We start from the raw sequence: 243,793 nt of genomic DNA on the forward strand, positions 1-243,793 counted from the left end.
AATTAGGGAAAAAAAAAAAAGTTATTTAATTGGAAAGACAAGTTCACACATTTCCAAATTTTATGGCAGGCCCAGATGAGACCAAAAAAAAAAAAAAACCAAACCCAAAACCCTAGCAAAAAAAATCCCTTGGTTATGTCAAAACTGGATTTTTTTCAAATTGGCACAGAAGTGACCATATTTTACTCAACAAGATTCTGAACTATCCTGGATGGGATGGGGGAGGGAAGAAAAATATTTAATTATTTTTCTGATATAAAGAGGGAAGAAAAAGCATGTGGACTCCAAAATGGCACCTTTCCAGGAACCTGATGAAAAATCTGTTATCTTTTGAGAAAGAAATTAAGTTTTGTAGGTTTCTAAAATGCACAATGAAAGGCTTATATACTGCCAGCATTTTTAAGATTTTTTTCTCCGCATTTTGGAGGAGCTCCTGTTGTCCTAGTTTAAAAGGTAGCCTATATTTACTAGACCTGAATGTATCACCTGCAACGAAGGCATAACTCCTTTCTAATCTGACTCAGAGATCACTGACTAATTCCTTTCTATTCAACTGCATATAACTACCTTTCTCTAAAGTAACTAACGCACAGCTACTTACAACCCTTTACCCCTGTACGGACCAGATACAATTACATTTTTAATAACTTTATTTTTAGCCATTTTCCTACAGAAGTGTGTGTTCCTGTAATTCTCATGAGCATTAGGTACATGGTTACTTGAAGTCTTAAGACTGTAGCAAACTGTTACACCAGTATTATGGCTACGGGAATCAGTACTTTACACATCTGAATAATTTTATTTTTAAAATATTCCATTTGTTTTAAGCTGAAACAAAAAAATAATCCTCATTCCCCAGTAATATTATAACTAGCAAAGGGATTAAAATGTCATCAGAGCTTCGGGTTGAGTTTCGTTCCACCAGTGCAAGATAATGTCCTTTGAACTCTAAATATAATCATGAAATTTCAATTAATATCTTTCATGTACATTGGATTGCCATTAGCTAGAAAGGCCCATTCAGTTTGCCCTCAAAACTGAAGCCACTTTTTTTTCCACATATATCAGTGGTGAATCAGTAGCTTCTAAGTGTTAGAAGGTGGACTGGCATTGCCATATTTTTAGTATAGATAGATGAGATTATATTGAAAACAACCAACCATGTTTCTGTTCCTCTCACCTGCATATTAATGTGGGAAATAATTGATGATACTTTATATTCTACAGCAGTGAACTATCAGACTAAAATCCTTATTGCCTTGAATATACCAAGTTAAGTAGCCGTTTTTCCCAAGGAAACCATAAAAAACTTCTGACGCTGGATAAGCAACAGAATTATATCTAAACCAACAAATGTAGAGCATGACACTTGTTCAGCTGAAAAAAGGAAAATATTAAAGGGAAGTGTAAAGAATATGATATATTCTGAAATACTAAGTTACTGCATAGATGTGTACATATTATAGATATGTTCACATAGTTCTATGTCTTTCAAGGATCTTTTCCTAGGAAAATGGGCAGCACTTCAGGCAAAAAAAAAGCACAATTCCCAAAGAGGCTTTTTTTGCCTAACGGCTTTACCCAAAGACATGTAGCAAATGTGTGTTAAACAAACATGTGGTGCAAACCCACAATCAGACTCCTAGGGCTAGATCTATAGCAACATGTGCTGGAGTCAATATCTCTCTAAATCAGTGCAAGATAGCAATGGGCGTTGTTTGAAAATTTACCAATACGGATGTCATATCCTAGAAATACATTGGCAACTGTCTCCTGCGGTCAGGCGACTCATTACGCTGCCACGTTACAGACTTCACCTTCCCAGGCTCTGCTTAAGCAGAGGCCAGAAGGCAGAGAGCCAGTGAAGTGACTGAGGGTTGCTATAAATGCACCATCATATTACAATATATGAGGGATCCCCTGCAATGGATAAGAGCTGAGGAATAGCTCTACTTTCCTCTCTGTACACCAGCCAACAGAGCTGAGACTGAAAGGAGATTAAGGAAGAAACTAGACTATAAGTGTGGCTCTGTATTACAGTCTCTTTTCTGATCTGCTCATGGGATGATATAGCTATGTGCTACTTTCAAAAATTGGACCAAAAATTGTAGGTTATCAACTAGATCACACATTTGCAATCTAACAGCCTAGTCCATAACCTGCAGTTTTTCATCCATTTTTGGATTCGTACGTGTAGTATCTATTAGCAATACATATTGGAATGTTGGGCAAAATCCATTGAAGTTTTATATCCATAACTTCAGTGTGAATTTCAGTAAACTGTCTCCTGTGTACATGTGCAAACTGCATGTGCAGTATTTGTATTCTTAGTGAGACTGATGAAAACACTTGAAATACTACAATGGGGACCAGTAAAATTCAACAAGATGCGTTTTTTAAAAATCTGTGTATTTGTTTAGGTAGAGGTGGTCTGTGGAGGAACTAACTGATAAAGGAAGAAAAAATTAAAGATTCTCCAAACCTGCAATCAGTGTGTGCTCAGCACTAGAAGGTCTCAATCCCAAGGAAGCAAATTCCTGGTGTTGGTCCTTCTTAGTGCACTCAAAGGCCAGAAGCTTGACCTCAGGAGACTTCATCAACAAGGGCTGCCTACTTTACTTACTAGAAGGTATCTGACAGACAAGGCCTTAAACACAGCAAAGCAGAAGAGAGGAAGCCTGGGATGAGAGTGACACAGATTTCTTTATATCCTTCCCTATGTTGATTTACAACATCTAGCTCCTAGGAGCACATTCTGACCACTAGCTTCTGATGCAATATGAAGTAACCAAACTCAAATTTTCTCATAAAAGCTGTTTTACTGTATACAGGAGACACAAGTATTTACTATGGCAGGATCTATAACTTGGGTCTCCCAAAAAGCATACTATGTAGGAACCAAGCCATTTTTCCTTCTCCCTAACCAAAGGAAGAAAACTTATTGCAATGAGCCTGACATGGAGGGAGAAGGTCCTCTTTGCCAGGAGGGCAGCATCCTTCTTCTTGACATTTCCTAGCAGCTGGCTTAGGTGGCCCCCCTTACTGAAGGTCTGGCATCTTTGTACCTTGTGTTTAGGTATCACACCAGGGGCAGCAGGTGCTGTAACACTAGGTACAGTTTTATATTGGGATGTAGATGGTGATAACAACTTGGTTCAATCCAGACAGTATACTGTTTGCCTGCCATGGCAGCTGCAGCCTCTATAGGCCATTGTAAAAAAAAAATGTAACCTATACCCCACAAGTAGCCTAAATCTCACCTTCACAGAAAAGCACACAACTTGTGCCCATAGCAGGAATCCCTGTAGCATTCACATGGAAACTAATGTCACCAATGTAAATATTTTCTAAAAGAGAACTGTCTAGGAATATTGTACATCTTAGATGCTATACTCTTTTCTTCATTAGGCTCAAATTCACAGATGCTATTACTATGTTATACAATCGCAGCATTTGTCTCGGATGGGTAAGGTAAATTCATGGCTTTACATTAATCAAACGGGTGTGATGTATAGGACTTGGGCTTCGACAGGTTCTAAGAAATCATATACACAAACACATGAGACATAGATATATAAAGAGAGAGTTCAGAATGTGCATAAATTTAAATTAACTCTGAATGGGGTTTTAATGTTTTCCCAAACTAAAAGACTGTGGAAATGGAATTACTAAACAGATCAAAATGTCTCGTATTTGAACTTTATAGTTTTGGGTCATTGGTCATCAGTCACACATGTTGTTTGTTACAATATTTCTGTTAAAGCTGAGAAGTTTTCCTAAATAAAAAAAGTTAAGAAAACAGTTAATGAAAAATCCAAACCAAGCCAAAGTTTGCATGGGAAAAAAGAGAGAATGTCTTATTGGCAGAAGCTTTTTCCGTCTAGGCTGGGCTTTCTGGTCAAGAGCAGACACAGATAAAAATCCCGTAAGAGCGAACAATGTAGCAATGAGCAATGTTATACGGAATATGGGAGTATGAGAACAGCAATTGAGGACCTTCATCTCGGCTGTTAGCATCTCAGTCAAGTGCCATAAACACAAGGCTACCAGCCATCCTATGGCCAATGTCTTCCCCTAAGTCTGAAAAAACTCTGTGGGTCTGAGGTCTGACAAGCACAGAGCAGAAGTCTTGAAAAATCACAGTTCAATGGGACAAAGACATTGTTTCCTCCCCAGTTCTATTCATTAGCTGTTGGTCACTGAATATAGAAAAAGAAAATGAAATCTGATGCTCTGACGTAGTTTCCTAAAATTTATTTGGCTAAATAATTTACAAAAATTAAATTTGTAAAACAATCATTCAACATTACGTTTCCAATGAACTTCATGTATAAAACATACAGACAACTCATCTGATCTAGGACAGTATTCCCTATTTAATACTGCATTCTATTTCTAACAGTGCTCAGAGGACCAGCTGCAGAGGCAGCTATGAAACTGGAAAACAAAGAATCAAACCATAATTCCTGCAGACATGCATATACCTGTAGCACTCTCTATCTAATATTATACAATATAGAACTTATTTTAAAAAGCAGCACATTTTCCCCTGTTGGAATCTAAGCAGTATTTGCTTTAAACATCACAGACTCATACTTTATACATGAGTAATTTTTTCTCAAAAAAATGAAGGCGAGTCATCCAAAAGTTTTATTCTTGCAGAACGTCCTTTTATTTCAACGGAACAAAATATGCCTAGTGCTATTTCATTCAATAACAATCTGTGAGCTCTCAGCTCCCGACGGCTGGCCATGTGATTAGTCCTTCTAGACAAATAGGATTGTTTCCCCACTCCTGTAATTGATTCTGATGTGCAGGTCTGGACATTGTTTCTGTGTTGTGCCACTTTGATTTGCCTATTTAATTGAAAATGTGTTATGTTTACAGAACCTCAGAGGGAGTATATAATCCGTTCGTAAAAGTCTGTTGAAGCAGCTTTAAGCCACGAGATGGCAATGGTGTTTACATTTTTTATTAGCACCTAGATTATGTTCTGTTATATAACCTACACTTTGGTTTACGTTAAAAAATAATTGAGATTTCACTCCAGAGTGGCATCTTTAAATCTCTAACCATATATCTAAAACTTTAGCCATAGCCTTCACACCACCAGGGAACATGCAATGAGTCACACTATGGAAGCCATCCCACTACCTCTGTCAGTCACCTTTCCCAAGCCAAAGGAAGGCATGATGATGCTGTGGTGCAAAGAGGCATCAGTTGGCTGATCATAAGAAAGCTTGAGTCCAAGGGCCACAATTCATTCACTTTGGATGACATCCAAGCTACCACAGATTTACTGGTCTGCTTGGCACTGTGCTTTCCCATGCAGGTGGACTTTGTGTACTGGATGCACCCACCAAGCATACCTATACCTCACTGCTTTATGTTGAATAGACATACACTGGATGCCTCGCAGAAAGCAAAGCCAAGAAACCCCTGGCAGAAATTCTGTGATGGTGTATAACAAGTTTCCATGTGCCCAGAGCTGGTCCCTGGTCCCCCCACCAGTTCCATAACCCCTTTGACTCCTTCTCCCAAGCTCCGGCAAGGCAACACCAACTGCCTCACACACGCCCATGGCTCGTAGTGTGGGCTGCTTCAGATCCAAACATTTTTTTCCCAGGGATGCTTATTTACTAACATGGATTTAATTTCTTCAGTAGCATCCTAATATTCACAGTTAACCACCTCTGAAAATTTAATCTTCCATGTCCTTTACATTTGCTGGCAAACTAGCTGGCTTGGTTGGCTAGTAGACTTTCTGTCCCAAGGTGCTTGCCTCACTCTCTGGAGACATGATCTAAAGCCTACTGAAGGGAGCAGAATCACTACCTGATTTCAGCAGGATTTGAGACTCCTGACATTTAGTTTCCTCCCTGTGCCATTACTGCCAACCCATCCTTACTCCACCATGATTTATATATATGTGTGTATATATATACACATACACATATGCATATTAAAACCCACAAGAGAAAAAGAAACTGCAGAGCAAATACAGGATCATCAAAGCAGACTCCTAACCCTGCAATTGTAACTGCATCACATCTCTCAGCATGCAGCTTAGGAGTTAGTTTATTTAATGACGTGCTTCAATTTGGAGTATAAGATTTTAGGCCAGGGAATATTTGTTCTTATTTTTTGCCTAAAATGTGCCTACAGTACAGCACTAGACAGAAATGAGTAATACAATACAGAAACACTAGAACATGATAAACAGCCTCAAGATAATCAACACTGATGAACATCATCTTGTCTGTTTTATTATAATCTCAAGTATAGTAAGTAAGGATTTCAGACTGAGAATGCACCCACAGGATGACTTAGGAACATGAAAACACTCTTCACAGAGGAAAGCAAAGGGGACAAAATGAGGTCTTAAGGAAGGAGGCCTAGTTCAATTTTGACCATTAGAAGGTTAAATCAACAATGGAAATTCACAAAGATGTACGAGCGAGTCTATCTCTGACACTTGCATTGGGCAGAGGGAAGCAGGATGGGAGCGAAGAGGGAGATTTCTTAAAGATGAAATATGGAAAGGTATTGTGCATAGCAATGGATTATTGATCCCAAAGGCAAGAATGGCAAAGAGTAACATCCAAACAGCCACTTGGGCTCTGGGTCAGGAAGGCATCTTTATTCAATACACTATTTAAGCATATGAGCATATGATTCATTGTTGCCCAGAACAGAAATGCATTTAATCAGTTTTCTGAATAGAGTCCTAAATAAATATTGAGAGGCAGGAGACGAGACAGTAGAGGACTGAGCTGTGAAAACCAAGGGAGGGTAATATTTCAAGGCAGTTACCATAACGTTGAAATCCAAGTAGAAGTCAGCGAGGATGAAGGTGGCATTTGACTCAAGGATGGCTTTAGTTACTTAAGTATAACCAGTTTTAGCATAATGGAAAAGGTCTCAAGAAGGACTTCAAAGAAGCAAGAGTAGAACAAAGGGCAGCAACAGCTCAGGGAGAGGCGGGTGTTGAATAGGGAGTTGGGAACAACAGTGTCAGGGAACGTAGCATGTGCGTTGTGAAGTGGTGGGCTGTGATGGGAACAAGAAGACAAAAAAGAGAGTAATAGGAGACAGAGGGCATTGGAAATGGAGCTGTTTGGGAAGGGGGAGAGGGAGGGGAAGGGATACTGTGCAGCTCAGCTGGCAGCCAGTAGCATCAATCTGGCCTATGAAATATTTCAGTCTGGTTCATCATTTTCCCCAGAGGAAGAGGAGGAGGAAGATGCCACCCTGTGCTGGTGCTCCCACAAAAGGCAATGCTTTCTCCTGTGCCTGCTGCTGTCAAAACTGATGATGCTGAGGGACAGCGATCTCAGGTGGAGACCAGGCTTCCAGACAGCTGTTGCCTCTTCTTGCTTCCTATGGAGCAACCTCGCTCCATATATGGGGCATCAGCTTGCTCTCCTGCTGCCCTCCTTTGTGCTCTCTAGTATGCTCTTGCAAGGCAAAAGATTCAGTGAGGTTAGGAATAAGTTGATTTATAGCTTAAGCATGATTGTGCATTAAGACTATTCATCAGAAGCCTTCTTGTGTCATCCAAAGATGGGAAGCAATGGATGTGCTCTACAGTGCCTGCCTGTGTATACTCAGTCAAAGGCAGCTGGTATTTTGCCTTAATACAGATTGCAGAATCCATCTACATGAAAGAAAGATTTCAGTATCTCACTTTAAGCCTGAAGAATCAAGACTGGATTTTCAATCCTATTTCTCACCCCAGCTACTTCAGTGACCTATGGTAGCACATTTTATACTACAGCTTTCAAAATTACTGGTAATTTTGGTGCCACACAGCCTGATCTTCAGACATGCTCAGCTCCAATTTCCAGCTTAAAAATTAAAGACTATATTTGAAAATGCTGCTATTGCCTCTGGCCCAATATCCCTGTTTGTAATAAGGAGTTAGCTTATTTCCCAAGAATGCTGAGAATTTAATTACATAATGTCTGTAAAGCAATTGGAAGAAAAGCAGTATATAAGTGTTAAGCATTATAATTGTATTAAATGTGTATGCCCAGTATTGAAGGGAAGGGATGTGATTATCTAATAGGCAATGACCTCTCATCACCAGCAATAAAAGACTTTGTGAAGACCACAATGTTGTGCTGGCATAGGCTGAATTAAATGTCAAGAATATCAAGCAGTGCTTTTTAAGTTTTCATTGCACAGAAGGTTAAAAGAATTTCTGTTAAAACATGCACTGCCCAATCAGAATATTCTTAGTACTAATGGTTTTACTAATACTGGTACAGATATTAACTGGAAGAGCTAATTTGAGGCTATATCTACTGTCACCAGCACAGCTTTAGATGAATGAATTTTAATCTGACCCTCAAGAGTCAGTCTAGCCGAATAATAACAATGAAAAATGCATGAGAATAGCAATTTCAACATGGCTATTTCACAGACAAGCTTATTTTATGCATCAATAGCAAATAAATCAAGAAATTGGATGGACTTTCTGAATGTCTTTCACTGTTCTGAGTAAATTCATCTAGCCAGCGTAACCATCAGTTCTAAAGATAGGGGAGTAAACAGAGGAGGAATATTGATTGATTGCTTTATTTGGAATGGAATTCCTAATGTCACCTTTGCCAGGAATTTAGCTTATAGGGGTGAAACTTACTATCTTGTTGCTATAAGCTGAACTGTAAGATATCCTAATTGCTAACATTTGGATTTCACCGATTATCTAAACAGAAACTGCATCTTGAAAAAAACTTGTGCAAGCTTTACATAAATACCATGGAATAACAACTGATTGTTAGCAACAAGTTGTTATACAGCTCTGGTAGAAGGGGCTAATGAAGTGTTTTTAAGAGACTTCCACAAAATCTACTATAAAGTATGTGTCCTAATTAGTAACAGTGAGAATTACACACTGTCACAGAAAAATAGACTAGTTAGTTCAAATTTAGGTGCCTAAAAAAATAATTCAGCCTATTCTGGCACAATGTTTTGGTCTATCACTTTTTGCTCTGAAACAGTTTCCTGGTGAATACATACAGCGTGCCACTATTAGGCAAACAAACAAAAATATTGGTTTTGGTGTGTCATTTATCTACTCCTAATATTAGGTGCTCAGTTTTAAATTTTGGGCCCAATTCCAAGGACATATTTCATTTGATTTGGAAGATGGCCCAGACCTTTGTATTAACACAAAACAGAAAAGTTTTTGTATTAGTACTTACCAGTGGATTCTAGTGGAGTTCAGACAGCCAAAGTTTCATTAAAACCATCAAGCCCTAAACAGTAGCTTATAAAAACAGATCATACTTTGTTTTTAAAAGGAAGTTTGACATATTTTACTTGATGAGTGTTCAGTTTTGCTTTATGAGAACTGATGCAGCCTCAGAATAATATTCTTTAACATAAATTGCTGTATATATTTCAGTATCTGAAAATCTATAAAATCAGATTTTTTTAACATGATTTTCACTGAAATCTTCAAGCATGCACATATGCATTCAGATTCATGAAGATTCCCCTTCTATTGAACAAGACATTGTAACTGTTCTATTAAGCACAGGCGAGTTAGATAGTTGATGTATTATTATACCTGAACAGATGCACAGGAAATGACTGTTGGATGTTACCACTTTGCATGAATGTGAGCCTGCACATGTGCAGCACTGGATGACTGGGACTGAAGATTATGTCTGAGAAGTCTTAAACAAAAGGCTTGTTTCATTTACCCCATCCTGTGTGGATCTCCATTCATGTGGGCAGTTTAAACATGATGTCAGAATTACAAAGGAAATAACTTACTGCCCGTGGACTTCGAATTGCATTGCTGAGAACAAAAGTAAGCAAATGTTAATAAAACTGTTCTTTTCCAAATCCTCCGCAGAAAGGTGATATGAAGCCCTTCGGAGCTTTCATTTCCCATATCTCTTTCTCCTGGCCTGATATTTGCCAGGACAAGATTGATACAGATGAGAAAGAAATCCTCATGGGCTATTTGAGATAACTGAGACCATTGTTTTCTGAGCAACTTCTCCTGCAAAATTGAAATTGTGTGTGATAAAACAAGAACCTACCTGGAGAAAGGATCTACCAGGAGAATGGTTGGAGGAAGTACCCAATGAGAGCTGACAATTAAAAAGTGTGATTTCAAAGACAACAATAACATATATACAGAGCAGTTTGTCCTTAATGGGACAAAACTAAAACGAAGTATATAATGTTTCTATTGCAATACAGACAAGAAAGCCTGACTTCATAGGTTCAGAAGAAAACCAGAATAAAATTCCACAAAACCCATCATCATGTCCGTACCAATAAGATGCATCTCAGAGAAAAGATAAAGTCCTGTGCCATATGTTCATACCACATCATTAACATCTCTTTCATCAGAGAGACTAGGAGGCAATATAAGACCTCCACTCCACAGAGCAGAGAAAAGAAATATTAAGAATGAGTACAAAAATCCTCTATGAAAATCCCTGTGCTGGTGTATTAAGCAAAAGTAACATCATCAATTAAAACAGTGAAATTTGTAGAAAATCTACTGCCAGCTGTGTACAGCTGATACAATTCAGAAGCGTACCTGGATTTTGTCTGTGTTAACATCTATTTTCAAACCTAGTGCCATGGCATGTGAGCCAGGACAACTGCCATCAACAGGAAGATCCACAGCACTGGAAAAGATTTCTTGGAAGGTCATGGAGAAGATGAATATAGAGATGCAACAAGGGATTCTGGACCAATGTAGCCAAAGTTTGAGCCTCCCCACTGTCAGTGGTATCATTAACAAGATTTCCACAGCAAGTATATTCAACATAGTAGATCTTCAGTCCTACATCAGCAGATCAGCTGGAATGACTACAATGGGTTATCCTTTCAATACTTTTAATGTTTGGAAAAGGTGTGCTGAAAGTATGGTAACTATGTAAAAAACATCTGAATAAGAAATGGCAAGCATATCAAAACAGAAAGAAAGTTTTGTCTAACAGATATTTTCCTGCAAGTTTCATGGGAGGACAGGATTTTTTGAAAAGTGGAGAAAAACTTTGGGAGGAAGAGGGTCACATGATACTACAAAATGCTTGTTTATCTGTACATAAACCTGAAGCATAAATGATGGAATCAGAAAGAAATAAAAAATCAGGAAGAAATAAAATATTGGATCTCATTGAAGAAAATAAAAAGGCTTGCACAACCATGCTTCTCGGTCCTCAAACAGGTTCTTTTGGCATTTAAAACATGTTCAAATGAAAAACAGATTTACTGTGTAAAAGAGACTATTATTCATGCAAGATTAAACAGTGATCCCAAAGAAAATGCCTTTGAATCCCTGTGCACACTGCTAGGTAAAAGATGGACAAGACAAACATCTTACTGGCAGCATGAATGCACAGTCAGCAGAACTAGTCATAGACTATTTCATTTGTGCAAAATATCAGGACAAAGCTGCAAGGGACCTTAGACAGTTTGTAATGAATCTAGCAGAGACTGGCAACAACTGACCATAGATTGACCTATCTGAACGAAGGGAAACTACTATTACTACAAGTTAGTTATTGAACATTCATTTTTGAAGTAACTCAACTGTGTTATTCAGCACTGGGATTAATCATACCATGGCAATGTGCATCAGACTTGCTCTTCATGATGAGCTTGTTTCAGCTAATGGCTCACTGTACATAATCAAGGAACTCTTGGGTTGCAAAGAATTGGGATTTCATGCCTATGACTAACAGTCTGGAATAATACAAGCCAAAGCAAATGAGAATAGTTAAGAGGCTTAGCTGAGCTTGCTAGCCTACAGAAAGACATCTACAGAACCACAGGCTTCACCTACACAGATATAGAAGCAGAAGACCTAATCAGCAAACCTCATCAAACAGTGTTGCTTAATGCTCTAAGCTGTGCAAACCATGAAAAAACAAATGAACAAAACCCCCTTGAATACATAGAAAAGGATAGAAATGCCACTAAACCATAAATGTCTAAACATTGAAGTTCTTCACAAGACCCTCCAACATAATAACAAAATTGCCCAATGATCTTTGGTGTCTTGCCATGGTAACTGAACTAGCCATAGCCTAGAACAACCATTTTTAGCTTAACAAACTCTGCTATTCATAACTATAGAGCAGATGAAAGAAGCTTTGGTTCAAAACCAGCATACGGTAGGACAACCGTGATCTCAACAGCCTTTGACAGCAATTCACCGAGAGCAAAGAGAAAGAGGTTTTTAAAGTCAGTGCAGGCAAAACCCTTGATGCCACCAGGACTGTACCTAGGAAAGTATAAAGAGTGACAGTAACCCCATGTATGGGGAAAGTTTAAACCCCAAATATGGCAGGAAAAAAAGATATTCTAATGCTGGAGTAAGAAGAACATTAATCAATCTTAATTTAGAGGGAACAGTGACATAGATTTAAGGGATCCCCAGGAAATGACAGTAAGATCCTTCTGCTTCCCTTCTATGTGTGCGCACACATGCATATACACAAACAGAGATGACTGTGCTGAGGTGAGAACAGAGAACAAATTTGAAAAAACTCATTAATAGATGGTTCGTTTAGTTTGTTGTTCCTGAGTGGATCTTCATTCCACTGAGTTGTTTAAACCAAGACACTGCAACTGCCAAATCATGAAGTCCTCACTTCCAAACTCTGTTTTAAGTCAGTGGGATTTTTTTCTAAGGACTCAAATATTTAAGCTGGAATCAGTGCAATTCCTGGCAAGATACAGAGCAAAAAGATCTTGGTATTAAAATCCCCCATCTTCTAAAGAATGACACTTTTTCTTTTTTTTCTGTGCCTCTGACAAAGTTAAGCTCTTGAAAAATGAGCAATTTGCTTTGGCTTAGCTTGCATATACTTGGTTTATGACAATCAGTTAAGAAGTTTCTTCTCTAATGCATGTCCATCTGGACAGGGAACAATAAGAAGTTAAGGGGGGGAGGTGGGACAGAAAGAGGGAGGAAGGAGGAAGGAAACATAAACTTTGATGGAAATAGTACCAACACTTTTCAGAACATTAGGGATGTGGAAAAGAGATAACAGAATACTTTTTCAAACAGCTCTTTGGCTTCCCGGACTTGGGGAGAAGATCCTCCTGCTAGCTGGGGAGAGCCATAGGGCAGAATTGCTCTTGGCTTTCCCTTGGTGAGGAGCCAGGCCCTCTGGCTAACTTTAAATAAAATTGCTGTAAACACTCTGCCAGTGCATTTACGAAGAATGTCTGAATTCCTGGTGGAACGAGCACACTGTGCAGTTCATAGAAACACTAGTGTGGGACTCTGAAGGAATGTAAGGTGATGCCTACACACATTCACCAGTACAGTAATTTCTCCCCTTCCTTTAGGGCACACACAAAAGAAGCTGCATTATTCAGTGCAGATGGTTTATTATACAGCAACATCCTTTGTTAAACTGCAACACTACTAGGGAAATAATAAATATGGAACAGTTGTTTCCCACTTATTACTGAATCTTTAAATTGAAGGCAAATTTATCTCACCAAATTTACAAGTCTACAGCATCATGAGCCAGTCACCATTCACTCTCTTTACAGCTGATGAAAAGAAAGAAGTGTTGTAAAGAACAGTTCATTAGACCTAATTTGGAAGTCCACTTTAGAAGGGTCATATTTTAGAAGTGCCTCTTTATCTAATGACTATAAAAGGATCTAGATGATCTGCTTAAAAGTAGACCTACATTGTTACATGTGTAAGAATTCACTAAAGTTTTTAATTTTTTTCTATTATTGATACATGAGCTACATCTTGCTTCTGTCAAGCCAGGATTTTGAGGAGAACATGAGTGATTTGTTGTTAGTGATAAAGACTTTTTAACTAATACTTTTCTTTTTGCTGTGCAATTTCTGCACTTTACATGCTGTTTAAAAACATCTAATAAATCTAAGGTGGAGGTCAGGTATTAAGATGCCAACATTGGAACAATTTCCAAACAACTATTATTTTTATCTCCAAATCAGCTAAATGATCTATTCATTAGTTAAGTGTATACCATAAGCATGACTCCATAATAAACTGAGTTACAGTATTGTATTGGTAAAGCACAGGTTCTTTTTGTACTTTCAGTACAGAATCATTAAAATCACAGTGTTATCTTCATTGAGCGTTGTACATATATATCAGACATATTAGATTCAAAAGAGTTTACATCATATTTTATCACTGTCAAAACAATATTTCTCTTGACTTAGTCCAAACACATTCCAGTCCTAACAAATCAACACATCATAAGGTTTACTACTCTAATTAACAAAAGAAGGTAGCTTTTATGTCAAGGGTAAATCATCTGTATTCTATTTATCCTGCAGTCCTTTAGTTCGGTAAAAAACAGTTAGCTCTTTGTCTCCCTGAAGTCCAGTCTTCTCTTACTAACTTTCATAAAACAACTAAAACCAAAACCTTTACACAGAAATGAATCCCACCCAAGAAGAAAGGCATCCTTCAGAAACAATAGCATGTGTTCATGCATATAAATAAGACAGTAGAGTTAAGACTGTGTGGAGCATCTTGACTTACATCTTCACACTCTTGAATGCTTTGATCTACTACGTTTTAATGTAGGTGTTTGCTAATATAATTAGGGAAAAGCCATAAACAATTTCACGAAACACAGAAGCTCAAAGATTTCTTTTCAGGACCCTACAGTGAGCCTACCGCTATAATAGTTTATGCAATGAAAGGTGCAACAGAGATTTAACTCAGACACAGAAATTATTTGCTTGTCTGGATCTGATTTATCTTTGCAGTCCTGGGTCATTCTTATTTAACCTTCTGCCAGCCCTCCCACTGCATATACTGTAGTGGAAACTTAAGAAAGGTCCTCTGAATGAATTAAAGCAGGGTAAAGATGTTCAGCTTCGACTACACCAGTTGTAGCTTGACTTTTCCAACACTGTCCTGACTTGAGCTATGAAAGAATGCATTTTTAGGTAGTGGAAGAAACTCATTGGAAAAAGAGCCTGATTGTCTATAGACTATCACATTGTGTGGCTATTTATATAGGGCAAAGAATCAAGTCTCCGCTCAATCTGCAAACAATGCTGTAAAATACAAAAATATAACAGAAGACAAAACCCAGAAATGGGCTTATACTGTTTAACAATGGAGAAGTAGAGAAGGCATTCAATGGAAGAGCGGACATACAGGCTATTATTCAGTAAACTGAAGTGTAGGACCAAAACTTGCGCACTGCCATGCAATTGCTCAGCTTAATTTTTAGCAGACTCTGTATCATGGCTGTGGCTGAGCCAGCTACCATTTTCCCAGGCAGTGGCCTGGCATGAACTCCTGGATATCTTGGACTAGGAATTGATCCAGTAAGCAGTATGGATAGGAACATCTTGTTTGGAGCAGGGAGGAGGGATTTTAGGTGGACAGATGTAAGCCAGGACATGCACTTGCCCTGAGGGCCAGGGAACAGACTCTGGTCACTGTTGTTTATTAATTAGTATAGATACAGCCACAAGTGTTCATAGTGGAATAGTCTTTTTGCTCTCCTGTAGAAAAATATTTTTTTACCCTTACTAGTCATAGGTGCCCTATCCTAAAGGGCTTGGTTGTTGGGGCAGGGAGATGGAAAGTTTACCATCTTTTATGGAAAGGTTCATACCCATTAAAATTATCATTGTAATCTCACCAAATAAACTAGACTTTTAAGTTCATGTACCAGCAGACAGAGATGGAAGAGGAAGCCATCTTCCTTGTTATCAGATTTGTTCTGTGGCCAATAATGACTAATTTTACTGTGTTTCCATATATGAATAAAGATTCTCTGTGGCCTAAGCAGTGAAGATCTGATTAGCAAACCTCATGAAGATGTTTGCAGTTTAATACAAGTGACACTTATTTGCCTACAGCCATCTTTCTAGTAAGTGAAATAACTTAATGAATAATTGAAACATTGCTATTTGATACCTGCTCAATTATTCAATGGTAAAAGAGAGAATATAAATTTTTAGGTAAACATTGCTATCCTGAATTTGTTTAGCTGTGGTGCTAAGATCACAGCAGCAGCTTTACCTGCAGTGACAGTGAAGAAGTCAAGACTATTTTCTAATGGTTATTCTATGTTCTAACAGACTAGAAGCATTATTTTCAGAGGTGTTAACACTGGGGGGGGTCTCATAATGTTTGTGGATCTGGGGTATGTTCAAGAACTCAGAAAGGAGGTCAGAGATTATGCATTGTGCAGCAAAATTTATTTTCCTTTTGGCTCTGCCCATTGAATCTCACAGAAAATTCCTAATTCATCACAGAGCACTGGCGCTAAGCATTCTGCTCAGTTATTGGCAACCGGATTAAAGTTCCAAGAAAAAATGTAAGAAAGGTAAGATATAACATTTAGATTGAGGATTTGATGCAATGATCAATTTACAGCCTCGGAAAAAAAAGGTTTGAAGTCTCTAGGTTACACAAGTAAATGGATGACCTACAAGAATTATGTACAGATAGAGTATATACGAGTACATATAGTGTATATATATTTAGATAAAGAGACAAAGAGCTTTCAGCTAAAATTGAGCAGTCAACATTTCACATCAGATTTTTTTTTTATCAGACAAGCAAATTATGCCTACTTCAGAAATGTAGATCTTGGCAGCCAGAAGTTCAGATATGCCTAGAGAGACACCTTATTATTTGTATAGAGGCTTGCAAGAATATTTGAATGCCCGCCTTGGAAATAGGTGGTCTGAAAGAGCTTTGGAGTTGTTGTGGTTATCACCTGCAACAAGCTGACTTTCTCAGAGACAGAGCAAAACGTGAAAAAACATGACTCAAAGAAGAGATGAAAACCAAACTTAACCACTGCAACAGTTACACTATCACAGGGACTGTTACAACTCACCATGTGACTTGTTTAATAAAGGAACCCAATTTTTCCAAAGACCTATATTTTAAATACTCTGTCTAGACTTTCTGGAATGATGTTTTCTAACTTCATCAGGAATTACCCAGGACTTCAGGCTTGTACCGCAGGTCAAATAAATTTTCTGAGCTTTACTCTGTGTATAGAAATCAGACTTTAAGGTTGAAGTCCCAATTGCTTTGTTTCTACAACTCTTTTCAAGGTGTTTCCAGTTCTGACTTGACCAAGTACCCCCCTCTGAGCAATGTTTTCTGGTAATATTTTCCCTGGAATAGGTGGACATGTAGGTTATTAGACACGCATAGCTTACATGCACTTAATAGACACGAAATTTTGATATCATTAACCTCTATTCCTATAGGCATAAATTTTGGGTTAGCTCCAAGAACCTGAGCTCCTAGCAAAAATTCGCTCACAGTTCAATAAAAGATACAGTTTGAATTTGTAGATTTCTTGCAAAGAGTACTGACTAACCCTTTCATTGCTTATTCTAAAAAAGGACAAAATATGGCAAGGAGAAGCATAATGGCATGACTTCCTGAAGTAATTTAATTGTCCCTGATGCTTTCCCAAGTTTGACAGCAGTATCAGAAGAAACAAGGTGCTGTTTCCACAACTTAATGATAATGCCTTCATCCAGGACAGCAATAATTGAGTTTTAATGTCCTGTACTGTTGCTTGTCATAAATCCTCACTATGTGAAACTTTAACCTCTGCTAGGCAAGATTAATGGTTAACAGTGTATATAATATTTATTAAATGACTTTTTATATTGCTTGGCAATCTGTGCTGCTATCAAACAACTTGAAATAATTGACATTTAGCGCATCAACCTTCTTTTGACTAAGAAGCATGACATTCATGTAGATAGTAAACATTTGGCAATTGCTGTAAATGTCTCCAAATTTAACGCCATGACCTTTTCTCAGGTAAATGTTTTGGGATAAAATGTAAATAGTGATTTGCTGTATTTCAAATATCACGCAACGTCAAGTTTACTGTCTTAGTATTCTTGAGAGGTTTGCAACTTGATTTTGACCTGTTGCTTCATCTTTTAACTTTTGTACAAAATACATGCATGTGGTTTTTTCAGTCTATTTTTATGACTTGAAGACTGGGAGAAGTTCATTGGATTTTTTTCTTTTGGGTAATTTTACAGTTCTATTGACAAGAACCCAGTAAAATTACCATTAAAATAAATAAGATGAGACACATAAATTTTAGCAAGGTGACTTTAGTAATTCTGTATATGTCAGAGCATTTTAAAAAAAGATTTTTTTTTGTTCTTTGCTTGTCCTGTCATGTACTCTGAAGACAGTGCTCCAGAAACAAACAAAACAAACAAAATTCACACTAGGAAAAGTAACTGACGAAAATACGACTACAAAAGCAATAAATGTTGCATTCATTCAGGTCAAAAAGGCATTACTACATTGTGATTGAATTTGGTCCAGAATGAACACAGCAGGTGTCTGACTGCATGTGAGGACAGCAGGTAATTATTTATATTTAACCACTTTGGAGTATAGTTAATTTGGAAAGAAAAACTGGAATATTTTCCTGTATATGTCTGTGATTTATAAATGGAGGCATTTGGTTACTAACATAGTTCCTAGCAGTGAAAACACATGCAAGTGAGAAAACATGTTCCTGTAGTGAGAGGAACATAGGGAGTGACCAAGAGATTTGCTTTGGTCAATGGGGAGCTGAAGCAGTATGTTATGAAAATTAAAACAAGAAACATGCATGTCAGTCCCATGACTTGTCTTCCTGTTATCGTACTCCATTGCCATTTGGCTCAGCTTCACACACTCCTACCAACCCTTGATCAATTTCTGAGGCCAATGAGGTGGGAGTAGCAATTCCTGTGCCAGGAGAAGCCTCAGGTGTTGTCCAAAGGCAAACCAAAATCCTTCTGATACTGCTGTTAACTGCCATTTTAGCCACAAATTTGGAAACAGTATCTGATATGGAGGTCTCCTAAGGACAGCCACAGAGCAGAGCGCATACTTGCTATGATCCAGCTATCATTGCTTATCACTGTCATCATTGGTCTGTTGTCATCACCTTTCTCTTGTGGAAGATGGTCCTGCTCCTCTGACTCATTTGATCTGCTGCTTTCAGAATATCAGTTTACACGGGAAATTCCAAATAAGGCACATAAAGCTTCAGCAAGAACTGCTCCTGTAAAACTCTTTCTCAGCATTGCTGCTATGATCCTTTTCAGTTCCTTCCCCCCATACCTGCACAAAGAGTTGTAGGATGCATGAGGATCTTGGGTTGTCATTGAAAAGCAAACCCTTCTCCAGAAAATTCCAAGCAAGACCAGATACTGATATTTTCTGCTCACCCCAGCTTTGGACAGTTAAACTTGGGTCTCTTATATTTACTGTCAAAAACCAATCAGCAGTCTTTGTTCCTAGTCCTTCACCGTACTGAACATTATATGTGCCAGGACCAGACTCTTCTCCAAACAAGGTATTTCCCTACCAGTAGTCAGTAAAGCTTTCTGCTCTGTCTCTATAGGCCAGCAAAATCCTCTGCATGGGTAGCCCGATGTGTTTGTTGTGATAATTAAGCTTTCAGGCATCTATTCACCCTTCTATGCCAATGTAGTATTAATGGACCTTCTTACAAATTAATATAATGTATAAAATAATAAAAAAACCAGCTGAAATGAATAGCTGAAATAAAATGCAGAGAAAGGACTACCGAGACTTACGTAGCTGGGAATATATTTGGATTTGTGTTAATGAAAAGGGTATGAAATATACGCCATCAGAGTGGGAGGAGCACACATCAGAAGCCATTCAAACTAGACATCACAACATGTATTTCAAACATTTGGCAAAGTGGAGGATGTGTGATAGAAATTAGAGGGAGTCATTAGTGTGGTCATGAACCAGAGTGTCACCTGAGAACAATAACAGTCATCCAGAAAAAAGTCAAACATATCTGCAGAGTAACAAGGGGCAAAAGCCCCATCCTAAGACATCCACAACTCGAAAGGCAGAGCACAGGATGCTGTATTTATTGCTTGGCTTACATGACTGCTGATGGAGCAATAAGGATGAAATATATTCTGCCAGTTTGTCACTATCTGCAGACTACCAAATAATAAGTGTGGATATGTTTTTTAAACAGCAAGAAATTAGCTTTGTCTTCACAGTGACATATTCAGTGACTGAAAATGTCTATCCGTTAACTACATATTTGCAGAACAGACAGTATAAGACTCATTATCTCTTGACTCAAACAACAATCAAAGACACTGATGAGCAAAAGAGCTAACTCCATCAAGTCATCAGTAGCTATAATCAATAACCAGAGCCATAGGTTTGGCCATCAAACCGTAAGTGGCAAGAGAAGATAAAGGCAGACATTTGTTACAGTAATAATGACCCTATAGTTAATAATAATGTCTCAAACATATAAAAGTTTAGTTGGATTTCACCAGCTTTTAAATTCCTTAGATACTTTGTTTCTGGATCACATTTAGAAATTTTGACCTTCCTTATTGATTAAATGGCAATTTCATGCAGCCAATGATTAGATAATCCAATCTTATCTGCCAAAAGTGATCAACCGTATATGAAATAAAGGGCAGAAGTTGTGTAATTTACAATACAAATGAGCTGGTTCCTGTGGCTCTGATTAAATAAAACAAAAAATCAAATTAAACAGTGATCAAATTATAGGGGTGGCATTGTAACAATTTTAATTTTTCATGATTCATTTAACTTAAGACAGCACTTAGCTAAAAAATAAATAAAAAAGAAACCCCTTTTTACTCCTTCCTTCTTTGAAGTTAATTAGCCTTACTTAAAACCATTTCTTGAAACGCCATGGTGAAAAACATTGAGAGCTATTTTCAAAGTCATCCATGTATTATTTCTAAACCACACATAAAAGTGCTGACAACATCCTCAGTGATAAATTTAACTTGGGAATAATGCTTCCACTGTTTAAAAAGATTTTTCCCAAGCTGTTTCAGTCCATTCCAGAAGAGTTGCTTCTGTTACAATACTGAAAAGACATCTTCAAAGTATCAGCTTAGTTTATCATGTCCTAAAATTCACCAGGCAGTTCAGCCTGGAGAACTTAGGCAACTTCTCCTGAGCATCCACCTGATCTCCGTGCCCACGTGTGGGAGGACAAGGGGAGGCAGGTGGCTCCCCCAGGACACCCTCCTCCTGGAGGGAGGGAGGAGAAGGAAAGGTGTCTGTGGTCACTGATCTGCGTCAGGCAATAGAGGCAGCAGACACAGGTACAAGTGGGTATGGCAAGCATCAGGAAAGTTATGCTTGCACTGGCAGAGCTGTTTCTGGAGATGGACAGACTACAGCTGTGCCTGTCAAAGCATGGGAGGGAAATACCATGAAGCTACTCTCTGAGGAGCATGCACCATTAGACAGCTTTGCATGATATAGCTGTTTTCCACTAATATGGGAATGAAGTTCTTTGACTGGAGAATTCGTATTAAGCTCCTGCCCAAAATGACATGTGGAGTACACTGACCATTTTTAATAAAGAACTCAATGCCAAAAAAGTAATAAGATTGTCACTGTGCCTCTGATATCCAGATCAATAGGTCAAATGTACACAAGAATGCATGGGTGGTCATTTTTTGACAATACAGATTCAGAAATAAAACAATTACTTTAAGTATGGCATCAAAGCTATACTGTGGACAAACTGGAAGACAGGTTCTTTCTGGGAATAATGTAAGTGAAAGTTTGAAAGTGGAAGATGGGATAAAATAAAATGAGAGTGATTGAGGTATATTTGGTGCATTGCTTATTGCTATTATTTTAGAGATGAAAACGTAGAGCTAAACAGTGGTTTAAAAGCAGATCTTTTCAAAAGAAAGAGCTAAATGGAGGTGGTAAAAGTATAACAACCTGTTTTAATAGCTGGTTTCCACTTTAAGAAACATACTGATTAGATATAAGGAATGCAAGGTTTTGAGAGATTGCTTTGAAGCTTTGTTGTTTTACGAACACTGTTCTTCTGTGTACCTCCATGTCCAGTATTCTATTCAACTGTTTGCGGTCTGAATAACTCACTATTCTAAATTCTAACTTGTTGATATAAGTCTTTCTGATCCCTGGACCTTTTTCTCCCCTCTTAATCCTGAAACTGGTTTTTAGTTGGCTGGGAAAGCTGCTTCTTGAAGACTTATGACTGGAGTGAAGAGGAAGAGACCTCATTGGCCATTTCTTGTTCTGCACCTATTTGTTCTGGCAATGAAAGAGAGAAATAATGATTTACATGAGAACAATGTAGAATAATTTTTACTTATTAAACAAATTCTCCTTTCCTACTCTTCATCCCCCCCCCCTTTTTTTTGTGAGTTAATTTTTTTAAAGTAGTAACTATAAAGTAAATAATTTCAAAAAGCAATCCTTATGCATGATGGTCAAGGTTCAACACAAGATTAGTAGACCTAACTTTAAGCTGTTTTTCACTGAAGGTTAGAGTAGGATGTACCTGCCCCCTGTGCCTGTGTGTGTGCACCCTTTCAGCATCATACTAGTTCCTGGACTGTCTACACACTATCTTCAAGGCAATCTTTGGAGAAGGACCTCCTCGTGTGAAAGTATGCTTCTATTAGTGCCAAAATCTGTCCCTCATTCTAATTTAGCTTCTTTTCCCCTTAGGTTCACTAAGGAATTGATGCTGTTGACTCAAACATTATGGGCAATTTGGTATTGTGTTTGTGCCATTGTTTATCTTCGCTTGCTACCTCAGAAATTATTATATTTAAATAAGGCTGACACCAAGCTATCAAAAATGTACTGCAGGTAAATCTAGACACATGGTCACCTGAAGTGCGTATGCCTGGACAGTGGAAATTTCAAGAACTGTTTTTTCTGAATTCTCTCTCTGTATTAATGCACTGACCCCCAAATAAATTTGGGTGTTTCATTAGTTTTAGTACTTTGACATGGTCTCAGTTATGGGATGCTGCCTCCCTGGCACTAGGAGAGAGGCAGCAAGGTGAATACAGATTAATGATTATAATAATTAACACTAAAGAGGAAAGTGTAACAACTTTGCCTTATTTACAACTATTATTTACTTGATGAGCTATAAAACTTCTGAGCTTTTGAGCACATGGTTGAAATTCAGCAAGGGGATACTTCTCAGGTGACAGGATGGATTTTGGGGGTGATACCTATATGAAGCTATGTAGAGTTAATCATTTTAAAAACCTATGAAATTCCAATGGCTCTGAAGAGCCATGAAAGTAGATGGCGTGAGTAAATCAGATAGTGATCTATGCGGTTTCAATGTAGTTGTATATAAGAGAATTTGTTTTTATAATCACTGTAAATAACATACAAAAATAAGAAAATTACAGCTGCAAATTTGAGCACATCAAAGGTGATGCACTCTTAAATTAGCTCCGATTTATTCTATATCATGATACAGTCTTAAATGACACGATAACATACTCTTACCTCATTAAGTGTGCAGAATGTACTGTGATTAAAGGAAGAATGTTTTACAGTAGGGAAAAAAGCACCTTCTGTTACAGCACAGGATGAAAGCCCAGGAAAGCTGGATGTACCCTTGGTTCTATCACAGACTGCATATGTGATGGCTATCAGAAGGCAGATAAAAAAGGATTTGGAATATGACTGCATGGCCAACCTTGTACTTGCTAATTTCTAAATATTTTATGTATTCAGAGGTATCTTTCTCTTAGCGCCATTCTCAGTATGAAATACAAGTTACATGCAAGCAAACTACAGCAAATTTATGAGATGCTCAATTAGTCTTCTACTGGTGATAAACACTTTTTTTATTTCAATGACATTAAAATACATAACAGTTCTTAGGAACAGTAAGCTAGGAAGAGTCATTTTCACAACAATGCAAATTAAATTCTAATAAAGGAGTGCAAAGCAGTGAGGAAATTAAAACATTCTTGCCCTTTTAGCTCATCTGATACAGATTTATACATTGATTCATGAAATAACAGAAGTTTACAGTATTCAAAATACAAATGCACTTAAACATTTGATATGTCCTGTTAATGTTTTTCTGTACAAAGCATTTTGTTGGCAGACAGTCCCACTCTACACAAACAAATTCTAATTCTAGACTTAAAAATACCCTGGTACAAAGTAAACAGTGCCTTCCATAGCTAAGCCATTGTAGATATTCTCCAACCAATTTTTCATTAAAACACTTCTTTTCATGTTTGTTTTCAAAGTATTGCAGAACCTGTTTCTGAAAGCCAAGCAGGAGAAGGCACTGTTTCAGCTGGAAAAGATACTTCTTATACCTAAGAGACAAGATAAAGAAGACGTTAAAGAGTAATTAGTATATTGAATAATTCACAGTCATATGTTAAAATGTATAGAAAGTTACAGATTTATATTCTCTGACTCACTACTATCTCATTTTATACAGGAACACATTATACATTTTTAAAAGTGTTAGCTGAATTGTAATTGGCACTTGAAACAAAAGCCTAGTAATAGAAAAAACTTTCATCAATTGCTAGTGCAGCTTAACTGAGAGTTAATATAGTAAATATTTTAAAACAATACAAGGCTACAAACTGAGAAATTATATACCAGAAAAATCCATCTTGATAAGAATTAAGTTTCTCCAAAAGAAAGACTTGTTGCTTCCTGAAACATAATGCTAGTTCTTGAAGTCACCTCTACTTTTTTTCTGCAAGCCAAAATGTACATAACTACACACAAACACCGTTTATAAATCTAAAAAATAGATGTTTTCAAAACTGTAATACTAAGGCTTTTGAATGATGAAGAGATCTTTTTAGTAATATTGCAAAAAGCAAAAATTCATCACAGAAGAAAATTAGAAAAACACATTTGAACTAATTTCTGACTTTTCTGCTATTTTGGAGTAATATGATATACAACCTGTGATCTGCAGTTATTAATGCCCAAATAAATTGATCTACCAGTAAGTACTTTTTGTTCCACTTAAAATATCCTGGCTTTTATTGAGTTCAATATCAGGTTTTAAAACTCATTTTCGAACACTGCTGTATATTTGATTTATTTCAGACTTATATCCCTAAATACCTCTGATTTTCTTATGATCGTAATTCTATATAAATTTATAATTTCAGTCAACAGAAAGGAGTGACTGTGCTTTGAAATGTGGAAAAGAATATAAAGGTAGTACTCAGCAAATACATTAACTGTACACTGTCAATCATTAATCTTAGTTAATGTGGATTTAACAGGGTTAGCAATTGTAACTTGAATGTTGAGTTTTCGGTGTTGTAGCAAAATGCAAAAAAGATTTAGCACATCTTGGAATACGACTTTAATACAAGAAGTGCAGGGAGATACTCAGTAACAATTTATGGAAGATCCTAAGGTTAAAAATGGGGGCTAATTAAGTTATTACTTCCACAGAACAAGTTGTTTCCCTGCTATAAAATGTTAGGTAGAACAGCCCAGATTCTCTGTTGTCGCACTAACAGTACACTAATTTAACCCTTCTTTTTCTTGGTTTATAGCAAGTTCAAATTAGACTTCATCAGTTATACCATCCTAAGATGAATCAAGCTCCTTGATTTTATACTTCCTGTGAAATCAGTATTCAGGACACTTTCAGAGTTGAAGGCTGCCTATTAGAAGACAAAAGCTTTTCATTTCTGAGGATGGCTGAAAACGGACGAGATTCTGCAAACAATTTGTAATATATACCTGAGGGGACCAGTTCATATTAAGTGTTTTTAATTTATGGATCAGAAATTGGGCTCCACGGAACCATTTCTGGCACTTGTTCTAGCTGCTTGCCCTGCTCGTACAGAAAGCAGAAAGCAGCCAGCTGTAGCTGGTGACTGTGAGGGCTCCTTCTGCAGCCCCCTGCAGTGGATGGTTCCAGGAGAAAGCTCCGCAGCTGGATGAAGCAATGCAGTGACGGCTTGTTTCAGGGTTGTGGGCACAGCAAGAAAGGGATATTTGCATCCTCCACCCTCCACTGTGCACTGAATGCAGCTGAACCAAGTCAGAGAATACAAATCTACACTGTGCCTGCACACATCCTGGACATCAGCAATGTTGTAACACGAGGTGCAAAAATACTATGGGTAAATATTGCGGATTTAAATGTAATAAAATGAGACTTTGGGAACTCTGTTAGCATTAAAAATGCTCTCAATAAGGGGTTGTTAACAGCACATATTTTTTACTTAAAGAACCCAAACCACTTCTTAAACAATAGGGGGGCCATCATTCCTGTCCCAACCTCTGGGGGACTTTCTCTGCCTCAAAGAGCTTGTAGCCTGAGCAAGTTATACAGTAAAAACTACACAGTATCAGATAGGTGGGTGGGATCTTGATATTTTTTCCTTCTCAGGCTTCCTCTGATGCTGAACTGAACGCCTGCCAACCTTTGGATGAGCACCTGCATGACAGAATGTTTCTATCCGAGTGCTGAAAGTATTCTTAGACAGTGTTTGTTTAAATTTTCCCATTTTAGTAGAATTGCAGGGTGCTCTAGATTGCTAAATATATCTATACATTGAATCACCACCCAGCTTATGTCCACAAATTCTAACTCTTAATATTTGACCTGTATGATTTGGGGAACAGATCATTATTTTTTTACCAAACTTTTTAAATTTAAATTCCAGTAAAAAATCAAAAAGTTGAAACACTCTTCTTAAGTTCATGCATCTGTTCCACTTAAACTGAAGGGCTACAGGAGTCTTGATATCCAGAAGCTAACCCATTTTATTTCCTGGAGATATGTCAAAACACACAGCAATGCCCTTCATTAAACAAGGTGAACTCAGGAAACTTTCATACCACTTTTCCTTTAAAGTCACAAAAGTTTTTGCTCATATCCTCAGTCTCTGTAAATGCTGGAATATGTACAGAAATTTGCAGTCGAAGGCCATTCAAGTATAAACTAATCCCTAGATCTTCAAAGATATCAAGCTCCTGAACTTCCATTGACTCCCAAAGGCTTTAGTGACCTAAATTGCTTTGAAGATATGGTTAGAGAGACTTTTTTTTTTTCCTTCACCTCAATCCTCACAAGAAAGTGACTATTCAAATGTACCTGTCCACCACCTGGTACTACTGCTCAACGCAAACAAAGGAGACTCTAAGGTGTAAAGTTTCATCTTTTAGGGAAGCCACGGTAGAAGAACCCTGCAGGATCGGTGTCCCAAGCCCAAACTTGTCACTGAGCCCTCACAGTCTGCAGTGGAGAGTGGCTGCAGGGAAGCCAGTGCTAGATCTTTTCTGCACAGTTGAATCTAGATTTATTTTGCCTCTCGTCATGCAAGTGACACAAGGAGGCTTTTAGTGTATGCAGAAGATTTAGTTATTGAAGTCTCAGTGTTTCCTTATTAAAGGAAAAATTTCCACAACAGGGAATGGACATGGTTTCTTGATAGACAGCCATATGTAACCAAATAAAACCACCTTTTACTAGTGTCCTGTTCTAACAGATATTCTCTGTGTAACAGAAAATTAGAGGAATCAATCAATTTTTGTACAAAGGGCAAAAATAATTTTCTAGCACATCTAGCATGTTCTGTGTAGACATGCCATGATAAATCTTTAAAATAACATAAATAGGAAAAGGAATCAATAGACCTATGCATACCTTTTAGATAGATAGACTAAAAAAACTAGTTATCATCAGCTCACTAGCAAAGACAAAAGCTTACTTTTATATTTTTCTATGTAGTGTAGCTACATGCATGGAACTACCTCACTCTGAGGTATGAGGGACTTCTTGGGACTGATTAGCACCAGAACACACACAGTATCCCTAACTGAACACTCAGACAAAATGCCATATTTCAGAAAAATATTTAGTGAATAAATAAAAAAGTTATGAAGCTGCAACTATAAATAGAGCTTAGAACATTTTACTTTTAGCTCCTTTTCAGCGATCAAGCAAAGCAGTTATTAAGTGCAAATAAATTACCAGTTTTCAAATGTGGTTATTTTGAGTACACTTACCCAGTAATAGCTGTACTATTTAAGTTAAAATGCATGCTAGTAAAATGACTATGAATTGCTAATAATTACCAACAAAAAATATAAAAGTAATCTTTCACCTTTGTTAGTGAGCTGATGATAACTAGTTTTTATGACATTCCAAATACATGTATTTAGAAACAATTGTGAAGCAAATGTTAGATAAATAGGATTATAGTAAAATGTCAAAAATTGGAAATATGCGCCAGTTTAATCCTTTACTTTTTCCTTGGACCAACACAGGAATTTGTTTTCACATTAAACATTTTATAGTGTACTGCACACAAGAATATATAAAATTAAATGCTGAAAGATGATGGCTAATGCTTTAACTTCTAGGACGTGATCTGCCTTTGATAAAATTGACAGCATCACTAGCAGCTTTAGAAGGAGGAAAATCTGACTGCTAGCTATCAGAACCAGATTTCTCCCAGCTGACAGGAAAATTAAGATTTTAGAAACCCACACCCAAGTTGGCTGAAATTTGCATAGCACAAGTCCTAACCACGTAGTGTCTCTATAGACAGGTGTGCAAAATTTGATTGCAAGCATAGAATTATCTCCCAGGTTTCCAAGATGACTTCTTTTTGTTGCAGAAGAATTAGGACTGGACAAATGTGGGAGCTCTGAAAATCTAAACCGTTAAGGCTATTTTGGAGCACAAGTGTTCGCTACCGTATGTCATCTTCCATGAAACACAAAGAAAGTCAAAACAATGGGAAAGATGCATTTCCTCTTCCCCAACAGAAGTAACATGCAAGGCATTTAGCAGTAGGTTTCAGTGAAATCTGAACAGCTCTCAACTGCAAGAAAATACATTTTATTATTTCAAAGACATCTCAAGAATTCTTCTCTCTTTAAAGGCTCTAGTAGAGACCCTAGAAGCTTTTCTGCCAATGGAAAGACTTTCTTATCCTTGCTAATCCCCCAGTAGATTAGCTTAGTAAACCAAAAGGTTTCACCTTTCTTTGTATACTTGTATAGCTCATTACTACATTATTTAAGTACTTTAATTATTTTTGCAATTGGAGCAACAAAATGGAGTTAAATTACTACTGCCCAACTACTTCAGTGGTCTGTTTCCTGGGCTGATCCCAATATTCCTCTTCCCTCTTCCCTGTGCAATCCTTATTTAGAAGCACCAAGATTTCTGATAAAAGCGATTTGTCTTTTTTTGCACATCTTTCCACACAGGATATTTACGGAAATGTAGGATTCCAGCTTGCAATTCTTGCACCTAAATGTCTTGCTGTGAATGCATGGTCAGTAGATTAATCTGACCTATGACTGAAAGCATCTGAAATGATGGCATGACAATGTTGTTACGGAAATGCCTAACATACAAAGCCATATGACACAGTAATTTTAAACATACCTCGTCTGAGAACTAAGGATGAATTCTCAATTGCATCACCAACAGACATATGGTCTGAAATCTGTTCTGTGAATATGAAAAATTTGCCAGTGGAATTTATAATTATTTTACAGATTGGATTCGTTGATAAGGCATTATATGTGATTTGTTCATATTGACTTTAAATCCTAGCAAAGACAACAGCACCATTTAGACTATAAAGAAATAGTGACATTTTCACAAATTAGCCAAAGTGCAAGTTAAAGGTACACTGTAACTCCAGTTTAAGCAAATGATTTGTTATTAACAAGAGGCTGTGAATACAGTTGCTGGTATCAATGGATCTATGGGATATAGAATGGACATTACTGAAGCAGAAGTCACCACATGAAAGCCAAGATGAGTTATTTAAATAGTGAAATATATGTAGGTCATCAGTGAGAGATATATGTTTTCAGTCCACTTTTTTTTTTTTTTTTTGAAGTAGAGAGGAGGATGGCTGAGAAGGAGGAAGCAGTGGCAACACTTTTTGAGCTATTAGTGGAAATAACAAATCTATTCCTACATGGGGGAGTCTCATATGCATGTTTTGTAGTGGGGATGAAGTTAGAGGGGGAGGAGGCAGAGGCTGTGACTCAATTTACAAGTATTATGGATTATTTCTAATACCCATTCATCTATTGTAATTCCTGTCCAGAAGTGCTTGAAAAAAGAAACTAAGAAGCCAGAATAAAGCTCTCCATAAATCCCTGCAAGATTCCCAGTCATAACCTGAATGTCTGAGAGGACTTACTTTTGAAGTGGCAGAAGCAGATGAAGTAATTTCTCTCATTTGAAACCCTCTGCATTGAGCTTATGTTCCTGATCTTTCGTTCTGAAGACACTTGAGAGGTAAAATGTTTATTTCTAAATGACTGCATGCATAAAGATGGAGCCCTAAAGAAAGATTTTTTTCAGGCAGCAAGAATTCTCGAGCTTATTCACAAAAGTGCTCTTTGCCACCAAAGTTAAGCTGCATATACCACAGTCTCTTTTTTTCTGGGTATCAGTGATACAGAAATTCAAAATCACTTCTCATTATATTTGGCACTGATCTTACTCTTAATTTGAAGCATGTGGCGCAAGCCAGAGATGTGCTTCTGCAATCAGTTGCCCTTTGAACAAATAGACTTAAAGTTTATAGCAGACACATTATCAGTAGAATTAACCATTTAATTCCACTTCACATAGACTTATTCCTAGGGGCAGCTTATGACAGCAAACACTAACTTTTCCAGTTAGTGGAAGTGTGCAGCTTCCAACAACAGTGATACAGCCCCCAGATTCCTTCTGCTTTGGCCATGCTGTAACAGGCTGCTGCCTCCATCACTGGCTGTACACTACAACTCAGAGACAGCACAAGCTTGGCAGAGAGGTGCTGGGTAGATCTAGATATTTATTTTCCTCATCTGCACCTCTTGAGGCATCTGCAATGGTTCTTAGTAATTTCTGAGAAACTCTGAGTAGTTTTATGCGTCAATGAGGCTGTCTGCAAAGTGTTTTATGTTTGCAATTTTCTTATATCATATTGATGACAACGAACAGAGTCTGGCGTTGTTGATTTCTCAAAAGCACTGATGTCACTTAGAGTGAACAACTAAAGGCAGTGAGGCTGATGAAAAGCAAAAGGAGATACTTCTCAGTGTTTTGTATCTTCTTCCATCAGTATGTGGTTTTTCTTTTTAATGGGTTCACTTTCATGAGGGAAAAGATCTCGGAGGCTCCCACATAAAACATTTGTTTCTAGATTTCAAATATATCATGGCATCTGACTCAAAACCTGAGGCTGAGGAGCACAGTTTAACGCTTAAACTTTACAGCAAAACCCCAGTCTGAAAGTATTTCCTTCTCAAATTGGTGAACTCTGTTCTGCTAGCAACAGTCCTAACTTCCTCTCCTTCCTCCTCTTTTCCCTCCACAAGATGTGAAACCTCTCTGAACCTCATTTTAGCATCCCTAAGCCTTTGCAGACAACCCAATCAGCTCCTGGAGCACCACACAACCTATTCCCCAGACAGAGCAGTGTCCCCCTGGCAATTCCCAAAGTGCTTTTGCTACTAGAAAGCATTTGCAATTATCAGATTTCTACATACTGGGAGGGGGGAAAAAGCCTGCCTGGACAAATTCTATCAAGTTCCCACTGCTCAGTTCAGGTAAGCTGACACCAAGATAACAAGTATGCACGTTTAGCCAAATAGCACACATAGAATTAATTTCAAACTAAATATCTGAATATTATCCTAACTGATTTACATCTAGTTAGGTGTTTATACAGATTAGCATTACCATAATATTAATATTAAACAAAAACCATACAAAAGTATTCGGGAATAAACTCAGTAGTGGTACAGTCAAAGTCTCCATACTGCATTAAAGGCAGTATTATAGCTAGACGTGTATGTTTTATTGTTTTGGGTTTCTTAACTGATTTTTTTTTTTATCTCAGGAGGACATTATTTAATCTAAAGATAAATTACGTTTTGGAATACTAGAAATGCCAGAGCCAAAGCATAACATGTGACACATAGTATGAAGCAGAAAGAACACAGGCATAGCCTTATTCACCAGATTTATTCTGTGAAACAGAAAGCAATTGAATTACTTAAGTATCAGATTTCAAGAGATGCTCTCAAGTACCTTTTAATCTTACTAAGGTTACCTATTTTCTTGAAAGAATTTACAATTCAGCAATTAAGAGTCTTAAAAATGTTGTTTCTTACATTTTGCCTTTTCTTTATTGCCATTTTTTTATAATGAATAGTGAAATAGTTGGTGCTTTATATAACTCTATTTTCTCTTAAAGCATAAATACCTTCACGGCAAGTTGAAAGCTACTGGGTGATAACTTTGCTCTGCTTAAGTCAATGATAAAGTTACCAGAATTTCAATCACTATGTGTAGGGGCATGCTTTTAAAGTCAATGTTTATACTGAGTAGCTAGCAGAACTACTAGCCAGGTGCATAAATCATGGTGATAGTGATATAATATTACACATGTCAATGCAGAGTGTGTCTTGAAGGCCCACCTACACAAATAAATTGTTGAAAAGTTGTTACACAAGTTTGTGATTTTTTATACTGATAGAAATAACTTCCTAACTCCAGCTTCGAGTAAGTACCTTTCTCTTTCTCTATGTGATAACTCATTAACTAGTAGTTAATTGTAGTTTTAAGCTAATAATTTAATTCATGTATTTGGACCATTATTAACTACATATCTTTCCCTAACCACTTCATATTGAAGTTAAATTGTGAATTAAAAGGTATGCTTTTATTCTTTTATTTCAAAAGTCACCAAGTTTGAAGCTATCATAATGAAACAAGTTTTGAGTAATTCAGTACCCAAACTAGATAAAGTACTGCGACTGTAAAGTGGGGTGCTATATTGTACAAATGGTGCCAGAAATCAGCAAATTCAGTAGCGTGCATTTGTAGTTTGACTTTGCCCCTCATATACTGTTAATTCATTAGAGAATTTACTATGTGCTTTTTATCAAATGCACAAAGATTGAGAGATCCTTCAATGATTACAAAATCAGATGATATCACTGGGAAAAAAACCTCTCAGTCACATGTATAGCAGCAAAAACTATAGCTGTGTTCTCTCCCATCTGACTTTTTACCCATCAAAGAATTACATATTACTTTCACGAAGAGGGAGAAACATATTTGTATTTCTAAACTTTTGAATTTATATTAGGCACTTACAGAGATTAAAGATCACTTTAGATGATTAAACTCAGGCAAAGGGAGTCCTGTGTTAGTGTATGACTGACTCCAGAGCTGTGAAAAAAATCTGGGGGAATAGCCCTCTTATGGACATCTTACTTCCACAGATGTAGTGGACTGTTGTGTGGAGTATCAAGAAATTCCATAAGATGTCTTGCAGAATTCCAATATTCCAGGTTTTCTTTTTTTTTAGCTGTCATAGAGTACAAAAACCATCTCAGGAGTACCAGATATTTGTATCATATCGAGGACTACGTATCTACTTTCACTTTGTAGAATCTTGGAAAATTGGATGAAATTATTTCATTTACTAATTCACTAAACATACCATGTTGAGGTTCTGTTCTGATAAAATTAATCTATGAGCTCATATATTACCTATATATGCTGTCAACTGGCCTCAAACTAAAGAATGAGATACAGAGATGCCCATTATTGCTCACTTGAATAGAAAAAGATTACATATTGTCCTTTTAGAGAAATTCACCAAATTAAGATTTTCTTATCACTATATCTAATTGCAAAATGTAATTACACTTTGTTTTAGGTATAATTAATAATCATATAAAAACCTTCTAGATAATTTGATGGTAAGTGGAACTAAAAGAATCAATGTTCCTATTAGAATTCATTGAAAATAAAAGTTCCTGTATTGTTCTTAAGTGTTATGAGTTCTATAATCTTTTCATATAAAATAGAAAAGTTCATTTAATAGCCTTAAAACAGCTTTTTTAAAGTTACATCAGCATACTAATTAGAGAACAACTTTGATACCTTTCCATCTTCCAGCATACAGGTGCTTCCTTGCAAGGAAATAATTTCAGCCCTAGTCGCTGTTATTAGCTGGGGTGCACACCAGGAAGTATCCATGAGCTATCATCTCCCTCAGAGATATTTGGGGGGGGGGAAATGAGTGGCACAAGAGGCGAATTTAGCAGTTCAAGGAGCTGACGTAGTTTGGTTTCATCATCTACATTATAGCTGGGAAGTGGGGGGAATCATCACCCCGCTTGGTCTGTGCTTCTGGACGAAGTTTGGACAGATTTTCTTTCTTCTTCACTTTCTTAGCTTTACTTTTTAACCTACACATCAAGCAATTGGAAGTAGGGTAATGTCATGTTCAGTCCTTCCAAAGCAAGGAAGAGCTGAATATGAATGCCATCGCTCTAGAGCAAACACAAGAAATGGTTCTGGTGCGGGTTCTGTTGGCAGAGACATGCTCCAGAGTGACTGTCCCTTACTAGGACAACACAGCTGGTTTCCTCTCTTTGCTGGAGACTACTTTCAAAGATAATCAGAGGACAAACCTCTGGCTGTGCACCTCTACCTTAAGCTTGTTGAATTTATGGTGTCATATATCTTTCCTCTTTACAAGAATCTTCTTGATTAGTCTGTTAGTATCCAAATCAAATAAATAAATTTCATATTCTGAAAGAAACAAATTAAGAACTTACTCTTTTATACTTAATAGACCGCAAACCAGTAAATAACATTAAAGGTTTTTTTAGAAGTAAAAATTTTAAACAGAGAAAAATGCTGAAGTTCCCTATCTCTATCACTCTGATAAGCCATTCATGATGCCACCTGACATTATGAAGCTAAATTATTTCCAATTGCTCCGACTTCAGATTTCTGGAGCCTAGAAATAAACTCGAAGAGGGCTTACTTGTCATTACCATCCCTTCTGCTTTTTTTGTACAAAGACCTTTCTTAGGATATGTTATTTGTTTTGTGGTGTGCTCTAGTCTTTAGAATTTCCCAAAGACACCTGAAATTTCTGCTAAGATCAAAACTTCACCATGTCTGTGGTAGTTAGGGAGCGTTATATTGATTCAGCTTTCATTTTTAATCAATGGAAGTTCACTGAAGAAGTTGTGCCAAACCAGCGTTAATTCCCCCATCACGCAGACTGTCAGAAGGCAACGTTTGCACTTTGTCCTCTAATTGTGCCTGCGGGCTGCCCCTGAAGCAGCCCTGAGGGTGAGCTGGCAGAGAAATCACACAGGAGCTGGGGTGGAGAGAAGGAACAGCTCCTTAAACTGTCATCACTGAATGTGTCAGCAAGCAAAATCCTTGCCAGTGCAAAGTGAGGCAGGTTGCAGGAAGCAAGAAGTAATATATTGTCTAGCCCTCTTTTTAAAATCTCAGGTATCTTCAAGATGGAATGTTTTCTGGATTATTTTTGTCCTTGTGTGTCTAGGATCATAAATAAGAATCATGCTGTTTAGGTGTATTGGGTTTGTGTGGTGGGGTTTTGGTAGCGGGGGAGGGGCTGCAGGGGTGGCTCCTGTGAGAAGCTGCTAGAAGCTTCCCCGGCTCCAAGTCAGACCCGCCTCTGGCCCAGGCCAAGCCCATCAGCAATGGTGGTAGCACCTCTGGGATAGCATATTTAAGAAGGGGAACCTGCAGTGGGGAGGAGGGTGAAATGTGAGAGAAAACCCTGTGCAGACAGCAAGGTCAGTGAAGAAGGAGGGGGAGGAGGTGCACCAGAGGAGGGGATGCCCCTGCAGCCCATGGTGAGATGGCAGGCTGTCCCCCCCCAGCCCATGGAGGGGAGCGGGGGAGCAGATGCCCACCTGCAGCTCGGGGAGGAGCCCACACCGGAGCAGGGGGATGCCCCCCAAGATGGCCGTGACTCCATGGGAAAGCCCGCGCTGGAGCCGTCTGTGCCTGAAGGACTGCAGCTCATGGAAAGGACCCACGCTGGAGCAGTTCGTGAAGAACTGCAGCCCATGGGAAGGACTTACATTGGAGAAGTTCATGGAGGACTGTCTTCTGTGGGAGGGACCCCACACTGGAGCAGGGGAAGAGTGAGAAGTCCTCCCCCCAAGGAGGAAGGAGCGGCAGAGACAAGGTGTGGTGAACTGACCCCAACCCCCATTCCCTGTCCCCCTGCACTGCTGGCGGGGGAGGAGGTAGGGAAAATCGGGAGTGGAGTTGAGCCCGGGAAGAAGGGAGGGGTGGGGGAAAGGTGGTTTAGAATTTGGTTTTACTTCTCATTATCCTGCTCTGATTTGATTAGTAACAAATTAAATTGATTTTGTTTTTTTTCCCCAGGTGGAGTCTGGTTTTTGCCCGTGACCATAATTGGTGACCGATCCCTCCCTGTCCTTTTGTTGACCCATGACCTTTTCGTTATATTTTCTCCTCCTCATCCCACCAGGGCCGGGGGGGAGGAGTGAGTGAGTGAGTGAGTGGCCTTGTGGTGCTTTGTTGCCGGCTGGGTTTAAACCACAACATTAGGATATGAAAAAAAACCCCAACACTTGTAACAGGGGATAAGGAAAAAGGATTTGAAAATACCTTGGCTAGTTAGAAGTCTCCTATTGTGCTAGTCATCAATAAAGAAACAAAAGTAAAATAACTAGAAAGACCTGGGGCCACTCAGACAAGAAAATGGTTGTACATGAACTTAACGACTTTCCTTTATGGACTACATGAGAATGCTAAATATATATCATGGGAAAATATTCATGAAACATAGCTCCATTTTTCCACCCAGCATGGGCAGTTTTGCAAAATGACTCTTTTGACCAGCTTTAGACGTAGGACAAAACTTTAATTTCAAGAGTATCTTGGGAAGCAGAGCAAGATTTCCAGAACAGACCACAACAATACTAATGTGGGTGAGGCTATCAATTTTTCTGCATTAAACTATACTGGTTGCAACTAAATTAGGAGAGAGCTTTAAAAGCATGTTTATTGTATTAAGAGCTTTGTGGAAGCCATTAGTAAAAACTATTTTCCAAAAGTAGTAAGTAATATTTTCAGGGTTTTTTTTTTCTCTGCTTGTTTTTATTTAAAAAGAAATACTCGTATGAAAATTTCTGTTGCTTAGGAGTACATTTGTTCCACAGGGATTTTGATTTCAAGTCAGGAAAAAGCAGCAGCAGCTGATAAATTCCTATGTGCGTATTTTTATGCAAATACCTCTAGTAATCAATAGGGAAAAGTGATAAAAAACCATATATGCTCTAGAAACAGAATTATTTCTATATAAAATGTTTTCAGAATTTCCCATGAGAAGACAGTAGGTTTAAAAAGCAAGTTGCAAACGCCACCCTTAATCTGAAAAAAAAAAAAAAATCTATGGCAAGTTTTTCACAATACATTTGTGAAAGGCATAGAAGATTAAAGGGTGCATGCATTGTCAACCTTGGAAGCAGTTCCCATTAATTAAATATGTGCACAATTCTAGCTATTACATTGAAAATAAGCCTCTGTGAGAGCATCTAGCTTAGCACTCCTTGTCATCTAATTACCAGGTTACTGTCAGGGAGAGCCGCTACTGGATCACCCGAATATTTTAAGCCTCAAGAGCTTCAACAGAGCCCAAACACTGTCAGTGTTTCACTGGCCCTGCTCACTCAGGAGATGCTGCTGTGCTGGTTAGGATCCTCCCGTGAGCTTCCTCTCAAGAGACACTTTGCTCTCCTGTCTTGTTCCTATCACCCCATTGTTTTTATTGCTCTTCCACTGTAATACAAATTTGTCCTTTCCCATTATTCCTGTCAAACCTGCAAGCTGCCTGGTTTCCACTTCAGCTCTCTAGAAGGCACACCATAAACATGCAGAGAATAGGGAAATGAAGCTAGAGGTAGACACAGATGCACCATAGATTGCCATAATGGATTACATTGGCTTGCATCATTACTTTTTACTCAGAAAGATAAAGCTGCCAAGTCATTCAAAAACAAACTTCCAGAAAACAGTGCCACTTAGGCTATTTTAGCCTTCTCAATTTAGCCATTCATGTTTAGGAATACATGCAAGAAATTCATGGCTTGTCTGCCCTGTCTTTGAAGAGACCTGCAGATTAACAAGCACACATAAAAGAAAGGTCAAACTCTTCCTGCATGGCCTGTTCTCCAACTTACTTCCCACATACACACACCCCATGTCACCTTGAGACTATTTTTCAAATTATTGCATTTAGTTCTGTTTTTCAATCCAGTCACTTTGAGGCACCTTTCTTTAGAAGAGTAGATCAGGTACAAACCAGCTCCCCCTCAGTCCATCTCCAGTAATAATAAAACACCTTCTTTTTCTAGTAATTTCAGTATTTATTCAGCTGAAATATACTCACATTGAATCTAATAAATATTTAGAAAATTATAGATTCTTTCAAAAGCAAGAAAATTTTAGCCAGAAATTCTAAGACCAGTTCCATATCAATAGGAAAGTAATCAACACTGGGCACAAAAACCTCTTACCCTGACTTCTTTTCTCACAGAAAAAGAAAAAAATCAAAGTATTTGTAAACTTGTAAGACAAAAGCCAAAAGTAATAGACAAACACATAGTCATGATTATGGAATCTTTATCAGGCATATGACTGCAGGTGCCACAGTTTTAGTGAGATGTGTCACACTTATCAAAAATACGAAATGATCATTTATTCTTTGGACATAAAGAACATTGTTATTCAGAAAAAGAATTTTCTATTCAATGAAAAATTCAGACTGTGAATTGCTTTCTATTGAAAATTGAGTGAGGAAACAGTTTTAATGATACTCATCTCTATAGCTGCTTAGGACAGTTAAACTACTCTGGTTATATAAAATATAAGCAGCTGGGTTTGATTATTTTAATGTAATTCCTGATAATTATTATTTTCAAAGAGAAAAATAAAAATTTAAAATTAAAAAAATATAAAATGTAGTTTTAACATGTTTTGAGTATAAAATATCAGTGTAAACAGATATTGCCAAAATTAATATCATAATTTTGGCCAATACAAATTGGACCAAATTGTATTCTCTGGTGGAAAATTGAATATCAACAAATTTTCTAATGGCTTTGAGGATCAGAAATTGGATGAAAGAGAATGGAAGTAGAAAAAAATTGCACAAATTGGCATTCAGTGGATGTTCAGACAGTGTAATTTACATGTATAGGAGACAGAGGGAAGTCATTAAAGGAAAAGCAAATTATGGGATAGTGTAAGTCAAAATCTGTTCCCTTAGAACTTTAATTAGTCACCCTCATCATTGCCTTTCTCTTATAAGCACTTTTGCCCCATCTCATTCAATCAACACCAGTTTAGTGCAGCACCTAAATTCAGGGATAAGCTGCATGTTTTAATAAATACGCCCATTCTTTGACAGGCTCAGTCTACAGCTTGTCACTCTTTATGATGTTGCTAAGTTAGGCTAGCTTTGATGGAGGATTTGCTCACGTACTGCAGCCCTGATTTATCTGTCTTGGAAGAAAGATCTGAGGCAAGCTCCTTACATTTTGTGGAACTGCAGTGGAAATTTTATGGCAGCAAATATTTATTTTTAAGGATTATTTTGTTTGATTAAATACAACAGTGCATACCGTTGCACACAGCATGATTTATATGGTGTGTCTGATATTACATTTATTTCATACTGTCCGTGCCATTTCAGCTTTCAACGTACCATAGGCTATCACTTGCAGGTGTGAGTTAATAGTTCATTCATATGTGTAGGACACTTCGTGTTCCTCAGCAATCATCCCGTGATGTCTTAATGTCTGGAAAGCATCACTAGATCAGTTTACACTTGATTTATATTTTCAAGGCTGTCACCACAAAAACAAGGTCTAGGATGTTGTTTGTTTATTTGTCAACTGAAAGCTGCGATTGTTGAGCTCTGTTCCTGGGCAAGGGGTGAAATATATTTGAGACTGACTGTGTGCAAAAGTTTTTCAAAGGACAGCATTATCTTCAGCCCTGATCTTTGTGGCCATCTTCTCTATCATTACCAATTTTTCTACATAATTTTTGACTACCAGTTCTGGATGCATTCTCCTATATTGATTTTACCAGTGCTATAAAGCATGTCATATTCCTACTCCTACTCAGGACTCCCACAACCACATAGCCATTGTCTTGCTCAGCCAGCTCACTGTAATAGGAATTCAGAATGAGTCAGTTTTCTGCTCAAAACCATGAACCTTTCTGAAGTCATTGCTTGCCAGGAAACAAAGCTTCATCCTGTGCATACAATTTTATTCTCAAATACATAGATCGGTATCCAAAGTCCATTTTGTTTGAAATGGCCAAGAATGCAGGATGAACCAGCGTGCAAGCGTGGCTGGTGCAACCTCCCCCAGGCTGGGCAGGGGACGGAGCTGCTCCCTACACAGCAGACCCTGCCCCAGGGGCAGGTCCCTGTCACCAAAGCCAGCATCAGCCTTAATGTCAGGACAGGGATGCCGGAGCAGGTCTCACAAGGTATGGCAGCAGTTTCCCATTTAGCAAGTATTAACAATACCTGGGGGAAAAAGACTTCAGAAGACAAATAATGAATTAAGCAATAAATCTCTTGTCATCTTTCTTTTTGTTTCTCGCTGCCAATTCTCTCTGGTAATCTATCAAATCACAATAAAAACATTTGGGTCTAGTGATCAGACATTACCGTTTTCTCCACTATAATAACAATTAACAGTGCAGTTTTAATGTTCTCATATATGAAGAATGTTTCAGCTTTTTTCAAAACAACAGAAAAATAGTAAAAGTCTTGTGAACTGCTCATGAGACACAACCTGTTAAAGGTTGTAGTGACTCTTTGGCAAGTCACTTAATATCCCCTTCTGATTTTCCTTTTTATAATAACTTATCTTCATCTTACAGAGTTTGATGTAAAGACTAAATCAAAATGTTTGTATAGTACTTTAAGTATGGCAAGAGTTCCCCCCAAAAATGAGTGTATTTTTTTGGAATGAAAAATACATTCTTATATAATAAAATTATATAATAAAATACATACAATACAAACACTATCATCAACTCAGTATTGAAGTAAATGAAACAGAACATTTTAACTGAATTTCTGTTAAAACAATTTAAAAATTAGCATGATTTGTAAACAGGCTTCTCTCTAGGTTTTATTTCTAAAAACTACATTTTAAAGATGTTGTTCGACTTTTAAATTAATAGCATTTTACTGATAGTCCTTTAAGTGTCTTTTAATTTCTTTATTCTCAAACCATAGGCAGTTGGAAATTTTATGAGATCTGAAATGAGCAATATTTGAATATAAACCAACTTTAATCTCTTCTGTTTTAAAGCACTATATTGGGAAAACCTTTAACAAAATTGAATTCATTAGCTTAAGTTGTAACTACAATATAAACAGGCATACATTAAATACTATAATCACCACGTCCTTGCAGTTACCTTTATGTTCATACTTACAATAAGGTAAATTTACAGCTCCACAGAAATTGCAGGCAGCTCAAAGCCTTGAAACACTTGCAATGTTAATCTAAATTTAGAGCAAAATGAAGTGAGAGCTGACTTCCCAGAGCCCTGGCGAGGGGTGATGCCTATGTTGAGCAGCAATGGCTGGGGTAAGGCCATGGGGCCAGGGCAACGTGGTGGTGCTTGTGGTGGTAACGGGTCAGCAGGGACATTGTTGGTCACTGCCTGGCTGGAGGAGATGGGAGCTGATTGTGCTGCTTGTGTTGCTTTCTCAAGAAAGCACAATGGCAGGAGACCAGCCTGAATATGGTGGGGAGAGGAGGAAGAAGTCACCACGCCTTGCCCAAAGGAGAGGAGAGGTGAGAAAAGAGCAGGAACTGGTCTGCTGCTTTCTTCTCCATGTTCAGCCTCAGACCCCCATTGATGGGGATTTACTCCACTACAGGTAAGAATGAATGAAATCGGTGTCTTATTAGAAAGGAATCACTCAAAATTTAATTTCAGCTGCAAGGACCAAATCATGAGATGTGTTAGACACGCAACCACTTGGCCCTTTGGGATGAATTTGACGTCCTAAAACTTCATTGCTTTGTCCACAGCACGTTAAATCAAATGTATCAAAAATTGTAAGTAAAAGACTTTTTAGCTATGCACACTATTGCCATGAGATGTTGAGAAGTCTAGCATAGGACTAATTATTTTTAGTTGCTAAAAATTACAGGGCTTTTAGAAAAAGTTTAAGGGAGTGGATAAAGATGTGGGGACAAAATGTTGAAAGGAGAAATAGATAGTATCAGGTATCACTTGGAAACCTTTGCTTACAAGGGTACTGTTGCTTAGACTATGAAAATACTGTTTAAATGTCTGTCATCCTCCCCCTTTGTCTTTATTCATTGTTTCTTCACCTCTTCTTGGTGTATTCAATCTTTATTCTCCCCCCCCCACCTATGCCTCTTCCTGGCTTCTTCTCACAACAGAGAGATACTTTATAGGCAGTGCCACCAGCTTATTTGAATTTAAGGTAATGGAAGCAAATAACATTTTAGTGGCAGAGAAATGAGTCCAGAACACTTACGGCTTATGCTTTTATATATTGCTATACTGCAGTGTTAAAAATGATGGCCTGTAATTACTTTAAAATACAATTTCCACTTTGAACATGCTAGAAAATGCTTTCTACTAGGTGAACTCTTAGCTCTTGACCTCTGTTCTTGTGTGCAGTTGTGAATAGCCATCTGGAAAGGTTGTATGTATTGCTACTCTTCCTGCATGTGCATATGATTACTGACACCAAGGAGTATGTAGGAGTGACCTTTTAATGCTCCTATGCTGGGCAAACTGTATTTCATTTTTAATTTAATATGGAATAGGATTTAATAATAATCTCAGAATGAATTTGGGAAGGAATATAAAGTCTGAATGAGGAGAAATCATTCACTGAAAACCATTCAGATAACATACAGTTTTATCAACTCTGGTAATTTTACTACTATGCAAATGAGGAATTTGCATGGTTATGTGTTTTTTGGAAAAATGATTTGCAGCACACAGTCTTAAAAACATACCTATATACAAGTCCTTATATTAATTTAATGAAAGTCTTTATTCATGTCATTGCTACTCATTTTAAGGGTATATGAAATCACTTAAATACCTGTTTCCTTCTTATCATTTTTGAAGTATCCAGTGAAAGAATTTAAGACTGCATCAACCAAAATTGCTATAAAATATTCCACTGAAAATATTCAATCTAGCACTCCAAAACATTTCATCCTCATAAAAATGGACTGCTAATGGGATCACAAAGTTCTGAATAAAAGCCAGAAATAAAATCAGACTAATCTAATAACTTCTTCATGAAAATTTTAACAAAAGACAAATTAATTTAGTTAAATTAAGTATGCTGATAGTCTAGGGTAAGAAACTTCATAACACTCCATTCACTTTGTTCTAGTAAACTAAGTGGAAATCACAGACTTCACAAAATGTCTGAGGTTGGAAAGCACCACTGGAGATTGCCCAGACTAACTTCCCTGGTCACCTATACCAGGCTGCTCGGGGCTGTGTCCAGATGGGTTTTTAATATCTCCAAGGAGGGAGTCTCCATGCCCTCTTTGGGCAACCTGTGTCAGTTACCCTCACAGTAAGAAAGTGTTTCCTGCTGTTCAGACAGAATCTCCTGTGTTTCAGTTTGTGCCCATTGCCTCTGGTCCTGCCATTTTCTTTGGACCCTCCCATCAGGTATTTATATACATTGATAAGATCCCCCTGAGTCTGCTCTTCTCCAGGCTGAACAGTCCCTCAGCATGTCCCCTAATGAAAGATGCTCCAGTCCCTTAATCATCTTTGTGGCCCTGACTGGACTCATTCCAGTAAGTACGTATCTTTCGTGTACTGGGTAGCCCAGCAGTGGACCCAGGACTCCAGATGTGTCTCACCAGGACTGAATGGAGGGGAAGGATCACCTCCCTTGACCTGGTGGCAATGCACTTTCCTAATGCAGCCCAGAAGGCTGTTTGCTGCCTTTGCCATGAGGGTGCATTGCTGGCTCATGGTTAGCATGTTGTTCACCATGACCCCCAGGGTCTTCTCTGTAGAGCTGTTTCCCAGCAGTTGGCCCCCAGCTTGTATTGGTGTCTGGGCTTATTCCTCGCCAGCTACAGGACTTGGCATTTCACCTTGTTGAACTTACTGGATTCCTGCCAGCTCATTTTTTCCACCTGCTCAACACCAAACCCAGCAGCTCATCATAGAAGGCTATCAGGTTGGTTAACTAAAATTTCATGTTTGTAAAGCCATGCTGACTGCTCCTGATCACCTTCTTGTCCTTCAGGTGTCTGGAAATGGTTTCAAGGAAGATTTGGTCCATCATCTTCCTAGAGATTAAGCTGAGGCTGACCACTTCAGGTTCCCCAGATCCTCCTTCTTGCCCTTCTTGAAGACAGGAATGACACTTGCTTTCTTCCAGTCCTCAGGAGGCTCCCCCAGCTGCCATGACCTTTCAAAGATGATTGAGAGTGGCCTCGCAGTGACACCAGCCAGGTCAGCAATTGTGTGTCCCATCAGGTCCCATGGATTTGCGTACGTCCAGTTTGTTTAAATGTTCCCTAACCTGATCCTCCTCCACCAAGGGTCAGGTGGAGTCTTCCTTGCTCCAGACTTTCCCGTTGGCCTCAGGGGCCTGGAACAACTGAAGGTTAGTCTTACTGGTAAATACTGAGGTGAAAAAGTGATTGAGTACCTCAGCTTTGCCTTGTTCTTTGTCACCAGGTCCCATCCCTGATCTGGTCAGCCCTGGAGAGCATGGAGAGTATTATGTATGTGCAATAGTGTAGGGGAATTGGTTGTGTTCTGATGTGGAACCTGAACAACCCTTTTATACCCATATTGAGTCTCCCTCAATACTTTCTCCATTGTGTCAGCAATGCCCTGGCTCTGGGGGAGGTGAAAAGCCAGCTGGCAGCCATCTTCCCCCTCTGTCACCTCACTTGCCAGGGCACAGCCCTTGCTTCCCCTTTATCGTGGGTTATACCCAGCCTGGCAGAGCCTGCTCCCATAAGGGGCATCCTGTGAGCACAGTCCTGCAAAAAAGTGTCACAGATTGCAGATCGGTGGACTTAGCAGTGGCACCTGGTACAGGAGATGAAGAGCTGGAGGGAGGCCAACTGATGCACAACTTGCTTGTGCTGTATTAGGAATGTATGAGACAGGGCCAGATGAAGAATATCTCATCTATTATGGGATTTTTCAGGTCTGGTGACACAGAGAAAACATCATGAATGCTACTGTCATCCCTTTTTCCTCTGCTTCTTGTTCTTCCCATTTCTCAGCTCATCTTTAACCTGTTTTCCATGGCTTGCTACCTACAAAACAGCTAAAATGAAAATTCATCTGGGTAACCTGTGGACACATCAATTTGTACAAGATTTCAGCTGCTTTGAGGGGTTCTTTTGTTTTATTAAGCTGGAAAACAGCTTGTGTGAGAAAACCAGCATTTTGCACATATAATTAGGAAGGCAGGATACTCTGTTTCGGGAGATACACAGTCAAGAGCTGGAAGATTTTGACACTTACTGAAACAAATAGCTTTTGAATGTGTGAAATTGCTCCTGAATATATTTTGATTACAGTGTGAGCATGGTAATAAAGGAGTCCCTTGAGAAAGAAAAGATTTGGATTCAAATATTAATATCGTTTGGCTGGGAACCGATTATCTCCCAAGCTAGAGCTGTTAGGTTTCTCATTGATAAACCTTTCTGCTGGCTTACGGAAAGAGTCAGAATTGGGGTTGCCCTCTGCAAACAGGGTGCTGAGCCCTGCTTCAGGCAGAAACACCACTTGGTCCCACACTGGTCAGTGACAATCTCGCTTTTAGCCTCCAATGTGACTTTTGATTTTGACCGCAGACCCTTTGCATTTCATTGTTCTTTTGACTCCTTTTCTTGACTCCTGTAGGCATTGCTGGTGTACGCTGTGATTCCAGATCCTGGCACTGCCCATCAGTTGAGATATCCCTGATAGCAGTATCAGGTCTCTGAACACAGGGAAAGGAACAGTTTTATTACACTGTGTCTATTTCATTGCACTGGCTTGTGGAGTTCAACAGGAGCTCGACCTACAACCAAAAGGCTTTTCTTCTTTTTAAAGGGTTCTGAAACTTTATTCTGCTTTTCTGGATAGACACAGAAGTCTTCCTCTCCATTCTGTGCCTTGTGACCAATGACTGGATTTGTGGACGTAGTCAATACTTGCTGTACCATTGCTAATTCTGCCAACTGCATCGCAAGAGTTTTGATAACTGCATGATTTTTTGTTGTTGTTCAATCCCACTTCCAGGGCCAAGATTTTTAATATTTTATTAAAAAATAAACACATTGTTACTGAAAAAAAGCTGTAAATGAGAAGCCAGATGCCTTTGAAGTCTCAGTACTCAGTCAGCTCTCCCCCCCAAACTGCGCGCTCTTTTTTTTTTTAATTTCATAAATTTTAGAACAATCTGATGATTTTTGAATCTTTGGCACTGACAAGGCTGATATTACATTAGTCTTTTATTGAATGTTCTCAAACTGCAAAACAGTTCCCCCATTCATAATGGGAGTACAGTTCATAAAAAAAAAAAATCCATTAACATTAATGAGGTAGTTAAATTAAAAAAAAAAAAACCACTATAAGAAAATCTCTGAAAATTATATAGCTGTTTTTCTGCTACTAGTCACTCAGCCACTGTTTACAGAAATTCAGTAAGTTTCTTTTAGAAAGCTAGAATCAGAGCCTTGAAGAACTACCAAAGCTGAACCTTGGCCTCTGTTCCTTCAGAATTGTCTTTAAAAGAAAACAAGAGAAAAAAAAGGAAAAGGTTTGCACTCTAATCAGCTTCAGCAGCTTCTCTCTCCACAAAAGTTGAATGGTTTATCAAATATATTGTGCAGCTTCTTCATCCACTCAACAGAGACAAATCTGCCTCTCACTTCTTAAACATTATCAGGAAACATTATGTAGAAATAATGTAAAAATTAGAGAACACTGCAGTGCCACCATTGTGTACGGTCTAATACAAAGTGTACACTCTGATATAGCCAGCAATTAAATGGCTGTCAGATGGTCTGCAAAATTAAAGCACCCTGATCCTCTGCATCATTTGTTTACCTGCATCCATCTCTATATGTAGCATAGTGAAGCTCATTAAGTTCATCCAGGTTACTGACAAACATAAAGTCAAGCACACAGAAAAACCATGAAAGGGCTAGGGCAGAGTTCAGAGCCAACTGAAATGATTTTGTCTTTGAGAAACAAGGCATGCATACCTAATAGTAAAATTACGATAGCCTAGCAAAATGAAATATATGTAGGTATATGTATACAGTCTCATGCTAATAATTAATTTGTCTTGTAAAGGGTAAGCACTGTTGAAAGTACTTTAAAAAAATTACTAGCAACCTCAGATAGAGGTTGCTGTCAAACAGAATAGAACTAACTGCGATTGAGATCTGTAGCAGTAATTGATATAAACATTGACATTAATGCTGAGATACTTACATGGAAGAATTCAGTACCTCATAAACCTCTTTCCATGCAAAAACTGACCTTTTAAGCTAATGACAGAGTTGCCTGTCTCTTGCATGGAAACTCAGCATACCCCATCACTGCTTCTTCTCCAGCTGCCAGAACCAATCCCTTTTCATTCTTACTCTATATCCTTTTTAGGACAGTTGCAGCTCATGAGAATGACAAAACAATAACAAAATAGAATACTGTTAGTTCTTTAATCAATAAAATGTCCTTTCCTGACTCTTGTCTGAATAGTTTGTGCTAGAAATTGGCTGAGATCACTGCAAATCAGTATAATAAAATGATGATGACCAGTTCCTTTGTAGAAAATGAAGCAATAAAGAGCTTTTGTGTTAGCTTTATGTTTTTATTGATAGATACCATACTGGAGACCACACACATTACCGTTATATATGAGAAAAAACATAGCTGTTTCAACAGACAAAAAATAAAGTGCAGTTGATTCATCGGCTCCTTTAAGAGGACTGGCATCTGGACCACATGCACTTCAAAGTCAAATGCTGTACTGAGATGTGCTGCTTTGAAGTACAGCTGCTGATCCAGACAAATTTTGGAGCCTAAACCAGCATATGAATCTGCTGTACTCTGAAAAAAAATCTATTTCAGATGCCAGTTTTGACTCATTTTAGAAAATTGCTGTCTGGATCGGCTGAACTTCAAAGCAGAACATCGCAATGCAGCGTTTCCCTTTGAAGTGCAGCTAATCCAGATAGTGGGTTTTCTCTCCCCCCCCCCCCCCGCCCTTTTTTTTAAGTAGTTAAAATTGGCATCTGACCTTACCAGTATTTCTCCTCACCCTCTGCACATTCTTCTTCCCTTCTCCCTTATTTCCTCTTCTTTTGACCTCTCTGAAAAATACAGCAATACTCACTATCTTGTTAGCTCCTGCATTATCAAAGCTACTATAAAGAGGTTCATTGTGGGAATAGCCTATATCAAGTCACAAAATGGACAGTGGCCAATTACTGCACATGACTTGCCATAAAATTTGTTAATAAATAATGCTTAATTTTACCATCCAAGAAAAATAAAGCTTAAAATAAATCCCTTGTAAATGCTTATATTCAGAGTATTCATAACTGCATTTCCATGGTTCTGCTAACTCATATTAATGGTCATTAGCACTGTCTTAAAAAGTAGCTGAGCTTAACAGCATTTCAACTTTAAGGAATTTTAAGCTATTTTGTCACAGAAAGGTCTCCTTCGCAGCCAAGTCAGGAAGGCCTTAAGAAAATAGTTTTACTGGGGAAGGAATGAGATTACTACAGGCAGAGTTTGCCCAGCTTCTGGCAAGGGGAGCCATGGAAAAATGCAGAGCACTCACCAGGACAGGACAAAAGAGAAGCTAAGACCTGGTCAGCCAGGAGGACCTTCCTGCAGTGGAGTGGACCATGCTTTAAAGCAATCTCTTCCTTACCCCAACTGTTGCCAGTTCCACAATGTAAGGGAGGTCAAGGGGAAGGGATTTCCCTTTGGAGAAGTGCAGAAAAGTCAATAAATTATTCTTCTCTCTTAGTAAAGGCAAATCAGAAAATGTGATCTTCACATTGAATATAATCGTGGTTCTGGCTGCTCAAATAATGACCTACTAAAGAAAAGTCTTGAGCGGACTAACAGCATTCTCTTTTACACTGACCTGTCCAAAGGTTTTGATCTTGCTGAGAGGTACTGAATCCTGCTGACTCATTTTTGCAGGTGGCTTGTTAGATCCTTACAGGAGTAAAACTCCGAGGAGAAGGAAGTAGGCTGAACAGTCCTCAGCACAAACCTGGAGGAGGAACAGGAACATCTGGTTTTATAAATAAAAACAAATCCTGAAAAAAAATGGGTAAGCTGCAGCACTGGACAGTGTTTGTGGATTGTATTTGGAAGAGGCTTATACTTCCTGAGTACCTTAAGTCCTGCCAAAGCAACATCACTTTGCAGACAAAACATGGGAGCAAGGTCCAGAGCACATGGAGAGCCACGGCACCTGCCAGGCTGCTCAAGCCACATGCACAAGGGGTACAATTTTTCCTAACCCCTCTGTGGGCAGACCTCTGAAATAGGCATCTTCTCCTCACCTCACAGGTCTTGGGTGAAGCCAGCCAATGTTTGTGAGACTTCACAGAGAAGCCCAGGAGGAAATTAATTGTTACTTCTCTCCTCCTAGCAGGGAGGGAAGGAAGTAGGATTTGTGCCCTTACACCAAACAATTTGAATAGAAGAAAGAGAAAACAACTGCTTATTTTATGACTGTGGCCGACTGAATGAAAAACTATCATGCATTCTAACATTGCCATAATCTATACTCACAAGAAATCCAGAAAAATGCAAGAAGGGCACCCTTTATTCCGGCAGTTCCCAACTTCTGACTGAGTGACTTTGCCACTCCCAAGCTCCTGTCTTATACACACAAAGGATGCTCCCATCTGCTACTAAATTAAAAGACAAATCATAAAGAAATGTTGCATTCTGTTCAAACTGCAAAGACAACGCAAAAAAACCCACCCAAATAAATGCTAGTACAAAATGACAATTTAATGACAGAATCTCTCAATTGCTGAGAAATAACTTCGGAGAGAGAAAGGACTGGACAATGACCAGCATTTTATTTACTCAGGTCATGAGACATGTCACTTGGGTGATCTGTTCTTGTCAGGCAGTCCTTAATTAGAAAATTCCTAGAGAGAGCTCCTGCTCCCACTAGGTGCTTATTAAAATCTAAAGACAAAAGGAGTTAGTAGAAAAGCCTGAGGAATGGACAGAGAACTCAGGTTACACTGGAAGGCAAGAGTCAGCTGCTGCTAGCATAGGGAGAGGCACTCAAGATGGGATGCTGGATTTTGAATGAAAAACTCTCAGTGCTGTTATTAGTGAGTATTTTTAGCATTAAAAAAATCTAATTGGATATATATAAATATTTTAAGCTTGTTTAAAAGACATTTTATGGTTTGCTTACAGTAATACTCCCAAGCTTAATGTAAAACTTGCTATAAAATATTCAGCAGCCTTTTTATAACTAGTCTTAAAAACAATTTAAAGTCTTACTGTTTTATTTTTAATTATTTTTAAGTCCGTGTACTTTAGTCCTCAGATAAAGGGAAAAGGGGTTTGCAATTGTAATTGAAATTATATTTTGAATTCTTTTCAGAGACTTTGGTGAATTGAGTATGGGGGGCAGAGAAAGGAATTTCCTCAGCTCCTAACTCCCTCCATTTCTGGAATTCTTTAAATTTGGCTTTTATTGCCTTTTTAGAGGCCAGGCTAAGCCCTGTGTTTAAGATCAGGTTTACCATCACACAGTAAATGTCATCTATATCCTCTACCAGGGGTGTGGGAATAGGACTAATCCTGCATTTGCTAAAAGATAGTCTCATTCCAGCAGGCATTTGTGATTTCTATCATCTGTGATCAAGAACTGCATTGCACACTGATTTTGAAGCACCTCTCAGATACTTTTAAAATTATAACCATAACTAGTTTTATATGCATTAAAAAATACTGTAAGTGTCACTAATCTGTAGCCTGTCTGCTTTGTAGCTGGTGTGGCTGGGACTGAATTTCTATTTGTTTATTGATACCTTCCACTGGTATGAAGATGAAGATGCTTACATTTATACACGGATTATGCTGGGAGTAAGTACGAGTTTGATTGTTAAAGGGCTCCACAAGAAGAATATATGCATAGTCTGATTTTATTTACATCCTTCATAATAATGTTTTTCATGCTTCAACAGTAATTTTCCCATATAAGAGTATTATGTTAATATAGTATTTTCTTTCTTTTGCTCTTCCTATACCAAGCTTGTAATTTAATTTCTTTATGCTGTTATATGTACAGTCAACCCTGGCTTGGGCAAGAGCTTCTGCAACGTGCCTTAATTTTAACTGCATGCTAATCCTGTTACCAGTCAGTAGAAACCTCACCTCATTCTTAAGAGGAGCAAGCATTGTAAGTATCATTTCTCAAATAGCCATATTATCCTCCCTTTTTTATTTCCATAGTTTAGCAGTATTATCCATATCAAACATTTTCCAAGGAATTTTAATTTTTGATAGAGAAATCTGTACACTATTGCCTAGTTATTACCATTTAAATTGTCAGTATTTGTGACTGAAGAGAAACAAATGGCTTGTTTAACACAGTGCTCTAAATGCAATGCTGATTTTGGCAGCCACTGCATAGCATGGTGTCATGAAGTGAAAAGTGAGGAGCTACAAAAAAAGGATGTAATAATGCAACTTGGCCAAATGGAGAATATACGTATCCATCATGTGTATCCTGTGTAGTTGCAAAGTGAAAATTGGAGAGAGAAAATGTACAGATAGATAAAAGTGTCATAAGGATAATAAGGAACATATCTAAACCCTTCTGCCTGAGTGGCCACCATTCAGGTCTTCCTTTCTTGTAAACACGTGTTTTTGTAATGGAGTGGTCATCTGCTCAGAGGCATTTACATTAACCTTGGCATCACACATAGGAAGTACTTCAGGCTTTAGCTCTACTAGCTATAGCTTCAAGTTGCAGTGAATTTTTACAGTTAGAGCAATTCCAATGCCACATGTTTGGGTAAAAAGTCACTGATCACTTCATGCCTCCAAGAACAACAGGTATTTAGAAATCATGACATTAATTTATTTTATTGTAAGCTGGTTCTTATTTCAGTTCTGCCTTTTTTTTTCTTGAGAGTTAGAGTTACATTTCAAGCAGTCTTTAGGCTTGGAATCAACACTGATAATTGTTTAAGTCTAGGAGATAAGCATTTAAGAAAAAAAAGCCTTGTTGGACTTCTGAATCAGTTTATGAATTAACATAAAATATATGCATCCCCACTTAGATGCTGAGTAAGAACTCAGCGAACTGGAACTCTTCTCACAGATAATCAATATCACCTTGCTCTTCTAGACAATATTCTCCTCTTGACGAGCATGGTACAGAGCAACTTCACTGGCTCCAGCATGGTCAGCACAAGGCTGGATCCAGTGTCTCTCCGAGGAGGTGCTGTGTCTTGGCATTGCACCCCACAGTGCTCCAGATATTTGGAAGATTTATTAGCTGGGAAACAACATGGATAAATGCCAGGATCTTTGGCATGGCACTGTGCCAGGTCAAGCGAGCAATCCAGACACCCACAACACCGTTCGGAGACTGAATTAGGTCCACAAGGGCTGTCTAGGTTCCAGCGGAGTGCGTCAGTTTTGGCTGATTGCCGCCCGCCCCGGCCCCAGGCTGGCTCTGTGCGGAGGCTCCCAGCTGGCCATGAGCACACCACCATCAAGCACTTCCAATAATGGGAAGACGGCTCAGTAACACATAAGCGTGCAGCCACCTGAGGTCTAGACAGCCTCACCCTCCTGGGGTGTGCATTTCATGAAAGCAGCGAAAATGTTTTCATTGCAAGCTGGCTTTGCCAGCAATTCAGCTGTGTTCATGCAGCTAAACCTAAGTTTGCAAAGCAGTGGTGGCCCAGCCTGGTGTCCTTATACCAGCAAATTAATTAATCACCAGCCACAAGAAACCACTCACAAATCACAGCTAAATGTAGCACAGTTTTACCAAACCTGTTTTTGAGCCCCTCTATAGGCTGAATAGCTTAAGACGTCCTGGAGTGTCACTGTGCCGAAAGCAGTTACCTGAGCCCCACAGTCAAGGTTAACCCCAAACTTCCACTGAATTCCTTCAACATTCCATTTTTAAATGTACTGAATCCTCTCTTCTCTCCAAAATGTGAGCTGTAAATAGTAATAGAAATGATGTAAAACAAGGTCTGCTTTTTCACCAAGTGCTGTGGAGGAGCACTGAGGAGACAGCTTGACAAAAACATCGCATTTCACAAGATGGTTGCCTATGGAATAGCTGTAAATGCAAGTAAGCTTTTTTTTCTTCTTCTTCTTTGCCTTTGAAATGTTTTGAATTTCACAGTGATTCTGCCTAATGCTGTAATCCCCATCAGCTCTGATGTGCTATTTTAGTGCAATCATTTGGTGACTGCAGCTTTAAATAGGTGTAGGAGTTCCATCTGATTAACCATTTGTAACCATTTTTGCTTGAGAAAAGTTTGACTGTTAAGTCAAGAACTTTCAACCTGGATAGTAATTACTAGTTGCCATTTAGTTAATGTGACCAACTTGTGTGCTCTTAATATTTAGCGTAAAGAATTTTAATTAAACTCTGAGAGTGGCTGTTTGGGGAGGTGACATAGCATTACAGTCTGTTTTCCTAAGGAACTGGTGCTTATGAGTCACACCGCTCCTCTGTCCACCACTACATCTTCTTCAATAATTTTTTCAACCAGGTAATAAATTTAATCTGAATTTGAGACAAGCAGCTGTCTCAAAAACTTCAAATTCCTAAATATTTTTTTTTAAATAGGTGGAGTACAGGGAACTAATGGCCCCTTTAGGGAAAAACTGCATCTTGAGCTCAAAAGTTATCATCTGTTCTGCTGATCCTAGTGACTTACTGAGGTATAGGTGTTCGTTCGCCTGGCTGGGAAGACAACATGGCACCTTCCTGTTCTCCAAGTCATTAAAGGACCTGGAGAATACTGAAGCTTATGGGTATTCAGAGGACATGAGGGGAACAGGAGATAGTGTGGGCAAGAGGAATGCACAAAGAAGGAAGAACAAAAGGCAGTATGAGGAAGGACATAAGCACACAGAGGTGGAGAGGTATCTGGGGCAGACAGTTCTCTTAGAAAATGTGAAGGAGGCACTGGAGTTAATTAGGGTTATTTGCAAGCATAAGACATTGCAGGGTAACAGTTCTACCCCCAGGCTGTCTGGGTGGATCCTGATCCCAATACTTTTTTCAGTCTACATAAGGGAGCTGCTTTTGTGTGTATAGGCTGTTAATGTCCCCATGCAGTGAGACAAGAACATGAAGTCAGGATTGCCATCAGGAATCAATAGCTAAAATTTGTCCTTTGTATGTAGCGCTAAAGAATTCAGAGGAGAAGGCTGGGGGATGAGAATGTGCATCTTATAGTATATTATGGTGATTTACTTTACTTTACTGTCATGTCCATTCATTTATCAGAGTTCAGTTTCAGCATAAAGCAGATTCCTACAGAACGCAACATTGCTTCTTTAATTAACAAATCAACCCAGGAATGTAAATTAACCAACTTCTACTTGGTGTATAATTTGTCATGCTCCAAAAAGAAAGCAAAACTGCACAGTCAAACCTTTTATGGTTTTGGTTTTTACATTAATATGAAGATGTTTGCTAGTGCATTAAGGTGGACAGTTTGGGAAGTGCAAGTCTATCAGAAAAGTGTTTACTTTATGGCTTCAGTAATTCCAAGGAAAAAGATACAGGAGCTGATGTGAAATGACAAAAAGCACCATTATTGAAATCTGTCACTCTCTAGGGAGAAAATGAGCGTTTGTTGTTGGGTTGTTATTTGGGTTGGGGTTTTTTTTCCAGAATATAAAATGGACAAATAGTTGATGAGGTATCAGTATTTGAGGAAGAAAACAAAATACAGGGAAGTCTAATGAACAAAACATGACAACTTATGAACTCATGCTTCCCTAACAGACAAGTGAGAAACAACTATCATATTTGGGAAAACACTACATCACTGTATAGTGAGACTTGGGTAAAGAATGGACAGAAACTCAGCTGCCTGAAATTAAATTTCAAATTAATAAAAAAAATACAATCTACAGCACATAGTGTGACAGAAAAGCAACATTTCAGAGAGGTACCCACAAGTATATTGAGTCCCTTTTTATAAAATCTAACAGTGTTAAAATGATGTGTAAATAGATGCCATTTTCCTCTCAACTGACACATTATTTATCCAAGTACTACCTATATTGCCTTTTGTTACACAAAAGCATAGTCAACTCCTATTAGTCTCTTGCAGTTTAGTAATTCTTAGTTAAATGAATGTTCTCCCCTGTATGATCAATAGCCTAAATGTGGCAGCAAGAAGTTAAACCAATTTGCAGATCAGATCAGTAAGCTTAGCCTCACAATATAAAATTGTAGACTCCTTTATTATTAAAGTAACATGTATTCATCTCAGCTTGCCAGGTGGTGTTATTCCAGCATATTTATTTAATAGCGTGCTAAAAATAGTCAGTGCAACATTAGTATTGTCTGGCTTCTAACAGGCAGCCAGCTCAGCTGAGGTGCGCGTGGCCTTGGAAAAAGTACATCGATACCTTTAATTTTTCATCAGCTCTAATACAAATCCAAGAGCAGGCTTTAATTGGTCAGGTCATAAAAGGATATAATTAGAGACTAGTGGAAGAGGGAAGTTGGAGGAAAGAGAGAGAGTAAACAATGCTATCTATAATCAAGGGCATCATTGAAAATTCAGTAAAGGGAATTCTGCTTAGTTTGGCTTCCTGCATTCTGCATGCCTGCCTGTGATAAGAGCTGTCTGGGAGTTATTCACCCACTAATAAATCTTCCTTATAGACCCGTAACTCTGCTAGAATAAAATCATAGTTTCATGCACTCACAGTTTGATCAGTGCAAATCTTTCTATGCTTTCTAATGCAAAAGAGACTTTTCAGTTGAGAGGCAGTTGTCTGAAACCTAAAGATACCTACAAGAGATACAGTAAATAACATTTTGTACAACTCCTCTCTCTTACTGAATTGTTTGTACCCTCACAAGAAAGTACATTCATACATTTTCTGAAGTGGGGAGTGTTGGGGGGGATATGTTTTTTTTTTTACTTTGGCATACGGTGCATATTTTGAAGAACAAACTGCTTCTTGTGTTGTTTTGATGTTTGCAGAAAGGTTATATAGATACATTGTGCCAACAGTCTTTGAATTTTGATATGAATAAAGCTTAAGCAGTTAAGGGAAAGTAGGGGAAGGACAGTGAGGTTCTTTGTAGTTAGGCTGTTTGAAATGGTGGTTCCTGCTTCTTAAAAATTCCAGCAGTGAGATTTTCTTTAAAAACATGCAAAATGCAGAGAGAAGTATAGTGATGCCAGGTGTGTTTGGCTTCTGACAAGCACTGAAAAATCTATAGCTAAAAATACTAGCAAACCTTTCCATTTTCAACCACATTTTGGTAGTGGTGGCTATGTGAAGGGCTTTGGTGATCTGAGTAACATTTTTGTGTAAGCAGTGAAGTTTTCAGGGAAGCAGATACTTATCTTCAGAAGAGGTTTAGCTGATATCTCAGTGTTGTACTTCCAGAAATTACAGAAAATCAAATTTCCATTAAACTGCTTTTTTTTTTTTCAGTCAGATTGTTTAAATCCAGACTTAGTGCAAGTACTAGGAGGAAAACTACATTAAATTAAAGATTATAAGCTTCCAGCTAGGATAAAAAGTGGTCCAAGTCATGTTCTTCTTTGATGTCCATAACCATTCTTAAAGAAAAAAAATCCAATGCAAGTATGTGTGTGGTCACTATTGGTGTAATTTTTACATAACCTGCACTTTTTTAGTCCACAGAGACAGCACGAAGCTGAATTAAGGGTTCTGTGTAACTAGAAAAGGCACAAAGCAGTGGGTGGCAAAAGAATCCAGGCTTGGTCAGGGACAGAATTCTACGTGCCTGGGTTAGCTGCTTGCAAAGCCGTTCTCTTCACTGCAGGCAGAAAGGCCAGGATTTGACCCTTTGATTTTATCATGATGGGTTGGTTAACCAAAACATTTAACTGCTAGCAGCAAGCTCCAATTTGATTATTATCGTGTACAGGCACGCAGAAAAAGAGAGAGTGAAATCTTGTCCTCAGATAAACACATGCAATTTCTGTTTAGTTCAATGAGAGTTGTGCATGCTTCACTGAAGGCACAATTGGCTGAATAAGACTAGCTAAATTGACCAGACTTTCAAGATAATTTAATTACATATCTTTGTATTTAAGAATATGTACAGTAAACACCATGCTCTAATAGCAACCCTTTTCCTCCCTCCCTCCTTCCAATAAAACCTTTTATTTGATCTCAGAGGTGGACTAGATAGAACATCTCAGGGTCAAATACAAATTAAAGTATGTTAAGTGCTTCAGAGGTTCCAGATGTTGTTAAAAACAACAGTCAAAATTGTTCAGTCTTCATGCACAGTTATAAAAAACAACTTTGTTTAAAGGATTGCATGATTTATTCCGTACTTTATATTTGGTGATGCAGAATGAGGAAAAAATTGAACTGAAAATCCTGAGATGTAGTACCTTAAACTTTGCCCTCATGGTTAACTTATCTAAGTGGTGCAGGGAAAAAAAACCCAACTGTTGTAAGGTCAAATTTCAGAAATCTGCATATTAATTTTGGAATTGCTTAGTAAATTCTATACACTGCAGATGCAAAGACCTTCAGAAAATGCACTTTAGGGATGTAAAATATTTTAGCTAATGGCAATGTATCCAGCGCCAGACTTTTTAGTCTGCTACAACTATTGCACATTAAATGAACCACACTGAAAATGGAATTAGAACTTTGCATTACTCTTACCATCCAGCTATAATTCACTTTTAGATTGCATCATTTTTTCCTAGCAGCACACAAAAAATCATCAGAAGTATTAATCTAATAACACTCTAGGCAATATTTAAGATCATGGGAGACTCAGGTAAACCAACATATTCAGTACATCATTAGTTTGAATGTTAATATTTTCCAGTGTATCATTATATTCTGTACATTAAAAACTACCACAGAATAGCTTGCAGAAAAGACCTCTCCTGTTGATTCTGGAAGTCTTCTACACTTGTAATATGCTCTACCTGTTAGATGAAAGCTGGAGGGAATGTCACCCAAAAGGGAAGATGTGGTAAATCCCAAAGAAGAGGGTATGATGATGTTTCCATTGTCAGTAACACAGTAAGGCAGAACAATATACAGGTGGACAAAATGGTGTCCTTTAATAGCCTGCAGAAAAATCTTACTAGGTTAAGTTGCAGAAAGTGGATCTCTTTTCCAGGGAAAAGTTGCAACATGATTACCCTTCATTAAACCTTAGGCTTGAGACCTTTTCGGGAAGCTATGTCTACTCAAACCACAGTTTTTTTCTGTTCAAGATTGCAAATACTCTGTTAGCAAATGTGGACCTCTGGAAGAAACTACCACCTCATTTCGTCCTCAACACTCGACATATACCGGATAGCATTAGGTTTCCTGTCACTGCTGACATGACTGGAATTTGTACAAATCATGTACAGTCCTGCACTTTGAGGAAAGTGCGAGATTTTGTAGCCTTCTAAACAACAGAAATGTCATCATTTCACATGAAGATTTCACAAACTGCAGTATCACTTTTTAAAAAATCTATGTCTTTTGAAGGTGAAAGAGAGAAAGCGTGTTATGCGCTGAACACAGATTGGAACCACCACCTCTAGTCAATGTTGCTATTCTAAGTGAGCAAGGATAGTCCAAAACCTGCAGTGTATATGCTGCAGGGAACCCTTGGTAAAAAAATGCTATGGATCACAACTGTGTGAAACTCACCTGGTCCCAAAACTATGGTGACTATTACATCATATCAGAGTTACAAAGAACATCCTGCAGGTACAGAGGACAAGAGGCCCAAGTACCATTACTGATTGCACCAGTAATCACTAGCAGATGCCAAGATATAACTGCTCAGTAGAAGTCCACTCAAGAGATTCATTGTCAGGGCTTTCCATCCTTTGAAAGTTTTCTCTCCTCTTTCCATTAGGCTGGTACCGGACTACATGCAGCACGTAACTCCACAATCTACTGCAGACAGCGGTCTGTTACCCTGCACTCCCGTCCTCCAAGTGAGCTCTTTCAGATGTCAGAGAAATCAGGTCCTCATCCAGCAATGACTTGGTTCCCTTCCAGCTGGATCTGATAACATCCTTACCAGGCCAAAACATCTGTTCTGAAAGGAGCCCCTTGTAGGAACAGCTCCCCGCCGCCCCCTTCCCACTCAGCACTTAAAAGTGCTGTTACACTTAAATACATAAACAGTGTTTATATACTGCTTATACATCAGTTGTACGCTGGGGAACAGATTGCCACAGCCCACACACAGCTGCCACCTAAACCCTGCAGCTCAGAGCCTCTCAGGCTTTTGGGTTTTGACAGTCTGAATCCGCACATCTCACACGCTGCTTAGGGTCTTGTGCAACCTTCATTCCAGCGTCCCGGCGCTGCCGAGGTGCTGGGAGCACCCTCTCACGTGCAGGCTCCGGGCAGCATCTCCTGCCAGCATCTCCTGCCTGACGCTGGCCAGGTCGTTTCACATGCAGCACCTAATCCATAACAATGTACGTGGGACATGCCAGGTCACTGAGTCCAATACCCTCTAATGCTCACAGTCACGTCATATACGTTATTTCATAAAATGACCAACCTTCAGCTGAAAGCTGCTTGGATTGCTTGATCCCATTATCCTGTTTATTGAAAGGTTATTTTAGAGTCTCATTCCTTTGATGGCTTGAATCTGTCTTCTAATTTCCAGGCTCATTTTATCTCTGTGCAGTTCATACCCATTTGGATTCAGTCTCCATTCTGCTGAAGCTATTCCAGCTTGTATAAATAATTTATTATTCACTGGGCCAAAGATTCAGAAAAAATGGGAGCTTGATTTTGCAGTTTGGGTGCTCAGGATATTCACTTGGGATGCCTGTGTCAAAAAATATTTGATTATTTTTATTAAGGGCTTCATCAGGAGGCAGCTCACAAGAGAATAACCAGTCAGCCCCGTGACTAGGACATGTGATTTGGTTTAAAGCCCTACTTTAAATTTAATGTAACAAGGATTTTAAAATAGGTCTTTCATCTCCCAGTGAGTATGTAAGCATGGGGCAATGAGGTGAAGCAGGTGTTAGGGAGTGGCAGGAGGGAGTCCCTAAGCTAATATTACTTTTTGAATTAAGTGCAACCTGACAGTCAACCAACCACAGCACATCTACTGCTCTAGAAGAATCACCTCAGGAGAACAGAGTGAAAATTACCTCTCTCCAGCCTGGACACATGGGCTAACCTACTGTTGGGGGGAGGACTGCAATCTTCTGCCTTTTTGCACTGACTGTTTTAAGCACTTCCATGGCCAGCATCCTACCTTAACTCCTATTCCCATGCCCACAGCTCTCCACAGGTGCTGCAAAGGAGCTGGACTCCAGCATGCAGAGTGAGGGAACTCACTAAGTGGATAGGCATCTAAAAGACTTAGCAATACCAAAGTCCTTATGCTTTTAATCCTGTGTTTCATCTATGATTACACAGTAACTAGCACAATAAGACATTACTTTTGTGCGAATAGTTACAATTTTAAAAAGAAAGAAAAGAAAAAAGAGGAAAGAAGAAAGAAGGAACAAGAAAGAAGGAAGAAGAGAGAATAAAGAAGAGAGGAAAGAGAAGAGAAAAAAGCAAAAGACATGAAAAGAGAAAAAAGAAAAAGGAAAAAAGACTCTTGAGAGAATATTATTGAGGGAAGCAGATCATATTTGGTTTACTACAAATACTGCCTTTTAGAAAGGTTTTTTTAAATAGTCAGGGACAAGAACAGATAAACACTGAAGGAGAGATGATAACAGAAAGCTAATTATTAAAGCTAGAAATAGCATATCCTAATAGCTCTACTGTAAACATATAATTGTTTTTCATTGTCATTTTTTCATCCTTTGGCGTTTAATATTTTGCGTTAATTACAACTTTCCTGTAATGGATTTGAGAATCTCTCATATTGAAAACTGAAACTGCACCTAACATGATTACGACTTTATCTATGTTAGCCAATAATAACACAAGAAGTCCTTTGTTTTTCCTTCTTTTGAAATTAGCATCTTTCCACTCAGGAAAAGAATTATAGGGAAGTTCTTACTTCACTCTAAGGTGTTTTTCTAAACTGACCATTTCATATACCTTTTGGGAAACTGCCAGAAGTAGGGGTGATATATGATGCTCAGGGCAAATCAGATCTAACACCGTGATCCAGACTTCTCCCTTAAAATCACCGTTCCTGTGGCTTCCCCAGGCTTCACCTGCATACTTGTTAATAGGGGCCAGATTCTGGATTCATCTCTTAAATATCCCTGGTGCAAGTTGCAAACTGGTCTGTGCCTAAAATGGACCAGTTAGTGTCCTGCATAGCAATATTAGACCATGGCACATGCTAGTATATTAATAAAAAAATAGGGATTTTAATCAATTTCCCTCATTTTGAACAATTAAAATCAAACACCTTTATATCAGCTCTCAAGAAGTCCTCCTTTGATGACACTGAAGACTGCAGGGCACTTGACTGTAAACATGGGAGAAGACCCTGGAGCTGTTCTTCTCCTTTCCAATGTGAAGGAGTTGCTTCATATTAGACACATATTTGATAAAATCTTCCTTTAATTGTCAGCTTAACCCATGCAAAGCTCTCAGTTTATGCCCCAGCTTTTCAAATAGTTCGTAGTGTGCTTAATGAAGGTCCTTCTGGCACTGTGGACACGTACAAGTGTGCCTGTAATTTCACACCACTCTTTCTCTCATGCAGCCATCCATATTGTTGCCCACTTGATCAACATCGAGCGGTATCATACCAGCCAGTCAAAGGAAGCCGGGGAGTTACGGAATAAACTTTCTGGCCTTGGCAAGAGCCCAAATGAAAGCTACTTGAACCCAATCAGGACCTATGAAACGGTAAGCTGTCACTTTTTGGTTTTCCTCATCTAAAAAGTTTTCCTCTGTGGATTCTATTGTCGGTAAAACTGTATTTCAAAGCCTTTTAACCAGAGCGAGAAGGTGCTGCCAAAGGTTAACCTCAATTTCAGCTGAAAACACTTACTCAGAGCTGCAATTTTCAGGTTACTAAGCTCAAAGAAATGCCTGCAGTATTTTAATTAGTTTGTCAGGAGACAGCTGGGGGGGGCAGGATGAGGATCATTGTGAATAGTAGACAATGAAATGAACCTGCAAAGAATTTTAAAAAAACTAAACTAAACTATCAGTACATGGAACAAACACAACCTCCTTCCAGAAAGAAAAGAAAAACAGCAATAGCCCTTAACAGTATTTCTTTCACAGCTGCTATTTGTCTCTCCCCATGGTTGTGCAGTATCTTCCCTATCTGGGGGTTGATTCTGCCTTGTTACATGTCAAATGCAGCTGCCCGGGGAAGAGCACGTGCAAAACCACGTGGAGGTTTGCTGCATATAGGAAGCAGTGCACAGGGAAGCTAGTGCCACTGTGTGCTCTTCAGAGCCAAGCTGGATTATGGGCACCTCAGCCCTGCAAATAAATGGTTCTGCTTGCTTTGGGGAAAAAAGTGACTGTGCCTCCTGTCCACTTCCTTGGCTATCTCACAACAGCATTATAAGCTCTTCCTTATAATACTCATAACATAAAGAAAAACAGACCCTTTCTGCAAGGTGGGCATGTAAAACATGCAAAAGTTAATCAGCTTTTTTCCCTATTCCATTATACTATACATCATATTTATGTTATATATTCACTTGTGTATAGTGTTTTATACTGTTACATACTCCAGGGTTGAAATGGCCCTGGTGAGACTCCCATAGATACTGTTTCTGCTCTTTAGAAAATTCCCACATAGCCAGCACGCAATAAAGTCTGCTTGAACACCAGGGAGTGGGGCTCTTTCGATCAGTGGTGTGCTCCACTGAAACAAGAAACAAAGTGAGACAATGGCTGGACAACAGTCAGTAGAATTTGATAATACTTTTCAGTTACAAGGCATTTTGTTCTGTTTTTTCTCAGTTCCTTTCCAGCTTAGTGTGATTTTTGCATCTTTCAAAACAAACAAGTAAACAATTCTCAAGTTTGAGGAAAATCAGCCAAATTAATGGTCTCAATGGTATGAATAAAAAAGTCTTCATGTTAGTGTTGACAACGTAGTCAGGTTTATCAGAATAGGACAGCGAGCCAAGGACGCAGCTGCACAGTCTTTCAGTACCCCCAGTGCCCACTCTCACCACATGCACATGAGGTGTTCCCCAGGAACCGAAGAAAGCTCACAGCTCCGGACAGGAACCTACCATCTTTCAGTAGGCATTTTTTTCTCCACTAAGGCTTCCCATGGTGATATAATTGTGAGGTAGGCCTCTAATTAGCATTAAAATCCTAAATACCCTTGAGGAGGAAGAATAGCATTTTTTTGAGATCCTTTCCCAGATTTCTTACAGTAATATGCCCCACAATTACCTTCTAATTTATAGCCTAGATTTTACTCTAGCCTCTAATATTTGTATTTCTTTTATTGCCCACTTGTGTCTCAGTAGCTACACTCAGAATTAATAAATTATGAAGGAAAACAAAAGATTGCTTCTAACTTCAGAGAAGAAAGTTCTGAGAGCGACAATTGAGGCTTTCTTTTCAGTTTCATCCTACCCCTGTAGTAGCAATGTACTAAGTGTCTTTGACATTTTTCCTTGTTTCATCTCAACATTCAAACTAGCTGCTGTAGTGGAAATGTTCAAAATATCACCTAGATCAATCCTGTTAATATGTAATAGGATCTGAACACACTCTTCACAGGCACCAATTTGAAAATGTACTGTGTGCTGTCAAGTGTAAACATTTGAAAGAATGATTTTACTGTAAAAAGTGACTGTAAAAATGGCATTGTGGAATTTTATCACCTCTAGGATTTCCATATCAAATGAGTACAATATAGTGGTTTTTTCTCCTAGTGTATTAAGCTGTAGAACCAACTGAGGATCCAGAAGGCATGCTGAGCTCCTTCATTCCTGTGCATCAGCACCAGGAAAACAGACATATATGCTTTGCAGGCCAAATGGGGACTTTATTTACACACTGCTGGCATATTTAGCTTGAGCCTCATCTTGCGTGTGAGATTTTTACTGCTGTTCTTCATGATTTGCACTTTACAACTGACATCAGCATCTGACTGTTGTGTTCAAAATAAATCTTCATTCTCACTTCAGTTTATTTTGGTGGGTTTAGACAGGTGTAACAGACCTGTGCTAATGTCTGTGAGTCATGAACAAGAAAGAACATGTTCTAGCCCAGCATATTAATGTTTCATCACTGATGAGCATAAAAATGTAAATATAAATATGTCTTTTAAAAAATAAACCCAAGTATTTTCCAATGTACCTCCAGCTAAATGTAAGGAACAGGTAAATGAGATACGCTGTTTAGGTAAATGAGAGCATGCCATTTTTATACACCATTTCAGGGCTGCTAAAAACCCACAAACTTTGAAGTAAAATAAGTACAAAAGAGCTCCACACCATTATGGTTCCAGGTGTCTTAGCACCTCACTTTATCACCCTCAAATGAATAAGCTGGTTTCTAGTGCTGTTTTGCTTATTACATCTCTAGGTTTAATCTTCTCATTTCTCTAATAATTTTCCTTTTTTTCTGAGACACTTTTTCATAAGCAAAATAGATAAAAGTACTAATGAGACTGTCTAATTTCCTCCTTTCAATTCCTGAAATAAGTAAGTGGCAGCAAACATTTACACATCTGTCTGGGATAAGCCTGAGTGGAAATAGAGCAGAAGAATATTTTTCCATGCTCTTCTGTGGTAAAATGGAGGTTTGCCTTGCATCCATGTCTTGTTCTGGTTTTGTTCCTATGCTGAAAATATTTCTTAGATTTTGGCTTTATATGTAATAGCAGCAACAGTAACAATAGTAACAGTAACAGAAGTAGTAATAAAAATAACAATTATAACAACAATAACTACTAATACTAATAATGTATTCTTATTCTAGAACACAACAGGAGAGGTACTAACCACCATAGCTGGAATAACTGGAGTTGTGATAACTGTGGCTTTAATTCTGATCATGACTTCATCCACTGAGCTCATCAGAAGGTCATGCTATGAAGTGTTCTGGTATACCCATCACCTCTTCGTGGTTTTCTTCATTGGTTTAATAATCCATGGTATGGGGTAAGTGTCTGCATAAACTACATGGGGTATATGTACACAGTTTGAGATGAAACATGATTCAAATCTATAATCCTTTGCTTTTCTATTAACAAACTGCTGGGATCTTTGCTTGGAGACAGATTGCAAAATGAAAGCATTTTGGAATTAAAACACACCACTTTTCTGTGGACTAAAAGTGTGGTTTAGTTCTTTTAACCACTCTTCTACCATCTGACAAACTGCACCTTATCAATGCATCAATCTGAATGAATTTTCATCCCTGGGAACTTGGGGCATTACAGATTAGGAATCAAACCTTTGTGGATTCAAATTAATAGGGGATAGACCTTCTGCTCATAGCTCTTGTCAGGCATTTTGCGAGAGAGCTTGTACAAGCCTGACAAGCTTTCAGCATGTCAGCTACCCTATGGTGGATGTCCCTGTGCCCATTCTCCTCTGCATCCATAAATGTAAAGTGGTTTTGACATTCTTTGTGGGAAAAAGAACCCCAAATTTCCTCACCACAGAAAAAAACTGCACAGTAGCAGTAGGCACTATATTACAAACCAGGTTTAAATGACTGCAGTAACAAACAACTCAAGTTTATGACTAGTCCAGTCAGGTGGCTTTTACGGAGAGGGATGACTGCCAGGTCACTGACTGTCTCCTTGTTCCTCAGCACAAGAGGAAGGTTCATCCTCTTGGTGCAGGGCTCTGGTTCTTACACCGAGGGACAGCAGGTTCAGGGGAGCCTCCCTGAGAAGCTCAGGGACTGCGAAATCCCCTGTCGATGCAGAGTTAGAGTAAGAAGGTGCCCAGTGCTGAAACATTTTCATCTTCCATTTCCAGCTCCACTGACATCTTCTGCTTCTTCTCCCTTTTGTGCTTTCCCCCATTTCCTTTTCTCATTTCTTTGTGATACTGTTAATGTGAATCTACAGTGGTGCATCTACATTGACATTTTAATTCAGATAGGGAGTGCAGTTTTGAGGCAAATCTCACGGTCCTCCTCACCTCCTAGGTTTGGCTTATACCATGGCGCAATCCCTGGACTGCATAACACAGAGTGGTTTGGGATGAAACTACACTGACAGGAATGCATCTCTGTGTGCCAAGCACTAACAAGTGATCCATTCACAGGACCAAAACAGACCTAGTCCTAAGCCTTAGGTAGCCCTCAAATGTGTTCATTGCAAGGCCCTCAACAAAGACTGCTTTGGTCCATAGATCTTTTCCTGCTGACTATCTAGCGTACACATGGCCTCAAGCTGTAGGTAAGCTTTTCTAGACCTAAGGACAGAGTCACTTGGTGTTATCATAATACACTTTTTATGTCTGTTTCGTAAAACATTCAGATGATATTGGCCACCACTAAAGTATGTACAGACCACTACTCTTTGACACAGAGGAACTTCCTAGCCCACAGCAGTGTGTGTGTGCCTGTTCTCTGGAGGTATGTGGTGTCACCATGGGGCAGGGAGCAGGCCAGTACAATGTTTTCTGGCGTGTTACTTTTCTCACCTCTTTCCTTGTGATTTGAGAGCTGCCACATTCAGTCTGGCTTTGAGTGTTCCTGAAATTGGCCCAATTAATTAGTTGCAAGTTTCAGAGGCACAGCTGCAAACAAATGCTATACACTGTATCCTGGCCTGATTAAAATGGCCCCCTCCCCTCTCACTGGCAAATCTTTTAGAATGCAATTTCAAACAACTATAATGAACCCTTTAAACCTTCAGCTTTGTAAGCTCCCTCTGCCTAGCCAGCTGATCGACACTCCTCAGCAAGAGACTTCCCCAAAAAGGGGACACTTATTTAACAGCCCTATTGATAGCATTCAATGAGCATGCTGCTTGCTCCAGGCTTGGAGTGCGCTGCAACAGAGCAGCTCCCTGCTGCCCCAGCACATCCCTACCACTACCCCATTTATGAAAAGGAGTCAAAACGCAAGGTTTCATCCAATTCCCACCTCTTCCTCCTTCCCAGATGACTGAACAAAACTCGCTCAAGCCTACCTCCTTTTCTGTCTTTCTGTCTGAACTGGTGGCAGCCGATGACATTGCCACGTAAAAGAAGGCAGCACTTCTTATCTCCTTGTCTCTTGTTAGACTAGTGGGCAGGACAGTCTAACGTTGTAGAGCCAAAGTAAGTATGGAAGAGAAAATTCAGAGGAACAATATGAAACAGGGTTTCCCCATAAAGTCTTCCTTCTCTACCAAAAATCAACACCAGCTGAAACCCATTTAAACTGAACAGTCAGGATTGATATGTTTGGGAAAATTCACATCATTAACATTCTCAGAAGTAAAGAAGCTAGACTTTAATATGTTTAGAGAGTATACATCTAATTATGGTCCTCCAACTTTATTTGCAGCTTTTAAAAATGCATTCAGAAAGCAGCAAAGGAAAGAGAAAGTCTGTCACTATTAAATTTTATTATTTTTCTAAAGAACAGCAGATGCTCTTATACAGAGGAGGTCAAAGTGCCTGCTCCAAAGAACTTGGAAATCATTCTAATTTTGCCATAAACAGCAAAATGTAAATTTTCTACGCAAGGACTCTCTACACTTCAGCTACATTGATGTATACCAATACTATAACACACTTCTTGCATTTGGTCAAAAAGTCATGGCAAAGCTAACGAAAGGTAATCTGAACAAGAGAGCAGAACAGGGTTGAAATGGCCAGTTCTTGAACTTTCAGTTATCTCCTGATCTGCATTCGATTACTAGGGCAAAACCTACAGATGCACAGAAACCTTGCAAAGAGGCATATCACTGATGAACATTTTTGTTTTAAGTCAGCTTGTCCGAGGTCAGACGTCTCAGAGCCTGCTGCTTCACAATGTCACTTACTGTAAAGATCACTACTTGGAATGGGAGAACGCCACTCAGTGCCCTTTGCCGCAGTTTTCTGGCAACAAACCTGTGGTAAGAGTGATGTTTGTCTTCTGTTTTTAACTTAATGTTCTTCCTTGGGAGGCCAAATGTCTTGGGGAGCAGAGGGCTGGAGTGTACGCTACTGACTGGCACTTAGTGTCATGTTTAGAGAGTAGTTGCACATTTCTGTTCCATGACCTCTCCCTGTGCTTTAAGATAGTGATCCCGACCTCCTCTGTCAGTATAGACAGGTACAGATGAAGAGTGATGTATAAAATTTTGGTGTCATTAATAATAATTTTTATTTCTGGAAGATCCTTTAGTTAGGCAACGCTCCCTTTGAAGGGTATGGATTTCAGAATTGTACTCTGTTTAAATCTGTTGTGTACATTAATTTTGAATTATTCAGTATCACCAATATCCTTGATGTGTTCATTGCACAAACGTAGCCTCCAAGTGAAAACCTTATGAGGGTAGACATACAGAAAATACAATGGAACAGTAAAGCTAGGGATGCAAATTAATATTATTATTTTAACTAATAGTACTTTAATATGGATAGTCTAAATACCAAGGGAGAATAAGTTGGAGATAAAATTATGTCCTTGCTTCGGGGCACATGCTTCATATTGTCCAGCCTTGATGTCTTAAGTCAGGTAATAAGGAGAGAGTTTGAAACAATGAATTATGAAAGGGAAAGGCGAAAGGCAGGAAAAATGTCCCACGGAAGGGTAGTTTTGCTGCAACAAGATTGCAAATCCACAGGGGGTAATTAAGTAGCAGACTTGTACAGTATGTCAGATGTCTAGCATCCAAACAAAATCATTTAACATTTACAGCTCGAGATTTAGATTGCTCATATGCAAGTTTTTGTTGTTTCTTCCAAAAAGAGAAAATATACCAGAGGAAATCCTAAAGTAAAGGAGAAAAATTAGCATTCAGTGTCTTGTAGCTTTTTTAATGGCTGACATAGATTTTTTCTTAAACTAAACTATTGTTAGCCACTATCCAATCCGCATATTAATGAGAAAATGAATGCCTCTCTAAAAATTTCAGCTACAACGTCGCCATAAAAATCAATACATGGCTACGCACCATGAATATAGACATGAGCTTGCTTCCAACAGCATGTCTTGACATTCATTATCATAAAGCTAACTGGAGAGAACTTCCACTTCTCCGTGTTAAACCTATTTTGCCACACTTTCCTGCATACCCAAGGCCATACTAGCAAAGTCCCATTACTTTAAATGAATTGTGATAATACCATATGGCACATAGATCATCTATAAGAACAGTGCTTTGCTGGATGGGTAGTGTGCTATGGTGTGATACCTGCTAGACACCGCAGATAGATAGCACAAATTCATTCAGAGGCTAAAAAGCCATGACAAGGCTTGCGCGGCACCGGCAGGGGCAGGTGCAGGTGGGACTGAGCAGGGAGGGCACAGCCTCGTGCACAGCTGGGATTGCGTGAGGTGACACCAGACTGCACGCCCCACTGGCCACGGCTCCCGGGGGAGGCTTCTGCGGCGGAGCCCCTCGCTCAGTCATGCCACATCTGCTCCCCTCCTCCATATTTCAGCAGGTAGGAGCCCGATCTGGCTCGCACTGAGGACAATGAAGCACTTGTGTTGTACCCAGGGTGTCTGGACTTTTATCCTCGCAGCCCCTCCTGAGCCATCGCTGCCCCATCTCAGTTCATTCTCATTACAGGAGGAAACACCACTTGGGCAAGAATACCAATGCCCTGATTAGCCGGCCAGGAGCCGTATTGCCTAGCAGCCCATCCCTCCTGGTGGATGCCCTGTTGTCCCAAACCAGCCAAAAGATATTTTGGACTCAATGCTCCATTGCACTGGAGCGATGGCACCTTTGAAATCTCAGCTGAGCTCTCTCAGAGGGTAGCCCGCAACCTTAACATTCTTGTCACATGCTTTTATTTACAGGTAGCACAAATGGAAGGGAGGAAAAACAGGTCTCATCATTATTGTGGCTTGATATATGCAAATATATTCAAGACGTGAGATTACCCACTGTGCAGAGACACCTGTAGTATTTAGGGACAACGGATGTGTTGAGTTTCTGCTTTAACTGAGAATCTTCTGGCTTAGGCTGGTTTCTTCCCATTATTAAATCATGCATTTTTTTTAATTTAATTTTCGAGACTTAACCTTGGGAAATTGCCACTCCATCCTCTTAGCACTTTCTAAGAAAGCCATGTAAGTTTATGGCTTGCTTCTCATAAAAGATACTTTATAACCCCTGTTACCCAGCTTGTGGAGCAAAGTCAATGTTTCAGCAAGTAAAGTTACTCTTTGGAAATTTTAAAAGCCACTTGATTGTGGAGTCTTCAGTTTGCTAGAATGAGCTGTGTAATTAACAAAACTGGAAATAAAACAGTATCTCTTCTAGAAAAAAAAAAAAGATTTTTTTAAATCATGAAGATTCAATTACATCTAATTATCTTAGCTACCAGTGCAACTCAGTGAAATCATCAGCTAGTATACTTGAATAGCCAAATATCTTTGATTGTTACAGTGATCAGTACATACGATTAGCAAGTACAAGCACAGCAATCATCTGCAATACTTAAAGTATGACCAGCTTAGTATCCTAGATCAAAAAACCACATTTATTGATACAGAGCCAACTAATGGATTAAATGAAAACGTATCCCATTCCTCTAATTGAATATTTGGGACTTAATGTTTTCTCATGCAGCATCAGAAAACTCACAGCTGACAATAAAAGCTATTCCTATCTGACCCTTCTGAAATATTTTAGACATTGAAGAGCAAAAAAATAGTAAGGCTATGGATAATATTGTATAGATGTATGCATCTATACATCTTCAGGTCTAATGACAACTATATGTAACACCTAAATAGATTAATCCTTTTGCCTTTCAGTAGGAAAAGATTTTAAAGGACTCTTCTTGGCCAGAATACAGATAGATATTAGCGCCGCTTTTGGAGTGCATCTGTGAAGGAGTCCCATATGTCTATTCCACAAGAAAGCCAGAACTGCTACAGTAGCAACAGAAATACTCTCTTGAGAAAGGCGAACCAAAAATCACAGAAGAGAAATCAAATAATTTCATTTTAGGCTACCTGCTGATTTAAACCTGAAATGCAAAATATTTTTTCAGACATTCAAATAAATGTTGTTTTTTAAAATGAAACTTTCTACAGGCTTGGATGTGGGTCTTAAGTCCTATGGTGTTGTACATCTGTGAAAGAATTGTTAGATTCTGGAGATTTCAACAGGAGGTGGTCATTACTAAGGTACGTAACATAGCTTGCATGTCTGCGTAAAAGAAATGTTATGTCAATGACTTTTTTTATCTTTTATAGGTAAATTCTCTATATTATGACCTCATTTTTCACTCCTAGCTTCAGCAGTTCCTCCATCATTACCACGGTTTCAGCCAAGTATTGATTTTAGGTTTTGCATTTATTCCAATAGCAAGTCCATAAGAATATTCCATACAGGACCAAACTTGATTAATGAAGTACCAGACTTTACACCACCATAACACAAACATCTGCGCAGAGGGTCTCTCTTTTTAATGAACTGAAACCATGTTCCACTGCAGTAAATGCCCTCGACTTCAGTAGAACACGGTTTTTACTTTCAAATCTGGAGGCTTCCAAGGAGATTAAGGGTTATATTATCAGTTAGCATAAATAGTCGAAGCTTCATTAATACTACTGTAACAATGTATCCCAGTTGTAAATATCTCTGTGCGCTAAGGGCCTATTTAAGTCACAGCAGAATGGATGGGGAATGGCGCTATTGAAGCAGCCAAGTCCACACATATCAAGCTGGCAATCAGAAACAGGCTTATCTTGTGTGAGAGGAAAAGCATGTTGGATAAGTCTTGCTGCTGATTTCACAGAGTGGCTGTGATCTGAGAATCTCAGTATACTATGTGTGACATATAAAACTGGCTGCTTAACTGAGATTACCTCTTAATAAAAGTATATTAGAATTGAGCTCACTGGGCTCTTTTCTTCTTGCCAAACCAACAATAATCCCATGCATGTTAATTGTGTCACATGAGAGTAATCCCATGCATGTTAATTGTGTCACATGAGAGTAAAACTGGGAAATTATTCCAGACAATTAAGGAATACTTTTTCATAGGCTCTATTAAGATAGAAAGTTGACAAATTGTTGAACCATTACAGCCTTTCCTCTGTCTTTTACACTCACAAAGCAAACTGCCCCACGATACACACTGTACGTGCTCTCAAGCTATTGGGCAGCAACAGCACTGCAACATGCAGTTTAGGGCATAATCTACAGGACATTTAAAAATTACTGTGCATCCCAATTTGCATTAGCTTGTGGTTGAACTCAAGCAGAAATGGTTGCAAAGTCACCTGTAATCTAATGGAAACAGTTACTCTTCTGAAGGAAAATAAAACAGGTCCTCTTATTATTGTTCAGGTGGTGACACATTCCTCTGGAGTTCTTGAGCTTCACATGAAGAAACACGGCTTTAAAATGGGACCTGGTCAATATATCTTTCTACAGTGCCCATCTGTCTCACAGCTGGAGTGGCACCCTTTCACCCTTACCTCAGCTCCCGAGGAGGACTTCTTCAGTGTTCACATACGGGTCGCCGGGGATTGGACTGCAGCTCTCTTCAAGGCCTTTGGAGCAGAGGAAAAAGTTTTCAAGGAATTGTGGATGTTACCAAGGTTTGAATAACAAACAATACATTTTAAAATGTTAATTCTACATTTTAAAATAAATGTTAACATTTTAACTGTAATTAATTTTGTGTGTGTTCTTTATGATACAGTATTAGATCATAGTTCTGGATCCATAAATATGCCATTATGCTAAAAAAACCACAAATACACATAGTCATGAATATAGGCCAACAGCTACCAAGAAGATGTGATGACTAATCCAAGATGTAAAGTCCATATCAATATCTACATCTCTGTTGCTATCATCTAAATCTCTAACATCTATATCTACACCTAAAGATACCCATTTTGACAGATAGGTGCTTAAGAACTGAATTAAAATGACACTGGAAGCTGTCTGCTAGCTTTGTGCCTGTATGCTTATGCTCTGATGGCACCCATCACCTGCCATCCAAAATTCCAGCTTTTCCCTTTCAGTTACTTAGATATTTTGTGGCCCCAGAAACTTCCGCCTGAGCCTTACTTCTTTCCAGCAGTCTCCCTCAACTCTGTCTCCGGTTTCCAAACCCTGCTCCACTTTATAAAGGTTATTGGTGTTCAAATTCTGTACCTGTGGCATCTTAATCCAAGCAAAAGCTTGATGCTGTGTTGTTGCAAGTCAGCAACTTAGTCCGCTGAAGTTAATGGAGCCATTCTGACTTACACTAGCTAAGCACCTGGCTCTATACGTAATGGATTCAAACCATGTAGCTCCTTGCAGGTGTAGTGGAGATTTTCAGCACAGGATCATTTCAGTTCTGGTGGAATGCGTAGGGCCTGGGACTGAAAGGACTGTTTTCCCCCTGGAAAATTGCTTTTGATGAGGGAGTTCTAGTAAAACTGAACAGCAAAAAGCACTTGTTTAACTACATTTATATAATTTAATGGGACTTGGATGATAAAGAACATTCCCTTAAAAAGCTTATAGACACCCCTGAGCTACAGAGGTGTACTAGAAGGTGGGAGCAGAGAAGAAAGTCTGGTCCAGTCCCTGCATTTTATCAGTTAATAAGAATTAGGAATGAAAGCCGTGCCTTTGTTAAAGGCAACTGGAATGAGAAGTATGCCGTTTCAGCAAAACTGGAGCAAAAATGGTCCAAAGTGATTGACAGCCAGTGTAAAGAATGAGAAAGAGAAAAATGTTATCAAATGTTGCTGGCCACAATGCAGGCCTGAAATTAACAGCTTTGTTAGATATATAAACACTCTTCTTTTTAATCTTGTTAGGGTGCCTAATGCCATCATTCAGTTGCTTTCTTGCAATATACTAAAAAGAATATTTCAATAGTTAAGGTAGCAATAAAGCAAAAACCAAGTCTTTTTCACAGATATCAATATCTAAAGATAAACACCAAATCGGTGACTGTATTAAAAAATAACATATAGCAGAAACTGAGCAGAAGACAGAAGACATAGCAACTGAATGATATGGTAAGGTTCTAAAAATAAAATATGTAATTAATAAAAGAAGACTAAAATAAAATGTACATGCATTTATACAGGTAGCAAAGACAGTTAGTTGTGATTTCTGGGCAGTTTGAGAGAGAAGACCATAGAATAGACTATTTCTGTGAAAATAATCAAGTTCCATATTATGCCTCTTTGGGATTTTGGCTCACTTAATTGCTGTTTTAGCACATTGTCCCAAAATCTAACTTCTCTTACAGTCAGGTTACTACACAATAATGCTGATCAGCAAATGTTTAAATTCTAAAAATAATACAAGAATCCGTTAATATTACTTTTCCAAAACTAAATACTGTCCCTGCCTTCCCCAAAAGTATAATGCTTCTTTCTAATGAAATTGTGTAGATGAACACAAAGAATATGGACAATCCAAGCCACAGCTAGAAACAGTCTATAGCCCTATTTTCTACTCCTCCCTTGGCAAATGCAAATGTAATATTTTTTGTCACTTTGTTTACTACCTTCCTCCCTTCCTCCACCGGCTCTAGATCAAATGAATGGGTTGTATAGGTCAGTTTCTCTTTCTCTGCTTTCTCCTCCCTACTTCTGTGAGTCTTTGTATTTGCTAAGCTCTCTCTACAGCACCAATGACGGGATCTCTGTCACCTGAGGATTTAGGAGCAGACTGACAAGACAAATCTCTGTAAGGAATGATTCAGAAATAATTGATCCTGTCTTGTAGCACAGAAACAGATTAAAGAATCTCTTGAAACTCCTTCCAGATCAATTTTTTCTCAATCTACTAACACTAATGAGAATTGCTCCCAAGCCCACATTGAACTACATAGAAAGTTTACCTGAAAGCTGTTCTTAGGCACTTTACATATATAGCCTAAAGTAACCGAATTTTACAGGAAGTTTTGAGTGCTCAAAAAGTACAGGGCTGGGCAATAACCTGAATAACAATACATATTTTAAAAAAAAGATTATTTTTTTTATACTCAAGGCCAGATTTCCAAAAGTTATCCCCGAGTAGCTGTTTCATTTGCTACCGCACTTGTAGAGCATTTGGAATATTGAAATAAAAGTGACAAGTACAAATGAAAGGGAAAATGTTTGCTAGGACTTCACGTATACTTTAAGAAAGCAACAATAGGGTTTCAGGTATGTTGTGTCCCTATATTTGTGTGTACCATTGCTTGGTGATCCCCCCTTCTTTTCCTGTTAAAACATTTCATTCTACCTATGTCTGCATATTTGTTTGTAGTATTTGAGCTGAATTTTAAAGATGATTCATGCTATAAAGAGCACAAAACAACGGAAGATCTGGAAGAACGAAAACTTAATTTTTCCTAAGGACTGGGTGTTAGTGAAACCATCTTCCAGAGCACTTATGCTATTTAAAGACAGACTGGACAGAGCACTCCAAAGTACTGTGTGTATTTACGTTCCATGTTGCTAGAGGAATGAATCTGATTATTTAATAATCTTTTTCATCTCTAATTTTGACCAAAATGAATGCCTCAGCATCAGCAACACTGATTATAGGAGGTAGTAACATAAACAAGCATTTCTCCTTACATATTTTGCCTTTATGTCAGATACTAAGTACAGTATTATTGCCAAAAAAGTATTTCTGAAATACTGGTTTTTCAGAAAGAGCTGAGAAAATAGTAGTTTCCTTGCATATGATGACCTCTTTCTTGCTTTCTCTTTTATTACTTTAACACATATAGAGAACTTTTCAAAATTATTAATATAATCTGTTCCTCTTTACTTTGATATATACAATATAGAAAATAAAGCTCTAAAACAGGATGCTTTTCAGTAATTCGTAATCAAATATGCAAATTCCACAGCTAAATTTGGACATGCAATTATATGACTAATCACATTGCAGAAAGCCAGAAAATTGCAATTGCATGCTTAAATAGATGGCCAGGCCCCAAACCCACATGGGTACTCTTGTTCTCTCACTTCAGAAAAAACAGTTGCTTTGCTATTACATGGCACCCACTGAAAATTAAATGCGTACGGGTAATTTCTGTGCCAACTTAGACATGTATTTTCTCTTTTATTTTAACAGAAGTTCAGTTTTGAAAACATGTACCCCAACAAATTTCAACCTTTCTGTCATTTTCTATGTTGCTGACCCTTGACTAAATGTCTTGTTGCTGTAGACTGGCCGTGGATGGACCATACGGATCTGCAACCACAGACGTCTTCCACTACCGAGTGAGTGTGTGCATTGCAGCAGGAATCGGCGTCACGCCATTTGCCTCTATTTTAAAATCCATTTGGTACAAATGCTGCAATCCTAACACAGTACTGGTGCTGCAGAAGGTAGGTGGGAAAGTTTATCGCTCCATCAAAAAGTTCCACAAATGAGCTATTTTGCCAGGTGAGAGAGGCAATTCAGAGCTAGAGGCTCATTTGAGTGCTTTAACTCACTTGCAGCAGCAGTCACTCGCTTTCCAGCTGCCTCAGGAGCTGTTGTGGGGTAGGGTCTCCCAAATTCACTGTCATTCTTAAGGAAGAAGGTAGCCCTAGCTGCAGAGTTTTTAGTAAAAGCTGAAGACTCAGATTTTCAGTAGCAACTGGAGATAAACGTGGAATGTCTTTCATAGCTAGACAGATAGAGAGCTAGAAGAGAAATTTGTCCTCTTTCCTACCAAAAATAAATCCTGCAAGGTCATCTCAGACAGAAGTGAAGGGTAGCACTTGCTCCTTGTCCAGCTGCATGTTTCATGAGGGCCCTTTGGCTGTGTCTTCTGGTCCAGAATGCTGCATTCAGCGACCATTAGCTGCTTTTCTCACCTTGCAAAGTCAGGATATTAGCCAGCATAGAAGGAATAAAAAAGGGCATTTAAGCTCTGGATGAGATGCATATATCAAGATGCATATTACTGCCTCAAACCACTTTAATTATTTTGTTGAAAAAAATATATTGGGGTCTGTAAAGCATGGATGACACCAATTAAGTTAACATACTCTTGATCTGCTAACCTGTTATACATCATCTGCTAAGGGTATGTGAGGCAGCACTGGCAGAGGATAGGTGAAGAAGAGATAATGGGTGAAGTAGGGTAAGGGGTAGAAGGTAACAGAGGAAAAAATCAGCATTAAACATTCTCTTCCCTATCGATCACAGCAAGTGGTAGCTTTTGGAACTTACAGCTTCTTTTAGCTCATTTTCCAATGTAAAAGCTGAATTAGGAACTGTTCAACATTTCACATTTAAGGACAAATGTTGAAATTGCATTGGAGTGGACAGATCTCTGAGAGGGTCAGTACATATGGAGCAGATTGCAGGACTAAGGGGCTGAACTTTTTAAATGAAAGAGTGTTAAAACTGGCATCTTAATGACAAGCTGCCACTGAAAAAGCATCTGGGATTTTAGTAACTGAGGAGTTGAGGACAGGTTCAAATTGCCAGGGGGTATCTTTGAGGCAGAAAAAGCACTGAGAAGGGAGGGAAATAAAAATGAAAATACATGCTAGATGTGAAAAGAAGTGTATTTTCAAACACTACGATTGTACCAGAATGATCTTTTCCACTGGAAGGAGAGCTAGATATATATATAGACCCATTGTATATGTATATTATGTATATTCTATATGTATACAAATAAAATTGTTATTATTGTCATTGCTGTTGTTATCTTAAGGGGAAAAGAACAGAATTTAACTATGCATTGAGAGTATAGTGTACCTCAGGGTGTTCATCCATAGCTTAGGGAGAATCTTGGGTAAGTGTGCCTGCAAAGATAAATGCATGGTGCATTCTGCCACAGTTTTCTGCTATAGAGTTCAGTTTTTCTGAATTCCTGTGAAATACAAAAGTATCATGATTTCTGCATGTCCTTTCTCTATATCTTGGCTTCCTTACTGGTGCAGTGGGAATAGTGATACTTATTTTTCACAGGTGTTATGAGGCTAAACTTCATTGGTGCTTGTAAAGTATTTTGAAAGCCTGGATGAAAGGTGCTGGGGAAGTTCACGGCATTACTTAAAAAATTTAGCAGTCATCTTAGTGAGAACGATTTATCTCAGGGTAGCTCCATATTTTTTTTCCATTGGTTAAAAGCTTCCACTTGTGGTATAATTACAAATAATTTAATCTTCCTCAAAGTATTCAGCACTCTCTTTCTGCCATGATGAGTACCATAGAAATGTCTATTAAGGAAATAAATAAGAGGTTTTTCTTTTTTTAACAACTCCGTTTTGATTTGAGTACAGCTATCATTACGCTTATTGAACTAATATTTCTTAGTGTTGCCCACATACGGTTGAGATATAAATACTCATAGCTTCCATAATGTCTGCAGCTGTATAATTTAAAAACCCCAGCAAATCAAAAGGAGTACACATTTATCTAATTGATTCTTCACAATTAAATAGCCTTAGAGCCTTCATTTCCCTATCATTTTTTTGCAATGAAGAAGGGCACTACTACTAGTCATGGCTGGAAAGTTTCTGCTAGCTTTAGTTACGCATAAAATGATCTTTTTTTCGCATTAGTGGTCTCATTTTTCAGATCAATTGCCGCTGAAATTGATAAAATTGTACTGATCCATCAGATGCTAATATTAGCAAACATCCACTTTCTCTTTTACACTGTGTAAGGACATAAGAAAGGTCCTACTGAGTGTCACCAAAGATCCATCTAGCCCAACATCCTGTCTCCAACAGTGGCTCTTCATGAACACCTAGGGAAAAGTATACAGACCAGAAAATCATACAGTGATAAGTCTTTAGTGGACACTTTCTTGCCTTTGAGCAACTTGCAGTTCAGTAATGTCTTGATGCAAGAGCTGCATCTCTGCATTTAATATCCCTTAGTAGATTTTTCTTCCATGAATTTGTCTAATTGTTTTTTTAATCCATGTAGACCTTTGACAACCACAGTATGTTGCGGCAGTACGTTCAGCTACATACTGTGAGGAAAACAAAACCAGCCTCTTCCATTTGCTTTGAGATCAACCGTCCCTCCCTGAGGTAATCTGCTTTGAGCTCTACCCCAGCCCACAGCCCTCTCCATAAAACATCTTCTCCCAAAGACCTAAAAACCCGGGCTCTTTTTGCTGTCAAACATAACCATTTTTGTGAGCTGTATTTGAGAACAGTTTAGGCCCCTTGCCCCAAATTTAGGGGTATGAATTTGAGCCTTGTCCTGCATTTATACGAAAGGCTGCATGCTGCCACACCAGCTGTAAGTCAGTGCCTCACGCAGGCTGCCAAAGCCCCGTCTCCTGCATGCCCCGGGCTGCAGGCACTGATGCGCCTTACCTGTAGTGGCCCACTGGATCAATTAATTAGGCTGAGGAAGACCCCTGATGTTTTTTGGTATGCTACAGCCCACAGGTGGTGTGGTATACTCAGGAGCAGGAAGGACTGGCATTTTGCAGGGAGGTGCCCAGCTGCAGATGTAAGAGGGTTTTGCAGGGACTAGTCATGTCTAAGAGGGAGCAGCATTAGTCAGGGATGAAGGTGCCTCCCTGGGCATCCCCTGCTTCATCACCTTTTACACCCCTTTGGTGAAAAGCTGGCTTTGCCCAGAGCTGCAGCTCCACCTCTGTCTGCAGGGAGCAGGGAGAAACAGACGGATGGTCATCAACAGATAATTATTAATGACTTTCCACATGATGGAAGCTGATTTTCAAAGTATGGTCTTTCACCTTACAGGAAGGAGCTATTGGAGCTCTTGCTCTTGTCTGTTGTACAAAATTCAGGATGTGGGAAACTGAATGATAAATACGGATGCATTGCAAGGGAGCAGAGTATTACAGAAATAAGCGACTACTCAAAACCCTGCATTACAGATCTGATTAATAGCAATACTGCATCTAACTCAATTTGCAAAAAGAGCACTTGGAAAATTTAAGACAGTTTACTTGGGCAAGCCATCAAGCTGATGAATGTAGTTGATGCGGGTAGGGTGGGTGGAGACTAATGAAACATAAATCTAAAACAGATTTTTAAGGGTCCTAAATAATTGCAGTCAGTTAATAGTATGAGGCTTACAAGAAAAAAAGTAGGATTCAGAATAATTGTTTAATTATAGAAATGCACTGATGCTGGCTTTATTCTACAGTTTTAATAAGGATTAATTTTATTGTGCATTTATTGGATTTTAATTATACATGTAATATGTTGTGCTATGCTATGGGCAGTCAGTGTAAAGAAAGGAAGACTTCTTTGTAAACACCATTTATTTTAACATATTATACTAGAAGTCCTCTTCAATCTAAGGGAAATGGAGACCTTTTACCCATAGGCCATCCTTCTTCACTACCTCTTTTCTTTCTAAGCTTATAATCATGGCCAAAAATACTTCTTATAATGACAGTCTTTCTTCATTACCAAAAGCTGTCCACCTCTAACATGTGAAAAATAGAGGCAGTGCAATGGGTACCACTTCAGCAGAACCGCACCAGGGGTGAGTTTAAGGAATTTCTGCAGCTTCAGAAAGTTACATCCTTTCTTGAGAGGACTGTGCCAGAGGTGGCTTGGCCCAATTCAGTTGGACTGGTTATTACTGTAACAGCTAGGTCTGCAACCAGCTAAAAGCACACCTTCAAGCTCCATAGCCTGATATTCTGGAAACCAGTCCCTCATTTCGAAGACCACATCATCTCAACTCATTGGCTAGCTTTTCTTCCTCCTTCCCTGAATGTGCTTGGCTCCCAGTCCTGCCCACATGCTCTCAGTTGCTACCCCATGCACAATTCATTGTTCATGTAGAAGCACATGCCTCCCCTCCACACACATGTACCAAATATACATTTCCATAAAATGAACTGCTGAAGAGACTTGAGAATTAAGATGATCAAGTAGAGGCCGGGGGAAGAAATTTCTCACCACAAATCAAGAGCCACAGCGTGATACAGACTGACAGCACTCAGTGGCCTGATTTTTGAGGTGCTGAGGATGCAGAACAAGTGGGGACTTCAAGATTCAGACACAAAAAACTACATAAAGGTTAAGGCTATAGATCTTATCCAGTTTCGGTAATTTAAAATAATGCTGCTGTTGGTCACAAAAATGAAATGCTATAAAGTCAGTGGGCTTGCTTTTTCCTCATAATCTATGCCAGTGTAAATCAGCAGCAACCCCCCTGTAAAGCAGTGAGGTTATATTTAAGGTAAAACATTGAAACAGAAGGGGAAAAAGCAAACAGTCAAGATGGTTGGTACTAAAGTTCTGCAGACAGTCCTATTCCTGGGCTGTAAAAATACCCTGCTTAACCCTGAATGCTTTATCTCTGTTTCCTGGGATCATACTTCATTTATATTTCTTACAGAAACCACAGATGGTCCCTTACAGTACACTCAGATCTAGGAAACATCTCAAATTATTGTTAGTCTCTTTCACCAAATCTCCAGTGAAGCATGGTGTTACCACATTTTTCTCCCACCACCTTACCAGAAGCCTGACAACCTAGTATATTAAATCTTCGGGAAATCTCTTTACAGCTTTCTGGTTTCTTCTCTGATTTTTCTCTTCAGAAGTGTCTAATATGCATCTTGATCTCATTGATCCTATGGAAAAGGGCTACAATTTCCAAATCATCAGAGCTCCCACAATGATTGCCTTGGGGACAGACCTTCCAGATTACCTTTGATATTGAGGTATAATAAAAGACAGAGGGGCTGGTGAGCACAAAGAGAGATGGGTTGGAGGAAAGCAAGGGATTCTGCAACAAAATAAAAATCACAGTCACAATTAAACAAATTCCAACCATCCCTTTGTTATAAGCTTATACATTGTCCTCCATGCTGTTCCTTTTTCATCTGAAATTGTGTATTTTTAGGCTTCCTCCATGTTTGTGAATTATTTCTTTGGAGGCACTATAAAAATAATTACACGCAAAATTACATTGCCCACAGAGGCTCATTCAAGGTCTGGCACCCTCTGTTCAAAAGTAATGACGGATTGTGTGGCAAGAGCTGCAGAATTCGAGTTTTAAGAATTGTAGTCAGATTTGTCTTAGAATTGTGGTTCAGCCAGGCATCAGGGTAGTGCCTGGGCAGACACCCAGGGAACTTCAGACATTCATCCCCTGGGTGGTGCGGGAACTCCCAGTACAGTCATCCACACAGCTCTACTGGCTTGAGACGAGGGACTGAGCTGAAAGCAGGGGATGGGCTGTACTCCCGATCCCCTTTACAGCACAGAATTGGCAGAGGAGATTTCCAGGTGGGAAATTCTGACTGTCCTGAAGACTCCCAAAGGTAGCTCCTGCTCCTGCTCCTGCTGGCCTAGGACAGCTGTATGTCTCAGTGTGTTGATTAAGATCCTGAGAAGGGATTCTCACCAGTCCCAAGACTGTTCCTGCAGGCAGTTCCTGCTGCAAAATTGATTAACTTGTACACAGTTAAGACATTTGCAAATGGTCAGCAGAAACTGTTCTTGCAGAAGTGGTCACACAGGACAGTCTTTTATACATAGTTAATTAGTTAGAAGATGCTTTGTATGTAGTTAAGACAATAAATCACAACAGATCATGCACATGCTGGAGTGGTCACAAGGGTCCCTGGGCCAGCTGCCTGTAAGAACTGAGCAGAAAAAGGGTTTTGGGGAGTCTCACCTGATCCAGCTGAAGATGTCACCACAAGGACTCCCGAAATAGAAACTCTTATCATCATATGGACAGTGACTAACCATCTTGTTTGAAAGATTTTATTCCCTATGCAAGCATTACCCTATGCCAAGATCCTAATAAATTAGCTTCTTTTTTTTTTAAACAAACTCTCTGCTCTGTTTCTGATTGACTGCAGTAGAGGAGGAAGAGACAGAAATAAGCCATAGGAATGATTAAAGGATGGAAAATTAGACTCTCAGTGACAGATCCCAGGAAGGTTTGGTTTACCATAGAGAGGATTATAGGTTGACTTGATCCCAGCCACTAATTTCTACCAGGGGAACAAAACTTTAATAATAGACTCTCTAATCCAATAGACAACTAAAACAAGATCCATCACATGGAAGATGAAGCTAGAGAAATCTGGATGAGAAAACCTGTAAATCTTTCATAGAAAGGAGGTTTTCAACCAATAGAAAACCAATCATGGGACAGTGGTTCGTTTTACCCCTTTGGCAACTTTAAAATTATATGCTCCAATTTAAACAAGAAATACATTAAGAAAGAAGTAGAGTCATTCTGTAGCCTGTTTTATACAGGGTATCCAACTTGAAGAACATAACTGTGTCTTATGACCACATCAACCGTTAACCTATGGCACAAGGTCTTGAGAAACAGGAATTTCTTGCTTCAGTGCTGAATGAAACTGAAATTCCATTTTAAACATAACTGAACATAAATCCAAAATTTCAAAGAATAATCAAGTTATTTGCAAGAAATGCAGGGTAAGGTATTATAAATCGAGATGCACTGGCAGGGGGAGATGAGAAACTTGTACATCTTCACTAACCTATCTTCCCTAGCACATTAATATATTCACTCAATGTTTAAGATGAAAATACATTTTTTAAAAGATAGAAACTACATCATCAAAATGATGTGTAATTATGTTTAAATTTACGGTGGAGAAGAGTCATACACTATGTAGCTAATGAGTTGAGCCAATCATTAGGAAGTTTTATTGAAAGTTTTCTTCTTGTTAAATCTCTTTACTTTTATCTGACAGGTTTATTTTTACTGGATTTGTCGAGGCCCATCAGCATTTGAGTGGTTTGCTGATCTTCTGTTCCATTTGGAAACAAAAATGGCTGAAAAAGGGAAAAATGATTTTCTAAGTTATCATATATTTCTTACTGGCTGGGATGAAAGTCAGGTAATAATGAAACTCTTACGAGTCTGAGTTAATGTACCTTGCTTTTCCAGTACGGTAACATATGGAACAGGAACAGCTGAATAAATGATGGATGAAGCAGGGACACAAAGAACTGTAAATATAAAGACACCAAGCCGTCTGTTTCCATCTCATATTTAGGAAAACAGGAATGGAGAAATCAAGCCAGTGATCCTTCCAGTCCTATATCTTGTCATGGGCAGCACTGATTACCAGGTGTCTTGCAGAAAAGTGCAGAGAGCCTTTCAGGAGCTTGTGAAGGAACATTTTGTCCACGTATTTGGAACGGTCTTTAAATAGATTCTGGCATTTTTGTACTGAAACATGGAGGGTTGTATAAAAAGTGTTAGCTTTGTTTACTCGTATTATTTACTATAATTTCTGTTGTTCACATATATGTCCAGAGCACTTTTGAAACCTGCTGCGCTCAGAACATTTTGGCAAAAACTCTATAATTCATGTTGTTTGAAAAGACATTTTCTCTGATTGACTTTAAATTTGCCATCTCATAATTTCATTGGACCATCCCCCCTCGAGGCACTTAATCCTTAAACTGGGTTGATTTTATTCAACTTCTTTAGTCTTTACCTAGACCCAAATGAGTTGATTTTTTCTCTCTCTCTTTCTTTAATGGATCACTCAGATCACACTGTGATCAGAGTTAGGCACCTGCCAGAAAAACTCTCACAGGAAATTCTTTGCTCTACTGTTTTATTTCCTGCTGTCTCTGTAGAGATTAAAAAAATAGATTTCATAGAGCTTTTCCCCTCCTGCCTCTGCTGCCACAAAACCCCATTGTTTCTTTCTGCTTTCCTTAGGGTTTCTGTCAAGTAATGAGGTATGTGCATAAAGCTGTATTCAGAAAAATCTGCTCCCATCGTGAAGTATATGGCAGTTAGAGAAACTAACACTGCATTAGCAATATCACAGGGTATTACCTAAAACCTGCTTTGAAAGAAGCTATTGAGGAACCTAACAAAACACAAAGTTGCCCTCGTCTCTCAACTGTCATCATCCCACTTCCCTCCTGGGCAAACATCAGGCCAGAAATCAGGTAGGGAGACAACTATTCTTGCTGGGATGTCGGACTCTCTTCACTTGTGTGCCCTGCACTTTTCTGAAGTGCCTCCTCCTTCTCTTCAAACTCCATCGTCTAGTCTCCTGTCAGCACTGACTCGTTATCCTGTGCTGCTGGTTAGGTGACACTGGAGCATCCCTGAAGCTGTGCTGCCTCCCCTCCTACACTGGTACTGCTCTTGCTCCTGGACCCCCCCCAGCATCCTACCTCTAAAGGGCTGTGGGGGAAGAGGAATGCTTTTCAGTGGCTGCTTCCCCTACTCTAACCAAGCCCAGGGAACTGTGCTGGGTAACAGCTCCACCTTCTACAGACATCCACAGAGCTCCCTCATCTTATAGGTCTTACTTATCATTAGTAAATTCCAGTTCATCACTCCTCAAAATTTGAGCTTCAGCACCAGTAATATTTGGATGATGCTTTACTTTACTTCTCCCTTAGCAAACAATGAAACCAACATTCTCCCCATTCTATCCCTGTCTCACCATATAGACAACCATTAGTCAGGTGAAACTGAACCCAAGTAGGATGGGCAATTTATACCTTTTAGTGCACCCTCCACCTAGTGCAGGTGTTTACTCCTCAGACATAATATTTGTTCAATGCTTCATGCTCTTTGTAGATTCCATGTTGGCAACAGATGGTCAAACAGATATGGCACATGTCTGCCTCTGCTTGGACAAGGAATCATGTTTCAGCCTATTGCTCCTTGCAATGCCCCTGAGATTCCTAGGCAACTTTAATGCTGTGAGCTATAGAAAGGGCTAACACCAAAATTCCTGGAAAAGTTCCACTTAATGAGAGCAGAAATAGACCATCTGTTCGGTGGCACAATTTTGCTGTAAACAATTAAAAAATCCTGCAGTTCCCCACCTCCCACTCCCACCAAAAACTTTAAGTTCTTTCTTAGAGTATTCCAAGTCCTCCATGACATTGGCCCAAATTAACAAGAAGAACCTTTTAGAAACATGACCTCTTGTGACAACTGTGCTTGACCAGAATTACTGAGTTGTTAAGCAACATGGAAGACTCATTAGCATGAGAAATATACAATATTCCCAGGAAATGGATCTAAATTTCAGCAACCACTTCTACAAGAGATGATAATGATGCCTAGTTCATGCTAGGGCCTGAACTAAATGCAAAGCCCATTTTTTAACTTAGCTTTCCTCTGGTAATTTCTTGACAGTAATAGTAACAATGATAGTCTGTAGTGAAAACAAGCATATTACTCCTACACAATAGCAGCAGAATTAGTAGAGATGATGCTTTTGTTTTTAAATGCATCTAGGAAGTACTCAGCATGGTAATGTGTGTAGCAAAAGAGCTGAGAGACTGTAAATGCCCATGAAAATCAGGATTTGTTTTCTTGGCACTGGGAGCTGTGCAGCTCGCTTAGCTCAGTGCTTCACCTGAGCTGATCCACTTTCTGCACCTGCCTCTACCTGAGGAGAAGAGTCAAAACACTCCGGGTTTTACACCTGCCGAGCTGGTACATCCACTGTCTTTTCCATCAGCAGCAGAATGCTCTGGACTTAATTAAGGTGCATGTAATTGCTACTATTTATTGTCAAACTCTGTTATGGTACACTTTGCTCCTTTTCCTAAACTCCAGCTCAACCTTAAAATGGTTACTGTCACTTCAGGATACGCAGTGAAGGAAGTGCAGGTTGAGACATTTAAAGGCTGAGAAGAAGTTTAGGAATCTAAGACCTGCTTGTAAAAGTGACTGAGGCACTTAGGCCCAGGCCAGTAAAGACAGGTATTTAATCCCAACTTATTTCAAATATTCCATCTCAAGAAACTGAACTCCTTTGAGGTCTTGGGCACTTTTGGAAGTACTTTTTACAATTCTAGTAATATTGTGAGCTCTTGAGTACTCCTCTCTCCTCTCCTCTCCTCTCCTCTCCTCTCCTCTCCTCTCCTCCTCCCATTTGATAATTACACAGTTTCCTTTCCCTCATTAATACTTCCATCTTTCACAGCAAAGCAGTGTTATTGCCTTCTCCTCTTACTTGCAGTATAAGTTGTTGACTCTAAAATTATTACCTTGTAAATTTGCCTTTAGGCTACTCACATAGCCCTACATTATGATGACAAGATGGATGTAATTACTGGTTTGAGACAGAAGACCTGCTATGGAAGGCCAAACTGGGACAATGAGTTCAAGCAACTAGCCGAAAACCATCCTAGGTAAGGCAGGTTAGCTTCTAACCTTGTTAGGTAACTCTTCTCTCAGCATAAACAGTGGGAGAAGGGGAGGACAAACCTCTCTAAATGACCCTTTTAAAATAATTTAGGGGTTTTTTGCTGTGTGGAAAGAAGATTTATGCTTAATGAAGCTTTTAATGAAGAAATCTCGGAAAGAGAATGCCAATAAAATCTAATTTTTGGACAAGAAAATCTAATATTTAGAAGTATTTCAATATCCTGGCCTTTGTCCAGATATAATTGAAACACACAATCCAATTACTGTTCTGCACAAAGGACAAAGTAGCATTAATTTCCCTTGAAGATGGTTATTAAAAAGATAAACTGTGATTTTTTTCTTATGATGTCAAGGATATGTTTGTTCCCCTAACATATTTGGCTACTCTTGCAAGACTATGCTGTTCTGTTATTAGTTCATCTCTGCTGGCAAAGACAGTTCATTTGAACTTGGTGGATTCGCTAGTGGTCTGAAAAAAGCTTCTTTGTTCCTGAAAGCCTTTGAAGCAAGAATTTGAAATATTTTGTGTTCAGCAGTAGAAAATTCCAGAATCTTTGTGACTCTCTATGATTTCCAAACATTTACCTGCTAATGCAAAATAAAGGCTTGCACTTGGGAGACAGAGATACAAAATGAAAAAGAAGAAAACTTTTTTTTTAAAGATGAAAAAGTCACAAGAAAAAGCTGAAAGGGAGGAGATCAAAGAGAATACAGTAAGTTACAAGAATACCATAAAATTGCAAAAATAACAGTAATAGAGAAACCACTTGATGGAGGTCAAAATAAATACAATCAGGAAATATAAAAGATTAAAAAAGAAAAAGGGCAAGAGTAGAAAATATGATTTTTGAAAGACCTTTTATAGGGGTTCTACTGCATAAACAGAGCTTTTAAAGTTATGGTTAAAACATTACTTTTTGTTACTTTTGTTAAGTACAACTGAGAAAAATCTAGTTTTCTGATGCTCAGGGAGGGAGATGGACATTAACTTTCTACACGGGATCTTGTGGTAGTTCCTTAGAAATCCAGTGCTAAAGTGACAGAAAAATCTGCATTTGCTTCTGAATCTAGATGCCCATGTTCATGGTCAATGATGAACCTTTTAAAGAAAACCTCGCATGAAATAAGGATTCCTTATGAGAAAAAAAATACCCTACCTTTTCTTGCCCTGAGTTACAGAAGGTTCAAGAGGCAAAGAAACTCAAGAGTTTCTATTGTGTGATGGAACAACCAGCTTTTACAAATTGATTAGATTTTGGGTCCCTGCACCTAGGTCCATGGAGTTTCCCTTGGCTGCAACAGTGTCTTTTAGCAGATCAGCAGGAATATACCACTCCAGGTTAAACCTAGTGCAATCAAGCACCGGAACAATATGGGCACTACTTCTGGGGACTATGGCTTGGGCACCAAAATCAGAAGTTTAGTGAAAAACAAAAGTTTACAGGAGCAAACTTTTTGAAACTCATGCTTTCACTTGTCACTTGCACTGTGTTTACATTGATTGAGCTTTCCCAGTAGCACAGTACGTGTGTGTATCTGTGTGTACATATATATGTTTTAAAGCTATATGTGCTGTGTACTTAGAAGCAAGCCCTTTAAGGCACTTTGCAGCAAGTAACCAGGTTTCCAGCTCCCTGTAACAGACTTGTGCAGTTATGAACACAATTGTTTGTTACATTGGCCATGTTCTTATTTTATAAGAACTACCTATTTACAAATTTTGTTATTAAATCAGCCATTTAAAAATGGCCCATAGGCAGAAAAGTGTTAAAATGAGGAAAAGAATTTAAAAAAAGAAGAAAACTCAGAAGTAACTGAGAATTTTGTGTATTTTTTAGAAAAAAAAAAATTAACTCAACTGGAGAAAAAGCATTGAAAATTTTAAGCCCAAGCAGCGTGTTTGCTTCTCTGATTAAAAAAAACTATGAAGATTAAAACCAAAGAACTACCATTTAAGTTTGTGACCTCTAATATAGCAATCCAAATAAATAATGCAGTAAGACATAATAAACACTAAACTATTAAAATAATTATACTGTAATAATTTGTGACAGGAACACAATTTTTTTCAAATGCATTTCTCAAAAAGCCATTTCAAAAGATGCAAAGCCTGAGGCAGTCAAAAGGTACAGTTTATCCATTTACTCTGCTACTCTCATGTTTTTGTTGTTATTGCAATTACAGCAACAGTATTGGAGTATTCTTCTGTGGACCCAAGACTCTCTCTAAGACCCTTCAAAAGACATGCAACTCATATTCATCAGTTGATCCAAGAGGAGTTCAGTTTCACTATAACAAAGAAAGTTTCTAGGCTGTACCTCTTAACTATATAATAGGTATTACCAAATTGTGTGTTTTTTCCTCACCTTCTCCTGTCCTCTACTCATTCTGCAGCATTCAGGCCAGATATTAGGAGTTGTAAATTGAAGTAGGTGCATTGACTTCAGCAGAAAAATGCCATCCTATGTCAACTAAAGAATTGGACCCCATCCTTAGCCTTTCCTTCAGAGGACTGAAGAGCCAATTCTCCATTGCTTACTTAACAATGCTGTGAATCCATCTACATCTGTGTGAAAAGCAGCACAAACCACTAACCTTTGAAGAAAAAGGCGTGAGTAAAATGGACAGTTAGAACTGTACCTCACCATTGTGTATGATCAAACTACTACCACAGGCAATACTCACATTCCTGCTGTTTAAATCATGCCCAGACATTCAAAGCATTTTCCTTCCTGGTGTTCTGATTTTGCAGTTCTTATAACCTCCCACTACGCAAACATCCACATCCACATCACCTTTTGTGCTGTAGCAATACTCTTTATATACACACTGTCCAACAAATTCCTGTTGCCCTACCAAACTACGCACCATTTAAACCTGCCATTTCTGCAGCGACGGTGGCTGTGCATGCCATAAGCTAATATGTTCTGAGGGTTGATATGTTAAGGAGAGTCCAGAAATTTTTGCAGTCAGCAAATGGATCTCCTGAGACAGGCAACTGAAGTTGTGGAAAAAAGTTTCAGGTGCCTTTTAAATGTCACATAGCTTCATGGGCACTGAAGAGTGGGCTTTAAAAGATACAGAATCACACATATATAACAGGGTTACTGAGTTGGGAAGGCACGCCTAGGGATCATCTACTCCAAACCCCTTGCTCAGAGATTCTGTGAAGACAGGAGCAACATTGGCATTCCTCCAGTCCTCAGGAACCTCCTCCCATGAGCATGACCATTCAAAGATTATAACGAATGGCCAGCTCCCTCAGCACTTGTGGGTGCATCCCATCAGTTCCCATGGACTTGTTTAAAAGCTCCCTAACCTGATCCTCCTTCACTGAGGGTAAGTCTGAATTGCTTCAGATTTTCCCACTTGCCTCAGAAGCCTGGGATCTCTGAAGGTCAGCCTTACCTGTAAAACTGAGGTAAAAAAGGCACTGAGTACCTTTATCTTCTCCATGCCCTTGGGCACCAGGTCCCCCACCCCATTCAGCAGCGGACCAATATTTTCCTAGTCTTCCTTTTGCTGTTCATGAATGCATAGCAGCTCTTCTTGCTCTTCACTTCTCTCACCGGATTCAACTCCCAATGGGCTTTGGCTTCCCTAACCTCACCCCTGCACACTCAGTGTCTCTATATTCCTCCTGCATCACCTGCCCCTTCTTCCACCTATTGTATGCCTCCTTTTGTGCTTGAGTTTTGTTAGGAGGGATTTGTTCATCCATGCAGGCCTCCTACCACCTTTGCTTGACTTACTCCACAGCAAGAGGGATCATTTTTGAACTTGGAGGAGGTGATTCTTGAAAATCATGCAGTTCTCCTGGACTCCTCTTCTCTCTAGGCCCATATTGCATGGGATCCTTCCAAGCATGGAATTCCTCCTGTGTCCTCCCCATGCCACGTGTGTTAGTGTACAGGCACTTCAAAGAGGCATTCAGTCACATGGGTTTTCCAGAGGAGGTGTTGGAGCTGTCCTGTAGGCACTCACTTCTTTGTGTGGATACCCTTGGGGTGGGTCCCCTTCTGCCCTGTTTTGTTGACTGCGACATCTCTCCTGCTCACATCATCCCACATACTTTGCTTGTCACCACAGCCCACCACTTCCTCAGTTGATTGTTGGTCATCCGCTCCCTCCCCATCATTCCTAATTTAAAGCTCACATCACAGGCTGGCCAGCCTTTGCCCTACTGCAGTGGACCCCATCTCTTCCTAAACAGTCCTTGATCCTCAGAGCAGGTCTTATGGTTGTAAAAGCCAGATCCCTGTAGTCTACACCAGCTGCGCAACCACTTGTTGACTTGCAGGGTCCATGCCCACCGAGTTCCCCATGAAAAGCCTTTTGTTTGGTTGGTTGTTCAATAACCTCTGCTGATGCAGGAGGAATTGTGTTTGCCTACCATTTTGTCATATGCCAAGCTGTCAGTCTCGAGAATGATGTATATGGGTGTAAAATGCACCCATATCATATATCGCTGCTTAGCATTTTTAACAAAGCCTAATTCATATCTGCATTTCTTGTTTTTAAATCTGCCTTGTTACTGATCAAGCCTTTCCTCATAGGTCACAGACTATGTTACTAAGACTAGTTATCTGTTCTCTGTTATACGCACATAGCACTGAGAGGTAGGTACAAAACAGTAAGTAAGTCATCTTTTCACCTCTGCAAACCTTGTCAGGCAGCTGCTGGGAGTCCTGAAATACAACTGAGGCCAGCTGCAGAGCTGCTGGAAATGCTGTTGTCTGACAACTGTGTTTCAAACAACGCATCCAGGGCCCATGGAGTGTTCCCTGGAGCCACATCTTCTAACATGCTGGGACTAACGTAAAACTATGCATGCCATCTGTACAACCACTGATGCTTTCTCCAAGAGAGGACTGTCTCCAGCTGGTTAGGTCAGCCAGCCTTGCAGCACTTTATATATCAAAGCAATGAAACAATGGCCTTCATGCAACCTGAATCTTTACTCATCTTCTCGTAGCTCTCATTGGCACTAGGGCTGCCATGGATATAGGTCCTACTCCCTAAAGCAGTCCTTCCCTCGCAGCTTTGTATTGCTCATCTTTGACGTCTGAGTGTATCATTGCCACCTTCCTAGTCCTGATGTTGTCTTCCACCTTAAAGAATTATTTGTACTTAGCTTTGTGACTTTAGCACGGTTAAGCACATGGAGCACAGGACAATTCCAGAATGAGGGAGAAACAAAATAAAAAATATGGGAATGTTGTAACATTCACGTAAGCTAGAAAAGTGAGAAAAATATTTCCTTATTCCCCAGCACAGAAAGTTAAACTACATTCGAGTTGGACTGAGGCATAACAGAGTTCACTAGGATCACATAACGCATTTACCCAGCCACACAATAAAGATGGGAGGTAGAAAACATCCTATGTATGTCAGCACTCAAATAAGACAAATGGCAACATTATATATGTATACTTATACACACACAAAAATGCCCACTAGAGGGGACATAACTGTATAGACAAAAGAAACAGAATAATAAAAATTATGTCACAGAAGACTCCCATATTATTTTATACCTCTTCTATTAGGGGATACAGTATGTGTGAACTGAGATTGTTCTACAAGATACAGCTGTATTATTATTAAGTTTAGGGCAATGCATCTTTGTTTTAAAATTGTTGAAGTTTTTTTAAACGCCTGCCTATGTGAAATGATTAATGCGGTGCATACTGTGTAGCAGTAGAGTGAGTGGAGAATTAGAGCCTCTGCCAGTTCACCTAGAAGCATTTATCTTTTATTTTTTTCCCTGGTGCCCGTGCTGAGCCTCGGGGTAAGCTGACACATTTTTTAATATAAATTAAGCTTCTTTTTTTTATGTGAGTTGAAAATCTTGAAGGAAATGAGAAATGTGTGTAGGCACCAATACCAGCTGCCATTGCATGAAAGAAAGAGGTGACAATTTCCTGCAGACTCTGAATGATTGTTTTAATGGGGTTGGATCGGAGGTAACAAGCACAAAGATATTGTGCTGCCAGAAAAACAGGATCTGTTCTCCCCCTAGCCTCATGCAACAAGATGTAACATTTAGCTTCTGGCTCAACATGGCATCTCTTCACCGCTTTGATTTATTCCCACTTTTGCAAATCACTGTGGTATGCTACAGGAGATGCATTTAGAGCCCTTGTTATAGTTCATTGAGTAGCGCTGCTGTTATCACCACCAGAGGAGAATTTCACTTGTATCAGGACTGAGTGACCTAGAATAAAGGAAAAATAATAATAATAAAAAAAAAGAAGTGGGGAGGTTTGTTGGACTAGGATGAAACTGCATTTAGGTTGAATGAAAATCCCTTTATTACAAATACAATTTAAATCAAAATAGGAACTAGGAAGATTTGGCTTCCTGCCTTGTTTTGAATACCACTGAGCATGCAGCAGCTATGGTAATGTGAGTGCATATGTAATGACTCTATTATTATGTTTATATATGGAAACATCATTCACTGTCAGGGAAAATGAAAGATATCTTCATGGATTTGTCCATTCAGCTTCTTCAGCAGGAAGTGTTCAGCACTGTGTAGGAAAATATTATTAAATAAAATATAGTCATAACAGCACAGACTCACCACATCCTGTGACAGAAAACTAATCATAGACAAGGATTGTAAATATACAGATTAATCACTTTGGTTCTTATCACAATAAAAAGAGTGGTATTATTATGATTGAAGTTGTGTTACAATAATTTAAGTTTAATCACTAGTAATGTAAATTGAAATAGATGGGTTTATATGTTCTGGGTTTCTCCCCTCTCCCCCTCCTCCCAAGTTGTTGCATGTTGTATGCAACATGCAACATGTATGCATGTTGTAGAAATTATTTAAGTTTGCTCCTTAGTTTATACTGAAAGATTAAACAGAAACTGCCACTCTTAACAGAAGGTCCATCATACAGTGCCTGTACCATATCACCATTATAAGGACTTGCCTGCTTCTTTCCTGCTTTTAGATATAATTAAATGGTTAAGAGGACATACTGTTAACTGCAAAAAAGTGACAAACATTTCCTAGGTTTGAGTACTCCTGATTAGCAGGAGATTTTATAAGAACTGCCTTACAGGCAGCTCAGCTGCTCCAGAAAAGTAGTAACTAAATGACATGGTAGTTTTATAATCTCAACTAGTCAACAATTTCAGTGATTTTTTTTTTTTTGAGGGAAAATCACCTGAATTTCTTCAGGAACAGAGAAAAGGAAAAGAAAAACGTGACAGTGCTTCCACCCAGCTTGCCCTATGAATACCAAAAGCTTAAATAAAACATGCACAGTCAGTGAAGTAATTAGGAATGCAAAATTGTGACGGTCAAAGCAGCATAGCAGGCGATGGACTGGAAGGTGCAGTACTATGTGCAGCAGAGGCAAATTGTCCCTAGGCCTTCATCTCTTCTCCTGACACTTCTCAGGCAATCAAATACCAGGTGTGAAGTCAGCCGGTGACCACTTACAAGGTGGAGGGCACTCTACTAAGGACTGGCTGGCCTAAACCTTCCTAGTGCCAGAAACCAGCTGAGCTGAGGCTTTCTCACCTCAGTCATGTTATCTATTCTGCAGCAGTGACTCCAACTCTTTGTGTGTGATCCCTTAATTGCCTGAGAAATTCTGCATTTCTGTGGAATAAAATCAGGTGCCCATTTCATTAAAGCTGCAGCCACAAAAAGAATCATTTTCCAAGACTGTCTACTTACATGTTAATGAACATGTTCGAATGACAGTGGACTGATGATTTGCATTTTAAAACTCTAACCAGTTAAGTCTATTTAACAGGAGTCTTCTTGACCTTCAACAAATCATATCTTGGAGTGAAAAAAATCTCAGTTACACAATGGTCTTAATATATGTGAACAAATGTGTCAGTTGACATGGAAACACACTTTTTTTCCTTTCAAAAGCAAGAAAGGATGAAAAGGCTTAAACTCTTTAAAAGATATATTAATACCCTTTCAGAATACATAGAAACAAACAAAAGTTGTATAGTATAATGAACCACTCAAACCAGCATATTTCAAAGGCTATCTGCTTCAAATATTTGCAACTATTATTTCTAAACAATAATGACTTCCAACATGGTAAGACATTTGTATTCATTGAGGATAAAAGCCCTGAGCCTGCCAATACTTACATATGTGCTTTACTAACTTCAAACAATCTTTTTACTGTCCTAGAGGACTAAATAGGGTTTCCTTTGAAGCTCATGCACAGAAGACTGATGTCAGGCTCAAGGTTGGGTCCTGAAGGCTGATCTGTATTATTCAGCTATTAAACTACCGGACTGTCTTGATTCTTGTCTAGAGACCATTTCTCTGGTACAGTAATTCTGAATATGAAAGACAATTTACAGTCACGCTCGCCTTACAATTTACAGTCACACTCGCCTTAAGGTACACAGATAAGATAGCACTTATGCACTTTAATAAAAGGCCTGGTTTTCAGTGGTCTTACAGCTTCTATTAAGCAAAAAATGTGGATTTGGGGAGAGCTTTTCTCTTTTTTTATTTTGGCCAAATGAGGAATATGCAGATTTAAACATTTTATTCCGTGGATATACACAAATAAGCAGGAGAGGGCAGATATGAGCCTGTCCTCTGAGACAGAAGTCCTGGTCTCCAGCCTACTGCTGACCATTCCCCAGCATCACTGCCTTGAACATTAAATCTCCTGTCCCACACAAAGGCCTGTGACCTTGCTTTGAGACAGGGGTTCTCTGCACAAAAGCAACACCTTTCCTCTTGCTGCTGTCCAAGGCTGCAAAAACCCTCACAGAAATCATTACTGTCAAAAACCTGAACAAAGTGGGACTTTGTGAGCAAAGGTAAGGAAGCACGCACAAGCCTAAATTAACACGCAGTAGTGGTGTGGATGCACACAGGAAATTTGCAGAAACCTATCTGCTTTAGATCTCACAAAAGCTGATGTCCACAATTCCCTCTTACTGTAACAAGCACAATGTATTTATTCTCATGTTTCCAGGAATTGATCAAGGTTAAAAAAATGAAAGACAAACTTTGAATTCAAAAGGTCACAGGCACCTAATCAACCCGCAACACACCACACTCATTAATTATACATTACTATACAATTACATTACATTTAGACAAAAATGTTTAGATTGAAGAGTGCCCACCATTTGCTCATTAATATTAGTAAAATATCCATGCAATTTTCTGAGTTTGTGTGCTGCTAAGGAAATTCAGAGGGCTACACAGAACGCATACCAATGCAGAGTTAGCCATTTAAGATCACCCTTTTTTAGATTCTTTGCCATGCTGGCAAAAGGAAGATAGTTAAGAGGCACAGCTGGACAACTTTGAATGTAATATCAAAGGTTTGAGCATGAAACAAACAAATGTATGCTGTGATACTGGTCAACACAGACCTTACTTCAAATATAAATCGTGAGGAGAACAGCTAGATTTGACTGAACTGGACCTTGTGTGATACAAATATGCCCAAGCACAATTTCTCTGACAGGAATGCACATTGACTATTTTATGATGTAATGGAAGCTGTGGTCGTCGTTACAAAGATGTATCTATAGTAAGAGACATCAAGCATAATTGCAAACGCTGGCCACCCTATCTCTATCACAGCAAGTACATCATCCTCCTATAACATTGTGCATTCATAAAGGAGCCTGAAAACACTTTAAAAATGGTCCGATGCTGGGAGGTGCTGAGCTGAAAGAGCTTTTAGTGAAACCAAAAGAAACTGTATCTGCTTGGCATTCTGCAGAACCAGACCTTTGGAGTCCAGACAACGAAATTAACTGGAGTTTTGCCAAAATGAGGACAGCGGAATTTGGTTCAGTTAGTCAATGTCAGTGCACAATGATATATTGCAAATATCGAACACTGAACTTTAAAGGAAAAAAATTAATGCACTTCAAATTGTCTCACTTGTTTGTAATGAAATAGCCAGTGCTTTACTACATGCTGATTTTCTTATTGCTACACATGTAGACAGCCTTCAATAATGAAGTCTGTAAGTGGGGAGACACCTTTTTGTGGATGGACGCAATTATATCCATATATATAATATATATTATATTATTAATGTTACTACACCAGGCTCCAGTTCAGCAGAGCATTTGTGCTCATGCTTAGTTGAAAGCATTTAAGATGGGTTTTTTGTTTCAGGGGGGTTAGACACATGCTCAAGGCTCAGCCCATGTCTTGAGAGCTTTTTTCGAGCAAGACACCAAATGTCTCCCCAGGGAAGTTTTTCCTAAATTGGAAGAGACTTTTCTCACAGGGTTAGTGAAGAAACTGGGAATCTCCTTGGCTTTGGTCTCCAAATAAATCTTGTCTTATATAGGGGTATGAAATAGGTTGTGCCCTTTTCTGGGGAGCCAACTAAGAACAATCTCAATTCTTAGATTTGCATTTGCCATAATAACTGGTTATAATGTAGTACCCTAAAGAAATAAGACTTATGCAATTATGATGTCTGTCTACTCATTCCATTTTCTGGCCCTTTACTCCTCAGCAAATATTGCATAATTTGCCAACCACTTTCAACAAAGATACAAGGTAGGTAATCTTATTCTAAACTCTTATATAGCCCGTATCACCAAAAACGTTCTGAATACTTTAAAAGCTTTAACAAGCGCGCAATGTCACAGAGCAGTCACTCAAACAAAAACTGTCTGAACACAGGCAACTGAGAAGCTGCACATCTCAGGACATGGGAGGTATGCCAAACTCAGGGCATACTGCTGGACCTTGGAAATTAGTGACGCTGAAGAAGAAATTGAGGCTTTACTAGACAAACATCTCATCACACGCACTTAGTAAAATAACGCAGCAAAAGAGATAATTGTTCTTTTGTATACGGGAGGGATGAGACTAATACTGGTATATTGCAAAGTGTTCTGTTGTACATGTTAGGATGCTAAGAAATTAGGGTAGAGAAAAGAGCCACAAACATATTCAAGGACTTCAGAAAATACCTTGTAATTAAAGGGCTCAATCAGCTTAGCATATCAAAAATTAGATTAAGAGATGACTCTATAATAGTGTACAAGTACCTTCATGTGGAGAAAATATAGGCACTAGCAGGCTCTTTAATCTAGCATATTAAAGCATAACAAGAACCATTTCAAATAGGAAATAAGGCACTCACTTTTAACAGAGGAGGTGATTAGCTACTGGAAGGCCCCATCGGAAATTGTAAATCCTGCATCTCTTGCTGTCATCCAATCAAGCCTGGGTACTACTCTGGAAGAGCCATGCTAGCCAGACACAAGTTAGGCTCAGTTAAATGGAAATTACTGGTGCAGCTCAGTAACTGAGTTCAAATTATTGGCTGCTGCTACTACTTAAGCATCAAGGGTAAAAGGTGTAGTGGTCCCTTTAGGGTTCAAAATGCTTTGAATGTATGTTTTCTTATAATATCCTTGTCAGGTGGAAAATTTATTACTTCCAGTTTTGGATGGGGAACTGAGACATAGAAATGCTAAGTGGTTTGCCTCAAGCTCTCGAAGGAATGGCAGAACAAGGATTAAACCACAGCCTTTCAGGACCAAGACTATTGCTTGAACTGCTACAGCAATCTTCCTCTCCCATAAACTGTATTACTTATATTTGACATGGCCTTAAAAATATCTGTGAGCTTTCTGAATGAACATAAAACTGAACTGAATTATTTTCTTTTTAGTGGCAATGGTTAATATTGTTATTAGGCAGCACGGTTTGAAATGCAAGTATTTTGATTCCCAGGACCAGCACGATACATGCTTGCTCACTTTTAGAATTATATGTATGATATAAAGTATTTACATGAAAAGTAGGTCCTCTGGCATACAATGAGTGATTTCTGTGATAAAATAGGAGGTTTAAAACAAACAAACAAAAATAGTATGTATCAGAAAAGAAACAAGATTTGGGGTTTTCTACTAAGCGATATTATCCAAATATCTGAGTACAGATTTTGATGCTGGACTCAAGGCTGATCCTACTCTGAGCAAAGAGCACAGGGAAATGCTTGTTGCCTCACATAGTAACAGCATCCAGCTAAACACCACATAGCACAGCAATGCGCCGTCAGGAAAGCCAAGATTTCATTTTCATGTAGGACAGATCAGAAAATTTTCAAGTGTATTAAAGCTCCTCTTTAAATATTTCATGTCAAGAATATACAATAACAAATAATAAAGCTAGGTAAATAAATAACATTCTGCTTCAGTTTCCTGGGATGCACTTATCCCCTTTATGACCGTTTGATGCTACACTGCATTTTTTTGCTTTCTGATTTCTGCTACCTTGCTTGTACTTAGAGAATTTTCTAAGATTGCAAAGGTGGACCCAGTTATTTCTTATGTCTATCCTCCATTAACAGCTTAAAATAAATTCTAAGAGAACGAGATATGAAGTCTTCATCCCGACTCTTTATCACCTCTGTTATTGGCTCCATAGTAATCCAGACTAATGGTATTTGGTTATTGCCCTGCTTAAAGGTACATTAAAGCTGTGTCTGCAATAATACTATTTACAAGAGTAAATTCATTCTTTCTCATTCTATTCACTAATATTTTCTATTAAATTAGTGCTAGGGAAGGAAGGATTTAGTACACTTCACCTCCTGCAGAAGTAATCAGAAAACATTTATGAACGTTTGCAGTTGTGATGGGAGGAATAGAACAGAAGGCATTTTATTATGCTGATTTTATCCTATTTCTTTTGACTGGTGTGAACTAGTGTACAAAAATCCAAAGCTCATCAAAGAAAATGGATCTATGAATTTTCAAAATTCCCTGTCAATAAAATAAATTTGAGGGGGGAAAAAGTAATTCATACCTTACTGTGTAAGTTCAACTTCAGTAGCTGCCAACACCACAGAGCACTGGGACATACTGTTAAGCAGAGGAATGAAAACTACTCTAAAAGACAATATCAATCTAGAAATTCAGTCATTGAGAGCTTGCTTCATGAACTGAAGCTAATTAATGCTCTCATGTAGGGTTGAACCCAAACCATCAGAATGATAGCAGCTCCACAGCTGAATTACTTTTTTAGTATTCTGCCACTTAAAATTCCACCCAGTCACTTTAAAAGGATGGAGCACACGATTAAATTGAGCTACAGGAAGGGAAAAGATGAACAATTAAAGTGAAAATCTCCTAAAAAACAAAGATGACCTAAGATACTTAAATACAGAATGACTTTATATTGCAAAAAAGCTTTCTGCAAAAAGCATCCTTTAATTATCTGCATAGAGTTACTCCTTGCACAGCTGTGTTTGGAAGCTCTAGAAGAGGTACTTTTGTCAGCTCAGTCCTACATAGCTGCTTCAGTAAAGCGGTTGAATATCCAAAGCATAATGGCGACGCTGACAGCATGAACTATGCAATTTTTTTAACCAGAATAATTTGTCCGTGCAGATGTCTGGAAGAATGTGAAAATAAAAACCAAGGGTAGATTGAGGAGATCCCTTTACCTTAGGAGTGGGAAACAGAACAGATCATTCTTACAAAGGCTATGAACCTGGAATATTTGCAAGTTACTTTCACATTTTGCAAAATTACTGTAACTTGGGACATTGTCCATGACAGTGCTTTCAAGCTCTTCCAGTTTATTCGCATTCCTAGCTGCTCTTGTTTGGATACTTCGTTTTCCGAAATAGACAAGAACGAGATTTCAGTGTGTGTTTAGGCTGGGAGAGGATGATCAGATGTATATGGCTATAAAACCACATCCTCCAATGTCTCTAAACAATGCTACAGCTGCTGAAAATCATAACATTTACTTGTCTAGGTTATCAACTAAATCAAAATTATATTTACAACTGGATTTTTCATCAAATACATGGGATTATCAAAGGTAACATTTCAAAAGAATTGAGTTAGAAGACTAAATCACATTGACTTTCAATACAATGCAGGCATCTATGTGACATAAATATGTGACATATACAGATTAGTACTTTCAATACTAACCCGTGTCAAAGGTATGAGGCCTTTCACTGAGTTGGGAAACAGCACATTGTAACTGGGAAGAAGCCAAGGGAAAGGGAGGGGCAGAGGAAGCACAACAGGAGGCACAGCATTTGTAGAGACCATTGTTCAGTGAAGCATGGGTTTGCCCTCAACCGGGAACAGCTGGAAGGCTTCCTCATGCTGCCCTGAAGGAGGATTAGTGTCGTCTTCTGCCTGGTGTTTGGATTTGTTGTGATTTATGTAAACTGAGCCAGCTTGTGAAATTCAAACCAACATGGCTTTGGCAATCCTTAGTCATAGCCAGAAGGTATGAAGATCAGTCCCGTTGTGGAGCAAACACGGACAATGAGGACACGGTCAGTCGCAGAATGGGTGGTAGGGCAGCAGGAGCTGCAGGAGGCTGTAAAGCACATGGAGGCCCAGCAACAATTCTTCTTCTGGCTATTGGACTGGGCTCAGATAGGTCACACAAGGCAGTGGCACACAACGAAAGGGAATGCTAATATGATAGCAGCTCCTTTACAGATGTTTCAGAGTGATCTGTGAGGCCCCCAAATGCCCCAGGCGTGTATGGGCTGTCTTTGTGTGATTGGCATGGTGGGTGGCACAGGGCATAGGGCTGCCATCCCTGACTGTAGCAATGTGAGTGAAGATGTTTACTGATGATGATTTAGGCAGGAAATGTTCTTTTCAGACTCATATCCAGGACAACATCGCTGCAGCTCGGGAGTTTGTGCCGCTCACCCAGAAGCCTGTTCCTCTGTTGAATCACTGATTTTGCAATAGCTTTCTATCTGGCACCATGCAAAGAAAAATTTTGCTTCCAGCAATGTCCCTAGCCCTGAGGAAATGATATAACATGCAGAAAACTGATAGGAATTTTGACTTGGGCTTTAGACAACCAAAAGAGCCAAAAGCCTAAGGTCTTGAGCTCTTAAGTTTGTCAACTCCTCCTGAACTTCTAGGCTGCCCGCCCTCCTGAGCTGCGCCTAGTTTTCTCTGTCCACATACACTGGGAATCATGGCAGATAACAGAAGTGATTTAGGAGAGGTGAACACCTTAGCAGAAAGGAGAGGTCCTTAATTTATTTCACTGTGAACAAGTCACAAACCTAATGTCTATGGTTCCCTCATGTTGATTACCTGTAGCTGTATCTCAAAGGTTGCTGAAGAGCTTCCAGGACTACAATGGGAAGTACACAGGTAGCAGACAACTCAGAACTCCCAAAGATGAGTAACAGGCCCAAGGCATGTTTATGGGATGCAGCTGTGGACCCCACCATGTGGCCAAAGAGACACTGATACTGAAGTCAGGTAAGGTGATGATGGCAAATGGCTGTGACCCTGCTGCATATAGGTTTAAGCTTGAAACTGGGGCCTAAGAGACTGATTTCTGTTATGGATCATTAATCAAGTTCTGTACACTTGTATAACTGCCTAGAAGAAACCGTCCTTTCCTCTTACCGCTTCAAAACAATGAAAATCATGTCCAGAACGGTGGATCACTGGAGGGTAACAGTCCGGAAAAACAGTCTCTGCAGGTTGACTTGAAAACCACCTGTGTTTCTGCGGCAGGCAAAATTCCAAGCGAGGTGACCAGGTTGTTCAGTTCACTCTACAGATGACTGGCAAGTGAGATGCCAGTTTACCCCATATAGGATTCCCAGTACCACAGGTAGACGTCCTGATGAGGATAGCACAGAATGAAGGGATCAGGGCTTCCCCAAACCAGATCTTGATTCCCTGTAAGACAAGATCACTCAATAGCAACAGCATCCCGGGCTGCTTTAGGAAGAGCAGGTCAAGGGAGGTGATCCTTCCCCTCTACTCAGTGCTGGCAAGACACATCTTGAGTGCTGCGTCCAGTGCTGGGCTCCCCAGTATAAGAAAGTTATGGACTTACTGGAGTGAGTCCAGCAAAGGGCCACAAAAACTATTATGGGACTGGAGCATCTTTCATGAAAGGACAGGCTGAGAGAGCCTAGAGAAGAGAAGGCTCAGGGGGATCTTATCATTGTGTATAAGCACCTGATGGGAGAAAATGAAGAGATCCAGAGTCTTCTCAGTTGTTCCTACTGACAGGACAAGAGGAAATGGGCACAAACTGAAACACAGGACTAGAGTACCTCAAGAGCTCCCTTCCAACCTAAACAATTCTGTGATTCTTTAAAGACGTTGCTGTATTTCTTGTTTGCAGTTTAACAAGTCTCAGGGTCATCTACGGAATTTTCTCCCTTTCCATTATTAAACATTAGGCAGCACCAGGGAATATTGAACCTGCAGAAAAAAGACAGGGACCAGAAATAAAAATGTGATCTGATATATCCTCAATCTGAAGGAGAAGTTGCACAGAGTTGGATCCTTTGCCAAGAACCTACATGCCACACAGTATTCTCAATAGTCATGTAATTCAGTGTTGAGTAATACTTACCAAAAAGCTGATCAGGTTTTGCTTTCTGATGAAAAACAACACCAAATTGTCAGTAAATGTCATGTCTCATTTGAGATACCAAGGTGAGCAGGGAAGCTGAAAATGTCATTTGTTTAGTAGGGAAATGTGGCCATGATAGTCTACTGCAATTCTGGAAAACAGGGAAGATGTCTTAAGTTCAAGGTTGCACTGTCCAAACTAACCTTAACAATTCAAATATGTGTCTTGGCAGAGGACCTAAATGACTCCTCAGAGAAAACCTACCATAGATCTCAAAGAGGAAGCTACATGACTGGTTAAGAAGTTGTCAGATGTGTTTATAACCATGTCAGCTGAGTGCCTTTCTAACTATAAGGAATCACTGCCTAAGTGTAAGAAAACACTTTGTGAGGTAGTTATCAAAGACAAACATGAAGTATTTGCGGAAAATAGTTCATTTAAGCATCTTTGAAAAGTCCCAATTGTTTTAGCTTGTAATATCTGCATTTTGTATTGATTTCTAGAAGGGTACTAGAAACAAAGCGGCAGAATTTGACCCAATTTGATGCTTCGAACTGATGAAATGCAAGAGACATGGGGAATAGCCATTGAAAAAACAATCTTGAGTTAATGAATAGATATTGGCAAGCTCTGTTATTCCTGAAAGCCAAGAGTTACATTAACTGCCTTTCTAGTCCCTATATCAGCTGCACCTGTTCCACATCCTGCTGCTAGGGCTAGATGGAATGGTTTGATAACTTGCGGATGAGATACTTTGATACTATGGATATTCAGACATCCAGCTTGCTACACCACCTTAAGCCATTGCATAGAGAGCTCCTCAAGTCTCTAAGGACTTTTTCTCCAACAGTGTCACATAATTGACTGCAGGTTTTAGTAATATCTAATAAGGTATTTAGACCCTGTGCAGCCTAGTTACTGTGGGTTTAAAAAGGAAGTCTCCATTTCTCTCACAGCAAATAGAAGCCACTTATCTTCACCCCAAAGTCCCCCAGTGCCCTATTTCCACCCTCCTTATGATCTCTTGTTCACTAGTGTGACTCCACAAGTCAGTGAGCTACTTACCCAGGTGAACTGTTTTAAAGCCTTTTATTTAACCAGAAACAGTTTCCAAGGTACTTAGAGCAACAAACCTTGAGTCTTCATTAGATCTCCTCTAATGCTCAGCTGTCCTAGAACATAGCCAGATCCAAGCTTTCTTATCCTCCTCATTTACAGCTTTAGTCCTATTAGACTCCTCCTATCCTTCAAATATTTTCCCAAATTCTTCCTGCTATCAAGTATATGGCGTCTTTTGCAAGTGCTTTCCAATCTTGGTCTTCTGACTTCACTCTTAGCATGTGCTAAGAGTAGGGGGCAAGAGCTAAAGCTACCAGTGTGTATCTGTGTGCCCAGAATGAGGCCTGGGATGGCATGGTCTGGACAAAAACTGCCTTAAAATGTTCTTCCTGCAAATTCCTAGCAATAATTTTTCTGATCACTGCCAACAATATTACCACTGTGCTCCCATCTACTCATATAATCAGATTATCATTATCACCTTGGACCTTTAACTGGGCCTCATTCCCAACCTTTGTCTTGCAGATCTTTCTGCACAACATCTGTAAGATACTTTTTCACTCCTGTAGTTAAAATTCTCATCCAGTTCTCAACTCTTCATACCTTGCATATTGAAACCACTTTCTCTCTGGCCCTCATAAACGAACGCTTTCTTGTCCCACTTGTCATAGCTATCCTTCACCACATATCTATCTACGTCTTGCTTTGGCCAGATCCCTCTTCTCTTTACATCTTCCACTGCTTCACCTTTTATATTGCAACATATGCCACACCCCCTCACACTCATTTGCCCGTATGCAAAGATTCCTGAGTCTGCTTCCTGGAAACTTACTTATTGTTGAGAGGCCAGCTGGTTCATGAGAGCAGCCCATGTTTCAAAGAAGCACCTTGATTTTTTTTCCCCTCTGCCTTCCCTGTAAATATCCTCAAAGTTCCCTTATTGTACTCTTCAGAGCCTGCTTTTGTGATGCTACAGAAAAAATGCTGCGTTGCTGAGACCACAGCTTGTCATGCTGATCAGTACTAACTTAGTGCCTCCTTATTCTCTTAATCTGTCCGTATCCACTTTTCCCTATTCTTTTGGACTCACATGGCAAGGTTTTCCTGACAGAGGTCATATCTTCCGCTGTGTTAGTACAATTTCTGACATGCTGGAGTTCTGTTGGGGACATCTGGGTGTAACTACAATAAAAAAAAATCCATTCTAAGCTTTGAATACAATATTGAATAGTGTCTATTTAATGCACAGGTCCAAACAGATGCATTCATTATCAGTCTGAGCGGAGCTGTGGCTCCAAATTAACTTCAAACAAGAGTTTCGCAAGTGAAGGACCAGAAAAAAATCAGTCTATCTATCCCCCATCTACCTCCATTCTCTTATCACAGTATGACAGAATATATCTGGAAGTGACCAGATCACTGTTGTATTTTCAAAGATGTTAGAATATTTTCGTTTAAAACCAAATCAAACTAACAAGACATAAAAAAATTAAAAAGTATTCCCACCTGCTAGAAATCAGCGCAGTCACCACGATTTTAATGGAACTGTAGCAATTTATGCCAGGTAAAGCCTCAGCACAATATATTTAGAAAAAAACTCACACTGTTGATTAGGGGAGCAATTTTCTTGCTGATGATTTTTAATTTCAGTTTAGTACTTCCCTTAGTCTGGACCGAGAAATCATTCCAGTTAGCTTTACTATCCCATACTCATCACCACAGCCGTGGTGGTTGTTAGCCACCTCAGAAATGCGTGGTCAGAATGCTGCGATAGCTACAGCACGCTTAATGATATAAACAGGTCAAGGTTTAAACAGAGGCACTACGTTTTATTGTACCAGCTGCATTAGATACAGAAAAATGACTTAAAATCTAACAGTTAGTGAAATGCTTTCTTTCTAAAATAGTTTTTTGAATCAGCCTTCTTACCCTTTTCTTAGCAAAACACAAATTCTGACCTAGCCCACTTAGGAACTCCCAAAAAGCAGAGCAACTATGATTAACAACCTACCCTTTCATGTGGTATATTCAGTAAACCTGAACCTCCAGGTTTTGTAGCTTGGATTTTGCTTGCTAAATCTTCCTTTCTTGTTTACTGTAAGCGTCTATCATTGACCTTCTGCTTTTTATTTCTGCTAGGTGGGCTATACGGCATTCGTATTCTGGCAGCCTGACTAGACATAAGGACATACAGCAGAGTCAGTAAACTTTTTGTTCCTTGCTAGACTGTGCGGTTCACTCGCCGTGGAACAAGAGTGGCACCCAGTGGCCAGAGAGCTTGGTCCAATACTCATGCCCTGAAGCTTCTGCCTTTGCATTTTGTAAACCCCCTTCCAGCACTTTGAAGACAGAAATGCTTCCATGCTCAAGCTCACAGACCCCTCTCCCACCTCTGTACTTGAAAGACAGAAGCTAGAGAGCTGAAGCTGAAAGGTTTCTTCTCTGCACTCTTTTCGAATATCACTTTTTCTGAGAGCATAAATAACCCAGCACAGGTATTAGGCACTTAAGTACCACTTATTTCTGAGGGATCAGGCAGTGACTGACTTGCCTGGCATAAGCACAGAAGGAGGAGTTCAAGGACCTCACGTAACTCTAACACGTTGTCCAGTAAGTCTAGATGAGGCAAACATATGTTTTTAAACTGCCCTGCAGAAAATGCGGCAGCAGGGAAGGAAAACCCAGGGACAGAGCCTGCTTTGTGATCTCCCCTCCTCCCACAGGCTCCATGCTGCTCCCAGTCTGTGGCTGGGTTTTACAAGACCATAAATTAGATTGTTGCAAAGGCGGCTTAAACGGTGACATAGTGTGGTGATAGAACACCGTTACCTGTGTGATAGTACACATTTCATGTGCTTTCAGAGGTTCACGTAATTTTGCATTCATTTTTCATGACACAATCAGAGTATAAAAGCCTGGGTTTCAGTTGATACGGTATGCTATACTTCTAATGAAATTTGTTGTGGGAACTGTTGCAAGTAGTGAGAAAGCTTTTACTGTCAACTTTTTTCTTTAACTTAGGGATACTTAATGCTTAAAACTGGAACATCAATTTTGAAAACACTCTGCCAGAGAGCCTAATTAAGATGCAAACAACTAGCACCCTCATAGGAACATTCTCCAAGATGGAGACTTGGGTGTTGGGTGAACAAGACCAAGCTCACTAAACACCAATGTTTCACGATTCTGTAAAATTCCCAATGATAAATGCATGATAATGGTGCAGGGGCTTGCAGTACTGAGTCTGGGTTTGTGGGTTTGGGTCCTACCTGCAGTGTGAAAATCCCATTTCTACAGAGGCCACCAGATAATGTAAGTGAGAGTAGTCTTGATTCTCCTATTCTTGGCATTCCTGAAATTTACCCCAAACTCTGCATTAACTGATACACCTTCTAATGCCCTAGCACCTAGAATGGTATGATCAAGTGGAAATCAAAACTGTCAACTAAACTTTCCAGCGTGGATGGCCACAGCTAGAGCTTGACAATGTGACCTGAGTAGACTAAATGGCTCACAGATCAAAAGGCACATCAGAAGAATCAAGCATTGAAAGACATTCTAATGTTTTAAAATAAATATAACGATTTTTAGACATCTGCTGTGGCAATACTGAAAGCCATGGATCTTTGTACTTCCTGAGTTATGTTAGGAAAGAACTCAGCAGTCTGGATAGAAATTTCTGCCAGATTTTCTGTAAATGGGAAGTCTTTGTTCCTTGAGTGTTTTGTTTTTGCTACACAACATTATTGAAGTGGTAACAAGGAAAATACTGTTCTTGATCATAATGTGGCCTGGTGAATCCACTGTGGTAGACTGACAAAAGTGGGAAGGTTTTCCCAAAACTCGATTGTTTTGCTCTAGGGGAAGAAATGGATGTAGGAATATTCTGGTTTATTTCACATTGAATGTAACCATTGCACTGGGCAGAACGTTTAGTTCAAAAAAGCTATTCTAAAATGCATTGCCTCCACCATCAAAGAACAAGAAACCATCTTACAGATCCTCTACAGAGTTAATACTGAAGATGTTTCATGGTGGTTTTGCACTTTTTTGCAGCCTGTGGCTTCTAAAATTACTGTGACTATGCAAATGTACATCTCTCTGCTGTTATCTTACCTAAACTCTTTCCCATTTGCCAATTTATTTTCTTCAGCACTTTATCTGGTTGCACTAGTTTTCCTGAGGGAGGGCAGTCACTGTGTTGTTTGTACAGTGCCTGGTGCAATGGGCTCCTAAAATCTATTTAGGATCCTTATGAGGTAGTGCAATAGAAATAATAAACATTTTATTTTAACAAACAATAGAAAACAGTGTCTTTGAGAACAAGCTGAAGAATAGCAGCCTTGTGGTATGAAAATACTTCCAGCAGGATGGAAAAGAAAAGATTTTCTGTATCTATCTAACCTCTTTTTGGTGTTACACTTCCTTGTCACTTTTCAGTGCAATCTGGCCATTTACAACTTGTCATCTTATTTACCTTAAGTTGATGTAAAATAATTGTCAAATAGATTTTTCTGTCTCAGAATTCAAATGGAGTGTGGCATTTCAAGAGCATTGTGTGAACCCTGTTTTCTACAACACGATGCTATAACATAAAACTAGCAACAATAATGCCAAGCAACACAATCATTTTAGGTCAGTGATATTGTACTTCCTTTTAGAGGGGGTTATTTTTAAGTTGTAACAACTTGAACATAGAACCAGTAATTAGTATCTATGAATGAGCCCAGCAAGTCTGTAAAATTAAAAACTGAAATTGCCACTGAAATTCCACAGTTACTGTGGGAACTTTCCACTGGTGCACATGGTTTTTCATAATTACAGCCGCAACTTTGGTGTCAACCCTTGCAATGCTGGCAGGTGAACCTGAACTGAAGCTGCAGTCAACAAAAGAACTTCAAGTGACCCCATAAGGGTGTCTCTGCACAACTGATCTCAGGATCTGAATCTGATCTGCTTCAGATGCGCAAGTTTATCTTTCCCTGGCATCCGTCTGATCCGTGGAAAACGTGCTGATGTTTCATTGGTTTCAAAATTAGCAGGCTCTGTCTCTAAGGTCAAGACACAATTGAATGTCAAAGTAAGTCAGATGGTGGATTCCTGACATTCTCAAAGTATTTCACCAGCATTCCATAATTCTGTATTATTTTATTTCTTTGTCAACTGCTCTCACCCTGGAGGAAGGAAAGAAAATAGATTAAAAATGTCTTTAATAGACTATTGGGCCAAGCCCCAGCATCAAAATGTACTTGCCCAAAGTCTAACTTGAGGGGTCACTAAAGTTTTATTATTGCTATTTATGGTAGTGCTCTCCATATTCCAGCCACTTTCTACATACTTAAGGACTGTCCTGACCGTGATGCTCATAACCATTTGTTGTTACACAAATACCAGAAAGTCAGTGCCATCACCAAAGACCTTACATTCAAAGCAGGTAAGACAGCTATAAGGCAGTGAACGTAGAGAGGCAGGCATGGTGCCTCCCAACGATCACACAGCAGATCACTGGGACAGCTGGGAACAAAATCTTTATCTCCCCACTTATGGGTCACTGCCTTGTCCGTGGTACCACAATGACTCCTCAAGATTCTCCTCGGGACAGTGAACTCTGGAAAACAAACCTTTCACATATAGCATGCAGGACATTAGAAGGGCACCTTCTTAACAATGGCAGAGGCCGAAATGTGACATGATAGCTAGAGTAATGCAGAAGATCTTCCAGTAGCTTATTCTTCTTCTTGCAAACTTTGACATATGTAATTAGAAAAGCCTTCCAGTGACAATTCCAACACATCAAAGGAGAAAGTATTTTCCATTAAGAGGCTGGAGAGTCACAGGGTGGATGTCAGGCATTTGCAGGAACGGAAAAATTCCTTCCAGTTTCTTTTTCTCACATTTCTCCTGTGAACTTTGTTAGGACTATAAGAAGGAAGCGCTCTTCCTGCAGGCCCTACATAACTTGCAAAGGAATGAAAGGGATGGAATAAGCAGAAGGAACAGAAGAAAGCTGGGAAGGCTAACTTTTCCTCTTGCAGAATACATAAGACGTTGTTGGAGACGTCTTCTAGAAATGACCGGATGATGTGACGAGTTAAGGCTTAACTCATCCACTTTCCCTTCGTGAGTTTTAGGGGGCACCTTCACTCTCCTACCCATACACTACTACCCCTATAGCAACTTTAGGAGTCTGGAAAACATTTCAACTATAAACTGGAATTACTGTTTTAGCAAGTGATTTTTCTACCAAAATTTTTCTACAGGTAGACCCATCAGCACAGATTGCTGTATTTCTTTCAAGTACTTAAATATAAATCTATTATATCTTGTTATTATTACAGTAAGAGTTATGGCCACATGAAATACCTGGAAACTTCTGTTTGTGCATCTCATCAAGAAAAAGCTTGTACTTTAACTATGACAGAACAATATTTGTCTACAAAGACTGAGTGGACCTGAGGTTGTGAGATGAAAAAGCTCAGCCTTGGTGACAATCAAGTATGAAATGCATTATTAAAACAATGCTCTGACATAACATTTTTTATGTACTGAGAAAAACTTTTAAACTGTCATTTTTTTTGCTTTAGAATTAAAACAGTCTGGATGCCTCAGCTGGTCACAAAGCTGATTCATCCCATGCCATTTTCACACTTGCTCTTCCTAAGACCCACTCTATATTCCTTCAATTTCCTCAGATTTTAAGTAGAAAAATCATCATTATATTATTTTCTTGTAAAGCTCTTATGGAATTGGGCAAAGTAAAAACTATCATGTGAAATCCCACATGTTCACCAACAGGTGGAGCTTACATTTTGTATTTCATTTATAATGACTTTAAATTCAAATAATAACATATTATGACAAATACCTTACACCTCACAAACTCCAGTGTTTCAGATAAGATTAGGACCATGACATTTTATTCCAATATTCCACTGTATGTAAACAATAAACCCTAGGCCAGCTCCTTTTCTTACTGACATCAGTTGCAAAGTTGCCTATGTTTTTAATGACTGCATAATTAGATCTATTTTCATTTTTCTTTAAATGCGGCCCCTTCGCATTACCTTCTCTTTCCTGTTGACTCCACTAATGTTCACACAGGTATTATTTCTCTCACATGCATAGGTTTCAACTGTGATAAACTTGACTGATCTCAGAACACTACTGAACGCACATCTGTAAAGAGATATTGATGCAGATATTGTGTATCAACCTTCTTCCACTTAATTCTTCACAGGAAAACACTGAAATACATTACAGCATCTGCTGTTATTATTTAACTAGAACAGGCTATTGATGGCAGAAGCTATGTCTAATGCACAAAGCTATTTAGAATTACACCCATTATTTATCCTGAGTGAGGAATTACTTTTTGCAAATCCTTTAATGTCTTCATTTTCTTACATCTACCTAGCAACATCCATGACGATCTGTGGCTTTCTAGTAACTCTTCAGCTTTCTGAAACATCTTCTTAGCATTCACTTGCACTGTGATAATAATCACCAAGCACAGAATTATAAAGGCAAAATGGAAGAACCTTAAAATTAAAAAATTGTTCAAAAGTCCTGTGAAGAAGGGAACTTCCTTAATCCACTGTGACAAAAGATATTGCAGAAATACTCTGCCAAAATGGCTTCTGATGCTACCAATGAATTTTAGGATGAACAAAACTAGACAATGTTTAGGAATACATACATAGGTATAAATATACCTGCACATATATATGAACACATGCACTTTTATGTTGGTACAGTATATTGTAGCTAAAATTCTATTGCAAATGCAATTGTTCAGTTTATATAATTGAATTACTCATAAGAACACTATTATTAAATGTTTCTTCAATGCTAATTTCCCAGTCAGATCAAGACATATGGCTCCAATTGGAAAAAACTCAGATATACAGAAACAAAGCAGCATTCATATTTTCAAAGGAAATGAACTACAGGTTCTGATGGTACTCCTAAAATTAATCTCGATACACAGAAATAAGCAAAGCCAGACATTTGCGCAGTATCCAGATCACCTGAAAAACGGCCTAGCGATTGGCTCACTCAAATTTAAAAGACCCCAGAGCTCCATCTAAGTCCAGTTCAATTCCAGACTGAGCTGCAAATCTGTGAACCTGCACTCCCATTCGACTATCATGCCTTTTGAAAAGACACCATCAACACCCACATGCCTCTTCCTGGAGCCTGCAGGTTTTAACAGTTCTACCTATCTGAAAGGGCGTCAGACAAATCACGTTACCAAAGAAATGGACAGACTACACTTTAACCCACAATGACGACCGCCAAAGGTTTTTTTTATTGCCTGGAACCACCTTTGCCGTGGTGACGCACACCCACAGTCTGCCATTTCAGGCCCACCACTGCGGCCCATCCCTGCCGGCAGGGCCTACAGCTCCACCGGGGCCTGGCTCCGGGACCTCCCGCCTCTACGCAGCGGGAACCCTCCCCGGCAGCCACGGGAGCGGCAGGAAAGTGAAAACTTTCTGAAAGTTTTACACTGGGTGCGCAGAAAGCCCTCCGAGGCCACGGCACCGCAGGGAGGAACAACCGCCGCCCCACATTCACTGCGCATGCGCCCGCGCAGCGGCCGCAGGCCGTCTCCCTGCCCGAGGCGCATGCGTGGCCCTCCCTCCCCCGGGACAGCGAGCCAATTAAAGCGCTGAACAGGCACAGGCGCCTGTAGGGAGACGCGCGGGGGGCAGAAGAGAGGCACTTCCTCTTCCGGGTGAGCTCCCACTCTGCGCCGTAAGGGACGGCGGCGCTGCCGGCGTGCGCCTCCGAGCTTTCCTTTCCGCAACAGCGGAGGGAGTAAACGCGCGTGCGGCCGCGTGGCGCCTCCGCCCCGGCCCGGCCCGGCCCGGCCGGTGGCTCCTCCCCTCCACCTGGCGCACCCCCGCTTCCCCAGCCAGGCGGACGGCTTTTGCGCCTGCGCAGCCCGCCGCCCCGCCGGGCGCCGGTCCTCGGGCGGCCAGTGGGTGGGGCGGGGCCTCCCCGAGCCCCAGCTTGGGCTGCGGGCGGGGCGGGGGCGCCGCTGGCGTCGGGGGCCGTGAGGGGCGCGGGCGTCGGGCCGGCTGCTGGGGCTCGGCGCCGGCCCCGCTGCCGCCCCGGGTCCTGGGGCTGAGAGGAGCGGCTGGCGCTCCGTTGGGTGCGAGCGCCGGTGGCGCCGCTGCTCCCCAGGGCAGGGGGCCGTGCGCTGCCGCCGACCCGCCAGGCTCTGTCAGGCGGCGCCTGCGTCCACCTGCCCGCCGGTCGCGCCGCTCCGCGGCTTCGCCCCCGTCGGCCCCTGCCGTGAGGCCGCTGAGGCCTCAGGTGCGGGAGGCGGCCTCCCCGCAGGGCCGTACCGCAGAGCGGAAAGCGGCAGCGCCGGGTGGCAGGCCCCGCTGCCGAGCAGCGCTCGGTGCTGGAGCTTCCTGGCCCCGAGCTCTGCGGTGGTGGGGCTGGGGCTGGCGGGTGCGAGCAGAGAGAGGCGAAACCTTTTGTCCCGCCGTGCTGAAAGTGAAAAGAATTCTTTTTTTAAATCGGCTGATGCCGTTGTCTACACTTGGGGTTCCCGTCTTTGCCTCTGCTTAGAAAGGGAGGTAATTCAGTAATAAAAAAACCCCAGAACTTTTAATTCTTCTTCAGGGGCACTTTAATTGAACATACTCTTGTCTTTATGTGATGCCATGAATTCAAGCAAGTTATCCTTAATGATTCTTTTCTGCACTAACGAAAGTTTGACATTGAACCACTGTGAGAGGGTTTTGTTTCACATGATGTTTTGGCAAAGCTACAAAATGAGACTTGCCCAAATCCCACAAATACATGCTGAGCATAAGCACTGCATACAATAGTCACAATACTGATGTTTAAAATTTAGCGCTTGTATAATGATTTGTAAACCATGTCTTGGTTTGTAAATTTAATAGCGTTTTTAATATTAAGTATATTAGAATTTATTGCATTTACTAGAATCAGCTTTTCAATGTCTCTCTAGGAGGAAGGAACAAGAGTTCTGTTTTATGGCTGCTCCAGGAAAGGTGGCAGCTTTCCGTCTGCCTCCCCTGCCAACTGTTGGAGACATCATTAAACTCTTCCGCCTTAAAGCACAGAAACAACTTTCCCAGAACTTTCTACTGGATTTGCGATTGACAGGTTAAATATTTTATTCTAATATTTTTAGCTACTATAAAACATGTGTCCTGGTTTTCTTCAGAATCCAGGTTCTAGCTAAGGAGATGGTTTGCACTATGACATCTGTCAAACTAATGGCAGCTCAATGGTAAACCTGTAAAGACTTCTTTTAAAAGTAGTTTTATCTTAGACATTAATTTTACTTGTAAATTCCTAGAAAACGTGTGTGCTTATAAATTACAGAGTAATTTTTAGGTAGAAACTGTATTCCTGTATGAAATATGGGTTACTGATTGAAATGCAAAAATCCAAGCCTTAGTAGTACTTTTACCATTCAGGTACTGTTATAGTTTATAAGTTTGATTCAAAAACGAGTATTTTTTTTCTGATTATTACATATTGTAGAAAGTACTGTAACTCATTGTGCAGTTTAATTCACTATATACTGTGGTTAGGAAGGTCATTTGTCTCAGTTTATCAGAAATGTTGTAGCTTTTTTGAACCAGTTACATTGTTCTGAACAATTTGGTTTTCTCCAGCTTCATGTCAGCAATGGGTGACAAAGCTGGCACTGTTCAATCAGTGGTGGGTTTCTTTACTGTCCTAATAGTTTTGCAGTAATAAATGCAGTGCAGCTTCAAGTAGCTGATGATTCGATTACATTTGAAGATTCAGGTTGATAAAGATTTAGGATATGAACGTGAAACTTGGTTCCACTTCCTGAACAACTGGACTCTTACCCTGGAATAAAAATGTCTGCATGCATTTAGTAAAACCTTATAAGTAGACAAGCGTTCAGATATTTCTTATTTTCATTGCATACTTAAGTTATAGAATGAGCAGCATAATTTCTCTTAGCATCTTCTCTCCATGTTTCCTAAGGATTCCTTTGTTTCATTAGCTACATTTATAATCCTTACTTTAATCCTTAATCTGTTTTCTTGCCTGGCTGTAATACCTTCCAATGCTGCATCCTTCCACTTACGTACAGGTATTTTTTCCTCACCTTTCAACTGCCCCACTTTCTATAACTACCAGTTGCCTGTATTCCAACTCTTACTTTACTCCAGCTCCTTCCTCATAAAATTACTCTGTACGTACTGTAATCTTGGTAGAGCTTCACTCTTTCTTCTTTACTACTTAAATTTCCTTGAAACAGAGGTACTGTAGTGAAATACTTTTATAAGGATAAGTAGTGAGACTTCAGGATGTTGAACACAAGTGCTTACTTGCAGGAGAATGGTACTGCTAGTTTACAGATGAGAGGTAATATTCTCTTTTTATTTGATTCTGTAATGAGCAACAATGTATATTAAAAACATTAAACTGAAAATAGTCTTTTTTAAATAGTTGAGCATATCTTGTAGTGTGAAACAGATCTGAGTTCTGTACAGTCTAGCAGGCTTAACTGGGATGTGTCACTGTTTGTGTCTGTTCTGAGATAAGCACACTTGTGCTTTAACAATAAACAATGAGTTTATCTTGGTGAGCTGGATCTTCTGGAGAATAACAAAGGCTTTGTGTTTTGCAGACAAGATAGTGAGACAAGCTGGCGAGCTGAAAAATGCCCATGTTTGTGAAGTGGGCCCTGGGCCAGGAGGAATTACCAGATCCATTCTCAGTGCTGGTGTTGAACAACTCCTTTTAATTGAAAAAGATGCTCGATTTATTCCAGGATTGCAGGTACCAACTGGAGAATAATTTGTATAAATGTATCCACAACATTGAATAAGAACGTAGAAAGGTTCCAAGTGTCTTGTTGAGATCTCAGCATTGAAAATAGATTTGCTTCTTTGGCTTAAATCAGAGCTATCGTTTGCTTGAAGATGAAAATACACAGCATAGCAATTAATTGCTCCTCCTTTCTCATAGGCCCTTCAGGACCTGATTCTGCAACTGAATTAATGCTGAGGTCTGTCTGTTTGTTTCAGGTTGAGACGTTTAGGGTGTATTTCACCATGCAGGTGAAATAGTAGTCTGAAGGCTGAATGTAATGTCCTTTGGTCTTATTTTTCATTTTAATCCTAATAATTATGCTTTAAAGTTTATAAAATTGTGAAAGCGTATCTCCAGTTAATACAATTCAATGTGGATTAACATCCAGATACGGAAGAATAAAGCAAGCATTTATTTTACATTTAAAAAAAAAAAAACACTCTTAAACTTTTTGTTCCTTTGTTTTAAAGTCAGTATGAGTTCACAAGTCATTGTGGCATTTTTCAAATGCTGTCTACTTGTGTTGCTATTAAGTTTCCATGTTTATGGAATTTGGCTGTGTAAATCTATCAAGAAAAAGAGAGTCCAAAATCTCTTCAGATTTGACTGTCTCCTTGTGCCTCTACAATCTCAGATTATAGCAATTCAAAGGGCTTTCCTTATATTGCTCTGTGTCTTCTGTAGTAAATCAGCAGTGAAGATAAATAGGTAGTTCACTTGAGAAGTGCTACCATCTCTTTGTAGGACAAAACCAATGTAAAATATGAACGAAACTGCTCATATCCTTAAACCTGAATATGCATGTAACTATGTCTTTGTAGGGTTAGCCATTGATAATTTACAGTATGCCATCTTTACCTTACGAAGTATGAAACCTTCGTGTTTTCACTTTTCTTGAGTGGGGGCAAATCTGCAATTTTCTTTTATGTTTTAAGAACTGGTTTGGGATTGGAGAGAATTTGAGATTAAATGATACTTGCTTTAGCTAACAGAGTTTTTTAAGTACTTAGACAATTTTTCTGATCTTTCAAAATGCAGCCACTACAACAGATTTCTCTGAATAAAAGTATACTTTTCAGGGTCTATAATGAGCTTTTGGTATGTAATTATCTTTACTATTCAAGTGAATTAATGTTAGTCATTATTTTTAATTAGCAACCTTCTCACAGTAGAAATAAATATGTCTGAATGAGGTTATTGAATATAAAGATGCTATAACTCGGTAATAGTGGATGTGAATGAACAAGAAATATGTTGCATCCATTAGTGTTAAATTTGGTATTGTTTTTTTCCTTCCAAATAAGGTGATACATAACAGAATGAATCTTTCTTTTGTGATAATGTGGGTTGTAATACCTATTTTTTTCTGGTTTCCCATTAAAAGCTCTATCAAAACCAAGTGCTTATAAAAGGGTTGAGATTTGAATAACAGAAAATGTCAGAGATTAAAATACCAATTGGGGACTATTACTTTAAAATATCTGTTCAGATACTTATAAAATCACTGATGAAAAGCATACAGTGTTTTTCATTAACTTTTTCAGGCTGTGGTCTTTATCACAAAACTGAAGTTGGGAACCTCTTTACTGCAAAACTGAAATACAGTGAAGAACATGTGTAAACATTTACTCTGTACACATAAACTGAGAGTCTGTCAGTTCTGTCTCACTCTTAAAGAATCACAACCACCATATGCCCTAATAGTTGCTAGGCTGGAAAGATTTATGAGGAGAGAAAGGGTGCTCTCAGCCAGAGAGTGGATTGAGTATAGAATTCTTCCAGGAACACAATTTCATTTTTTAAACTATGCCCTTTATGTTTTCTTTGTGCCCTTTTGGTTGTGTGTGAAGAACGAGAGGATCTGTATGGTGGAGAATCATTTGGCTCGTGTGCTTGGTGCACAAGAACTCCTGGAACTGTGTTAGCTGCACATGTTGACCTTAAAATGGAGGAAGTTTCAGTGGGTTTCTGAGTCTTTGTTTCAAATCAGAAATATACAACTGTGATTTTCTGCTCACAAATTAAATGCAGCCCTCATTTATGTGAAGTGTGATACTCAAAAACCCCCAAATTCCTCTTGACATGAAAACCGTTGTTAAAAAACAATATAACATATGTTAATCCATTGTTGTGTAGGCAGCTGTCTGCTTCCTCTGATGCTATTTTCTAACTTTATTGATCTTGTTATCTTTCATCCTGTTAGAGCATTTAATAACAGCTTCAAAGAAAGATTTGACAAATCATGGCAGATTAGTGAATTTGTATGCCCTATAATTGCTAGTGTAATGCTGAAAAATCTGTTAAGTGGTTTGGAGTTGAGGTTAGATTTATTTTTTCTATTTGGAAATAATTGCATTTAAAACATGTAGAAACACTTAGGTTTTAGCTAAGCTTTTTTTAGTACTCTACACAAAATTTAGCTTTTTTCATGGTAAAAAAACCTTTTACTCAAAAAAATTTTGTGAACAGCATGAGAAAGCAGCGCTTTCCTTTGACTTAGAGACCTGTGAAAGCTGTTTATGCCCCTGAGCATATAAACATGATTCAGATTGAAGATGGAACTAACAATGGTGAGCAGTTTATTTCAGCAGTTAAGCCACTGGCACTTAACTGTTTATGAATTAGGATTTCTGTGCAAAAGCAAAATTGTTCTTTAAGCCATTTTTCATTGTTCTAACTTAGGAACAATAAATATTGCCAGATGTCATCTTTGTAGAAGTTGACTTAGCTTTTGAATTGTGCTGTTTGTGCATAGTTTCATACTGTAAGAGAAAAGATTGGTACAACACTAAAAAACTTAAGTAACTTTGATTGTGTAAACCAACACCAGAAATGAAAGAATTGGTCGTCAAACCACAGCCGGTTCTGAGTTTACATTTCAGCCTTTATTAAATACTAGATGACCTGCAGAAGTGGGATAAAGAAGTTGACAACAGAATGGATTTTGTAATGTCTAAAAAGATACAAATTTTTGAGATTTTTCTCTACTGCTAGGTACTCATTCCCTCATTTTTGGGAACTCCTTGGTTTTTCATGGTGTGAGTTCAGACTACTACAGGGAGTATTAAGAGAATCTTTTCCCCCTTTTTTATGTAAAAGAAAAAAATGACTAAATATTTCTGCAGCCTTGTATCACATATGGCTAAAATTGGATAATAGACCCTACAGCTGCAAGGGAGATGATAAACAACAGGAGCCTTGTTTCCATAGGTAATGGATCTAAAAACTTTTCAAAACCTGCTGCTTGCATTATTACTTAAATCAGGTGGGGTCCTGTTAGTGTTAATTGTCCTTGTTGAAGAGACTCTTAGCAGTCTTTTCAAGTTTAAATTCCCTATTAAGAATTCTACAGCTGTGAATAATAAGCATTTACAGAATCACACATTAAACTTTTTTTGGTAGTGTTTGCTTTTTGAAAGTAAATACTTAGTAATAGTGTGCTCAGTTTTAACTGGTATTGTGCTTTTTTATGTATTGAAGATAAATATGTAGCAATGGTTTCATTCCTGCTGTGGCTGAAACTGGCAATCAGTTTGGTTAATACTCACTGTGAATTCTGCTTGCTTGCTTATAAACAGATGTTATCTGAAGCAGCTCCAGGAAAAGTGCGTATTGTTCATGGCGATATCCTGACATATAAGATGGAGAAGGTTTTTCCAAAGCACTTAAAAAAGAACTGGGAAGATGGTTAGTATTTGGATTTGGTTTATTTCATTTTTAAGGCTTCTGAGTCAGTCTTAAGTGTGCTGATACAGTTGGAGTTCACTCAGTGCAGGTGTTACTCAATTCTGGTACTTTTTGAAGGTAAGAAGAGAGAGATGAGCTAACTTCCTTCCTTTCTAGAAGGAAACAGAGAATCATCTTCTTCTAAGACAAATCAGCGGAATTTGTGTGACATTCACCTTAGTCAACAGTGAGGAGCTTTGCAGTTATTAACCTTAAGAGTGTCTTGACTGTACAGTAATGACTCTTGGAAAGTATAAAAGCAAATCAAATGGTATACTTTCTTCCCAGCTTCTTCCTCTTTTTGAAGAAGCCAGAAGCCACCACTGCTATTATTCCACTAAAGAAATTTCTGTAACTTGCTTTGAAACTTTTAGGAAATTTGTCCTCAAAAATTTAGTTTTCTCATTGCTTTGGTTTCAGCTGGATATCTTTGGCAAAAGTAGAATCTAATCAGAGATTTGGTGGTTTGTTGTTTTGGGGGTTTTTTTTGTTTTTTTTTTTTTTTCAAATCTGAGGTTCTCACAGGACTCAATTTCATCTCCCTGTTAAAACATGTAATATTATTAGATAAATCAGAGATGACCTCCCAGTCCCCTTTTCCACTTTGCTTAATTTAAGGTAGAGTCACTGTCTGCAGTGCCTGAAGAACAGTTAAACTGCTTTCTGACTTAGGACATAAAAGACCATGCCACATTATGTTCACCTTGAAAAATTCTATGCTGTATTTGCCTCATTGCAAAATGTAAGTGCTTCATGAAACAGAACTATGAGCAAATGCATGTGTAAACGTGTAGTGCAGCTTTTAAAAATTTACCTTTCTTGAACATACATATAAGTCATTGTTGTCTTTGGAGCTAACTAATTAAAGGTAAGATACAGTTTTTCTGTATTATTGTGATATGAAAATCTGAAAAGCTGGTGGGTATCAGAAAGATACTTAGCCATCTCTGAGGTATGTGTAATATCACAAATATGCTAGAAATACCACAGCCTAAAAAGTGCATAAGTAAAGTGTGCCAGAAAACCAGCTTGAATTTGATATTATCATTTCTTATTCATGTTACTAAATGCTGTAATATCTAAGAAACAACACACTTGCTTTTGTTTTGTCTGCTTCTATTGCACTCCTGCTTAGACATAAGGATCCCTGGTAATGAAATGCCTGCTTTGTGTTGTAGAACACATACATACTGATATGATCTATAGCTGAATAATACATATTGCTTCTTATGGGTAAGTCTTGTACTTGCTCTAAGACCTTTTGATTTCAGAGGACTCAACACAGAAGGAGAGCTCTCTACAGTTTGAGCTAGGTGATTGTTTTGGGGATTATGAAAACTCAGTAAAATGCCCTGGGAGGAATGTGTTGGACAGAAGGTTGAGTGTGGCTAGTTACTGTGTACCTAATAGTCATTGTTTAAAATCATGGAAACACTGTTGTAGTTTTGTTGTTACAGTTTTGCTATTCTGGAGGAGCTCAGCTGAAATCTGGGGATCAGCTGAAAATCAGCTGAAAGCTACTGATTTTATTCAAATGTAAATGAGAACCAAACCTAACCACTCTTTTGCAACTAATTACTGAGAATAGTAACACAGTTTTGTCAGTGTAAGACAAGTATAAATGGAAAGGCATAATTTTGGCGTGGCATGATAAAAATTGTTTTCATATTTTAAATCTAGGTTGATATGCACATCTCTTTCTCACTTATGTGTTCTTTCATGGCAAAATCTTACCCAAACCTTTTTAACAGTTGTTTTTCTTCCATCAAATGTTAACAGAGCCACCAAATATACATATCATTGGGAATCTGCCTTTCAGTGTTTCCACTCCTCTAATCATCAAATGGCTTGAAAATGTTTCCAAAAAGGATGGACCTTTTATTTATGGCAGGACACAGATGACGTTGACTTTTCAGAAGGAAGTTGCAGAGGTAAGATGTTAGTGTTTTCCCAAAATTTTGCAGGTGCTCAATTGAACAAAAACTTGTTTACGTGCAACCTTTTGTTTAAAAGTACAAAACCAATCTTAGTTGGCTTTAAAAAGGGAGGAAAGAGTTGGTTCAATTTTTAGTTTTTGTGACTATAAATTATGAATTTTAATGTTGAGTTAATCATTTGCTTTGACCCTTTCACAGCACATAAATATTATTGTTTTAAAATTTCTTATGAAGGGATATATTTCCTTACGGTACTTAATCTGTTGTCTTCTGAATTCAGATATTTTTGACATGAATAGATTCCACAGCACTCTTCTGTTTTTAAATATCTTCTCTCACAGTCATTCATACACCATTTCATCAGTTGGTTTTTCCTTGCCTTTCAATCATCTCAAGAAATATAGTTATTTCCTTGCCCTCTTAATTAAAAATAATTTTTGAAAAAGAAGACACCTTCCTTGAAATAAGGAAAAATGGAAGGTTAACATTATTTCCAGTTGTGATTAAACACAAAACATGGAGTGTTTCTCAAGACCATGGAAACTGACTGGCTTTTTTGCATGAGACTTGGTGTAAGAATAATTAATGGATTGCTGCCAGTCTTGTGTGTGTAAAAAGGCATCATTTGAGTTCTGTCACAGCAAGTCCAAGAGCAAATTGAGATTTTAAAGGCCAAACTGATCTGCTATGTAGTAGTGCTAGTTCTAGATCAGTTGATATTAGGTTGACTTACTCCACAATGCTTTCAGACTTAACGGTTTATTTCTGTTGCCATTGCATGAAACATAACATAGAGGTTGGAAGACTTTTTGGTTTGTATTTATGAAAGCAGTAGGGCTTCTTATCAGCATCTCAGTATGGCTCCTTACCAGCATCTCATTTCCTTTAAAAAAAAAAAAAAAAAGGAATTGCACATCAGTCTGAAAACTGAATTTCCATCTAATTACTCCAGTGTTCATAAATACCTGGTTTTCTGTGTGCAAAATAAATGTGCATGTTGTTTTAATTTTACTCTTTCAAAGTAAAAATTCTAATAGGAATATTTTGCTGTGGGTTTTTTGGTATGTAGATTAGCAGTAATTATATATGCAAGTAGCATGTCTGCTGTTGGTTTTGGGGGTCATAGAAAAGCATATTGTGCTGTCATTACTCTAGCCTTGCAATCAAGATTCAAGACAAGTACTGAAGTATTTCCAGTAGGTGGCTCTAGAGAACACCAGGGATGAACATTTGGTATGAAATAAGCTAGATTTCTTAATTCAGTTCTGAGCTCATGTGGTTTCAGGCATTAAAAGATCCAGATCTGTTTTCCAGAAGGACTTCATGTCATTTGACATTAGACCTTGTTGCAGAATATGGCTAATGGACTATGATGTAAAATGCAAAGTGATGACGGGTAAGATGCAAAGTTTTGTGACAGCAGTGAAAAAATTGGCCTAGCACTGAGTGAGAGCATAAATGCACTCTGTACTTTATATAGCTGTAACCAGCTGCATACGCCATTGGTGACATGCAGATTATAGTGCTTCTGCACCCAGCATAGCTCAATGAGATGCTAAATATCATGCACTCTTAAGTTCCTTGTACTTAGAATGCTGAGAAGTTAGAAAGACTAGAAATTTAATATATTGTTCAAGGTCATGCAATGAATCAGTGTTAATTGTTGTTGAGTTTACATTCTGGGATCTCTTGATTCTTGTTCTTACGTCTGTTTAAACACAGATCTTCCACTGAAGACAAAGTTGTTCATAGTTTCTGGTTTGCATTTCCATAATTGATTTGACATCATGAAAAACTCATTTGAGAGAGACTATTTTGTTTTATGATTAGGAGAAAGGATGACAATCAAAACCTGTGTCTTTTTTCTGGCCCTCTGGAGTTGCTTAAGTTAACCATTGTAATTTGGCATGTACAGGCATATTCAGTACCAGGAAATAGAGAACAGCGTAATGCAGATAATAAGTTGCCACTGATATTTTATGTATCTGTGGATTTATATTCTTAAAAGGAGAATATCTTATAATCTGGAGTTTGATGTCCTCACTTGATGTTTCTAAACTAAGAGCCTACATATCAAAGAAAGTATATATGCTATAAGCTCAGCAGAAGGGGTACGATGCTGTCATGGAATGGAGCTATGTGCTTTATAATCAATCAGTTAGGATAACTTGATGTTAACAGTAAGAAAATAATGCAACATACTGTGTTATCTGTGGTCAAGCTCGTTTTTGCTAGTGTAACAGGTGGAAAATACCTTTGCCTTTCTTGCTGGTGGTAGTTTACTGCTTTTCTATTTCCTTGTGGCACGGCTACATTGGCATGAGTTATGTCAGTATAGACCTATTACTACAGACCACTCTGTTCTGATATGATTTGATTAAATTGATTAAAACTGTTGATGAGAACTGGCAGTTATGTTATATAGTAAATTCTGAGGCCTATTAAGGAGGATAGGCCAGATATCCACAGCAGTAAAAATGGCACTTTTAAGTGTCAAGCAGATCACTTTGTGTCTCCGTAGTTTAAATTTGTAAAATTGTTACATACTTTGTGGATAAGAATTTTTACCTTGCCCCAAATGCCTCAGCACTTCACCTCAAATTTGTCATCTGGGCTGGGTACTTCCTGGCCCACTTCCATTAAAATGAGTCATATTTCAGTTTAAATAGAACATCTTTGTCAGTCTCTAATTTTGAGTAAAACTGGGCAGAGTAGTTTGCCTGAACAGCTCTGCCAATGTGATCTGCAGGCTGGGAGGTGGGGTGCTAAACTGTTAGATATCTGGAAGACAGGCGTGTTAGAAGAGCAGAATACTTAATCATTTGGTATCTAACACTGCTGTCTATTTAGAACACTAGGCAAAAGGTGCTAATAAAGTGGAAAATAATTCAGATTTTTGAGCAGCAAACAGAAGAAAAATTACCATTATGTTTTCATAACTGATATAGGATAAATATAAATATTTATGTTCTAAAAGAAAGTTGTTTTGCAGAAAGTGACTTGTGTACTAACATGTGTTTAATATTCCTTTATATGGTCAGCTTTGCCAGTCTAATTGTTTGCATAGGTTAATTCCTGTGACAGATTTGCAGATTCAGTGATAATGGGGTTTTAATACATGTTAATGAAAACCACAGTTGTATGGTATAGCTTACTGAAGAATAAAACAAATAGTTGTTCCTGAGGTAGTCATTGAGAGTGGTTAATAGTGAGGAGCATTAGAAGAGTTGTTAAGTACCACCTTGATTGTATTCCAGGTTAGGTTTCAGAATCTTTGTTTCGCTTCGTGCCTTGCTGAAATTGTTATAGCAGATGCAAAAATGTTACCTAGTTAGCTGAACTCCAGCGTGGTTTACTTAGTGCAGTTTCAGATGCTCTCTATATCTTTAAAGTAAGAACAAAGAAAATTTTGAGAACCGAGGGGAAAAAACCCTACAAAAATAGGTTAAGTGACAGAAATATGGGGACAAACTTTCCAGCAGGGCCTGCTGCAATAGTGCAAGGGGTAATGGTTTTAAACTAAAAGAGGGTAGATTTAGACTAGATGTGAGGAAAAAAATTTTTACAATGAGGGTGGTAAAATGCGGGAGCAGGTTGCCCAGAGAGGTGGTAGATGTCCCATCCCTGGAAACATTCAAGGTCAGGTTGGACGGGGCTCTGAGCAACCTGATCTAGTTGAAGGTGTCCCTGCTCATTGCATGGGGGAGTAGACTAGATGACATTTAAACATCCCTTCCAACCCAAACTATTCTATGATTCTATTCTGTGAGTATATTCTCAGCATTTTTGTGTTCCTTGAGCAGTGCCGTACACAGGTATGTTCCTGCTGATGTGGTTGAAGTGGTTTAAGATGTTACTGTCCAGAGGTGGATGTTGTTAAGTTGTCCTTTCTGGAGCTGAGAAGCAGGAACTAATTGCCTGAGACTTGTTAGATTGTTTTTGTGGGAAGTACAGACTGGCTTGTTTGAATTGGCATTGGAAGGACTACAAGCATTGTCATTAGGTCTGTTTCATTTCCACTGCAGAGGTTAAGGAAGTACATATCTGATTGCATTGTTAGACTTTGCAACCTGTTTTTTTTCAGAGAATAATAACAATGGTGGATAGATAATTTTTTTAATAGGTTTCCTCTGAAACAATAATGAAGGCAGTTGTAATGCTGATATAGGCAAAAAGAATCACTGAGCTTTTTTTCTGAAATGTCGTTGAAAAGTATTTTATTTGCTCTATGCTGAGACTTAAACTGCCTTTCAGGAGAGTTGTTTAAAAAAAAAAAACTTTAGCAATAGGTTTAGTTTTATTTTTCACGGTTTGTTTTATTAAGCATGGCAGCATTTCATGAGTAGGCTTTTCATCTGAAGGTATGTGATGTACAGATATTAGCAGATATGCAGTTGGTTTTCATCTTTTATTTTTTATAAGGTAGTGGTAACTAAAACCAGGAATCTTCAAAATTCTACTTCTGCATAGTTAGTGTAATGCCTTTCACCATTTGACACTTGTTTTACTGGGTGCTTTTTTATGTTTAAATCTTGTTTGTGCTAGCAAAACACAGAGAACGTGTTTCTTGCCAGGTCATGAAAGTGTAGAAAAGCTCTGCCCAGGCTACTTTTTTGATTATCTTTGTAAGAAATTTCTTGGGAAAACCAGAGAATTACCAAATTGAGCTTTATGTATTAGATGCTCTTACTGTTAGGTATTCTAAATTTATGTAAAGTAGATCCAGCTTCCTTGCATATATTGTAAGCGAAGACCAGTTAATAACAAAGAAATTTTGGTTTTATCTGATTTTGAGTTTTTGGAGCTTTGTTTCATCTTGAAGGAGGAAAAATAGTAATATTTGATACAGAAACAGCGGAAGGAAAGGATGTGAGAATACTGTCAGCTGGTGTTATGTTTGTTTTGAATCCTGCAGTCAAAATAGTTTTAGTTTTCTTTTGTGCCCATACAAAATTCTTTTGACATTCATTAAGTTCTGCAGAAGTTCAAGGAGCTCCTTTTCATGTGCATTTGATTGCAGGACTGAAGTTGTAAATTAGCATGGCATCTTAGTGAAATGGTGCTACATTGGAGAAAAAAATTCTAGATGAACTAGGCATAAACTTTGATATGAGTTCTTAACAATTTTTTTTTTTTTTTTTAATTTCTTTGCCTTTGATTTTACTGAAAATCAAACTTTAATATAACTGACCACTTGGTCAATTCAGTTTCACTGATTTACATGTTTTGATTCTTCAATAGAGGCTTACAGCTAATCCAGGAGGTAAGCAACGTAGCAGACTGTCCATCATGTCTCAGCATCTCTGCACTGTTGAAAACTGTTTCGTAATTCCAGGTCAAGCCTTTGTACCAAAGCCAGAGGTAAGTTTTGATGTATTTCTTTGGGTTTTTTGTTAATCTGTCAGTCAAGCAATATATCTGATTTTGAGTAAGTAACACAGTTGGGTGCTCTAGTTCAATATCTCCATACTATGAAGTGGAGTGATGTGATATTCCTGTAAATGAAGCATACTTGCTTCAAAGAGGTGCTTTTATTTTTGGTTCCTCAGAACTTGGCTTTGACCTTCAAGCCTATCTGCAAGATCAGAGTACTACTTTGGGTGTTTCTGGAGAAGGAGATTAGGGTTTAATGACCGGATAGTCCACTAGGATTGTAGCATCTTTGGAAAGCCTGCTGTTTTACAGTTTGCATTTATAAACAGTTTGGGAATTGTGCCTAAAAAATTTGATAGGTCTTTTGAAAGACCCTGATAAATAAAAGCCTTTCATTTGTCATCTTTGTCAAAGATATCTAATTTTACTGTGTCTATAATCTTTACGTTTCACCCTACTCAGCTTTAGCATATTTAACTCCCTCCTATTCGCTATAGCACTTTGTCACCTACATCCCACTGCCTGTTTAAAAAAGTAACAATCTTTTCTCCCTCCTGTCTGCTCTTGAGTGAGTAGAGGAGAACAGTCTCTTTGCTGTCCTCTTATCTACTGCCACTGGTTTTTATTAATAGCCATTATGATTACAGAAATCAAGAATTAGTAAATTAAACTGCATTTTGGACAAGATACTTGTTGTTGTTGTTAAAATGTGTGCCTGACACTAAGTGGGGTCTGTTTCCTCTGAATGCACATGGAAGTCTAGTGTTCTGGTTCAGAAATGGACTTCCAGCATCTGAAAGATCCTTTTAAACTGGTTGGTTCAATTCATCAATACGTCTCCCTTCCCCCTTATCGCAGTCTCTGTCTGGGTCTTTTTACTCTTCAGGCTTCTCTCTTAAGAATCCTTGGAAGGTCATTGTCTCTCTTTTATCACAATGAATTTTAAGGCGTCTATCTGGGCATATTCTGATGATGATTTAAAATTCTGTTACTATTTTTTGAACAAGTAATTGTTCAAACATGTTAAATTATTAGTTGTGACAGCAGTCTGTTGTGAAAAAAAAAAAATAACCATGCTTATTAAGACATGTTATTTTTTGCTTTGCATTTTTGGGTTGGGGTTCTTCGGTGGTTTTTTTCCCTGTCTCCTAGCTGAATGAAAAATAATTTCAGGATGTCATTTTACTGTCAAATATGTGAAATAGTGTTCAGTAAGGCTAAAATTCCAATTTTGTGGTGGTGGTTTCTCAATGGTGGATACAATTTGAGGGCATAGTAGAGCTAGTGTAGTCAAAAGTCTTGTGCAGATTGTGTCATAGAATTGGGAAGCTATAACTGATATTCCCATTTTCCTGTACTGAAAAGGCCGTAGTTGACTGAGAGAGAGGTAACTCAGAGTTGTGACAAATGTCTTAGTATAAGCAAATCCTACAGTCTGTTGGTGTTCTCTTGAATAAAAAAGACAGTCCCACTAAAGGCAAGCATATTTTTATTTAATATATTTCTTTGAGTTAAAACAAGTATTGCTTATATAGCAAAAGCAGAAAGTACAAATTTTTCAGACAGACCTGTTCTCACTATATTTTGTTTCCTTCAAACTCCTGTTGTAGATTGATCTTCTGTTTTGTCCTTGTTCTTTTAGCCATAGACTGACATGGTTTTAGATATTACTGTTTCCGACAGAATCTTTTGTTTTCTTGGAAAGTTCTTGTAGCATACTGTGAATGAAGTGGCTAAGTGCTTCATTTTGGCTTCATAGGCATACAAGGAAATTCAGGTACTTCTGTATAAAGTTTTAGGAAGAAAAATTTGCTCCTTATGTAACCGATGAATACCTCATTTTGCTCATAATATGCAGTTATTACCTTTTTCTTATGCCCTCCTGTGAAAATGCCTTTGGTTCTTACTTTACAAATGTTAGTTTTAATTCACATACATAGCAATGATCACAGCTTAGTGTCATGTCAAACCACTTACTAAAGGTGGAGATGCATGTTTTTGGGAATGAGTTGTTTACTTCATTTGCCCAATGAATGAATATTATTTCAACAATACTAGGAATGTTGAGATATAAAAGACTATTGGTTTATGGAATGGAATGGTGCTGCACAGCATTGTGTCTAAGCAAAGAAAACTTGGCTTTTTGGTCATAGTTCAGTCTTTCCAATACCAAATAACTGCTGATACTAGCATTAGGAATTGTACAAAATAAGCTTCTTAATGAATACATAGGAAACTCAAAATGGCTACGTAACAGTGGTAATACAAGCAAGATGTAATTCCGTTCTATGTATATTCGAATAAAGACTCTTTACATATTAGATGCATAAAACATTCCATTTTCTCAAATGCTGTAACGGAAGATCTTACTTTTTCCGACAAACTGTAGGTATAATGTTAAGGCCCCTTCATACTGTTTTAGTAAATTTCAGGTTAATAATATGGGAAATGAAAGTTGTATATAAATATGCAAAATAAATAGCAGTTGGTTTTGTTGAAAGACTCATCCAGGATTATTGTATTCTTAAATTTAAAGGCCTGTATCATACTCCTTCTCATTCCCTTACCCATGCTAGCAAATTACCATCAATTTGATTCTCATTTAGGGAAGTGTTTAGATGGAACATACTCTGCCAATGACCAATACAAAACAAAATCTGCGTGGTGAAAGAAAAGGTTAAAGGATCTAAGATTATTAATCAAAATAAGGGAGTTAAGAAAATAAATTTAGACAAAGAAGCTGTCTCTTCATCACCATTGTATGTTACATTTTACAGTAATAGAATACATGGGAGCGGGCCTGAAACAGACCCGACAGGAATAATTACAAGGATTTACAAAGTTCTTTTAGAAAGCCAGAAATGTAGAAGACAATAAATGGTAGCTGTGTGATTTGAGCTGTTAAAAGCTACTTTGAAGAAGTGTAAGCCAGAAGGCTTCCAGATTTTTCTGGAACACAGATAATTTACTTTGTATCCTATGTGTTACAGTTTGCAGGTGTTTTCATAGTCATGGTTACATTTCTGTTGTATCGGTCCTCAAATCTAACATTTATTGTGTAATGATAGATTAGCAGCAATTGGTGAATGCTGAGTAGACATTTCTTTAAAAATAATCAATGAAACCCACAGCAGGTGGCAGTTTGGGGCGGGAGAGCCATTTTTGGCAAGATCTGAATGGTACTGCTGATTCTTCAGCCTGATATGCAGAATATACAATGCAGCTAAGGTTTGGGACTGGGAGTTTTTACTGTGGTTTTTTGCTTTGTTTTGGTGTGTGTTTGTGTGTTTTTTGGTTTTTTGTTGTTTTTTTTTTTTTTAAAGAAATCTAGTTACCAAGGCAATTTAGAACTGAAAATGAAAGGCAGATGTGTCTGCTATTTAAAAACCATTGAATTGGGCTTCTTGGACAAAGAGTGGTTGGGGTTTTTTCCCTGCATCATGACTAAAATAAAGATAAAAATGTAGAATACACTATAAAACATATGTTATTGATAGCTTGATTTGCTAAATAGAAAGCAGTTAGTTTTTAAGCATCTTTGCTGTAACAAGCCATCAGTACATTAATTATTCTGTCAGTTATGTTTTAAAATAGTTCCTTTTTCTTCAATAAATGTTATTTGGAAAGTCAAAAAGAATGGTTTGAAAAATCAACACAAAGTACTTTTGTAGCAGATTTAAGCATTGTTTCCTGCTTCATTCTTTTTGTGGATGCCGCTATAAATGAAATACCTTGCTTAAACATAACTGCAACCCGGATGCAAGAAAAGTGCTATGTTATACATTCTTTGAAAGAATCAAACTACACTTAGCACAAAAAAAGCTTCAACAGATAGAAGTAACTATTTTATACATAGTCCTTCAGGTTGTAACCTGCGTTGCTCTCCTGCTCTGTGGATGGAAAATGGTGCTGCTTTGGACGGTAAATCCATGGTCCTTGCTGCTTTTTAAAACAGGAAGTGCAGAAGATTACACCTGCAATCAGCAGAAACGCTGCTGAAATGAATCCTGTATAAACTGCTCCTCCCGGTTCATGTTTACTGCTCTCTGGAATGGTCTGGTCCAGAAAATTTGAAATAATTTCCCTCGTGTACCAGGATGTTGGTACTAATCCAAAGATTCCTGCAAGAATGAAGCAGACTCCTCCAGCAAAACAAGCATGACTCTTGCTGTCAGGGTCCCCTCCCAACTTTGTGCATTTCATTCCAACTGTAGTGATGCAGATCCCAAAGGCTGATAGGATACAAGACAGTACCATGGTGGTCCGTGCAGCCTGGATGTAGACGGGGAGAGAGAGAATGGAGTATTTCAGGGTACAGCTAAACATCCCAGTGCTGTACCATGTGCAGTCCATCCAAAGCCCTTGCATCTGGGTTATAGCTGTTATGATATTTGAACCAACATCTGCGTTTACCTTCCAGTTGGGTAGCAAGGTGGCGGTGATATCTCCAAAAACACCAAACAAAGCCAGAATAAAAGCAAAGAACTGCAGACTTGCTGATGCCATGATGATATCTGCTGTCACCTTTTGTCTGCCTGTTTTTCTCTTGTAAATGAGTGTAACTGGTTGGTAGCTTCGTAGCCAAGGCTGTAGCCCTCTGTGTAATAGGGAGGAGGGGGGGAGGAGAAGTGCGGGGCGGGGGGGGGGGGGGGGGGGGGGAGAAATCAGCAAACAAAAAAGCTTGCATTTAAAATTAGAGCTATGTGAATGAATATCTGAACATGATCCTGCAGCAGATGAGAGCAGCTGAGCAGCTGTACACAAGGTACTTGAACATAAATGATGGCAAATGGACAGTGTTTAAGAATTGCTTGTAAGAAGGAGCTGCTACTCTTTCATACATGATTGTAAGCCATCAGGCAAAACTTAATTTACTGGAGTTGTTTTTGGTAATAGTATACAGATTGCAGGCTTACTAGACAAATATACATTGTAAATGGAACATTAGAAACTTGCAGATTAGAAGTCATTGTGGAAAAATGATGTGGTAGAAAATATATTGTACTTTTCAAGTACCTTCTTTAAGTGTGTTGATGGCTGTAGCCAGCTCCTGTTGACTCTTTTATAACAATGAACATATATAATATTATCTTTTGTTTAAAGTATGATTAAAAGTAACCCTTTATTTCGGTTATTTAAATATTATCTGTTCTTTTGTGTAATAACTGTTATGAAATTTCATGTTTTTTGAAAGAGGAGAAGATTGAATTCATTTTTTGCAGTATTTTCACAATTAAGTCACATGTGACTTTTCTAAATCAATATTTTATTTTCAGCCAGTGATTCTCAATCCTTGACTTAGAGCAGCAGTATTGAGCAAGTCATAAGAGTGAATATGATCTGCTTTTGTCTATAAAATACTGTTTTTAACACTGATATGGAACAATTCAGTTGTGTAAGTGCATTTTTTTAATCAATCACTTAGCTGTCTGAAATAATTTGCAAATTTGCAATTCTGTGACAGTTTTAAAAATTCATTAAAAAGCCTCCCTGCTATTCTTGCATAAACAGTCAAATTTCATTTGACAGATGAGAATATTTTAGGCAGTGTGATAACTGTGCACCTGGGAAGACAAAACTATTGCTGTTACATCAGCTGGACTGTTGGGATAGCAGATGAAGAGCCATGGTTTGAAACCTCTGTGATGAGGATTAGAAATGGTGTCCTGCCTTTTAAGTGGGGCTGTATAATTGGCAGGTTTTGTCTTTTATCAGAGTGATAGAGAAAGGGCGGTCCTCAGTCCTGGATTGTGCTTTCTAAGACATTCTATCTAAATATGAACAATAATATTAAAATTGGTCTTTAGCATTAGAACTTTTTTGAAAAGCTGTAATAATAGGGGATAAAGTTGAAATAAGTGGAACACAAAATATCTGTAAGCACTGTACACTTCAATTCATTATACATAAGACAACAAGGTTTTGATCACTATGTATTCTATCAGTCTTCAGTGGCATTACATAACAAGTAATCCTCTAATTTATACATTGTACTTAGTTTAGGTAATTGTTCAAGGTTGTGCTAACTCTGTCCAGGATATATATATATAAAAATGCTTATAGTTAAGGTGAGAATATTAACAGCTACTCATTTTTAAAATCTTATTTCAAAGACCTGCCTATTTCCAAATCCAGTTTGTTCAAACTGTGAAGAGTTGCTTTGGCAAATACATATCATTTGCTGTATTGGGCCCATGGAAAAGATGGTTTAACTTCCTTTTACAGAAGGAACCGACATGTCTGGATAGCTCAGAACTCATTCAAAAGCATATTCTGGAACAGCTAATTAGGATCTTGTGTTAGCCTTTTTCATTGCTTCCTTTTTAAAATTTCAGCATATACAAACATGCAAACATAAATGCAAACCACTGCAAATAGTAATCGTACATTACATTTAATGGGATGAACCAAATTAAAGGCATGATAAGTTCAACTATAAGCACTGCAAGTGTAATAAAAAATACAGTTATGTTTCATTCCTGTTTGTGTAGCACTTACTGCTGGATGTGAGGTCTGAGATGTTTTCTTCGCTGTAGAAATCCTGGAAAAATGCAGTTTCTCTTGAATGGAACTATCCCATCTCATATAAAACTGCATTGGCATGTATTAACAAAATTTCTTGGAATGTTGGTTTTTTTTCTCTTCTCTGCAGCAAGTGCATTACTGCTGTTTGTTCGCTCTTAGTTCCATCTACCCGAGAATAAAGGAGTACTTTGTTTAATGAGTTGCGTTTGACAAACACTCAGTAAGGGAAAGCAAAGAGATTATGCAGAAAAACACATGGAGGCCCTTAGTCCTAAATACATAATGATATCCAGGTTCTATGATGAAAACTGTGAACAGTGATTAAAAGGAGTAAACTCCTGAGAATCCAGAAACTCTGTAGTCTTATGGATTTGGGGAGGGGGATGAGGGGTGGGGGTAGAATTCATTTAAGTTTTAACTGAGAGCCAGGGCCAGAGGGTTTTGTTGTTTGATGGTTGTTGGGTTTTTTTCATCACAGATAATCTTATTAAGAGTTTAAATTTCCTAGCAAATAACTATGCAATTTATTTTAATTTGTAATTGGAACAGCAGGGCATTTCTGTTCAACTACAGGTTTTGCTTATCTCTTCTTGATAGCCTTAGCCTTCTGTAGGTCATCCCATACCTTGTTACCTTTGTATGAGTCTGTATAAAAAGAGCGAAGGAATAAAGTTACTAATAAGGCTTATATGGTAACTAACTGCAGCACATCGGAGAAGTGCCCTTAAGTTGGTGTGTGAAGTCAAGAAGTTAGGAGCAAAGTCTTGCTGATTGCAGCAGTGAGATACCCATAGGTTCTGTACCTGACTTTTGGTTTCCTGTGATTCTGTTTGTGAGCCTAGTGTGAATAGAGTTAAGTTATTACAAAGCTGTTCTTACACAGGAATTAGATTATTGCTATTAGTGCAGTGGCACAGTTATTTTCTGCTGGAAGTGAACCAAAATGAAACTCTTGCATCGGAACAAGATTGGTATGAGATACACTAACATTTGTCTGTAATAGATAAAATGTTGGTACTGAACACTTGGTTGGTGAAAGTGCTGGCTTAGAACTATCTTAGTAGGATCTCAAGCAGTCTGTTTTAATGAAGCTGTAATATGTTCTGCTTAGGTTTCTGTTCCCTGTGAGTAAATTACAGCTTGAAAAAGGGTATGTGGGTTTGCTTTTAATACAGCCCTGTTGCAAGATACATGTATTGCCTGTCATGAGACCTTTATTGTCAACAATTAATAAAATTGTCTCATTGAAGCTTATTCTGATTTAAAGTGTTGATTTCATCAGCAAGGCAGCAGACTTCTCTGAATTAAATTGTACTGTCATGTGTTCCTCCTACCCTATCAGAACATAAACCTTCATTGTACAGATACACTAAAGCAGCAAGGGGTGAATAATTGTTGTAATATTGACGGTTCAGGATATATCAGTTGAATAATTTTCATATTCATTATTTAGTAAGAATTGAGTATTATTTTGTAAATATTTCTAACATACTTGATAGGGTGAAAAAAAAGTGTTACACAAGTTAATTTGCTGATAATTTTATTAGTATTTTAAGTGCTCTTGTGTATTCTATTGGCTTTCATAATTCTACTCTCTATTTTATGTGTATTAAAAAGGTTAAGGAAAAATAGCATGTATAATATTAAAGGAGTGGCCAATTACAAGTGAAAAGCGTTCTGCTGTATCTGTTGCTATAGTAACCAGGCAGCTTTCCTGGGGTCCAAAGAAAACAGCGTCTATAAAGGAACAAATGCTGAGAAGTGCTGTGTTTTGTTTCAGAAGCAGAAATTACTGCCCACTGGCCTTGAGATTGCAAATTGAGCTGTTTTTCTCTTAAACTGTACACTGCATCTAGATTGTATTCTTTTTCTCTTTTCCTTCAGAAATTTTTGTTAAAGATTCAGCTCCAACTCCCAAAGAGCTGTCATATCTCACTTTTACAAGCAGCTTTGCAAAATTGAGGCAACTAGGAGATCCGAAATGGTCTCTGGTGGTTTTCTTACCCCTAATTTTGTGGGGGAAATATCTTGTTTTATTTCTTGACAAAAATTTTGATAAATGTGTACATGTGTAAATAAGCCCTTAGTATTTCTGTATAAGGAGCTGGTTGGTCATGTGAAATCTGTATTATTTGCCCTGTTCAAAAAGATAAACTTTTCTGACAGTCAGTGTGAACACAAGTTTTCACTGCGTTCCTGTGGTCTTCCTGACAGGTAGCAGCAACCTGTGGCAAAGGTAGAAGCTATCAACACTTGAGAAATTCAGAAACTCCTTTGGAAAACACATTTATGTGTGTTTCACTGCAGATTCCATATGTCAAGTTTTTTTTGTCACCCCATTTTTAAATAAGTTCTTGTGTCTTTACATTTAAGTAATTTAAATATTTTTTTTTTCTGCCTTATTCTTAACTCTAGCTTTCAGAAAAGGTGGAAAAGTAGACAAAAAAACACTGTGTGTAACATATACTTGAGAACAGCAGTGCTAATACTGGAAACTTGCTGTGTTTTTTTTTTTTCATCAGCACCATTAATCGGTATTTTCTTTCCTTTCTCTAGCCAGTATTTTTGTTCAGCTTCATATGTTCTGTCTATGTGAAAAACTTATGTTGTTTGAATTTCATAATTTCTGTTTTAAGCAAATATAGAACCTCTGCTGTTGAAGCAGTTGTACTGGATAGATGTACTTGACAGCTGAGCTGTTCCCACTGAAAGTACAACATGGGTGGATGGCACCTTTGTGCCAGAAGAATATGTCCACATCAGAGGTTACTACAATTTAATTGATTTTAAAAAAACCCACAAACTTAGAGCAGGTTTCGTTAAAACAGTAGGAAAAAACCTCTTTTTTTTAAAGTACTCTCTTGCTATGGGTTTTCTCAAACAATTGGTACACTGAGAGCGTGCTTAGAACAGAAGCTGTTCTTTGGCCTGAGTGTATCTTTTTATTTCAGTCATAACTAGCATGTCTTCAATTTAACATCACATAGAATCTGTTCTATGACCTTTTAAAAAGACAGATGATTGTCCATCGCATTAGCAGACTTTTTTAATAAGAGACCGAATATTTTTAACAGTCTGGCACTTAAAAATTTTGTAGTCATTCAGTACCAGTAGGTGTACAAATTGTACAAATTTTCAGTGTGCTCCTCCACAGAAATTTTTCATTTTTATTGTTGTTAATACCTAGTTTAGAAGATGAACTGCTTTGTTCAATGTTGTACAGAACTGGATTTTTAGCCCAGGCTGTATTTTTTTAATACAGAATTCTGAATTCAGGGCATTTCTGTATAATACAGTGTCTCTGTAATTGTGTGACATATTTTGTGGTTTTTATATATATATATGTGTGTGTGTGTACACTGAAGGGAGGATATTATTTCATTCTGTTTTCAGACACAGGCAAAGTGACTGTTCTGTGAACCAAGCTGATTTTAGAACTATAAAAGAATAAAACAAGCTTGAAAAAAAATCTTTGTAGAATCATTCAGATATAATTTCGGATGAACTGTGATACACAGTGTAAATAGAAAGTTGTATGGTCACTTAAACTGAATGCAAACCTATTTCTAATTACCATTCCTTTAAAAAGACTAGAATTTTAAAATCTTAGTATGTTGAAAAGTAATTCCTTAGCTTACATTTTAGAAAAGCCCTAGAGCAACAGAAAACATACAGGGAATGGGTTTGATTTCTAATTATAATACCAATTTTCTCCAGCTGCCCTTCAGCCTCTATATTGAATATTGTCTAATTTGTGTATCATGTCAGAATTGTCTTGTGGAAGGATCTAAAGAAAGTGCTAATTACTTTACAGATTACATGGAAGTTGTTCTAGATGGAGGAGGTGCCATGGGGAAAAAAGTACTAAGTACTAATGGCATGTGAACTAATTGGAAATATGTAGATGACTAAGACTAAAATTCTGTAGGGCCTTGAAAGTTAAGCCAAATCTTTGTATTCAGCTACTATGACATTAGTCACTGCACAGCTGTGTTACCTTTTGCAATAATGTCTTCCTGTGTTCTGCCTGTTTCCTCATGTCTAGCCAGTTAACTTAGAAATAATGTATCATCTCAGGAATATATCTACTCAAATTTATCTTTCTTTTCCATGTAGGTGGATGTGGCTGTGGTACATTTCACGCCATTGGTGCAACCAAAGATACAGCAGCCGTTTGAGCTAGTAGAAAAAGTGGTTAAAAGTGTTTTTCAGTTTAGAAGAAAATACTGCTTCCGCGGAATTGGGTAAGGATCTTTAATGAAAAATTCTCAGATAATGATTTTGTAAATGTGTCAGCCACTAAATCAGTTGAGAAACACTTGTAGCTATGCATTTGATTTTATTCATCCCATTTTAAATTTGTCATCATAGTTCATCAGATCTTTCCATTTCAGAGTGGTTTCTGGAGACAAAAGTATGAGATGAATCTTTTTCCGCTGTAATTATATAATAATTACTGTGCATTTTTGTTAGAGCAGTTGAAGTTGTTAAAATTACTAGGATAAATTGGTGATCTTTCCAATTGATTGTCTGTCTCGGAAACCAAAGAAAAAACCCAACTACAAAAACTACAGCATTTGTTAGCTGAGTTAAAAAATGAAAGTATCAAAATTCAGACCCAAAGATGGCAGTGTGAGAAGGGAGAACATCATCTGTGCGAAATTTTACTTACTTGGGGATAATGTCAAAAGGTCAAATTGTTGGTTTTGTACTTGCCCTTTTATGGAGTTCTTACTGACTCTTTAAAAATCCCCATGTCTTACTGAGGGAATTTACTAGGTTCTCTAACTGATGCAAGAAACCTGCAGTCTGTTCTCCAAGGATCCTGTTAAAACTCCAGCACAGCCACATGTCTGACTTGGTATGGGAAAAACCCAGCATTCGGCATTGTAGAACATGACAGAGCTGCTGTTAGGACTAGAGGCATGCTGCTGCAGCTTGGGCTAGCTGAATGTTGCTGGGCATGATTTTGGCCCTGATGCAGTCTAGAATTAGCGTGGATGCTTTTTATGGAACTACAAGCCTTACATGTCACTTTTAAAGGTGAACATAGAATTTTGCCTCCAGATTGGGTTTTTTTTTTTTTGCTTGAGGCAGTGAATGCTATTCATGTCAGGGACGCAGACACTGGATCTAAAATGAGTACTGATTTGCCTGTGTTAAGGTTTGAGTATGCATTTGGAGGTGGTTAGAAAATGAGGTATCCAAACTCTAGATTGATTTGTATTTGATTTACAGGGTGGTGTTTTGTTGGGAGGTTTTTTTGTGAAAGAACTGTTTCTGTTGACAGTGTAAGCAGAAGGCATGTGCAATCAACATATCTACATTATGTAGAATATTTTTTCCAAAGTTAAAAAAAACAAAACAAAACCCAAACCCAAAAAACCGCAACTGTTGTGTAATCTCAAATGGCTAATAACTAACTGCTCTACATTCTTTTGAGGCAAGGAGGGGGAATCTGAACTTTTGGACATCACATATCCCCTAGCAGCTTATCATACTTTAGCCGTAGTGTGCAGCTAAGAAACACAGTCCTCTTACTCTTTAGCTGACCTGAAAAAAATAGCAAATTTTGATGTATAATAAGACTATTAAGTTCATTATAAGGTATCTATCTATCTATCTATCTGTCTCACATATACTGTATAAAAACAAGGTAATAGAATCAGTTTACATTTGTGTGTAAATTCTGAGATCTGAGACACATGGCATATAAGATTAAGCTAGTAAGTCCCTGAAGAAAAATATTGTAGTTTGAGATGCTATTCATGGACATTTATAGGATAGTTCATAGTCTGTATATAAAAGGCAATTAAACATTTTTGGCTCCAGGTATGTGTCTCAACTACCCAATCAAAGGAGAGAAAAACTTAAGGAGGGGTATAAAAATAAGGATGGATCCCTTTTAACCTTGCTGACCTAGGTGCTGAACTAATGGGGACATTTTTGACCAAGGCCTGGAGTAGCACATACTTTAACCCAGGTTGTTCCCAGAAGTTCCAGCTTTTCTTGTCATTTTAAACCCTTTCTTAACTTTGTATTCCATCTGCCCACTAAGAATGAACTGTCACTTACACAAAGCCTTCTGACTAGCTTATCCAGCCAACCTGCAAAACACAGCTGGGGTGTTACTGTATTAGATGCACAGTATTTTTAGGTCTTATGTATGTATGACAGAGGCAGATCATTTGAAAATTGAGACATGCACATCAACCATGTGCAAATTTTCATTGTAGATTGAGAACTACTGCTAATAAGAGCTAGAGTCCTTTCAATAGTTTGCACTTTGTGTGCATTTTTGTGAGACATTAGAAATCATTTGAACTAATACTATTCACTAAAATTTGGGGAACTTGTGAGAGAGAGGTGCTAATGCATCTGGCTACAGAGTAAATGAACTGATATGACTGACTATGAACAGTGACAGAGCTGAAAACAAAATCTAGGGCTCCTAGCACATTCTCCAAGTTCTAAATACTAAAAGGAAATGATAATTAAATACTCCTTTCCTCCTCCTTTTTTTTTTTCTGGCATTGGAATTACAGTATTAATGACAAGTGATAATACCTTTCCCATTGGAATGAAACAGCCTGAAAGTCAGTCATATGGTTTGGATCTGATCTGTGCAAAGCAGTTTAATCTGTTGCTGCTCTCTAAATATGAGGCTAATTCTAAGGTGGTTATGTGACTGTATCCATACCCAAAGCTCTCTTTAATGTTAGCAAACATATATGCATGTGTTTAATGTACAATGTATGTATATGCTTTCCTATGTCATAATTTGCATTTGCAGAAAAAGGGCCCTTATATGTTTCCATTTGCTTAGATAATGTGCTATATTAAGAATGCCAGAGCTAAAATAATGACATACTTAATATAGGTTTACTATTAAGTAAATTCCCAAGAGGATCCTGTTACTCTTAAGGGAAACTGAATTGTCTGAATTGTTTGAATTTGTCTTCTCCCCACACCTTTTAGGACCTTGTTCCCTGAAAGTGGACGTTTGAAAAGAACAGAAGAGCTGATGATGACAGCAAATGTCGATCCAACTCTGCGTCCTTTTCAGCTCTCCATGTCACAGTTCAGAAATCTGTGCAATACATACAGGAAAATGTGCGATGAAGACCCAAGCCTTTTTGTGTACAATTACAGAGAAGAACTAAGGCAAAAGAAGATGAGGCCTTTACTTAAAAGTACCAGTCAGCTCGAACAGACTGAAGAGGAAAATCAGCTGTAATTGCAGTAGACTAATTTTTTTTTTATTATTAGTTTTAACTCCTTGATCTAGAGGTATTGATTCAGTAAAAGGAGACATATATTCCTGCATCTTTGCAGGTATGGAAGAACTACTTTCTCAAAAGTGGTGGAGAGAGAGGGCTTTCCCATTTTATTTATTCATTCCATTCAGCTGCAGACAAAAGTGAAAAGACAGTCACCATTACAAGGTGCCTACAGGTTCTTTTTAATTCAGGGGAATGGCTAGAACATATACCAAAAACAAGATATGTTTTGAGACATGTAATTAAGTTGGGATAGTTCTGAAATAAGAGTTTTGTATGAAAAAAGTAAATTATTGAAACATAAGAAAAAATACTTTTCATACTTCAGCATGTGGGTTTTTGTGCTCTTTTTATCCTGGAACATCCTACTGCGCAGAGTAATTTAAAAAACAAAAGCCAAAACTCCTGTATAAATATACTCAAGTGACTGGCTTAAAGGAGGATAAAGTGCACAGATTGCCTCAAGGTCTGCTAATATTCTTCTCATTTATGAAAAAGCAAAGAATTTGGGATTTAAAGCTCCAACTAGAGAAAAGCAGCATGATAAAAAGTAGAAACATGGTTAAGTACAATACTTATTTGTCCTTTACTGTACAGGCTGGTAGAGAAAATAAAAAATAGTCAAATAAAAGATTACAGGCCAAGCTTTGTTTTTGTATATTTACACATATGTATAAAGTATAAACAGCATCTTGAAACTTACAAAAATGAAATTTCTGCACTATTGTGCACTAAAACACATTAAAATAATTCTGCTTTAAATAAAGCAAAAATGAAAACCAAAGAAATAAAATGCCCAAGGTATTGAAAAATTCATTTAGCAATGCTACTTTCCATTGTAATCGCCTCTGCCACTCACTAGCACCTTTTCCATGTCACTTAAAATACTAATGAGGCCATCCTTCCCTTCCCCTCCCCAAGAACACTACATCATCTTAACTGCTTGAATGGGATTGAACTAATTTACAGACCTTGGCCAACTTAATCTATTTTTGATCCACAATAAATTAAAATAACTTAACAATCCTTTACAGCTGTTTTTGTGGAAAAAATGTATTAGTGCACAAAATTGGATAGTAGTTTTCCTGCAGCCTCCATGAATGTACTGTTTTGCTTTAAAACTAAATTTGTTGAATTTTATGTGGACTTCAAATGAATATTTTAAATATAGTGCTTACAAAGCTAGGATTTCCCATGCCTTTCCACAGCTTCATAAAAGCAGTCCTCATTAACTACAGATGTCAAACTCTGGACACTAAATTCTCTCTCTAAAATAGAGTTCAGATCTAGGTTTGCAGCATCACAGTGACTGTCAAGGGACTGGTGACGTTCTTGCATTGCCATTAAAGTTCCTCTGTTACGCTTTGTACTGTTTAGTTTTCTCTTCACTGGGCAGAAATGGCCACGCACCAGCTTTGGATGCTCTCCTGTCTCGAAGCCATCTCCTTCCTCATTTTCAGCAGCCCGATCCCATTCAGAGTCAGTACTTGGTTCCTCTGAAATCTTCAGCCGTTTGAACTGTATTTCAATGTCTTTCGTAGGGCTGCCCTTCTTTAGGCTCCGATAGTCATCATCATCATCATCATCACTGAGAATATCAGATTCTTTGACAAGAACATTAGAAAAGTCGGATGCACAGCTCTGTACATGTTTATCAGAAGATGAATTTTGGGGCTCCTGTATGCTGTCAGTAGTGTGGCAGCTGCTGCTCTGGGTACTGCTGCTCAGACTGCATTCATCAGAGTCCTGGAAGGTGCCTTTCCCTGGGTCACCATTCCACTCGCTACTAGATGAATTCTTCAGTACCTTCAGGGACCTCGTGGAAGCTGTGCAGAGGAAAAAAGGTGGTTTTATTTTTTCAGCAAAACATCAGCTGGTTATACGATCTGTCTCAATAGCCCACTTACTTATAATTACAGTGTACATAGTCTCATTTGATAATCATCCCAAGTCAGATGTATCAGCATTGTGATACCAACAGTGCAATCCCATGTCAAGAGTTTTCATTCCACCAACCCCAGGGCTATATGCTTGCCTTCATGTGTAATATATACAAAATCCTCCAAAAATTGTAGTAATGATTTACACACATCTGCAGGAAAGCAAGGCTGATTCAGGCACCTCAAACACTGGAGGGCCAGGTCAGGTTGTAGGGGGGAATTGAACTGTCCCAGTTCCTGTGATGTTAAGGGGATTTTACAGACAACTGATCAGATAGAGAATTTGAAATACTAGTAGCTACTCATTTAACTAAAATGTCTGAAGCCTGTACTTAATTAGGGTATCTGCTGGGATGCAGATTTAGTGCACTGAAAGAAGCAAGACCCCTGCCTTTTGCCAGCTGTTTTAGCTTTAAATGTTATTAGGGCTGAGTTACTAAAGGGAACCCAGAGGAAAGAGTACAAACACTGCATGCCAAAGGGAGTCTGCTTCTTTCCAGCAAAATTAATTTGGGCCTTATTAAGTCTTCCCTTAAGAGAGCTAATGACACATCACTGGCAGGGAGGGGATGGCAAGCTTGCTTATCTCCTCTAGCCCCTGTCACGTATTTAGTTGTGCAGAAACTCTACCACCTTCCTGAAAAAAAATGGGATTTGTGGGTCTGGCACATGACACACTACAGTCATGGTAATTGCGAACCTTCTGCCAGTGCTGGAGTCCAGACTCCATTTTTCACTTTGAGAACGTGTTTCTTACCCAATTTGGCTGTTGCAGGTACACGGTTCTTGAGGGGGACAAAGCGATCTTTACATGTTTTCTCCAGCGGTAGCTCACATTTTATGTGACGTCTGAAATTCTCCCGCAAAATAGAACGGATCACCTTCACGATGTTAGTCTTGTTCTCACAGTCACTGCAAGTTTAAGAAAACAGATAACCTAATTTTCCCCACTGAGGTAAGACACTATTGGGATAAAATCTGCCTGCCTCCTTTCTGCTGATGTGCTTTAACGCAGTGGGTTTTTTTCAGTAGCTTGCTTTAGTAGTGGTTTTGCAGCTAACATCTTTATGTCTTGTTAGGCATTTCACACGCTCTGTGTTTTGAGATCTTGGTTACTTCCCTTTAGAAAAACAGCCTGAAAGGTAACTTCTGTACCAAGGGATCACCCCTTAAGTGGTCTTTATCACAAAGTAATTTCTGCTAACCAGCTGAGACTCTGATAAAATCAGTTACTTTACCCATATCGTACAGGAACTTATGATCATATGTCTATGCAGATTTCTGATGTTGGATCACTGTGCCAAATTCACTCCGGTTTCAAATTGTTATACTTTATGCAGTTAAACACTGGCATAGTGCCTGGATTCAAAGAGTGAGACCACATTAGAAGTGCTGACGCAAAGGTCACGCAGGGGAAAAATCTTTTCTTTTTTTAATTCCATTAATGTGATTTGTCAAATACAACCTCCATGTAAAGCTTACCTGCTGCACAACTGAAAAATTGTTTCTGGCCTGCCTTCTAGTTCTGACTTTGTGTGAATCAGCTCCCAGATACAGCTGTTCTCTGTTCCTGTGCATGGAAGGAAACTTCATTTTTGTATACACTTCACAAAACCTTCGGCATTAGAAAGACCAGTGGAGAACTCCTCCGCTCCTGAAGGCAGTGTTAACATAGCCATGGGTGGGTCCACAGAAGATCTCACCCAAGACAGAACTCAAAGGAAAGTCCCCTGAACAATCCTGTTGCAGCAGCCTAGTGCTGCCTTTGCTAACTTCTCTCTTGGAGAGTTCCTTTCCCCCATTCTTACTGCTTCTCACTGCCTTCCAGCCTTAAAAGGCGTTCTCCCAGGTGCGCAAAGCATTTATTTGCTCTGAACACCTAGTAACACTTTACAGAAGATACAGAACTGGATAGGATCATAAAGATCAACTCAAAGGGAAAATAAAAACACAGCCCTCTACTACCACAAATTACACAGTCAACTTTCCCACATTTGGAAAAATACAAGGGTCAGCACACACACAGCATAAGGGCGTCACCAGGACGTCAACCATGGTGAATCACCTTCCTGTTCATGGTATCTTTTCATTGGGGATTTCCATTCTGTCATTCCTTCACATCGTGTTGTATCTTCCTGAACTCATGGAATAAGCCAACATACCAAATAAAGTCTGTTAATATCTCAAGCCTGTACCCCTGAGTGTAGAGACAACAGTAGATACTATTTTCTCCACACCTGCCTGTTTCCATAGGCTCCACAAAGACATGTCGAAGAAGCAGTATTACAAAATCCCAGAAAAGCATTCAATCCTAAAGTATTCAGTGCAAGGGAATTACCTGCTGTGTTCCCCAGTCGAACTTGAAGAGCAGATAAAGGAATCAGCCAACGAAATTTAAACGGATCCAAGTCACCATAAGTATGTGCAGCACGAACATTAGTAGGCTGCAAAAAGAAAACCAAGAAGGATATTTCTAAGAAGTAAAAGTAAAACACGTTGGAGTTTTTTGTGTTACTCTTAAAAGACCTGCCTCTGAAGAGAAACTAAATTCATTAGACTCTTTCCTTCAGTACCCTACTATGTGCTTGTAAACGTAATTGAAATGGTGATAGACACAACCTTTGGAATTTCAACTTTTGAAAGCACTTGTTTTTAATGGATAAAAATAATACTTTGCATATAAGTACTACTAGGGAACAAGTTTCCCATGAAGGAACCCGCTGATTAGCAGACTACATTAATGATGTAGGTGCTGCTGCTACTTTTAGTGCCCCTCCATCTGTTACGATAAGCAAGCATGGTGCAGTACTTCACCACTGGTACTCAGGATATACAACTTGCTACTTGACTTCAGCATTCCAGTTTTGTAAATGGGGACAGAGGAGGTTATGTTTATAATGCCCCTTTTCCTTTCCTTCCAGGGTGATCAAGGGTCTATAAACACAGGTCTTTAACCTACACACTACATTAAGGTAAGCCATCGAAAATGCCATCTGGAAGAATTAATGATTCTTACATAGCAATGTTTCATATTCCACCTGATGGAACTAACATGGGGCTCACATAGAGAAGATGGTGCTGCTTACTAAGTAACAAAAGAAAAATTATGGCTACACAGATACTGAGCACTTGTTTTAGCTGTGACAGCTAGAATTCCAGTCTAGTGAGGGAAGGTGGCATTTCACCGCAGTCACTCCCCCTTCAATACCGGTATTGTCCATCTCACACTGCAGTAGGATCCTGTGCATGAACACCCACCACGTCCACTGATACCAGACTTACCATTTTCTTTTTCAGTTTGTAGTTCTCCTTATACACCAGTATTACAGCCCTCTTAAAAACTAAAAAAGAAAGAAAAAAAAGGAAAACTGTTAATTAAGGTGTACTATTCAATGAAAATATTATCCTGGAGAAGCTGATTATTGTAGTCATGTGAATGTGAAGGATGAGATAAGCAAACTGATTGAACAGCACCTGCCCTGTATTAGGATGACAACTGGGTTTTTCATCCTATTCTTTTTCATGCAATGGCAGTATTTTTTCCTCAGATTTTGTTCTGAACATTTAGGATTAAGCCATTCTACACATTTATTCTGAAACTAGCTACAACCTGCTCCTTTAAGTCTTCACATAAACAAATACAGCAGACATAGGTTAGATGTAAAGGTTCAGATTTTCTTTTTGTAATCAGTGGACATTTTCAAGTGCAGTGAAGGGCCTATAGCAAGAGAGTGCTGTGAAAAAGGACGCAAAGTCTGTTCTTCCTGCAGTTCAGCATTTGTTTAGTTGGAAAGTCGAACATCTCGATTCCTACTTTTCCATCTGCTGGAATTCTCTTGCTTCCACAACATCCAACTGGAGTGGCTCACTAACATTACCTAATCTTTCAGCCTCCAGGGAGGCAGAGACATGTTCTCTCTCATCTGTAAGGAAGAACAGAAACACGGGGGCCTTGAAGCTGCAGGTCAAACTAAGGGATGACTCTGCAGAGCAGTCCTGGATCCCAGATCAGACTCTAGGGCAGTATAGCTCTATGCCAGGTTACGCATCCACGTTTCCTTCCATTGGAAGAGGAGAAAGGGGCGATGGTATGCAGTTGAGTCTCATCCCTATGTGAAACCAGGACATGGCCATATTGAGTACAGCATTAACCCCAGAGCTTAGCAGTTTCCTTCAGTTCCACATATTGGGTGCATTTTCTAAGCTGCCCGCATAGGGTTCGAAGTGAGAATAAAATTCGGTTGCCCAAGTGGCAGACGAGCTAAGTATCAGGCAAGAGTCCTTTCATTCACACATGTCCTGCTGGGAAGCATCTGGCATACACAGATCAGAGAAGTTCATCCAAGGAACCTGGCAGGTAGTTCCTGTTTGTTCTTCTGTTGGAAGCATCCCTTCCCCTAACCTGTCATGCTTCCCAGGGAAGGAGTGCACAACAGCCCTGAGAAAGAGAAACTTGTCTCTCAACAACCTGGAGTTGTTCTGTAGGTGTTTATCCAATGACATTTTAAAGAAATATTTTTTAAAGAAATGGACAAGTGCCTAAGATGTTTCACTAGAAGATTTCATTACTTAGCTAATTATGAAATTATTAATTGTATATATACTATTTAATAAAACTCTTGTTTGTATGCTCTCATTTCCACATCCATTTTTCAGGTTAAAATAATCTGGATGGGGATTTTGATGCAGTAGCTGTAAAGCAGAATTTAGCCTGAATTCACAAGAGTAGAATAAATCATGATTTTCCTACTAGCCTCCTTTGAAAGCTTGGTTTAGCAGATTGTTCTAAAGAGAAAATTGCCTCTTGAAAATCACTGATTCCCATAGTTTACATACAGGCAGGAGAGCAGCTGAGGTTGGCTCACTGAGCAAACAGCAACAGCAAACTAACAAATGGAAACTTTCCTCATATTAGGAAATACAGCTATGTGTTTTTTCAGATGTAAGTCTACCCTAGGTATCACATGGCAACAGGGAAAGGAGATGGTGGCTTTCATCTTGTAAGAAGATTTAATGTGGTATTCTTTAGATTTGAAAGAGCAGAGAGCCATTAAGGAAGACAGTTACCAAACACTGTAAGTTCAAGGTCTTTTCTTGCTTTGCCCAGTGATGGGAAAGGATTCAGCCAGGAAACTGTAGAGTGCATCAGAAGTTCTCCCATTGAGAGCTCTGTCACCTGTATTAAATTATAACAGTAGATAATATAAATAAATAATATAAATATACGCATCAGTGCTGCGATCCACATATGTAAAATGTTAATGAGTACACATCAATAACTGTAAGGATCTATGTTTTCTGTATTTACTCTATGTACAGAGAGAAAGGCAGAGGGATCCGCACTATGGCAGGAGAAGTGTGAGTAATCTCCTTTTTAAAATAGGTAACAACTATAAAAAGTAATAGCCCCTAAGTTATGGAAGCTGGATAGAAGTTCTTGCTATTAATAACTTAGAAGAATATTAAGTTGATCTGATGATCTGTCACTTACATATAGCCAATTGTGAACTGGCTGATTTATTAGCTATATCTTTAATTTCTATAGAATAATTAGTATTAATGACACTGGCAGAATTAATGGAGATCTTGTAATCTGAGGCTGCTTTCTTCTGTGGGACACAACGTAACACTGTGAAGAATCTCCCAGGCTGTCAAGTTTTCTTTCCCCATAAATGATGGGAAACCGGGTAGCCAACGGGGGTGATTTGGCTTTTACTAGGAGGCACTTCTCATATCTGATCTTCACCTTTACGGATTTGATCTGCTTAGTAATCGGTTGATGTAAATAGCTAAGTTGAGACCTTGCTGCCCCAGTTCTGGGAGATGTGTGCACACAGTCTAAGTAATGGGTTTTGTTCTGACAAATACCCATGGATGCCTCAGCGTTGTAAGTGTAGAGAATGAGAATAGCAGACCTTAATGTGAAATCCCTCAAATTGCCATTTTCATTTGTACGGGTGAAAAAATATCTTAAGAACTCTAAGCATAAAATCTGAATGCCTTGGGGCATGGATAATCTCTGCAACACTTGAGAAGAGGAGGATTTTTTCCTACTGAGAATTACGTCTACTCCTGCTTGCAATTCCTGTCAGTCCAGAAAGCGGCTCTGGCAGCTGTCTGAAAATTTTACCGTAACCTACTGACAAAAAGAAACTTGACAGGCAGATGTGAAATGGAAGTCAAAATATTAAAGGAGAAAGAAGGAATGCCAGCACAAATAAGTTCCCAAAATTACCTCAGGAAGAGAGAAAACACCCAATGGCAAGCAGGATAATGCTTCAGGAGTGAATAAAACATGTTGTTCTTTCTCTTACCTCCTTCTCTGTTCCACTTTGGTCTGCAACCAGTTGGTCAAATACAGTGCCATAATCTTCATATATCTTCTGCATCTCATTGATATGACTTGCTACTTTTTCCATTGCCTTCAGCGCTTCTATAAGGTTTAAAAATTTCATAGACAGCTATGTAATTCAATTGTATCTTCTAAAGATGACATTTTTTATTGAATTCCACTTGAGGCAGGCAAAATGACGCAGTGTTCCCAAGGTTTGGTGAATAGAATTCTAGCTTCATATCAGTGCTTTCTCATAGCAATAGTAGAGGTATGCTTCCTGATCAGAGTAAGTAAAAAATGCTCGTCTAGTGTCTTAAGTGCCTGAAAAGGCTGCAATAAGCATTCCAGTGATGACCCCCCAAATATATGAATGTTCCTATCAACAGGACAGTAAACTCGGTTAGGTTTTACATCTTGTATATATAGGGCCACTAGGATCTCTACAGTAATCTACACCCATACTAGGGTAAGTCATCTGATGAGCCTTAATAGAAACAAATTGCATTTGGCTCACCACAGAATAGACAAAGAAAGACCGTGCTAGGTTGTACAAGTTCCTCATGGATTGTATCCATGAAATTAAATGCTGGTGGCCAGGTTTTGTTTACATTTTGTTTTCTAGGCAAGAATGACACTAGATTTCATTAGACTTTTGTGTTAATTCAGAAAGGAGTTGGAGAAGGGCACTTAGCTTCCCCAGTCCTGCCAGCTCTTAACATGCAGCCTTTTAGCAGTTTGGCATCCACCCTGACCTGCAAGTAAGTCACCCCCAGCTTGGTTGTAAGGGCAAGGGAACAGTATTAAGTCAGTAACAGCCTCATGACTTTTTGCTGACAGTGTATTTTGCCTGAATCTATTTTGTTAAACTGACAATCAATCCATAAAATAAATCTCTAAACTTTTATCCACCAGGTGCTGACAGACCTGAACTGGCATTTGCCAGGGTGAAGTCCCAAGCATGTGAGCCTAGAAAAGCAATCAACTCTAATATATATTAGACAGACAAGTCTTTCTACGTGGGAAGACTGCAAAGCATTGACACAGATCTCTTATATGCAAGCAAGAGTCACAGCCAAACCTCAAACAGCTAAAATTTCTTTCTGTGGCATTGTTAAACTTTGACACATGTAAGAACTGAGTAATAACCACAAGATGGAGCTTTGGTCAGTGTCTCCCAAGTGGGAAAAAACACTATGACCCAACATGCTCCTGTGCAAGAATTGAGGAGAAAGACCACCGTCCTATTTGTCATGGCAAATTCTCGGCATATCTACTTCTCCATGGGACTTGGACATACCAGGTAGGACTTCTTGCTAAAAGCATGAAAAAGCTACTTACTGTTTTTAAGGAGAGGGAGGAAATTCTCTCTAGGTTTTCATGAATTCTGTGACATCTACCAGAATGGCTACCTGCATCTTCAGCAAGGGCTGGAAATAAAACTTAACTCATATTCATTCCTGTAGAAGAACGGACGAAGTTACCTGTCAAATGATAGTGCTCCTCACTCTCATTATCTGTCAGAGACACCAGCTCTTTTAAAAGCAGAGGATATTTCAGCACTCTCTGAACAGGCTTTATGAGATATGACTCCAGTGTAGACGAGTGTTGCTTTGTGGGATTTCGAGCATCCAGAAAGGCCTTAAAGGCACTATCTGTTTTGGCTAGATGTAAATAAAAGAGTTGGTCAGTTGGACATGGAAGTCATAGAAGCTACGATAATTTGAAAGCATAGAGCTGCAACTTGTAACCAGCACCAAAAGCCTCACCCTTTTCAACAGATGGTTTACAAAGTAGTTTACACTATTCATTTCATAATGATTTCCTGCATTAAATAACATACGTAAGGGCTAATAGAGCAATTATATCAAGGTGACATTATTCCTCAATGTAATTTTTCCACTGCGCTACGGGCTTCTTCTGCATCAAATTAATAAAGTGATGGCAGAGGAATTAATTCCTAACTTATTCTGCCATTTGTTGCTTCTTTTTGGAGCATGAACCGGATCTGCAGATGGCACAAACTTCTGGAAGATGCTTTTGTAGCTATTCAGGCTACTGCCTGGATATTACAAAAGGAATCTAACCCCTTCAGTTCTTGCCCTTGCTTTGTACCAGTATTCTCTGCAAGTCGATGGGATTTCTTACGGCAGTTCAGTGCAGTTTAAATACATGCAAATGAATTACAATAAGGAAGACAATAAATTACCTCTCTCGAGAACTTTCTGAACTTTGATATGGTTTGCACAGAAGCCACTGTACAGTTTAAAGTGGTCAGCATAATACAGAAAGGAGCCTCCAAGGGAAAACAGCAATTTCTGAAATCAACACAATCAAAATATTAATTCATTACTAGAATCCTAAATAAATGTTCAGGCACATAACACAGAGGCTCGATGGTGTGATTATTTGCTATCTTTCTATACATATCATGTAATTTATATACATATAAAATTTATATAGATATAGATATATAAAATCATGAATATATTTCTCTGGGCATAGGGTTCAGCCTATTTAGGCTAAGCCTGCAACTTTCTCCATTCTCCCTGAGCAGGTAACACCACTGCAGACACTCTGTCTTACTGTGTCTTTCAGGCAGCACAGGAACAGAAACCAACAGACACGTAACAGGGTATCTTGTGCTGGGAAAAAACATGAGCAACAGGAAGCAAGGCACAAAAGTGCCGAAGGCAGAAGGGACAGTGTAAAACAAATACAGAGGATTGCTTTCCAACTGTTTTCCTCCTTTCAGGCAGGTGGTAATTACAGGGCACCTCTGATGCTCTTGGATGAAGAGGAGGTTGGGAAGATGTGGGAAGGACTGAATCACGAGGGAGATGTTTTTAGAAAAATGCTTCCCAAAGCAAAGATAAGAAAGAGCAGCAGTGAAGTAGGAGGGGGAGGGGGAGGAGGAGGAGAAGGAGGAGGAAAAGAACAGCCCTCTCCCCTCTTTTTAATCAATGTTTGCACCACAAAAGGCAGCAAGTGCCCGGAAGACCTGCCAGCAGTTTCGAGACCTGCCAGCAGTTTCGCCTGGTCCTGTGACAGTGACTCCATCTCTGGGGAACCTACTTCTTACAGTTAGGGCAGGTACTGAGTGGTGCCACCATGAGCGAGACGGCACAGCGAGGGCACAGCCTACAGCCATTTACACTTTGTAGGCCCTCTTCTTGGACCTCACAGCATGAACAACTCATTCGGCATTGAACAGGAAAAGCTCCCAGTCTGTAGCGGGAACTGGGCATAGCAGGGAGGAGCACAGAGCAGGGCAGAATTCAGCCCAGTGACAATAACCTTTCTACAATGGAGTTCTGCATCATAAGCATTGCTAGTTTATAGCATACTCAAAGTCTACTCTGCATCTTCCATGTTGTATCTTCTGCCGTGGGAAAGAGAAAGATAAAACCATGAAAAATACCATTTATCTTTCACTGCTGAATAGATGTCTGTAATCCAAAGTAAAGCTTCAAACACAAAAGCAACCATATGAAATTTAGAGTACTTAAAGCCAGATTTTCACAAACACTTGCAGGCACACTGCAAAGTATTAAATGGCGAAATATTTACCCGGAACTGGGATGGCGTTTCCAGTGTATTAAAATCTGAGGAAGAAGATATTCCATCTTCAAGGGTCTCCAAAAACACCTTCTGGAAATCCAGCATTTCTGGCAGACTGCCGAACAAGGACTCCATCTGTGAAAAACATCAGGCTATGAAGTACAGCACTCAGTGCACCTAACAGTGGACTTGCGAAAACAGTCCACTACGGAGATGTGACCCACAGAGGTTGAAAAGGCATCTTTTCATCTTCGTTAAACTTACAAAAAAGCAAAGGTTTCTTAGGCGTTAAGTCAGAAGAACAATTACCATTTAAAAAAAAGAAGTGATGCACGCACCAGACACAAAGGCACTGACGGGTGTAATTCCTATTATGTTCATTGTTTGCTTTTTCTGTCATGCTCTCAGCAATGAAAAACCCAAATGCCAAGGTCTTAACCCATAAAAGAATGAAAACCACATTTTTCAGTTATTCCCTCACCTCATCCTGGGTAAGGAAGGTTTCATTTTGAAGGGGCTCCAAGTATAGCTCAAAGAGGCAGCTCAAGTCCTGCAAGAAACAGAACTCATTCACTTTTTATGTAACAGGTTGAAAATGTTCTTTATAAGACAACTGCAGGATAGGGGTAATTTTCGGGAATGAACTAGAGATACAATTCCTTTTCTGTAACAAAATCACCTGTGTGTTGTTAGCACTAAAGTGATTGCTAAATTAGACACTAATTGATTTTAGTGTAATGTTTTTGTTTCATCTTTAAGGCTTTACAGCTTGATTATAACAAATTGTATTTTAGTATAGCATGAGGAGAAAATATTATGGATGATGGCTTTCTAAAGAGTCCATGTATATGAACAGCATCAAGTGTTTCCATCATGCATGTTAGATAAACCATATAAATAGCCACTCATTTAAACATCAGTAGTAATATTCAGAAGGGCACGTACCATTTTAAAATCTTGTTAGAGGTATTAACGTGTTCAGTTACATTGTTGGGAAGACACAATTAGGGGCTTTTTCAGTCACTTCTTCAAAGAAATGATGCCACTTTTGAAGACTTACTATCCCACACCAAAGCATGACGGCAGGGCTGGGGCCCACTGCAGGGCTCTCCGACCCCAAGAAGACACACGGCAGAAATTCTTATGGAGAACCAATAATGAGCATCTCCCTGAGAACACTGTAATGAGTATGTGCAACCTGCCAGGATTTTGCCAGGTGCAAAATTTCACACATGTCAGTGACCTCCATGGTCGTGCCTTTGTGGAAGCAATTCCTCTATAAGAAACATCAGCTGGACATACATAGGGGTCCGTGTTCTGTAAAGCTTCCTCAAGCTTTACAGCATCTGGCTGTTTTAGTGTATTTGTGGATATACTAACAACAACAGACTGAAAGCATTTTCTCCTCTTTTCCATATACATTATTGCAGCAAGTACCAATATCTGTATGTGTTTTGAGATCCAGTAAAGTAGATGATTCCTCCTTGCTGAAGGTCAATAAAATCAGTGTTTTCATGTTTCTTTTGGCATCCAGCCACATGAATTTGGGATTTATAAAAAGAAGAGACGTACATCTAACAAATTATGGACTTACCAGTCAGAGGAGAAATAACATATGTGTGATGCTACAACCAACTGGAGCTGTGCCTTTTAGCTTTGCTGATTCAAAAATAATTATGCACTATTTTCCACAATTAAACTTTTTTTTCTAATTTGTAGGAGACTCTATTCTGTTGTTCTGCCAGATTTATTTTCGTCTGGAAAATTATGGAAACATCCCCTGGAAAACCCCTACATTAACATATTGCAGGTATCTACTCCCCACAGATTACCACACTCCAATATAAATACAAATTGATTAGAACTAAAGCTACTAGATCAAATCCTACAGCCTCTATTACAGGAGCAAGCCTGCTGAAAACAACAGGAACAATTAGATAAGCAGACTTTGTAGGTTATGGCCCTTGTAGAGGGCTAGTTATATAAAGGTAAGCATGAAATATGTTAAGACCATCCACAAATCACAGTCCGCCTCAAAACCAAGGCTGTAGCTAGCCAGGTTGTTTTGGTTTGTTTGTTTTTTTTACCTTGACGTATGATTTCTCAGTGTCCATAAGTTCTTGGATGACTTTCCTCAATCTATCTGCATCAGAAAGGTGGCGAGCCAGTGGCCGTGGAGGTGGATCCTGGTTGTCCTTCTGTCCTTCCATACCACTTGCCTGGACTTCTTGGAAGTTTCGGCACAACACACTGATCTGTTCTGCGCTCTGTTAAATGAGACCAAAGAAAGAGATAAAAGCTGATGTTTTAGAATACAAACTGTACTACAATTGTTTTTAAATTCCTCAAATTTTGCTCTTGTTCCAAATTCAGGGGCCAGAGCATGCCATTGATTTTTGTCAAATATGAATCCTGATAGCATTGAACAGCTTCAATTTATAGCAGATCCAGATCACAGCAGTAAAATGAAATTAAAATTTTCTAGTGATTTTCTAGTGCAAATTATTTTCAGTCTTCAGATACAAGCTCATGGGATGCAAAAGAAGAGAGAGCACTCAGATATACCATATACTTTGGTTCTTATGACACTACCATCACACTGTTTTCCATCTCTTATTTTGGAACACTCACTGCATCAAACCAGAAAGAATTAGTAGATAAAGATCTTTGAAGCATCCAGAATAACTGTTTTATTTGTCGTCTGCTACCTACATTGCATTGTGTGTTTTTTTCAAACAATGAGACTTGGAGCTGAGGGTTCCAATTCCAATGTCCTGGGTTGTCAAAAGATGTTTAGATGCTTTGTCTCCAAGGAGACAACTACCTATACAGATTTTTTGCTTTCAAAAATGGTGAATGGGAACCTAAATCTTTGAGATTCTTTAGAAGAATGATAAACATGATAAAACCCCAGAAAATTTTCAAGTAAGGTAGGAACTGGAGATGGAACAACAACAGTTAATCTTATAAGGTAAAGATGGAAAAGAAAAAGATTTTTCTGACACTATGAAAGGGTTGCATAGTTTGCTCTTGCATGACCATCACTAATATCCAAAAACAACTTTTGCAGGCATTACTCTTTAATGCTTAATTTGAAAATTATTCCACTGTTCTCTATACGACATTTTCCTGAAAGATAGAATATCACTACCAGTACCCAATTCTACCTTAACAGCTGCTGGTATCCACCTCTTTATACTGCATGAAACAATTCTTCTGCAGCGCTTCTGTCTTTCAGATGCTCTCTAAGATACCAGACAGTTGCATATGCTGTGCCATATATTATCTTCTATTTAGTGAATGCATTCAAATGAGGACTACATGAATGCTGCCTTATTTCAAGTGGAAGTCTTGTTTCAGTGAAGAAATCAAGACATGAGTGCATTTCAGAACTGTCTTAATCTGTACTAATTTATTCCACACGCTGTTTCAGGTGGTCCTTTTTGGAACTCCTGATTCACCACTGATTATCTGTGTAGCTAAGCTCACCAGCATACTAGGTCATCAAATGAGCAAATGCAAAAGTTATTCTGAAACTGAACTGAGCTATAGAAAGCCTTCTGTAAGTTGGAGGCTAAATGCACTAGCAATTAAATCTCAGCCATTCATGGGACAAAATATAGGTACATCCCTCACACCTATATAAAGGAAATAAATGTTAAAATATCAAATACTTGCCATCTAGTCTATATTACTCTGTAGCTTCCCAGCCCCCAGTTTTAAACAATGCCACCACTCTAAAAAAAAAAAAAAGTAAGTTACTTTCCTCACTAATATGTGCAACCATCTTCCACAATCCTATATAATGACAGCTTGCAGGACTGAAATTTAGATACATTTTACATTTACAACATTTATTAGGACCCCAAAAAATGCAAAGTAAATTGAATGGTGTTTGTTGGAATTACAGCTGCACACTGACAGAATACATTTAAAAATCACAGTCACTCTGTGCCACTAAAATTAATCAGTGTTTTGGAAATAAATCACAACTTAATTTATGAAATAGGATGGGGAGGAGGGTGTATTTTAAAGCAACTTCTAAATAGCTGAATGCCAAAGTACTTGAGTTTTGTTTTCTTTTGTTTCTGATGTCAGAAAGTGTTGTATTTGTATCAGAATGATTCAGACTTTATGCTCTCTACAGCTCAGGGTGCATGTGGGCAACTTGATTTACATGAACCTGATGCCTGATGAAGGACAGTAGATCAAGGATATGAGACAGCCTGTTGAAAGCAAGTCATAAACATCATCATCAGGCAGTTTTACAAGGAGGAGTTAGAAGTCCTCTATTCCTCCTCAACCACCTTTGCACGTAGGGCAGGCAGACGTTGGAGAACATGCTATGCTCTCCATTCCCTTCAGTTTTGGGGCCAGAGCTGCATCTGCCGCGAAGAACCACCGTATAAGAAAGCATATGGAAATAGATGATACTCCTCAACATAAACACTATTTGAGCACCTAAACAACATAATTTTGGTGTCAGAAATTGTTCCACACAACTGGCCCAAGCCCAAGGCACAGGATTACCCTCAGGTACCTCTCAGCCATACTGCCAGCAAGTAGTGATTTTTATGAACTTTAGTAGTTTCCCGAACACATAAGCACTTTGTGTTTGCGAGTCTGGCATTAAAAAATATTGCCCTTGTCCTGCAGTGCTGCTTGTAGGCTCTGGTCCTTTCCCACAGCTTTGCTGCTCTCTATCCTTTCCTTTATGGAAGACTTTCAGACTGTGCAATATCCAGACCTGATTCTCACTCTTTGTGTCCACTGTGGTATTTGCATTTGGGTCAAAGCAAGCATGAAATGCTACTTGGTCACAGGACAGAAGTATTTCACATTCACTCCTACACATTGCACAGACCATAGGAACACATTTTGCCAGTGCAACCACAAAGTGTACATTAGGTTCTGGATCAAGAGCCCAGTATTCATGAGAAACTTCATAATGAATAAATAGAGAGAAATAAAGGCTATTCTTGCTTCATATTTTTTCCCAAAACTCCCTTACCACCCAAGTCAGGATCTCCATCTTTTTTCCACACTGCTCTGGATGCTACTTTCTGCCTCCCACACTAAACAATGTCCTGCTCTTCATTATGTTTTCTGCTTAAAATAGATCTTTTCCAGAAACTTTAGTGGCTCTAGTAACAACCCCTAAGAACATCTCTTTTCTATCTTTTATGTGTGGGCAAGAGAGGGCCAGCCTCTGCCCTGTTACTGATTGCAGCTGGGATTTCAAAGCCACCTGGGCATTTTGGATGTCAAAGCAGAGTTTGGCAGTCCAGTGCCCTCAAACCAAGAAGTCTCAAGAGAAGCCCCAAGTTGACAGTACATACATGCATCATAACGTTGAATCAAGGTGGGAATTAACCCTGAATTTGCTCTGACAATGACATTGCAACAGCTAACAGGCAGATTTGACTCTCAGATACATCTGGTAAACTCCTTAAGCACACAGCTGCTTTTATTTGCACAAGGCTAAGACTGTCTGTACTTAGCAAATGGTAAAAAAATTATTTATGCCAGCCTGTATAGTGTGCAGCTCATCAGAATAAAAACATTTAAGTTGGTGGAAAGAAAAGCCCAGATGACTGACTGTGCAGAAGGCTGCAAGGTAGCAGGGTGCAGAGAAAAGCTGAGGAGAGCATACAGACTTTCTCCAAAATCCATCACTTGAGCTGATGTACGCCACTTTCAGTGACACTTATAGGAGATTGCAAGAAGCTTCAGCTTACCACAGCAGACAGATGAGGCTAAAAATGCAAAAATTTTGACTAACAGTGGTAGATTTGAACGGCAGAGTTGGGAAAGACAACTGGAGCTTATGAATGGTTTATAGAAAAAACAAATACTTGCATTCCAGGGAGAATGAAGTTAAGCAGCACTGTACTGTTTTATTGGCCACTTTCACAGATTTTCCAACAAAGCTGTATTAAACCCTTCTACAGACCTAGCAGTCAGGGGAAGCAGCCTCCTGCCTCATACTCTCTTGGCCTCTAAGAAAACTGAAGGATGCATGGAAGCAACCTTGAGAAACCTTTTTTTCCATCCCTGCATGATTGCGACTCATGGTCAGGTCCTACATCCTTTTGCAGGCAGTGTTCCCTGTGAGTGAGGATTGCTCACAGTAACCTTAGAAGGGAATGTTCCAGTCCACGTAATTGTCAGCTTGACCCATAGCAGTCAACCACCTCAGTGGTGCTTAACTTGTCAGATGGAGATGAAGCACATCCCATTTTCAGTAATAGTCTTGATAAGAAATATTAGAGATTATTCCTTTAAACTGAACAAAAGGATACTCTTACAAGGAACCTTTTACAGATTTTCTTTGCTCCTTGCAGACAAGCATATTATCATTTGAGGCTGTGCTATTCCCACCAGAGTTAAAAATCTCCATAAAATTAATCGGTGAGAGAGCAGAAGACATTAATCAGCAGTGGTTAAGCATTAGCACAACAATTTCATGGCTACCCTGTGACTTTCTACTGAATGATACTGATTAAGCATAAATGCTACACAAGGTCAATTAGTGTTACGGTGTCTCTGCTCATTGCTGTTTATTTTATCCTCATTTATACACCTCATGTACTCCATCAGTTGGTTGGGGTTTGTTTGGAAAAGTGATGGAGAGGAATATTGTGAGTAGGCTTAGAAAACTCTACAGTCTAAGAAAGACTCCTTGGGAGGGTTAAAACCATGCATGTCCTTCAATGAGTTTTCAGATTCCAGTACCCTTGTGCAGGACACATCTATGGGGTGATCACCAATCCTTTGAATTCCTTATCTGAAAAGGAAGCATGCTCAGAAAACATCCTGCAGAAACAGATTAGTCTTGCACCCTCTAAAAACAAACAGCTAACAGCTCAGCTCTGCCTGACGTATGTACTTCCAGAGAGACTGAATGCACCAGTCAGCAGAAGAAACACAATTACACAGGATTTTGAGAAATTAACAACTGGTCAGAGACCTCTTTACATCCCTCACTGTGTGAAAAAGGAAAGCTTTTGGAGATGTCCATCACTTTTCCTTTGTGTTAGAAGACGCTTCTCTCTCGGACAAAGGCAGCCCTAACAGCCGTCATTTTTTTGTGGGTCCATCACTTTACAGACTTCTTGGTCATCCTCAGACCGGGAAGTACCTTGCAATGTAAAAGGCTAGAAAGTTGCAGGCTTTAGCTTCCTTAAAGACCACTGAAAAAAATTGCCTTATGTTACATACCAATACAGTATATGTGCACTCCTCTGAATTGTTTATTAAGACTGAAATATGTCAGCAGAGTTTTGCTGAAAAACACCTTGTGGGATTTTTACCACAGGTATCTGGGCAAGACTGCTGCTCAGCTTCGGGCAACAGAAGCTAAAACAAAGTAGTAGCCTCAGTCGTCACTTAGCTTCTGGTCCTTCTTTTTTTTCCCACTTCAAGGCCACTCAGAACATGAAACTGTTCCTGACTGACACTGCTGAAATTTTAGGGGTCTGTTTTGTTTCGCTGTGTCTCTTGCATGTCTTTTAATTAAAATGTTTAAAACATTGCTAAAGGAAAGGGTTTTTTTTTAAAAGTGTCCAATCAGATCTTTTGCAGCAATAAGCCAGGCATAGTTAGAGTTACGCTTCAAAGTAGGGAGAAGCAACCCCTCTATGCCGCATTATGAAAAGCTGCCCTACCAGACACTACCAGACCAGACAACAGGGGAGCAATTAACAATGGACTTTTGCCTTTGAGTGAGAATTTCCCAATTTCAGGGAGATTCACATTAGCAAAGCCAGCCTGTACCAGTAATGCAAGTAGGTGTCACCAACCTCACTTAGAAATCAAAAGTACAGTAAGAAGAAACTCTTTCCTGACAGCACAGGTCAAGGCCTGAAAGAAGGCTGAACATACGGCTTTGTAAAAACAGCTAAGATGCAGCCCACCTGACGTGGTGCCTGAACTATTAATATGAATTGAATGGTGGCAAATCTTCCCTCTCGCTTCCCACACAGAGAGAGATGCCCACCTTTCTCCTTGGGTATAGAGGAAGAACTGCTGATGACTTAAGCACTCGACTGAGACGCTAGTTATAAACCAAGTCATGCAGCAGGGATGCGGGCCCAAGAGCCTGCATCAACCAGGTCCCGAGGACCAGCAGCTCCCACTGAGTTCAGAGATGCTGTGCTCGGCTTCTCTAAAAATCAGTCTCCAAAGTCATCTGACCCAACACATACCAAAGTCAAAGGCAAAACAGAAGCCATTTCCATTGCGGAATGTTAAATCCTGACCATACAAAATGTGAAGATGAGAGCGTCAGGAAAACAGAGAGAGAGGAACCCTGACTGCCCAGGTCGCAAAAAGGAGACTCTTGTCAGGTAATACTAAAGCACACAATGCAAATTTTCCCAACCCCTGATCTTGTGAAAATATTGTCATTCTTTCCTTCCCCATGTCCTTATCCTAATGTTGTCAATTTTTAATGCAGAAGGCTTATGTATTTTTCCACCACCTGTGCAATATATTCACAGCCTTCTTATATTCCCCCAGCAGTACCTTGATTGTAGCTCTTATTTTTTTTCCTCCCTGTTTCCACAATCCTAAATTATTTGTGAAAAAACAGAGAAATAGTTAAAACATTCATGCTGCAGTTATTTCCAAATTTCCCTGAAGAATCTTCTTAAAACCATCCCACTTCTTGTCAAAATCTGGATCATGACTTACTCCTTTCTCTGACAGATGCAAGAAATAACTATTTGTTTGAGCCCGACAGCAAACAGTGCAGGCAACCAACCCACCCCTCCCTCCCCCAAACTTCAAAAAGCCCAAACCTTTTCCCGTGCAGCGTACTGGTATAAACTTACCCACCGACTACATGTTACCAGAATCCATTATTTGATTATTATTGCTAGGACAGTAAAGCACAGAAAGCCTGGCACGCTAGTACAGCCGCATGTCACCTACCTTATCCTAATTAAGCAGCACTCCCCCCAAGCTTAACCCATGCCGCTGCAGAACTCACCACAGAAAACATCCTGTGCAGGGAGCCGTAAGCTGCTGCTGCCTGCTGCTGGGTTTTGCGAGCCAACGCTAAACTCTTAGCTCTGGTTTTACTCCTCCTGAAGGCGGGCATTGTGGCTTGTGAATACAAACTTTGCCAAAGGAAAAGGCCCCTCGGAAGGAAACCACGGCTGTTGCGATCCCCTGCGAACACACCTTCTCTCCCAGCTCAGCTGCAGGAGTTTCCCTTTTGTGCCGATTAAGGAAAATCAGAGACGCTGTCAACGTCCCAGTGTAACAGGGCTAAGCAGCCCACGAGAGCACAAACAGACCTGCCATGCTTCCCTTTGTTACTACAAATGCAGGGAGAACGTGCCATATGAGAAGGTTTTTTTTAGCTTGATGTAGTGAATGAAGGAGAAAGTGCAGTTATGGCAAAGGAAGATGGGTTTTATGTCCCCAGAAAAGTACCTGCCTCTGTGCCTGTGAAATTTACTGCATAAACAAAACATCAGGTGCTTTGAGAAAATTAGCCAAATACCTAAAAATATCTAGAGGGTGCTGACTACCCTGAAGGTCAGCATGAATTATCAATGGTACTGATGCTCTGTCAAGGGTATATGCCGCTAAATGGTGTGGCATACAAATGCTCTTACAATGATAAAATGAAAAACAAATAGGCAGCTCTCTGGATGACTTCTTTACATAATTGTGCTTGTCCTTTATTCAAACTTTTTAGTTGTAATTACATCAATAAAAAGAAATTTAAACTGTGCTCAGTAATAAATTCAGGCTTGAAAGTAAAAGTCCCCATGTTGATATATTTACACAAAACCAATCAGATCTACAGATAGATTGTTCTAAAAAAAAAAAATATGTGACTTTAAATAAAACATTATAGTACATGACACCACTGAGCTGAAGAGTTACAAGACTGACAAGCAATTCATAAATAAAAGGAGAACTATACCAGTGGCATAATAAAACACAGTAACTCCCATGTTCTCTCTGTCACAGCACTGTTAGAGCATAATGACGTTGAGCTATAAGGCTTCATTCAACACTGCCCTTGCCACCACCCTTGCTCTCTAGCAAACCCTTTTCTTGAACCCAAATGATACACCAAGCCTGGGTATCTATATCCTTGGTTATGAGTGTGCTGCTTCAGAGGTTTCAAAGATATTCACCTTTGTGCAAGCAAGGGAATAACGCAGACTTCTCCTTTAATTACTGCAATTAAAGTTACATCCATCTCTTTCCAAATCATTAGCTTGACAGCTCAGCGTTTGCCAAACCGTACAGCTCAGTTGCCGAGCGGCCGCCTATCAGAGGAACAACGATGCTGGAGCCCTGAAACAACGTGCTTCTGATAAGTCTCGCAGAATGCATCACAGCAGTAGGAACCTCTTGTTTAGCTGATGGACTATGCCCTTTCTTTCTTTTGGAGACTGATATCGGATTCACTGGGTGAGAAGACTACATAACAGAAAACTGAGGGAATGGTCTCCTTTTGCCTGCTCCCTAACATTTCATTTTTCAGTGGACGCACAGCCTGCTTTAAAAATCCAATTACATGGACTACTGTGTAGCAAGTACAAGGCTACTTTTCTTATCCACCATTAGTGGTTGCCTCTGCAGTAGTCCCCAGACTGTAGGGATTCACACAGCAAGTCTGAAGAGAAGAAAAAAAAAAAAATCACTAGTCTGTGGAAATTAAAGGTTTACAGTATCAGATATGGCGTTTTAAAAATAACACAGGTCAGGTCACCAGATCCACATTTATTAAGAGTATAACTATACTTTCTGGAAAGGGACTGTTTCTTCATTTTCTATCAGCATGAGTCGTAGCAATTCTGAGCTCTGTTTTTGTAATAGATATGTGTTAAAACACAGCTCATCCACTGGCACTGGGAAAACAAAGGCTGCTAAATTTCAGGTCCAAGCGATATCGTCAATCTTGATGAAAAACAACAACAGGCCTTTTTAATTCCATATTAGGAGGTTATTCTTCCCCAGATTTGCCAATTAAGCCTGAGTTATTAGCTAGCCATATGCCAGCTAAAAAATGTTACCAATTAACAGCTTTTTTTTTTCCTGCGTATTCATTAGAAAAAAAACCAACTATGTTTTAGTAATCCTTCCAACTCCTATTGGGGGACTTGGATAAATCAAAAAAGCAAAAAACACAAACTAAAATAAACCAAATGAATGAAAGCATTTTCTTTAGCCTTTCTTCTTCTCTAGAAGCACACAACAAACACTCAAGCCCTTTTCAAGAACACGTCTCCTATGTAAAATTTATGTGTAAAATAATCAATCACCTTGAAATATTTTTAAGATGACTGGAAAAATGACATAGCCTTGTTGTTTGTTCCTGTGTGCTTTGAGTAACACACATTCCCTTTACAGACATCTGGTTTTCATCTTTCCATTTTAGTGGCACCAGGCTTGAGTTACCATAACATAACATCCTTCGACATACAGGCTTCCCTCTATTGTCCCGATAAGTCTAGGCGCGCTCATCTGCATCGAGTTCATTTCCCATCCTGCTTTTGCCCTTAATGCATGAAGGTAAAAGGCTAATTTTGCTCTGTCTGTATATACTTTGAATGAAAGGAAACAGCAGCTTGCCTCCGGGACAATCCTGAGCACTTACAGGCTACTTTGTAACATCAGTCTGGACCACCAGTGAAGCAGAAACATAATTACAACATGTGGTTTTTTAGATATAACTGTGTCTGTGTATATATGTATGTATACACACACCCATATATAAAAAATATACAATATGTACATACATACCCTGGACTAAGAGGAGCTCTGTGACATTAGTAGTCTCTAAGCATTATAAGCTCAGGCTTAATTCATCTGGTCTCCAGATCTCTACAGTGATCTAGAGCGACTCCATTTTTTACATTTTATAAATGTGGGTGGATGATTTCTCTAAATATTTTTCTATCACGCTTATTATACTAATAACATGGTTTTTTAAATGCCTTCAAAATGTATTTTCAAAGCATAATTGACCACAGTGAAGACATTTGCTTTAATTCCAGCACTACAAAAATTACTTAACATTCCAAATGTTTAAAATGAATTCTTGTTTAATTTTTAATTTCAAGCATCTTAAATACTGTTTGTAACATTCCCACCCAAAGCATTTTGTGCTGAATGCAAAAACTTTTCTCAAGTGCTGAATTAGAAACTATGGCAACCACTGAGACATTATCTTTGCAGTTGCATTCATCTTTCACAATATGTTTTTGCACTGTGCCTTCTTTGGAGGCACAGAGGGCAACCCTTAACTCTTCTAGTAGCAGTTAGCAGCAGGCATATTGCGTTTCAAATGTTAAAAGATGCAATACTCCGCCCCCCCCCCCCCCCCCCCCCCCCCGGTAAAGACAATTATGGACCCTCTGAACTCCACATCAACCTCTCCCCTGGTTTTGGCGGGGTTTTTTTAGGCACTACAGAAGGATTCTGCTGTCTCAGAAGGAAATAATCACCATGTGAGTGAAGGTCTATGTCTGCCCACAGCATGTTAGCAAGTAGAGACAGAGGCACACAGTGCTATGGACAACAAAACATGAAAATCTGTTGGAACTTCCCTGTGCATCTGACTCAACTGACACCTTACTTTTTTTAAATTCTCCCTCTTCCTTCCTTTCAGGTATCTTTTTGCTATCTTTGATTTTGCAGAATCTGCTGCAGGTAGCAGATTTTTTAAGTTTTGGCATTTCATGTCTACCTTTGGCCTTACATGTTCCTGACAGCACAAAATAGGACTCAAAGCCTAGTGTATGATGGCAGCCAGGATGCAGTATTTGTCTGAAATCATGTATTGCAACTTTGTGTGACTTTGTGTCCTATGGGTAACTGCACATACCTCGGCAGGCGCTAAAATTGTGCTTAAATGCTTCTGTATCGCATTTAAAAACATGTATGTTACTGTCAGCACTGTAACTGAACAGTATCTCAGTCTTAAAAAAACCCACCAAATAATCTACAGCTGGCAGAGAGATTACCCTGGATACCCTGGGTCTGTCAGAAGTGTGATTAGATATCCCTGCCTTTCATTGCAAAGTGAAACGCTGCTGTCATATCCTGCACTGCAGGTGACTAGGGCTGCCTTTGGAGGCCCAGGGAGGTGGACTCCCAGGCAGCTTCCTGCCCTTCATCAGTGAAGTCACAAGCGTCTCCAGAGACACTGCTAACTGTAACCTGCTGCAATGAACCAGGACTGTTGTCATATGTTTCTCTTTTCACCTGCAGGTAAGCCTCGTGGATTTTTCCCAGAAGACTACAAAGAAAAGCTGCATTAAAAGTCATCTCGCACTGGCTTCTTCCGTTTATAAGCATCAACACAACACCATTTCTTCTCCTGATCAAAACCATCTGCACATTTTACACTGACAACTGTCACAGTACTTCTGAGAAGACTTTTCCTTCAGTCAGAAGAAAGAGAACAAATACCAACTCCCCCCGCAAAACCCAGCAAATCAGTGTGATAGCACAAAACAGAGCAACGCAAGTTCACACCTCTGTATGCAAGAACTGCACAGTCTCCCTTTGGTCTTCTCTCTCGCCGTTCTTGTGCCTCACTACCAGTAACTATGCACGCAGGTCTCCATCTACACCTTGACCTAATGTCTGGTTACAGGTTCACTCTAGATATAGCACCTTTCATGCTTTATGGTTTCAAGGCTCCTCACTGTGTTAGCCAAGACAAGCAACTGTTGTATTTGAATTTTGGGCCATCCATAGGGTGGCTCTGCTGCATTTAAAGAACTGCAGGATCAATGCAACAAAGTGAAATCCGGGATTGGGGTCAGTAGCAAGCACCCACTGGTAGGTTTACAGCAAGCCTTCTGTAACCTATAGTCCATTCCATAGGGATGGAATAAAATACTGAAACCTCAATTAATTAGCAAAACTCTTACAGACTTCTAACAGGCTACAATTTCACTCATATCACTGATAACCTTCTCAAAGGATGACAGCAGGGGTCTGGCCGTGGCTCCACACTGCTAGAGCCAGCAACTCTGGTTGGGCTCACCACAGGCTGGGCTGTCTGCAAGGGAAGCGCAATAATTAGCAATGCTCCCCACAGGCTTCTGTCGCACTTTCGATGCGGAACTGTCCCCTCCAGGCACAACTGAATCAAGGAAAACCACTGCTGAGGAACATGCTATTTTCCCATGTTAGCTCTTAGATTCCCTAAATGCGTCTCACATCTGGAAGGAAATGACACTTGGATTGAAGAGGAGTATACACGATTTTGAGAGTACTATGTTGTTAATCTCCTTCCTACAAAGAAGGGAAAAAAAAGCATGTTAATTGCAGACTACTCCCCAAGCTTTTGGAGCTCATCAACTGCTAAAGAGAAGTTCTCATGATTAAAATAAAGGGAAGATCCTTAATGTCCTATGGATGCTGAGTAAACCTTCAGGCAGGCAGCTCTCCTGCAATTAATGACATGCTGTGCAAGTGGGAACTGCCTGAGCAATGCAAAATAGAGCTAATGAGAAGCTATCACCATGAACACCATTTAACTGGAATTGCCTCCATGCAAGAAATAGGTTTGTGGTCATATGGGTATACCAGTAGTTTTTTCTTCCTCTTACTTTACTTTTCCCAGAGGGACCTCTGTTGAGATTCTGGTCATTTCTGCTTGGCTTGTTTTCAAGGTAGCTCAACAATTGGTGTTTATTTGATTAGTAATAACATTCTTTTTATTTTTACAGTCTTTGCTTAACAAAATTACTCCACACACATTTATTTTCTTTAGATTTCCCACAGTTTATTTCAATGTTAATGTTTCTTTGAGGATGTTTTGGCAGTAGGGGGTCACTAACTGACTGGCAAGAAAGGATGCCACATACTAAATGGAGAAAAATATGGCTCTGAAACTTACCGGACACATGTTAACATCCATACATACACTGCCACACCATCCTAAATGTAATCAAAACACAATTTGTACTTCTCAGTTTTTATGTTTTATGCACCAGATCATTGCAAATCTTCCTTCTAATTTAGTATATTTTGGTAAACCTTTCACTTTCTCCCAAAAAGACATACTAGGAAACTATTTAACTTTGGTGGGGAAGAATAAACATTTCTTGACATTTACCTACTAAAAGACAATTGTCCACTGCTTATATACACACATTCAGAGTGATGATGCCTATCTCATCTCTGAGAGTGAATGAGTGTCATCACCAGATCAAAGTAAGTAAATGAACCACCACAGCTGAATATATAAGATTACATTTACTGACAGTGCCAACAGAAGGCTGTTGGATGTGTTTTGAATAATGGTGCCCTGAACTATCCCACAGCACATGTGCTACAGATCACATGCTTGTACAATATTTTCTAGGTAACAAATCAGAGGAATATATCATTCCTAGCATCCACTTGCTTTCTTCTGGAAGGTAAAATACCATTCCAATCATCCATAAACATTGAACAATTGCATTAATTTTCTGCTGGGATTGGACTATATGAATAATGATTACTAACTGCTTTCACCTCTACTATTCCGTGGTACCTGTCTCAGTTGCCCCCTTCCTCTCCCCAAAATCAAACCACACTTTTTTCGTTAACAATTGAGCATTCAGACTAGCAACGGGATACACGTTCTTCCATTCAGGTTTGAACCCTGACCTGAATGTATATTGTACCTCAGGATTTTTACCCTTAAATTACTCTATCTGTATGAGAAGTTGATGGCTTTAGTGCTACTTCTAACAGAGGGGTTTCAAAATCAGTTTTAGGCAGTTTGAAGACAAAATACTAATTTCTCCAACTTATGAAAACCATCCCTCCAGTACATGGCTATGCTGTATATACAAGAGGCCAAAACCACAAATGCAGCAAACTCTTTACAATACTCATTGATTGTCATTACAGAAATAGCTGTGTGAAATCAGCTAATAAGTAACACAAGGATTTCCTTTTTGAAATCATGACACATGTATTTTGCATCTGTTGAAAGCACTGTTTTGGGAAGCTTGTTGTGGTAGTTGGATGACGCAGAAGTGGGAAGATGGGTGTGCTTTCTGACCCAGCCTCAGTCTCTGCATTCACACCGCTCAGGCACCACCTGACATGCAAACCAGCTGCTCAATTGTACGTACGCTTTAGATGGGTTGGAAGAAAAACTGCAACAGTTATCCAAGTTAGGCACTTTTGCACGTTGGCTCCTTGAGCACGAGAAGCAGAACTGTGTGCAAGAAGACCAAAACCCAGATTTCTCACCATGGTCCCAGACACGCACAGCTCATGGAAACATCGACTTCTCACTGCACTTGCAAAAGCTTCTCTCTGGAAGATGGAGGACTGTCCGCAATTGGCATCACAATAAACAGAACACACAAGCTTCAAAAGCACTGGAAGGATGATTTGATAATACATAGGAAACTCAAGCATCCAAAAGCAGACTTCTGAAATGCACAAGTACATATTTTTTCTACTTTCTTTTTTCCCCTGTATCTATAAATATGGACATTTCAAGTAGGGCCATTATACTGACCTGCACCTCATCCCTATAAAAAGCTGAAAGCATTTGATGAAAATGCTCCATCCTGCAGGAGATGTAGATTTGTGTTTGCCAAAGGTGCTATGCGCTCTGCTGACCAGACTTGTTGCGAGTTCTTCATTTCCTCATCAGATGGAGGAAAAGTGAACATGATTGTCAAACAGGAGTGGAGAAGGAATGACCTGAGCTAATCTAAAGCAGCCCATGCTAGGGAAAGGGGTTCAGGGATTTTTTTAACCATAATTTCTGCTCATTGCGTTAAGAATGGTATTCCCAAGAAAAAAAGTGAGCTTTCTCCCTCCACAGTGTGTAGTATTTTTTATTTATTTTTTATTAAGAGGTGATGGCGATAGACTTGTCCTCATATACACATACTGATGTATGATCAATAACCCATTCTGAGTAGATTGACTATTTTAAGAGTCAACAGCAAAGCAAAGGCAATTTCTGTAAGTCTCTATACCCAAGTTATTCCCAGAATCAATTTTACTTCATTGTTTGAAAGAAATAGAGCACCACTTCAAAAGCATTACAAAATCAAACCAGTTGGCCATTCTTTAGAAAGCAAATTCTTGTTAACATTCGAAGTTTCTCATCACAGTAGCTTCCATTTCTGCATCTGCAATGTTAATGTTTGAAGATGCCAGCATAAAACCATTCTGCATTCACTGACTATTTTTACCGTGATTACAAAGCATCACACTAGCTATTTTTACTGGGTTTCTTAAGTTTCTTAAAGAACTCTAAGATACACCTAAGAATATAATGAAGTTATGTGAAATATTTGCACAGAGTTTACTCTAAGGTTTTCTTTTATGATCTGTAAAATATTTAAAGTGAAAATACATCTTCCCACTCCCACACATGCATTTATATGAAGTTCCTTCTTTCCGTCTGTTAAAATTTAATATGATTTCAGAAATACTTATCTCTGATGATATTCAAAAGATTCAGAGCAACCGCAAGTCAGATCACAGCAGTCTGACGAGACCTTAGAATAGTAGCTACTTATATGGTAAAATTTCACCTTTTAGCTATGTTCATCTTTTATAAAAGGATATTTTTAATATATTGAAAATACAAAGTAAAGATAAGCAAGTTAGTAACAGACTACTGAACTTCATCTTAAAAGAAACCATGGGCTACAGAAAACATTTCTAACCAATACAGTTTGCAATATTAGAAATCACAAGTAGCTAAAGGAAAAGTTCTATTTTTTATTTATTCAGCTTCGTGTTATTTTGATGTACGGAGAGTTTGATTCTTGGCAACTGTCAACATACCAGGATTTAACTGAGCACCAGGAGCACAGACAGTCAGTTCTCAAAATGATTAAACACAACTAAACCTAATTGCACTGACAGGCATACTCAATCCTCAGATTTTCTGAGGTCTGCTATTCTTCTGTCAACAGTACGCCTACATACTCCAGAACCAACAATTGCAAGGACGACATGACACTGCCACATAAACAGTATTTTAACACAGTTTGAAAATATACTGCAGCAGAATGTGTTAGAAGTCTAACATCTATCCTTGTTAAATAAAATAGAAAATAAAGTTAAAGGTATTAAAGGTATAAATGGGGCATCCCAGAGAATACAGAGCTGACAAAACTAATGAGCGTTTGGAATGGATGATTTTTGATACCCATGTGGTTTTAATAATATTTTATAACTTAAGGAACAGCTTCCATTTCTGGAATGAAACAATCCTCTATTGCCCTTCTAATTCATTTGTTAGCTCTCAGATGAAAGACAAACATACGACTACTCTAATTTCATTCATTTCTCGGACTACGAAAAATGAATGAATGAACGAATGAATGAACACATGTTTGAATGTAGTACACATGCAACAAAAGACTTATTTCTTTGAGATTACAAGGCACTTCTGAAATGCCTCACTGTACATTCAGTTAAGATGATGCTTAACCCTAGTTTGGCACAAGATGAAGAAAATAATAGTGTAAAACAAAAATGCTCCAAACGAGAAACACAAAACCTAAAAATCAGACATGCAACCATTAAATCCAAAGCTTTAAGACTGTTTTTTATTTACTTACATGTTACGGGACAAAAATCAACCAAACTTCAAAGGAGTCTGCTCCCTCAGAGCCAAGTAATTACATCTACAGTTGCTGTCAACTGGGAAGTGAGCATCTCTAGCTGTCTCTCCCCTGAAATCATCCCAAACTGCCTGTTGTTCCAGGCTGTGCTCAGAACCTCCTAGTGCCACCAACGTCTTCTCCACAGAGCTCTGCTTACAGATTATCTCTCCCCCATACTTCTGTGACATCGCCTAAGGCTGAGGTGTCTGCGCTACTGCTCTCCCACAGCCGTGGGTCAAGGTAGCACATGCAGGAAACAGAAGGCAGAGGGGCAAAAAAAACCAAACCCAAATCCAGATGCTATGCTTTTTGAGGCTGCACAATTTCCTCAAACTAGCTTTTATTAGCAATAGCTATTGTTCATCTGGTGAGCAGTCCCAAGTCACAGCTATAAAAACAGAAATAGTTTTAATTCCTTTTATACCCAATCACAAAAGCACATACAACATACACTACCTAAATTTAGTGTGAGGTTTGGGGTTTTTTTAATTCTACATCTATTGGAGAAATCAAAAGGGTCAGACAAAAAGCTCTGACAGTAATAGGCACCCTCCAACAGAAAGACAGCAATCAATTACAAACCATTTGCAGAAATTGTAGAGCTGTCACAGACTCATTTACAGCTGCAGTTCAGGTCAGACTGCCTCTGACTGCCGAGCCATTTTCCCCCCTTGTACCTACAAAACTAGGACAGCTTCAGATAATCTTTAAAATGACACTAGCAGACCTGCATGCCAACCCAAGAAGTGAACTGCAGTACGGCATAGGCAGTTACTTCAGCAAATTGTACACAAGCCACTAATACCGCTAGATGTGACAGCTTTGGGGCTGGAGAGAGGGCAGGGAGCAGACCTGTCCGTTTTCCCTACTTTTTTGAGTTTTAATTGCAGCACGTAATTTAGAGCATTGGAGCAAATTTAGCACGTTCAGAGCAACAACTAGCATACATGAATTGGTCTCTGCATATTTAAATCCTCCTGACCTCTCCCTAATTTTCTGTCATCTGGTGCATTTGACACAGACAATCAGGATTTGCTTTGTTCTTCTGCTAAAGCAAAGCTGATGCCCCAGAATGTCCTCCACTCCAGCAGGATGGGAGCTCAGTCGTTTATGTCCGCACAGTGCGTGGGTGGCAGTGCATACCCCCGGCGAGCAGAGCACCCTGAGGTGTCCGGGGGAACCTGGCCAAACCCCAGGCTGCTGGTGCAGTCAGCCACCAAGGCATCCTAAGTCTTGGGGTCACCTCCACTGTGCTCCCGCAAAGATCCCTGCCCCTAAAACACTGCAGAAGCCCTAAAACAGGACAGTAGAGAAATCTACATTACCCCTTCCAAAGGAACAATGTGTCCCAGGGGGAGAAAAATCCAGTTTATTCTTGTCTGGTTGCAAAGACTTTTTGGGAGCATAAGCAATGTGTTACCCAGGACACAGATTATCTCTGTGGGAACCACCTGTGCAGCAGGAGATGGGCTGAAGACCCACAATCACTGGGCTTCTCCTTACTCTCTAGGGAAACTGCATAAAGTCACCTATATTAGACTGAAGTAGATTACAAAGTAATTCCAGAAGTAAGAGAAGATCAGCTCCTCTCGGTAGGTATGGCTAGAAGCACAATATATCTTCCCTGTTCTGGTCTTCTGAGTTTTTACATTCTGCCTTATCTCTACCAATTTTTTTATACAACCTAGTATAAGACAGTAAAATATTCCTGAACCAAAAAACCTCTAATTTCATTTCTGTTATGCAAGAGTGTAACGCAAGTGTTATCACAAATTTGCCTGGAGATAAAACCAACTCATCAACAGAAGTAACAAAAACATTTCTGTTGTCAGAATGGCAATGCCTAGTAAAATCACAGCCACCAACGTGAAAACACTACCCATGCTAGCAGTTGCGGGGTTCAAAACAATATGCACTTGAGTTGGACACAGGTTGCAATTTGACTGACTTGGAGCAAAATGGATGAAAAATTGCTGTTTGAAGACCAATGTGCTTGAAGGTGCACACTAATTCTGGGGCTCTGAGAGAAGGTCCGAGCATCCATTATTCCAGCTGAAGTCAAACAGCGACTCCAGACACATACAGGTTCTCCAGATTAGAGAGCGGGAATCACTGGCTCTCAAACACCAAGTCTGCAGTCCAGTCTAAAACCACTGATGTTAAGTGAGTGTTGCTATGGTCACTGCGATCTTAACAACAAGCCCTAGAAGTATCAGCAAAACGAAAACACGAACCAAACTGAATCAGTTAGAAAGCTGTAGTAGCTTTACTGTTCTCTGCAGAAACGGGTTCAAGCAACACAGAAAGATGAATCTGATAACTCTCTGCCTGTTTGCCATTTGCCCCCATCACACTGCTTTTGGAGATGCAGCAGCTGTGCCATAGATGCTGACCTGTCAGAGTGACCTCAAGATAATAAAACACTAAGTACAGCTAATATGCATAAAAAATTTTCCAAATTAGTGCCATACGTTAAACTCTTTCCCACAGAATGCAGAGCGTTAACACTGCAACACTGTCTTTTTATTCATAAGGATTGTTATGTCAAGCATGTTCTTACCCTGAAAGGTAGACCAATCTTCTCCCTGTGTGGCACTTGGTCCAGAGTGCCATCAGTACTGCTCCTTTTCAAGCTGGATGTGACATCAGGCACATTACTAAAATCTGTATTCAAAAGAAAACAAATAAATAAATTAGAGGGTTACAGGACAGGAACAGGAAAAGTATTTGCTTTTATCTGCAAATACTTTCAGTGTCTAGTAGAATTACTATAGGGAGAGAGAAGGAATACAAAATTTGTGATCCTCCCCACACCCCAGAAAATAACACAAGAGGTCAAAGCAAGAAGCAACTATACCTGGAAACTCTGCTTTCAAAACAGCAGCTGGACATCTAAGACAGTCTGGAGCAACGCACATATTTGATCAACCAAAATAAACCCAACGCTCTTGCTAACAGCATGCTTTGAAGGTAGCATTATCTGTAATCAGCACACTCTGTGCTGAGACAACCAGTGAGGATTATTAAATGCACTCAGTAGTTCTCCTTGGATGAGCACACTATTGTTCAACACAACTTAGTCTTGAATCCCTTAAAGATTTAAGAAGAAAAGAGAATTTTGCCTTGGAACAAACACCACGGTTCATAATACGGACAGAATCCCTTATTGTTACTAATAGTTTACCAATTTTACTAAGTTTGGAGTCCAGGTATATAGTAGCTGGCACAATGCAAAAATCAGAGGAGACACTGCCCTACTTACTCACAGACTGTAGCTTTCAATAACATTTATGTGTAAACTCAAGATCTATCCAACAATGCTGAACATTCATATAAAAATGATGGTTTTCTCATCACATTTCCTCAATTGGCTGCTTAAAATCTGCAGAGATGTTTACATGGAAATTCTAATTAAAACTCTTAGAAGTGAAGAAGTGATTTTTGATCTGCACTATATCAATCTGGGTAGCTGAAAATCATAAAGCAGCCACCAAAAAAACAACGAGGATTTTTAGCAACCTCAGATGATAAAATAATAATAAAATGAAGGGGTTTTTTTAATTTGCTGCTTTGTTTCCTAGCCTTCAAGTCTCTAGGGTATAATTCACACCACATTACCACGTTTTCAAACTCCTTCTCAACACCTACAAATGCTGGAGATTTATTTTTAAGTGAAAGCTGAGATTCTCATTTAATCACTGACTCCAGCAACTAAGGTGGTAATTAAAACAAATATCATTCATCTTGCAGTAAAATTATGAGAGCTAGCACTAATGAAATTGTGAAGGACAACGGTATCTCTCTGCCTGGGTGTTGCTGTTGTCCTGTCCCTGCAGAGCAGGACCAGTTCCTCTCAGCAAGAACTGAGAAACATGGACTGAAGCAGGGAGGGAAATGGGAATTTTAGGGCCAAAAGAGCACCTTATAGCCCATGAGGAGCCTTCCTGGGAAGACAAAACATGGCAGACAGACCCACAGGAAAGCCAGAAAGATGCAAATAACTCAGCACAATGTCATCTTGATACTTTATTTTTCCATAGGTTATTAAGGTGCCTATGCCAAGCTTAGCATCAAGGCTGACGCTTTCCACCCAGATGCCAAAGACTTGACTACTCCGTCATTTCCCTATCCTTGCACAACCAAGGTCCCATCGCTTTTCGCCCCTCAACTTTTTTACCTTTTCCTCCTGGAGTCACGCGTGGCTCCTCATATCTCAGAGAATACATAACATGCAATACCCCAAGAGTTACCACCTTTGCAGAAAAAACATATTTTACACAACTCCACCAAACAGCCACCCATCTTCTTTAAGAACTTAACAAGGAATCTGCCTTGTCTATTTATTTTATTATGCTTTTATCTCTCTTCCTCCACTGAGCCCGAATAATTTTCTCCTGCCCTCTGGACTTTTAAAGTAATTTTGAGTCTCCCTTCTGTATATGGGTACACATGAATGCCTATTGACTTCCACCACTGTCAACTGCTGGGTATACAAAAGGTAAGCCAACCCCTAAAACTTGAACTGACTTTTAAATAACATTTTCTTGGGGGTGAGGCAATACCAAGGACATTATTTCCCATTGTTTCCCAGTTGTGCTCTTTTTACTTGCCTTCTGGGTTTTAATGCACTTCTCTCCCATACCTCCAACCAACATGCACCTGAGATAGATGTTGCAGTGGCATAAAGGATCTAGAGTTTGATCTCAGGTAGCTATCTAATGAGGAAAAAACCCTACATCCTTTCCCTGATTTTACAAAGTGACCATTAAACTTATTTGTCCTTTACAAAACAGGAAGTAAAACTAACCTATGCAAGCAATGAAGAGAAAGCATAAATGTAGGAAGAGGAAAATAAGGTAAAACAATCAGCAGACAACATGAACAGAAGAAATCAGGACAACAATACCCAAAGTAGGGAAACAGAATATTATATCACTTTGTCCAGATGATCTATCTTTTCCTCCCTTCACCCTCATCTTTGTTTTTCCTTTGTAGTCTATAGGACTGTCAGAGGTAGGTCTATATAGTCTTGCCCATTTTTATAGCATTTGCTATTGGCAGAATGTGTTACTGATAGTAGTTAGGGTAAGCAACAGCAAATGTTATTTTAAATAGTAAAAACTAAAAAAGTTACATGGAAAGGATCGGAGGTGAAAAAGGACATCCTACTGCACGTTTTATGCCAAACTAAGAGGGGGAGGGAAGGAAGGAAGGACGTATGGCTTGTTGATCAGTTTAGCATCCTGTCTCCTTTTCCTTCTTTTACTGTGGAAGCAGATTTCCTTTGGATCTGCTCCTGCAAACCATCAAACTATTCCCAAAGAGCATAGAAGCATCAACATCAGCTGCCCAGCTAAAAAAACCCAAATCAATTGGCAAAGAAAATGAGTATTACCTTAGAGAACAGGTAATTTCAAATGCAAAGCATAAGGACAAACACAGCAGCAAGTCTCTACTTCTAGTACTAAATGGAAAGGGAGTAACAAGGCAAACCATACAAAACGTATTTTCTTTAAACATTCAAATTTAGATTTAGCTCTACAACAGGATTCATATTAACAAAGATGTTCGAAAGTAGTAATGTAAAACTGTTATCTTACAGGCTGGGTAACCACTATCCTTTCAGGCAAAACTAGCAATAAAACAGTAGAGAGTATGCACAGAATTAAGAGAAATGTTACAGCTGTGCGAGTACGAAATCATTCCAGTATATAACATTCTGGATCTTTGCTGGGAATGAGCACAGAGAAGTATGCAAGGAGATATAAATTCCTAAAAATCATCCAAATGTGAGGTCATATCAGTACTTCCTGGCAATTTGTTTTTTTATTGATAATATTATTTTTAAAAAACTATCTCTAATGTTACTTACCTTACTACAATTACATTACTGACTAGTTAAAGAAAACACGGACTACTTTGCTGGCAACATTGTTTGAGAGGCTTTCCAGCATAGTAATGGTGAGTATACCATGACGAAGTCTGCCTATACAGCTCCTTTACAGTAGTAGATTTGATTTATTCTATTGACATAGTTGTGATAAACCTGTCTGGAAGAAAAAAGGGACTGATAATATTGGGTTTAACAAAACTTGGTTTAAATCTTTTAACATAATTTTCCTCTACTGGAGCATACCTCTCTGTCCTGTTCACACACACACACACGCTCATGCATAGCAAGTTGAAATGTGTATTACTTCCACCTGGGAGGGACAGGAACCTCTTAAGCAGATAGCTTCTTCTGATCTAGCAAACAGGAGTATCTCCAGACACTAAAATACAAAGTCACTGTGGTGGGTTCACTCTGGCTGGATGCCAGGTGCCCACCAAAGCCACTCTATCACTCCCCACCTCAGCTGGACAGGGGAGAGAAAATATAACTAAAGGCTCGTGGGTCGAGATAAGGACAGGGAGAGATCACTCACCAATTACCGTCATGGGCAAAACAGACTCGACTTGGAGAAATTAGTTTATTAGCAATCAAATCAGAGTGGGGTAATGAGAAATAAAACCAAATCTTAAAACACCTTCCCTCCACCCCTCCCTTCTTCCTGGGCTTAAATTCACTCCTGATTTTCTCTACCTCCTCCCCCCCAGCAGCACAGGGGGACAGGGAATGGGGGTTGCAGTCAGTTCGTCACAGATTGTCTCTGCCGCTCCTTCCTCCTCAGGGGCAGGACTCCTCACTCTTCCCCTGCTCTGCCGTGGGGTCCCTCCCACAGGAGACAGTCCTTCACGAACTTCCCCAACGTGGGTCCTTCCCCTGGGCTGCAGTTCTTCACAAATTGCTCCAGCATGGGTCCCTTCCACAGGCTGCAGTCCTTCAGGCACAGACTGATCCAGCGTGGGTGCCCCACAGGGTCTCAAGTCCTGCCAGAAAATCTGCTCCAGAGTAGGCTCCTCTCTCCATGGGTCCTCAGGTTCTGCCAGGACCCTGCCCTGCTCCAGCGCAGGCTTCCCATGGGGTCACAGCCTCCTTTGGGCACACACCTGCTCCGGCGTGGGGTCCTCCCCAGGCTGCAGGTGGATATCTGTTCCACCGTGGCCCTCCCTGGGCTGCAGGGGGACAGCCTGCCTCACCATGGTCTTCCCCACGGGCTGCAGGGGAATCTCTGCTCTGGCACCCGGAGCACCTCCTCCCCCTCCTTCTGCACTGACTTTGGTGTCTGCAGGGTTGTTTTCTCTTACATGTTCTCACTCCTCTCTCTGGCTGAAATTGCCATTTGTTCTCCCCCCTGCCCCTTCTTAAATATGTTATTGCAGACGCACTGCCACCATCACTGATGGGCTTGGCCTTGGCCAGCGGCAGGTCCATCTTGGAGCCGGCTGGCATTGGCTCTGTCGGACATAGGGGAAGCTTCTAGCACCTTCTCACAGAAGCCACCCCTGTAGCCCCCTCGCTACCAAAACCTTGCCACGCAAACCCAATACAGTCAACTTGTTGCAAACAAAGAAGAGCAGCAACCTCAGAGAAATGCTAAAATTATCAGAAAAGCACAGGGGAAAAATGGCATTATGTGAAAAGCTTAACTACATCATACGAACTTCATACCAAACTTTTTGCTTGGCTTCTAGCAATGAATGACCAAGTACTGAGAACCTGCTCAGCACCTCGAGCTACCAACAGCATCACCAAAGAAGAATGCCATTACTCCTGCAATGTTATGTCTTGCTGGCAGGCAGATACATGACTCAATCATTCAAGAGAAATTATAATGTAACCACTAAAAAACTGAAAGAAAGCATACTTCCTAAGTCATGCTCCTCACTACTCATCATCTAATTAAAAGTAGGCACAGAGTACACAGATGGGACAGTCAGTGAGAAAAACAAACACATACACAGCATATCTGAGAGCTCTGTACACCTACAGGGATGTCTCTTCCCACGTCACTGCGGTGATACACATACAAGTGGTCAATATGGAAGTTATTCACATGTTTGTGAGTGCTGAGGTACAATGGAAACACATCCTCTAGCAGATGTGTGAGACAAGAATAATCCATGCTACAATCCCAGCCAAGAAACCAAAGGAAATCAACTGGAAAACATCAACATCGACCATCCGGCAACTCATTTACCATAAAGCAGCCATCAACGAATGCAAATGTCACTTATATTTTTTTTTCTGTTTAATTAATGAAGAAGCCTTAATTACCTTCTAGTCAGTGCTGCTCTTACCACTTTAACTGCTTGCTGCAAAGGCAAAATTACCATGAGGAGAAGGTAGGAACTGAGGAACCTGTTCCTTTTATTTTTTTTTTCATAATACTTCAGAACTTGTTCTCTGTTAAATTTTTCTCACCAATTTCAAAAAATGTCAAATAATCATCACAAGCATGTCAAGTGTTATCAAATGTCAAGCACTATGTAGGTGGTTTAACCATTCCCTTTTTCAAACTACAGCAAGAGGGTGTGTTTCCACCTGCCACTCTACTGACAACAATAAATTGAACAAAAAATTCCTTCTAGCTCTACACAAGAAGACAACACAGCAAAATTAAATGTACTCAGTCTCTCACTCCAAGACAAACGAAGACCACTGCAGGGCATCATTTTCAGATCTAGCAGGAGCAGCAGTTCTGTGCATCACTTGATAACTATCTTCAGCAAGTAAAGAAGCACTCTGACAGGCACAGGCAGTCCTGACCTTGGTAAAAATATAGTGACTACACCAGTATGGAAAATAGGGTTTCCCTTCTGCAACATTTCTAAGATGCAAAAACGGTTTACTTTGAATCAGAATGAAACCGTGTCCTTTTACATTATGCTATTTTATTTTTGCCAAAATGCTGAGAAAGAGACACCACAGAGACACCAGGATATTTATCCATGATGTAGGAAAGAGAGATGAAGTCTCCTGCTCTGTCAGATTCAGGTGAGGAAACTGAACCTGGGTCTGTCTCAGCTAAGGTAAGATGCTTGATTAACAGCTAGTAGCTGTGAGTGTTTCCTGGTATCCCCAGCTCCACCTGATCCACTTACCCTATCACCAAACATTCACTACAGCAAATAGATTCAGACTCTAAAGCTCATGCTAAAGCTAGTCCCATAGGATGTGACTGACCCAGGCTGAAATCTGTCTGTCCTCAACAGGGAAGAGTAATGCAGGATAGCAATTAATGACTAGAAAATGACCACGTCTGAGGTGGGTGCAAACCAAGTTGCACTCATGCAACTCAGCAGAGGATTAAACTTTCTTCAGCTCTCATCATTTAAAACCCGGCATATGAAATTGAAACTCAAGAGCAAGGATTTTAATAAATGATTCAACTGATGATAGGGAAAAGAGGATGATGCTATGCAGCTGGTGGATAACAAGCAATAGCTATGTTTAAAGAAGGAATGAGAATATTGGGGAAATCTAATATAGGAAACTACAGATCTGTGACCTACATAGTAACCTAAGGCTTTCACAATCAATTCAAGGAAAGAAAAATTTAAAATGTGGACTTAAATGGAAAATTATATACATACAGTATAGGTAAACAGACTGTGTCAAACTAACCTGACGAGCCTTTGTTGAAAGATGTTTTTAAAGACAAAGAACACAGGATAAATCGAACCTTCTAGAAAGTTAGTTTAAAAAAAAAAAAAAAGAAACCTTTATAATATCCCAAGGGAAATTATTAGCTAAAATAAAAAAGATAGGAATTAAAACAAGGCAGAACTGGCTATCAGGTAAGATAACAATAGATTGGTCTGAATGAACTGCTAGGCCTGGGACAGGCTAATGGTAGATTTTCTCCAAGGTGGGTTTGGGGACCAATTTTACTGGATATTTTCATTATTTGCCTCAGCAAAGAAAGTACAATAGGAAGCACTCTGATTAAATACTCCAATAATTCGAAGTTAATACACAGAATTAATTAAGAGCATGACTGGAGATGCACAAAGAAGATGCAGGATGACCTTGAAGATGGAGCCGCAGTTCCAGAATGAAATCACATAGAACAGAGTTTCAGGGACCAGTAAGAACAATTCCTTCTATAAGCTGTGGCTCATCAGTTGGAAACATGAAAGGAAGAAAAGTGTGGAAGTGTGGAGAAGGGGTTAACAACATATAGTTGTGAGCTAGAGCTACTTAAGCAACGGTCAAGGCCAGCAGATACTGATCAGTTATAACATTGGCCAGGAATATGTCTATGCTGACAATTAGAAGACTGGCTTCCAACCACCACATGAACGAATTTCTAGAACAAGCTTACCTGGGAGCAAAGAATGCAAACAGTCTATCCTATTTTAAAATGGCATATGATAAATGTATCAATAGGGCTGTTGAAAGCCTCAACTAGCAGAGTACCAGACTCACTGAGTCTGGAAATTCCTTCCCATCCTAAGTTTCTCTGTCACCAACGTAGCACAAGTATTACACAGATACCTAAATACAGCTGCACAGGCAAATAGATGGTCAGAAGCCTCTGTCTGTTCAGTACAGCACAAGAAATACTTTAAGTTTCATTAGTGCTGGTGTGTAAAGATACTGGCGAAGAGTGTTTATGACTAAGAGAAGGCTTATATCACAAGTGCACATTGATGAAGAAGCCCCAACAGCTGTCCTACACCACAGTCACTTGCTGATTCCAGCTCAGACATTCATTATTAACTCCAGTGGTTACTCTGCTACAAACTGATCTTTCCCTTGTTTGTAGTTCTCTGGCACTTGAGAGGGAAATGGGGCTCTCATTTCCCATCCTCTCTGCTGCAGTTTTTAATCTGCAGTAGTTAGACGCTTCAGATATGGCAACACACACAACACAGAGCTCCAAGCAATTATGACGGGCTTGGTCTAGTCTGTAAAAGACAGATACCCTGATCTCAGATCAGAGCAATTGACAGCATTTTTAAATACTGGTATTGTTGAGTGATTTTAGATAGATGTTGCAAACCAGCAATAAAGTGAGCATCAATTTATTTCTGAGAATACTAATATGAATTTTAGCTTGAAAAAAATTAGGATCTGTAATTATAAGGAATTATAGGAGGTACACTCTATCCACTAGGAAAGAATGTATTCAATATTTTCACTAATTCCCAAATGCTGTAGAAACTGCCAATAAACCACAATACAGCCAATCTTCAGCATGTAGGATATTCTCCCTCTCCCTATTACAGAGAGTTTCCATAACACGGCTGCATGGTTTAGATGGAAATGAGATATTACATTTAGGTAATAAAGTTAAGCCAGGTGTATGGAAAGCTGCATTTTTCATTGTTCTGTGAATTCTCCGGACTAATCAGTTAATTATGATAAGCTTGCAGTTCCCATATTCTTCTAGCCAATGTTACTATCAAGAGAAAAGTAAGCTTCCAAGAGAAGATAACAAATATTTCCAAAATCCCTGGTGCAAATAATACTAAAGTCTGAGCCAACTCTCAGAAAGGTACAAAGCCTTGGTGGTCTTAATACCTTCAGAGTTACTGAAAAACAGGGAGTGGTAGGTGAAGCATTCCAACATTGCCTGGAGAAGAGAAATATCAGTGTAGTGAACTCTAAAAATGCTCCCTTGGAGATTAGTACTCATAACTTCAGTTAAACGGTTCAGCCTGGCAGGTAGCACATATGTGCTTATTTCTTTTGGTTCAATACAATTAAATGTATTTCAGGTTTTCAACAGTATATTTACTCTTTTGTAATGAAGTTAAAAAATAGGCAGGTAAGCATTTCCTTCTGTATCCTTTTTCTTTCTGAAAGACTTCAAGAAATACCTTTCAAAAAGTAAAAGTTGATCCAAAGGAATTTCTTGAATGGCTTTCAAGAGACATTCTCACTGTCTCTGTTAAAAAAGGCATCCAAGTTTCACCAGAGAGATATGAAGGGTTCTGGGTTCACTAGTTCAGTTATTCATAACTGGTATGTCTTGCTTATGCAAGGATCAGACCTTTTGGTTCTTTGGCTCATGTTATCCCCTGGGATGAGCATGGAAGGGGCACCCAGCAGCTGGCATCCAGGCCAGAGCCCCTGCAATCTCTGCAGGCCTTTAGATTTCTGTCTAGGTTGCAAAGAGCACATTAACTGTGGTCAGGAAGGAGAAAAGGAAGAGAGTTCTAGGAGGAGAAGACAAACTCCCATGGAAGATTCATTAACTGTCCCACAATGGCCATTTGCACTGCAGAAATTGCTAGTAAAAGTGAGAAAGGTCTAGAAGATGAGGTGTGGGCATAAAGCTAGGTAGGTTTAGTAAAGCTGTGATACAAGAGGACATTGGAGTTGCTCTAGGGCTTCTATCATGAAGGCCCAGGTCTGGAAAGATCAGAAGGTGTTTGGAGGCATACAGTTCTTTAAGGCTTTCATACAAAAGCAGTTTTTTCCTCTAAACCCTCTTTGGCCAGAGAAGGATGATTATAAATTTGGTGATAAGTCAGCTGAAAAAAATTCAGAGCCCATAACACAAGAATAGTCCAGCTCAACTGACATGTGGAGAGCTAATTTCCACCTAGGAGAAGTGCACCAAAAGGTCCTGCTTTACCTCAGGCTGTTGGTCTATTTCCTCTGCATGTCATAGCAGCAAATAAATAAACAAATAACTAAATTTTTTTGCACTCTGAGGTCCTACCCATACAAACCTCAACATATGAAAAATGGCTCCTACACACTGAGCTTATTCATGAGGAGTTTTTACAGCCACATTTGATTTCTAGACCAAAAGCTGTCTCAAGGTAGCTTCTGCACTAAGGAAACAGATCTAAGAGAAAGCAGGTAGCTTGCAGCCACAGATGAGAAATATTGATTGAAATGTATCATATCCTCCACCACTTCAAGCTGAAAGCCAAAGCAACTTGATTCACCTTTCATCTTCATTGGGGTTCTCTATGAATCTGGCAAACGACTGAGGTACCATGGACCCTAAGTGCAGATTCCTATTAATCTCCACTTAAGTTTTCCAGAATAATGGGAGTGTTCATGTTAGCTCAATTCGGTAATTTTAACTGGAATTTATGTAAGTTTTTAACTATTGCACAGTGCCAGTTTGGTTGTTTCCCCACAGCTGGTACTCACAGGCAAGTACTACTACTTAACACTCCAATGCTGGAGTAAATTCAAAACAATTTATGGGCAGTAACTGTGGTTATTAACTGTACAGTGGTTTACAGCTTTCATGCTGCTTTAACCAACAGTTAAAAAGATAGTGAAATACTAAATTTATTACCAATTCAAACACCCCTTCCTCTTTTTGCCTAGGAAATTTTCAAGTTCTTGTGAAAGCCTTTGACCTAACTTCAGATACCAGCTAGCTCAAATTCTCATTGCTAAATTAACATGTCTTGAGTCTACTAATACAAGTAACTTCAGTTTCTAGAAAACTAAAACTAAACATGTTAAAGAAACACAAATAAAATGCACTGGACTTTAATAATTCAGAATTTTTTTCATCTCTGCAAGGTATTTTGGCTTTTATCACTTGTTGTCCCAGGCATTTTGTAACCTATTTGGGGACTGGCTGGAAGGTAAGTTCTCAGCTTAGCTTCAAGGCTGTAACAACTGACTCTGGTGTAGCTAGAAACTTCATTCAGGAATTCATTCAAGATATTAAATCTGGAAAAAATATTAGCATACAGCTGTCATAACAGCAGTCTTCCTAGGTAGGGTTCTTAAACACAGAATTACTAGATGGCTGTCAATGACAAGACTGTTACCAAACAAGACATGCAATTACAGGCCAGACAAGAAGGTTCCCTTCATGGCCCCTCTCATCCATATGTTTTGGCTTCAGGGAGCAAACTATGAAACATCAGAAGGTGCTCTGCATGCTTCCTGAAAGACAATGCAACTAGGCTGCTGCTTCTTGCAGATCTGATACTGCCTAGGCAAAGAGAAACTCATACTTCTGGCCAGGGTCTGAAATGCTCAAGCAAGACAAGTCTCTCTCCTTTGTTCTCATCCTTCAGTGAGGAAAGTAACGCTTCTTCTTTAAACACTGCACATTTTCATGTTTAGAAAAAGCCAGCATGTTCATGCAAATATTCTTGTATCGTACAGCTTGCTTAAGACATGCTGGGCCACAGGCTGAACAGTGGCTTAGCTCCAGTCAGCCACCTACCTTCTGTAGGCTGCTTTACGGTCTCTTTTCTTTTTTTAAAAGTATCTGCAGAAACATCCATTCTGAAGCTGGAGCAGAGTCCTTTAGATCCCTTGGGAGTTCCTTTGTCGGTTAACTGTTCATCATGAAGCAAAGTAATTTGACTCATTTGCTAATTCAGTAATCAATAGGAGATACAAATTAGCAACATAATAGGAAATAGCTGCCTGCACTTCTGTAGCAATGACTGATTAGCCCCTGCACATCCATGGAATGTTTTTATAGGGTTATTTAACTTTCTACACTTTCTCTGTCCAAGTATCTGCCAGTCAGACAACTGTTGAGGCTTTTCAGTTTTAAGTTTAAGACTTCACACTGGCTTCTCAAATTGTTACCTAAATACATTCGTTTCCTAAGTGCATAACAAATGACTTCTTAGATACAGTCTCACTGGAGGCCATTGTTAGCCATAGCTAGTGCATCACCCTTCTATTCCAGCTCAACAGCTGGAGATGTGTGGCTGTGGTACAGAGGAGGAAGACACAGCAGAGCCCATGCTGGGTTGCCACCATCCTCCACAAGTGTCAGCAAAGGCTGCATCCCACTGCTGCCATTAGGTCTTCCAGGCTGGGGCTGCTGGACGTGCAGGGGTGCTGTCAGTGGCTCCTCTCCTGGTTTCTGCTGCTACTGTGGGATTGCTCACATAGGATGGCTTTAGCCATTCTCAGAGGTCATTTGCATGGAGGAGAGCTGGAAAGCAAATGGAGCTCGCCCTGCCCAGGTACCAAGCACACCACCTTGGTGGTACATTTTCATCTCCATCTCAGATTTATAGGCACAAAAGTCATGAAAACAGAAAGGAAAAAGGGGGGAAAAAAAAGTTACTCAATAGTTTAGCAAGAATTTGTGGCTAGCTTAGACAGTTTTTATAATTACTCAACCTACCTTAGCTCTGTGAAACACAGAACATCTGCTGTTTGATGTGTTTTAAATTATGCCTAAGGCACTGGTCTGTATGTGGATGTCTCTAACTTTATCATCATTAATAAATCTCCTTGCTGTCCATATTGTCACTCTACAGAATTCAGTAGGACTGGCAATGTCATGATTTATGCCTACATATTGTCACTGAGCCAGAAGGTGCAGCTCCACAGGGTTTAAGGGAGTTTACATCAGGAAAAAACAATTTGGCCCACTGACTTCACAGGGATTAAATCATAGCAGCATTTAGCAAAGCAGCACAGAACACTCTTTCAGTAGAAGAGCATTTAAGGCTGTCCCATTTTATAGCATAAACAAACTTTTAATTTGCAGCACACATCTAACAGGAAGCCAACAGGACAGTTCGTCAAGCGCCAGCAAGAGCTCATTAAACCACCTCTCTTGGGAAACACTCCGTATTGCAAAACATGCAATAGGGCAACGAGTACTCCTATGGATCCAGCTTCTGAAGAGGCAAACGCTGTCTTTGAACTAACCTCTACCCTGCTATAGTCCCAGGTATTGTCACAGGCCAGACCTAGTCTTTTCCCAGTGATTCTCAGGAGCATAGGACAAATTAACAGCACACAAACAGCTGGACTGGAAGCCAACTTACCATGATTGTCCAAGACTACTGTAAACACACACCTCACCTCTGAGCTTGCTTTGATGAACAGCCATTGCATGACCTATCACATCTATATGGCTTCCTGCTGAAGTACATTGGGTAATGAGTAAAAAAAAGAAAACCCAGCAGAGTCATGGATCTTCAGGCAGATAAGCAGTCATGCTGCACAACTACACGTCTACGTTAAAAAGGGGCACTGCTTTTCTGGTGTGTTGCCTCACACCATGCAAAACTACCAGATATCTGGTATTAGATCTACCAAGCAAGAGGGAGCAATGTGTGCAGACCTGCACAACTGACACAGATCAGGTCCCACATCTAACAGGACTGTGGGTGTCCTTGAGACTCAGGAAGCTAAGAAGCAATATTCACCTCTTCTGAGCTCAAAAGAGTTTCCTGCGAAAGAACAAAAATAACTTTCTTTAATTCCTCAACACATGCAGTGCAATGAAGGCCATGCTCTACGATGAAGAGAATTTAAATGTCGGAACAGCAGGTAGGCAAACAAACAGGATGTAATTTGGGAAGAACTAAAAGTAAAACTTTAGAAATGTTTTTCAGTTAGGTTATAGTTTTACTTTTGTTTATTAAATGCTTTGAACATTATGTTAAAAGACACTTACGAAATGCTTAAAAACAGGGCAAACAGCAACAAGCAGAGCAGTCTGAGTCAGTGCTCCAGGCACAGCCTCCAGCTGCTGGAGGCTACAGATCACCTTAGTTTCACATCCTCTTGACTTGATCTCTTTTCTTAAGCAGGACACACAGGTCTTTCTGATATTCAGGCTGGGTTGGGGCTGGAAGAGGATGCAGGGAGTGCTACCTGGAGAGGCGTATGCAGAGACATGCATACAGCCAGCTTTTCCTCCCTCAACTCGGTGGTATCTGATGAAGCTGAAGAGAGCAAAGTTTTCTGGAGAAGCTGAGAGTTGCAATTAGACTTTACAGAGGCATCTAAACCATCTAGCAAAGTGTATTTGAAACAGAAAGTACCTTGAAATTGAATCCAAACCAATTATTATTACAACCACATTTTTAAAAAGAATTTAGTCGTATCAAAATTAAATTTGTGGTCAACTGATGTGCTTTGCTTCTGTGCATGCTTACTAGGATTAAAATCAGAAGTGGCTCATGTCGGGAAACAGAAGAGTCATTCCCACATAAGGGTTCAAACCACTGATCCTCCTCCTGAAGCAGTTACATTTTGCAAAAATATCTCAATGTTTAGCAGATCAGGAGCTGAAATATCATTGCTCCATTCCAGCACACATCCCAGCTACTTGACAAACAGCATGAAGCCTGACTCCCTCTCTCTGACTCTGGCCATGCTTTATACAACGTGAAATAGCTTCATCAGGAGTGACTTAAACCAGCATGTCCCAGGCTATGCTGCTGCCCGGGGATCAGCGTGAGAGGTGGGAAAGCAGAGGGCAAAACAGCTAGAGAGGTGCTCTGCAGGAAGGTCAGCTGAAAGAGAGCTTGCTGCTCTGGCAGTAACTATCCTTGCAACCAGCTCTCCCCCGGCAGCTGCTCCTCCTCCTGCTTACCTGGCTCTGGCCCTTGTCAGATCTCTGCGCCCGCTGGTTCAACTCACTGAGTTTGCAGGGGGGGAGAAAAAAAAAAAATAAAGTTTTGTCCTTAATTAGGTTCATCAAGGGCTCCAGCAAGTGCTGCTGCCAGCACAGGGGCAGGATGAGTGCTATGGGGCTGCAAGGAAGGGCTAAGGCGGTGCAGGGGAGGAAGAGGAGGAGGAGGAGGAGGAGGAGCAATCCTCCCCCTTGTCAGCAGCACCCAAGCCTTCTTCACCGCTCCTGGGACCACACCTCTAGAAAGATGGGCCAGACAGGAACCCAGACCCCGCACAAAGTTAAGTGCCCTACCCCAAAGATGAGGAGTACAATGGGGAGCAAAGGAACAGTATGTCCATCTTTACTTTTTTGTTTGTTTTCTTTCTTTTAATGGTTTCTTTCCCATTTAGCGCTCTAACCCTCCCAGATGAAAGTGTTTCTTCATGCAGTCTTGTTAAAGCATATCCAAACTGCCATTCCCCACTTTTTTGTTTCTTTTAATTTTTTTTTTCTTTTAATCACAGAGATCTATTTACAAATTACGGTTGATTTCAACAGTGTCAGCTAACCAGAAATGACAGCTTTTTTGGCAAAACTCCACTTGCTGGGGAAAAAAAAAAAATTGCCCAACTCTGACAGCAACTCACATACTGCAATGGGTTTTCACACCTACTAATGCTTCTACCTCCTGCCTCAGCACTCTATAGATATACCATTAACCCACACAGGGATGCCCTAAATACAGTTTTCAATTCTTGTGCCTTCTCTGTTGTTTATTCCTCAAATATCTGTGCCATCTTAAAATGAGGCATTTTTTTCCTGCACAGTTATAAGAATTCCAGTCCAATTCCCTCATTTTTTAATTCTACAAAAATATTTGTTTAATTTCCTTAGCACTAGAGCTTGGAGCAAATTTAGTTGCTCTGTTATTTGGTTTTCCACATTTATGAGTGCATTTTTTTTTTTTAAGTATTTCATCTCATTCCTTTTCCAGGATAAGCTTATTACTAGCCAAGCGGCTAAGCAGCAAGCACATAGCGTTGCCATGTGGGAGATCAAATGATATGACCACACCAGGTCCAAAACACAGCTACAAGAGTATAGCAACCTCTTGGAGAAAATGAATCACTCTCACAGAAAATTCCCCGGGAAAGATTTTTAGGAGTGGCAGAGTTAGTGGCTTTGGAGAAAGTCAATCACTTCCCTTCTGTACCGTAAAGGCTGCCAAAGTTTGCCACGAGGTATAATTGGGTACCCTCAACATACCAGAATACGTAGGAAAAGGCATTCATCCGAGTTATGCTAAGGAGTTGTAGAACTGTAAACAAATGTGGGCAAACTATTACCACCGAAGTTATACGAAGCCAGTAATTTAAAGTAATTCTGTTTAGCTTTCACCTGGTGGTTGTCACCAAGCACCAGGCAGGGTATTACCACATGACTCAGTGCTGAAAATTTCCATTTTCCGAGCACTTTGTTAATTTTAGCTCATTAATCCTTACAGTACTCTAGAAAGATAAATAGAGTTAGTTATTTTTTAAAAACAGGGAGGCAATGGCAGAAACATTAAGGTTTTTAACTCCAGCTATGTACCTTGAGCCAAATTGTGCTTGATTTTTGAAAGAGGTCCCCCTCTGCTGGCACTAACTGACTTTCAAAGGCGCTGCCTTGGAAGAACAGGCTCAACATGAACAAGCAAATATCTGAAATTATTTTTGAAAACTGTGGTCTTAAAAGTGACTCACTCAACTCTATCAAAGGAGACAGAACGGTATTAAACACTGGATGTGAATTTAAGAGTCTCTGGCCTACAAATCCCTGCTTGGATCATTAAATACCCAGTCTTCTTATCTAAAATCTTATTCAATTCCTGAGTAAGTAACAGGACATAGAACAGTTAAACCCTTTATGATTATCTATTAATTCAAAGTAATGCCATTTTCTTCTGTTTCCATTTGAACCTGATCAGGTGATCGGACACTAAGCACTGAATTCAATAAACATGAAAGTCGTTCTCACAAAGCTTAATTTAGAACTATTTGTTCCCTTTCAGAATAAAATAAATCTTCCCTAGCTGCTTTTAAGCAGAAAAGCAAATATACTATGTCCCTTTATCCACTAGTGCTTAGAGTATAATACATACTCCAGTAATTTCCTATTATAATGGAATATTTTCACAGGTTGCAAATTTATCCCAGAGGAATGAGGAATCTAGTGAATGGACATATACATTTATTATACTGAATACTCCAGGTAATGCTGGCCTATGATATCAAGCCAACAAGCTGAATAATAGCCCTGGTATAATTATGTAATTAATTAGCTCTATCATAATTTTTATTTTATGACACTAACTTTTATGTGCCACTAGTCAATTTAATGGCATTTTAAATTGAAATAAGGCCCCTGAGAGAGATGCTACTTACTGTATCACAAATCTTGTATTCAGATTTCTTTTAATTTCAAAAGATGACCTAATAAAATTGCTCTATAATTAAATCCGTTCTAACAACTTCTCCTATGTGATTCTTTTTCTTCTCCCATTTTTAATTACGAAAAAAATTCCAATCAGAAAACACTTGCCACCATAATTATATACAAAAATCAGCGATCCCTTTTCGTACTTTTTGCTGCTCTCCTCGCACAGCAGTGCACCCTGGCTAGCTTTCCTGCAGAATTTTACTAGCATCCCCCAGAGGTGCAGCGAGGAAACTGCACCCTTTACACTCAAGAAACTAGAGGTAAATTTGCTTCTATCTTGTTTGAAAAACAGTCAAGGTGTGGGAAGAAAGGAGAGCAAATCCCCACATACTTTCTATTTCAGAGAGGCGTTTACAAGTATTCTGGTATCACAAGATGTATTTCTCACACGAAGTAAGATCAGCTAAAGGAAGGGGAGGGTGACCACAGCTTTCCTCCACCCAGCATGGCAGTGCCCCTCTACGTGTCACCTCCTATTTCCAGCTGAAAAGGCAACCCAGCAGTGAGCATTGGCACCTTACTTAGGGCTGGGGGGCCATGGTGTCATCCAGGAGCAGTCCTTACCACGCAGGCTTTTGGCACCTTTCCTGCCTGCTGCTCCTCATACGGAAATGTCACCCTGACACAGCACTGTTAGGGTATGTCCTCCATTTGATGCTTAATACGGTGGTATTACACTGAGTAAGAAATACGAGCAGGTAGTAGCAAAACAAACCCTATGAAAGCTGTTTTCATAGGCTTTCTTCTACACAGTGAGCAGCTGTATCCAACGGGAGCCCAATAATATCATCGTGTGGGAGCAGAGCTAAATGACTCCTTTCTGAGGTGATGATGATTATTGCATTTAAGGTACCCTTAACGTATGTGGTACTTTACCACATGTAACGCATGGTAAACACAGAACAATACTTCTGCCTCTGAAAGCCGTCACATCATTTCAACCACTGATGCCTGGGAAACGGATGTATTGGAGGTAACCGAGATGACACAGAACAGTTAAGAGAAGCACTTGATATTAGTTGATGGTGCAGCCAAACAGATTAAAAGAATATCATTTCCCTGCACAAATGATCATATTCTGTTCCATTTCTACTTTCTAGAAAATAATAAAATAACAGGCAGATATGGAGCACAAATGGAACTTCTTTGTACTTGAGTTTCTCAGTAAGATAAGCACAGAATTTTAAATATAACTGAGTTTTAAAAAACAGCAATATTGGAAGTGAGGTGAAAGTAATGGAATTATTGTCAACCTCTTACCATTTGCTGTGTTCTTTTTGAAGTTATCTAGAAACTCTTCCAGGAGCTGTGACTGGTTTGGAGGGGGCAACAAACCCTTTGGGTCCCTGGAAATGTCACCATCTGACCAGGATGCACATAAGGGTTGATGAGTCCCATTATGGTTCATTCTCAAAGTAAGCATTACACTTCTCTCTGAAAACAGTAACTCCATCTGCCTGAGGTCAAGATCAGACACAGCCTCTCCATTTATGTTCAGGATTTCATTGCCTACTCGGAGCCCTGGGAGCATGTGAGAGGAAAGAAGAAAAAAAAAAAAGGGGAGGGGGGAATATAAAACGTAAAGGGTCACAAACCAAACCTTATGCCAATTCACCTTTTATTTTTGTAGTTTTAATTCAAATAGCCTAATCCTACCACAAGTCCATTAGAGTTGATGGGAGCTTTATTTGTGCTATAATTATACAGATTGACCTCATGCTTACTTTGATAGGTTTTACACATAGTACAGCAATTGAGTTGTTTCTTTTTAAAGATGCTACAGAATTTGATGGGTGGGAGGGCAGCACAACTTTCAAGATGAGAACAGAGGCACCTCTCACTACTTGGATACCACCAGTGTACAGCACCATGACACATATTTCATTATCTGGGAAGAACAAGGCACTAGTCACGCAGATCAAATCATTCATGCAAAACTGGAACAACAGCGGATGGAGTCTTTATCAGCTTTTGTATAAATCTAAACAGTGGCAACAGCTGTCTTTCAAGGTCAGCAATAACCAAGTGGTCATTACCCTCATGTAGCAAATGAAACTCTGTCTCCATTCTTCTGGGTTTGTCTCTCTGTTTTTCAGAGAGCAGAACTCACGTGATCCTGCTATGCTGATGAAGAGAAGTATGGTTTCTGAGCAGCACAGTAGAGAAGGCACTCACAGAAACATATGCAGAAAACTATTTTGGGGAGGGAGGCTACTTTTCACTGTCAGCAAAAGTGGAAGTGATGGATCTTGGAGACTGACCAAGCCCATGAGGTTCACCAGTGTGAGGTGAACTCTTTCTTCAGCCTGTTCCTCTGTGCAAAAGCACTTGGTTGGATGGCTGAATGCAGACTTTGTCTCCAAGAGTGAACAAGAACTCTCCCCGCTATATTGAAAGGGTAATTCAGTTACCCTGTGTACATTATCTTTCCTAATATCACATACTTTCCATGGTCTTCAGGAAAGAAAACTATGAATAGTAAAAGCCAAGAACCATTTCAGACGGCAGTAATAAAGCTTCTTCATGTTTTGGGACTTTAAAAAGATAATGAAGTACAGTATTAAACATAAATACAATACAATACCATACCTTCCTTGTATGCTAGTCCATCAGGGAGAACATCACTTACAAATATACGGGTAAGATGCTGATTTCCATCAACTTGTGCTGTGACAGCAAAGCCTGAAATAAGAGAGGTTTAAATCAAATAAACTCTTTTGGAAACATTTCCTTTTTATTTTGTGCATTTTGTAGACTCTACACAACCAGGGGGAAGATATTTCTTGTGAGAACACACCCACAGAGCATAGAGAAATTATCACATTGTTTCTCAGTCATTGTAAGGCCTGTTAAAGTTAATAGGACTTTTCAACTTCCAGGAAATGTCATGCTGTGCTGTAAAAAAAACAAATTACATTTAAAAAAAAAAATTTTCTACTTCAGGCCCATATGACATTTCAATAACACAGTTCATTGTTATGATAAGAGTTCTGCAGTGTGTCCATCAAACATAGAGGTGTCTTAAACAGATCCAAAACCTGGAAACTCAAACTATAAAGCAGCAAATCCATATAGACCAGTGAGTGAGACAGCCCAGAAGGGAATAATTTATACCAACAGACTTGCAGCTAAAAAACAGCACAGAGCTGCCTTACAAAGGTATCCGTGCAAGATATATAATTATTCCTAGGCATAACTGCCTCCCACGGATAAAAAGCCTGTCAGAATTTGTACCAAAGAACACCCTGTTGATACTGTGCCAACAGAGGATCCCACTACCAAAAAAGAAAAGGGCAGACCTTGACCATGGCCTGACTGAAACTAACTGTATTACTCCTGGCAAAGGACATTTGTCTTCTGACAATTCCATGCTTGAATTATTTGGCCAGTGCAGCAGAAGTAGAAAATGGACCCTTTCCAAACATAAGAAATGCACTTGTCAGTGTAAAACAACCAGCTTGGGACTTTGTCATAATGCCTTGAGTCCTTTGCAGACTCAGACTTTGAGCTATCAAGGATGGCCCTGCCTGCTCTCAGAGACAGAAAAGTCCTGAAGAGAGAAAGTAAGCAATGAGAAGAATAAAAAGAAAAATTCCTAAGAGCTTACCAAAATCACTTATGTTTTCAGTCTTTGTAAGATGAAGGTGATAAACATTTAATGGACAAATTTCTATTTCATCATACACCTGTTGGAAAAAAAAAAATAACAGAAGTAATCAAATTATGAAATTGTAAGCATCAAAACCCAAAGGTACAGCATGAGAAATAAGCACAATATTCTTTGCATCAATGAAGAGCCAAAACTTGCTGTCTTTACACAGAGAACTGTGTTACTGTGCAAGCATCACTGGTATCAGTGGGACTAAATGCAGAGTAAGCTAAAGATAGAAAACCCAGCCTGGAGTAGAGACTAACACTTTGCTTTTGGACCAGAAGCCCCACTTAAATCTTCAAATTGTTCTTGAAGAGAGTGTTTGCAGTGCCTAGTCACCCAAACGTCTGCATAGGCATGGAGTATATGAATAAGGATGGCAGAATGCAATCCAGGAACAGCTTTAAAACCTTATTTTGGATCTAAATCACACATATTCATAGGTGATAATTCAACTGTAGCTACAGACATCACGGAGCTTTATCTAAAAGGAGTCACACTTTCCTGGTCTACTATGTGTTCATATGGTTCAGGAGCACAGTACTCAGTATTTTCATCAACCAGCCTTCTGAGTTGTAGGCCATAGTGTCTTGGCTCCAGCTGTTTCATCTAAGGAATAAAGAGAATGGGGTTTGGAATTTGTTATTTATTTCCAGAATCCCAGAAGACATAGAAGTGACACATTCACACAAACAGCTCTTTAGAAATCATGCAAAAGCAATCCTCAACAAGTCATTTTCTAACTGTTTTTGTGGTATAAGCAAACTAGCTGCATTGCTTAGAAAATAAGGTTCAAGTGTGATTTCCATTTTCCCTTACAATCCTCCCAAATCCTTTCATAAACACTATGTGTTGGCTATCAACTGAGCACTGCTATACGTTACGAAAGATATCACAACTGTTTCCTGTCCTTTTCAACTTACACTCACAACCATCTTTTTCTGTGACTACTTCTAATGACTCAGTTCTGCTCAGCAACTTTTTCTTCTGATGTAGAAAATACATATACACGTATGGGCTGTTAGGAGAGGGGATGGGAAGCAGGTTCCCTAAGGGTTTGCCTTTATTGCATTTTATTTTTATTGCTGGGTTTCATCTATGATCAGAAGTTTCACCTATTTTTTTTCACCATGTGAGGTCAAAGCAAAAATCCTCTTTCAACAGGGAGTCAAAGGGAAATAGGAATATTCCCAAAGGATATTAGCCTGAAAGTGTCGAGCCCCTGATGGGAGTCTCTCTGAAAATCAGGCTGCTGGTGAGACCACTGCACAAAATATTTCATTTTAGCATATTAATAGAGCAACATTTCTAGAACAGGAGGAAGCAGCATTTCTAAAAGAGGAGGAATGACTGCATCCCTGAGGGCTATTTAACCTCTTCAACGCATCTCTGCAGCTTACAAAATCTAAATCTACTGAGTAACTAGTAATTACCTTAACATTTTATTATGTCTAACAGTTTACGAGTTGCACGTGTTCTGTATCCTGAACTATTGTATTCAAATGCACATTTTTTTCTATACAAGCTATCCAAAAGCCTCAGATGGAAAACAGAAATGAGAAAATTATAAACCCCATAAAGCATGAACGAAGAGGGATAAAAACCAACAACCCCTTGGAACTTTATCCTTATACACATAACATTCAAACATGGTCTGTTAAGAAGAAAGATTCCTTACACTCACCAGAGCAGAATGAAAATGTAAGAAGGAAAAGAACCAGGATAGATGAGCAGAAAGTATTCAGCATTAGAGAATGCTTATGAAAAGCTTTACACACAGAATAGAAAAAAAATAAAACAGAAAAACGTTTAAGGAAAAAATCAAATAATTTAAAACTAAATTTTCATGCGATACAGACAATGAAAATTAAAAGTCAGCTTTACAATTACAAATACTTTGGCATGATGGAGTAAGAGAGGTAAGGAATTTCCTCTTCAACTTAATTTTTCGTTTATAAATTTTATTTCCTCTTTCAGGGGTCTTGCATGTCACCGTAACTACTGCCAAATGTTTCAGCTCTACCATGCCATCTGGTGGTCAAATAATGTCTCAGACAATCCCTTTAGGCTGACTAGGTACAGTGAATTTTTAAAAGTAAAGCCAGGCATTAAACTGTTTCTCCAGGATTCAGTCTCCACCAGCAAAAGCAATGAAAACATAATTTCTTCTCAGTGATGCCATGGAGACGCATTGTGACTTGGCTAAATCAGTATGCTTTTTTTGATGTAAAAACTATAGTTCACCCTGGACTTTTAAAAACTTGTATAATTTAATAAATTTTTTGTTTACAACATTACCAGGTGCAAAGAGCCATTAAGTTGGGTCCTTTCCTCCATTAGAAGCCTCAAAATTCATTAACTTCAAGCCAGTTGAATGAGCTCACCTGAAAGTCCACTCTAACCTATGCCATAAGCTAGTTGGATTTTGTACAGAGCAGGACTCCTTTTTTTTCCTGTTTTTCCCCTTTACTTGTGAAGTAAATAAACTGTATTTACCAGCTGTCAGAAAACAGAACTTGGGACTAGAAAGGTTTTCCAAAAAGCTTGTTTGCATAATTTAAGTGACTTAAATCATGAATTTAGAGCTAAATTCAAGCACTGACACATGTGGAGACAAAGGTGCTAGGTACCTTGTGATGTTCTAGAGGTGCTGGCCTTTTGTCTGTAGTTAAAATTGGTATTTCTACTTTATCTTCAACCTGTGACTCAGTTTTCTATCCCACGATCTATAGCAATCCCTCTCAAATTGCTGGCACTGACTTTCAGAAGGGAATGCACTCTTTGAAATTCACAAGTAGAGCTGGTATTTAATTAAAAGCTTAAAAGGGTCCTTTAAGAAGCAAACATATATGATAGCCTTTGTCACAGCAGTCTTAAATGTCTTAATCTCCTGGCATTAAGTCAATCAGTCCCTGTTACTCATCTGTGATTCATTTTCACAGAACAACCGGGTTCTCTGCAATGACAACGTAGAGTGGACACGTGCTGAGATTTCTCAGGGGCTGACTACCTCGCAAAGCGTCACCGCTCTAAGTATTCACTGTGCACTCTCTTGAGCAATGCTACTTGAAAACCTTTCCACAACCGTTGTAACTAGGTTGACTACAATACATATATAACACAACTAAAGGAAACAGAGCAATGTGCCTTAGCACAGTGACAGGGAGATGCTGGTATTATGCTCTCACTATTTAGAAATCCTGATATATTACGTTCCTTCTCAAGTCCACAGCTATTAACAAGGTGCAATTGTACACGAAAAGTGAGTACCTTGCATGCCAAAGACAAAACATCTTCCACCCTGTGCTCTGGCTTGAGGGTCAGCGCCACTCCTTGGCCGTCACAGAAGTGAACATACGTCTGTGTTTCCCAGGCATTCTCCTTCTGGATGCTCTCTGGCACTGAGCAGTAGACATTCAAAAAGTCATCGACTTGCTGCTGGAAACAAGGGAGAAAGGTATAACACGTGGGTGTTGCAAAAAACCCCAAAAGTACAATTACATCGGCAGTTTGCAGTGGATATGTATTTAGACACAGTACTGTGTATTTCCCCATGGCAAGACAGGGACGAAGTTCTGTTACCTGCTCTCATTCACTATCAAAGACTTGATTTTCTTGAGGATGGATTGTACTTCCTCTGCATTCCCATTACGGGTTTTTATGCCTTTATCTCATACTAATTATTAATTTAACTCAAAGTGAAAAATATGTAGCTACCTGATATTATAGCACAGTGGGAATAAATTCTTAAGAACTGACTAGTACAATTTTATCTAATTAACAAATGCAAAAGAAATGGAGTTACTGTAATTTTGACAGAAAATTACAATATAGTAGACTTCCAGTAGAGCGCACTGCGGAGCAAGGCTTGCCATAACATAATAAAGGACTAAAGCAGGAATAAACTGTTTCTATTCTATTTACAGTGTAAGAACATACTGTTTCATAGGTAGCGCAGGGTATTTGCCCATTTATCATTTTGCTTCACTTTCACCCTTGTTCCAAAGTCACTCCACTTGATCAAACAACAACATCCACCCTGAATAAATTCCCTGTTGCTTTCTCACCTTTCATTTTCATACTTGCTCCTGTACTGCACTTCAGGCTACACGTTTCAAAGGAAGCCATGCAAGAAGAAAAACACTGAGAGCTGTTCAGAATTTGGAGTTTCACCTATATCCCTGAGCCTGCCTATTCAGCATATCACTTAAATACCCACATCAAGGCATTTATGTTCACACAGAAAGGGTCCCTCGATTCCCCTTTGCAGTCAATGGAAAGGGACAATAACACCGTAAAGTGGCAGAGCTGCCACTCAAGACATATCTTTAGATATCCTGAGCTGTTCTCAGGAGTGCCTACCTCCCTAATGCTTTTTCTTTGTATTTTTGTTTGTTTGTTTGGGTTGGGGGGGTTGTTGCCTACGTAACACCCCTTGATTATGCAATTCTTCCTCCTCGCTTTGCGGGGCCACAAGCCCAGGGGTGCACTGCAATTAAAAACTGCAGTAAAATCACGGCACTGGGATTGCTTCCCTTACTGCAGGCAGCAACGTTATTGACAACAATCTACCAGTAGCAACAGAGAGACCAATATTATTTTGTTTTTCCAAATAACAACCGAGGCTGTGAAAATGATGTAGTAAGCAATCCTATGCAGGTAATTACCGAACAATGCAGAAATTCAGGTTGCAGCAAACCCAGAGTTGGCACAATAATAATTTGATGCCAGAGTAACGCTGGTTTTGGTGGAATAATATTAATGAACTAATGGCATTCGCGGATGTTATATCTCTTGCTCAACCGTCCCTCTTAACTTTGTTTTTTGAAATTTCTATTAACATGGGTCCATGGAAATCCTACTAAAATCCAGCAACTACTGCAATTAATGGACCAATGAAATCTACACCAGGTGAAGTTTCACCTTGGTGGCTGTGGTTCCAGACAGCTCATAACACTGGTGGTGTTGAAGAAGATAATTCCCACAAAAGCGTGGTCCTGTCAGAAAGCACTAAATCAAGCACCTGGGAAGAAACATTGACCTCCTTCCACAGTGTAAATGACAGAAAGGAGAAAGGGCAAGGCAGGCACGCTGTGCAAGAGTTTAGCAGGAATGAGTCGGACTGAATTCTCCGGTGGCTTCCTCCAGGGAAAACCAAAGCTTTGTTGTCTCAGCTCAGGAGATGCTCCCAGCAGCTCAGAGGTTTGTAACTACCACAGTGGTTCACTGCACTGCAACAGTAGTTCTTCAAATCTGTGCGACTGAAATAAATCTCACTATTGCCAGAGATGAAAAAAAAAAAAAAAAACCAAAAAACCAACCCCCAAAACAGAGGATTAAGGTGACGACAAATAGGTTTAAGGCCACCTTTTTTCTGGAAGTTTTTAAGACAGGGCAGCATGTTCTGCAGCCAATGTGAGATACTTCCCTTTCCTTGCCATGTACACTGGTGCTCAAGCATACGCCTTGAGATAAACTCGCCTCTGTTATTAAACATGACTATGTTCCTTAACTGCAGTCAAGGTACTGTTGCTTCATCCACATTTTCCATCTCAGAAAATCTGACATGAAAAGAGATTTTTTTTTTTTTCTGTTATGCCTGCAGTGACTAATTCTACAATAGTTCATTCATTCATTGCCACATAAAGTTATAACAACCCATCCAATTTTCCAGAAATAGGCGCCAGGATTTGCAGACTGTCACACGATGTGCCACAGGGCTGCTGGAGGACCAATAGGTTACTTCATAATTTCCTCCCACTATTTGCCTCTGGTTTTATCATCCTTTTCAGGGAAAATACAGCCTCCCTGGCAGACTTCACTATTCATCATTTGCTGCACTCCTCAGGTAGCATTTTATAAAAGTTTTGATGCTGTTTTTGTTTTTCATTTGAAATCAGCCAGTGAAACCGGGCTGATGCCAAAGTAACGGTTTCCAGAGTTATGATGAATCATTTCTGAGTTGTCGTATGATTCATCAAAATGTCAGGATCTTAAAAATGCCCACGCTATATTTAATTCCCATTAAAAAAAGGTTTTAGAAATAAGGTTGAGATAATTATTATTATTATTATTAATAATAATAATAATGTTGTTTTTCTAGAAAGAAGGTTGAGCTCCAGAGCTCTGCTTCAGCACCTAAATTGGGGGTTCTTTTTTAGTCTTGAAACACAACCCTGCTAAACTTCGTAAAAGCCTGGCCCAAAATCTGCAGCGACATTGCCCCCCCCGCTGGTCCCCTCTACCTAGGAAGTGGGGCTGCAAGCCCCTGCCTGAAGTCAGGGAAGGCTGCTTTTATCCAGAGCTGGGTCAAGAAGCCAGACCTCATCCCTTCCCCAACATGGCACCAAAGGGAGACGACTTCATTCTGCCTGCTCCCTGGCACCTTCAAAACCTTCCTCTGTCTCCTCAGAAGGGTTCACAAAGAGCAAACACTCTTGTTCAGCCAGAGGACGGGAGACCCACAGCAGATGCCATTGCACAAGGCAGCACCGTCAACCTCCCAGCCCCAAGGGGGTCGGTGCTAAACCGAGGGTCTGGTGTCACAGCCCTTTGGGAGAAACCTTCAGTGGGTGCACCCAAGAGATTTTGCCTCTTCTCAGTTTTAGGAGGGACCAAACCTTTCCATGTTTTAACAGGACCAGACAGGAACGAATTGTGTTTGCAGTCTCCAAGGTGGGAAATGGATGCCATCTCGCACCACACCCAGTGGTACATTCTGGAGGAATTTGTAAGTGTTGTCTACAAGAGATCATTTCACCCAGAAATACCTCATGATTATAATTTATTTTGAAAAGAGAGGAGTGATTTGGTTTAAATACTTTCCCACCCCAGGAAATAACCAGCAAGTGGTCAAATAACTAAGGGAATTCAGGTGTTTCAATATACTTCGTCAAAGAACAGTCGAAATGTGAAGATACTTTCAGAAGGCAAAAGAGCATTACAGGATTAGCTGCTGTCAGTGGGAGATGCCTCTCTCAGTAGTGTAACATTTGCATAATTATGTATTTCTTACCTAACCATTCAATGAATGCACTTGATGAGAAAATAAACCACGTAGCACATAATGATACAAAAGACCAACATAAAAACCTATGAAAAGTGATGAACTTTGTCCAAACCTTGCACACATGATTCGTAGCAGCTCTTCTTTACAGTTAATAATTCATTACAGTTAATAATTTAAGAGCAATATTTCATTTTAAATGCAGATTTTAACTTTTTGTCTAATACCTGGTACACAAACTCAGCTGAAAGGGAACAGTACTGTAGTATGATTTTTTTTTAAGTCTTCTTTCAAGTTTTAAATTGCTTCGGCAGAATATCTAGTTCAGGGAACAAAGAAGGAAAAGGGATGGGTGTAGATGAGAAGATAAATACCCCTCTGAGTCTGGCACATGTTGCCATTAAAGAAATCCAGCTGTACTATACAGAAAACAAAGTCCAGAAACCCTGTGCCTAAGACTTAATTTGAATGTTTTATTTGAGGCCTGCACAAGCCTACCGAGGGAGAAGAATTCTATGTAAGCCCTACAGTACACAGACAACACTGGGTGGTCCATACACGTATGCACTTATGGATTTTGGAGCATCCTGCTTTGCTTCCAGACCAGGGGATGGCGACGTTATCCCCAGGGAGGCTGCGGGAGCAGAGAGGGACCGTGACTCACACCAGGCAGGGACGAGCAGCAGCTCTCCTCCTCCTGGGCACTGGAGAACATCAGCCACAGCTATTTACTGGGTAATGCTGTTGAGGAGATGCTGCTTCCTCCTTTACTTGAGCAATCTCCAGCTATATATTAACTCTCACTTCTCTGCTGGTATGCTTCACAGACTTTAATTAGACTTTATTTGCCTTTATACTCAAAACACACAGGTTCTGTTGAAGTAGGCAAAGGGGAAAAAATACACTTTGGGTTTCGCCGTACTACACAGGATGCTTTCAAACAAGCTTGGTTCCAAATCTCTCTCAGACAGTGTACACACTGTAAGGATTAGTGCTGTGAAGAAACTTCTAGGGGTTTTTTTTTAAATTTTTTTTTTTTTTAATGGCTACCATGCACGTTCTGAAACTTACGTTAAAGTGGTTTCATTGGTAGAATTATAATCCTGCCAGCTAACGCTAACTGCGGTTTATGAACCTCTGTGGGGTTTCTGAACCAGGCTCATCATACAGTTAGTGAAATACATTCAGGAATTTAAAAACAAGATGGTGCAGAATAAGGACAGGCATATCTTACCTCAGAAGAGTTGGCTGAATTCTGGACACCAGCAAATCCATGTCCTCCAGCTGAATCAAAAATCTATTAAAAATATTACAGAAAAATAAATAGGTTAAACAAATAAAACCTTTTATTTCTTACCTGTATTTGGTAAATTCTTTGAAAAAAATAAAAATGAAAACTAAACTTATAAATATATATCAACCTGTTAAACCCCAGGGATCTTTTTATACCTTTTTATTGCTTTATTTTGACTAGAAGTATTAAAGAAATAGAAATCTCCCTCTCTAAAGAAAATTTAAGCAGATTTTCTCTTTCAGCCTACATGCACACATACATTGAAATACGTATAAAAGCATTCATGTCCTTGTTCTCTCCTATCTACTGTTTAGCAATAAGATTAAAGTCTTTTACCTTCAAATCATGCACTACACTGGAAGTTATAGTTTCACCCTTTAGGATACTGTTAGGTACAGCTACAAATCTCATAATGATTTAAAGGAACTATTTCAAATCATTGTTGCTGCTTTCTAATACTTGTTACCCTACAGTTTTTCATCTCTTCCACCTAAGCAGTTAGCTTGACACTATCAATGGCAACATTTAGCTTAGCTTTAAAGGCGTACTTGACCCAAACCCCACACTATTAAGTAACAAAAATAGCTGACTACTGCATCTGCTTTGGAAATGATGAAAGCAGAAACTGAGACTTACGTTCCCCATCTGTTTTGAAAGGTTAACTACTATCTCACAAAGGTGTTAGGCTTATTAATGAAATTTTTAAAAGTCCAATAAATGGCTATGGATACAATCAGATATTTTGGTGATTAGGGTTATATAAACACACAGATAGTTCTATACAGTTTATACACGAAGTTGAGATTTGCAGGCAATAACATTACCCTACCAAAGTGCAAATATAAATAGCATTTTTTTAACTCCTTCTGCAGTCAACAAATCAGGACAATATCAAACTTACATCTGAGCTTTTTTTGTTTAGGTTTTTCTTTTTTTCTCTTTTTTTTTTTTTTTTGTACTAGCAAAAGCCTTTCAGATAAGCCAAGACAACAACAAACTCTCTTAAGCTTTCATATGAAATCCAGTTTCTGCCAATGCAAATAAAGGGCACCACTTCTGAACTTCCTCTTCCTTGTCTCACCCACAGATGTAATCAAAGTATTTTATTGTTTATCATTTCTCAAAACAGTTTATCATTTAGACACAAGAAAGCAGATAAGCATTTAAGAAACTGAGGATAATGTGAGCCTAGACATCCCCCATCTGCTACAGTGCAGTTTTATTAACTGATTTGTAAAAGCCTGAGCCACTTCATTAATGTTTACGAAAGCCTCCCAGCATAGAAACTCTGAACCTTTTTTTTATTAATACCATAAAATTAAACTTAAGACAAAATTTAAAACTTCTCTGACACAATGATGTTCAAGAATGTACCATCTAGTTTTGAAGCTAGGGTATGGCAGATTAAAACATACAAGCTCCAGTCAAATGAACTTTAATTAAATCCAAGAAAGCAAAACATTTTTAACCTATTGTTTGACACAGACATCGCAGCACAATGAGCAGAGAAGCGAGCTCCACTTCTCTGCTTAACCCAATTTCCCAGTGGGCTGAAAGAGATGACAAGAAAGGCAGCCTCAGGCCTATTCTGATTTTGATACACAATTATGTGCATACACACAAGTCTGAGCAAGGACGTGGCTCCCTTTTCAGCCACCTTCTAGGCTCATGGGTCAGTTTTCAAGCCATGCCCTTAAAAATTCCTCACTTTTATGGGTATGAGTCATAGGCCCATGTTATTCATATGCAACACTCAGCATTTACATTTCCTCAATTTTTTTGTAGGATGTTTAATAAAAATTAAAAAAAAAAAATCAAGAACCTCATCTCGTGGATCAAAATGAACACTTTTTTGGGCCAGCTGGTTGCAAGGTTTAGAATAAAGAGGGTGAGAACGCACCAGGGGCACCTCTGCCTGCGCCAGGGCTCGCTCTGCACTCAGAAAAGTGCTGGGAGGGCAGCAGGAGTCTCCTCTCCTTGCCACGGATATAAGATTCCCCATCCCCGAGTTCCGCAGAATCCCCTTCACGGGCTATAAAGCATATAGGAGGACGTATTACCCAGTTAAGACAGTGCGAGGTACCAGCTCCGCTGGGAACAGAGCTAAGGGGCATAAAATGCCTTCCCTCAGGTCTCTTATGAATAAAGAAATAGAGGCACAGGACTCACAGACCAGCCTCACCTGCTGGGGAACACAGCAGAAATTATGTGAAAAGGATGACCCAGAGAAAATTTCTCCTTCAGTTCCCTCTTTCATAAGACAGACTTGAGTTTTATTCTTACTCAATTTCACCATGTAAACACAACTCTAAGGCATAGCAGTCACCCCAAGAAGCTTCATCCCAGTGTAACAGATAGATAAATATTTACCTACTAAAAATACAAACCTCTAGACCAGAAAATCCTGACATCTTATTTTGCAACATTAAATTTGTTGTATCAGCTCTGGGACTATTGCAGTATGCGTACAGATAGGCTTGCTTAAATATTCCACAAGCAGATTACCAGACATGCAAGAACAGCCAATTTTCAAGTGCTGATCATAGATTTTTGACTAGTAAAATCAAAATACAAGGGCCAGGGAACAATAGGAACAAAGTCACCTAATGAACAATGCACAAAATACTGCTTTGCAGGAGAAACAGCAGACATGGCAAAGGCTAGTGAAAATAGTAATGTTCTGAGCGTGGGCACGCCTCTACGCCTTCTGCCTCACCGTCAAGGAATTGTCTCTGCTGTTATTTACCTTTTTTTTCAGGGAGAAGGCAGCAAACTTTTGTTTCACATGTAACTCTGTTTTTATTGAGAAAATACAGATTCCTGAAGTGTGGGGTTTACACTAAATGCCTGCATGGGCCATTAGTTTCACAAAGAGAACAAGACCCCGTGAGACGCTGTAGTTTCATTAGCAAGGCAGCCCTTAGGGGCGTGCATCAGCACAGCCCCTCTCCTGGGGGCCAGCCTGCCCCAGCACATCAAACCTGGGCCAAGCCTTCAGCTGGTGTAACCTGGCACAGCTTTATCAGTCAGTTCTCTACACCTACAGCTGGCCTCCTGCATGACAGCAGTCTTCTCCTGTTGGCTAAAATGTACTTCCAAGCAGCACGTGTTGCTTTGAGAGGCCGTGCCAAAGACGGCTGTCTTTGCAGCAGTCTCTCCTCTTTTTCCCTTGAAACTCACCTGTGTTAGTCTATCTTAAATTGCAATAGTACTTCAGAGTCCCAGGCATAAGCCAGCACACACTGTGTTAAGGACTGTACATACAGCCTATCTCCAAAGAAACCCTACTTCCAAACAGTTTGCAATGTGCCAGAAGATGAGTTTTGTTTACAAATTCAAACCTGATGGTCTTGCACTGCTGGTAATAAACTAACACACTGGGTCAAAACCTCTCATTCACCAATCTTATTTATCACAAAGAAACCCAGAATTAGATATATACTCTTCACAAGTGATGCTCCCATTGCAAGTCTGCCATGTCTACTGAAATTGCGAACACAGGTTTGAGGGACAGATGTCTCCTACCCCGTGCACCAACAGCACCTTGCAGGATGAGCCGCAGCAGAAACAAGCCATTCTATGCTATCCCCAGCAATTAAGATCTACCTGAGTTATGGAAGGTCGTTTTTCTTTTCCTTTTCTTGCCAATGTGTCCAGTCCTTTCAGCGAAGAAAATAAACCCTTCTTATTTCGGACCCTTTGTGACAGAGATAGGGTACGTTTCCTGAGAGCAGCTTCATCCCTGGAGCAGATCTATTTAAACACAGAGACAGGCCTTCCTATATCACTTTCATAACAGCAAAATACTGATAGTTATTTCAACTTGAGGCATCAAATGAGAGTTACTTCAGTTCACCTCAAAGTAATATGCCAAGGTGCAAGGACAATGTTTCAAACTTTCAGCAGTGATGCTTGTTTTGGTATTCCTATGGCGTGATCGTGTAATTTTTTTGTCATGGAGCAAAATTAGAAGGTCATAGGAAGGGAAGAACTGAGAAAATATTGCTCTGTACAACAGAAGAAGTTAATGAAAAGGCTCTGAAGAAGAATGATAACCTATCATTCAGATATGAAATTGCTAGAGGAAGAAAGACTCTCAAAATTGCCAAACATAGGAGATAAATGTGCTATGGCATTGAGTTATTAACAAGCAATGACACAAACCACGCAGATAAAAACAGTGGCAGAGAGAAACACATTCCTTGACAGGACTTTCAGAACTAGTATTGAGACTGACTTCTCACACAGCAAACGTGGTCCACCCCTCTCTGCCAAGATCAGCCTCACAGACCTGCCAAGATTAAAGAGCAGAGGCAAACCTGCTACTGCCATACTTCCCTTGAAGCCGACAGGGTGACAACAGCTTACAGCAGCTGAGGATCTCCCTCATTCCCTTTGCAAACACAGCCCACAGTTCTTAAAAAGTGACATAATTTTGGACTGTCTCTAGTTTTAGCCTGTTCTGAAAATACCTCCTCTTCAGGAGGGTATCAAACTGTTTCTGAAAAATGGAGCCATCTGGGACGTCCAAAAAAGATCAGCTCAGCCCAGAGGCACCTTAACCACTTTTGGAAATTTCAGTATTAGGGTCTTTTCACTCTAAGTGACATAGCTCCTATACAGGTTAAACTCTTAATTCAGTGGAGGTGAAATCGCAGTGACAAAATTTCAACACAATGACTCATTTACATCTGAAGAATATTTTGGTTTGTTTCTTTTTTTAGGTATAGGTCAGAAGTACCCAATTCTGGAGTCCTCAGGGGCCAAAAATATCATGGCTATATCCTCATGGTTTCAAAGTATATCTCTAGAAGAAAATTTATTTGCAGTCAAGGAGCAGGCAGAAAGGGTGAGAAGGGAACAGTGCTGTCTGAGCAACGCGTGTGGGTGCAGCCATGTATTATCCCAGTACAATTCCACATCTAAGTACAATATTAATGATGGCTTTGTGTAACGTACCCATGAAAAGTACATTCAGACTTACCAGTGCATGGAAGGATGAGACGGAAAAAATGCCGAGCCGCCCCAGTGCCAATTTTGAAGGACGACTGGCAGCAGCCAAAAGGCTCTTCGGGTTTGGGAGCTCCCCACCTTGCAAACTGGCTAGGTAACATCGCATTCGGAAAAGGTCCATGTTAAATTTTTCCAGGTTCTGTTCCCATTGCTGGATCTGTTTAGATATAAAAAGGGACAATTAAAAGGGGAAAAATGTCTTTGTGGGCCGCACTGAAAATTTGAGCTCTTCCCCAAACCCATAGTAAATTACTTTCATCTGGTAGTATATGGATTAGATTAGTTATTCCCTGCCAAAACACATTCAGTCATATTGTGTTACATCAACCCAAAAGATGGCTTGAAATAAAACAAAGCTGGTGGTCTTAAATGCATACTGACAAGATGAACATACCATGAACTTCAAGTAGTTTGATAGCCACAAAAGCAGTTACATAAAAACACAACCCTGTGGTTCACAAAGACTTTTTTTTTTTCCTTCTCTCTCTCCTTTTTGGAGATTAGTTTTGTTTTGTTCATTTTTATGAGCTTAGATTGTATAGCTGGCTGGCTGAAAGCAAAGCAGCATAGCTACGCTAATGCACTGCGCAGAGTGAAGTAGCTACACTGATAGGTCCTACTCATGCTTTACTATCATCCTACAGCCTCGCTATCTGTAAACAGGAGACAGTATTGGCAACACAAGCATGTGCGGTTCTTCGTCTGACTAACAGGTTCAGACATGCTTACGCACAGACAAACTGCAAAATGAGCTATATATGCCCAACAGAAACCACTGGACCCAAAGCAAGACTGTATACATACCCTTCATGCATTTTTTAAACATATCTAACACAGGTACATGCAGATGTAACAGACGGCTTAATCCAGTTTCAATGTAAAAATAGGAAAGTGAAGAGACTCAAATATTTACTAGACAAATAAAGTTCTGAATCAAGGCTCAGATGACAGATTTTAAGTATTTGTGTAGATATACACACACATCTACAAAAACACATATTCTTATGCACTGCACAAAAGTCAAATTTAGCTTTTCATTTCCCCAACTCACAGATTGGTAGTTGCAGCTAAAATCTGCCCCACAGTGTACAATATACATTCATAGCAATAAATAGTACAAATAAAAAGGCAGCTGTGTTTAATAAAGCAGGCATATTCACACATGGGAAGGCAGAAAGGCATGTCCATTAGGTTAATGTACACCAACTTCACATACTGAAGATTGTTAAAATCCCCTGACAATGCTGATCTTCCAATGTCAGCTCCAATCATTGCATGTTGGTTGTTCAACAGGTGGTTCAGGGTTGCGGAGAAAGTTCATCACATTTTCTCTAACGTGCATTGACCTCATACCTTTCACTGGCATGCCCTGCCTGTCCCTGTGCTCACAGGACATTATCACCTTACAATGAGATTAGCCAAGGTTGGGACAAGCACCTTTGTGACTTAGAAAACAACCTGATAAATATAATAAAAATCTCAGATGAACTATGACCTGCAGGCTCATCTAGAAGCAAAATCAGTTCAGCTTCCTTATAATGCTGCCAAATATTACAAGAACTAAACAAGTATCTTGCCTCTTGCTTTCAACAACGAAGAAGTGAGCAATGAAAGGGCCAAAAAGGCCCTGTTAACAAAATGGTGCTAAGGCTTGTACTACAACTGATAGAGACCTTACCTAGTCTGGCTTCCTTACACATGCGCTCACAAACTGTGGCAACAGTTATGGCTATAGTTTTGGAAGTAGAGGTAACCTTATTTGGCAGGTAGGGTGAAGAAAGGAAAGACAATATACTATTTTGTATATCTGCAAATGCAAAATTATAATTTACAGTATACTAAAAAAGAAAAAAAAAAATCTTTCAGGGAATGACTATTAACAGCAAAAGATAGAATTTACAAAAGCTTATCATGAGAGCACTTCCCAAAAGTCCAGAGAAAAAGGACAGACGTACACATAACGAAGATGCCTCATCTAATCTCTCACCACAGACATTCAAAACATGCATCCTTTGTGCCCCAGAAAGAATAATCATTTTTTCTTGGGTTTATTTGATATTGCCCTTTATTTTGCTTTCTTTGTGCTCTCAGCCACTCCTCACAGAGCATTTTTCTGCTTGCCAGTACTTTACACATGGTACGACTCCAATAGGAGGTTTTGTGGCGAGCTCTTTCTCTGTGTCAACACCCAACCAGAACGAAAACATGGTTGTCAGCTTTTCACAAAGCCAAAAGCTACAAGCTCAGGTGAAGTCTTTCCCTTTGGGATTACACCTCCATGGGTACAGAGCCAAGCCAACTTTGAATAGCTTGGGAACAGAGCAAGGCTTGTTCTGGGCGCTGCTCTAGCGGAGCATCCTGTCCCCATTGAGCACGAGCTGAACACAGGCATCCTTGTGTTTCTGAGGCTTTCTTCAAAATCCCCATTAAATATTTGTACTAAGTTGTATTTTAAAATAAGGGTAATCTAAGAAGGGGGAGTGGGGTACAACATGAGGACATTCTGCATAAATAATTAAATTATGGTGTTTATCAGTCATGCAGGATGCTAGCTAATCAGCTCCAAGTGCATTCGTAATCATGATGTTACTTTTAATGGCATTAGCAAAAGCTGTAGGCAGGGAATTTCTGGGATTGTCTTCTAGTCTTATCAAAACCAGGGATGTCTGGAACCAATTGGAGACCACGAACTAATACCAGCTGCTATTTGTCTAAGCCCTTTAAACTATGATAATTCTTCCTAGAGATTTATATTCTTGAAGACTAAATGGGGGAAGCACACAAATAAAAAAGCAACAACTTCAAAGCACAGTATGACCTCGTCCATGAAGTTAATTTACAGCCTGCAGACTAGCTGCTGCGATCCTTATTCTGCTATTGTGCGAGGCAAAACTCTGTCCCACGTGGGAGGACTGCCCGGAAGACGGCTCAGGGACTTAACTTCTTCATGGACAGAAAAAACGGCCCTTTTGAAATCTGCTCGAAAGCAAACAGGAAAAAGTGGATGCACCAGACAGCCGCGAGAGCAGGAATGGGTGATAAAGGCTAACAGCAGCATGAAGTGAGTCTGCAAAGAGATAAGAGGTACGGCCCGACGTGAGGCACGCCAAAACAAGTGAGCACACGTGAGACACTCCCTGCTGTTGTGACCTCCTCAGCTGTTGTGCTTGCCTGCACCGCCAGCTACAGCACCCGGGGCATCCAAAACCATTCTCTCTCAGTCACTGCTTCAAAACCTCCATGTGAATTTCTAGGAAAAGCTTTTAATGCTTTTCCTAGAGGAAAGGAAGGATGTCATTCTCGGTACAGGCAAATGTTAGGCAAGAATTTCTGGGTTTAGTGGCAGCAGGAGAGAGCCTGGGAGAAAGGCAAGGAGGGGCCACCCAACTAAATTTATTCAGCCTAGCATGATCCCTGTAAGGTAGAGAGAAAAAGGAGGCTGTGGCAGAGAGATAGAAAGCAGTAAAATGTGGGAAACCTTAAGAATTAGGGCCATGAATTATTTAGCCTGGGCCACCAGGAGAAGTCATGCAAGGAAGCCTGGTGCAGGGACAAGACACTAATTACATGGGGAGTGCTAAGTGAGGGGACGAGCTTTCGCATCAGAGACTTAGTTCAGGAATGAGTTTTTAAGAGTTAACATACAAAGGAACATCAGCATGATACTTTTGGCAGTACTTCAGCAGTAATGATAGTTTTCAGAACATAAATAGCCCATCCTCCTCCATGCTAGTGAAGCATCTATTCAGACGCTAAGAAACAATTGTAAATTAATTGCATTTTAAATCACACAAGCAGATGAGCTAAAGGAAGGTACTTGAAAGCAGGTCTCTGTTAATTCAATAACCCTGCTAGGTTTTCTATAGGTAAACTCTAAACTGGTAGCTTGGAAAAGGCAAGGGGTAAATACATTCAGACCAGACAATAGAGACCAGTGGTTTCCAGCAGGTGACATGGGGATCCATAGTTCCTACAAGCTATACAGTTCTCTCTGCAGGTGACATTTCTAGTGGTACCTTCCCCTCCACTCGAACATGCTTAGGGTTTGCAGACTGTAAAAGGGAGGGCCCCGACAGTCCCAGCGAAGGCAGTGCCAACAGTGTGGCTCAGGGATGGTCCTGGGCTCCTCACCCTTCTTACACCACAGAGCAAACAGCATCTTTTGGGGGGCTGGGGAAGGACTGTCTCATTTTCAAATACCTGTTCTGTAGAAAGTAAGAAGAGCTCAGTGTAATAAAACACAAACCAGTATGTGAATGGTGGAAAGCAGTGCCAGAAATGACACAGTTATCAACTTGAGGTAGCAATACTTCAAGGACCCAGAGGAAGGATGGAAGAAACTTCCTGGACAGCTCACCTGATAACAAAATACCAGTTTCCCACTTGGCACTTATTTAAGGCAGCGCAAAAGAAAAGATGCACAGGGAGGAGGGCCTTCTCTCAGTGCTTAAGCCTTTGAAACTGATTGGATTTAGTAATAGTTCTTATACCACATAGAAACATGAGCTACTCACTGACACAATTCACTATCTATAGCAGTGAAAAATTCAGAATTTTCCCCTACGCAACATCTTCTTCCCAGATGGAAAGTGTCTCTGCAAGCTGATGTAGGGAACTTTATGAATTTAAAAGAAACTTCTGCTGCTGTTTCATATGAACAGCTTTTCAACCACATTACAAACACCACCAAACTCTTTGCATTCCAGTCCCTGGTTCTCAGACACAATTCATATTGTACCCATCTGGATAAATGAGTCACTTGGTTTCTGGGGACAAGGAAAAGGTTTCTATTGTCATTATTTCCTAAAGAGAACTCGAAGAAGCAAAAACATCACTCCCCCAGAAATTCCATTACTATAAAGGACACTACAGAGACAACTGTCATAACTTTTAGCTCAAAGAAATAAAAACAGGAACATAATAGAGTACAACAAAAATTATGTGCAATTAACAATACCCTTCATTCTTCATTCTGCCTAGTGACTTAAAAAACGGTTAAGAAAACTTCCTGAAATAACAAGAAAACAGGAGGTTTTTTACAATAAATGCCATCTTTCTGCTTGTTTTGGAAGGATAGAATTTTCATCATTTCTAACCAAAACAGACAGAGGAAATCTTATTCCCAATACCACTGATAGCACAAAAGTGCACCCACATGTACCCAATTTACATTCTTGTCAATAATCTGATAGAAATTTGCAGTACAACCTGTATGTCTATAGCTAGGGATGTAATTAAGAAAGCCACCAAATCTCATTATCCAGCTGCCCTTCCCCAAAACCCAGAAGACCAGCCCTTTCTGCACATGCTCCCCCACCAGCTTCATTGTATGAGACAATGTGATGTAACTCCACATTGAGTAACAGGTTATTAATTTTTCATTATTTTATACTAAATCTTTGTGAAACAAAGATAGAAAATTCACCCATCTGCAAAACTAATTACAGTGGTGAGGAGAATGGACATGACCTTCCCTAACTTTCTGGCTGCCTACTCACTTCATTCCTTAGTGACAGCCTACTACTATTAAAGAGAAGGATTTTGCTAATGATGTAGGGAGGGACCATCCTACACTGAAGAGTGGCACCTGAAAAGAAATAGTACTGAACCTCTCAGAAAGCAGAGCTCTGCTCTAGCCAGTTCAAAGATCGCCCAAACTGAAGACCTGTTCTAACAAGTTTAGATAATGTTTTTTAGTTTAGGAGGGTATGGAAGAAAAAAAAAATAACAGGCGTATTGCAATTCAAGTTTAATTTCTATGTGGCAAAACTGGCAAGTGTTAGCAAAGTTCCCTAAAAAGATTCTCTTTGAGTGTTGTTATTGTGAATTTTCATCTGAATGTCAGACAATGTTTCATCAGATGCTTTATAGAAAATTAAGACATGAAATCTGAGCTTTGGGGAGCCTGAAGAATAAAATTCCCAAAACTATGCCAATCATCTTCCTATAAATGTGAGAGAAAAGGGAAAGAGTCAGATACATTTTAAACAAAAAAAAGTAATGAAGTAATGCTCTGTGTAGAAAGCCAAAGACCACTACAGAGAAGAAAGGTACTAATGGATTTAATGACTACCACCTTACTGATCCCCTTATTTTTTTATGGCAACAGACTACTTTTAGTTGGAGGACACATATGAAAACGTCCATAAAAACTACCTCCAAGCATATTCTTCTCATTAATGCCTCATCATTTCAGTGCCTGCAAGTAAATACCTATGTTCATAACCCATCTGATCAGTAAGTTAAGTATCACATGCACAGAAAACATGAATCACATCACAAACCTCTGAATAGCTTGGAAAACATGATTATGCCAACATATTAAAATTTGAAGAGAAAAACCCAGAATGCTTTCAAGTAACTGTTATTCATATTATTGGTCTAAAATGAGACAACAGAATAGACATATATACCAAGTACATAGAGAAGTACACCCAGAGCTGCGGTGCCTTCCCTGTGAGGCAGATTTTCCATCCCATTAGAACTACTTCTACAGGCACAGACAGCCCCACTTTCGACTTAATGTGCAATTTTTTGTTAAAAGAGCTCTAAATAAATGCTAATAATCCTTTTCACTAACTTCATTAGCAGTTAGACAGGGCTCCATAATCATGGCAAACACTGTGATTTCTCCAGCAGGTTAAACAGCTAGGAAAACTAAAATGTTTTTAAAGACAGGCTTTGAAATTCATCTCTGTGCCAGGGGATTTTCAAAGTTGCTACCTTTCATCCTAATTCTCTTCAGGGGAGAAGTTACACCCTGGGGGAATACCACCACCCACAACATATTTATTGCATATAGTAATAAAAACACACGTGGCTATAGGTAGCACATGCAGGCTTGGGATTTCCAGCCATGCCACCAGTGCCCTACTGGATCTGGCTGCTGTATGTACACTGCTCTCGCAGATGCTTCATTGATCTCTTCTAAACTGCCCAAGGATACCAATGTGAGCTATGTGAAGGGCTCCCATTTTCTCTTAAACAGTTACTAAGTCTATCATTATTATTGGACCAGTAAACCCAGATAGAGAGAATCCCTGATCTAGGCCACAAGGCTGAAGACATTTCTCAACCAGTTTGATAGCATCAAGTCTCTAAAACAATCATTTCTCAAGAAAACCAACATTTTCCTTATCTTTTTTTTGCTTGCACTTCTGTTTAGTACTAGCTTTATCAATTGCTAGCCTGCAAATCCACCAAATTTAAAAGATAGTATCAAGATGAGCTTCTCCAGTCTATTTGCTGGACACCAAAAAGAAACATGTATGTACATTAAAATACCTATAGCAATTTTAGAAGTCCAAGTTTCCTTACTGCAACTGCCTTTCAGGTGATGGTAACTGCGAAAGAAGAAAAGGTTTTGCTTGCTTGTAAAGCCCTGTGAATTACTAAGTCTTCAGCAGAGAAGTATTGGTTTTAAATCAATACAGATGTGAAAGAAAATAGAAAGTTCAGGTAGGATGGTTGCTTTTTAGAGGAAGAGGAAGGAAAAGGAGAAAGGATACAGAAATCACAGTTTCCAAGATAATTCCCCAGTGGAAGTAAATTAAGACTGTGTCTCATCTTTCTACATAAAAAATCACCGTGGTCCTTCTGAAGTCAATCACACTATTTCCGCTGACTTCCCAAAATGTATCAGCAGTGAAGTTTTCCAGCACTGAATGTAGGGCATGCTTATGAACTCCAGTATTGACAACACAATATACTTCAGCATGGAGAAATCATAACTGCCACATGATTGAAAACACCAGATTTACACAAAACCAAACCCAGAATTTATATTCCTCTTGTTACTCAAAGTGGGCAAAAGACAACTAAACAACCACAGTTACTAAACAACTAAGCTACATACATGCAAACTTTTCCCTCAGGAATAATGTTTTTCAAAATTGTTAGCTTCCTAAGTATAGTAAGAATTCTCAGTTACTAATTACATCAAGATTTTTTTTTTTTCCTTTGCAAAAGCCAATCTCCGAGACATCAAATCAAAAGATTAGGAAACCCAGTTATCGACTGACTCTTGTCTGAAGTCACTTTGCCAACAAACCTTCAGCAATTGTAAGGAAATGTTTTATAGAGATCAAAGGGATCAAGACTGGAGAAAAGGCTCATTATAAATTTATTGTTTGCTAAGTAGTAGATGTTTGCACATGATCCATCTCACTCCTTGTCTCACTGGTTTGCCCTCATTCAATGTTTAGAGACATTCATAGGCAGAAGATTAACAGGAATAAATCTTCTGCAGCCCTAATGATGGATTTCAGTTCTAGCACAACACAGGCAGCTTCTTGCAGGGACTGAGCTGGAAAACAACGGCAGTTGTTCAGGGACAGAACATCTAATTAGCAGATATTAAGAGAGCATCGTCAACACTCTTCAGCTGACTCTAAAATAAACTACTAGCATCAGTATCTAATTGGGGGTGGGGGGTGGGGTGTAAATTAAGTTAATATACATCATGATTTTTCCTCAGTGCAGCACTTGTTTCAAGCACTAGACACCTCTAGAAATCTGTACATTCTTCTAAGTCTCAAAACCTACTGCAATAAAAGGATGCTTAACGTTTTTCCTCCTCCATTCACCTCACTAGGCTCTGGACCATGAAATAAAGTGACCTGGAAATAAATTATGAACACCTGAGCACTCAAAGGGCTTATGAACATCTGCACCACAAATCCCTACACAAACCTGCATACTTTTTGAACTCTGCTCATATAGCTTCAGACTGAAGTGTGCTACAAGAGCTTGACAGTGTAGTCAGTACCAGTCAGTTTGCCCTTCAAGTTCAAACCAGTATAGTAAGAATTTTAAATATTATAAGCATCAATTTCCTGAAACTAAAAGTGTTCCACTAACCAAAGAAACATAATTATTCTGTATTGGATCAAAGGAAATAAACTTTGGTTGCTACTCAAGAGGCCATAATGTGCAGCCTAAAGTAATGACAGAGCAACAGCTACTCTGACTGGAAGAGCAGGTAGAGATGGGCTTTCAAATACCAGTCAACGAATTCAGATTATCAGATGTCTTCTGTTAATGGCCTAATAAAATAAAAGATTCGGCAACCTCAGTCCACAGACCTATTAGGCTAAACTACTAGACGAGTTTAGTACACAAGAGGCCCTGGGTAGTGAGGTCTTTGCCTGAACGCTTAGCATGTCTAATTAAAGCATCTTTTGCCAGTTGCTGCCTGCAAAACTGGGGACATGGACAAGATCTCAACACATCAAAATGTACTTCCATAAGGTTATCACTGGAGTAATTCCCGGTTCATATGCTAGAAGCAAGAGCAGAGTAAGGCTAGAAGTGAGAGCAGAGCCTAGGCACCACCGTACAGATAAGGTAAGCATTTTCAGTGAGGAACAGTTCTAGCTGCTCATCAATCTGCCCTGACTTTTTATCTTAGGCATGGCTTGGCTAAAATCCCAAGGTACATACACACCATGAACACTAAATTTTGGGGCGGTTATTCCGGTTTTTGTTTTAAAACAAATCTCTGTGGTGAATCTTCCTCAGAGCTAAACTGTTGCTTTAGCCAAGGTTCAGGCATTCCTACCACCATAATATGAAAACAAGAATGATCAGAATAACACATCAGGCATTCAGCAGCCATACTCAGATTTGCAGGGGGAGGCAATTGATGACTCAGCTCATTTCTTGCTGCAATGAAACAAAATTAGCCTAAACACAAGTTTGGATGCAAACCTTTTGTCTGCTCCAGCCAACATGTTGCCTTTAGCATGTTAGCTCTCTCAAGCTATGCAGCGATGGGCCTGGGCTTATACTGAGATAAAAATTTCCCAGCATGCAACCAGAGAGTGTTACAAGAAGTGCTGTTAGTGACTAAGTGTCCCCCTTTTCTTTGAATTGATACTGGTATAATGCTCCAGTGGTACTCACAGCAGTGCTTTTTCACCTAGGATGGAAAACTCCAGTCTTGAACAACTTGTTCTCATTTAGACTCCTACGGGGCTTTTTAAGAAGCCTAGTGGATCCTGGCCTTCTAGTCATGGCTAAATTTCAACTGAAGCACATGGGTTTGTCTGCCTCAGTCCTTCCTCCAATTTTATTCGCATAAAGTACTCTTCACATCCTCCCTTAAGGTGCAGAACAGTATTGCTAAGTACCTATTCTTAAATCTCTACTGCAATTCAATAATAAAATAAATTATTCCCAGAACATACTGTATATTCTGTGGTATGCCATGTAACAGCTAGATGTTATTAACAGCTAAGTATATCATAAACCAGTGAAAATTAATTACATTTTTCCAGAAGAGACAAGAAATAGCTTTGTGCTCATCAAACAGATTGGTCTGATCCTCAGCTTTGAGGAGCCCACCTCCCACGCTGCTCTGGATTGCTGTAGAAACCTGGAAATAATTACAACTACCATGCCAGCTCTCCCCAAGACAATTACTCTCAGGCCTAGAAAGCCCAGACAGTCAGAGCCCAAAGCAAGAAATAACAATAAATATGCTCCTGTAAAAATATTGTTTCCAGTACCTGATTCTCTATGGCCTTCCTGTTCTTTGGATCACTAACAATTGAGAGCTGCAACTCTGCCATCTTTTTCATCTTGCCATCCATGTCGATCTTCTGGAAGAGACTCTTAGTTTGATTTTTCAGCAGCCTAACAGTGTCCTCTTTCCCAAGCTTCTTCGCAAAAAGGGAAGCACAGGCTGAATGTATGGCAGTAACCCAGTTTTCCAGATCCGTCTGGCTTGTCGCCTGTGAAACAAATCAATGGGGCAACATTATGAGCAGACAAGAGGGGAAAAAAAAAAAAAATTAGCAGCTCTAGGACATGAAGTGCTTGATGGGTTCACTGTGATCTTAGGCCCTTTATCTTAAAATGAGTGAAATAAGGTTTTGTCTTCAAAACTGTGCAAATAAAGGAAGTGTGAGCTTTTCCTGCACTCCATCATGACTTGCCTGCAACCTTCAGCTTCTGCTTCTTAGACCTGCAAGTTCTGAGAGCTCCAGGAGCACAACAGAGCTCCATGAGAGTTGGGAAAGATGTGACTTGCATTCTTCATCCCTCCAATTAACTAAGGTAAAACCCAACAGGTTTCAAAGATAAATCTCCTCTTCTGCAGGTAACAGAGCAACAGAGGTTTTACATGCAAGGTCTGAGGAGAGGTGTTTCCTTACTTAAAAATGTCAAGTTAGTGGAGAGAGGACAGCAAGGTAAAGAGAATACATCTGCAAAGTGTCTCTGGAGATATTTACAAGTGCGCCTATGAATCAACATGTTCCTATGCAGGCAGTTCCACATAATACTGTTCTTTATTAACATTTCCAGTGGTGCAGTTAAGCAGCCAAGATCTTTAGATTATTTTTAGCCTTCTGTTTTGAACATCTTGCTCAAGCAAACTTTCTCTGAGGCCAGCAGATTCAGGGTTGAGCACACCATTCTGTAAGGGTGGAATGCTAATAGATGTGAAAAAAATTGATAATAAAGCTGATTTTCTAGAAGCTTGTAGCAACCAGGTACCAAAAGTGTCTTGCAGATTTGTGATCTTTGTTCTTATTTCTGCACCATAATTGACTGAGCCAACTGGTGTAATATCATATACTTGAAGTCATATCACACACTTAAATCAATATTATAATAGTATAGTGTAATGGTGTAATTATGCTATTATTTTTATGTCAAGCATGATGTGTGTGTGTGCATGTGTATATACAATCATATACACATGCACGTGCATACTCACAAACACATTCGAAAATGGAAACAACCACAAAGTTACATATGCATACTGTTACCTGAAATAGGTAGACATCTCCAAAAGAATTGCTGAGACAGAACACGTTTTCTTTCTTGGGATGTTCTGGAACAGACTGAACTATACTGTCTTCTGCAAAAAGGGCATATCGAGGCAAACTGCTCTGTTCCATCGAGTTTCTTCCATAGGTCTCATAAAACAGCAGAGTACAACCTTTGCAGTTCAGAGGGACAAAAAAACATAAGGAGAAGGTAAGTTCTGGATCTCCCATTTGTGTTCTCTTCTATTAATGCTTTTGTGAATTAAGACACCCTTCAGTGACAGGGAACATCAGTTCTGCCCCTCTTTTGAAATAGAGAAAAAAAGTAAGATCTTCTAAACTGGAAAGTAGGCAAAGTTAATGATGAATTTGTCAACGAAAATTTGGAACAGACTTCTAATAGGGACAAAACAAATACCCATGGACTTAAAAAATAAAACAGGATACCTCAACATGGAAGCGCTCAAGGTCAGATTGGATGGGGTTTGAGTAACCTCATCTAATGAAAGATGTCCCTGCCCATGGCAGGGGGGTTGGACTAGATGATCTTTAAAAGGTCCCTTCTGACCCAAACCATTCTGTGATTCTATGAATAAACTCAGCCTCTTAAAAAGTCAAAGAATGTAGAAAAGATTAATTCTTGCTTAGCTAAATCGGCTTTTGTATTTCTTTATTAAATTGAACCAACTATTTCATAACAGCCACCTAAGAAATCTTTGTATTTGTTGAAAAGATTCGCAGAAACTTTTTTCTTCGAACAACATGCTTAGTGAATAAACTTCTCAAATATAAACTGGATTTCCTTGAACCTACCTCCAAATTGGAGACGAAGACAATTCTGAATAATTTAAAACAGTTTAAAGGGGCTGAATTTGAGCATATCCAGTCTTGTAGATAGTGTAGCATCTAAGGTATGAAACCTGCATCCAGAAAACAAACTTCATCCTTGACAACGACTATCCTGAGTGTAACAGGAGGAATTACTTCTGGAGGACAGCAGAGGGGACTCGATCCCCATCCCCAGCAGCATGACCACATTGCCATGTTGCCTTTGGCAGTGAAGCTGGCTCAAGAAGGGCCTGTCCCCTCCATCCCCACCAGCCTTTCATTCCTGCCCCATGCTATATAATCCACCGTCCTCTGAGATGCACCCATTTGCCTGTTCAAGGGGTCACAGATTCAACTGCGTTACTAAAATAATCTAGTCATAAACTAGATTTCTCAATAATTTCTTGGGCTAGTTGTGCATTCAGAGAAAACAAGTAAATAAACCTCATTTTCACCCCGGGAAACAGCAGTTTAATAACAGAGGGTTTGGTTTTTTTTAATTTGCAAGATAAATTAATACTATACTATGACTGAATGTGTGACCTGGAAGAACTAAGACCAGATACTATAAACACATTTTGAAAACTGAGGATAACCTAAGCAGTTAGAAAAATCTGAGGCTGATGGTGGATTCTCCAGCAAGCCAAACCTTCTCCAAAAGATATACTCAAATTCATTCAGGAATTTATTTAGAGAAGACCTATGGCTGCATTACACAGCAAGTCAGACTAAATGATCACAGTGGTCCCTTAGGGGCTAGTAATCCATGAATATATTACTGCTGTAAGCCCTATACATACTCAGTAGAGGACTTGAAATTCAGCCAATACAAGGATTGAGTTTGTTAGGGCTACAGCATTGTCGTCTCTCTAGCCCCCTTTTTGTTGTTGTTTTTCCTTCAAAGCAAAGAGGCAGCACAACACAGGGCAGCACCAAAACTGAGATTTTGGGCTGACTGGCTGATTTTCGGGCTGTTGGTGTTTCTCTGTGTGACACACTGTGTGTATGTACGCACATGCAAATATGCCAAGGAAGTGCATATCAAGGGGACATAGCAAAACCTGCAAAACAGAAATGTTTCCTCGGTGGATGCTTTTAAAATAGTTAGGTAAAAACAGAGTTCAACCTTTATTTTAGTAATTCTGTAACAATTACACTTAACACTGTATTAAAAATCCCAGACACATCAGCCAAAGTCATGTAAATTTGAGGGGAGCTTCCTCAAAGGTAAAATCTGAAATCGGAACCAAAATCAAGGTTTTTTGGATTCTTCTGTCCAATAAAGGGAAAAGCTGGGCCTACTAGAGTTTATGGGACACGTTTGCTGTGAAAAGTTATGACATGGAATACACTGATCCTCATACAGCCCAAATCTAAAGTGTATGAAAAGTGAGACCCATCAGATGGATTTCATCACATTCTTCAGTGCCAATGAATGTACAAGTCGCAAGAAAAAGGGAAATATGTATCGGAGGTTACTGACCAAATCATCTGACGACTGAAAAGTTTTCAAATTAAAGAATCCAATAAATATAAATGCCTCTATACTATTTAAGTGCACCTTTTTCTATTACTGTCCAGAGTGTCTGGCAGGATATTTAGGTAATAGCAAATCCTATAGAGTTGGTCCTATCCTTTCCCCTTAGCAGCCCTCGCTTGATCTTCTTTATGACACAGAAACACTTGGAGATCTCTGCAGTTGGAAAAGAAGGATATGGTTTGTTACACTCTGCATATCAGACATGGCACTTCTGTCATCATTTCAACATAACAGGGCAAACTAAACCAACAAAACCAAGTCCCCTCTTGCATTCAGCAGCAGCAGGACTGTACAACCACTTCCACTTCTGCTTTTTAGGAAAGTGCAAATTAAGTTCTATTTTAAACTCCCGTATTTCCCCTATGTGTTATCAAAAAGGTAACTAAAGATATGTCAGTTTTTATCCTGACAGTTTATATGTACATAAATAAAAAATTTTGAAGGGCATATGTGTTCAGGTGTATGGAACCCCAGGTATAACTTCAGGTCAAGCCAAGTGAACCCTGGAAGCAGCTAGTTTCATAAAATCTGACAGACCCACTGGGACTGATTATCATCCAAGTATTTTAATCAAAACTTGAACTGGAGGGGGAGGGCAATGGGAAAGCAATTTCCCTCATTAAAATAAACTAATTAGACAGGACAGACGGCAAAGAGAGTTCCTCTTGTTAAAGGGTTACTATTCAAGCTCAGGTCTTCATGGCCCTGGAAGCAGAGCAGAGGCCTCAGGACATGTATACTTTGAAGTCTGGCAGGTAACCAGATGGTTATAAGCCTTCTGCATATTTATAATTAAACACATCTCAGCAGAGTGCAAAGAAACATGCTGTTCTCCATTTGCATATGTGGCTATTTTAAGTCATATTTTTAAATATCTTGGCTATTTAAACTTCAAGAACAAATTAAACACAGATTTATTCAAAACCCTGTATAAGGAGAACCAAAGCAAGCGCCTTGATCTTGATATAGCATATTATGAAAACAGAACTACGCCTTGATATCCAGACAGGCAAGTTTATTTTGGCATCAGAAGTCTCCATGGGACAATAAAGGTACAAGATCAAGGAAATGAGGAATGTATATTTAAAAGAGCTAACAAAGCGGAAGAGATTCTGCACCATGAATGTATCTAATACTTCTTATAATACAAGTTAATAAAGCTTTTTACAGAGAATTTTATTATTCCTTTTTTATAGCTGGGGAAATTCAGGTAGGAAGAAGGGATGTAACTTGTTTAAGGTCACTAATAAGCCAATTTTATAGCAAAAAACCAAACACGAAGCACCTAAATTCCTTCCCAGAGCTTCATTATCCCAGAAATGCACAAACTACTAGTATATAATGTATTTCAGTTTCGAGTTTTGATATGATTGTTTAGAAACTACTTTAATATTAGAAGAGGCAGATCAAACTCGTACTCCATAATGCAAACACATACAATAAGAGGGTGGAATTCAGGTATCGTTTTTCCCTTTGTATACACTGCTTGTAAGCATGAATCATGCTACCTGATGATCAGGGTAAGTGATTTAAATTGTTAAGACTACCTACATTTTGATCCCTTGATAACAAGTCCCTGAATTATTAGGCGGAATTGCTACAATCTTGTGAGTTTGCTTCTTTTAAATCAGCACTAATCAAGGACAACATTCCCAGCATTTGCTGTTTGCTGTTCATTTTTCTTCAAGTCTACACCCATGCAGAATTTTGAAAAGGGCAACCTGTGGGAAAGTTTGTATTTTCTCAGGTTTGGTTCAATTTGGTCTTTGACCTCCAGACATCCAAAAGCAACTTCTAAACCCCCAATTCTGCATGAGTACAGAAACTGGGAAGTCAGACAAAACAATTCCTGCTATGGTATGAAACACAAGGCTGCACATGCAATACCAAAGACATGTGCACCACCTTGATTCAGTGGGCTGCTTAGGCACGTGCTCCACTTTAAGCGTGTGGGTAGACCGTGTAAAGTTAGGCATGAATTTCTGATCCCCCTAAACCTGCTAACAGAAACCAGCATGCATGAAGTTGCTGAGACACAATGGAAACAACTGCTGCTGCCAATCCGAAGGAGCAACATGGTGGTTTACCTTTGAGTGTGACCCAGTACTGCTTCCACTTCCGCCGTGTGACCAGCTCCAGCTTCTTCTCCTTCTGCAAGGTCACCAGGGGTTTGAAGAACAGCCACCCTGCCTTGCGCACCACTCCTTGCTCTTTCTCATACAACAAATCCAGCTGCTCCAAGGAGCTCAGGGACTCGCCACTGGAGTCCTCCGTTTCTGATGAGGTCTCAGTGTTCTCCAGGTTTGTCCTGCTCATCTCCAGCTCCCGCATGAAGTTTTCATAAATGTTCTGCCTCAGGGCATCACTGCTGACCGCGTTGGTGGACTCGCTTCTCTGGGACAGGACATGGCTGGAGCCGGGTGACCACAGCAAAGCAGAGAACTGCGATGGTGCCAGCGTGTCCAGGGTGAAGTTGTCCATTCTGCTGTCAAAGTATTCACTCACATCTTTACACTTTGGCTCCTGTGCAAAAAAGGAATTTGTCAGCAGTCAGTCACTAGAGCTATGATGAAAAGACACACTTCATTTGGCATTTAAATCTGTTTCATGTTTAGCCGTGGCCAGTTCCTTCATCAAGGGCCACCTCTTTTCACCGTTACATCACAGGCTTTGCCTCAGCAGCCACTGACACCATCAGTGCCACTGCTCATGGTTTTCTCAACAGAACCCCATTAAACCCTAACCACTAAGTCTGCGAGCTTTGATAACTCAGACACCTGCAAGTAATCTCCAAATTCACTAGTAACTACTGGGGCTCCTACTTGCTGAAACCTGATGGACTCCAGGAGACAACCACATCCTCCGGGCTGAAACCCAGGCACCACTGCTTACATGCCTGTTTGAGTACAAGTGGGAACAGTGTCACAAGAAGTTTCTTATTATTACAGGGTTTTCAATACTTTGGTGACACCCCATTTGTGCGAGGCAGCTACATTTAGCTTCAGCACAGCTAGGCTGATTTTACCTCCACTTTCTATTTGTCATATAAACTGTGCTTAACCAACACAAAAAAGGTCAAAAGTTGAGAATATTTTAAGCTTGTTAGTATTGACCAATTGACAAAAACCTAATGTAACAGAAGATGTTATTTAAAAAAAGACAGACATGCTTGCTGACTGGCACAAACCCAGTCTCCAGACAGCAGAGGTGTGTGTTTTCTGACTTGCTGGAAACCCACCGGGAGCTTGACTATCTCATCAAGCACCAACGGGCCTAAGTGCGTTGTGCAGCTTCATCCCTTGTATTGAGAGGGCTGGCCAATTTTATCTGAAATACTCAGGCCTGATGGTATGACTTCAGCTTTGCCTTGTGATAGGGATGCTAACGTAGGCCCATTTCTTGCCACTGCTTGTTGACATGGGACCTTGTTGACAGATTCGGCCTTTTCTTTCTTAAGCCTTTCCCAGTAATGTCCTGACTGCTCCCAACTCTCCCAGGCTCCAGTGATAGACAGGGATTTTCACACTGCCCAAGATAGAGCTCCTTGGACTAACTTCACTATTGAGAACCATACCATTCATCGTAAGAAGCCATTTATTGTCTTCCCAACTCAAGTGTTGCTGATCCTACTTAAAAGCAAACAAGATTTAAGAACATACAACACAAAAAACCTGCTGCCTTTTGCAGTAAAAGTGTGAGGGAAGAGAAAAGAAGAGATGGCTATAAATAATTCAAGAAGTGAAGCTATTACCCTCAGTAATAATAAAGCTATTATACTTTCAAGTTTAGAATGCCTCTCTAAAAGCATTTATTTGTTCATAGACTTCTGTACATGACTAAAGTAAATAAACCTTGGTCTCCTGTGAGCTGCTCTCACTAGCAGCTTTGAAAGCAACTACTATTTTGCTCCTTTGCTTCCTACTTGATGCTCTTCAAAACTGCAGTGGAAAAGCTGTGCTGTGTTTTGATAGCATCAGGACCTCCAGCGCTCAGCCAAGAGCAACAGTGGGATCGCACGCCTTCCCAAGCATCGCCAGACAAACCACTTCTCAAGCAGCAGGACACTGCTGGTTGTGTCCTCGCAAAAGCCAACTTGAACCGAAATCCACGTTCTCTTATGGTACATTGAAGTTCGAGTCTGGCTTTTCAGATTACTGTGTCTGGCAACAAGGATCCAATTCTCCTGGTAATGGAGCACCTTCCTCAAACCTTATTGCAGAGTGTTAGTCAGTGTTCTCCGAGAGTAACTCCCTAAACATCAACAGTTTTGCTTTTTATACGGTAAAGGGAGGAAAATCGGGGGAGTGGGGGGAGGGGGTGGGGAAATAATCACACACGTAATGTGTTTATGCCCACAGAGCAACTGTACAACACGGATCCTACCACTGTGCCAGCCATCTGCAGTTCGGTGGGAAACTGGAAGCTTTCTCCACCCTCATTTTAATTACTGTCACTGTATGTGTATGCCAAAATCCTGTATTTTAATTGTTAGACTATTCTCCAGGAACTGCCAGTGTCCTCTAGAAAACATTAACATACAGTTTATTAAGAATATGTAGTTCTTTCAGTCCCAAAGCACTAGTAAGAAAAACAACATGAGACACATACAGGAGAAGGTATCTGCTGTGAAGGGCCACTACTGGAACAACAAGCATTAATGAAAAGGGTGGGATACAACCTGTCCATGAACAGCCACTAACCACATCCTGTGTTTTCTCCATGCACACAGAAAGGGTAGAAACGAGGAAGTACCAGAGGAGAGTAAATGAACACAGGATCCAAACTGAATATATATACTTCCCTATGACAACATCACTTGTATTTCATCTTTTTTAAAGAACAGAACTGGCAGAGTCACATAGCCTCTGCTGGTCTGCAGGGAGGCTGTCACTGTAGCAGTATCTGGTCACCACTGAAAAGGTCTGACCCAAGTTGCTGCTGGTGGTGGTTTCCCTGCCAGGCAACTTTCTGCTTGTTTTCTCTCTGTTGTATCTAGCGATGACAGAAAACTACCACTGTTTCTGCTCAGCTGCATTCAAGCAGATCTCTCAATGTCTGAGATACACCCTGGAATAGTTATAGATAATGCAAAAGATAAAGTGGCTAAGATACCAATTAGACAAAGTGACGCATTAATAATTAGCTGTAAAGAACAGCGTAGGAAACAATGCAGCCTGCTAAATTCATTAGGACCCAAGCTGAAAGTAGAATCTAATAGCAGTTTTCAAGCTAAATAAAGAGGTTGTCTCAATGTACTTTTCTTTTAAATTCTCTTTACACCACACTTCAGGGCTCTGGCTTATAAAAAGTCAGGAAATTTCAGAAATTATTCCCATAAAGAGGCTATTTACTTCATTGAAGAACCTATCTGCAGCAGCTGTTTCTGGTGGCTGGATTTTCATTTTACACAGCGTTTGCTTATTTTCTCCATGTTATACAGTTGCACACTGAGTTTACACCACCACGTTTAGCAGTGGCTGACTGTGCAAGAAGTCTGCCTAAATTCTGACCCTAGGTCTCACATGCATCACATATAGCTTGCCGCTCACACATAGTATATTGTGATACAGCATCTCCCCAGTGCTGTTTCAGCAAGGATTAAACTTGGCATTAAATGAGGACATGCCATGCAATAGAGTACCAATGATGCATCAAGGGAATGCATTAGGACACCCTCATGCAACGAAAGCTAGGTCATGGCACAGAATGACTGCAAGTCTTGACGTGAGACCATTATTGGAAAGGCAAACTCAATTCCAGGATATATCAGATCAAGTCAGACATCAGGAAACATCCAAGTTACTGGACAGGGCACAGCTGAGGGCTTCTCTGGAATATCCCATATCCAAATCTGTTTATAGATGATGTAAAACAGGTGCAGAGGAGGGGTGCCAGAATGAAAAGGAAATAGACTTCCTATCTTAAGACAGAAGACCAAAGAGAGTCTGCATAGCCCCACAAATATGGGCCAAGAAAAGATACCATTTCTGCCTTTAAATAAATCATAACAGATTAAATAATGGGGAAGGATAACTAACGTAGTGGAGGATATTAGCATCAGAAGAAACTGTCCGGGACTATATTTACACTCTGCAAATTAGCAAGCATCAGAGTAAGAGGGTTTGGAAACAGCTTTCAAGATGGGGAAAAGCCCACCTGATTTTAAGCTGCCATTTGTTCACGAAGGAGATTAAACTGCTGCCTTTCTAGTGGCAAGAGACTAGCCTCAGTATCCCAAGACTGTGCCTCTTGGTCCTGTGCCCCCAGGAAGCAGGAGGCTTGGCTGACTTGTTTCCACTGGGGCAGCCAGAGGGACCTATCCACCCAGCCAGCATGGGCGGTTAGGCCTGCTTATAGGGAAATATTCTAGCTTTCACCTACATTCAGCCCAAGTGACTCACAATCAGTTATTAGTAATGTACTGAGGAAGGGACATGATGTTCAGAGCAAAGCATGGAGGCTACAATCACCACGATGAACAGTCCTATAAACAGGGACCAACTGTCTGACAGATCATAACCACGCATGGTACTTCTGTATTTTTAAGCCAAAGGACCCAGTGAGAGTATAATCATTACAAAACTACAACACAGCAACCCCCAGAAGAGACAGCAGGTTACTCCAAGCATGCAAGGCGGAAAGGAGCTGACCAAGCCTCACAAGGAAGGCAAAATCATAAAGTATTTGCTACCCATCTTATCCTTCCTGTCACTGGATACTTGTCTGATAAAAATCAATGACTAACAATTTCCTATGCCTTTTTCTAAGAAATCACCATTTTTGGAGCTAGGGCTGATTTCCTTCTACCAGAAACAGATTCAAGCTTGATGCAATCTTGCCAGCCAAATTTCCTTGCTGTGTCTGAAGTCAGTTCACTGCACAGTGAATTCAAAACAGCTATGAATCGTGCACCACAAATACCATTCTGAAAATGTCATAACTAAGTAATACATGGCAAAGGTCTGGGATGCAGAGATCGTATGTAAAGCCTGGCTGTAAAATCCAGAACAGCTATGGATGTTGAAACTGGTGAAGAATCCTGGCACAAGGTACTGAGGCTTTTTACTGATTCCAGTTTTTCTGCCTTCTCTTTCACAGCTGAGTAAGGTGGTGAAAAGACAGCATCTGATAAAATACATGAGCACCAACTCACAAAATAAGTGATCCAGATGAACGGCTTTCATTTTCATTTTCCCAGTTCTGTAGCCCTTACCTAGGATTTACACTGGCAAACCTTACGCTGACCTATTTCTGAGCCTAAAGGTCCATCAGAGTTTTACACTGCAATGACAGACGCCTGTTAAGCACAATACCTGTCTCAATTTCCAACACGAGAGTCACCATTTGCTCTACACGCCACATAAAGCGTGTTATGATCTACTGCTTAGCTGCTGCCTAAGTTGCAAAAGTAGGTGTTCCCTTCCCGCTCTGCTCACTTCTGAAGTGGCCAGCACCCCACTGTTGCTGAAAGGCAGCAGATCCTTCATTTAGGGAAGCACAGTGACTACTCCTGTATGAAAAACACTATGAAGATTTAAAAAAAAAAAAAAAAAAAAAGAAGGAAATCCAAACCAAAACCAAAAAGAGTCTCTGCCCTCCATCTCAGCTAGTGAACTCAAGTGCAGAAGTCCAGGCACAATCTGGCATTTAAAGAGCCGATTCTGGGGCCTACAGCTAGAGAGGAGAATTTCATTCCTGACCACAGGCATCCTAAATTCCTATTAATGGTACATCCCTTCACTCCCTCTTGCCCTCCTCCCACCTCCTTCTTCATACCACCATCTCCCGGCAAGCCAGATGGCAACTCAAGCTTTTCCATCTGGTAAACTAAGCTGACAAGTAGGAAGGAGGAGGGCACTCCATGTAATGCCTTCAGAGGAGGTAGAGGCAGAACCAGCAGCTCTGGCCAATACTCTACAGTTGGTTGCCTTGCTAGAGGTGGACCGACAGTGAAACCAAAGTGGTGAAGCCAGTAATACAAATAGCGAATACCTGCAAAGATATTTAACACATCTTTCTTCTACTGCTCCTTCCACACTCTTTAGATAACGTATGATGATTCATAGCATATATATGATATTCAGGTTATATTTTCACAGTTGAAATAAAGAGAAGGCTTAAAAACTCCAAGTCACTTTTTAAGTAATGCAATGACTTCAAAAGCTAATTCACTGAGAGATTAGGCTGCAGAGATAGTAGTTAGCTAAGAAGGTGACAAAACAGGAAGGGAAAATTTGCACACACAAACATATAATTTTTTTTGCTGTTGACATTTCAGACAGCTCCAGGGATGCAATACTTCTCAGGATTCCAAAAATTACTAAATAAGATTGGCAAGTAATTATCCTGCAAGAAAGACAAACATGATGCAGTCACTACATTTATAAGAGGAATCTACAAACCAACTTTCAGGCACTTAGGCTGAGGTTTGTACATACCTGCAGCTTCCTTTTCTTCCTCGAGAGACTTCCCGTCCAGTCACTGATGCGTCGCATTCGGTTTTTTAACGTATCCTTCTTGGATGCATCCTCACTGAGGGGCTTGGACTTTCTGCATGGGAGTGTGTAGGAAGAGTAATATGCAGGACTTCCCTGCTCTACCCTGGAGGGAACATCAATGTCTGAGGCAAATGAGACACGGTTGCTTAAGCTACCATGAGTGTCAATATACTCATCAGACAGCCTGATCCCAGGTGGAGTGCTTTCCAAATTTGTATCCTTATAGAGATCTCGGAGTGAGGAAAGAGACGAGCTTTGGTTGAAGGACTTCTTGTTGTCACTTGCTGGGAAACTGGCATGAATGCTTGTATCTGGAGTGCTCCTGGTCAAATACAGACCATCCAACTCATTGATATCCCCAGCATTTCCCCAGAGAGAGTCATACCATGAAGACTCAGAGCTGAGGGAGCTTCCTTTACTAGATCGAAGCCTTGAATCAGTAGGCGACAGACGATGGCTTGAAGAACAGTCTGCGCTGGAGTTCCTCCTGATGTCGAGCAGGTTATTCGGCTTAGATTCCAAGGCAGGCGAATACCTCAGCAACTGGACCGGTCCACTGGACTCCTCGGTCGGTACCTTGCTGTTGCTGCTGTTGTGGAACTCGACCCTCAAGCAACCGTCCAGCTTCCCCAGTGTTTTAATGAGAACTTTCGGACTCCTCCTGTCCTCTGATGGGGAGGTTGATGCAAGACTCTCATTCTTTCCGTAGCAATTTAAAATGTGTCCATTGCATTCTCGAGAGGCAGCGTGATTACTTCCAGCTTGAAGGCCAATATAGTGGAAACCATTCTCAGGGAAAAACACCGCACTATTTCCTTGGCAGTAGTCCCCCGAGGCATTTGTCCTGTGTTTGGCATGGGCATTGCTTTTAGAAACCTTTGCCACAGTGTCACCAAGTCTAGATGAATAAGGTTGACCACTCTTGAAGTGCGAAAGACAGCTTCTAGCAAGAGACCTCGATTTGTAGTTTGAGCTGCTACTGGTATGTGTCCATCCATGCATAGAGCAAGACTTTTCATCTTTAGCATGAATGCTGTGAATTTTCAGAGAGCAAGGCTTCTGCTTGGCACCAGCTGTAGCAGCAGCATGATTTTTTGACCCCTGAAGACTGTATTGGCTTTCTGAATTCCCCATTTTCCACTAAATTAAGAAGAGTTTCATTAGAAACAATGGCTAGAAGACAGAACGAAAAGTAACAGAACATTTTTACCCTCTACACAGGAAAGTGCCTTTTTAAAAAATAGTATGAAACAATTGTTTAAAAAAAAAAGCCATTAAATGGCCATTTACAACATTAAATTCATAACTGAACTTATTTTAGGGGCAGGCTAGGAAAGCCTATTCTCTGTATGGTTCTCTACCTCGTTATAAAGCTGGAATCTAGCTCCATTGAAATCATGTCAACACCTTTCTCCACCCACACCCTTGGCAACATCCTTTTCTTATAACTTACAAAATCTCTGGCTCCCAAGAACAATGGCATAATGAAAGGGAGACAGCAAGATAATCACAACTTAGATGTAAAGTGAACTGTAGTTTCAGAGAAATCCCTTCTGCCAGGAGACAAACCCACTGCAGTTTCAGCGTGACTGGTTTCTGTGCAACCAAGTGTTGCCTCCATAAACTGTTCAGCAAACCCCAACTTGGTGTTTAAATGGAGTCAATCCAGGAGAAAGGAAAAAAAAAACCATGCCAAAAAAACAAACAAAAAATAACTTGGTTAGTGAATAGCCTCATCTTCCATTACAGCACAAAACTGCATTATGTTCATTCAGCATGGTGCAGTTCAATAGTTCACTTAGTAAAATGCTCTTCAGCTTTTTACTGAATTCACAGTGAACAGCACACACTGGAGCAGTCAGATTGCCCCAGTGAGAAGACTGAAGATTTTGGACCTACATAAAGTGTACCCCAAAGTAAAAAAGATGGATCTGTTCTTTTTGTTATTTGGAGTGAATCTCCACTGCTTGTAATTTACAGAAACAACATCAAAGCGCTTTTTTCATCAGCAGTATACTGCTTTGCTCGTCGGATTTCAGACTATCACTCTTAGGAGAATACACTGCAGACTCATTAAAATTTTGTCAAAATAAGCCATTGTGAAAGCACAATCTTATCTTCTAGAGCTTGTATATATTTTAACATCCCTACTTCTAGCCCTTAGCACTTTTAGATGAAAAGCATAGTATAAACCGAAGAGCAAACCTGTAGGATCACTCTTACACACAGGCACGGTTAGCAGTTAGCATGCTCTGCATTGTCTTCATGGCCAGCTGCTACACTTGCCAAAACTGGGATGGAGTTGCACACGGCCTTCCTAGAAAACACCAAAAAGGCAAAAAAGGGCTCTCAGTCAAATAGAACTTACATTTTACTCCAGCTGTAAGCAAAATGAATACCAAAAAAAAAAATCAGACAGAAGTTACAAATGGAGACGAGAGGTCTGGTTAAGGCGATTCCTGGATTTTAACGTACATTTTTATAAACACACTCTAACAACTGACATTGAATTAATACAATTAAGTCACTGTTTGGGTAAGTGTTTTATTTTCCAATTCTGTCCTCCCGTCTCACTGACAAGTTAGGGCAAACTTTGAGCCCCCTCCAGTTTTCTTTTTGGAAGAGCAATTACAGATGGCAGGACTGTGCAGTGATCCATTACAACGTGGACCAAACTGATCAGAGGAATGTCCCACAGCATCTGTTTATCCTTCCCCGTGCCTGGATTCCAACTACGACCCTCGCAGTGAAAGGCCACTGCACAATTCACTCCACCAACCACCCAGCAACCTCTTTCTTTAGGTTTGTTCTGATTTTAAGTTAATCTGCCAGTAAAGCCAGAAAAAGGCAGCACCAAGCACTGCACACACCCAAAGGTAACAAGACCCAAGTTCTATCTGACCATCTGAACATATCAGCTCTTCACTTGGCACACAAAGGCCACAACTCAAAACAAAAGGACAGAAGCTGAATCTCACAGAACACACCAGCAGTTTAGGGATTGAAATACTCAGTAGAAAAGAAGCTGTACAAGATCTCAGGGTCAGTTTTGGAACACACGTTTTAGCCAGAAACGATTCTTAATATACTACCCCGAAAAAAATTCTTTTCTGCATAAATGCAGTGGCTACTGTTCATAATTTTCAATTGAATAACTACTTGATTTGAACATATAGACTTTTGCTCTTTTTGACTCGTTTTGTGGCTGTTTACTTTATAAGAACCTTGAAGATATTTAAAGGAATTCACTGGTAAGCTAGGTATTTTGCTAACCTTACCAAAACCGAAGGTAAATGTTGCAAACTAGAACTAAAAACAGTCTCAACAGCAAGCCTAGAAAGACATCAGTAAATAAGTGACTTAGAAGAGATATAGCCTTTTGTATCATGCTAGAGATGCTACAGACCCATAAACACAATTTCATGGCTGTTACCACAAAGATATTTGATAAAACAGGTAAGTCACAGAAATGTCACCTTATACTCAAAAAAAAAAAAAAAAATCTATTTAACTTGCCTATTCTCTCTAACAATTTGGAAGGTTGCTATTGAGGACACCCTTGCCTTGCAGGTTTGATTTGCCTATGCTGCTGAGTACACCCATTTATGTAAACAGTTTTAAAAGCATCATATACAACATGGATTAACAAAAGACTTTGGATTCAAGGTAAACAGAAGACAACACACAAAATTCCTAAGCTCCAAGCTGCTGAACAAATTGCAAACCCCCAGAAAAACTGCCTTCCTCAATCCAGGAGGCACAGACCACAAACAAGCAAGGAGTTTACATTCAGAATTCTTCATCTGGGAGCAGAAAGTACAGTCAACAAGGGGGTTTTGAAGGGCTTATATCTATTCATAAGGGAATACTGAACCCAATTTGTCTAATGAAACAGGCAAAAAGACCATCTGGTCTCCATAGTGATTGCGCAATGGTTAGGTAATCCTTTTAACAGAGTGGGTAGCGAGCAAGCTGCTGTCATGAACCTCAGAAGATAGACATTCAATTCGTCAAGGCTCAAGCTGCTGCTACAGGGTCCATTGTACATGTCTGATCCAATACACAGGTCACATAATGGGTGAACGAATAAATTTATCTCCGGGTACAATGTCTACAAAACGGTGTCTCAGTCTGTGCAGGAATCAGTCAGCAGTACAACAGAACAGTCAATAAATCCCATAGAAATAGCCCTGAGGGATTTTTCTCAGCATCCTGGCCATCCAGAAAGCTACGGTAGGCTAAACATTCACGCACGCTGCGATAACCAATCGGGACATCTGCAAGGCTGCACAAAGACTGTCCATCACCCTGCAAATCAGCTGCGATGCCTTTCTCTTGACTCACTTGTGTGGAGCGATTTTCTTTCTGCTAATTACAAGGGGGGGTGGCGGGGAGTGAAGCAAGTCGCCTTATGCCCAAAGGCAGCGTGACACCGGGGCAGGGGGGCAGTCATGCACAAGCTCCGGCTGCGCTTGCTCCGAACATTTGCACATTTTACACTGTTTGAATGGTGGAAGCACTGGAAATTACAGTGCTGGGGACAGAGTTCAGCTTCCCCTATACTTCTCACAGCAACCTACCACCACAGAAGACAACGTGCTTTTCTCTCTTCCTATGCAGAGGGATGAATCCTTCTTGTGAGCAAACCCAGTTTCTATTAATATTTTCTGCAATTATAATCAGCATATTTAGAAAGCAGCTCACTGCACCTGAAGATGACTATTAAGAGTTTATTTGCTTTCAATTATACCCACATTCCCCAAAAAAGAAGTTTTTAATCTTCACCCTGGTTCCCCTTGACACATTCGAAAAACACAGCTATGCAAACATACTAATCCGGGAACCCCACCAGCCCCACCACACCCAATAATTAACGCAAATCATAACCCCAGAGCTAAAAACATATTTCCCCACCTTGGGGCTTCTCCACATAAAGTTCCCCTAGACTTTTGGCTTTGAAAAACAAACACACAAGGTCAGGAGCCATTCTGGGGAAGCGCCTGCCACCTATATTCCCTCATTAATACCACTGCAGCTAGACTGCTTTATAAATGCTAGAGGGGAGAATGCCTTTCTTAAAATTAAGGTGAGCACATGTACAAGTAATGCTCTGCAATTGCTCGGGTGCTTTCCTCCCCAGTCTTAATCTCTCAAAATAAAGGTTTACAAAGCTTGACATGCTAACCATATTGCAAGCAAAACTGAACCATAACAACAACATCCCAGTACTAGGTTTGCTTATGAGATACAACAAGGAATTATTATATTACGAATTAGTGGGAGATCTGAGTCAAGGGAGACAGGCTTCTGCACTGGTCTCATCTCCTACAGCGGGAACGCACACCAAATGTGATTTCACTACTGCCAGCCATCGCCTTCCAATACAGTCACGCTAACCAGGCTGAGACTCTCTAAAACTACAGGTCAGAAAATGCCAAATTCCAGACTGACAGGAGGCGAGCACAGAGCCATAAGTAGACTGAATGCTCCACAACCACAGTCAACATTGGACGGTGGCCATATACCAGTCACAAAAAGGCAAGAGATTGCGGTAGCATCTTCCTAGGGAGGTTCAACAGATTTTCCTGACTGGGACTGACAATCTTGCCACCCAGGAAATCATAAAAGCTCAGCTAATGTGAGCCCTAGCAATGTTAAACTTTAGCCCAGATCAAGAAGTTACCCTCATGAGACATGAACACATGCACCAAAGCTACCTCTCTGATGTACTTTGATGCCTTTATTCCTCTGGATGGCTGGTGACAACAAAGCTTCACTGGCAGATATATAATAATCCCTGCTGAAGCTTCCCTGAAAATCTACTGATGAGGTACAGGGAAGTTGATTCTCACTTCATTAAACATGGCATCAGTGCAAAAATGGCAAAAACGATGACAAAAAAAAAAAAAACGAACAGTATGGGTTGGTCCAGATGAGGATAACATCATCCCATCAAATTAACACCACTGAGTGAGGACTCACTGAGGAACACAGGAACTCATGAGAGTCTTCAGCGTTACCAGGAACAATAACTCTTTATGCACAGCAGAAGAGCTTAAATTTAAAACCTCCTGTCTTTAACAAGAAAAAGGCTTTTAAAAGAAGAGCTACATTAAGAGCTAGAAAATAGGTAAGAGCTAGAGCTAGTTGCCTCACCCCTAAAAATAAGAGCCTACACCTTTTCAGTTCTTTACAACGACGCACCAGGACACAGTTTAAACTTTTTAAGAAGTCCTTACCATGAGGAAAGGACAGAAAGTTATTCAAGAAAGAAATAATCTAACCAAGTATTTTATTCCTACTTGTAGATTAAGCAGCAACCATGTGTCACAACCTCTTCAGCCTTTCTTTGTCAACAGGAGGATTGTTACCTGCACCAGTGCAGTACCTTTCAAGAGGTCACAGGACCAATTCTCGAGTACCTGCCACCTGGCACAGTACCTCACAGCCATCCACATGGGTATAAATATCTGCCAAAGAAAGGCAGAGCTTCACCTCACTTTGCAGTGACATAAATACTTACACAAAGGGCCTTTATATGCAGAGGGCAGAGTATATCCCATCAACTACTGTCTAGTAATGAAGCAAGAGGAGAGAGTCATGTATACTTTCTGCTGTGTTTGAAAACAGCATTTCCACAAGGGCAGGTAAGGACTCCCAGCTGCAAAGGGGACTGTGATGGCCACCTCTGAACTGCGCACGGTGGAGCAGGCAGGCATGGAGAGGAGAAAAGGCAGAGCCAGGGTCTTTACACAGGCGGCTGATCTGAGAGCGTGGTTCATAAGTGCACCACAGGAGACTGTCATCAGGATTAGTGGAGCTGGGATAATGGGGAATCTGAAAGTATTTCAGAGCCATAAAAAAGGAAACAGAAAGCCCCCTCATTTATACAAAATATTATACAACTTGTTTTCTTTTAATGGCAGATCTAGCTAGAAATGTTGCAGCCTTTGATGTACGGCAACTACGTTAGTGATTTTTTACATCAGGAAAAGCTTTTTGTTGTTTTTTTTTTTTAATTGACCAAGCAATTCCTATTTTTTCTTTCAAACTACTTTGACATTCTCATTCCCCTAATGGTTAAAACACTGTCCATTTTAAATGGCTTATAAAGTCTTAGAAATTGTATATAACTATCTTTCAGATACTAACGTGTTCATAAGTTTTGCAAAGAATCAATGTGCTTTGTGAATTCTTACAGGGATACAGAATTACAGGTTTGAAGTTTTAATTAACTTTTAATCTTCTTCAGTTTTTAATATGAAAGTAATACAGAATGCTAGAATGTGAACCTGCCCTCCCCTTCCTGCACGGCTGTGTATGGACAGATACGTGAAATTAATGAGGGAGGCAGGTTAGCACAACACTGTAGCTGGATTAAATGTGAAGTTTGTTACTGGAAACAATTTACTGTATTTTTTAGAACTATGCACTTTGGTCACATGCTTCCACAAATCAGAAGCAGATTTCTTATTCCTGCAATCTCAATCACATTCCTATTACAAAAATATACCATAATAATTATACCATGGTATTCTTGGCAGGATACTTTGCATTATATACCACTGTATTCAAAGAATGAATAACCAAAACACCACAAGTATGCCTTTCTTTAAAAAAAAAAAAAAAAAAGGACTATTTTGCCTTAAAAATCCAATTTGAAGCCAGAATTCCTCGCTCACTCATTAGGCTCTTTAGAGTTATAGCCTCCTGTATTAGGAACTGTTTGGTAGCTCACGAATCAAATTAAAACCAATCACTTCTCTCATTAAACATAAGTAGTCATTATGACCCCAGACACTTCTTTTCATGCTGTGAATCATACCTAAATTGCATATAGACTTCTAATTTCACAGTTTAAGCAAGAAAGGGACAATCTCCTTTTCTGGTTCCTCCTCTTAAAATAACATTAATCCCAACAGGTCTACACTGCATCACAGATATCTTGCATCAGAATTACACATCCCATACCTGGGACATGATTCCTTCTTTTACTCAACTGATTCTACTGGGTCCAAGACATTGGCAGCTTAATTAAATTATGCTTTATAGCTTTCAGGTTAGCACAATATGGAAGGCTGAGTCAAGCCTGAAGATCCTTATCATATTACACCAGTGCTGATACAATCTAAATCTCTAGGGACTTATTTTTCTTTGGCAGGAAAAACAAATTTCACCATTTGTAAATGTTATTGAATTTATACACAATGGCTAAAGTGCACATCCATTTAAATAAAAGCCATTAAGCTTGTTAAGAAAAAAAAACCACAAAGCAGGGATGCCAGCTAACATCTTGGCTTAATGCAGTAGCTGCAGTAGTTAAAGAGTTGATATGTCAAAGGGCCTATTTCCTGCCCCTTGAAGGGGAAATGAACTCAGTGATCTGAAAGGTCTTTTCTTCTCTACCTACTGTGGTTGTAAGCATACTGGCAGGTCCTGATGCAGATTAATGCAGTGCTTTCAAGGCCTGGGGCCTCAGGCGGGGAGGATGGTGTACCTGAAAGGAACCAAGATGCTCCAAAAGCAGGGAAGCCCCAGCTCTAGCCTCGCTGCCCACCCCAGGCTGTGGAGTAACAACACTTCAGAGACCGAGCTCAGGTCTGCAGACCTCCTGCCTGAGCTTAGACAAACTCCTGAAGAGGTCTCTCTGCCTCAGCCCTCCTTACTTGTGATAACAACAGGAGGTGAGGCTGGGGCTTTCTGGTCAAACTGGGATTCCCAAATCCCCAGCAGGAACATCTGCCCTTCTCCTCTCTTGACTGCTTCAGTAGCAACCAGCTTATGCTATCAAATGCAATCATAGTCAGCAGGCAGCTATGGGGATATTCTCTCACATGCACCCACCCTAAACTGTAGGTTCCAAGACACCAGCTTTGGAGAGGGTAGGAGAAAGGTTATTTTTGGACTAGGACACAGTTAACAACACTGTATCCCAAGCAGCCCGTTAGACCCTATCTAAAGGAGAAGCAAAAGGCTGCAAGGAAGAGCAATCCCCAGCAGGAACATTAACCCATTCTGCCCCCAAAGACCCTCTTTGGTGTAACACCTTCCAAGTCTATTGGACCAACTTTTAACCTTTGGCACCAGAGAAAAACCTGTAGTAGCAACTGGCAGGACACCATGCTTCAGGCTGAGGGACAGGGGCTGGGATGACTGTGGGACTCCCTGCCCACCACCTATTACACAGCCCACTCCACAAGCAGGAGGGGGAAACCACACTGCATTTGGCATAGTCTTTTCTACTTCTCGGTTTACACATTCATAAACACCTGAGGGTGTCGATTCCAAAGTAAATGCTTTCTCACCTTTGGCCCTGGGACTTCCTGAAGAGGACAGAGGATCTGGGAGTTAGACACCAGAAGTAAACTTGAGACACTGTCCCTTGGAAAATTAAAAGCAGATCTCGATTTCTGCATGCCAAGAGCCCTACAGCAGTAACACAGCTTAGGGCTTCCTTTCCCTACAGGGCTTTACCCCTGTAGTACCAGCACGTTCCTCACACATTAAAAGAATAAAAAAGTACACCGAGGGTTAGGTTTCCCCACTAAAACACTTGCTTTGTAGCTTCACAGCTGCAGAATGCCCTATTCAAAGAGTCCTCTCTTCCTGTTGAAGGTGATCAGATAAAAAAATTCCACCCCTTGCTTCTAACTAGTAATTTGCTATACATTGTATAATGTTATCAAATCATCCACCCTAAAGGGAAAGAAATGCGTGATTTCCAGAAGGAAGGCACCAGTGTACAAAATTAACTCTGTGACCACACCAGCAACAAACATAAACAAAGTAGCAAACTTTGGTTGCATTGCACAAGCAATTAATCACCACCCTCAAAAAAAAAAAAAAAAAAGCACTTCTCCATTTCTTGGGCATTTCCCTCTTCTTTATTTTTTCCTGTGCCACAGAACATAGTGTACAGTTATGTATTAAAAATCTATGTAGAAAGATCAAGACCTATGCAGAACCTACCTCTGCCAGATGCTGAAGCTCTGGTTTTCCACACCATCCCAGTTCAGTAGTAGTTGTAGTGTTGAAACTTTTTCCTCTAACACTTCACAAATATATAACCCTTGCTTGGGTAAACTGTCTATTTATTGCAAGTTACTTTAAGTATTAGTGAGAATAGACAAAATAGTAAAGAAGAAAAGATTCAGAGGGATTATTAATCATACTGTAATAGGAGACTCACTTTAACGTTGCAGAAACTAGCACTGTCATACTTTGCCTTTAAAAAAAAATCCAGCCCCACCATAGAGCTGTAAAATGATCCTAGTAGTGGTTTATTTAGCAATTCAGGCAATTGAGTTTGACAGATGACCACCAAGAACTGTTTTCTGGAGGAAAACCATTCATCTTGGGTGCAGCCGGCGACAGCAGAGGCAGCACGGGGGTTGCAAGTCCTGGCAATGCAGCAGCCTGCTCTGCCCTCCGCTTTCAGAGGTTTCCCAAGTCTTTCCCTACTTTTCTTTCAGTTCTCCAGGTCTGGCCGGCAGCCGGCGAGCAGAGGACTGACTGCTCTCCCCCAGCATCTCTCTCCCTGGCTCAAGTCCCCCTTCCCGCTTCTGCTTACCTTCCCCAGGGCACTGGCTTCAGCCTCCCAGCCGCCCCAGCTCTGCCATGGGGACACGGACACACAGACACAGGGACTTCTCCCTGCCCTGGGCACGCCAGGAAACCGTGCCTAACACTTCAAAACACTCAGCCGTTATGAACTAAAAACAGATCCTGTGCGAGGCTGGATGTATTTTTGTCTGCAGGCTACACACCCTCCTCCCGTTCAATTTTTTCCATTGGTGGAACAGCATGATGCAGACTTAACCAGAGGGTGGTTTTCCACGGGCCGCCTGAAACGATTACATGGGTTGGCCTGCCACGATGCTGGGCAGCCGCCGGGGAATACGCCGTGACTGGGCTCTTGTCTGACCCCACATTCCTCAGCCGGCCGGCTGCTTCCACAGGAAAGCTGCTTGGAAGGCGGCTGAATGGAAAGGGCTTTGCTTGCCTGAAGGTAGCTCCAGCATCATCTCTTCTTTTATTTTTTTTGGTCTTTTGGGGTTTTTTCCCCTGTTTGTTTGGTTTGGAGTTTTTTTAAAGTTGCTAGGAGGGAGTAGGTATCCTAACGTCCTTGTGTGAGATGCCCTGGGCAAAAACGTAATTCCCCCAACCACAGCGGGAATATTGTAGTCATGAAAACCTGCTCTTAAGAGTTGCTCTCAGTTGCGTTTAACAACTCTGCACAACGGCATCACGTATACAACCACAAACTCTAGCGCTCTCTTCCTTGCTGCTTCCTTTTGTCAGACTTTTTATACTATCCTATGGAGAGAATTAGTTGGGTTTTAATAACTGACCTCAGATAAAACGGGTCTCTTTCGATGTAAATGATATCTCCAAGTTTCAATATACAGAGCTAGGCTGTTAAATCTGTAGTTAGGCTCATGATCAATTGCTTTATTATCAGGAAAGCTCAACACTTCATTGATTGCAGCAACAGTTGGTGAACAAACTGAGCCAAAAAACAAGGCATTTATTCAAATATTCTAATAAAATTGCAGGGTCACATTCAAGTGCCACGCGTGAAAATACAGCCAAGTTACACTGCAGATGACGTATTCAATTGAAAAGAAACACATGAACACTATAATAGAAATCATTAGTAACCCACAAAAGCCCCGAATCAGTATTTATGTCCACAAAAATGAAATAACAATTTGCATAGAAAGAGGAATTTCCACTAAAAGTGGACCTCTGTTTCACTGTGTCCGCTATCCTGTCTCATTACAGAGGAAACTCCAGAACCCAGCAGCTTTGGAGTCATTTGGAACAACATTCTATTTCATCTCCAAAGCCCAGTTACAGTTAACTTCTCCACTGGAAAACAACTACTTGGATCTCTTCTCAAACTTCACAGGTTGACAATATTAGCACTGAATATGCTCCCCTCATCATGGCAAAGGTCAAATCCTTCTTTGAATTCTACTGACCTCAGTTAAGTTTTCCATAAGCAAGTTCCACAGGTTAGTTTTTGTAAAACCTAATAGAGCAGTACATGACTTATGCCCATACTCCTAATTCTATGCCTGAATATATGTCTGGGGGCTACACATCTGCTTGTTCTGGTAACAACCTTGCTTTCTGTGAAAAGCAGACTATTTTCTTTTTCCTGTTCCCGGTACAGTTATATTCTCTTCACTTAGCATTGCTGTGGTCCAACTATTTCATTAACAGGCTGGATCCAAGCCCTGGGACGACTAAGATGGAAGCAATGACAGCTCACGAGTCAAAGCACCAGGTTTTCCTCAGGAGCAACAGTTGGCCTCTGGTCCCATCGCCCTTCTCACACAGAGTATTGCATTTGCCCCACAAGTCCACCTCTTAGTTGATTAAATAAACAATGTTTGAATGATTCCTTAGATAAGGTTAGCCTCCAACCAGCCCAGAAGCCTTTCATCATCATCTATTTTGTGGAATTTATCTTTCTTAAAGATGAATGTTCAGAAGTATAAATACTATTCCCAAAGATGCCTCTCCAGCACCCTGTTCAATAATAGTAATTCTTCCCTAACTTAACGAAAATACCTGGACTGACATAACCTAGGACCCAGCTGAATCACATTAGTGCCTCTCAATCTTCCAGCAATGGGTAATAAAGCTGTCCATTCCCTTCCTCTTTCATTTTCAGAGGGTGACTCCCAAATGTCAACAGGCATTCTTGCTATTAGTGCAAAGCACTCAACCCTGTACTTTCTCCTTCTTCAAGGTCACTGCATTTTATCTTTCCAGTCCTAGGGGTCATTCAGCTATTTACTACATTGTTTCTACCTGTGTATTTACTATGT

General features: G+C 39.5%; 4 protein-coding genes across 13 annotated transcripts; 2 read left to right on the forward strand and 2 right to left on the reverse strand.

Moving 5' to 3' along the window:
- Positions 1-49,982: 49,982 nt before the first annotated feature.
- NOX3 (NADPH oxidase 3) lies at positions 49,983-89,407 on the forward strand. Its single transcript, XM_052785783.1, has 13 exons — positions 49,983-50,086; positions 50,754-50,849; positions 51,055-51,165; positions 52,998-53,082; positions 61,645-61,790; positions 64,851-65,032; positions 67,809-67,938; positions 71,082-71,174; positions 72,343-72,596; positions 76,178-76,340; positions 83,648-83,794; positions 86,956-87,080; positions 89,281-89,407. The coding sequence occupies exons 1-13, from the start codon at positions 50,042-50,044 to the stop codon at positions 89,405-89,407; spliced, it is 1,704 nt and encodes a 567-aa protein (XP_052641743.1). The 5' UTR covers positions 49,983-50,041.
- Positions 89,408-113,181: 23,774 nt separating this feature from the next.
- On the forward strand, positions 113,182-142,031 carry TFB1M (transcription factor B1, mitochondrial). 7 transcript variants are annotated; one of them, XM_052784671.1, is made up of 8 exons: positions 113,182-113,270; positions 114,522-114,679; positions 116,190-116,341; positions 119,953-120,061; positions 121,880-122,031; positions 127,279-127,398; positions 138,052-138,179; positions 140,914-142,031. In XM_052784671.1, exons 2-8 carry the CDS (start codon positions 114,547-114,549, stop codon positions 141,170-141,172), a joined length of 1,053 nt encoding a protein of 350 aa, XP_052640631.1. In that variant the 5' UTR covers positions 113,182-113,270; positions 114,522-114,546; the 3' UTR covers positions 141,173-142,031. The 7 variants fall into 7 exon arrangements, with proteins under 7 accessions (XP_052640631.1, XP_052640630.1, XP_052640629.1 ...); XM_052784670.1 differs by having other exon boundaries at positions 113,236-113,290; XM_052784669.1 differs by lacking the exon at positions 113,182-113,270 and adding an exon at positions 113,544-113,854.
- CLDN20 (claudin 20) lies at positions 130,999-134,075 on the reverse strand. The gene is made up of 2 exons (XM_052784675.1): positions 133,909-134,075; positions 130,999-132,007 (listed from the first exon to the last, which is right to left on the reverse strand). Exon 2 carries the CDS (start codon positions 131,914-131,916, stop codon positions 131,257-131,259), a length of 660 nt encoding a protein of 219 aa, XP_052640635.1. The 5' UTR covers positions 131,917-132,007; positions 133,909-134,075; the 3' UTR covers positions 130,999-131,256.
- TIAM2 (TIAM Rac1 associated GEF 2) lies at positions 141,300-232,088 on the reverse strand. 4 transcript variants are annotated; one of them, XM_052784666.1, is made up of 25 exons: positions 230,895-232,088; positions 224,544-224,979; positions 220,089-220,261; positions 218,823-219,047; positions 208,286-208,471; positions 206,908-207,054; positions 203,242-203,304; positions 198,272-198,439; positions 195,500-195,610; positions 194,957-195,035; positions 193,939-194,031; positions 192,610-192,870; positions 174,231-174,334; positions 155,135-155,314; positions 153,529-153,597; positions 153,057-153,182; positions 151,696-151,804; positions 150,971-151,150; positions 149,470-149,588; positions 148,223-148,331; positions 146,438-146,496; positions 145,494-145,599; positions 144,638-144,725; positions 143,913-144,067; positions 141,300-143,041 (listed from the first exon to the last, which is right to left on the reverse strand). In XM_052784666.1, the coding sequence occupies exons 1-25, from the start codon at positions 232,086-232,088 to the stop codon at positions 142,398-142,400; spliced, it is 5,184 nt and encodes a 1,727-aa protein (XP_052640626.1). In that variant the 3' UTR covers positions 141,300-142,397. The 4 variants fall into 4 exon arrangements, with proteins under 4 accessions (XP_052640626.1, XP_052640624.1, XP_052640623.1 ...); XM_052784664.1 differs by lacking the exons at positions 192,610-192,870; positions 193,939-194,031; positions 194,957-195,035; ... (7 more) ...; positions 224,544-224,979; positions 230,895-232,088 and adding an exon at positions 188,848-188,875; XM_052784663.1 differs by lacking the exons at positions 192,610-192,870; positions 193,939-194,031; positions 194,957-195,035; ... (7 more) ...; positions 224,544-224,979; positions 230,895-232,088 and adding an exon at positions 174,528-174,622.
- Positions 232,089-243,793: the final 11,705 nt, after the last annotated feature.

This window comes from Harpia harpyja, chromosome 4, assembly GCF_026419915.1.
Source record: "Harpia harpyja isolate bHarHar1 chromosome 4, bHarHar1 primary haplotype, whole genome shotgun sequence".
Lineage (NCBI taxonomy): Eukaryota > Metazoa > Chordata > Aves > Accipitriformes > Accipitridae > Harpia > Harpia harpyja.

Bases quoted from the DNA above. Each gene is read 5' to 3' on its own strand.
- NOX3 (XM_052785783.1), top strand. From the start codon at position 50,042: ATGGGATGCTGGATTTTGAATGAAAAACTCTCAGTGCTGTTATTA. The intron at 67,939-71,081 runs GTAAGAGTGATG...AACTTTCTACAG, and splicing joins TTTCTGGCAACAAACCTGTG to GCTTGGATGTGGGTCTTAAG. The intron at 83,795-86,955 runs GTAATAATGAAA...ATTTGCCTTTAG, and splicing joins CTGGCTGGGATGAAAGTCAG to GCTACTCACATAGCCCTACA.
- TFB1M (XM_052784671.1), top strand. From the start codon at position 114,547: ATGGCTGCTCCAGGAAAGGTGGCAGCTTTCCGTCTGCCTCCCCTGCCA. The intron at 116,342-119,952 runs GTACCAACTGGA...GCTTATAAACAG, and splicing joins GATTTATTCCAGGATTGCAG to ATGTTATCTGAAGCAGCTCC. The intron at 138,180-140,913 runs GTAAGGATCTTT...CACACCTTTTAG, and splicing joins TACTGCTTCCGCGGAATTGG to GACCTTGTTCCCTGAAAGTG.
- CLDN20 (XM_052784675.1), bottom strand. From the start codon at position 131,916: ATGGCATCAGCAAGTCTGCAGTTCTTTGCTTTTATTCTGGCTTTGTTT.
- TIAM2 (XM_052784666.1), bottom strand. From the start codon at position 232,088: ATGGGGAATTCAGAAAGCCAATACAGTCTTCAGGGGTCAAAAAATCAT. The intron at 220,262-224,543 runs GTAAACCACCAT...TGAACTGCAAAG, and splicing joins GTACTGGGTCACACTCAAAG to GTTGTACTCTGCTGTTTTAT. The intron at 149,589-150,970 runs GTAACTTCGTCC...TAAACCTTATAG, and splicing joins GGAGCACTATCATTTGACAG to AAGCGCTGAAGGCAATGGAA.